Source organism: Mesoplodon bidens, assembly GCF_964165515.1.
Source record: "Mesoplodon bidens genome assembly, chromosome: 11".
Classification (NCBI taxonomy): Eukaryota; Metazoa; Chordata; class Mammalia; order Artiodactyla; family Ziphiidae; genus Mesoplodon; species Mesoplodon bidens.
The window spans coordinates 10,527,966-10,793,477 of record NC_138167.1 but is presented as its reverse complement, the minus strand read 5'-3'; the positions used below and the strand labels follow the sequence as shown (position 1 = coordinate 10,793,477).

Below are 265,512 nucleotides of genomic sequence, written 5' to 3'. Positions count from 1 at the left end.
GTCCTAATATTTGGTCAGACTCATGACTCAAAACTCACATTTGTTACAAAAGACATGAGTTATCGCTTCCAGTTCCATATTTCTTTTGAAATAAATAATCAAATCTTGTGGTTTGTGATAGGGCAGATGCTAAGAGTGGGAATTGCACAAGAACCTTCTGCAAGTTCTAAAGAGATCCTAAATTACTCAGTCACTCATTCAGCTTTGAAACAAACGTTATACAGAGCAGTATTTCTCACTCTGTGATTCTGTGATCAAGGATCCTTTTTCATTTCAAATTGACCAGAGAATGATACTTTTATAAAACACAGAAACACACGCTTAGATGTTATGGCAATGTCCATCTGCCATTGCAAACCAGGGCCGGTCTGCAGAGCCCCTAGTAGAGAGGACCATACATTCAGAAATGTAGATTTCAGTCTCAGCTTTGCCACAAGCTAAACCAAGAGCTTCTGGGGCAGTTGCTTAACCCTCAGGGCTGCTGCGAAGACCAAAGGAGTTTTTATAGATGAAAGCTTTGTAAAGAGAGGAGAACTATATTCATCTTAGCTATTATTCTGAACTTCTCTGGACCTCAGTTTCAATCTGACTCAAAGAGAATTGAAGGAGGTGATCTGTATAGTACTTTGAACTTTAATGATTCTGTGTATTGATGCATTTGTTTACATAAAGCAAGAAGGGTGGACAGTGTGTGGATACAGTGTAGTGCCAAGAGGTTTCTAGGAACTGGGCATAGAGCAGATAGTGCCTGGCCCGTTCTGCCTCCTCCCCCTTGGCTCCCTGGGTTGACTGATAAGAAGACATCCGAACAAAGGCTGCTCTTGGACACTTACAGGCTCCACTTGGAAGAGAACTTTTGTGAATCCTGACCAGCAAGTTGGGCACGGGACTCAGCATTACCATGGGAGCAAGAAGCCCTACCGCCCACCACCCAGTCCCCTCTATGAAGCCTTTTTCTCCAGAGGAACAGTGTCCTGCCTTGATTCTGCCTTGTTGCTTGTAAACTTCTTCCCCAGTGAGAAGGCCCTGTTTCTCAGCTACAGGGAAAAGAGTCTACTCCAGCTAGTTTAAAAAGTAAGGAGTTCATCGGTAGCTCCCCCAGTCTCTGGAAGAGCAGGAGAAGCGGACTTAGAGGTCACAAAACCAGGAGTCTGCAAAAATGAAACCTGGATTGTCACAACAGAGAACTGTTTCAGCGAAACACCACAGGATCCTGCTCCCCAGCACTGTTAAGAACTGTAATCCAGAAACCCACTACATTTGCCCCAAAGGACCAGATGCTTCTGCCATATGCATGCTGAAAATACCACCTCCCCAAACACGGCCACCTCTCTTATTGCTCTAAGTTTTCCAGGATGAGCTGCTCCATTTTCATATGCACATGCCATATGCCACCACCAACCTGTCTCAACCAGTGAGAAGGAAGCCATGTAGTCCTTAAAGAAAAAAAAAAAACACCCAAAACAAAAACAAAGCAAGGGCTTCCCTGGTGGCACAGTGGTTGAGAGTCCGCCTGCCGATGCAGGGGACATGGGTTCCTGCCCCGGTCCGGGAAGATCCCACATGCCGCAGAGCGGCTAGGCCCGTGAGCCATGGCCGCTGAGCCTGTGCGTCTGGAGCCTGTGCTCCGGAACGGGAGAGGCCACAACAGTGAGAGGCCCGTGTACTGCAAAAAAAAAACAAAACAAAACAAAAAAAACAAACTCAAACAAAAACCTATCCTGTAGCATTACATATAGGAGGTAATCAATAACACAGGTTGATGATTTCACTGCTGATATTGATCATGACTTTGCTTATGCTGATTCCACTGCCTAGAAATCTCTCCCACATTCTTCACTTGTGCTTTGAGATTCCTCTCAGGTATCATCTCCTCTTGCAGGACTTCTATGACCCCCATGCATCCCCTCCATGCTCAGTGCCCATCCTCTGTGCCCCCCAGAGCGCCCTGTGCTTACCTCTATCACAGCACTTACCACACTGTGAAGTGAACTGCTGACCTTCTAGGCCCCTTCAGACCGTGAACTCCTCAAAGGCAGGGGCTATGGTTCATACATCTATAGCCACAGAGCCTAGCACAGTGCCTGGAGTACAGTAGGCACTTCACATGTGCTTATTGAAATGCAACTGTGATTTAAATTGATTTGATTTTTAAACTATCCTTTGGCTTAAGGTCAGCTGGGCCTGAGATTTGTCAGGAGCTCGCTAGGCTTGGGAGAAAGATCTGAGCTGCTCCTCGTCTGTGTAGCTGATTAAAGCAGCAAGCCAACCAAGAGAGCCAAGCCTCTAATCATTTACTGAGATGGTATAAGCAAGAGTCTGAGGCCAGAGGAAACACCACCTCCCCCTGTTGCATTTCCCCCATGGAACAGCACACCTGTTAAGGGTCGGGGGACCAGCACGGATGACATCATCTCACTGTTGAGGGAGCCTCCAACAAAAGGCTCTGGCTGTCTTACTGACTCTGGGGTCAAGAGAGGGCAAGGGAGCAGGGCTAGGAGTGGAAAAGTACTGGGTCCTGGGTCAAAATGGGGTAAAGTTTCTTCAAGTTTTCCTCTTCCTCCTCCTGATAAGGAGGCCTCCCCAGAAACACCTGGGGGGATTCTCTAGCCAAGGCTTCAGATAAAGAGACCTAGGAATGAAGGCACCGGGCCAGGAATGCAAATGTGCAAACAGTACGACTGGCCTGAGGGCCTGAGTCCATGACTTCACCTCCCTCCAGAGATAGCAGTGCATGGCCTGTGCACCAGGCCTGTGATTTAAATTGATTTGATTTTTTAACTATCCTTTGGCAGGCAACGTTCCCTGTGAGGCCTGCCAGGAAGAGCCTATGGAACTGCCTACGGTCAGGCCTGAAAACATTCACATGTAAGTTTTTAACTAGGACCCATCCTCCTCAGTATTAAAAAACCAAAACACAGAAGCAATAACCTAGAGTGTCACAGCTGCCTCCCAGGCTTTCCAGGGATGTGCACACAGTAGTATATCCCTCTAGGGACAAATTGCTGAGAGAGGAGTCCAGACCCATAGCTCAGCTAAAGTGAAGAAGGAATGCATGCTCCTGTAGTTAATTAGGAGAGGCCAACAAAACTGACCTAGAGTTTATCTATACATTGGAAAAACTGATGCAGTTCTTCTGTAAAAAAGAGTAATTAAGAAAAAAAACCCAAAAGTTAATATGTGAGTTTTTTCTTCTCAACACCAACAGCCAATTCTCTGACACCAACTGGGTGACCAACAATTCAATTCTTTCCTGACAGTAGCTACCGACTTAGCACCGACTCCACAGGTTAAGGGCTTGGTCTCACAAGACTGTCTCCACAGCAGTTGCCTGCCACAAGTTCCAGAAGGCCACCCATATTCTGACTGAAGCTGTAATCCAGAGGTTCCCATGACCCCCTCCTCAGGGTCCATAATTTGCTAGGACAATTCACAGAACTTGAGAAAACACTTTATGTTTACCAGTTTATTGTTGTAAAAAAGAAACAACAGGCCCCAAATGGAGTCATTTGTGCTAAGCCCATGTCACCAAAGTAAGACTTAATACCTAACCTATTGGAACTATAGTCCCAACCCCTCAGGAAACTTCAACTAGTCGACCTGGAATTACCTAGTCAGCCCTAAGTGAGGTAGTCCTCCCTATAGGCTCTTCCATTCCCTTTAGGAGGTGACCTTGCCTGAAATAATGCATTCTTTGCTAATAATTTCCCCCCTTTCTGCCTTTAAGAATCTTTCCTTTTGTACAGCTTAGCAGAACTCCCTTCTATTTGCTAGATGAGATACTGCCTGATTCATTAATTGTTTAATAAAGCCACTTTGATCCTTAAATTTACTTAGTTGTGTTTTTGTTATTTAATAGTTTGATGGCAGCAGCGGGACTGAGGGAGACTTTCGACAGCTTCAAAGACAAGGAGAAACACAGGAGTGGTACCCTGTGACCTGTTTGAGTTCACTGTCTTTCTCACCGTTTCCAAGGCCCACGGGTAAGTCCTTTCTTGGTTCTCAGCTCTGCCCTCTTTGCACGGAGCTCCTAATCTAATTGGCTTTTTCCATAGTTACTTATTTGGTTGGAAACCCCAGCCCTTGGTTTTGTCCCCAGATCCCCAGTTCCACATCGGGAACTGCAGGGTTATTGGCCAGAGTTGGGCTGGCTCTGACTTAAAAACCAGACTAGATCTGGATTCAGACTAGATCTGATTTAAATGGGACTGGGTTCAGTGTGAGGCCTTGAGTGAATAAAATTTTAAGTAAAGGCTATAGCTAATGGGAATCTCAGAAGTAAAAAAAAAAAAAAAAAAAATCACAAAATTGGTGAGCATGGGAAGAGCATTTAATAGAAGCTGTTAGAATATTCACCACCTAACCCAAAGACTCTGGTGTTAGGACAAGTTGGTCACAGGATGGGTTAGATCAACACTAGGTCACCTGCCAACCTCAAGAAAATTTCTGTGCTGTGAGGTACCCTGCAAAACACCACACAATCCCCAACCCAGCAGCACATCCCTTTTATGTATTATTTTGACTCTGAAAGACCCAAAACTTTCTCTTTAAAGAAGAAAAAAGGGGGAATCCTTAAAACCCAAAGAGTTAAGCATGCCACCTTCCTACATACCTGCTTAAGAACTATGGTCCAAGAAGCTATAAATATCTACCAAAAATGGTCAAAATCTCGCTAAAGACAATCTAGAATTTTGTGTCCTGAGAACTTGCCTTGGTAACCATCAGGTTGGGGGCCCCAAAATATGGCCAGACAAAAATGTGGGTTGCACCCCATGTGTGGCTAGATATGGCTCGGCAGAAATGTGGGTTGAACACCATTTGGTAAGGGTCCTACCAAACTGCTGCCAGCCCTCAGGGAAATCACAGGGGCCACTATGAGGAATGTTTTAGTTGGATAATATCATTTAAGAAGTGCATTTAAACACAAGGGATACATATTTTAATTGGTATGAAGAAGCCTCCAAAATGTTTCAAAATTCCAAAATAGCCCATTAAAAGATTCATTGCAAAAGGCTAAAATGAAAAAAGTAAGGACATAAAAGGCACCTAAAACAAAAGACTGTTAGGACTGATGTAATTCCTACTGCTCCGCTCTATCCTCCTTTATTCGAGAACTTATTCTAGCAATCCTCTGTCTGAATTGCCTTTCTATGCTGAAAAGACTATTTAAACAGTTACCTTTCAAAGAGCTTGGCCTGACTTTCTGCCTCCCTGGGACATGCAGGCTGTTGGTTCTTTCTTTTGGCTCTCTTTGGGAGTGACTCTGGATCTTGAGAAGGCAGTACCATTTTCACCCTCTTTGAGGATGCCTTTGGGTCCATGAAGTTGTTTAATTTTGCTAGAAATATGTAGTTTGTCCTGGCTGAAAACTGACAAGACAGTTAAAAGAATTTTTAAGTAGCTCTGTGGTCAAAAGTTGCTCAGAGATTGGAAGCTGATATTCAGATCCTGATAGGAATTTTTTTAAAGCCTTCTCCCCTAAAGAAATTAAAGATAATGCAGTTGGATGAGTAGATCAATCCATAATATCATTTAAGCCTCAACCCAATTTCTTATAGAATTGAGAGCAACTGTCAAATCTTTACAAAACTAGGAAGACAGCTCTAGAGGCAATTCAAAAGTTCACTGTTCCTTTTTATCAATCCCCAAACCTCCCCTCTTTATCTTAAAAGGCTTGTAACTTACATTGTTTCCCTCTGTCTCTGAGATGTAAATGTTGAAGCACAAACTTCAGGGATGTAATTCTTATCATAAGTAAGATGAAAGGGGGGAAGATCATTTGAAACTTAGGATCAAGAAAAAAAAAAACCCAACAACTTAGATCCAACTTCTTCAATAACTAGTAAAATGAAAACTATTAGGTCTCTTTGTGTTTGGCTGTGCTTATATGTTGTAGATGTGTGGCATTTACTACCTCTGGATGGTATTACTAAAATTAATAGTTTGTAAAAGAGCTCTATTTAATTGGCTTAAGTGCTTATATAAATTTAGTATTCATAAAAATTCTTATAAATATAATAACGACTAATCGAAATGTTTTTCAGGTTCACATTATCTGGGAAAATATTCAGTATTAAGACTAGTTTAAGTTTGCTGGTTTAATTAAAGCAAGCATGGCTTTAGGGTTATCAATGTTAAATGTAAAATTTTTATTCTACCTGGGTTTACTAATCAAATAAGGTCCTATTATCTCTGTTACAAAATTTGCCTGCCAGAAAAATAACTTTGGATGATGGATGACTCTGTCTAATGTCCCATGAAGTTCTTGTGGGTAGCTTAACGTAAATGTTGAGAACAAGTAAATTAAATAGATAAGAGTTTCTAGGTAAACTTTCTAAGCCATTTTTTTCCAAATCTTTCTGATAACCTAAAACCTTAGAACTTTGCTAAGTTAAATTAAATGAGGGAAATTTATTGAATATTTAGATCATTTCTAAATAAAAGACTGAAATATTAATTACTGACATAAGTTTATTCACTTTTTGTTTCCTTTTTTATAGAGGAATTAGACATATTTGGATCTATTAGTAAACACGTTTTGTGCCAAGCTGAGAAATTTACTATAAAAAAGCATGCCTCCAGAAATTACAAAAAGTATAAATTTGCCAGGCCACAGAATGCTAATATAAAGGACAATTTACAATTGCTTACTTCTTAGCTTTCACTAAAAATTAAGGGCTTCTAAGGATTAAAGATAATTCTAATATAGGTGATTGAAGCTACTAAAAATAATAAGGAAAACATTTCCATATACAAGAAAAGATATGTGTTTTCAGTAAACTAGGTATAAGGAATGGAAATGCATTTTGTTAAAGGAAAAGAAAGTAATTTTGTCCTGGCTGGGAATAAGGGAAAAAATAAGACAAAAATGAATCTAAAATGTATGTATGCAAAAAGAAAATTTGGAAGTGTGTGGAAAAGGAATACTCGAAAAAATTTTAGGTGTAGTCAGGACAGTCTATGAATTAAAATAAATTTAGTTAAGTAAATGAGCTTTCATATCAAAATTAAGCTGGTTCAAAATTATAATTTGGTCTTCTCTTTTTTACAAAGTTTTCTTGGACTTTTGGTCTGCTTTTGATAATAACAGATTGTAAAAGATTTTTCTTTATCTTTTAAGTTACGTACCCAGAAAACAAAGATTTTGTCTTTTATCAAAATAATTTCCTGTGCTTCATGTTATCTTTATCATTGGATCTTTGATTACTTAAGTAAACCTATCTTCTCAATATTGAAAAGAGATAAATTTTACTCAGAAGTGTATAATTGTCTTTATTTGCCTCTGAAGTCTTTGTCACTTTGGTTAAGTAGATAACTGAGTATAGTTTCACAGTGACCTATGATCTTATATTTGACCAAGTGTTTTAAAACATTTTTGACAAACTTTCCAAAATTCAAATTCTAAATAATGTCTTTTTGACCTTGAACTAATTTGGGTTTTTCCAACTTAGAAAAACCCAAGTTAGAACATCTGAAAAGATTCATTCTTTCTCCTTATAGAAAGAGAGATGTTACACTAATTAGACTTATCTGGCATATTAAAGTACATGAGAAGCATTGTTAAATAAGTGATGATCAACCTTAGGTTATATTATGTGGGTGAATGTTACTAATATAAGTGTTCTGGACATTGTATAAAATTCCTAAAATTCAAATATGTCCTGCCATAACGTTATCTGCCATAAATCTAGTTATCTTGAAATGTTATGTGTCACAGAAATAACCAAATTTTCTTGTCAATTCCATTATAATGAACTTTCATCAGATCTTTAACAATGGGCATTTTAAGCCTTTTGTCATTTACAGGCAATTATTGTTTACTATAACAATTTTGCAAAAGTGTTCCTACAAAGGTATTTGAGCTTTAGAAAAATTCATAGAAAGTACTCTGACAGGTACTGTAGAATATAGGTTTCTGATCACTTTAAGATCATAAAACTGAACTGGGTAAAAATTTCTAGAATTAATGGAAACACAATTCAAGCAGAATAAGAATTAATAACATGGGGCTAAATGAAATGATGAAGATGATTATAATTTTTATGAATTTTGCTCGTTCTTTTATGTTTTGCTTTTCCAGATTTAAGGAAACCTTTCTCTCTTTTCTCTTAAAGCTATCAAGAATTTAGTAAGATATGCCTTTGGAAACAAAGATGAAACATTTACCTTTTCTTCCTACCTAATCCCTCTAGAATTTGGAAACTTGTTAAGTATTCTTTTCATGGCAAAAGAGTTAGTTATTTGCTAAATTCAGTAAGAATCTGTTCTCCTTGTAACAGAACACAGTTGGAAATATTGACTATATCAACAAGGCTTTGACTGGAGTATCAAATTTGAGAGAGATATGCATAGACTCAGATATGACCAGACAGCTTTAAGGAACTGCTTGAACTTTGGATTGGCTACTTGACCAGGAGAGATTTTTTAAGAGTTCAATCTATTATTCCTTATAAAAAGTCCTAGCAAAGCAGTCTTTAAAAAGCTTATATGGTCAAGCACTAGTCTTGCTGCACTCATGTAAATAATCAGATGAGGTTTAATGCAAATAAATTAGTTTTATTTTGATTATCTTTGATTAAAAATGGGGGCAAGTGTAGAAAAAAAATTATTTTTGCGCCTTTTTAGATATCAGATTTTAGTCTTTAATGGTTTTGTTTTCTCCCTGTAAACTGGACTGCATCCTGAATTCTTCTAGTTTCCTCAAACATCTGGCTACAACTTTCCAAACTAATGTTTTCCAACTTTCTCCCACCCTTCTAATTTAGAATCACTAAGAACAGAGACCACTCTTGAATCTCCTTAGAAGGGACTGTACCAGGTTCTCCTTACTACCCAGATGGCAGCCAGACTCAATCTCCAGTCCCTCTCCTCTCCCCAGAGGTGGAGGGGCAAGTCTGAAAGTTCTAACCCTCTAATCCCCTGGTTGGTTTTTCTGGTGACCAGCCCTCATCCTGAAGCTATCTAGGGGACCCCAGCCTTGGATCATCTCATTAGCATACAAAAGATACTCTTACTGCTCAGGAAATTCTCAGGGTTTTAGGAGCTCTGTGCCAGGAACAGGGGACAAAGACCAAATAGTCTTTTTAAATTATATCACCGTCAGGCTTGCTGAGGGTGGACATCTTGGGAATAGAATTAGGAGCTAACCTGCAGCTCCCAGAAACTGCTATCTTAAATATGATGCTCAACAGATGGAAGATAGTAGTAGCAGTAGTACTTATACTCATTATTTATGATTAATGTTGACTGGATACTGCACTGATTCCTAGGGCTGCTTGTAACAAAACCATAAACTTGGTGGCTTAAAACAACAGAAATTTATTCTCTCACAGTTCTAGATACCGGAGTCTGAAATTAAGGTGTCTGGGGGTCGTGCTTCCTCTGAAGTCTCTGAGGGAGACGGTTCCTCATCTCTTCTAGCTTCTGGTGGAGTAATCTCTGCCTCTGTTTTTACCTGACCTTCTCCTCTTCTCTCCAAGTCTACCCTCGTTGTCTCTTTTCTCTTAAAAGAACACTTGTCATTGAATTTAGGGCCCATCCAGATAGCTCAGAATGACCTCCTCTCAAGATCTTTAATTTAATTACATCTGCAAAGATTCTTTTGCCAAATAAGGTCACATTCCCAGAACATGGACATATCTTGGGGGCCATGATTTGACCTACTATAGATACATCCTGCGCTACTCATATAATTTCAAAAGGGGGGCACAAGCCTTCCCCTTTTACTTTATTCATTCTCAAGGCAGAGAAATTTAGACACAAGTCTGGATGAAAGCCAGTGTGGAACCAGAGCATCCCTGCAGGAGACATGAATGCAGATCCTTGTTCTTTTCTTCCTCCTCTTGACTCTCTTGCTCCAGACTTCTGTGACCAGGGAGGCCCAGGGGACAAGGGTAAAATCCATTGAAAAGTACCACAGTGCTGGCTGCTGGAGATAGGAAATGATTAGGCTTTAGGTGAGAAGGGTAAAAGAAATTAAGATTCCGAAGTCCAGCTCCACTCATAAGAATGGCAGATCAGATAGAAATTTGAACGCCTCTCTGGCACTTTATCAACACTATCTCATGAAGCTTCACGGCAATACTGCATTTTGTAACTGAGAAAACTATGGCTCCGGGGACTTAAAGCAACAACTTGCCACTACTAATTGGTGGAGACAGGGCTTGAAACCAAGCCTGCCTGTCTGCAAAGTCTCTAAATCTGTCAAGCCCAGCAGGGAAATTGAATAGCATTCTGTGAAGAATGGTGATACGCAGCAGAAGTAGCCATCTATGGAGTTGTAAGGGGAAAACCTCCTAATAACCACAAGATATCTAAAACTGTGGGATAACCATTTCCCTTTTTCCAGAGATCTTACAAAATTAGAAAGGCCTTTTCCGGGACTTCCCTGGTGGTGCAGTGGTTAAGAATTTGCCTGCCAATGCAGGGGACACAGGTTCGATCCCTGGTCTGGGCAGATCCCACATGCTGCAGAGCAACTAAGCCCATGCACCATAACTACTGAGCCTGCACTCTAGAGCCTGCAAGCCACAGGTACGGAGACTGCACACCACAACTACTGAGCCTGCGCTCTAGAGCCCCCAAGCCACAGCTACTGAGCCCGTGCGCCTAGAGCCTGTACTCCACAACAAGAGAAGCCACTGCGACGAAGAGTAGCCCCCGCGCACTGCAACTAGAGAAAGGAAAGACCCAATGCAGCCAAAAATAAATAAGTAAATAAAGATCATTCACTTATTTAAAAAAAAAAAAGAAAGGCCTTTTCCCAACTCATCCATTTCTGTCTGCAACCCCAGCTTTCTTCAGTTTTCCTATGTTTGTTAAACATAGGTACTAGGGATATCCTTTAATTTAATCCACTACAACCTCTTAAGTAACCATTATCCTTGCCTTACAGACTCTGTAGCAATAAAGATGAGCCATTTGCCTAACATGACACAAGTACTGAAAGTACAGGCCAGTATTGGGACATAGGTTGCCCAGATACCAAAGCCAATGACGGAATTGAAACTTTGGGGTTATTATTCGCTCTCTCTTCTCAGTACTACTCATTTGGCACTTGTATTTATTCTTTAGTCATATTGGAGATATATATATATATATATACAGTCATCATTGATTGGTCTAAAAGTTTCTTGCAGGCAGGACCTTTGTCTTACACCTCCTCCACTCTTCTGTCACGCAGATACAGAAGTTTAGAGAGATAAGTTTCTTCTGTATTTATCTGGGCTGGATATCTTCTTTCTGTTCTCCAGATCCAATCTGCCTAGTATGGCAGCACTGAGGATGAGAAGTAGTCAGATCCTGGGTGTATTCTGATGGCAGATCCAGCAGGATTGGCTGACAGTTTAGAAGTGGAGATAAAAGAGTGAAGGTCAATTCGAGCAACTGAAGGTATTTGTCCTGAGGAACCGTAGGAAAGGAGTGGCCCTTTCCTAAGCTGAGGAGGACTGAGGGAGGAGCAGTTTGAAGGAATCAGTAAGAGGTGGTAGCAGTGCTTGAGAGTGAAAAGAAGATGGGGTCAAATCACAGAGGGCCTTGAACTTTACATTCATGGCTTTGGCCTGGGTTTTGTAAAGTAATGGGCGATCAGAGAATGACACAAAGGAAGATAAGTCGACATCAAGGAAGATGCAATAAAATGGCAGAGAACAAAAAGCCTCTTTCATTTTTAGCATCTGTGGGCAGACTGTTACCAGAGTCATGTACCTGGTATGAGAGCAATGAGAATTTGAAAATCCAAATAGAGAATCGACAGGATTTAGTGACTGATTAGAACTGGGGGATGAGGAAATGGGAAAAGTCAAATGGAACTCCCCAAGTTTTTGCGCCAATATGAGTGGAAGATATTACATTCCTGGTGGAACACAGAAGTTCTGTTACCTCCGGAGACGTGATGTTGAGTATGGCTTTTGAGCTTTTGCAGGGTGGTGACCTTGTTTTATTCGCCCAAATACATCCCAAGCGCATGATAGGAAGCCAAAACTATTTGTTAGATATTTTTAAATGATTGAATAAACAAATTAGGAGATGATGGAACAGATTGGAACTTAATGCTAGAATGGAAATGATAACAAGACACTTACTGTAAACTTAGAAAGATAGTTGCAAAGTATTAGCTGAGGTCTGTAGTGTAAACCCTGACAGATGTTTCTTTTTTTCTTCTTTGTACTGCAAGTGCCTGACTTACGCTTTGATTGCTGAGGCAACCATTTCAAAGGCAGATATCCCGAATAAACACACGCCAGCCACATGACTGGATAAGAGCCAGACAGCTCCCTGCACTGAGGCTCCTTTGTCTTAGAGGTCTTGACTGATTTCAGTAGCTGACCATTGGAACCACTTGTTTTTTCTCTTCCCACACTTCAAATTCCTGCTCTTATGTTTTAAAGTGACTGATAAATAGTGAGCCTGCAAAGCCCTAGGACCCCTACCCTAGACCCCAGTAAAAACAGGATGCCAGGTTCTCAACTCTCTTTCTCTACCCGTGATCACACTGTGCAGCCTCAGGTGTGCTGTGTAATTTCTAGGTCCTGTAAGCAGTGAGCCTTTATTTTTTTTTCAGAGTTTCCTGATGGTTATTGCTGAAGGGCATCTTGAGATCATAATAAGAACCACAACAATAACATTGGTTATTGATAGGCTGAGACCAGCACACAACAAGGTCACTAAGATAGATGAAACCTCTGTGGAAAATGAAGGACGAGAACAGAAACTTGAGGTCCCCTGCCTATAGAGGCAGGAAGCAGAAGGTCAATGAAAATGAGTGACAGAAAATAAGAGGTGGCCTCATAAACACCAAAAAAGGAGGATGTTTGAAAATAGGGACCTGTCACCTGAGCCAAACACTGCAGAGGGCAAATAGAATCCAGATTTAAATTAAAAAATCAATGGTATGGCAATTAGTAGCACACTTGTGAACTTCAAGAAGTTTCTGGAGAATGGGTGAAGGCCTCACTATCAGATCAGAAAAGACTCCTGCCTGCCCTGAGACCTTGGTGTATCCTTAAAATCATAATTTAAATTTTAGCAAATAATTCCTCCTACAGAATGCATGCTGACAAAGAGAATTACAAAGTCATGCTGCAATGCTGGGTCTTTGGGACCGTCTGCTGACTTCCTCCCATTTGATCTAGACTTTGTGCCTCAGAGAAACCCCTAATGACTACATGTCATGGATATTTGGGACCTGTCTTTGATCATTTAAACTATGGTTACCGAGTCCACAAATGGCAGAGGTCTTCTGTATATCAAAGGAAACCACTCTGGAGCCTCCTGATTAAGATCGAACAAGGATTGTGGGTAAAGGCTTTTGCTACATGCCCAACAAATCTACTTAAGTCAGTGGTTCTTCGCCTTTAATTAGATTCTCAAGCCTCACTGTAGAAACTCTGATGTCATAGAGACCAGGACTCTGTATTTTTGATAAGGATCTCAGGTGATTGTGATGCTGGTGGTTGTTAGAACTGGTATTTGTGATATAATCAGAACTTTCCTAATGTTTATTATTTTTTAAAAGGTGATGCCCTGAGAGTTGTGTCCAAGTTTCTGTTTTCTTGCTACAATTTCAATCTTAGACAGTGATCATTCTTTCCTATGTCCTGTAGAGTTCTCTCTTTTTTTATTTTATTTTTTTATACAAGGAACTGGATTGTTTTAACTTGGCTCCAAAGCCAAGAAGAGGATTTTGAAGGAGGACACAGGGTGGCCCTGAGGACAAGGGAAAAACCTTAGGTATGAGCTCAAAGATGCGTCTCTCAAGCATGCATGCCATGAGCCCAGGGTCTAGCCCTTTCACCTAGCTCCCCTTGACTACCCAGTCACCTGCCTCATAACCAGGATGAGGATCCTCTGGGCTAACCCGAGGTATGAAGGCCCAGAAGGGCCAGAGCAGGATTTACTCCACTGTCACACAGCCCTTTTCGACTTGGGTTCATCGTCTAAATTACAGGATGCAGAAAATTATTTGAGTGACTATTTCCTTAATTCCCCCAAAGATGGTACATAACTAACTCCATTCTAGATGCATGAGACAGGTTAACTCATTACGTACAAAGGACGTCTTTGGCCCTTTAGGGCTAGATTTTCTCAAGGAATCCTGTTGAAAAAGTCTGGAAGATATCTGGGATACAACCATACTCACTCACCCTTGTTAGGCTTCTATACTCCTTAGAACTGAGTTCTAAGAGAACACTCACCCCGACCCTGGCTCCCGGTGGAAAACTTCAACAGTCACTTAATTGTCATATAACTTCTAACTGAAATCAAACTAACATCTGTAAATTGATCCTTATATTAAAATCCTTTTTTCTTTTTTGGCCATGCCCCACGGCATGCAGGATCTTAGTTCCCCTACCAGGGATAGCACCTGTGACCCCTGCAGTGGAAGCGCGGAGTCTTAACCACCTTCTGGGACATCCCTAAAAGTCATTTTTAATTTGGCAAAGCAATATATACTAGGTTCCATTCCATAAATATAAATAATATAGAAAATGAAATCGATGGGCCTACTTTAAATGCCTTAGTACACATTGGAAGCTCCACCCCACAGCTTTGCTGAGAGAAACATGCGTTATAAAAGCCCGCATCCCACAAGTTGTGAGAAGTAGCATTTTCAGTATCACGGAGTTCTAAGTATTGTCAAAGTTCCCTTATGATTTCTTCTGTCATCCATGAATTATTTAAATGGGTATTTTAAAATTTTTTTAATGTTTGAGGGAGGTTTTTGTTACCTTTGTGTTATTGATTCTGATTTAATTTTATTGTGATCTATTAATTCTTTGTAAGTTGTGGATACTTGCTTGATAGCCTAGAACATGATCGATTTCCATAAATGACTCTAGTGTGCTCGAGAAATAATGTGTGCATTCTTTATGCAAGATAAATATTTTTGTTGCTGGCTCTGCCAACAGGAGGGGCATTTAAAACTCCTCCTAAAAATAGTCCCTTCCTGTTTTTCAGTCCAAACCGAAAAGAAATTCCTTTCTGTGCAGCAGCATGGCCCTTTCTACATGCTTTTAAACACACCCCTTTCCACTGCCCTTCTTAGTGTTCCCTATGGTCTTAACCTGTTCACATCCAACACCATCCAAGCTACACTACTATTAGCTATTCCAGTGAATGTGGGAGACATTCAGTCTTTTTTCTCTCATGCTACTTTTTTCTAACTTTCTATTTCTTTATTGCATGAGTAGCACATTTTTATTCTAGAAAATTTTGAAATCACAGATAAAGCAAAAAGAAAATAAAGAACACCCATGTTTTCACATAGGTTTCTTTATATAGGAAAACCGCTCCTAATATTTTATATACACATCCATACTTATGCATCCACACTTAATTATTTTATGTAAATGGATACTACGCATAATACTCTGAATTTATATTAATATGATTTATCTAGCTCTCAAAGGTTCAGAGATATCCCACTTCCACAGCCGATGTGGCGCTAATAATTTGGCAGGTGTATGTTCCCTTGCTAATTTCTTTCCCCTGATGTCTCAACACCACCTCCGCTTATGACGCTGCCTCAGCAGGTGGTATTTGTGTCTATTCCAAAATACATTCTGGTTAGATGCTTATCTGCCTAAGACCTACCCCTGTTTCCCGAGATCTCTCTCATCTTTCAAATAACCGCAATCATGAGAATTTTTAAACCTAAGAAATCACACAGATGGAGGTTTTGAAGAATCAGAACAGGAAATTGAGTCCATGTTCTGAACCCGGCAGCTGCCCGCTCTAGCTAATTCTTTTTGTTCTGACTTCAGGATCTCAAGACAACTGCTTAGCCTGCCTATATGGAGCATACGTACCAGTCACGACAACATGGGTATTTCAGTTTGCACGAATTTCCTATTTCTTATTATAAATGAATGCACTGTAGCTTTTACTTTCATCTCCTCTTTTTATTTTATTTATTTATTTATTATTTTTTAATTTATTTTTGGCTGCGTTGGGTCTTCACTGCTGCACATGGGCTTTCTCTAGTTGCACCAAGCGGGGGCTACTCTTCGTTGCGGTGCGCGGGCTTCGCATTGCGGTGGCTTCTCTTGTTGTGGACCCCGGGCTCTAGAGCACAGGCTCAGTAGTTGTGGCGCACGGGCTTATTTGCTCGTGGCGTGTGGGATCTTCCCAGACGAGGGATCGAACTCGAGTCCCCTGCATTGGCAGGAGGACTCCTAACCACTGCGCCACCAGGGAAGTCCTTCATCTCCTATTTTTAAATTGAAGCAGTCCTCAAGAGATTGGTCATCTGGTATTAGCTGACAATCAACTTCCTGCACCATCAAAGCTGAGGACCATGTGACATCACTTAGGCAATTTCATCATTGGTAGTAGCCTATCTGGGCTCCCAGCCAGGAGGTTCCTTGAGATACATTGTGTCACTCTGTCTACAGCAATTCCTGCTAAATTCCACTCCCAATGAAACAAAAGTTTTGCCTCATCCTTGTATTATCACTTAATACCTTATTCTTTACATATCATTTGAATGATAGGCCAATGAATTTCAAATAACTTTTTAGTAGTACAATTTTTTCAACTAAATAAAGCATGGAGTTCTCGTGCTTTTGAGTTAAACTGTGTGGACAGAGGAACTTCAAAACCTTTCCCCTGTCTGCCTCCTCTTTCTTCTTTTTATTTTTTATTTTTTACTTTGTTTTATATATTTATTTTTTTATTGTGGTATAGTTGTTTTACAATGTTGTGTTAGTTTCTACTGCACAGCGAGGTGGAGTTCCCTGTGCTATACAGTAGGTTCTCATTAGTTATCTATTTTATACATATTAGTGTATATATGTTAGTCCCAATCTCCCAGTTCATCCCACCCACCCCCCTCTCCCCCCTTGGTGTCCATATGTTTGTTCTCTACATCTGTGTCTCTATTTCTGCCTTGCAAACCTGTTCAATTGTACCATTTTTCTAGATTCCACAAATACGCACTAATATACAATATTTGTTTTTCTCTTTCTGACTTACTTCACTTTATATGCCAGTCTCTAGGTCCATCCACATCTCTACAAATGACCCAGTTTTGTTCCTTTTTATGGCTGAGTAATATTCCATTGTATATATGTACCACATCTTTATCCATTCGTCTGTCGATGGACGTTTAGGTTGTTTCCGTGACCTGGCTATTGTAAATAATGCTGCAGTGAACACTGGGGTGCATGTATCTTTTTGAAATATGGTTTTCTCTGGGTACATGCCCAGTAGTGGGATTGCTGGGTCACATGGTAATTTTACTTTTAGCTTTTTTTTAAGGAACTTCCATACCGTTCTCCATAGTGGCTGAATCAATTTACATTCCCACTAACAGTGCAAGAGTGTTCCCTTTTCTCCACACCCTCTCCAGCATTTATTGTTTCTAGATTTTTTTGATGATGGCCATTCTGACCGGTGTGAGATGATATCTCATTGTAGTTTTTGATTTGCATTTCTTTTTTTTTAACACCTTTATTGGAGTATAATTGCTTTACAATGGTGTGTTAGATTCTGCTTTATAACAAAGTGAATCAGTTATACATATACATATGTTCCCATATCTCATGGATATATTTTTAAGTGAAATAAGCAGAGTGTAAAAGAGTATTTAGTATGATATCTTTCAGTAAGAAAAAAGGAAAAAATGGGTATATCAGCTTATTTATAAAAAAAGAAACAGGAAGGATAAACCAAAACCTAATAATACTGGTTATATACAGGGGGTAGATGGGGATGGAGTGTAAAAAAACATGTGGGAATTGGAGCAAGATAAAAGGGAGGGGAGGGGAGACGTGACAGTTCTCTGAGTATAACGTTCTATGTCCTGACCTTTAGAACCACGTTAAGGTTTCATCTACTCAGAAAATATATATAATTTATAAACCAGGATTAGGGAGGGAGGACAGACTAAAGCTGTAATAACAACAGTGATAAAGGAACTCAGATGTATTACAATTTAATGGCATAACCACGATGAAGGAGCTGGCAAGGAAGAAAATGAACAAACAAGGCAGGGGAGCAGGGATGGGGGAGGGGGAAAAGGAGGGAAGGAGGCAGGAAAGAAACACATTCACCAAATTTTGCATAGTGTACAAGAGTTAATTCAGAATAAACCTTATGGATCTAAATGTAAAACCTAAATGTATAAAACTTCTAGATGAAAACATTGGGCTTCACCAAAATTAAGCCTTTCTGCTCTTTCAAAGGCACTGTTAAAAGAATGAAGACAAGCAAGATAACATTTGCAGATCTAGTATCTAGTAAAAGTCCTATATCTAAAATATATAAAGTGGGACTTCCCTGGCAGTCCAGTGGTTAAGACTCCGCACTTCCACTGCATGGGGCACAGGTTCGATCCCTGGTCGGGGAACTAAGATCTTGTATGTCATGTGGCGCAGCCAAAAGAAGAAAAAAAGAATAAGGGAGGTTAGAAGGATAAGAAGGGAAGCAAAAACAAGTCCTTCCCTAGGCCATCAGATCCTGGTGTCAACAAGAGTTGCTTGATGGAAAACAGAATGGCTCAAAAGGCAGAGTGTCGTTCTCTTAAGAGCTTCAGAATGTAAATACATATGTGAAGCTAGTGAAGCAAAATGTGGTTGAGAGGAAGAGCCAGGGACCAATCTTGGAGATCAAAGAGCAAGCTCATTGCTTTTACCTAGCTTATTGCTTATTTGGAGAGACTTAGTGGGGTCTCTTTTTTAAAGCTTGGGACATTTAAAGTCATTACTCCAGTGGAATGATTGCATGACTGTCATCCACACTGTTATGTAATCCACCTAAGCTGGAATTCAATTCCATACAACCCAGGTACCGTACTGTTTTGGGCTACTCTGGGGGCAAACAAAATTCACTTATGACTTTCCCTTGATTTCAAGGTGCTTAAGGAAAGTACAAACACATAAAACACACATGAAATAAAGAATAAGGGCCAAAATTAGTGGTATAAATAATAAGTGCAATGATAGTTCAGGGAAGGTAAAGGTCAACATGGATGAAAGCAGCTTCAGAGTAGAGCTCATTCCTCCCTCTCTGAAACTCATAGAACTCCTACTTGCATGGCACTTAGTATTATTCTGTCTTGCATTGTAGTGATTTGTGTTCTTACCTAAATCCCACTACAAGATAGTGAGTTCTTAATCCAAGACAGTAGCCACAAACTTTCTAACCGGGACTCTTACAGTATCTAGCATAAACTTACTTTTTACCAGGGGTTCTAAAATGCTTATTTGAAGGTGTCTGATTTGGGCCTAGAGCTGACCCTTAAATGATAGATTGTTTGGAAAGGAAGAGAGGAAAGGGATAAGCTAGGAGAACAATCTCATCAAAAATGGAAAGAAAGGGCAACATATTTCAGATCCAGTGGTCAAGCAGGAGGGGGTTCACCCAGGAAAGATAAAATGAGATAGAAAGGCATATAGAGTATTATTGCTAAGGCTAAGTTATGAAATTTCAACTTTCTCATATGGGCTGGTAACTTTCAACAACACAGGCTAGGGGAAGTTCAAGTCTTCTGAGGTTTTTGAAATCCCAGCCCAGAGAAGGTCAGGTTGATAGCAGGACATTAAGCAACCATGATTATTCTGAAAATGCTTCCTAGATGATTCATACACCCAACTTATGCTTCTGGCAATTGAAAGGCTTTGAAAAAAAAGCATAACAACAACTACGAAAATTATATGAATGGAACTGTTAAAGCGTTTATTCAAAGTGAAAAGGCTTGATCTGAAATATACTTTATGTTTCAAAGTGTACAATAGCCAATTGAAAACTCCTGATTCTAGTTAGAATCTAGTAAGAGGATTTGTTCAGTCAAGACACCTTCAAATACTTTTTAATATAAAATGATATTTCCTATGGATATTGCAAAATTAAAATTTTAGATGAGAAAGCTGCCATATTCTTGTCATTGAATTTTGGGAAAATACTGACAGGTGGGGGGAAAAATCACCCCCAAGCCCACCATACAGAGACATCCATTATAATATGCTCACACATGGGCTTCTCTGGTGGCGCAGTGGTTGAGAATCTACCTGCCGATGCAGGGGACATGGGTTCGTGCCCCGGTCTGGGAAGATCCCACATGCCGCGGAGCGGCTAGGCCCGTGAGCCATGGCCGCTGAGCCTGCGCATCCGGAGCCTGTGCTCCGCAACGGGAGAGGCCACAACAGTGAGAGGCCCGCGTTCCGCCAAAAAAAAAAAAATAATAATATATGCTCACATAATTTTTTATACATCTTTATTGGAGTATAGTTACTTCACAATGCTGTGTTAGTTTCTGTTGCACAGCAAAGCCAAACAGCCATATGCATACACAGGTCCCCATACCCCTCCCTCTTCTTTCCTTTGTTTAGCCAGCTTCGCTTCCCCAACCCCATTTAAAAATAATATCCATTTGGGTATATAACAATGTATATATAAATATGCATACAGTAAAACAAACTTGGTTATGATACAATTGGCAATTGATTCCCTTCCTCCCCCCAGTCACCATTATTCATTTCATTAACCTTGCAAACGGGTGTCTGTGATATTAAACTATTTCATTGTGGGACTCTTTTCATAGCATTACCGTAGGGTTTCCATGTATATCCACTTTATCTTAACAGTGTCAGTGCAGTTTGGCTCCCCATGCAGTTTTTACTTAGTGGAAGCCGCGCTTTTTTTCTCCACTCCATGGCCCATGCTGTCATCCGGCATCAGAACAAAGCTCTAATGGCCCCAAGTATCAAAAACTCCTTGAAATCTGTTTCTTCTGCTTCTGCCTGAAACCCCTTTCTCTTTCAAAAGCTGAAACCAAGTTAACAAAGCAGGCAAATTATGGAAGAGACACCATGCTTTTCTCTCCATCCCCTCATCCTTCTCCCCACCTGCTCTGCCTTCCCCCAGGTGCCCACACACAAACCTACTTTTCCAGTTTCCTTCCTCAGTACAACCCGATTCAGGTAGATGGATACATGTGGACTCATGCATTCACCAGACACATCCAAACATGAATCCTAGTTTAGCTCAGCCAAAGGACCCACACTACCTAAGCATAATTAAAAATATTGATCATTCCCTAGAAGAAGAACAGTAAGAGAATGAGCTCCATGACTGCTGATAGATTGCCCCTGAGTCATTGGCTTTTCATAGCCAATTTTTAAAAACATGAGGCACCATTCAAGAGGAGTTGTCAGGATGTAGAAAATCATTGCTCAGTTTATTTGGCGATGAAAATGGCCATTATGGTTTTTATGCAACTTTGCTTCTGTTATGTAATTCTTGTTGAAATACTGTTTCAACAAAATTACTTGGTAGCAAGTGCTGAACAGGAAAGCACCTACAAGTTATCAACCACAGCAAGGACTCAATCTGGGTTGTACTGTGAAGAATGCAGCTTGAGAAATACACCTTGTGTCACTGGGCAAGAAGAGGAAGCAGAAAAAAACACAGTCTTGCTAATAGAATCATTAGCAAGGGCAAGCTGCTGCCTAGGTTGAAGAATCCACCTGAGAATACAGAACCCACTCAATTCCTAAATGTGGGGTGCTGAAGTTATTAAACTGACTGAAAGATTCTTCTCTAAATTTTTACATTATGGCTTCCCTATTTTTCTTAATTTTGACCTGTCATTCAGTCTGTTGGAGTCTGTCAAAGTAATTCTTTCAAAAATGATTCATAGAAGTTCTATTTTCTGAGTCCTTAAACATTTGTTACCATAACACATGAACTAAAATTAACTCAGTATAAAATTTCATGGTCACAACCTTTTCTCTCAACAAAGTCTGCAGATGATTCTTCAACGGCCACGTCAATCTGATTTTTACTATTTTGCAGGTAACATTTTCCATTTTCCCTTCACTGGAACGTTCACAGTTCCTTTTTTTTTTTCCCCCTTATGTACCAATTCAGAGACTACTATTTTTTTAATAGTTGGTATGCAGTTACCCCTAGGGAGAGACTTACCTTTGTTGAGCAAAGGTTTTGATAAGCCTAAAACTAAAGGTTTAACCTCCAGGACCGGGGCCCATAGACTGACGGGTTTAGGCTTGAGAGGTGGGGTATATTTGACTGAACACGTCATGTGCCCATGAAGCTAGCCCCAGCCAAATGTGATCCTCATGATTTGATTTAGGGTGAAACATTTTTGCCAAGACTACTACGTAGGTGATGTTGTGCACCTCCCATCACATCGTATCAGGAAAAAACACTAAGGTTTGTTTATTCACTTCAGGAAAGTTTTCTTGATAGTGTTTTGATCAGTGCTTCTATTCTATTCAATATTTAATTTGATTTAATCTTCATTAAGAATATCATTCTTAGGCTGGACTTTAAATTCTTTTGTGTCTCTCACCTTGACATCCTTTTTCCTTTTTATCTTTTCCTTCTAATTTTTGGAGGGCCTCATCAATTTTTCCTTCAAATTACTGACTCAGTTTTCAACAGTGTCAATTTCTGCTCTTTACTATTAGCCTCCAATGGAAATATCAATTCTACTATGAAATTTTTAGTTTTCCATCAACCTTTTCTTATCCTATCCATCTCCCCTTTCATCTCATGCATCTTCTTTTCAACCTGTTTTTCTTTATAAACATTCTTCTCTTGGTAAAGAGAGGCTATTTTCACATATCCTATAGAATATGCTAAATTTTTCCCTAAAATTCCTTTGGGTTCCTAAAATTGGTAGCTTTTAGAAATCTGAGCTTTCAGGATGATGTTCCTTTCCCCTCGGTCTGCAATATTTTTCAAACTCCATGTTGTGCTGGTTCTTGTTTCTGATTTAAGTTGAAATCTTTAAATTGAAAGAGCTAGCAGACAGTGTGTGTTTCTCAACAGAGACAGTTTTCAAATTTCTCTTGGCAACACTCCTCAGAACTCCCTTCTCAAACTGCAGTTTTCTGAAAGATTGATATGCACAGCTTATAACAAAATTCCCTGTATCCAGGAGATGTTCATCTAATTTACTCAGCTAGACTGAATTAGGATCTTTTCCAAGTAGCATTATCTTGAGTTTTGACCCCGGGTTATATTTACATGTTAATTTGTAGCCACTTTCCAAGAATTAACTGCCTATGATTTGTGTTCTTACTGTCTTCATTTGAAAATTATCAGTAGCAAACTCAACTCACCAAATATTGATCAAGCACTTTTCATTTATCCATTGTTACACCCCATTCAGGCTTAAATCCTTCCTTATAACCTGAAAGAAGATCAGGGACATTTAACACAGGAATATTTTGCATCCGTAGTCAAGGTTAAACACCACTAAGACAGGGTTGTGTTTTGCTAGTTGTTTTTATTTGGCATTTGTACTTCTGTCTGTAGAATGAGGAGAAAATGCTAAGATGTTAAGAATGGGAGAAGAAAAGTAAATTGAGGAACTTGGTGGCAGCTACTCCAGGATATAGCCATTTAATTTAGAAAAGAGGTAGAAAAAGAGAAATTATGAAAAAAAAATAGCTGTCAGGCAAAAAAAGATTACATCCCTTAAACAATGCAGAAAATGTTCTTGGCCCCAAAAGTATTCAGGAGTGCCTTTCTCAGCCTCTTTGGAAGTAAAGATGGAGACCAAGATGCCTATTAGCAGGGTAAAAAGTGTATAGTTGTCATCTGTAGAAAAAATAATAATAATAATAAACCATCTAATTAGTATTCAACTTGTACAGAAACTTCTCTCTTAACCTTTGCTCCTTCTGCTTCAGTCAGCCCCTATACCATTGTCCCAAAGCCAAGACATGCTAGTGGACTTACAGTCACTGACCAATGGCAGCCCCACTTTTCTGTACCCAATTTACAAGACACCTGCAGTCTGGAAATTATAATGGATTGCAGCTTTTATAAAGCATGAGCAAATGAGTCGAAGAGAGGATAGGCAGACAGTACAGAATTGTATTATAAGTCATCAAGGGACTTCCCTGGTGGTGCAGTTGTTAAGAATCCTCCTGCCAATGCAGGGGACATGGATCTGATCCCTGGTCTGGGAAGATCCCACATGCCGTGGAGCAGCTAAGCCCGTGCACCACAACTACTGAACCTGCACTCTAAAGCCCGTGAGCCACAACTACTGAGCCCACGTGCTACAACTACTAAAGCCCATGCGCTTAGAGCCTGTGCTCCGAAACAAAGAGAAGCCACCGCAATGAGAAGCCCACGCACGGCAACAAACAGCAGACCCCGCTCGCCGCAACTAGAGAAAGCCTGTGTGCAGCAAAGAAGACCCAACACAGCCAAAAATAAATTAATTAATTAATAAAAAAAATAAGTCATCAAAACAAGCTCTGCAGGCATCAGGCTTGAGCCCAGGATTTCTGAGGAATGTCCATTTTTTCTTTGGTTCTGCAGCAATTTGAACTCAATATTCTGATCCCCAAGTACCAAATGATCAGTTTAACTACCAAAACAACCTACACACAAAAATAATGGAGGAAAAGAACAAAAAAGAAAGGGAAAATTAACTACAGAAGTAAATATACAGAAGAGAAGTTGAATAGTAGTCTAAAATATTACCCTACACATTTTTCTTCTGAGAAATTCATGTTTAACTTAGTAAATTTTGCACTACTAGGTTAATTCTAAGAGGCTGAGGCTTATTGCTCAAGGAAGAAGAAAACAAAAAGATCAAAGAGTAAAATTTGTGGTCTTGCATAGACACAAACCATAATCTTCAAAGCCATTAAAATGTAAGGTTTGTGCCCCTGAGAAAGAAAAATGTTTAGAAATATTCAAAAGCTTGGCTTGGACACTTAAAAGACACAGTTGAAATAAAAGGCCATAAAGTATATTCAAGAACAATAAATTGGAATAAGGACATATAATAAGGTATTTAGTAGATAATAAATGTTTGTAAGGTAATAATTTATAAGGATGTATAATAACTCTTATCCAAGCAACTAAAAAGTTTGAAGAGTGGTTAAGAGAAAATACACAGTAGTTTGATACAAGGACCAGCACCATCCTTCCTCTAGCGGTTGAGTTGCCTATTTGATGGATGGGGTAGGATGTGGAAACATTTGGTAATAGAAACTCCAGTGAGGTCTAGAGTTACCAGAGCAGAGGAGGTTATGTGTAAACTTTCCAGAACGTAGCTCATGAACTTGCAAGGAGTTATGTCTCCTACGTGACATCTGAGTTGTAGACAAGCAATGACCGAAGGTGGCATCTGGGGAGGCTGACTGACACACACCAAGTTGGAGTATCTTTGACTCCCTACTCCACACACTGCCCCACAGGGCTCAGAGGGGTCTGATAATGAGCCAGAGGACCCAGCAGAATCCAAGTCTGGTTGGAGAGGTTGCCAAGAGTACCAAAAACAGCTGGCTGACTTCCAAAAAAATGTGTGTTTTATTTCCGTACTGAGAGGTGACATCCCAGCTGGAGGCTGCATTTCCCAGCCCCTTTAGCATCTAGGTATGGCAGTATGTCTAGTCACTGCCAGTGGAATGAAGCAGAGAACTTTCCCATATTCTTTCCCGTTCTCTGGCTGGAAGAAAACATTCCAAGACCCCGAGTGATTGTTCCTGCGTACAGTTTGACCACCACAATGAATTCACAAGGGGTACCTAGGATATACTAAATATTCACAGGAAATAATATTATCAGTAGGACATACCACAATGAACTAAAAGGGGCACTTGAGATATTATAAATCTTTGAGGAAAACATAGTACCATCTGGGACACCGAGTAAATTACTTCTTCTAAATTGTTTGGCCCTAACTAATCAATAAAAGAAACTGTTAGATATTTCTTTGGGCCTGCAGCCCCAAGAATGTATTATTGAGACGCTCGGGGCACTATATGAGCAAGGAAAGATTAGAACATCTGCCTTAGAGAATGGTGGAACCGCAGGTGAAAGGACACTGGATTCTTACATTTCTACATGAAAGAAAGCCAGCATCTAAGCAACTCCCACATTGGTCTGGAATATGAGTCAGCAATACATTTTGGTTGCATTACTCCATTGCACTTTGGGAGTTTATTTGTCATTACCTAACTAATACACAGAGCACATAGGAATCCAGACCTGAGGCCAAGAGCCTCAGATGTCAACAGTGGATTCCTGCCACTGCTGTACCACAAGGAGGACGGAAGAGATGAACTTCATCTCACTGGAGGCCACCAAGCCAAGAAGATGACTCACAGAATAGATGCCTCCTATCCAATGCCCAGTCAATACATAAGCCCCTGAAATGACGATCAACCTCAGGAAAGGGGGAAAGAATAAGGAGGAGGTGACGTTTGCTTAGAATGTAGCCCACATGAGACTGAGTAACCTTAAGTTTGGTATTCTCAAATTTCTACCATCGATGGATAAGTGTTTGAACGCTAAGTTAATCATACCTTTTGGACAAAAGCCAAATTTACACGATGTACATTTTATTCTGGAACTGTAAGATTTTGAATCCACCACATATATGTTACAGCAAGGGAAGAAACATAGACACAGGCCACTGTCTGTGTGTCTACAACTGGTCCCCCAGCTCTAGTTATTCCTGACTTCTCTTTTCCCGTTCCCTTTGCTTTGGGCCAGCATCCCAGCTGGTTGGCGTCCTTTGCCCATCGGGGTGAGGGGCCTGAGTCACTGGTGGGGCAGCCTAGGCGAGGTGGCAGCACTTTGGTTAACCTTTTCAGGAGGACATGGTGGACACGGGACTCGCCCGAGCTCCTTCCCCTGCCCCCGCCTGCTGAGTAGCCGTGCTGTATTCATTCAGTTGTCGGGCTCAGTCACTCTGACCAGCACTATAATCCTATTCTTGCCCCGTTTCTTTCACAGGAGCCCAATAAAGGCCAGGCAGAAACGTAAAATGCCGATTCAGTGAAACAGTTATCGTGTCTCTTGGTGGAAACATATCTCTTCCCTTGCTCATTGAAGCTTCAAAACCAATAGGGTCCAGATTCATGAAACATTGGTAATAGGAATTGGGTAATGAGTGGTAAGTAGCCCAAACCACACGTGTCTATCTACTACCAAAGTGATAAAAACATTGCACAGTCAACATCTTCTTTGGTCCCCCTCCCCTCAGCTTTGCTGAGTTTAGCTGCTCATCTCCCTCCTGGATATGTAAACTGACAATTTAAAGAAGGCAAGATTTATCATCCTCGAATTCAGTGATTCTCAACTGAGGGCAATTTTGCTCCCTAGGGGAAGGTGTGGCAATGTCTGAAGACTTTTCTGATAGTCACAACTTAGGGGGAGGTTCCAGTGGGTAAAGACCAGAGGATGCATAGGACCACACCCACAACAAAGAATTGCATGGTCCAAAATGTTATGGCACTGAGGCTGATAAACCCTGATCCACTTAATTTGTTTACATGTATAGCTTGCTTCCTGCACTAGAATGCAAGCTCTGTGAGGGCAGGGACTTTGTCTTGTTTACTGTTCTGTGCCTGGAACGTGGAAGTCAGCAAATATTTGATGACTAAATAATAGGTGAATGAGTGTCTCTGTAGTTCCGCATCAGGCATCTTACACATGATTGCATTCAACCGCTTGCTTCTTGGATTGGAAGGGTTATAAAGTGAAGGAGGGTGGTGGAGGGTAGCATGACTGAAATATTTGGGGTGGCACAACTTCCTTTAAAAAATTTTTTTTATTATCTATTTTATACATATTAGTGTGTATATGTCAATCCCAATCTCCCAGTTCATCCCACCACCACCACCCCACTTTCCCCCCTTGGTGTCCATATGTTTGTTCTCTACAACTGTGTCTCTATTTCTGCCTTGCGTTTTTCTAGATTCCACATGTATGCGTTAATATACGATATTTGTTTTCCTCTTTCTGACGTACTTTCTGACTTCCTTGAATGTCCTAATGTAGCTCTCTTCCCGACATGGCACAATCACAATGTTCATAATTTTCCTTCACTTTTATTTTCTAACTTGAAGAAAAATGATTATTCTGAAAATGCTTCCTAGATGATTCATACACCCAACTTATGCTTCTGGCAATTGAAAGGCTTTGAAAAAAAAGCATAACAACAACTACGAAAATTATATGAATGGAACTGTTAAAGCGTTTATTCAAAGTGAAAAGGCTTGATCTGAAATATACTTTATGTTTCAAAGTGTACAATAGCCAATTGAAAACTCCTGATTCTAGTTAGAATCTAGTAAGAGGATTTGTTCAGTCAAGACACCTTCAAATACTTTTTAATATAAAATGATATTTCCTATGGATATTGCAAAATTAAAATTTTAGATGAGAAAGCTGCCATATTCTTGTCATTGAATTTTGGGAAAATACTGACAGGTGGGGGGAAAAATCACCCCCAAGCCCACCATACAGAGACATCCATTATAATATGCTCACACATGGGCTTCTCTGGTGGCGCAGTGGTTGAGAATCTACCTGCCGATGCAGGGGACATGGGTTCGTGCCCCGGTCTGGGAAGATCCCACATGCCGCGGAGCGGCTAGGCCCGTGAGCCATGGCCGCTGAGCCTGCGCATCCGGAGCCTGTGCTCCGCAACGGGAGAGGCCACAACAGTGAGAGGCCCGCGTTCCGCCAAAAAAAAAAAAATAATAATATATGCTCACATAATTTTTTATACATCTTTATTGGAGTATAGTTACTTCACAATGCTGTGTTAGTTTCTGTTGCACAGCAAAGCCAAACAGCCATATGCATACACAGGTCCCCATACCCCTCCCTCTTCTTTCCTTTGTTTAGCCAGCTTCGCTTCCCCAACCCCATTTAAAAATAATATCCATTTGGGTATATAACAATGTATATATAAATATGCATACAGTAAAACAAACTTGGTTATGATACAATTGGCAATTGATTCCCTTCCTCCCCCCAGTCACCATTATTCATTTCATTAACCTTGCAAACGGGTGTCTGTGATATTAAACTATTTCATTGTGGGACTCTTTTCATAGCATTACCGTAGGGTTTCCATGTATATCCACTTTATCTTAACAGTGTCAGTGCAGTTTGGCTCCCCATGCAGTTTTTACTTAGTGGAAGCCGCGCTTTTTTTCTCCACTCCATGGCCCATGCTGTCATCCGGCATCAGAACAAAGCTCTAATGGCCCCAAGTATCAAAAACTCCTTGAAATCTGTTTCTTCTGCTTCTGCCTGAAACCCCTTTCTCTTTCAAAAGCTGAAACCAAGTTAACAAAGCAGGCAAATTATGGAAGAGACACCATGCTTTTCTCTCCATCCCCTCATCCTTCTCCCCACCTGCTCTGCCTTCCCCCAGGTGCCCACACACAAACCTACTTTTCCAGTTTCCTTCCTCAGTACAACCCGATTCAGGTAGATGGATACATGTGGACTCATGCATTCACCAGACACATCCAAACATGAATCCTAGTTTAGCTCAGCCAAAGGACCCACACTACCTAAGCATAATTAAAAATATTGATCATTCCCTAGAAGAAGAACAGTAAGAGAATGAGCTCCATGACTGCTGATAGATTGCCCCTGAGTCATTGGCTTTTCATAGCCAATTTTTAAAAACATGAGGCACCATTCAAGAGGAGTTGTCAGGATGTAGAAAATCATTGCTCAGTTTATTTGGCGATGAAAATGGCCATTATGGTTTTTATGCAACTTTGCTTCTGTTATGTAATTCTTGTTGAAATACTGTTTCAACAAAATTACTTGGTAGCAAGTGCTGAACAGGAAAGCACCTACAAGTTATCAACCACAGCAAGGACTCAATCTGGGTTGTACTGTGAAGAATGCAGCTTGAGAAATACACCTTGTGTCACTGGGCAAGAAGAGGAAGCAGAAAAAAACACAGTCTTGCTAATAGAATCATTAGCAAGGGCAAGCTGCTGCCTAGGTTGAAGAATCCACCTGAGAATACAGAACCCACTCAATTCCTAAATGTGGGGTGCTGAAGTTATTAAACTGACTGAAAGATTCTTCTCTAAATTTTTACATTATGGCTTCCCTATTTTTCTTAATTTTGACCTGTCATTCAGTCTGTTGGAGTCTGTCAAAGTAATTCTTTCAAAAATGATTCATAGAAGTTCTATTTTCTGAGTCCTTAAACATTTGTTACCATAACACATGAACTAAAATTAACTCAGTATAAAATTTCATGGTCACAACCTTTTCTCTCAACAAAGTCTGCAGATGATTCTTCAACGGCCACGTCAATCTGATTTTTACTATTTTGCAGGTAACATTTTCCATTTTCCCTTCACTGGAACGTTCACAGTTCCTTTTTTTTTTTCCCCCTTATGTACCAATTCAGAGACTACTATTTTTTTAATAGTTGGTATGCAGTTACCCCTAGGGAGAGACTTACCTTTGTTGAGCAAAGGTTTTGATAAGCCTAAAACTAAAGGTTTAACCTCCAGGACCGGGGCCCATAGACTGACGGGTTTAGGCTTGAGAGGTGGGGTATATTTGACTGAACACGTCATGTGCCCATGAAGCTAGCCCCAGCCAAATGTGATCCTCATGATTTGATTTAGGGTGAAACATTTTTGCCAAGACTACTACGTAGGTGATGTTGTGCACCTCCCATCACATCGTATCAGGAAAAAACACTAAGGTTTGTTTATTCACTTCAGGAAAGTTTTCTTGATAGTGTTTTGATCAGTGCTTCTATTCTATTCAATATTTAATTTGATTTAATCTTCATTAAGAATATCATTCTTAGGCTGGACTTTAAATTCTTTTGTGTCTCTCACCTTGACATCCTTTTTCCTTTTTATCTTTTCCTTCTAATTTTTGGAGGGCCTCATCAATTTTTCCTTCAAATTACTGACTCAGTTTTCAACAGTGTCAATTTCTGCTCTTTACTATTAGCCTCCAATGGAAATATCAATTCTACTATGAAATTTTTAGTTTTCCATCAACCTTTTCTTATCCTATCCATCTCCCCTTTCATCTCATGCATCTTCTTTTCAACCTGTTTTTCTTTATAAACATTCTTCTCTTGGTAAAGAGAGGCTATTTTCACATATCCTATAGAATATGCTAAATTTTTCCCTAAAATTCCTTTGGGTTCCTAAAATTGGTAGCTTTTAGAAATCTGAGCTTTCAGGATGATGTTCCTTTCCCCTCGGTCTGCAATATTTTTCAAACTCCATGTTGTGCTGGTTCTTGTTTCTGATTTAAGTTGAAATCTTTAAATTGAAAGAGCTAGCAGACAGTGTGTGTTTCTCAACAGAGACAGTTTTCAAATTTCTCTTGGCAACACTCCTCAGAACTCCCTTCTCAAACTGCAGTTTTCTGAAAGATTGATATGCACAGCTTATAACAAAATTCCCTGTATCCAGGAGATGTTCATCTAATTTACTCAGCTAGACTGAATTAGGATCTTTTCCAAGTAGCATTATCTTGAGTTTTGACCCCGGGTTATATTTACATGTTAATTTGTAGCCACTTTCCAAGAATTAACTGCCTATGATTTGTGTTCTTACTGTCTTCATTTGAAAATTATCAGTAGCAAACTCAACTCACCAAATATTGATCAAGCACTTTTCATTTATCCATTGTTACACCCCATTCAGGCTTAAATCCTTCCTTATAACCTGAAAGAAGATCAGGGACATTTAACACAGGAATATTTTGCATCCGTAGTCAAGGTTAAACACCACTAAGACAGGGTTGTGTTTTGCTAGTTGTTTTTATTTGGCATTTGTACTTCTGTCTGTAGAATGAGGAGAAAATGCTAAGATGTTAAGAATGGGAGAAGAAAAGTAAATTGAGGAACTTGGTGGCAGCTACTCCAGGATATAGCCATTTAATTTAGAAAAGAGGTAGAAAAAGAGAAATTATGAAAAAAAAATAGCTGTCAGGCAAAAAAAGATTACATCCCTTAAACAATGCAGAAAATGTTCTTGGCCCCAAAAGTATTCAGGAGTGCCTTTCTCAGCCTCTTTGGAAGTAAAGATGGAGACCAAGATGCCTATTAGCAGGGTAAAAAGTGTATAGTTGTCATCTGTAGAAAAAATAATAATAATAATAAACCATCTAATTAGTATTCAACTTGTACAGAAACTTCTCTCTTAACCTTTGCTCCTTCTGCTTCAGTCAGCCCCTATACCATTGTCCCAAAGCCAAGACATGCTAGTGGACTTACAGTCACTGACCAATGGCAGCCCCACTTTTCTGTACCCAATTTACAAGACACCTGCAGTCTGGAAATTATAATGGATTGCAGCTTTTATAAAGCATGAGCAAATGAGTCGAAGAGAGGATAGGCAGACAGTACAGAATTGTATTATAAGTCATCAAGGGACTTCCCTGGTGGTGCAGTTGTTAAGAATCCTCCTGCCAATGCAGGGGACATGGATCTGATCCCTGGTCTGGGAAGATCCCACATGCCGTGGAGCAGCTAAGCCCGTGCACCACAACTACTGAACCTGCACTCTAAAGCCCGTGAGCCACAACTACTGAGCCCACGTGCTACAACTACTAAAGCCCATGCGCTTAGAGCCTGTGCTCCGAAACAAAGAGAAGCCACCGCAATGAGAAGCCCACGCACGGCAACAAACAGCAGACCCCGCTCGCCGCAACTAGAGAAAGCCTGTGTGCAGCAAAGAAGACCCAACACAGCCAAAAATAAATTAATTAATTAATAAAAAAAATAAGTCATCAAAACAAGCTCTGCAGGCATCAGGCTTGAGCCCAGGATTTCTGAGGAATGTCCATTTTTTCTTTGGTTCTGCAGCAATTTGAACTCAATATTCTGATCCCCAAGTACCAAATGATCAGTTTAACTACCAAAACAACCTACACACAAAAATAATGGAGGAAAAGAACAAAAAAGAAAGGGAAAATTAACTACAGAAGTAAATATACAGAAGAGAAGTTGAATAGTAGTCTAAAATATTACCCTACACATTTTTCTTCTGAGAAATTCATGTTTAACTTAGTAAATTTTGCACTACTAGGTTAATTCTAAGAGGCTGAGGCTTATTGCTCAAGGAAGAAGAAAACAAAAAGATCAAAGAGTAAAATTTGTGGTCTTGCATAGACACAAACCATAATCTTCAAAGCCATTAAAATGTAAGGTTTGTGCCCCTGAGAAAGAAAAATGTTTAGAAATATTCAAAAGCTTGGCTTGGACACTTAAAAGACACAGTTGAAATAAAAGGCCATAAAGTATATTCAAGAACAATAAATTGGAATAAGGACATATAATAAGGTATTTAGTAGATAATAAATGTTTGTAAGGTAATAATTTATAAGGATGTATAATAACTCTTATCCAAGCAACTAAAAAGTTTGAAGAGTGGTTAAGAGAAAATACACAGTAGTTTGATACAAGGACCAGCACCATCCTTCCTCTAGCGGTTGAGTTGCCTATTTGATGGATGGGGTAGGATGTGGAAACATTTGGTAATAGAAACTCCAGTGAGGTCTAGAGTTACCAGAGCAGAGGAGGTTATGTGTAAACTTTCCAGAACGTAGCTCATGAACTTGCAAGGAGTTATGTCTCCTACGTGACATCTGAGTTGTAGACAAGCAATGACCGAAGGTGGCATCTGGGGAGGCTGACTGACACACACCAAGTTGGAGTATCTTTGACTCCCTACTCCACACACTGCCCCACAGGGCTCAGAGGGGTCTGATAATGAGCCAGAGGACCCAGCAGAATCCAAGTCTGGTTGGAGAGGTTGCCAAGAGTACCAAAAACAGCTGGCTGACTTCCAAAAAAATGTGTGTTTTATTTCCGTACTGAGAGGTGACATCCCAGCTGGAGGCTGCATTTCCCAGCCCCTTTAGCATCTAGGTATGGCAGTATGTCTAGTCACTGCCAGTGGAATGAAGCAGAGAACTTTCCCATATTCTTTCCCGTTCTCTGGCTGGAAGAAAACATTCCAAGACCCCGAGTGATTGTTCCTGCGTACAGTTTGACCACCACAATGAATTCACAAGGGGTACCTAGGATATACTAAATATTCACAGGAAATAATATTATCAGTAGGACATACCACAATGAACTAAAAGGGGCACTTGAGATATTATAAATCTTTGAGGAAAACATAGTACCATCTGGGACACCGAGTAAATTACTTCTTCTAAATTGTTTGGCCCTAACTAATCAATAAAAGAAACTGTTAGATATTTCTTTGGGCCTGCAGCCCCAAGAATGTATTATTGAGACGCTCGGGGCACTATATGAGCAAGGAAAGATTAGAACATCTGCCTTAGAGAATGGTGGAACCGCAGGTGAAAGGACACTGGATTCTTACATTTCTACATGAAAGAAAGCCAGCATCTAAGCAACTCCCACATTGGTCTGGAATATGAGTCAGCAATACATTTTGGTTGCATTACTCCATTGCACTTTGGGAGTTTATTTGTCATTACCTAACTAATACACAGAGCACATAGGAATCCAGACCTGAGGCCAAGAGCCTCAGATGTCAACAGTGGATTCCTGCCACTGCTGTACCACAAGGAGGACGGAAGAGATGAACTTCATCTCACTGGAGGCCACCAAGCCAAGAAGATGACTCACAGAATAGATGCCTCCTATCCAATGCCCAGTCAATACATAAGCCCCTGAAATGACGATCAACCTCAGGAAAGGGGGAAAGAATAAGGAGGAGGTGACGTTTGCTTAGAATGTAGCCCACATGAGACTGAGTAACCTTAAGTTTGGTATTCTCAAATTTCTACCATCGATGGATAAGTGTTTGAACGCTAAGTTAATCATACCTTTTGGACAAAAGCCAAATTTACACGATGTACATTTTATTCTGGAACTGTAAGATTTTGAATCCACCACATATATGTTACAGCAAGGGAAGAAACATAGACACAGGCCACTGTCTGTGTGTCTACAACTGGTCCCCCAGCTCTAGTTATTCCTGACTTCTCTTTTCCCGTTCCCTTTGCTTTGGGCCAGCATCCCAGCTGGTTGGCGTCCTTTGCCCATCGGGGTGAGGGGCCTGAGTCACTGGTGGGGCAGCCTAGGCGAGGTGGCAGCACTTTGGTTAACCTTTTCAGGAGGACATGGTGGACACGGGACTCGCCCGAGCTCCTTCCCCTGCCCCCGCCTGCTGAGTAGCCGTGCTGTATTCATTCAGTTGTCGGGCTCAGTCACTCTGACCAGCACTATAATCCTATTCTTGCCCCGTTTCTTTCACAGGAGCCCAATAAAGGCCAGGCAGAAACGTAAAATGCCGATTCAGTGAAACAGTTATCGTGTCTCTTGGTGGAAACATATCTCTTCCCTTGCTCATTGAAGCTTCAAAACCAATAGGGTCCAGATTCATGAAACATTGGTAATAGGAATTGGGTAATGAGTGGTAAGTAGCCCAAACCACACGTGTCTATCTACTACCAAAGTGATAAAAACATTGCACAGTCAACATCTTCTTTGGTCCCCCTCCCCTCAGCTTTGCTGAGTTTAGCTGCTCATCTCCCTCCTGGATATGTAAACTGACAATTTAAAGAAGGCAAGATTTATCATCCTCGAATTCAGTGATTCTCAACTGAGGGCAATTTTGCTCCCTAGGGGAAGGTGTGGCAATGTCTGAAGACTTTTCTGATAGTCACAACTTAGGGGGAGGTTCCAGTGGGTAAAGACCAGAGGATGCATAGGACCACACCCACAACAAAGAATTGCATGGTCCAAAATGTTATGGCACTGAGGCTGATAAACCCTGATCCACTTAATTTGTTTACATGTATAGCTTGCTTCCTGCACTAGAATGCAAGCTCTGTGAGGGCAGGGACTTTGTCTTGTTTACTGTTCTGTGCCTGGAACGTGGAAGTCAGCAAATATTTGATGACTAAATAATAGGTGAATGAGTGTCTCTGTAGTTCCGCATCAGGCATCTTACACATGATTGCATTCAACCGCTTGCTTCTTGGATTGGAAGGGTTATAAAGTGAAGGAGGGTGGTGGAGGGTAGCATGACTGAAATATTTGGGGTGGCACAACTTCCTTTAAAAAATTTTTTTTATTATCTATTTTATACATATTAGTGTGTATATGTCAATCCCAATCTCCCAGTTCATCCCACCACCACCACCCCACTTTCCCCCCTTGGTGTCCATATGTTTGTTCTCTACAACTGTGTCTCTATTTCTGCCTTGCGTTTTTCTAGATTCCACATGTATGCGTTAATATACGATATTTGTTTTCCTCTTTCTGACGTACTTTCTGACTTCCTTGAATGTCCTAATGTAGCTCTCTTCCCGACATGGCACAATCACAATGTTCATAATTTTCCTTCACTTTTATTTTCTAACTTGAAGAAAAATGGACATTGCAATTTTTACAGTGTCCTCAATTCCTTCATTCATGTCTATTCATTACATGATATTATCATCCAAGTACTGTGATAAGGTGTTGTCACCAAACAAAATTATGACTTAGGACTCGTGTTTAACATTTTGCACAGAGATTTGATGTAATTGTTCTGTATCTTTTCTAGCGATTACAAATGTGTTTCCCCTTCTAGGAAATGTGCCTCTTTTCCTCCCTTCCCATTAACACTTCAGTTAAGCTTGGAAGAAAGATAGAGAAGAAGGGGGTGTCTAGGCCCCCGGCTGGGTTCCCTCACAGACCCTTAAGCAGAGCTCTATTGTGGCAGTAACGCCAGATTCCAGTACCTGTTTATTTATACAGTTTTATCCCTACTTGCCTGTCATAGACATGCTGTTAATGGTCTTTATATCACTGGTACCTGACACAAAAGGTGGGCTCAACAGATGCTTACTGAATAAATAAAATGCCTTTTGCCTACTTCACAATGTCACCTAGGGCACCCTCTGCCAACTTCACAATGCAACCCAAGGCATAGTTTTGCCTACTTCACAATGTCACTTTCAATTGATCCTGCACAGAAATGGGGACTTCACAGGGGGTTGGGGGATATATCTGGTTTCAGACCCGTCTGAATCACTCGCCAGTGGTGGATCCAGCCAATGAAGAGAAAAGCAAACGATCCAAAGTCTTGAGCAACAGCCAATGGATTTAGGTTAAACAGCCTGAGATGGAAGGGCACTAATCCTGGAGTTAGAAGGACCAGTGAAGACCTCTCCAGAATGGCGAAGAATCGGAGCTGCGTGTAGGCAGGGATATGCATTTCTCCACGGCCAGGGGGTCTCCTCCCAACTGATGCAGACGAGTGGCCGGCCCTAGAGGCTAGCCGTGTGGACATGAACTGATTTGTTCCAGCCCTGGGCCGCCAAACCGCCCGACGAGTGAGGAGAAAGCAGTGCGGAGCCTCGGCAGGTCCCAGAAGTTTAGGAGGGGAACTGTCCCAGCCCTGCCCACAGGGCGCTAGAGGGTCAGAAAGGACCCGCCCTTCCCCGACTGGGGCCCAACAGGGAGAAGGTTGTCCTCAAGGCCACGTGAGCCTTCCTCGCCTCTAAAAGCCCCAAACAGGCCGGGCTCATGAGAGAGGAAAGTTAAGGACGCCCCAACCTCTGCATCGCTGCGCCCCGGTACCGGCCGCAGAACCGCTCTGCCAACAGCTGCCTGGTCCAGCCGAGCGGAGATCGCGGCCGCCGAGCGATGTCCCGCCGCAGCCCGGACGGGAGCCTCGGGCTGCTCTCGCCGCCGGCCCTGCTGCTGCTGCTGCTTCTGGCCGCCGTGGTGCCGCCGGGCCTGGCAGGTGAGCAGCGCGCCCCGCGGGCAGCCCGGGCGGGGGGCGCCGGGAGGGGCCCTGGACGCCCGCGCGCTCCCCGCTGCGCCCGCGCCTCTCGGTGAGCTCCAGAGTCCGGTCAAGTTTACTTCCCGCGGGTGTGTCCGTCTGGCTTCTGGGTGGACGCCAAGGAACGCGCTTCTGCCGGGGTTGCTCCAGCCCTGCTGGAGCTCGGGGATGGCCCCAGACGAGGGCATAGGGTGTGTGCTTCTGCGAACTTTAGAAGCGCTGGCCAGAATTCTTGGCAGACAAATAGGTTCGCTCCTGCACGACTCTTGGCTTTGCTAAGCCTTGGCTGGTCCTAAAAGCGTCAGTCAAAGGACATCTGAATATATTTATTCGCACCATAGAGAGGTATGATCCCGGAATGCCACTTTCTTTTTTTTTTTTTTTTTTGCCTTAATTGACAATGACTTTGGTTTAAAATGATGAGAAGTGCAGCCTGGTATTGTCAGTTTGATATGTGCCAGGCAGCGTGCGGAAGGATTTGTGTTCTTTCGTATAATGCTCACTACAATCCTAAATAGGCTTATTATCCCCGTAATACAGATGAGAAAGTTTGAGACTGAGAGGTTTCAGTAATTTGCATAAAGATACACAGCCAATGAAGGCAGAGCTGAAATGTAAAAGGCCATTTACTTGACTACTCCCCTCTTAGTAAAACAGGTTTTAAAACGATTTGATTCCTACAGGTATTGACACTGACCCTTTGCCTAAAAAAAAAAAAAAAAAAAAGTTTGGGCTTTGTCACTTTCACTCCCAATGAGTAAAACCAAGATTACGTAAGAAAAAACCTGAAAGACTTGAAAAGTAATATTAAGAGAGGATTCATTTCATTTTATTTCCTAATCCCTTTTCTGTGCTGACCTTGTGCAAGACTAGGGTGGGGTTCGGGAGAGCAACCCCTTCCTAAAAAGCACCTACTGGTTCTTGTTCCTCCACCTTCCATCAACAAGTGTGTGAAGTCACCAGATTTCAAGGCCGTTGCTTTCACAACTTGCCCACTTACCATTCTTAAATCTTTCCAGTCTTTGAAGCTGCCTGGGCTTCTGAGCTCAGAAGTGACCCATCCCAGGCTCCTGACCCGTGATTTGCCTGCACATTCTGGAAGTGGTGAAGTCCCCGTGCCACCCCTTAGCCCATTGAGACTGCTCATTAGGACACACCTGGGACAGGCTAGGGAGCGCCCTGGAAATGGAAATGGCTTCTGTGTCTGGAGTGCTGGCGGAATCTTCTCTCCCTTTTCTGTTCTTCTTTTGGATTATTGGGATTGTTTTTTTGTTTGTTTATTTTTGTTTTTGTTTGTTTTTGTTTTTGTGCGGTACACGGGCCTGTCACTGTTGTGGCCTCTCCCGTTGCGGAGCACAGGCTCCGGGACGCGCAGGCTCAGCGGCCATGGCTCACGGGCCCAGCTACTCCGCGGCACGTGGGATCCTCCCAGACCGGGGCAGGAACCCGTGTCCCCTGCATCAGCAGGTGGAATCCCAACCACTGCGCCACCAGGGAAGCCCTTGGGATTGTTTTAAATGTTTCTGTAGATGTGAGGGGGCAGCCTGAGGAGTGAGGTGGAGACATTGTTTTTCTGAAGATGGGGCACTGTTTATTCAAGAAAATACCAGCCGACAAGAAACAGCTTCTTAAACTGAGTTCCCCAAATAAGAAGCTGAAGCCATGCCAGGTGGAGGGAGTCAAGGCAAAGAGTGAGGGCACTTCTGCTGCAACTGATCCTGATGGCACTGTGCCCAGCAATCCAGAAAGACGTCTTATCATGGCATTGAGGAATGACTGGTGATGCCCACCCCGACTGTCTCAAAAGATGCGGTCTCTGTTTCCTTTGTTCCACCCATATGAACCTGTTTTCTAGTGCAGCTTTTGGGGTCCCTCAACTGCTGGACTGCCAACAACTTTTGGGCAGAAAATGGGGCCTTTGCTACCCCTTGCTTTCCATGTTCTCTCTGAAATGCCCAGCTCAGTACTCAGCATTTAACGAGTGCCCGATAAACACTAAAGGGATTGTATTTTCAACCCCCTGGGATGAATTTTATATCTGCTAACATACACCTCTTTATCCAAAACCAACTTCTTTAATTTTTGAAAGTTACATTGTAGTTTCATTATTCTAGAAATCGGCAAACAACTACCAATTCATCCTAGCCATATATTTCAAACTATTAGACTTCAGACATATAATCGCATTGCCTTTATATTTCCAGACTTTCAAGCCCCACATTGTGTTTTTAGGATGTCTTGTATAATTTTTCTTTTCTTCTTCTTTTTTTTTTTTTTGGCCGCATAGCTTGCAGCTCCTACCAGGGATTGAACTTGAGCCCTTGGCAGTGAAAGCTTGGAGTTCTAACCACTGGACCACCAGGGAATTACCAGTTTTTCTAAGTCGTATGTATAGCGCAGTCAGGTTGTCACCAGGGAAAGAGATGGGTTGGTTGCCAAGAGACTCGTAAGGTGGCATGTGCCTTGGTAAAACTGGTTCCAGATCTGGCCCTGGGACTTGCAGGGCTAGACTCCAGGAATTCATTCTTTCCAGTTCTCCAGAGCTGATCAGATACAAGGAAGCTGATTTGTCCTGATAAACACACGTCTGTTCATCAGAATACTAATTGTTGTTCATTTTTATCAGACTGGTTATTTGTGTAGCCTGCTCCAGGCACATCCTCACTGCAATCAAACTACACAGGATAAAAGAAGATCAGGGATTCTTAGGCTGGGGACCTGATCCATCTGCATCTCACTAGGACTGGACACTTCAGTTAGCCCATGGGTCCCCCTTACCAGACACTGCTTGCCCAAAAACCTGGTCACCAACTCCTTTTCCACTCTCCCATGACTCACCAGTGCCACATGAGACTAACAGATTGCCTCTCTAAAGAGGCTAATCCCTTTATGTGGCTGTCGAGGAGTTTAGAGTCCTGGGAGTTGTTCAGTCTCCTTAACTGATATAGCAGACCTATGGCTGAGGCCAATCTCGATTGATCCTTTATCTCTGAGAACTTTCTTGTTTCCAGATTCCCTGAGGAAGTTGCTCCATATGTTCACTCTTTCTATGGCAGGTCTTCATTCTTGGAAGTCAAGTATTAGAGAGAGATGATGGAATTCCAAGACAGAAGCTGTAGAGCCAGACTGCCTATGTTTGAATCCTGGCTCCAATACTTACTAACCACATGACCTTCGGTCAATTATCTAACCTCTCCATGCCTCAACTTCCTCATCTGTAAAATGGGTATTATAATAATATCTATATCATAAGTTTGTTGTGAGGAACAGTGCCTGGCACATAGTAGGGGCTATATAATTGACCAGCCATTGGAGTTGCTTTTCTCTGAAAAGGCATCGTGGATCTCTTGATAAGGCAAAAGGATTGCAAAAGGATTGTTATGAAAACAGAATTTTTTCTTAATCATGGCCTAACATTTCAGGGAGTTGGGGTCCATACCAGCACATTAAGCAGCTGTTTCAGAAAACACTTTCCTGGGTTATAACTGTCTGAAATCATCTTGATTATTTTTGCCACAGTGCAATTTTTATTAACCATGGCTGCTTTAGAATTTCCCAACACTTTTCTGTCTTTCTGAGACTCACTAAGTCTTCCTACAGCTCATCCCCATTGTCTTAGTGTTTTAGACCCAAAAGAAGACAGCGCTCTGTGTGAACTCAAACATTTTCTTGTGCTCTTTCTATACTAGTTTTTTTTTTTAATGTGGTATCTTTTTTTTTGAACTTTTTATTTTACATTGGAATATAGCTGATTAACAATGTTGTGATAGTTTCAGATGCACAGCAAAGTGACTCAGCCATACATGTATCCACTCTCCCCCTAACTACCCACCCCCCAATCCGGGCTGCCACATAACATTGAGCAGAGTTCCCTGTGCTATACGGTAGGTCCTGGCTGGTTACTGGTTTTAAATATAGCTGTGTGTATATGTCAATCCCAAACACCCTCACTATCCCTTCCCTCTACCCTTACCCCCTGGTAACCATAACTTCATTCTCTAAGTCTGTGAGTTTGTTTCTGCTCTGTAAATAAATTCAGTTGTATCATTTCTTTTTACATTCCGCATATAAGCGATATCATACAATATTTCTCTTTCTCTGTGTGACTTACTTCACTCAGTAAGACAATCTCTAGGTCCATCCATGTTGCTGCAAATGGCATTATTTCATTCTTTTTAATGGCTGAGTAATATTCCATTGTATGTATGTACCACATCTTCTTTATCCATTCCTCTGTTGATGGACATTTAGGTTGCTTCCATATCTTGGCTATTGTAAACAGTGCTGCAATGAACATTGGAGTGCGTGTATACTTTTGAACCATGTTTTTCTCTGGATATATGCCCAGGAGTGGGATTGCAGGGTCATATGGTAGCTTTATTTTTAGTTTTTTAAGAAACCTCCATAGCGGCTGTACCAATTTACATTCCCACCAACAGTGCAGGAGGGTTCCCTTCTCTCCACACCCTCTCCAGCATTTATTGTTTGTGGACTTTTTGATAATAGGCATTTTGACTGGTGTGAGGTGATTTTGATTTGCATTTCTCTAAAAATTTGCAATGTTGAACATCTTTTCATGTGCCTCTTGGCCATCTGTATGTCTTCTTTGGAGAAATGTCTATTTAGGTCTTCTGCCCATTTTTTGATTGGGTTGTTTGTTTTGATGATATTAAGCCACATGAGCTGTTTGTATATTTTGGAGACTAATCCCTTGTCAGTCACGTCATTTGCAAATATTTTCTCCCATTCTGTAGGTTGTATTTTCACAGTGTTTATGGTTTTCTTTGCTGTGCAAAAGCTTTTGAGTTTAATTAGGTCTCATTTGTTTATTCTTGTTTTTATTCCCATTACTCTGGGACATGGATCGAAAAAGCTATTGCTGCAATTTATGTCACAGAGTGTTCTGCCTATGTTTTCCTCGAGGAGTTTTATAGTGTTTGGTCTCACATTTAGGTCTTTAATCCATTTTTTTTTTTTTTGCGGTACGCGGGCCTCTCACTGTTGTGGCCTCTCCCGTTGCGGAGCACAGGCTCCGGATGCGCAGGCTCAGCGGCCGTGGCTCACGGGCCCAGCCGCTCCGCTGCATGTGAGATCTTCCTGGACCGGGGCACGAACCTGTGTCCCCTGCATCGGCAGGTGGACTCTCAACCACTGCGCCCCCAGGGAAGCCCACCACCTTTTTTTTTTTAATAGAGAAGATTCCAGTTGCTCCTACAACTTATATTTTGCAATCTTTTGATAATTTGGCTTTAAGATGTGGCTAGAAAATGTATTAATAATGTTATTATGTAGGTTTTTTTGTACTACTGTGAAACAGGAATTTACTTAATGTGGTTAAAAAATGAAACTAATAGAGGTAGTGAAATTATGAGGAAACTTGAGTCTAAAATTTGAAACTCTCTGTCTGTATAGACAACAGATATGTTATCATCTTCTTGGGGAAAATTGTGAAAGTCTCTTGATTGAGAGAGACAGTCTTGCTCTGAAATTTGTCCTTCAGTCTTGCACACACAGCTACAATTCCAACATAAGGTAGTGTCGAGTTACTCAGACCAGACCTAAGATATCAAAATTCTAATCTGCAATTAGAAATTAAGAATTAATATACTGTAGATGTAATGTGAATCTGTCTCCAGTGGTGACCCTCCAGCCAGTGTGAAAGTTGGGGATTTAGGTGGCCATATAATAAAGCATTGTGTTAAGCCCAAAGGAGCCAATACAATGAGATTTAAGATGCTACCCCTCATTCTTAAGAAGTTTGTAATGAAATTTATTGGACCAAATACATATAACTAAAGAGTGATCTAGATGAGCGGTGAGCTGAGTGCCGAATCAGAATGGGGCAAAGTTGACTTTCTGTTGATAAGACTTTTGGCAAGAACTCTGAGTTAAGCCAGCAATGAAGAATAGGTACATTTTTAGGAGATGAAGGAAAGAGATCATTCCAGAGCCAAGCAAATCTCCAGCATTTTTATGTATTAGTATTTTGTTTCCTTGAAGCTCTTTTTTTTTTTTTTAAAACTAATCCCTTTCAAGCTGCCTTGTGTATCAGGCACATTATTCATCCCACCTCACATCTTCTCACCTGCCTTTTATTCTAGTTTCTCGTATATAAGCTGAGGCACCTCACCTCAGCCAGACTGCAGGAGCCCCCTGCCTTCTACCTCAGAGCTTCTCCAAAATCATAACTGTTTAGCACTGGAGCATGTGCAAACCTGAGAGTGAAGGATTTAACACCTCATTTAACACTCCCTTTGACCTATGTAGGATGGGAGCAGTTGGATAAATGCTCCCTCTTCCATCCCTGGGATGGGATCTTCAGAGGCTTATTCTGCACACCTCCTTGGACCATCTCAAAATGCACCCTCCTGCTTTCCCTCCCTCCCTGTTTCACTCTCCTGGCCCCCTACTCCTGTTCTCTGGGAGCACTTCCCCAAAGAATTCTCCTTTCATCAACAATCCCAGGCTCTGATTTCTGGAGGGAGTGAGAGCTAAAATACCTACTTACAGTTTTGCTGCCTAGAGGTTGATTATTCATGAATCAGTTATATTCTTAATGACTCTGATGAAGAGACAAAGCAAATCTCAAACCCAGGTATCAATTTACTGAAAGCCCTTTCGAAGAAGGAAAGGTGCAAAGCCAAGGTACACAGAGGGATCCTGAATGACCATGCTCATTGAGCATAAAAGAGAAACGCAATTCAAGAATCACAGTCAGTCAACTACTAGCTAAAACCAATCTGGTTAGATTAAGTTGCAATTTTATTGTTTTTATATTTTTCTCTGACATATTCTGCCTCTGCTTTCTCATGTTTCTTTTCTTCTCTAACTGACTGACTATATCAGGCAAAAATTGTATTGCTCAGGGTTGAAAACGACTTCCTCTTTCATAAATGAGTTGCTAGCAAACTTAGGTTCCAAATATGGGAAAGAGTGATTTAGGCCACTTACGATTATTTTACAAATTCTAAGACAGGGTTAGGGATTATTTTTCAACTGAAAACTCATAGAAAATATTAGAGTAAACAGGTAAATAAAAGAAATTCAATTTGGGTGTTTTGGTTTTTAGAGAGAAATAGGAAAATGATGGGACCTCTTTCATCTTTATTTACAGAAGAAAAATACTCTGTTTTTAGAAAGTAATATTCCCATTCATTCAACAAATATTTATCAAGTGCATTGATTCTAAGGATGTTGATGTTAAAAATGTTTAAATCTGGGACTTCCCTGATGGCACAGTGGTTAAGAATCCTCCTGCCAATGCAGGGGACACAGGTTTGATCCCTGGTCCGGGAAGATCCCACATGCCACGGAGCAGCTAAGCCCGTGCACCACAACTACTGAGCCTGCACTCTGGAGCCCGTGCTCCGCAACAAGAGAAGCCACCACAATAAGAAGCTTTTGCACCGCAGCGAAGAGTAGCTCCCGCTCGCCACAACTAGAGAAAGCGCGCGCACAGCAATGAAGGCCCAACGCAGCCAAAAAAAAAAAAAGTTTAAATCTCATTTTCATGACTCTAGAGAAAATGTCAACACGTGGCCCTTGCCCCTTGGGCATCTGAACGTCCTCTAGGCTCCTTACCCAAGCTGGAAGACACATGACTTGAGTTATTTTAGATTAACTTCTGTGAATGTTCAGATAAATTTCACTTTTGGGTCAAGAACACACACAATTAAACTAGATTCATCAAAGAAACATTACTGTGCCAGCTACAGCACTCCCAGGACAGAGGGTCATAAGCAGAAGTGGCCCCTGCCTTCACAGAGCGTGTATCGAGCTAGATTGAGATTAGAATTATGTGATATTTTTCTACCTTTTTGCTATTACCCTTTCCACACCATTCGCCTCACAACATGGAGATTTTTTTTTTAAATAGAAAAGCATAAGGCTTAAATTATTCGAGGATTTAAGAAAATCAGAAAAAAGCATGGGACGGCAACCAGGAAGAGTTGATACATGGAGAAAGCATTGAGGAATGGAGGACATCAATTAGGGGTAGCAGGAGAAACTCAGATTTTGGCTTAATTCTCAAAGCATTTCCTAAATTGGTCAGTGTGTTAGCAGTAAATTTTTCTCATTGAATTCTCTTGAGGACTGGGTAAAAGTTTTTTTTTTCCATGCATGGGGGCACATGAGTGTCAAAAAAGCACAGATTTACAGAAGTTTATTATTTGTGGTCAGAAAAGTAGGTAGTACCAGTAACAGTGAAACAGCCACCCTTTTTCATTTCCTACAAAGCTCACTGGAGGTGAGGGTGGGAGAGAATGCATGAGAAAATCTGGGGAGGGGCTGAGGCTGTGGCATTTGTGTCCCAAAATCAGTTTGGAAAACATACTTATTATATTTGGGAGGAGAAGAAAGGACATATCTATGAATGATGCCCACAATTGTCCAACTGTGGTCAATTGACTTAGTAACAATTAGACTCATTCATCACCAGAAGCCTGTTGACAAGTATTCTGTGCCTGCCTATGTTTATCAATGCCATTACTTCCATGTTACCGTTTTTAAAGAAAGCCCACCAATATGGTCATGACTCAGTTCAGAATAAATTGACTTTCCCGCTCAAGATCATTCTTTAAGGGTCATAATCAGCATTAGCTGAATAGCATAGCTTGACCAAGTCCCAGTGTATCACCCTCTTAGGCCAAGGTGCCACGATGCTCTAGTATTAAGTTTCTAATTTTAGTGCTCACTTTCATAGACAATCTTTGCATCAAAAAATATAAAATACTGAGTCAGTTTTGAATGTTGAAAATAGATAACCATATATAAATATTTAATCTGAGCTTTATAGTATCTTAACCACTAAAAACTTCGTATGTCCAAAACTAAACTCATATTCCCTCCCAGACCTGTTTCCCATCTGCTCCCTCTCTCAGTGATGATACAACAACCATCCACTGAGTCACAGCCTAGAATCTGAGTCATTCTGGCCTCCTCCCACCTCTTTGATGACCTTAATAAGTTTGTCTTTAACCTGAGCAGCTGTACAGTGGTTTCTTAGGCAGAGAAATAAATGCACTACATACCATTTCTTTTCTTCATTTCTTCTTTTTTCTTTTCTGTCTCTTCGTAAGTCTTCCTTCCTTTCATAGATGTTTATTGAGCACCTGTTGTGGGTCAGACACCATATCAAGTGCCGAGGAAACAATCTCTGGCCTCGAGTTCATAGGCTAGAAGCAGCGGCAGACATATAAATTACATTACAATGTGATAAAACTGGAAGAAGACCTGCTTTCAAGGTACATGGAGCTTGTAGAGCAAGCCAGTCCCTACAAAGGGGGTGTTGCTTCCTGAGTCTTAAATAGCAATTTTGAGATTGCTGGGCATTTAACAAGGGAGAAAATGTCAGACATAGGAAACAGCATATGCAAAGTCAGAGGTGCTGGACCAGCTCATGACAGGTTGGAGAGCTGTGTGTGCAATGCTTTCAAGATCACAAAGTGCATGGAGTGGTGGATGAAACTAGATAGGTAGGCAGAAACCAGGTCATGAATGTCAAAAGGGTAAGTCAAAGAATTTTAATTCTAGGAAGTAGAAGCCATTGAAGATTTGGGGTAATTAAGTAAACAAATCAGTTTTGCATTTTAGAAAGGTCACTCTGGCAAAGTATGAAGAATGGATTAAAGGTCAGAGAGACCTGGAAAAAAAGCCTCTTCATAGTTCAGACTAGTTGTGTTACCAAAACTAGCATAGAAATGTAGAGCTAAAGAGGCACTTACTAGTGGTAGAGATATTTAGGAGGTTTTGATTAAACATGAGTTATGCAGGAGAGAGGAAACCTGGATGGACTTGGGTTTCAGGCTGAAAGATCACAGAGCTAGAAAGCAGAGGATGGAGGATGGATTGGGAGAGAATATGAATTTTGTTTTGGATATTTTTAATTTCTAGTGCTGATGGAATCATCTGGAAGGTGTTATCCGTTGTGCTGTTGGGTGTAAAGATAAAGAGGAACCCATGGGAGAAATAGGAAAAGGCAAGCAAAGGAGGAGGTGATTCAGGAGAGATTGTTCCAGAGGCCATGGGAGGAAAGAGCTTTAAGAATAAGTGGGCACCAAGGTCAAATGCTTTCAGAAATTCACGTGACATTAGGATTAAAGGATTCCATTTGTGATGCAGAGAGGGCTGCTGTGGTTGATTTGCTTTGAGCTGCAAGATAATGGAGCACGTTAATATCCTAAAGGGGAATGAGCCACTGCAGAGAGAGAGTTTTAGGGTACAGGAGCAAGAAGATAGAGGATGGAACAAAGTTCCTAATGAAAGTGAGAGATCCACCTAAGGAAAGTGGTGGGATCCAGAGCACGGGTAGAGGGATTGAGGAGACCAAGAAGGGAGAGATGGACACAGGAGTTGTGAGGATCAGTTCACAAAATTATCAAGAATTTGAGGAATTCACGGATGATAGTTTCTATCTTTTCTGCAAAATAAGAATCTAATGTCATTTGTGAAAAAGTAAGCAAGAGACCCCCCTTAAGCTGGAGGAGGCAGAAAGGCAACAACCATGAAGAAGGAGAAGTCAAGCCATCTGGGAAGAATTACCCAGTCCTGGCTTCCAGCAGCCCATGGAACCAGGGACTTGAACCAGCCCCAGCCAAAGACTTTCTCCCAATTCTATGCTTCCTGGGTTCTGCTAAGTTTTCACCAGGCCTTTTTTTGTTTGTTTTTTTTAATACAAAAAAGAGAAGAGGGCTTCCCTGGTGGTGCAGTGGTTGAGAGTCTGCCTGCCGATGCAGGGACACGGTTTCGTGCCCCGGTCCGGGAAGATCCCACATGCCGCGGAGCGGCTGGGCCCGTGAGCCATGGCCACTGGGTCTGCGCATCTGGAGCCTGTGCTCTGCAACGGGAGAGGCCACAACAGTGAGAGGCCCGTGTACCACAAAAAAAAAAAAAAAAGAGAGAAGAGACTTTCCGATATTAGGGGAGGGGAACTAGAGCATAAAATAAAGTTAATTTATTTTCAAAGCACAGATAACATTTTCTTTTAAGAGTTAGTAGTTGAAGTGCAGTGGAAATATTAAAAAATACTAGTGATTTTTTTAAAGTGGAGGAGACCTAAATATTTAAGACTCCCCCATCCTTAAAAAAGTTTTTTTTGTGGCCAGTTGTCTCAAATTCATCTGATCTCCTATTACCTCAGCTTTGGAAACTGCCCGCCACTGACACTCTGGGGCAACACAGACAGGCTGAACACAACTTTTTGACCAAGAGTTGAACAAGATGTATTGTAAGAGGTTTCTATGTATCCTGAGAATAATTGGAACCACACTTTTTGGAGTTTCTCTCCTCCTTGGAATCACAACTACTTATATTTTTGGCTACCAATTTATCCAAACAGATAATTACTATTTCTCTTTTGGACTATATGGTGCCTTTTTAGCATCACACCTCCTCATCCAAAGCCTGTTTGCCTTTTTGGAGCACCGAAAAATGAAAAAATCTCTAGAAGCCCCCATTAAGTTGAACAAAACTGTTGCTCTTTGCATTGCTGTATATCAAGAAGATCCAGACTACTTATGGAAATGTTTGCAATCTGTGAAAAGGCCAACAACCTACCCTGGAATTAAAGTTGTCATGGTCATAGATGGAAATTCAGAAGATGACCTTTACATGATGGACATCTTCAGTGCAGTCATGGGCAGGGACAAATCAGCCACTTATATCTGGAAGAACAACTTCCACATGAAGGGTCCTGGTGAGACAGATGAGTCACATACAGAAAGCTCACAACATGTCACCCAGTTGGTCTTATCCAACAAGAGTATTTGCATCATGCAAAAATGGGGTGGAAAAAGAGAAGTCATGTACACGGCTTTCAGAGCACTGGGACGAAGTGTGGATTATGTATAGGTTTGTGATTCAGACACCGTGCTTGACCCTGCCTCATCAGTGGAGATAGTAAAAGTTTTAGAAGAAGATCCCATGGTTGGAGGTGTCGGGGGAGATGTCCAGATTTTAAACAGGTATGATTCCTGGATCTCCTTCCTCAGCAGTGTGAGATACTGGATGGCTTTTAACATAGAAAGGGCCTGTCAGTCTTATTTTGGATGTGTCCACTGCATCAGTGGACCTCTGGGAATGCACAGAAACTCCTTACTGCATGAATTTGTGGAAGACTGGTACAATCAAAAATTTATGGGCAGGGGACTTCCCGGTGGTCCAGTGGGTAGGACTCTGTGCTCCCAGTGCACAGGGCCCGGGTTCTGTCGCTGGTTGGGGAACTAGATCCCACATGTATCTGCAACTAAGGATCCCACATGCCGCAACTAAAGACACGGCGTGAGCCAAAAATAAATAATAAACAAATAAATATTTTTTAAAAAAATTTATGGGCAGCCATTGTAGTTTTGGAGATGACAGGCATCTAACAAACCGAGTGCTGAGCCTGGGCTATGCAACAAAATACACAGCTTGATCCAAATGCCTTACTGAAACACCTAAGGGAGATCTCAGATGGTTAAACCAGCAGACCTGTTGGAGCAAGTCCTGCGTCCGAGAGTGGCTGTACAATGCAATGTGGTTTCATAAACATCACTAGCGGATGACCTATGAAGCAGTCATCACTGGGTTCTTCCCTTTCTTTCTCATTGCCACAGTAATCCGGCTCTTCTACAGGAGTAAAATTTGGAACATCCTCCTTTTCTTGTTAACTGGCCAGTTAGTGGGTCTCATAAAATCATCTTCTGCCACCTGCCTTAGAGGAAATATCATCATGGTCTTCATGTCTCTCTACTCAATGTTATACACGTCAAGTTTACTTCCCACCAAGATGTTTGCAGTTGCAAGGATAAGCAAAGCTGGGTGGGGCCCATCTGGAAGGATTGTTAATTTCATAGGACTCATTCCAGTATAAGTTTGGTATACAATCCTCCTGGGTGGTGTGATTTTCACCATTTATAAGGAATCTAAAAAGCCATTCTCAGAATCCAAACAGACAGTTTTAACTGTGGGAACATTGCTCTATGCATGCTATTGGGTCATGTTTTTGACACTGTCTGTGGTTCTCATCAAAAACTGTGGCAGGCGGACGAAGGGACAACAGTATGACATGGTGCTTGATGTATGATCTTACATTTGATGTTTGTAGTTAAGATGCAGACACACACAAAACCTTAGTTCCTCTAGGGACTGTACAGTTGTGGCATCAGATAACGCCACCAAAGGAGACACATCACTGCTGCTGGGACTTGAACAAATACATTTGTATGGGTTTATTTTAATTCTGCCAAAGTAAAATGATACATGAAGAAGAAGAACTCACATTTAATCTGATACTTCTATGAAAATGGGAAGAATTCTTTGTGGTCTTTTTGTTTTTGTTTTTCTTTTTTTGTGGTAGGCGGGCCTCTCACTGTTGTGGCCTCTCCCGTTGCGGAGCCCAGGCTCCGGACGCGCAGGCCCAGTGGCCATGGCTCATGGGCCCAGCCGCTCCACGGCATGTGGGATCTTCCCGGACCGGGGCTCGAACCCGTGTCCCCTGCATCGGCAGGCAGACTCTCAACCACTGTGCCACCAGGGAAGCCCAAGAATTCTTTGTTTATGCACTTTTTCCTTATTGTACATCCACCTAACAGTGTTTTGCCCTATATACCTCACTAGTCATGCTTTATGTGGGTAACCATGAAAGAAGAGGATTTTGGAAACTCAAGGAAAAGTTCTTTCAATATATACAACTTAACTTATGGACTGTGTTGATAGCTAATTTTTTTTTTTTTTTTTTTTGCGGTACACGGGCCTCTCACTGTTGTGGCCTCTCCCGTTGCGGAGCACAGGCTCCGGACGTGCAGGCTCAGCGGCCATGGCTCACGGGCCCAGCCGCTTCGCGGCATGTGGGATCTTCCCGGACCGGGGCACGAACCCATGTCCCCTGTATTGACAAGTGGACTCTCAACCACTGCACCACCAGGGAAGCCCGCTAATTTTTTTTTAAGAAAGGGTTTTCTGTTTAACTCTACCAAATGAAAGGCCGAAGGAAATTTTACAGGCCATTGTCTGTGCTGTATTTTTATATAATTGTACTGTTTTAAATTTTTGTATGCCAATTTTAAAACAAATTTTGTATATTTTATATTTTACTTCTCTGCCAAAATACACCTGTTCTTCCTTTTTTTTAAAATAAAATAGGTTCTGAAAAAATTCATACTTAAAAAATTTCTACCCAAAATGTGAAGCTTGGTTGACTGATGTTGTTCATGATAGAAAGAATAAAATGTTTCTCTCTCTCTCTCCCTTTAAAATTGAATAGTTTGTTTCTGTGAAAAAGTATTTAAACTTTCAACATTTTAACTTTTTTTCATTTCTTTAGAAAAGGCCAATATACCTGTCACACTTTGGGAGGAGAAATTCATACTTAGGTGTACAAAAAAGAAGTCACTGAAAATCAAGGCCAAAGGGGTAGAAAAGTACAATTTTTTCATAAGATTGAAATAAAAGGGAATGCTACTTCTTAAAAGAAAACACTAGGCATCCAGCAGTGGACAAAATCTGGGTATTAAAGATAGTCTTTGGAGATTCTCACAGTGTTTTCCCAGGCTAAGTAAAAAGGAAAGTGGGAAAAATTATCTGTACAATTTGGACAAATACAAAGCAGTTCATCATTTTGTTCTGTGACCTGTATTCACTGGATCCTATCTATATATTGAACATACTTTACCTACCTTTTTTTTTTTCCAGCTTGTCAGTTCACTTTACATGTTAGTATGAGGTTTATACGGGTGAGTGGGATAAATTATAATAAGGCTAAGGCATACAGATTCAAAATTGGCAGAATCAAGCTCCACATGTCCTCTTTAACTTTCTAGGGAAGATTTTTTCTGAATTACACAGATAATTGCTTCATCTCTTCTGTTCCTGGCCTACATAAATGTGTTTATATAGTAGACATGATATCAAGGCTTAATAGTTATATCAAGAATTGGCACATAAAAAATTGATGGACCAGGTACCCTCAACCTTGTTAATTTAGCTACTCTGGGGTCTCAGTTATCCAGTTTGACTTTTGACATGACCCATCTTGCCTTGTAGCTGGTGCTGTGTAGACCTGTGTTTTAAAACACAATTGAACACATGAAGAGTTACATAAAAAGGATTGTGATGAAGCATAAATGTGGAGAAGTATTCAACCATGTGTTTCTTGCCTTTCTGCTTCCTTTTTATGCAGACACCTATATTCCATCCATCCTGCTTAAGAAAAAACTGCACATTCTACCTTCAGAGTACAAAAAGTTACATAACGTTCTACAACTTAGACTCTTACTGACTGGAGAGCTTGTGAGAAACAAACAGACCATGCCATTAACTGAGACTAAAATTTGAGATTGCCTTTTTGACTATTTATGTTCTAAGTTAAGCTTTGATAACATTCAAATGTCAAATTCTCTCATTCTCATAAAACATTGAATTAATTGCCTATATTTATTCTAGCAATTATTCAATGTATTTCCAGTATAGGATGTACAGTATAATTGAATTTTTCTGTAAATAAGATATTTTTGATAAGGAAAAAAAAAGAATTAAGCTGGAGAGATAGGATAGAAAGTGAGAGAATATGGATGTTTTGGCCCAACTATTGAGGGGGATGGAAAGGGTTGCAGATCAGGGATATGAACCCTATTCTTGGTTGAATGACAAGGTGGATGAGAGCTCCAGCTCCTGCCTTGCCCAGAATCCCATCTCTAAGGATGAAGCACTTAGACCCACCTCTTTGATGCTCCAACTACACCCCTACCTTTGACCTGGTTCTTTGTGCTCTAGGCTCATCCCCCTTGGTCAAGGCTCTGGTTTTTTCCCACTTGTAACAAGGACAAACTATAGTGTGGCAGATTTCCCAATTCTGTTGTAATAGAACAGAACTCTTTAAAAGCAAATGTGCTGGAATTGTTGGTTACATAGAAAAAAAAAATGTATCAGCAATTCAGTTCAATGACATCCTATCATTATTCCTTTTTCTTTTTTTCCAGGGGTATACTATGCAACTGCATACTGGATGCCTACTGAGAAGAGAATACAAGTCAAAAATGTCCTAGACAGGAATGGGGATGCCTACGGCTTTTACAATAACTCTGTGAAAACCACAGGCTGGGGCATCCTGGAGATCAGAGCGGGGTACGGTTCTCAATCCCTGAGCAATGAGATCGTCATGTTTGCAGCCGGCTTTTTGGAGGGTTACCTCACTGCCCCGTAAGTACCCAGTCGTGGTGGAGAACTGCCAGGCAACCTCTGTCCCTTTCTTTGCCCAACAGTGGTTTTTTCTTCCTGGCATTGTACACTAGAATTGAAACTTTGCCATGGTCTTTCTCATATGATAGAAAGATTATCAGAATTACATTTGAACCTGTAGTAGTCATACCTGCCTAGAAGGAGCAAAGCCCCCAATTGTGACACATTTTAAAATCTTTCCCTCTCATGAAACTCTTTTAAAAGACTGCTAAGCCATTTCATCTTTCTAGTCATTTATTGTCGGGTTGAAAGCAAATGGAGGTGGAGTAGCTCTTTGAGGACCACAAACAGAGAAGATTAATTCAAAATAAAAATAAAATGTAAGAGCATTTATTTTCAACCATCTTAGAACAATACTTTCAAGTAGGGGAAGATTTTAAACTGAAATTTTAATGTCTAACATGAATGTCCTTTCCAGCTCTATTGTTATTTAATTCTCGTGCTCTTCCCTTGTCTTATGGAAATAACAAAAAATGTACTTATAATAATGCAATCATGACTCATCCTTTTTAGAGAACAGATCTTTGAGGAAAGGAAAGTTGCAACTCATTTCAGCAAGCCTCATTCTTCCTTTGATATAAAATGTCTTGAGGACGTGGCTTTCTTCTTTTATGCTCTGTGACCTAGATTGTTGAGTGCAGTTTAACCAAACCTTATTTTGCACTTACTGTGACCATCTTAGTCATAGTAAATGCAGTGCTGATATTAATCTGTTTCTGAGTACTGGCAATTACATCAAATGTTGAATGACTACTGGACTGTGGCTGCTCTTTTTTAAAATTTAAACTAAAAATTCCTGGTTTTGTTTTTATACCAAATTTTTGTTACCTTACCATACAAGTCCCCTTAATAGGGGACTCTCAATTTGGAGATGTAGAAAACTTTATAAACTAAATACGATTTTAAAAACATGTTTAAAACTGTATTCAACATGTAAAAATCTGAACTTTTTCTTTTCCCCTACAAATCTTTATTTCGGGATCCACTGGTTTCTGATTGCATTCTTTAAATTGAGTTGCAAGTTTGGAGAAATAATTCAGATTGAAGTTGTGTGAACATAAGTATATTCAATGAAGTCATGCATAAGATACATATGAGTTATTAAGGGAAGCTATGTAACTTGAGTGGAGCATCTCTAATCTATGTTAGAGATGCTAACATAGATTGAATTTTGGGAGCCTAAGCTTGTCTTCCTTGGACTTTGGCATCACTACTAGAGAGCTCAGGGAGTTTGACCGAGGAGACTTCTGACAAAAGTGACCCTTCTGGGGCTTCCCTGGTGGCGCAGTGGTTGGCGGTCCGCCTGCCGATTCAGGGGACGCAGGTTCGTGCCCCGGTCCGGGAGGATCCCGCATGCCGCAGAGCGGCTGGGCCCGTGGGCCGTGGCCGCTGGGCCTGCGCGTCCGGAGCCTGTGCTCCGCAGCGGGAGGGGCCCCAGCAGTGAGAGGCCCGCGTACCGCAAAAAAAAAAGTGACCCTTCTGTTATTCTTATGTCTCAGGAAAACCTAAGTTTTAACATCTCACTTTGGGAAGTAGCTTTATCATTTCTGCCTTATTCATAATATAAAGTACTGACCTATCCTTGAGTTCCTTTATCCATGACCACAAGCTGTGCGGCTAAATAAATAAATAAATGCTACTATGTAAAAAAGAAAGAAAGAAATACAGCCAAAACCATCTTGAGAAGGGTATTTCCCAGAAGCTCCTTCTCAGAGGCTGTCATTCTGACTGCATTGCTGAAAAGTCCAATAAGTAGGGGAATTTCTGAATCAGCATGCATTCAAAGGCTCTGTTCTGTGCTTCACTCAAAGCTCAGAATAGTGGGATGTGACCCGGCAAGCTTAAAGCAAACCCCTGGCAATGGGTTTGGGAAGAGGGAAGAGACAGAGGTGGTTACCAGTTTCCTGCCTTCCTCTTCTGATATGGTTTAGGAGGTGAAGGCTTACTACACATTCTGTTGCCCAAGAGTTTAATTTGGAGGAAGGAGAAACGCCAAACGGAGTAAAGAATCAGGGCTCACAGAGACAAGAGCTCTGGCAGGGAGATAGGGCCGAGGGGAGGCTGGAAGAATTCACGTGACTGAGACTCTCAGACCCGAGGCGCCACCCAGGAAGGACTGCAGCAGTAGGCATCCCGTGCACTGTCCCAACTGAGCAGAGAGGCCGTGGGGCTCCCTCTGAGCAAAGGTATCCAGCATTCTCTGAAGCAAAGCAGAAGAGCTTAAAATGTCAACCGTCTGGAAGCTGTGACTGTAGCCACAAACCAATGGCGGAGAAAAAGTACAAGTCATAGGCTAGTTTTTTGTTTTCAGCTACACAGGGACAGTTGTATGAGAAGCAATAGCATCTTCATACACAGGCATCATTTTATCAGTTTAAAACATATACTGCTGGGGACTGTTTTGCAAAGGACAATTCCACCTACCAAGACACAGCCTTGGAGCCAGGGCAGAGAAGGTGAGTGTGTGCCAGAGGCCAAAAGAAAGAACTGCCTTGTTTTCCTCTCATCTTGCAGAGCTGCTCAGGCAGCTGCCAAGAGCAGTGGGAAGGACAGCGCTGCCTCGTTTTTCCACATCACCACATTTAAAATGGAGTGGTGTGCCTTATATTCTCCCGCACCTCGGGGGGAGATGTGTGTAAGGACGAACATCGTGGGATGAACGACTGAGATAGGCAGATAAGGACGGTGGTTTGACGGTCTCAGAAAATATAATTTGCTTTTTCCAACCTATGAAACACTCGAGAGACCAAATCAAAACACAAAGACATACGTTCAAATCCTCCATCACTGCCTTCGAAGTGCGCAGCAATTTGTTGCTTCTTTGAGCTTTTACAACACTTTTACGACACTGCCCCGGGCCCGCCCTCTGTCCTGTATCCGGAAGCTCCTGGCCATGTTCCTGCGCGGCTCCTGCAGGGTAATCTCACCGTGTGCGGCGGCGGCAGATCCACCAGGGCCACAGCCTGAGGTAGGCGTTCACAATTTTCAGGAGCTTCTCTCGCTGTCTTGCTCTTCTTCACACTCTCTTCTCCCTCTTCTTCCACTGCCCCACCCCCGGCCCCTGAGGAGCCCCTCACTGCGTGATGCGCCACGCAGACGTGCATTCCGGAGGGGCCCCTGAGGCTTGGGGTGGTGCCCCTTCAGCCTCTCGCACAGCCCCTTCCTAGCATCTTTTTTTTTTTTTTTTCGGTAAGCGGGCCTCTCACCGTTGTGGCCTCTCCCGCCGCGGAGCACAGGCTCCGGACGCTCAGGCCCAGCGGCCATGGCTCACGGGCCCAGCCGCTCCGCGGCACGTAGGATCCTCCCGGACCGGGGCACGAACCCGCGTCCCCCGCATCGGCAGGCGGACTCCCAACCACTGCGCCACCAGGGAAGCCCCTAGCATCTCTTAGAACTGTGATTCCTGAGAGCCAGATGCTGCCTCTTCCGTCTCCACCTATCAAAATCCTGCTCAACCTCCAAGACCCATCTCAGATGCTCTCTTCTTTTTGTTTTATGCTTTTTTTTGAAATTACAATATTTCGTATGTGTGTCAATATGATGCTACATCATATAGCTGTTAGAAATGACCCTTTTTAAATACATCTTTATTGGAGTATAATTGAATTACGATGTTGTGTTAGTTTCTGCTGTACAACAAACTGAATCAGTTATATGATGCTCTCTTCTTGATGAAGCTCTTTCTGATTCCATTTCCACGGGATCGGAGCCCCATCTCTCCCCTCCACCACCTGTTAGTGCCTTGAGGACAGGGTCCCCATCTTATTCATCTTTATATACCCCAGACGCCTGGCACAGCACTTCTCCCCCCCAGTGGTTACTTAACTACACGCTTATGAAGTTTAATTGAATCCTGTTGTTGTTCCAGTTTTATGAGAGATGAATTGGAAGTGTCAGCTACGTATTTCCATGTAATGCATTGTCTAGCAGCCTTGGCCAAATGGAATTTCTGTCTTCATTTTTTTTTAACTCTACTGGGTGGCTCCCTAACAGTTGCAAATTAAGAGTCTCTGATGGCTCACTAATGATGTAAAAGCTAATAAATAGTCATTGATTTTTAATAAAATAAGTCAGGAAACCTTTCTGGAAAGAATGGTGATGGGGGTGTGAGGACCTGGTTTGCTCTAGTTTTTAAGTGGCTGATCTCTTGTGTTGCTGAGGCACATGCAGGAATGACCTCCTCTGGAATTACCTAGCCAGTTTGGGTGCCACAATTCAATGCGACACACCCTCGTTATACTACCTTGTGCCGGGCTCTGGGGATAGAGAGACAGTGGGGAGTGAGTTCCTGAGTACTCTCTCCACTCGTTTTAAGGTAACGTGTTGACACAACAGTTGCTAAAACTATGATGAAAAGAGGTTCTAGCAAGATTATGGCACAAGTAGAGAGACTAGTCAAAGGCAGAACCTTTTTGGGCATTTGTCTTACCATCGAGAGATACTTCAAGAATCTCCTCCATACCCCCCAACTTGCTCCTTCTGATATTAGAAACTGAATATGGCTCCAGGTCAAGGCTGTAGCCAAAGCAAAGATACGTAAGACACAGTCACACCCTCCAAATGATCAATGACCCATCAACTGGTAATTATTTGGGACTTAACCTGAACCACAAAATATGATGATGATGATGATGATGATGACTAGCACTTGTATTTATATATTTATACACACACACACATATATATATAATTTAAAATATGCCAGGCATTGTTCAAAGCATTTTATATATGTTAAATTATTTAATCCACAGCCACGCTGTGAGGTATATATTATTACTATCCCCATATTACTTATGAGAAAACTTGGGCACAGAGAATTAAAGTAAGTAGCTGAAAGTCACAAAGCTAGTAAGCAGCAGCCAGAATTGGAAACCAGCTGTCCAGCTACGGAGTCGGTGCACATGCACACACATACACACACAAATGGATTAATCACAATGGGAAGTACTAAAGGAGGCTGATATGGTGTCAGACCCAGGAAGTAGGAAGTTGAAACAACTAGGAAAGAGTAGGAGAGGTCACCTGACAAGCACTAAATGATATGGTATTAACAGAATGCAAAAAGACTCAGGGAAAAGTAGGTGTCCATATGTCTTTGTGATTGTCACAAAGTGTGTGACACTTTGAGAGATGGAAAGATGGGCAAAGTCTTGGCCAACCTAGGAGGAAACTTATTGACTTTACACACCACGGGAGCTGAAACAAAATCTAACACATCCTTGACATGGAGACTGGTCTTGGCTCTGTTTGATGAGAATTCGGAAGCATGGTGAAGTTGGGAATCCTGCTTATGGTCGTAGAGCCTACAAGGAGTGGATCAAGCTTTGAGTTCAGAATTCAAAGCCTCTGCTCTTATCTGCTGTCCTGTGTTGCTCCAGCACGCAAAAGTATAGGGCCCCAGGCTCAAAGATCAGAGAAGGGCCTCAACCTTCTCAGGGGACTGTGAGTGGATTATGTTCCTCAGGGCCCCTGGGTGGGGCAGGATCAGGTGAGGCCTCCACTTCTGATCTCAAGGTGCGGGTTTCTCTTCCCCAGCTCTGAATATCACTCCCCCCCCCAAAAAAAAAAAGAAAGAAAAAATTTTTATAATTCTGGCCTAGTTACCCTCCTTTATCTACATGTGTCTTTACCGTTATATGGACCTCCACAGCAACCACCCCCAAGTCAGGATGAATGTTCCTCTGTTTCAGGGTTTCTCAACCTCAGCACTTTTGACATTTGGGATTGAATTATCCTTTGTTGTGCATTGTAGGACGTTTAGCAGCATCCCTGGCCTCTACCCACTAGATGCCAGTTGCACCTTCCATCCCCCTATTGTGACAGCAAAGTATGTCTCCAGACATTGCCAGATGCCCCTTGGAGGGAAAAATCACTCCGGTTGAGAAACACAGCCCTATATTGAAATAGACTGAAAAATTGAGAGGATCTGGAACTCTGGGTGGAGCTGGGCAGGGTGCAGTGATGGAGACTTTAGGTAAAAAGTATGAATTTTTGTATCTTTACCTGAGTGCGCATTGGTAGGTCAATAGCCCACAAATTATTTTTTCCAAAAACAGAGAACTTTATTTCCATTTAAATCATTTTAATTTTAAGAGCCCATTCCTCCTCATGGCAGGAAATGTTACCATAGTCATTTCAACAGGAACAAAATGTCATTGAAACTGAGTCAATCCAGAATGTGCCACTCCTCTTCCAAACACTTTTGTCCAGAATGGATTGGTGTTACTGAGGCATCTTGGAGGGAGGGGAGATGTTTAAGCAGCGGTTGTCCTGTGTCCTTCTCTGGCACATTTACTGAAGTGGAACAGTCTCATTGAGTCTTTAGCTGGGGTGTTTCCCCACCTGACATCTGATGAGGCTTCCATGGTCTCCCTGGTCTCCAGTTGCAAAATCAGTGTCATCGAGGTTGCAGTGGTCACCCCAAGTATGTTCTCTGCCCCCAGGAGGTCCATCAACTCCCAATGTCCTCTTATTCCACCCTAGGCCCGACAGGAAAGCCTTTGGCTGCTCCCTGAAACTCATGGAGGGGTGCAGGGGTGCTGCGTTTGGCTCATGAGCCCAGACAGTCCTGGCAGCCACCGCTACTTCCCCATGCAACCTCAGAGGGAAAACTGAAGAGCTTTTGCTTCCCTAAGCAACTAAATCAAGTCATCCCACTCACCTGGAGTTTGTGCATTCCATTCACCTGAAACATGAGGCCAGGGCAGAGGGTCCCTTCCCTGTCACCCACATACCTGTCTAGCTTTATTGCTGTTCTCTCCCTCAGTTTTAGAGATGATAGAAAAGGGACCAACTTGATAGAAGAATAGGCGTGGCAGCATAAAAGATATATAAACAAAAGTTAAATATAATTCAATTTTTAAAAAATATTTACAGATAATTTGAAGGAAAAACACTCATGAAGTTTGTTGAATTCAAGGACCATAAAATAAAAGATTTCAAAGGATTTTAATGTTCTTTGCCTCACTGGCAATAAAACTCTATTCTCATCTCATCAGTTTCAGTTCTGGAAACTATTAGATAAAGATATCTAAAGTTCCACAGTGCTGGGGGCCAAACTGCCATTTTTGGAGGCTGAGTCACCTCCTGCTCACAGTGCTGACCTCTAGGTCAATAAAAAGCATCAGATAAAAACCAGAACTAAGACTTTAGGTAAACTTCCAGTCTGGAGGGTGCAAGGGGCACACAGTTTGACCGACTTTGCTCCAAACATAGAGCAAATAGTAGATAAAATGTATAGAAAGAGAGCATCATGGTAATATAGCTGCCCCCCCCCAAACAAGATTAAAGATCTCTTGAACCAGAAATGAAGCAGAAAAGTGATGGGGTATGGATCTGCTGGGCCCTTGGCATGAAGCAGGCAGAGACAGCCACCCCGGCTGGTGGGTGAAGGCCTCCGTGACCTGAGGGAGCTGAATCAAGGCTGGGAAGCAGAAGTAACCTTGCTGCTTTGGACTGTTTGGAAAATAGGAGGCCACAGAATAACTTCTGCTGATGTGCACTCTGGTGTAGAGATTTATAAGAAACCGTGAGCTTGACGGGAGGTGGGGCTGGTTCCAGGACACATATTCGTGCAGCATTCCATAGGAGAGAAGTCCCCCAAAGCCGCTATGAGACCTGGTTCTCAGGGAGTCCGATGGAAGTACCCAGAAGAAAATGAGAGGCAAGAAAGAGGGAGGGAGAAAGGAAGGGGGTTGGGGGGGAAAAATTTAAGAATGTAAACAAACACATAACTTAAAATGCCTGAATACCAAGTTCAAAAAAGCACAAAGAAATTGAATGCTAAGAAAAAGCAAAATCAACAATAACGTCATTAATACACTCCAGATTAATTTTGTAGATGGGTTTAACAAAGACTTTAAATATGCTTAAGGTACTCTAAGTTTTAAATGAAGGAAAACTTGGAAATTCCTTGGTGGTCCAGTGGTTAGGATTCTGCGCTTTCACTGCCGAGGGCGCAGGTTCAGTCCCTGGTTGGGGAACTAGGATCACTCAAGCTTCAGGTCACAACAACAACAACAAAATATATGTATACACACACACACACACACACACACATATGAAGGAAAACTTGAAAAATTTATGGAACAAAAAGGAAGAAATAAGACAGGTAGATATTTTAAAAGAACCTGCTTGAAATATCATAAATGAAAATTATGGAAATTAATTTTTTAACATATCAATAAGTGGGCAAACCCTGGACTAGACCACCTCAGAGAAATAATTTCTGAATCAGACATTAGTACTGAGGGATTTATACAGTACACTGCCCAAAAAGAGAAAGGGGTAAAAATAATGAGAAAGCTGTTATTAAACAGAGAAGTTTGATTGAGAAACTCCAACATATGTCTGTTAGGAGTCCCAGAAAAAGAAACTGGAGGGAATTGCAGATGAGCAATAGTTGACAGGGTAATAGTGAGAACTGATCAAAATTGAGAAAGACACGAGTCCTTAGTTGGAAGACACAGCCTATTAAATTGCTACAACACAGAGGATGAAACTACAGAAACTTGAGGATAAAGGGAATAATTTTAAAAGCTATCAGAAAGAAAAACATTGATTACAAAGGAATCTCAGCTTGACTGACAGCATACCTCTCATTAGCAACAATAAACCCAGAAGATATGAGGATGATATTTTTAAAGTACTGAGGAAGAATAACTAACTAGAGTTTTAAAACCGTTTAAATTATCTAAGAGCAAGAGCAAAATAAGGATATTTTTAGATATATAAGTTAAAATATTTTACCATTCACAGACTTCTATTAAACTATCATAGGACATACATTAACAAAAATAACAAGAGGGAACATTTGGGATATAAGGAACAGTAGTTAACACAAAAAACAAAGAAGTTAATAAAATTTGATTGTAAAAGTTAAACAATAAAAATTATTTTAATTTTTTTTAATAGAAAAGGTAAAACTAAATCTTTGAACAATAACATAATGGGTGATGTCAATGAGTAGGTAAAGCTTGCTAAAATATGTATGTTTGGAGGAGGAGAGAAATAGAAAATTCATTTTGATTTTATATAAGAATTCCCTGGCAGTCCGGTGGGTAGGACTCCATGCTTCCATTGCAGGGGACACGGGTTGATCCCTGGTCGGGGAATTAAGATCCTGCGTGCCACGTGGTACTTCCCCCCTCAAAAAAGCCATTTATATTTTATAATAAAATGCATAATAATGAATGTTTTCACAATATTTAATGATGATCACTAATGGAATAGAAGTGCAGCTGACCCTTGAACAATGCTGGGGTTAGAGACGCTGAGTCCTCACCCCCAACCCTGCACAGTCAAAAATCCTCATGTAGACTTACGGTCGGCCCTCCATATCCAAAGACTATGTATTTGCTGAAAAAAATCCATGTATAAGTGGACCCTTGCTGTACAAACTCATGTTGTTCAAGAGTCAATTGTACATTTTATATAAAGCTTCTAAATTAGCAGAAGTAAAAAGAAGGATAATGAAAATGTTATTTAAACAGGGAAACCATAAAAGAGGGACAAAAAAAGGGATGGTAAATGGAAAACAGAAGGGACTGCAGAAATAAATCCAAATATATTAAAATCACAACAGATGTAAATGGATTATTTTCATCAATTCAAAAACGTTTAATTGAGGAGATGTTGTTCAAGGATACAGACTTGCAGCTAGTAGATAAGTCCTGGAGAGCCAACGCAAAGCATAGTGATTATAGTCAACAATACTGTATTATAAACTTCAGAGTTTCTAAGAGATTAGATCTTAATTGTTCTCACCACCAGAAAGAAATTACAATTACGTGACATGGTAGAGGTGTTAGCTGATGCTATGGTGATAATCACATTGCAATATATAAATGTATCAAATCATTATACAATGTTGTATGTCAATTATAGCTCACCAAAAATGTTTACTGTATAGCATATGAGGGACATTTAACTTTTAAAATAAGTTTTAAAGAATCTCAAATAGCCAATAATGCTGAGGGGACTGGAAATTAAAACAAAGAATCATTTCAGATACAACAGACTGTTGAAAATTTGAAAGTCTGACTGTGCCAAGTGTTGGCGAGGCTAAGGAGCAAGGAGAGATCTAACATGTAGTTGGGGAGAACGTAATTTGGTACAATCACTGTGGAGAACAATTTGGCAGTATCTAGTAGCTATAGGTGTATAGAATATTCACCCCAGAAATTCTACTTCTATATGTATATGTATATATACACATACATACTAGAAAAACAAATGTGTAAAAAGAGACATCTACAACAACGTTTGAAGTTGCAGTGTAATAGCGAAAAATTAAAAACCAGTTAAATGTCTATCATAGGACTGCATAAATGAATTTTTATATAGTCATAACATAGAATACCATCAACACATGAAAAGAATAAGTTTAAGCTGCAGATGATAACAGATAGTTCTTTTAAAATATCATGTGGAGGGCCTCCCTGGTGGCGCAGTGGTTGAGAGTCCGCCTGCCGATGCAGGGGACACAGGTTCGTGCCCCGGTCCGGGAGGATCCCACATGCTGCGGAGTGGCTGGGCCCGTGAGCCATGGCTATTGAGCCTGCGCTTCCGGAGCCTGTGCTCTGCAATGGGAGAGGCCACAACAGTGAGAGGCCCACGTACCGCAAAAAAAAAAAAAAAAATCATGTGGAGAAAAATAAACAAGTTAGGGTGGTAGATAGTATGATCTTATTTATATTTGTTCTGAAACATGATTAATAATAATATACATTATTTATGATTAAATATATATATAGAGAGAGATGGTATAAAAATGTGCATGAGAACAATAAATCACTCATTCAAGGCTGCAGTTGCCTCTGGGGAGAAGGGAGGACAATTAGTGTCAGCGGTTGAACTCTATCTTATATTTTATATCTTTTAAAAAAAATATGAAGCAAATATGGCAAAATATAATGATTTTATATAGTTGGGTAGTGGATACTTGGGTGTTTGTTATATTCTATGCTTTTCTATATGTTGGGAATATTTCCCAATTTTATTTTTTTAATTTATTTATTTATTTATTTATTTATTTATTTTTGGCTGCACTGGGACTTCGTTGCTGCACGCGGGCTTTCTCTAGTTGCCGCAAGCGGGGCCTACTCTTTGCTGTGGTGTGCGGGCTTATCATTGCGGTGGCTTCTCTTATTGCAGAGCCCCGGCTCTAGAGCACAGTCTCAGTAGCTGTGGCGCACGGGCTTAGTTGCTCCACGGCCTGTGGGATCTTCTCGGACCAGGGATCAAACCCTTGTTCCCTGCATTGGCAGGGGGATTCTTAACCATTGCGCCACCAGGGAAGTCCCAATATTTCCCAATTTTAAATTGTGCATTTGAGTTATAAAACAAGATAGGGAAGGTTTGCCATAGGGAACATCCCAGTTAGCCAAAATACTGGGTAATTTACTGTGATGGGAAAATCCAAGAAGAAAAATGGAAATGTAACAATTTTCATCTCTCCTTTCAGACATATATATGACCACTTCACAAACCTCTACCCACAGCTGATTAATAAACGTTCCGTGGTGGATAAAGTACAGGAGTTTTTAACGTAAGTATAATAGCTTTCCTCTTCTCATTGCTGTTGAGGCTTCAGGGCTTGAATCTGTCTTTTCAAACAGCAATTTCTCCTTCACCAATTTCTTTTCCACCTCTTAGGCAGGACTCTGGAGTAGTTCTTGTAGTTAAGTATAGCACCTTTTGGTGATGGCATGAAAACTGGTTGTGGACAAATGCCTTCTAATTTGTGCTCTTTCAGAGGTCAGGTTGAATGTCCCATTATCAGTTGCTGACGCAGCTAGAGGAAGACCTCACCAGTGCGAGTCAGGCAAAGTCAAACCCCCGGATCCCTTCCACCTGGGGGCTCCTCTCCTTGCAGAAATCCTTCCTCCTCCCTCTGAAAGGTGCTTCCATTTCATGGACCTGGTGACTCATCCTAGCTGGGGAGTTAGCTCATATCTAAAGTTATAATTCTTAACATCCTCTGAGAATATTCCCATTTTAGTAAAGTTTTCTGAAGACTAATAATTCTCAATATTCAGAAAATTTGTTCTATATTTGTGGGATGACAGACTATGAGACTAATTTGGGGATGAAGGAGCTCTTGGTTTGGCCCTCCAAATTGTATACTAAGGGACCCCTTCGTTGGATGCTAAGGTCCTACAGAGCATCTGGGCTAGATCCCATGAAGCAGTGACACTGTATTTTTTAATTGATCTAGAGATAGCCGGAACACATCAGAAATAGCTTTTAGTATACAAATTTATATCAACTCATCCTGCATAAAGTGCAGACAACAAAAAGAGAGGAGAGAATGAAAGGACTATTAAAAAAAAAAGACTTTTTCCTAGGACAGAGACATTGAGGCTGTTATTAGCGACAACTGGAATAGGGCAAACCATAAACTATGAAAATGATCTGAGAGAAATACAAACAAATACAAACCACCCTGTCCTTAAGAGCTTTTGTTTTTTCCTGTTGTTTATCACTTCTATCTACAAAGTAAAGTTAATCAACTTGTCCTTACCAATTTAGTGAAACATGATTTTATATAAGATATATTTGAACAGTCTATCCTCAACTTTCTTAGGTCTCATATCACAGATAAGTAAATATTACACCTGTGTTTCTAGATAGTTCTAGATAGAGCATGGGGGAAGTTATAATGGAAGAGTCATAGTCCTTGGGAGAAATTAAAAATCATTTAGGGGCTTCGCTGGTGGCGCAGTGGTTGAGAGTCCGCCTGCCAATGCGGGGACACGGGTTTGTGCCCTGGTCCAGGAAGATCACACATGCCGCGGAGCAGCTGGGCCCGTGAGCCATGGCCGCTGAGCCTGCGCGTCTGGAGCCTGTGCTCTGCAACGGGAGAGGCCACAGCAGTGAGAGGCCCGCGTACCGCAAAAAAAAAAAAAAAACAAACAAATCATTTAGGATTTGCTCTGATATCCTTTCAAAGTGATTGAAATGTTATAAGATCCAGAATTTAAATTATACTAGCTAGCATAAGTATCTGAATATATCATCTCTAAATACCTGAGTTTAATTTAGCTTTGGATGAACAACCATGGAGACCTCTAGTACAAATCTAATTTGTCTTCCAGGAAGCAAGATCAGTGGGCCCGGGATAACATCAAAAATTACAAGGATGACCCATTTTGGAGACACACAGGCTATGTTATGGCACAAATGGATGGGCTATATGTAGGAGCAACGAAGAGGGCTATAGTAGAAGGAACAAAGGTAAGATTTTTTAAAAGCTACTCAGGATTTATGGTATGGCAAGAATATTGAAAATTATCTTTAAAATTATTGATACATTCCAATTAAGGAGAAGATCAAATTAGGACTAGAGAATAAATTTCTTGCTCAGAAGAACTGTCTTATGTATCTCATTGCTAGCACCTGACTCAGTGTCAGGTTAATTCACAAATAAACCAGCTTGTTTCTGTGTTCTTTCAGTCTCATTCATGCTATACTCTGGGGTAGGTTAAAGAGCCCCATATGAATGTGCTGGCTATTTAATTAACCTAATAAAGCAAGTGTTTTAGACAATATGTTTGTTAAAGAAAAATGTCTAGGTTTTATAAATTGTACAAGTTCTATGCTTTCATCCTCCACAGTACGCACACACACACACAAACATGCCCATGCATCATAATTTTTTGAAAGGTTTACTGAAGCATTGAGGATTGAAAGGTACCGTGTAATATACTTCCAAAAATTAGGAAGATTTTATTTCCTGGGGGTAATATATATACCACACACACACACACACACACACACACACACACACACACTCTCACACTGGACAAAATATATAAAATGACAGTTTATAGAAAATAGATTCAAAAAATACTCTTAATCATATGAACTTGGCCTTGCTAATAAAATTAGAAATACAAATTAAAATCATACTGAGAAATACTTTCTCATTTATCAATTTGGCAAAAATTCCAAAGTGTGAGAGCATACTGTGTTGGCAAGGCAATGGGGGGAAAAATGGGGGGGAAAAGATACTTTCCTAGAAGACTGGGGGGAATACAAAATGGTGTATCTGCTATGGACAGGAATTTTGGCACCCAGTTCCAAAATCACACACTCATTTACCCTCTGACCCAGTAATCCCATTTCTAGGATTATCACAAAGGTTCACTGGCAACAATGCAAGCCTATTCATCACAGATAATTTATAAAAGACCGAAAACAGCCAAATACATGGAAGACTGGCTGCATAAATGATGTAGCTGTAAACAGGAATAAGGTGGATCTCCATGTACTATTATGGAATGACCTTCAGAATCTGTTATTAAGTGTAAAAATGGAAAGACCAGTCTATATCATGTGCTACCTTTTGCATAAGAAACTGAGATAGATAGATAGATAGATAGATAGATAGATAGATAGATAATAGATAGATAGATTTGCTCATTTTTTCAAGGAGAAACAACAGTGAAAGAATAAGCCAAGGGCTTCCCTGGTGGCGCGGTGGTTGAGAGTCCGCCTGCCGATGCAGGGGACACGGGTTCGTGCCCCGGTCCAGGAGGATCCCACATGCCGCGGAGCGGCTGGGCCCGTGAGCCATGGCCGCTGAGCCTGTGCGTCCGGAGCCTGTGCTCTGCAACGGGAGAGGCCACAACAGTGAGAGGCCCGCATACCGCAAAAAAAAAAAAGAATAAGCCAAAAACTAAAAAATAAATGATTACCTATAGAAGAAGGAAGAAAAGAGAGTGGAGGGAACAGAAATGAAAGCTACATTTCTCCGAATGTAACTTGCTTTTTACATTGACTTTGGAACCATGTAAATGCTGTTCATACTTATAAAAAAATTTTTAAAAGCAAAGCAGTTTCCTAAGATCTGAAAACAAATTGACACAAATATACCTAATTGTGCATCAAGTTTGTGGCATAACCATATGGACAGCAGTTACTTCAAGTGACCTTAAAACACATTTACTGCTGTACATCCTCAGTGGAATAGATGCTACAGACAAGAAGGATCACCAAAACCCAAACCAAAACAAATGACCTTGAATTGTAACCTTACTTTAGTAAAACTATTGATATTGCTATTTTGAAATTTGGTAGAGTTCACTTGATATAGTAAGATAAAAGCAAATAAGTATGTTAGATAACAAGATTTTCAGCATAAGAAAAATCAATGGAGTAAAGATCCTGTGTTTTTGTTTTTGTTTTTAAGTTGAACTATAGGTAGCAAAATCATTACTTTTAAAAAATACACGTTTCCCAGGAATTCCGTGGTGGTCCAGTGGTTGGGACTCAGCACTTTCACTGCTGTGGCCTGGGTTCAATCCCTGGTTGGGGAACTAAGATCCTGCAAACCTAAGATCCTGCAAACCTCATGGCACGGCAAAAAAATAATAATAATAAAAAGTACACGTTTCCTTGCTTTGTCCCTTGAAAAAGCCTGGAAGTAATGACAATAGCCTAGACCCAGTATCATTCAGTCTTCACTAGGAGGATACGACATAGGGTAGGCAACAATGTCTTAAGACACAAAAGCACTAACCATGAAGAAAAAGATTGACAAATTCAGCTAATTAAAATAAGAATTTCTTTTTATCAAAAGACAGTATAGAGAGTGAAAAGATAAGATGTAAACCAGGAGAAGATATTTGCGATACATTTAACTAACAAAGGATTCGTATCTAAAATGCATAAAGAACATCGACAAATTATTAAAAAGAAAATACTCAGTAGAAAAATGGGCAGTGGGCAAAAACATCGAGAGGAATTTCATGGAAGAGGAAATACACATGGCCAATAAACAGGCGAAGAAATGCTCTATTTCAAGAAAATGCATAGTAAAACCACAGTGAGATCCTATTACACACCAGAACTGGGAAATCCCAAGCACTATTGGAGTAAGTAAACTATTACAGCCACTTTGGAAAAGGATTGGACATTACTTGAAACATTTGAAGATAACATATATTCTACAACCTGGCAGATCCACTCAGATGTTACATACTTTCTTGAACATGGGGCCCAAGTACGTAAAAGTTCACAGTACCATTGTTTTGCTGTGAACTGGAAACACCCCAGATATTTCTCATAAGTATATTGTGACACTATATATTCATGTAATGGGATACCATATAGGAATGAAAATGAATGAACTATTTCCACATGATCAACATTGATAAATGTCAAAAAATAATTTTGAGCAAAAGAATGAACACAGTATGATTCTATTTATACATATTCAAAACCAGGAAGAGTTTTAAAAATACTTGTTTAAGGATTTATACATAGATGATAAAATAATAGAAAAGCAAGTAATGAACAACATGAAATTTAGTAGAGTGGTTACTACTGGTAGGCAAGGGAAGGGAAATGAGATTGGTGACTTCTAAGGCACAGCTAATATTCTATTTTTTAAAAACTGAGAGGTGGGTAATAGGAGTTTATTATTTTTCCTTAAACTGTGCATATACATCTTTATTCTTTCATATGTATGGTATCATTCTTAATTTTTAAAATAAAGGCAAAATATTTAAAAGCAAATTACAAACTGAAAGATATATTGCAGTTCATCTCGGAGACAATGAACTAATCTCTCTAATACTTAAAGAACTCTTAAAAGTAGGTAAACAAGAATAACCTAGTAGAAAAACAGATAAAGCACATTCACAGTTCACAAAAAATAAATCCAAAGATTTTTAAAAATATGCTCAGCAGTGCTCATAGTAGAAGAAATGCCAGTATAAACTACAGTGAGATACTGTTTTTCACCTATCAAACTGGAAATAAACTAATTGTTTAATATGTTGTTAGGCTGTAATGGTATAATTGAAATAAGCCCTATGAAGACAAGTTGGCAATATCTATTATAATCAAAATCATTTCTAGAGGTCTATCCTACACACAGACTCACACACGTACAAAATGATGTGTCCAAGTCTGACTATTGTTACATTATTTATATTAGCAAAAGTCTAGAAATCACCTGAAAGTCTACCAATAAAATACTGGTTAAAAATATTATAATGCATCCATTCATTGAAATACTGTTTAAAAGAATGAGGAAGATTTTTATATCAAATATGGAAAGGTCCCCAAGATATGAAAAGATATTAAGAGAAAAATATCAAGGTGAAGAGAAGTACATATAACACACTATCGTTTATGTTAAAAAATGTATTTGTAAGACATTTTTAAAAGTCTAGAGATACGCAAGAAACCAATAAAAGTGGTAAGCTGGAGACAGGGTGGGTCTTGAGTGAACAGAGGATAGGAGTGAAGAGAATTTCCACTGTAGATCTGATAATCTAAAAATATATTGAATAATGAATGGATTACTTATTCAGAAACAAAACAAAGAGAATGTTTATATAAACAAATAATCAGGTTTTTTTTTTCTTGCTTTTGCTTTTGTTAAAATTGTCACGTGTATTTGTCTTCTCACCACCTCTGCCCGAAAACCAATTTGTTTGTAGACGCCTAGCCCTGGGCGACTCTGGTGGTTTGAATGTTGCTGGAGCCGTGCTCTCTAGTTAGCACAGAGTTCATGTTCAAGCCTGAAAATTGCTTCAGGTTTAATGCTGGCAAGTCTCTTAGTCCCGTGTTAAACATACGATCAAAATGAAAAGCACCTTAGTTGAATATTTTTGCTGTAAAGCAGTGCTTCTCAGCTAAGGATGACTTCTCACCAGAGGACATTTTGCAATGCCTAGAGACATTTTGGTTTGTCAAAATTGGGAGGGTGCTACTGATACCTAGTGGGTAGAGGCCAGGGATGCTGCTAAACTTCCTACAATGCCCAGCCCCCCTGCCCAACAAGAAAGACTTATTTGGCCCCAAATATCACTAGTGCCAAGACTGAAAAAACCTGCTGTAGAGGAATGCAAGCAGAGCGCTCTGTTTATTTTACTCTCATAGGACCCACTCCCCAAATCTGTGGCTAACAGGCTAAAATGTCTCACAAACTATAAAGTAATAAAAAATCATTTTATAAACTACAATAAAATCTAGTGTATCTGTTACATTAGGGAACCTTCACAAAGGAATAATGTAATGGATACCTAACAACAGGAGCCCTCACAATAGAAGATGACATCTGATTGTCTGAAATCAATGTTAAGTGCAGTCTCTGTCTTTTCCCAGCCCATAACCCTGTTCCAGATTCAGTTCCTGAATGCTGTTGGAGATCTGCTGGACCTGATTCCTTCACTTTCTCCCACAAAAAACTTCGGCCTGGAGTTTTTTAAGAGATGGGACATGGGACATTGCTCTGCTCTTATTAAGGTGAGGCATGTGACAGCCTTTCTTTTTGTCCTTCTTCTGGTCCATATGGACTTTTTCTATATGTCACGCAACTATGGTAACATCTCATCACTCCCATCTATAGTTATATATGAGCTCATGGGTTCCTCTGTCATACAAGTTAAGAACTGGAAGGAACTGATGGAGGGAATTGGATGTACGTGATGTTACCCATTTCTTCCATCATTTTTCCCATGCTCTGTGTACCTGCCACTCCCACCATCCAGAATCTTCCATTTTGGAAGGTAGGACAGACTCTGTCTGTTTTGTGCACATTAAAGGTTAATTTTCCAGTAACAAAAACAGCAGTAAACGCCTTAATTGACATAATCCCTCTACACTTCCTACATTTGTAGTCAGTTATCTGTATACTTCACTATGATTCTGGCTATAGGTTCTTCCTGGATTTGAGAACATCTTTTTTGCTCACTCAAGCTGGTACACGTATGCTGCCATGCTCAGGATATATAAACACTGGGACTTCAACATCAGTGATAAAGGCACCAGCAGTAGTCGCCTCTCTTTCAGCAGTTACCCAGGTAAATAAATTTAGAGAGACATCTGAGTACTCTGAGTACTATTTCAGGATAAAACCTTAGCGATTTAGAGTAACTGGAATGGAAGAAGAAATGTTTAGTGATTAGCATACATTAATCAAAATTGGTTTTTAGAGTGCTATGAAATATAGCTCTAATACTTGTATTTAATAGAATGTCGTAAACTATGTTAATAGGGTTGACAGAAATTCACTTCAACAAATGCCAATTGAGTATTTATTAAGCACAAGGCACTTGCCTAGGCTCTGCAGTGGAATCAAAGATGAGTGAGGTAGATCCTGATCTCAGCATCTCCTTGAGAGCCTGTCTCCATTTTTCTTTTCTTATGATTTCTTTTTTTTTTAATTGGAGTGTAGTTGATTTATCCATTTCTCTTATTCTTTGCAATATCCACAGCAGTTTACCTAGTATGTGGCACCTAGTACATTATTTTTGCTGAATGGATAGGTGAATGAATGTACAAGCTTATAGATCTTACACAAACAAGATAAGTACTCTACAGATAAGAACAATATTATTACTGGATACTGTATAGGCTGCAAAAGAAGTGTAAGAAATGTTGTGAGTATTCAAAATAGGGACAACTCACATCTGATTGTTGGGAAAAGGGAAAAGGTGGACATTTGAGATGAACCATGAATGATGGAGCAGGTCGAGATGGATGGGAAGGATGGTCTTTGGAGAGTTGGGATTGCAAACTCCTATGCCTAAAGGAGACAGAAGATGATGCAAATGAATAAAGGGGCTGGTATAAGAAAATAGAAATGGAAACAACTGTAGCAAACACATGGTCCATTGACAGGGAGCCAGTCGGTTCCCACTGACCACTGTCACCCAGCAATGTGGAGATCAGTATTTCCATATCCTCCAGCTTCTCAAGAGAGAAATATGGATTTGAAAAACAAAACCCACCGTGTGAACCCCAAAACGTGTGTCTGCTAGCTGGAATTGCCCTCAACTGCAGGTTTGCAACCTCTTCAGGAAACAACATGAGCAAAGGCTTACCAAGCATCTAAGTGTCCGATGCAGATGTGATGTGGACACTTCTGACCTTTAATTACATATATGCAGCTTACAGGGGGGTTATACCAACCACCTGGCATATCTAGCTTTGTAAGAGTATTTGGGTCAGAGTATTATTGTCCCTTCTGGCACTGTTGTTCTTGATAATATTAACGCCACCCTATCGGGAATTCTGACCAGGGGAATAAAGTGATGTCTTTCTGCCCTTGTGACCTGATCCTTCCTTTGAGACCACTTTGATTTCGTCTTTGTCATAGTTTGCTGAATTGTTTTAGTACTGAGGGGGACTGAGAACTCCTTTCTCCAAGTGAGACTGTGCTTTGATTCTTCTGTGTTCCTTTGGACTGAAATTTAAGGACAGCAAGATACTGAGACAGTCAAATATTCGTACTCTTCCTCTTGTTTGTGATAAAATGCAAAGTTCAGCTGTTACCTGAAATTTTTGCTTTGAAATCTCTGCAGAATGGTGTTCTTCCGTAGTCTTAATAGTCTTGAACCCAGAGGTAGTGATGGAGAAGGACATGGAGGGATTTCCTATGAAACTTTTGACCTTGCTCATATTTGCATATATATCTTCCAGAATAGATAGATTTAGAAGTAGATATATAGATAATAGAGATCTTTAGAGCAATTAAACTGAGAGAAAACAAAAGACTTTTTTTTTTTCACTCCAAGATGTTTTTACAGGAGCCAGTGGAGCAATGTCATTCATAATTTCTCTAACTGGACTGCTTTGTTCTCAATAGCAAACATGAAAAAACATGGAGAATTTTATTTATATTACAAAGAATTGTTTAGTTATGGGATCAGCCACACGGAATTCATCGCATAGATATAAAACTAAGCTTTACCATGAACTTTATGCCATGTGTATGTGCTGATCCCAGAAATAAGCTAGGTGACTTGTTGTTTTTCTTTGGTGCAGGAATACCATGATAGATTGAGTGGCTTAGGAGCGTGGTGTCAGTTTTGTATTCAAAGGGGTAGGACCTGGAGGCTCTTCCTGATACGGGCAAGGATATTAAGAGTTACTGAGTCAGAACCGATAGATCAAGTCATGATATAATTTATTCATCTATAATTTTCTATTCAAATGTGCTAAGCAGAGTATTTGTGATGAAAAACAGGACAAATGCAGCCCCTATTCTAACAAACTTTACATTCTGGTGAAAAATAGACACAAATAAAAAAGCAATGACTGGGCTTCCCTGGTGGCGCAGTGGTTGAGAGTCTGCCTGCTGATGCAGGGGACATGGGTTCGTGCCCCGGTCCGGGAGGATCCCACATGCCGCGGAGCGGCTGGGCCCGTGAGCCATGGCCGCTGGGCCTGTGCATCCGGAGCCTGTGCTCCACAACGGGAGAGGCCGCAACAGTGAGAGGCCCGCGTACCGCAAAAATAAGGGAAAAAAAAAAAAAAAAAGCAATGACTAAAGTGTGATTTGTGTCATAATAGAGAAGCCTAGATTGGGGATGATGAGATAGCTTTTAAGAGAAAGTAAAATTTATGTTGAGACACAAAGGCAAGTGTAAATTCCCCAGGCCAATGGGGATAATGGGGTGATAGAATGTTCCATGTGGAACAAGCAGCACATGTAAAGGCCTATAGGCAAGAGAAAGTGTGGAGAAGGCCAGGGAGAGGGAATGAAGGGCAATGCAAGACCATTAAAATGACAAGTGGAAGTGACATTAATAGATTTGCATTTTGGAATTACAAAATGTCTGGCCCACGAGGGGAGGACACAAGAGGCTTCCAACAGAACATGCAGAAGCCTGAGGCAACAATCCAGGGAACTCAAACCACATAAAGTTTTGCAGATGGTCAGTCAATATACGGATGGAAGATTGATATTCCTCTTCAAGAAGAAAACAAGACGTCAAAAATGACTGCTGAATTAATATAGCAGTAATAGTGTTCCTGTTGTCCTTGCCAGAATCCTTGAGGGATAATTGCCGAATAAGAATTGTTGGGGGCTTCCCTGGTGGCGGCAGTGGTTGGGAGTCCACCTGCCAAAGCAGTGGACGCGGGTTCGTGCCCCGGTCCAGGAAGATCCCACTTGCCGCGGAGCGGCTGGGCCCCTGAGCCATGGCCGCTGAGCCTGCGCGTCCGGAGCCTGTGCTCCGCAACAGGAGAGACCACAGCAGTGAGAGGCCTACATACCACAAAATAAATAAATAAATACAATTTAAAAATTAAAAAAAATTTTTTAAAAAAGAAAGAAAAGAGTTCCCAAAGTGTCACATCCATCTGTGTTAAAATCAAATGGCAGGGCTTCCCTGGTGGCGCAGTGGTTAAGAATCTGCCTGCCAATGCAGGAGACATGGGTTCGAGCCCTAGTCCGGGAAGATCTCACATGCCGCGGAGCAACTAAGCCCATGTGCCACAACTACTGAGCCTGTGCTCTAGAGCCTGCAAGCCACAGCTACGGAGCCTGCATGCCACAACTACTGAGCCCGCGCACCTAGAGCCCGTGCTCTACAACAAGAGAAGCCACCGCAGTGAGAAGACCGCGCACCGCAACGAAGAGTAGCTCCCGCTCTCTCCAACTGGAGAAAGCCCGTGGGCAACAGTGAGGACCCAGCGCAGCCAGAAATAAATAAATAAATAAATAAATTTTTTTAAAGAGAGAAAAGAATCAAAATAAAATAAAAATTTTTTAAAAATCAAATGGCAGTAAGACATTTCAAAACAAAATATGTTGTATAATTGGATTACTATTATATTAGCTACTGCTGAACCTCCAAATTTTGTGCTGGAAACATGTGATTATTATTGCTTTTGAGTCCACACGTCAGCTAAATGGTTCTTTCTGGTGTCTCCGCTGGGCACATCGTGCGTCTGAGGTTGGCTGGGGTTGGGTGGGCCGTTCTGCTGACCTTGGATGAACTCTCTAGCACTTTGGGGGACTGGCCAGCTAGAGGCTGGCCCTCCTGCACGTGGTCTCCCATCCCAGAGACTAAATTAGACTGGGCTGGTTTACACTGCTGTAACAGGGTTACAAGAGGTGAGAAGAAGTATGCAAGGTCTCCTGAGGCCTAGACAGAACTGGCGCATTTTGTTAGCCGAAGCGAGTTCCGGATCCAGCTCAGATTTAAGAGATGGGGAAACAGACAATGCCTCTTTCTGGGAGATGTTGCAAAGTCCCATTGCTGAGTATGGATAGAGGGAGGGGTGAGGAAATGCAGCACAGCTATTTTTACAATCATGATCCACACTCCTGACCCTGAGTTGTATGTCATTTATGTCCTTTGTCAACACTGAATCTACTCTTTCGGAAGGAAGGAATGTGTGTGGTCTTCAGAGGTTTGGAGCAGCTAATGCATGTGATAAGCAAATAAGCACATTTTAAACTTTTTATTTTTTAATGGTTTATAACATTATATAAGTTTTTTGTGTACCTACATATTATGTTTCAACTTCTGTATATACTACAGCATGCTCATTCCCAAAGGTTTAGCTTCCATTCATCACCATGCAGTTGACCCCTTTATCCATTTTGCCATCCCCCTGCCACCCTTCCCCTCTGATAACTGCTACTCTGTTCACTGTATCTATGTGTCTGTTTTTGTTTGGTTTGTTCATTTATTTTTGTATTCCACATATGAGTGAAATCATATGATATTTGTCTTTCTCCATCTGACTTACTTCACTTAGCATAATACATTCAAGGTCCATCCATGCTGTCACAAATGGCAAGATTTCATCTTTTTATGGCTTAGTAGTATTCCATCATACACACACACACACACACACACACACACACACACCACGTCTTCTTTATCCATTCATGTGTCTATGGGCACTTAAGTTGTTTCCATATGTTAGCTATTTGTAAAGAATACTGCAATGAGCATAGGGCTGCATATATCTTTTTCCAATTAGTGTTTTCATATTCTTTCAATAAATACCCAGAAGTGGAATAGCTGGGTCATATGTTAGTTCTATTCTTAATTTTTTGAGGAACTTCCATATTGTTTTCCACTGTGGCTGCACCACTTTACCTTCCCACCAACAGTGTATGAGGGTTCCCTTTTCTCCACGTTCTCTCCATCACTTGTTTTTTCTACCTTTTTGATGATAGCCATTCTGACAGGCATGAGGTGGTATCTCATTGTGATTTTGATTTGCATTTCCCTAATAAGAGTGATGTTGAATTTCTTTGTATGTGCCTGTTGGCCATCTGTATGTCTTCTTTGGAAAAATGTCTTTTTAGCTTCTCTGCCCATTTTAAAATTGGGTTGTTTGTTTTTCTGTTGTTAAGTTGTATGAGTTCTTTATATATTTTGGACATTAACCTGTCATTTGATATATGATTTGCAAATATCTTCCCTCATTTGGTAGGTTGTCTTTTCAATTTGTTAATGGTTTCTTCTGCTGTGAAGAATATTTTTAGTTTGATGAGGTCCCATGTGTTCATTTTTGCTTTTGTTCCCCTTTCCTGAGGAGACATATTCAGAAAGATATTGCTAAAACCAATATCAAAGAGCATCTTGCCTATGTTTTCTTCTAGGAGTTTTATGGTTTCAGATCTTACATTCAAGTCTTTAATCCATTGTGAGTTGATTTTTGTGTATAATGTAAGATAGTGGTCTAGTTTCATTATTTTGCATGTGGCTGTCCAGTTTTCCCAACATCATTTGTTAAACAGACTGTACTTTCTCCATTGTATGTTGTTTGTTCCTTTGTCATAAATTGATTGTCCATGTATATGTGAGTTTATTTCTGGGCTCTCAGTTCTCTTCCATTGATCTCTGTGTTTGTTTTTCTGCCAATATTATGCTGTCTTGATTACTATAGCTGTGTAATATCATTTGAAATCAAGGAGTGTGACACCTCCAGTTTTGTTCTTTTTTCTCAGGATTGTTTTGGCTATCTGGGGTCTTTTGTAGTTCCATATAAATTTTAGGATTTTTGTTCCATTTCTGTGAAAAATGTCATTGGAATTTTGATAAGGAGTGTACTTAATCCATAGATTGCTTTAAGTAATATGGACATTTTAATAATGTTAATTCTTTCAGTCAATGCGCACAGAATATCTTTCCATTTGTGTCATCTTCAATTTCTTTCAACAATGTCTTATAGTTTTCAGTGTACAGGTCTTTCATCTCCATGCTTGAATTTATTCTTAGGGATTTTATTCTTTTTGATGCAATTATAAATGGAATTGATTTCTTAATTTCTCTTTCTGCACAACAGATTTTTGTCTACTGATTTAGTACTCTGAAACTTGACTGTATTCATTTATTATTTCTAATAGTTTTTAGGTGATGTCTTTAGGGTTTTCTATACATAGTATCATGTCATCTGCAAACAGTGACAGTTTTACTTCTTCCTTTCCATTTTGGATGCCTTTTATTTCTTTTTCTTGCTTAATTGATCTGGCTAGGACTTCCAATATTATGTTGAATAAGAGTGGCAAGAGTGGATGCAGAAAAAGCTTTTGACAAAATTCAACATCCATTATGATAAAAACCCTCCAGAAAGTGGGCATAGAGGGAACATACCTCAACATAATACGGGCCATATATGACAAACCCACAGCTAACATCATATTCAATGGTGAAAAGCTGAAAGTATGTTCTCTAAGATCAGGAACAAGACAAGGCTGCCCACTCTCACCACTTTTATTCAACATAATATTGGAAGTCCTAGCCACAGCAATCAGACAAGAAAAAGAAATAAAAGGAATCCAAATTGGAAAGAAAGAAGTAAAATTGTCACTGTTTGCAGATGGCATGATATTATACATAGAAAATTCTAAAGATGCTACTAAAAAACTACTAGAGCTCAACAGTGAATTTGATAAAGTTGCAGGATGCAAAATTCATATACAGAAATCTGTTGCATTTCTATACACTAACAACAAACTGTTAGAGAAATTAAGGGAACAATTCCATGTACAAAAGCATCAAAAAGAATAAAATACCTAGGAATAAACCTATCTAAGGAGATAAAAAGACCTGTACTCAGAAAACTATGACACTGATGAAAGAAATTGAAGACCACACAAACACATGGAAAGATATACCATGTTCATGGATTGGAAGAATTAATATTGAAATGACCATACTACCTAAGGCAATCTACAGATTCAGTGTAATCCCTATCAAAATACCAAAGGTATTTTTCACAGAACCAGAACAAATAATTTAAAAATTTGTATGGAAACACAAAAGACCCTGAATAGCCAAAATAATCTTGAGAAAGAAGAACAGGGCTGGAGGAATCATGCACCCTGACTTCAGACTACACTACAAAGCTACAGTTATCAAAACAGTATGGTATTGGCACACACAAAAAATAGATACATGGATCAGTGATACAGAATAGAGAGTCCAGAAATAAACCCACACACTTATGGTCAGTTAATCCACAACAAAGGAGGCAAGAATATACAATGGAGAAAAGACAGTCTCTTTAATAAGTGGTGCTGGAAAAACTTGACAGCTACATGCAAAAGAATGAAATTAGAACATTCTCTAACACCATATAGAAAAATAAACTCAAAATGGATTAAAGACCTAAATGTAAGACTGGAAACCATAAAAGTACTAGAAAAAAATGGGCAGGACACTCTTTGACATAAATTGTAGCAATATTTTGTGGATCTGTCTCCTCAGGGAAGGGAAACAAAAGCAAAAATAAACAAATGGAACCGAATTAAACTTTTGCACAGCAAAGGAAACCACTGACAAAACAAAAAGACAACCTACTGAATGGGAGAAAATATTTGCAAATGATATGACTGATAAGGAGTTAATATCCAAAATATATAAACAGCTCATATAACTCAACATTAAAAAAAACCCCAACTTGATTAAAAATGCACAGAAGACTTGAATAGACGTTTTTCCAACAAGACATACAGATGGCCAACAGGCAGATAAAAAGATGCTCAAAATCATCAGTCATCAGAGAAGTGCAATTAAAACCACAAGGAAATATTACCTCACACCTGTCAGAATGGCATCATCAAAAAGAACACAAATGACAAATGTTGAGGATGTGGAGAAAGGGAACCCTTGTACATTGTTGGTGGGAATGTAATTGGTGCAGCCACTGTGGAAAACAGGCTGGAGGTTTCTTAAAAACTTAGAACTACTATATGACCCAGCAATTCCATTCCTGGGTATATATCAAAGAAAACAAAAACACCAACTTGAAAATATACATGCACTCCAATGTTCATAGCAGCATTATTTACAATTGTCAAGATATGGAAGCAACCTAAGTGTCCATAAACAGATAAGTGGATAAAGAAGAAGATGTGGGACATACACACACACACACACACACACACACACACACACACACACACACATGATGGAATGTTACTCAGCCATAAAAAAGAAATATTGCCATTTACAGTATTACTAGAATCTTCCCTCTTGATACTGCTTTTGCTTCATTCCATAGATTTTGGTAAGCCATATTTTCACTTTCATTTGTCTCTGATTTTTTAAAATTTCTCCTTTGATATCTTTGTTGACCCAATAATTGTTCAGTAGCATGTTGCCTAGTTGCCACATATTTGTGATATTTCTGGCTTTCTTCTTGTAGTTGATCTCTAGTTTCACACTATTTTGATTAGAAAAGATGCTTGATATGATTTTTATCTTCCTAAATTTATTGAGACTTGTTTTCTGTCCCAACATATGGTCTGTCCCTGAGAATGTTCCATGTGCACTTGAGAATAATGTGTATTCGGCTGCATTTGGTTAGAATGTTTTATATATGTCTATCAAATCCATCTGGTCTAAGGTTCATTTAAGGCTGCTGTTTCCTTGTTGACTTTCTGTCTAGATGATCTATTCACTGATGTAAGTGGGGTATTAAAATCACCTACTAGGGCTTCCCTGGTGGCGCAGTGGTTGAGAGTCCGCCTGCCGATGCAGGGGACACGGGTTCGTGCCCCGGTCTGGGAGGATCCCACATGCTGCGGAGCGGCTGGGCCCATGAGCCATGGCCGCTGAGCCTCCGCGTCCAGAGCCTGTGCTCCGCAACGGGAGAGGCCACAACAGTGAGAGGACCACATACCGCAAAAAAAAAAAAAAAAAAAAAAAATCACCTACTATTATTTTGTTGTCTCCCTTTAGGTATGTTAATAATTGCTTTATATATTTTGGTGCTCCTATGTTAGGTCAATATATACTAATAACTGTTATGTCTTCTTGACAAATTGTCCTCTTTACCATTACTTAATGTTCATCTTTGTCTCTTGCTACCATTTTTGCCTTGAAGTCTATTTTTTCCCATGTGAGAATGGCTACACCCACTTTCTTTTGGCTGTCATTTGCTTGGAGTATCAACTTCCATTCCTTCACTTTGAGCCTGTGTTTCTCTTTAAAGCTGAGATATGTCTCCTGGAGGCAGCATATAGTTGGGTCTTATTTTCTAATCCATCCAGTTATTCTGTGTCTTTTGATTGGTAAATTCAATCCATTCACATTTAAGGTGATTGTTGATAGATGAGGACTTAGAACTGCCATTTTCTCTTTTATTTTCTGGTCGCTCTGTATCTCCATTGTTCCTTTTTTTCTTTTAACATCTTTATTGGAGTATAATTGCTTTACAACGGTGTGTTAGTTTCTGCTATATAACAAAGTGAATCAGCTATATGTATACATATATCCCCATATCTCCTCTTGCATCTCCCTCCCACCCTCCCTATCCCACCCCTCTAGGTGGTCACAAAGCCCTGAGCTGATCTCCCTGTGCTATGCGGCCGCTTCCCTCCATTGTTCCTTTTTCCTTGTGTTTCTGTCTGCCATTTTAGTATGGTGGTTTTCTATGATGTTTTTCCCAATTTCCTCTTGTTTTTATGTTTCCTCTGTCTGCTCTAGATTTATGTTTTGTGGTTACCATGAGATTTGTATGAAACCTATCATGGATAAAATTGTTCTTTTTCTGCTGATAGTATCTTATCTTCATTTGCCTACATGGGTTTCCTCCTTTTCCTCTTCCCTTTTTACATTTTTGTTGTCTTAAATTATTCCTTTTTGTGTTGTTTGTTACTAAATTAAAGTAGCTAGATTATTTTTACTGCTTTTTTCCCTTTAATCTTTATGCTGTAATTAAGTTTTTAACAACCTATTCTGATGTAGAATAAGTTGCAATTTTTTTATTCTGTCTGTCCATTTACCATTTTACTCAAAGTTTTGTGTACAGTACTTTTCCCTTTTCATTTCAGGTAGAAGAGCTTCTTTCAACGTTTCTTTTAAGGCGCATCTAATGTTGATGAGCTCAATCAGCTTTTGTTCGTCTGGGAACGTCTTTATTTCTCCTTCATATCTGAAGGATAACTTTGCTAAATAGAGTATTCTCGGGTGATGGTTATCTTTCAGTATTTCGAGTATGTCATGCCACTCTCTCCTGGCCTGCAGAGTTTCTGCTGAGAAGTCTGCTGATAGACTGATGGGGATTCCTTTGTAGGTTACCATCCTTTTTTCCCTGGCTGCCTTTAGAATATTCTTTCTTTGTCATTGACTTTTGAAAGTTTTAATATACTGTGTCTTGAAGAAGGTCTTTTTGTATTGAGGTAATTAGAAGTTCTCTTGGCTTCGTGGACTTGTCCATCCAGTTCCCTCCCCAGGTTTGGGAAGTCCTCAGCTATTATTTCTTTAAATAAACCCTCTGCACTCTTCCTTCTCCCTTTTCCTTCTGGGATACCCATTACCCTAATGATGCCCTTCCTAAAAGAGTCAGATAGTTCTATAGGATTTCTTTACTTTTTAGATCTTAGTTCACTCTCCTCTTCTCCCTGTATCATCTCTAGATTTCAATCTTTCAGCTCACTAATACTCTCTTCCATGTGGTCTGCTCTATTTCCAGTGCTTTCTAATGCATCCTTCATCTCATTTATTGAGTTCTTCAGCTCCAGAATTCCTATTTGGTGCTTTTTTTAAAATTTCAATCTCTTTGGTAAAGTATTCCTTCTGTTCATTAATTTCACTCCTGAGGTCATTGAACTGCCTTTCAAAGTTTTCTTGTAGCTGGTTGAGTATCTTCATGACAGCTATTTTGAATTCTCGATCAGATCACAACATTCCATGACTTTAAATTTGGTTTCTGGAGGACTGTCATTTTCTTTTTGTGGTACTGGGTTACCATGGTTCTTCATGGGGCTTGATGAGTGCTCTTCTGCCAGTGCATTTGAAGTGGTGAACATGTTTCTTTTTTAGGTAAAGCTTTTTTTTTTTCCCCTCACTTGATTGTAGCTATTCAATAGGTTAGTAATTAGGTGCCTTTCTTTTGTTTCCCAGTAGGTGGTGCTATAGCACAAGTTTTTGGTTTCTCTTACCCGCGCTGCCTCTGGTTATTTTTGAGAGCTGGCACTTTCCACCCTCCACTGTCTGTGTCAGAGGCGTTGCCTGGTGCCCTCCTTGTCACTATTTCTGTCTCCAGGGTTGTTGGTTCCTTGCTGCTGCCGGTGTTGCTGACAATGCCACCTGGGGCACAGAGATGGCAGGCACTGCCTTCCCCGTCCCTCTGGTTCCACCTACTTTATGTGTTCCAGTCCACCCACCCTTAGATGACAGATGTGTGGAACTCTCCAGCACGCTGCTGTGTTGGGCCGAGGAACCTTTGTTGAGTTATGGATGTTTTACTGATTTTATTGGTCGTAGATTGAAGGGGAGAGACAAAGGGAGTGTCTCCCACCCCCCATGACGTTGATGTCACTCTTCCAAATGGGCACATTTTAAATACATTTGATAGGATAATAAGGGTAAACTTTTCTTTGTTGTACTAAGCAGTAGATCTAAATGGAATCAGAGGAAAGTGGTCATTGTTAATGTTTACGATTCAAGTGGTTACGTATTTTTTAAGTCCTGAAAGATGCTTTATTAACTGTAAGGGTTCTCTTATTTCTTGATTAAATTTAGCAAGAAGTTTACTATGACATGTTATTTGCTGGCTGACTTTCATACTGAAGTGTTTCACTTTACCCTGATCTAAAATAGTGTGCCTTCCAAAGCTACTCGTGACAGATAAGAGCAAGAAAATACAACTTTACATAGTCAAGGAACATTTGTTTCTCTTATAATGCACGTGTTTCAGGACTTTGTCCCCTCTCTGGGCCTTTTCCTTTTTTTAATCTTAAACTCTAAACTACAGAATTAAACTCCTTGACTAAAGTTTTCTATAAGACAATTTATCTTCTTTGTTCCAGAATTCTGGGTGGCCTACATTTTTTTTGTCTTCAACAAACAGCCTTGCTCTTGAATGAAAGACTACTCCTTTCATGTTAGTATTAGTCACTCACACATATTAAAGAACGCCTGCCCTCTTGTGTCCATAGAGACTGCTACAATAAGGAGTGAATTAGCAAGTTTATCATGCCAGAAGTACAGAGTTCTCTCCTGTGGAGATTTGCTACCAGAGTTTGCTCAAGGCTGCCAAGTATGGCTGTACAGTTCAAACACTGCAGAACAACCTCAGCCCAAGAGCTGAATGAACAGTCATTGAGGGACTTCCCGGTGGCACAGTGGTTAAGAATCCGCCTGCCAATGCAGGGGACATGGGTTTGAGCCCTGGTCCAGGAAGATCCCACATGCCGCGGAGCAACTAAGCCCGTGCACCACAACTACTGAGCCTGCGCTCTAGAGCCCGTGAGCCACAACTACTGAGCCCGTGCGCCTAGAGCCCGTGCTCCGCAGCAAGAGAAGCCACTGCAATGAGAAGCCCACGCACCACAACGAAGAGTAGCCCCCGCTCGCCGCAACTAGAGAAAGCCCGTGCACAGCAACAAAAACCCAACACAGCCAAAAATAAAAACAAACAAATAAATTTATTTAAAAAGAAGACTTGTGGCTCCGCTGATTTTCCAACATTTGTAAAACACATTGACCCAGAGTGTCAAAACCATGTTCACTTTTATAAATGTAGATACTTTTTCTACTTAAAAAAATTATGTAGACTCATTACATAAAATTTGGAAAATACAGAAAAGGAGAAAGAAAGAAGGCATCCGTATTCTTACTATTCAACAATGAATCCTGCTAATATTTCCCCCTAATTAAAAGTTCTCCTGGAAAATCCTAGCAAGTGAGGATCTACTCTGTTCGTCATTTTGGAAACTTGGAATAATCCTGATTTAATGTATTCTTGTCATCCCAAATCATAAAATCTTTCAATGGCAAATCCAGGGATGGAGGTCCCCTGGCACCTTTAGAAACGGCAGTTGAGTAACTGCCACAGAGGGGAACCAAAGCTGGGAGAGGATAATAATAATGGACACTGCAAAATGCATTGTGTACACAAAGCTCTGTGCTAACACTGATGCCTCAATATTTTGCATATGTGTTATGCTGATTTGTATATTCGTGTTTCCTGTAGGGTTTTTGGAGTCTCTGGATGACTTTTACCTTCTCAGCAGTGGTTTGGCATTGCTGCAGACCACAAACAGCGTGTATAATAAAACCCTACTGCAGCACGTGGTACCCCAGTCTCTCCTGGCCTGGCAAAGAGTCCGGGTGGCCAATATGATGGCAAACGGAGGCAAGCAGTGGGCAGAGGTCTTTTCAAAATACAACTCTGGTAAGTGGCCCTGCAGAATAACTTTTAGGCATGTATGTACGTTTAGATCTGGAGTTAATCAGTAGAGCCATACCCATGCCCTGTCTTCATGTCTCCCGATATTTCAGGCACGTATAACAATCAGTACATGGTCCTGGACCTGAAGAAGGTAAATCTGAACTACAGCCTTGATAAAGGCACTCTGTACATTGTGGAGCAAATTCCGACATATGTAGAGTATTCTGAACAAACCGACGTTCTGCGGACAGGTATTTTCTTCATGTTAGAAGTCTGGAAGTCTGATATGTGTGTGTGTGTGTGTGTGTGTGTGTGATGGGTAATATGTGCTGTGTGAATGTATGATGCAGGGAGTATATGGTGGGGAAGGAAGGAGGGGAATACCGTTGCTAGTCACACAGGGAAAGAATGACCAGGGTCAGCACAACATGTAAAACCTGTACCTCAAACCCTTACGTGACAGCATAATCTACCCTTATGCATAGACTGGGACAAAGCCAGGCATTCACAATCTTATGACTACTCATGGTTCCAATATTACCTTCTCTCCTGGGTTCCCAAGTAAAACTTTTAGTTCAGCAACTATTTATGGGAGTGCTACTCCGGCCCAGGGACTGGAAAAGTGTGGATGTAGAATCCCCAACACACAGTCTGATAGGGAAGCAAGGCACCTAAAGAAGCTATTAGAACCCAGAAAGCAAACAGCAGTGATAAGCTCTGGTGTAGCAAACCTGGTGGTGACGCTGTCAGTGGGAGGGATGAGAGAAGGCGGTTCTGGAGGGCAAGGTCACAGCCCAGACGTTGGAAGTACTGGTTTTGGAGTCACATTGCCTTGATTTGACTATCTGTTCCTCAAAATCTTATCCACTCTCTCCAAGCCTCACTTTCTTCATCTGTAAAACCTGACAGTAATGGTACAGGTCCCTAGTCACTTATTTGTAATTACAAAATCTCAAAACTCTAAAACTAAAAGTTCTTTGTTCCTTTGTTTTTTGTCCTAGCTCACTTGTGGTAGCAAAATATGACCTGATCTGAACTCACTCGGTAGCAAAAACTAACTTGAACTATTTATAGTCTCTATTTATTTCCTCTCCTCTGAAGAGAATGTATACATCAGGCTACAGAGTTATCAATGTCTTTGACTATGAGGGGCTCCCCACAGAGACTGCAACATCATCTGTAATTTATACACCATTGCTGTTGTAAAATCTGGAAAACCCTGAATCCTGAAACACATCTGGCCTCCAAGAGTTTTGCGATGTGGGATTGTAGACCTTTGCAATTTTCACAGGGTTGTCATGATAATTCACTGAGATAATTTTTGTCGATTCTTTTTTTTTTTTTTTTTTTTGCGGTACGCGGGCCTCTCACTGCTGTGGCCTCTCCCGCTACAGAGCACAGGCTCCGGACGCTCAGGCTCAGTGGCCATGGCTCACGGGCCCAGCCGCTCCGCGGCATGTGGGATCTTCCCGGACCGGGGCACGAACCCGTGTCCCCTGCATCGGCAGGCAGACTCTCAACCACTGCGCCACCAGGGAAGCCCTAAAGCAGCAATTTTTATTATTCATTTGAGCTATTCACATAGAGAACTATAATTATAAAAGTTAATATTCATCTAGTGCTTACCAAGTACCAGACCCTGTTATAAGCTACTCCATCTGTTTGAACTCATTTAACGCTCACAGTGATCCTTATAAGGTAAGTACTATCCTTGTTCACATTTTATAGATGAAGACACTGAGGCACAGAGAGCTTAAAAAATTCGTATAAGGTCACATACCTAATAATGGCAGGACCAGGCTTAAGATCCAGGCAGTCTAGCTCCCAAGTTGTATAACCTAGGTACACTGCAATAATAAATGTGACTTTTAGCCTGCACTTTCAATGTTGTCTTTATCTCAGTTCTTCCTGATGCTGGCTCTGTGCCCCAGAATCAACAAGGTTGAATGTCTTGTCATTTGTTTTCTCTTAATAACTTCACCCCCGAGTTGGGGAATCCTATAAAACAGTAAGAAGGGAAAAAGGCAGACAAGGGCTAAGAGAATATGGTAGTGGGAATTAATCCCTGAATGGGGAAGGTTGACTGACTGTCCTATAGGCAATACCCTAGGCCACTGTAATCTGAGCTGTTCCCGAAATGTTGATTTTACTAAAGGTGTGTCACATGTTTGACGCCTAGTGACGTTGGCACACTGAAGCTTTGAATGAAACTGAGCCTTTATGAATGTTTAGCGTCAGAGGAGTTAAATGCCTACTGGAACCTTAAAGACCATCTCCCTCACATTAAGAACTCTTCCTTTCCCTCCTCCTGCTAAAAAAAGGGGTTGGGGGAAATGAGGTTAACTGCCTAAGGTCCAGTTATTCAACCCTGAGCCTAGAATTCAGATTATCTTCTGCTTAATAGATTGCTTTAAGAATTTGGGGTGAAAACCCAAAGAATCCTGATGCTCTTCTTCCCCTAATGGAATAATCTAGAGGTATACCGAGTCTGTAAATTTCAAAGGATCTGTTTGATTGCCAGGGTTCACAGTCATTATTTTCTATGTAGTATCATTTTGTAATTACACAGCTGTGCCAATTTTCAAAAGAAAGTACCACGAATGACATTTATTTTGTTTCTTCTCTCTTCCGTCTTCCTCCCTGTCCATCCCACCCTTCCCTCCCTTCCATTCCAAATTAGGATACTGGCCCTCCTACAACATTCCTTTCCATGAAAAAATCTACAACTGGAGTGGCTATCCAATGTTGGTTAAGAAGCTGGGTTTGGACTACTCTTATGATCTGGCTTCACGAGCCAAAATCTTCCGGCGTGACCAAGGGAAAGTGACTGATATGGAATCCATGAAATATATCATGCGATACAACAGTATGTAGCACATTTCTCAAGAATCATTCTTCAAAACTCCTTTGCTTCCCCATGGATAAAGAATCCATGTAATTTTATCATCTCTGTACTAAAAGGAATTATAAGAAGTTATTGAATTATTTAGTATTCAGTTGATACTACGCATATTATACACACAACAAATAGAATTTTGTCCTCTTTTATAAAAATGATAGGGAAGAAGAGTCTACATACTTTTTTAACTGAAAGAGTTATATGTAAAACACAGAAGAAAGAACCCATGTAGGGTACTTTTTTTACCCTACCATCCCAAACACAGATTTCCTTCCAAGGAGAAAAGCAGCTACTAAAACCACAATTATTCATAAACACTTTATTTTTGATGAACAGTATCGAGTCAGATTTGTATTTATTTTGTTTAAAAAAAATGTAGGTACATTTGTCCTCTGTTACCTCTCTTCCATCCGTTCTTCACTGTGCAAGGTTCTTGAGACCAGGCTGAGCCTGGAGCAGGGGACTTGCGGTTGCCTCTTCCCAGTACAAGTTGGAGGTGACTTCTGTATATGGGAGCAGGCTGGGCCGAGGAGGTCTTTGGGGTATATGCTCTGATCATCTGGGCTTTAACAGGTCCAGTTTACTGTGGATAAGTGGATCTCAGAATGGTCAGTGCTCACTCTTTTCCCCATCACTGTTTCCTAGATTACAAGAACGATACTTACAGTAAAGGTGATCCCTGCAATACCATCTGCTGCCGTGAGGACCTGAACTCACTTAATCCAAGTCCTGGAGGTTGCTATGACACCAAGGTAACACGCTATTGGTTGTTTTGTGTTTTTTAAAACTTTTTGTTTTATACTGGAGTATAGCCAATTAACAGTGTTGCTATAGTTTCAGGCGCACAGCAAAGTGACTCAGCCATACATAACATGTATCCATTCTCCCCCAAACTCCCCTGCCATGCAGTCGCTATTGGTTTTTGAATTTAATTTCCACCAGTACCTAGGCCTTTTCAAAGGCAGAGCTGCAGAGGTTTTTGTGGTATAAAATACAATAAGGTCTCTAAACACAAACTCAATTCAGGAATCAGCTTTTTCAGAGATTCTGGTGGTAGGTCCTATTGCCTAACTTCTAGTTCCTGCTCGGCCACTCAGCTGTAAGCCACATAATCCTTTTTCTTTTTTTTTTTTTGGCGGTACGCGGGCCTCTCACTGTTGCAGCCTCTCCCGTTGCGGAGCACAGGCTCCGGACGCGCAGGCTCAGCGGCCACGGCTCATGGGCCCAGCCGCTCCGCAGCATGTGGGATCTTCCCGGACCGGGGCACGAACCCGTGTCCCCTGCATTGGCAGGCAGACTCTCAACCACTGCACCACCAGGGAAGCCCAATTACATAATCTTTTATGCTTCTGTTTCCTCATCTGAAAAATGGAAATAAGAGTACTTGCCTCAAGAGTTGTTGTGAAGAATCAACGTTTAATAGCTATAAAATGTTCACAACGGTACTTAGTGGGTTGTTTGTAAATGTACACAATCATGATGATGATGGTGATATTGTGAGGCTTTAAGGTTTACCAGACCAGCCCAAAGTCCAAAGAACATATTGAGAGCAGTGTGATTTCACGTTACACAGGAATTGAATGTAGCTGAAGGAACAAGTATTGGACCAGATGCTCAAGCAATAAAGAGTTTTCACTATGCTCGAATTGTTAAGTGCTGTAATACGTCTCACAATATAGGTAATAAAAAGTTTGCAGTGGGGCCGAAGCCCACTCATATAGGCTTGTGAGAACCAGTTGTTAAAATAGTTGACACCATGTTGATAGCTTGAAGTGGTGGAATATTTACATCATGGAAATCAGCAAACACTACAAATTGGGGTCTTTTTCCCTCAGAGAGCTCGTTAGTTAAAAATTGACCAGCACACTACTGGATTTGGGATGTACAAGGTTGTGAGTTAGCCATCTGGTTGGTGGAAGGAATCATTCATTCTACCACATCCTTTTGCACTTTTGGCTTGGGCATGTGTCTTTTCATTTGCATCTCCAGTCCTAAATTCTAGAAGAAATCTGTTACAAGCGAGTTAACTGTTCTATCTGAAGCTCTGGTAACTGTAAGAATGCCAAACCCCCCCATACATTATTTTTTCTGTCAGCTTAATGTCTAAACAGAAGATGCTTTAGAATAGTTTGAGCCAAGCTTTAGCCTTAATGACTCTCAAAATGTTGTGTAAGAAAAATTTAGTGGATGTAGCGAGCCTGGCACACATGAAGCCCCAGTGAATGCTTTTGCATTTATTTCTTTTTAATGGCATTTGCAAACATTCAGTAAAGTGTGTGAAAAGTGTTATATCCATTCCAGAACACACAAAGAGAATTACTTGAACTGGGGAGAACCCAAGCCAAGCTTCCATCTGCCAAATTTTACTTTCTTCAGGAGACAAGAGCCTGCCAATTTTTCATCAAGAAAGTCTCTGTTGAAGCATATACTTTAAAAATATCATTTCTCTTGAGCCATTTTGAATATGAGGAAAATCAGAAGTTATGAGACATTTCCTGCTTTCCCCTCTGAGCTTAAGATCTGCAGCTACCCAACGTTCAAGTGTTTTGAAGAACCACGGACCTCACTTTTCATCGAGTTCCTTCTACTTTAATAGTTGTTAGTGTCCTGATTAATAACAACTTTTACTGAGGAATTAATCTATTCCAGGCACTGCTTCAAGTATTTGCTCTGATTAATCCTCATGACAACTCTTCTATGAAGCAGAGTTTTTTACAAATGAGAAAACGGAGTCAAAATACGTTTTGGAGCTAGAATTCCGAAATGAGTAACCCAGTTCCCGATCTCACACTTTTGGCGGTTAATTTAACACACTTCTACTAGGTGCACATCTGAATGCCAGATGGATACAGAAGAGCATTATTGTGGAAGCTTGTAAGATTTTATTTGAAGGGGAGCTAATATTGTGACTTTGGACAAAGAGCAGGAACAACAACTACAACAGGTATGTAGTCTAGCTTTTTCCCAATGGTTTCCTAAAATGCCCCCCTCTTCTCCCTTTGCAGGTGGCAGATATCTACCTGGCATCCAAGTACACAGCCTATGCCATTAGTGGGCCCACAGTACAAGGTGGCCTCCCTGTTTTTCACTGGAGCCGTTTCAACAAAACTCTCCATGAGGGCATGCCAGAGGCCTACAACTTTGATTTTATTACCATGAAACCAATTCTGTAACTTGACATAAAATGGAGGGAGATGAGCTATCAAGGGCACTATTTTAACTACGTTTTCCCATTCAGAATTAGTCTTAATAAAATATATTCAATCCAGTCTATCACTTTCATTTTCTACTGCCAATTTTGTCATTTTTAAAACCAGCATTTACTATAGAGTGGAGCACTGTAGAAGAAAACATTACATATGATGGATGACAATACCGTTTTAGCACACAAGCTTATACACAAGAAAGTATGGCAGAAACTGCTCCCTCGCTCACCAAAATCCATTCTCTGCTTTTAAGCCTGGCCCTGCAGACCACACCTCCCAGGCTGCCTTGGGCAGCTGTGCCACGTGGCAGAGTTCTCGCGAGTGGATTCTTCCCAGGCCTGGCCCCTAACAGCCTGTACTGCTCATGCTCTTTCCCCTTCTCCCAGCTGGATGTGCTTGATGACAAAGCCCTAGGGGGTGGTGGGACCTCCAGTAGGAATACTCCAATAGTGTTCTTTTTCTGGTCATTAAGAAGCAACAGCTGAGTCTTTTTCTGGCACAGGATAGGCACATAATATAGCAAACTTTAATGTTGTCTCCCATTAGTTAAAAGCAGCATATCTAATCTGGGAGCAACTCTGCATAACAAACTTTTCTTTCAAAGCTGGAGAACTGTATGTGGTTTGAGTACTGTGGTACTGTCAAGTTAAACGAACCATACTGAACAGTGTAACAGTGACTCTTAACAAGGTGAAAGACTCCCAAAAGAAAAAAAAAAACACAAGGGCTGAGAATAATCAGAATGAATCAGAGTACACAGGATGTTAAAAACCCAGTAGTTTATTTCAAAGTATAAATTTCAGGCTTGCTGAACAAAATCCCACTACAGTTAACACTTATACAGACAACATTCTACTGTACATTTAAAAAAGAAAAACCCCACAAAACCCTTCAAAACCTAATAAAAATAGGGCAACTTGCTATAGCCCAGTTTCTATTAGACATTAGGAAGGTCTTACATTGTCTTATTATTTACACTTTCAACTGCAATAAAGAAAAATCAGGATGCAAGTTTACTACAAAGGAATTATTTTTATATTTAAGTTTGAAATGGTTGATAAAACACTAAAGCCAGGATTTCCCAAAAGGTGTTTGATTGCCCAGTTACCTTATTTACAAACAAAATTTTTTTAAAAGATGGCAATTAAGTATAAATGATGGGTATTAACTGACCCTACAAATAAAAAAAAATGAAAAACTTATTTAGCATGATAAAATAATTTGACCAGAAGACAAAGCATGTATTTGTATCATCCTGTCCCTCCCCACTGGCTGGCTCAAGGGGAATAAGTTTTAGGAATTGGATAAACCTGCTGCACTAACAAAACTCCTTATAGGAATTGTTCTTTCTTTGTGTGTGTGTCCCAAAATTTTTAAAAAGGGGAGGGAGCATCATTTGCCCAGTAAATAGTAAGGCAGGCAGAATCATACATTGGTTTTAGATAGAGTTATTTTCAATAATCTAATACTGGGACATGGTTTTTCTGGAAATTAAAATAAAACAGGCCGATGATAAAGCTAAAGTAATGAATAAATCATAGGATACTGAAATAGCCCAAGAAGGAAAGTCCCGGAGAACACTTGGAAGTGTTTGCCGTAACCTACTGTGCTAAGATCACAGTGTATAAAAGAGAGGAGGATACCACAGGCATTATTTTGTTAATCTTGTACAGTACTGGAAAATTCGCAGAACAAGACAAAAGTGTATGCAGTATTAACACCTTGCTGCATAAATGATCATTTTGAAAGTGTAAGCAAAAGAGCAAACAAAAAAAAAAAAACTACGTTAACACTTAATCCAATACAGCAAGAGAACTGTATGGTGCGGCCCACCTAAGGAGTTCTGCTGACAGGTGGTCCTAAGATTCCAAGCTCCTTGCTTTAGGTCATTTTTTACAATTAAACCTTTCATTTACTATCTGGCAATGGGGGTCAGGAGAGTGGGGAACACCTCTCTGTGAGGCAAATGGTATCCCAATCAACACTTACCAAGGAAGAAAGCTCTACGCTTCACTTCTCTCATAAACTTCTACTGTGTTAAACAGCACATAGTTTTCTGCATATTTTAAAAAGTGAGTCCAGAGAAAGAGGGATATAGTTACCTCATAAAGTTACCTGTTAACAACAGATGTCTTTGTATGTAATTTATAAATTTACTGGCAAGAACATAATTTTAAAATGTGAGGCTTACACTTAAAACAGGGTGAAGATTACTCTGACAAAGTGCAAAGTAGAGAGTAATAAACATCACAGTTACCTTTAAATGTCATATAAACATCCTGTATTTCAGGTTGAAGTATCAGAAGTTTCCAGGATTTCCAATAAGGCAATACTTACACAAGTATTGTCAGGCTAAAAAGGTAGCAAACTTGCATTCCCAAAATGGGATTATCAAGCTTATTTATAACACTCTGTGAAAAGATATTGTGAAATTAAAAAAAGGTACCATGGAGTGTGAACTGCTATTAAAAAAATCTGTAACCAGTAGCTATTTCTAGTTGAGTCCTCCATTCTCTGTCCCCAAAGAAACAAACCAAACAAAAAGAAAGCACTCTTCAACATTAAAACCTGCCCCAAATAAAAGCCTAGAGTTCTAGCCTAGCACCCATAAGTAACTCCAATATAGCTGTTGCCTATAAATCCCATGGCAGGCTAACTGAAGGAGACCATCTTATAATATCTTTTCCCTCAAATAATCACAAATTCTCTTTGTACCTTCCCTCCACCACCTGTAATAAACAGTTTTATTTTACTGTAGAAAATCTATTTTTAGGGTTACTATTTAAGTATTTTTTTTTCTCTGACAGAAATGACACAATATAGGCTAAAATTATATTTTCATTCTACTGGGCTTTCTTCACCTGATTATATAATGCTATGAAAGCTTTTAAAAAAAAAGGGATTAGTGAATATAAATAAAAAACGTTCACCAAGGGAACCTTTCTAGGCTAGGTAAGCAAATTATTATCAAGTGACCACAAAACCGGTCAATAAAGAACAATTTTGAACGTGGGCTTTCTATTCTGTAGACAGGAATGATCTTGAACACATAATCAACACTGCAACCATTGCAGGTAAAAACATATATACATGCAGATATACGATAGGTGCTCACACACATCTAGAAGATCATCAATTTCTCCCTTTAAAGTTTAATTGGCATGACATTGGCAACTTCTTTACCATCATCATTAGTCCTAGAATGAGTAACGTCTACATAGTTGGTTGGCAAATACGATTAGTGGAAACTTTCTTCTTGTGGTCTCATTTTCTGAAAGCAAAAGGAAGATTTTGGATTTACTTTTGGCAGTCTGTAGGCTTTCTTCAGCATCAATCAAACTTCACACCCAACATGACAGTACACTGACCGGTAAAAGTCTCCAAAGAGTTTCTTTACAACTAGAATGCTTCCTTATTACAAGCCACCGAAGTTGCAAACAAAGCAGCAATAATATTGAAGCCATAGCTCCCGCTTTATAATTCCAGGAAAAATGAATGACTAACTTATTTAAGAAGGTAGGAGTATGAATTCAAATATGATATGGGAAGATGACTTGAAAATTTGTTTCACAAACGCCACAAATTCCTTTCCAAGTATGGCCAACCACACTCTCACCCGCCAAATTACACCAGCTCTCCTGTCTTAAGCTATCTACGCTCAAACACGTACCTGATACCACGTATAGCTGGCACTCATAATGAAAATCCATGACCTCAGCTGAACTTGATTAAAACTTTGAAGAACAGAGATGCACAGAAGTTATATCTAATTGTTACATAAAATGACTCCAAAGGATATACTTTAAAATCCTATCCAAAGCTGACATACAGTAAATCAGACAAAACTTAGCACCATCAAAACAAAGTTAAAAGATTAAGACAGGAAGAATGATAGGAGAATAAAGAAGAAATGGAGCTTTCCCTTTGATAGTTTACTCACTGTATTTTGTGAATTTTACTATTTACTTCCTTTGAAAGAATACTATGCTTTGGGTGATAAGGTACAACTAGAATTGCTTTCATCATCTCTAAAACCTTGTGCAACACAGATACCAAAATATATTTGAAGGAAAGTTTTCTTACACAACGTGGTCCAAAAATAAAAAGCATTTATATTCTTGGAAGAAAAGAGCAAGTCAAATTTTTGGAGTTAAATGTAGTGATGTCACTGATGAGACTATTTATAAAAGGCTTGGTCTAAAATTTACTTGAGGGAGATGAGCTACGTTTGGTGGAGATAAAGGAGAAATGAGGGTGAAAGGCTGTCAGGGAAGAGTAAATAATAACGGACAAATGGCCCTGTTTACTTTTGTCGTTAATCTCTAAGGCACAAAATAAATGGAAAAACCAGATTAGAAAAGGGAGGGCCCATTGCAGATCTTTTTCATCTAACTGACAACCCAGGAGAGACAAAAGAAAAGATGAACAGATCCTTTCCTGTGTTCAAATTAACCTATTTTAAACTATTTAACCATTTTGCTTTTTATTTTTTCTTTGGGTTCCATTTAGATTCAGTTTAAATCACTTATCTATGAACCTACAGATCTCTGAGAAGCAGAATCATGCCAGATACATACCTCAAATCCTTTGATCTACTTACTTCACACTGGAAGAGAGGTAAATTTGAGAATGAAAATGGGAGATTCCACTGCAATAAACATATAAATACAGAAAAGCACAAACACCCACACATATACCCCAGCCTCAAAACGAAACAAAGCAAGGTGCACATTTACATTTCAAAACCTTGAAGCTTGAATTGTTCAGGAAAAGATTCTGCTTTATGGGCTGAGTTTACTCTGATTATAAACAAATGTAATGTATATACACATCTGTCCAAGAAATCTTGCACAGTGTGGATCTTACAATGGGTTTCATGCACAAGATTAAAGCGAGACCCAAAAGTGGAACTTTTGAAGAAAGAGGAAGAGATAAAGGCTCCAAGGTTTAACTGCTCTGGGAAGAAGAGATCACATCCGTTGACTGAGGGTCACAGAAAGGTCCAAAACGTCCATAAATATCCTTGGCTCGTACTGCAAAGTAGTATTTGCTTCCAGATACAAACTGGGTGAGAGTGCATGCCATGGGCAAGGGAAGCGCCTTTACTTCTCCAATCTTCTTCCACTGGGAGGGCACAGTGGCACTGGGCTCCTCATGGTAGGCATACAGGTGGTAGCTGTCGACGGCGGCACAGCTTCTGTCCACCTCGAGGACACTCCAGGACAGCACGATGCCGTTTTGACTCTGCACCCGGGCTAACTTCAAGTGCGGCTTCTGAGGCGGAGACGTGCTGGTGGCCTCTGGGGGCAGGCGCTGCGGCTGCGGGGCTTCTGGTAAGGGCGCCGGGTGCACAGGGCGTGAGGGGGGCTCCTAGAGGAGGAAGAGGCATGCCAGTTTATAATGGCCACCAAGAGGGCCGCTGCTGAAGGCAGAGCACAGCATCCTAGAGAACATTTAGAGGGGCTTCACCTTGCACCAAGGACCCTGGGAGACACCAGACCCCATGCCATTTCTGGCAAGTTCTAGTTGATGATCTGTAACCAGTAACGCCCCGCACAATGAGAGCTAAGGTTCCTCCCACTCTACGTTCGAGGTCTAAAATCCTGAGTTTTCCTTGGGAAACAAAAGCCCTTGCTGATGGAACATCATCTTGATAAAAACTGAAATAAGCATCTACTTCTAACAAAATAATTTATGATTTGATGATCTGTACTACAGATACTTATTTTAATATAACATAACGTTTTTAAGTAACGTGTGGAAGTCTATCATGTAAAATTTGAGTATCAACTCTACTTTCATTTTCAAACTGCTTTTCCATATAAAGACAGCAGCGTGTTCTTATAAGTAAGCACATTTAACGCTGAATGTATATTTTGTTCTCGGTCAGCACGAAAAAGGTGACATTTATATTGGACTGTGAAAGATAGAATTTAGAAATGTAGAAATAGTCACGGACCTTTCTGCTAGTAGGTAAAAGCATGAGCAAGGGCATGGGGATAGGCAAGAGAGGGGATTTATGGGCAAAAACAAGTATTAACTTTTATTTAGATATCGGGTATGTGAAGAAGAACATACACATTTGGAAAGGTAAGTTAAGGCCAGATGACGAAAATGTATGAGGTATGACCTTGGGCTGGTTACTCAACCCCTCTGTACATGAGCTGCCATACCTATAATAAAGGTATTAAATGAAAACTAAAGTTAGAACATGAAAAGATACTTTTTAAAATATCCTTTTTAATACTCAGAAATGCTCTTTTTAATGTAACCATGAGTTTAAAATGGTCTGTTCCACTTTGCATGCCCCAGATGTGGGCCCTTCTTATACACTGTTCACCACCACAAGCAAACTCAATCATCCTCAACCATCATTCCCTACCAACATGTGCTCACAATGCTAAGGTCTACTTTCTTCAATAAACTTCTGGAGACACAGAAGACCTGTCATTTCCTTTTGATATAACCAGTTTAAAGAAAAAAGTGCCAACTGCAATGATATTTGACGGCTTTACAGGTGAGAATTTTGTGAAACCAAGCATCCACACTTACAGTATGCACTTGTGGTGGTCGGTGATGCACTGTGAGCTGAGGTCCTGTTGATCCCAGGGTTAATCCATTGTTTACAACGTATGTAGTTGCTTGAGGCACTCGAACTGTAACACCTATAAAAGAAAATTCAGTGACAAAATCAGAATTCTATTCCAAATTTGGTAGAACACTGAATTAAACATTTAAAATCAGTAAAGTGATGTTTTTAAAATTCAAAAGGAAAAATATTTCTATTTTTCCTCTAAGTCTATACTCAGCTAAAGTATTATCTGAGCACGAGGATAAAGAAATCCTCACATACGCGAGCTACCAAAATAAAATCTACCTCCGTGAACTCCTCAAGTAGCCACTGGAGGATATATACTCCCCAAATGAGAGAGAAAATCAAGAAAGAGGAAAACAGGAGACACAGTGAACAGGAGATCCAGCACAGGAGAGAAATAAATGCAGTCCCTACCAAAAGGACTATAACCAAAAATCCTAGAACGCTGAAACACTGGAGGTAGACATGTACAAGGCAAACAGGTCAGAATGGAGCAGTGTGACTCTAAAGAGAGAAGCCTTGAAGCTATCTTCACAAAGATCTCGGCCGCCTCCAGGACAAGCCAGTTATCCTTGCCTTGTGTTACTGAGGTTCCTCTTTCTTTCCATGCCCTGCTGAGCAGCTGAGGATACTCATTTCATCCAACAGAAAACTCTTCTGACATACATCAGGGCAACACAAGCAGAAAATTTAGAAGCCACCTACGCCTCAACTATATTCCTGCCATATATTCAGTACCGCCATGTACCCTGACTGGGGTGAGCCCAGTTTCCCAGAATTCATTCATGACACTGTTGACTGATTTCCCCAGAGAAAGGTCTTGTAAACTTGAGAAAGCTGAAGCCAGAATATGACAAAGACTCTGCTTAGTTTATTTTCTCCTAGAAGCCATCACCTAATAATGGTATTACTGAAGTTTCTTTAAACAGCTGGATTTGCCCTTGCTATTAAATTTTGCAAAACTAAATATTTTTAGTGATACATATATAGATTGCAAAACCATACAGAAAGACAGAAGGTAAGTCAGGATGATGGTTACCTCTGATAGAAAGGGAGAGGGATGCAGTTAAGGGGGGGCATATAGTAGACTTTGGGATACTGATAAAGCTCTATTTCTTAGGCTGGTGGGGAGTTTATTTTATATTTATTTTAAATATATATATATATTTTTCCATTTATATACACATACATATACATATGGAAATTACAAGTTACCTTTAACATTTTCCCATCTTTTATTTCTCAGCCACTTCCCATACCTTTAAGACTATCTCATTGGAGGCTATCTTTTACCATTATCTCCATCTGGGCTAAGTCACAATTGATCATTCCCACTTTAACTAGGCAAGGTGTCTCTTAATCGAGTACAGACCAACATCAAATAGGGTACTGTGATAGTACAGGCCATAAATAATTAAACTGAAGACAACACCCAGAACACATATCATATAATATACAAGTCCAATTTTTCTGGTTAACTCCCCTAAGGGAAGAAAAATGAATTAATAATAGTTTTAATATGATATTTAGCACTTTTTGCTAAATCTAATGTCAATATAAGCTACTCCAGCTAAGTGCTAAAGAACTACAAGTAACTTGGAGTCATATACAGGAAAAGAGTCTCTTACTATTTGGGGGATTGACCTGCCGAACAGCAGGAGCCTGCATAACAGTTCCTCGCAGGGGAGCCTGAGCTGGTGGTGCGGGGAGAGCTGTATAAACCACTTGATGGTTTGCAGGAGCTCTTGGTACAGGGAGCCTCGTGGTCACCTGAGTTACTGGACGATGCGTTACATTCACGGTGGTTGGAGCTAATGAAAAGCAGAAAAATATATTAAAAATGCAGCAAATTCTATGCTAAGTAAACAGTATTAAATGATAATTAACTTTATACAAAATCTGATTTACTATAATAAAGAGAAATAGAGACAAGCGTCTCCTTTTGTAATCGTGAAAGCTAAGAATGATAGGGCCAATCAAAATTAATATTACTACAATCCAAGCTTCAGAAGAAGAGTACCTCAACCAGGTCCAATGCCCTTCCTACTCTAGTTTAACTAGATAAATAAGCAAGTGAGATGAAGAAAGGGTTTAGACCTTGAGAGTATGATCTTATAGGAGTGATTTAAAAGAGTACATTTTCCCTTCCTCAGTGTTAAATTATTCTTAGCAGAGTGGAACTTTCGGCCCTCCAGGCCTTCTACCGATGGGTATAAATCCAAGAGAGTAACTCTGTGTTCCCACAGTTCAAAAAAACTGGCTATTATAATTGACATTTTCTTCAGATGAGCCAAACCATCTCTTACTCAAAACAATAAAACACCCACTAAAATACAGGCTTCTTCCTTCTCTACTATGGCATTCCCCCTAATGTATATTCCAGAGAGCATTAATGCCTTGAGTGATATTAACACATATTTATCAAAATATGAGTCCTAAATGTTCACTGACAGCATGGAAGTACAGTAATGATTTCAGGAGTTAACAGTTTCTTGTTAATAACTCTCTGAATTAGAATTACATTTTACAAATGACCACATATTAACTATATAATAAAAATCAATAATAAATATACTTTCATATGGAAAAGTGGGCTGTATAATAAAATAAATTTGGAGGTAAACACTGGATATAATAAAGAGATTGCTTAGTCTTTACATATCCTAACTTTCAACGTGAGTCTTTCGAAAGAGGAAAAAAGTAAAGTATACGAGGAGGAATACTTATCTCTTCATCTCCTTATTCCCCATTTTACTATCTATATTGTTCATGGGTTTGCATAATGACATTTCCTTCTAAATTATCTAAATTAGGTGACTGACATTTTAATTTATTTCACTGGATCAAATTCCATGTGAGCTCAATGTATATACCTTAATGAGAAGAGTGCTTATATAAGCATTTTGCAGATAAATCCCTTAAGCAATAGGCTATTTTTTGAAGAAGACAACCTGTCTTGATTGGCTTCCAAACAGATTAGGAGATACAGGCTACATCTTGAAAATGTCTGATTTATAGTTTCTTGAGAGGTAGCAGGTAAAATATTAGTGGTTCTAACAGTAGTGTTAGGCCAGTTAAAACTATTTCTAGTTAAGAATCATTTAAAAATTCTTGTTTGATCAGTCAATTATAACTTCTTGGTTATAATCAGAATGAATCATTACACTCATCCCTTCCAGAGAAACTATATTCATTTCTGCTGTTTCCAGTGGCAGATGACAAAGACAAATATAACTGAACTCTTCTTTATAACTATTCTGTATCAGTGCTGCTACTTAAGACTGTCCACGAAATTAAGTCATACTGCATTCAAAAACATACATTGCCTTCAAAATAACAATGACTATTCTTAATTTTCTGTCTGATCTTTTTTAAAAATAGTTTATAGTTTTTATAACTTATTACTAACATAATTAGGGTTAAAATCCAAGGGAATGAGAAGACAAGCCACAGACTGGGACAAAATATCTGCAAAAGACATATTTGATAAAGGACTATTATCCAAAACATACAAAGAACTCCTAAAAATCAACAATAAGAAAATGAACAACACGATTAAAAAGTGGACAAAGAATCTGAACAGACACCTCACGAAAGAAGATAACAGATGACAAACAAGCACACGAAAAGATACTCAACATAACATGTCATTAGGGAGATGCAAATGAAATACCAATGAGATTCCAATACACCTATTAGAATGGTGAAAATATAAAACACTGACAATACCAAATGCTGGATGTGGAGCAACAGTTCCTCACACTCATTGCTGGCAGAAATGCAAAATGGTACAGCCACTCTGGAAGACGCTTTGGCAGTGTCTCACAAAACCAAACATATTCTTCCCGTATGATCCAGCAATCACGCTCACTGGTATTTACCTAAATGAGCTAATTTTCTGTCTAATCTTTCCACTCAATTTCATAGTCATATTTCACTGCAGGCTTTAAAACTAAAGTTTCAGCTTACTGATTCAGCACATTTACCTGTAGGTAGTAAGTGTATGGTTGTCTGAGATGGTCCACTTGTTGGCACCCCAGATGGCTGAAGAGGCGGTGCTGGCTGGATGGGTTGCAGTGGTCGAGATATAGGCTGAGAAGAGCTCATGGCTGACACAGGAGTGTGATTTATCTTTTTAGGGTCTGTTAATTAAAAGCGAGACAATATGATTATTGATAGAAAAAAATTAGGAATACAAGTTTATCCTTGCCATTCAGTCACATTTACCCCTAAGAGAACAATTTCTTTGTATTTTAATTAAGTGTACTTTTGCCAATTTGAAAACCAAGTCAGGACCTTAAACAACTCACTGTTGGCTCTATCACAGATTCTAATTCACATTTAAAGAAAACACAGTTTTACTTTTTTTTTTTAATGAAAGAATCCTACTTCTAACTCAATACAACAAATTTAAGGCTTTAGCAACTGCTACTTTAATACTTGAGTGTTGATGAAGAACAATGCACTTTAGATGGGAGAATTTAAGTAACACTCAGTGGTGGGGCAATGGAAAGAGACTCCAAGAGGCAGGGGAGACAGAAAGGCAACTGGCAAGAGCACTGATAACAAACTTTGCTCACTTTACTTTTTTATCTAGAACCAGCCTTACCTGTGTCTTCTCAAAAATAACCTGTATTTATTTTTGTGCTCTAGAAAATTCCTTCCATTAAGATTTCTCTATTAAAAAAAATAGTAAAAGCAATACAGAAAATCTGAAACTTTTAAACAATAATCAGACGGGCATGAATTCAACCCTGACAAATGATGGCACAAACCTTCCAATTTTACATCAGTTTTATACAAAAAAAAAAAAAAATTGACTTTAATGTCACATAATGAATTGTATAGCTACTTAATTTTGTTTTCCTAAAACCAACTTAACTATCTTATTCCCTAAAATGTAATTTTTAAAAATCTTTAGTTTTTAAAAAAATTTAATGTCTTTAAGGTAAAATAATTAGCACCTGATCCTATTAGATTTTCCACATGTATTATATAATTACCACCACAAAGTTTTACAAATATGTCTGTGAACAGTTATTCTCAAATAAGTTTGAGAAATACTTTATAGCTTGAATCATTCTTGGAGATTTACACTGTAAATTAGCATAGCAAAGGCTCAGAGAAATCTGTATTAAGGAAAAAATCCATATAATTTTAACTCAGCATTTTCCAAACATATTTAACCATGAACTTTTATTCACAGAACACCTATTAACACTGTGGAAGAACAACTGGGAATATTGATTAATATCTAACCAATATAATTTCTAAATATTATAACTCAGAATAATATTGAGAATTCTGGGTGTGCATGGTTTTTAACATTACTTTCATTTAACATCGACATTAAAATACACACACACACGGAAAAAGCATTTAATTTAAAGTCAAAAGACTTGGGTTTAATTTGCACTCTGAATCTATCCTCAACTCTAAAATGAGCAATATAGGGTTATTGTAAGGATCAAGTGAAGTAACAGATAAGAAAGGACAGGTGTTCCACAGTCAAATATGCTCCTAGTTGCTCTGTTTTCCTTTATTCCTTGTTCATATACATTCAAGATTTGATTTCTATTTTTTAATTCTAATCTTAAAAACCCTCTTTCTAAAAAGGACACAAATAATGGGGTAGAGATCTGTATTCACTGAATATAATGGATTAAGAGAGAAAAATGGTATCAAAGCATTCCTTAGTATGATTACTTATAGTTAAGTACCTTGTGAAGCTCCACTCTCTTCATCATCCATTGTCAGATCAATGACCCCACCTGAATCGTTGCCTGTGGCTTTTCCACTCTGAAAAAACAAAACATCTGCATTTTGCAAAGGAAACTCTGGCAGACATAAGGAAAATAAAATAATAGTGAGGGGAAACAAGGATAATGCATAGCCTGGTTCAATCTGGACACCTAAATGGCTTTACCTGAAGAAAGAGTGTGTGTCAGATAAATGACCCAAGGATACTCATGAGCTAAATATCTGCCACATAAAAAATAACTTTGAAATCTTTTCACAATAAATTCTTTTTTTTAAAAAATTACACTGTCAATTGCATAGAGCTATTAAGGTGACGATCAAGTGCGTTAAGTGATTAAATGTAAACAATTCATTTTCTTTTTTTTTAACTTTTTCTCTTTTTTTTTTTTTTGATGTGGATCATTTTTAAAGCCTTTGCTGAGTCTGTTACAATATTGCCTCTGTTTTACGCCTTGGTTTTTGGCCCCGAGGCATGTGGGATCCCATCTCCCCGACGAGGGATTGAACCCACACCCCGCGCACTGGAAGGCGAAGTCTCAACCACTGGACTGTCAGTAAAGTCCCATACAATCCATTTTCTAACATTTAAATGTTGACCAATCCTATACTAAATTATCAACGTTAATTCACAAAAACACCGAAGGCAACTTTAAAGCCAGAATTAGGTTACATAAAATATTTTTTTCCCTGAAGAATGCTGTCGTATGATAGGATATGATATGCTATAATCAACTGCCATCTAATTTGACTGAAGTCCACCCACTGTCCAAAATCATTAGAAGTGTAATTTAAAAATTTTTTAACTATATAATAGCAACAAAAAAGGAAAGCAGTACAAAACAGACCTAACAAGCCAAGATCTTCAAGTCAAAAAGACTGAGTGCATCTTTTAGTTCCAACACATACAAGCTATGTGAATTTATGTTAAAAGGACATTTCCTCAACTTCCAAAATTTGGATATGAAGTCTATTATAAGGATTAATCCAAATATGCATACAAAGAGCTTAACACCAGGCATGATACATGGTAACTGCTTAATAAATGCTAATCATAATTACTTTATGATATATCAACTCCAAATGATTAAGGCTTTCATCTATAAAACTCCAATTTTGCAAAATTAAAGAAAATAATTCTTTGATGTTAGATATTCAGGCCAAATCCAAACACAGTGATGTAATTCTAAACCTTACACTTATAAACATTTCTTTGATAATGACTTCATAGAAAATGACTTGTTTACAAACATCACAAATCTGAAAAATCCAAAATGAAAAGTTGAAGAATATAACAGAATCCACTTGCTACAACAGATCTATAAGGTCCACTTTTCAAAATAAGGTCCACTTTTAAAATTAAGTTTTAAATTCATCAAAAATTACTATACAAACATGCAAACATATGAAAAACAGGAAGACAACAGAAAAATTAAGAGTATTAAAAAATCAACACAAAATAAATGTAGGAAAAAAGTACTCAGAAACAAAAAAATAGATGACATATTTTTAAAGTTACAGAACAGCGGACCTAAATTCAACCATATCAACGACTATACTAACTAAATGGAATGAAATTTTTCCTATCAAAATTAGGGATTGTCAGATTAAATAATATATCAAGAAATCAAGAAATAACTAGTTTTCTTCTCCTAGATACTCACTTTAAATACAAATACACAAACACACTAAAAAAAGCAAGCATAAAAAAACTGTTGTAATCACACTAATGTTAGACAACATATAAAGAGGTAAACCTTATAACGATAAGTCAATTTGTCTATTTCTTTTATTGTTTTCACTCACGTTTTGATGCTCTATTATTATAATATGCTCTATTATAAGGTGCATATTTTTCTATAATGTATAATCTAATAGGAAGAGAAGATCTATAATCAATGATCTAATCTACATTATATTTATTTATAACCTGACTGATAAAATTCATCTATTATCACATACTACAGGTAGTTTCCTGGTTATATTTTCTTCTTGAGAAATAAAATTGAATTATTTCAGTAACTATTAACAGCAATTATAAGACAGTCATGATAGCTGGCACTTTTCCCATCAGGCTCTGTGCTAAGTGTTTTATCAATACATTCATTAACAAATTTAATCTTTACAATAATCCTGAGGTTGAGACCAGCATTAGCCGTATTTTATAAGTAAGAAATCAAGGTGTTAGATAACTTATTCAAGGCTTACACATTATTAAGTGACAGGAGCCACTGTCTGACTCTAGAGCTTATTATTTCTATGCCACTATGTGCAAATTTATATATCTTCACATTTTTTCTGCCATCAATTCTGAGAAAACGTATGTAATCAGAGACATTACATGCCTGTATCTGCATTTACACACATTACAGAATTACTCAATCTGAAACGATTAAAAAACACTTTAGGGCTTTCCTGGTGGCGCAGTGGTTGAGAGTCCACCTGCCGATGCAGGGAACAGGATTCGTGCCCCGGTCCGGGAGGATCCCACATGCCACGGTGCGGCTGGGCCCGTGAGCCATGGCCACTGAGCCTGCACGTCCAGAGCCTGTGCTCCGCAACGGGAGAGGCCACAACAGTGAGAGGCCCGCGTACCACAAAAAAAAAAAAAAAAGAAAAGAAAGGAAAAAAAAAGGGCTTCCCTGGTGGCGCAGTGGTTGAGAGTCCGCCTGCCGATGCCGGGGACGCAGGTTTGTGCCCCGGTCCGGGAAGATCCCACATGCCGTGGAGCGGCTGGGCCCGTGAGCCATGGCCGCTGAGCCTGCACGTCCGGAGCCTGTGCTCCGCAACGAGAAGGGCCACAACGGTGAGAGGCCCGCGTACCGCAAAAACAACAACAACAACAAAAAAGTTACTTAATCATGTGTCCTTCCCCCAAATGAGACCACTCTCATTAAGTGAACACTAAGAAAATTTCAAGAAAGCAAAGATACTGGCTTTGTAGGGTTTGGGGGTTTGTTTTGTTTTGTTTTGTTTACTGAAACAAATAACATGACATATTTGAAAGGCAATAACTAGAACATATTTGAAAGGCTAGAGTAGGGCACTTCAACAATTGCAAGGGAAGTTATTAATACAGAAGACCTGGTTGTTCACTCCACACACCTCTCCAAGGGGACCTGGGAACTACAGTCAGGCTTGGTTGGCTACCAGGAATGTGACGCTTAGAAAGTTTACATTAATAAATGATAATTTTCTTATGTACACCTTAAACAGCGTCATACTGGCTTATCAGGATTGACTTGCACAAACATCAAGTTTGACGATGCACACCTGGTTTCATTGTTGGGGTCCTGAGTTTTGACTGCCATGGCTGGTTACAAAGAAAGACGCAGCTGTATAGTCAGCTCAGACCCTGATACTCAGTCAGGCTTCTCTGGGCAAAGACTATTGGCACATGTCCCTGCAGTTAATAACCAGAGAGACAGCACATCCTGTGCAGTGCCGGATAGGAGAGAACATGGAAGCCTCAGCCTGACCGCACTTAATCCCACTTGATGCATATTTTTTTCCTGCTGTTTTTGCTCTCTACCTTTTGCTGTGATAAACCATGACCATGAGTATAACCTGTCACAGGTCTTATAAGTACTCATAGCAAATCAACAAAATTGAGGCTGATCTTGAGTCCCTCAAAAAAGTAATATAAAACTACAGATGCGGCAGAAAAATATTTGTATACTGTTTTACAACATATGATGATACTTCGAATAAATAATTTTTTTCACCATATGAAATATATTAGTAATGTACTGTATGAAATGAGATCTATGAATAAAATATGTAGTAATAACTCATTATATGGAATATGTTAATAAATACTTATTTGGAGGACATTAGAGAAATCTTCATTCAAGGACTACAGAGAATATTTTACACATTTAATTATTTTCAAATTAGCTATGTCTGAACAACGATCATTTCCATACAAGCCATCCAGATTCCTTCTAATTTATAATAGCCTTAAAGTGTTCAGAAGTACAACTAAGTAAGATTTGGCAGAGAAAAAAGAAGTTGGTAGAGTATACTTAGAAAGTTAACAGTCTAAAGAATCACAAGCTACCTGTTTCATACCAGATTCTACTTGCTACTAAGCAACATACAGGGGAAAAACCTAACGATAATTTCTTAATATATCTTCAAAAAACAATAGTGTTGGGGCTTCCTTGGTGGCGCAGTGGTTGGTAGTCCGCCTGCCAATGCAGGGGACGCAGGTTCGAGCTCTGGTCCCTGAGGATCCCACGTGCCGCGGAGCGGCTGAGCCCGTGCACCACAACTACTGAGCCCGCGTGCCACAACTACTGAGGCCTGCACGCCTAGGGCCCGTGCTCCGCAACGGGAGAGGCCACAGCAATGAGAAGTCCATGCAAGGGAGAGTAGCCCCCACTCGCCGCAACTAGAGAAGGCCTGCGCGCAGCAACAAAAACCCAACGCAGCCAAGAATAAATAAATAAAATGAATAAATTTATTAAAAAACCCCAAAAAACAAGTATTACCTTAATCAAGGTATTCAGCACAACAACAAAAATTTTATGTGTAACCCAAAAGAGCCAGTGAAGCATCAATTTATAACTGGCAGCACCTATATATTTCCAAAATGGTTTCTTATTATATAATAAAACTTGCATATCATATTTATTATTTAAATCCATAACTGAAATCATTCAAAGCTGAAAATCTTGCTTTTTTTTAACAGGCATGACTTTGGCAGGTTAGCTCCCTAGTCATGCTACTTGTATGTGTTTTTCATACAATGGTATTGAATTACTCTTCCTGTAAGCCAAATAAAATAACCACTGAGAACTTAATATTTGGTTGCACTGTCTCTTTGCTACCTGATGCAGTCACTTACTATTTCAGGCGTCTTTTGGATCGACTGGTACAAGCTGGTTCATCAAAATGTAAGTTATACAATACAATGTAAAGTAAAACATTTTAGATTCTAAAACCTGTCAAGTGGGGAGTAACACATGATGTTTTAGAATTTCTAGAACATAATAAGCAGCTGGGTGTGACTGGATTTTATATTATTTTGTTTTGTTGTTTTTCTTTAATTTAAAAAGAATATTTTTAAGTAAAGAATTTTAAAAGTATAGCAAACTTTTATATCAATTTTAATTTCACCTAGATGTTTACAATATTACATATACTTTATTTCAGCCATCTAGTATAACTTTTTGCAATGATGAAAATGTTCTATATCTTTGTTTTCCAATATGGTAGTTACTAGCTATATTTGGCTATTGAGCCTTGAAATGGGGGACTGTGATATAGGAAGTAAATTTTTTATTTAAGGCTAAATTAAATTAAATTTTAATTTAAATGGCCAACATGTGATTAGTGGCTACCACATTAGACAGTACAACTTTAGAAGAATCATCATTTTTAACAAGATAAAAACACAGCCATTACAATATCCATTTTCATGTCTTGAAACATTACCTAGTGTGTCCAGACAAACAAGAAAAAAAATTACTGAGGGAAATAAAGTTGTTTGTAATTTCTTTGTTTAGTTTTAGGTTTACTTTATAAAGTAAGGCTAGACTTCCTATAAATGTTACATAAAAGTCACTGAATATATCAACATTTCCTATACCATGTGTCTTCCAGAAAGTACTCCATATACTTTTAATTAAAAACATAGCTACTACAAGACATCCTCAGAAGCAATCAAAACTCTGATCTTTAATATCATAAAAGACTGCTAAAATTTGTAAGAAATAAAATATTTCTAATAGCTTTCTATAAAGCATGGTGTACACCTACCTTTGGTTAAAAATCCATCATTTTAAAGGGAAGCAGTCAAAATTAAAGATCATTATGCCCTTGTTTTAAAATTCATGTAATTTATTCATGCCTGACTTATTCAAGATTTTTTATTTTTCTAGGAAAAATATATGCATTTCTTGATATGATTAAGAGGAAGGGAAGAAAATAAAATTAGACTATCAACAACCTAATGACTTCCCTATAAATCTATTACACCTAAAGCAATATAGTGAAAGAAGTATGTTGAACATTGTTAATTTAATACAGGAAAAAAGTAGTTACTCCATTCCTGAGTGATTTAAATTTAACATGAAAAAGTACCAGGACGGGCAAAGTGCTAATAAGCTATCAGAAAGACCAAGAATTTCTTTCCCTAAAAGCTATCTCTGATCAGCTTTGAAGAAACTAAAATGATGTCTCTGTGTGTGCTGGCAATGGCAGGACAGAGGATTGCGGGGGGACCCCCACGGGGGAGGTAAACCAGTGATACCTTCTTAAAAAGATGGGCCAGGAAGAAATTACACATGGAGACTTAAAACTTCACAATATATGAAGAAAAACAACTAGACTGCCGATTATATATAATCCAAGCAGTTATAAACATATTATTTCTAAGAGAATTACTAAGCAAAAAAACCCAATTCTTGTCAAACAACACAGAGACGCTGTTTGAAAATTTTTGGACAGTTGTAAAAAACAGACTTAGAATAATTTTCATTTTACCAAAGAATATTGATAGAAATTCATTCTCTTATGGACTGTAATTAGAATTTTACTTTGAAACAGTAGGAAAAATCTTACCTGTGATGTGCTATCAGCTGCTTTCTTATTAACAGAAGCATCTATTGTTTTGTTTGTCTGGTTTTCTGAGGAGTCAAAAAACAAAACAAAGCAAAACTCAGAGCTATTCTTAAAGGCACCTACAAAATGTGAAAGGATGGGTTGCTTTACATACAACAATTCATGTTAATTTTCTCCAATTTTTTTTGTCTGTCAACATGTTACATATGTAAATAGATCCTCTCATAGACCACCACTACAAAACCTTTCAGAAGGACAAATTCATAATAGAGATCAAAACACTTCACATACTCATTAACCAGAAATTTTAACTCTAACCTAAGGAATATTGCAGGGAAACAATTTAAGACGTGTGTAACTTAAATGCTGTAACATGAATGGTTAAATAAAATATAATCCTTCCATACTATATACCTTTGGAGAAAAAAAATTTAATAACATGGCAAAAATGTAATAAATTCACTAGAAAAATAGTTACACACAGTGATTCTGATGAAATATACATGGATAATCTCAGTAGGTCGATCACAGATGATTTTTCTTTATTCAGTTTTCAATTAACTTGTGTTGAGTTTGTGGCATATGTATGTGTGTGCATGCATGTACACACACATGCACACACATACATATGAAAGTTGGATGTATAGAACTATAACTATATAGTTGTAAAAAAGATAGCTGAATGAAAAAACAGCACAGAAAAGAAACCAAGTAGGTTTTTCTGCCTCAATTTCTAAAGAGAAGGTATTAAATTATATCAAATGTCTTGAGCATCTACTGAGGTGATTAATCAGTTTTTTCTCTTTGGTAATGTGGTTAATTATATTAATAGGAATTTTCTAATGTTGAAACATCCCATCCTTGCTTTTTGTCAAAAAAAGTTGGTCAAAATATGGCACTCCTTTCATCTGTAAATCTTCATAACACACATATAAAGTAAACCATTTATATTAAAAAAAATAAAACAGAAACAGGAGACAGAACCATGTATTTCTACATATAAATCTGTATGTTAAAAAAATCAGGATAAATATCTACCTATTAAAAAAGAGGGTTTTCTAGGCTAGGCAAGTAAAAGGAGGCCCTTACAATTTCTCCCTACCCTATCTGAATTATCTTAGTTCCTTTCGTAGGAAGAACATATATATATATATATATATATATATATATATATATATATATATATATATATATATATATATATATATATATATAAAACTCTAACCTAAGGAATATCGCAGGGAAATAATTTAAGATGTGTATAACTTAAAAAAGATAAATACATATCTTTAATACCTTAAAATTACTTCATTTACAATGAATCAGCTTCTGTTCTGGACTGTGAAGTTCTTGAAATACTACTTAATAAAAAACAAATTCCAGGGTAGTGATCCTACGTGGTTGAGTATTAAATTACACTTATGACATTACCAAAACATCAGCAATTTACTACCAATTTTTTAATACATATATACAATGTCAGAATACATTCATTTGGATTTAAAAGACATTTTCATTTTCAAATGAAAATAAAAGGTAAATTCAGAAGCAAAGTAGGTGAGGGAGCTTCATTTTTATTTTCTGTTGAAATATCCTCATACAATTATCCTCAAGATTCAGAGAAGATTTAGACTGCTTAATAAAATGTTTTACTTCTTTACACACACACACACACACACACACAAATACTAATAACTATGAGAGTTTTGTTATCCAGAGTGATTCTTTGACGTAACTGTCTCAGGACAAAGAGTTAATTATTCACAGAGCTGTAATAGTATTCCTTATTCTAGATTTTCACTTAACTTCCCCTACCCCTTTATTACAGATTGTTTGTTTTCTTGATTCTTAATCATTTTATAGTCTCACTGCATCTTTTGTTTTCTTTTACTATAATATCTACTTTAGATAAATTCTGAAAGTAAGAAGTTACAAATCAATCTATCAAGCAATAAAATTGGCAGGGTGGGGCATCCCTGGTGGCGCAGTGGTTGACGTTCCGCTTGCCGATGCAGGGGACACGGGTTCGTGCCCCGGTCCGGGAAGATCCCACATGCCACAGAGCAGCTGGGCCCGTGAGCCATGGCCGCTGAGCCTGCACGTCCGGAGCCTGTGCTCCACAATGGGAGGCCACAACAGTGAGAGGCCCACGTACCGCAAAAAAAAAGAAAAAAAAAAAATTGGCAGGGTGTAAAGTCAAAAATTGTACCTCAAATTCTTTCTGTCATAGGGGAAACATCTCTATCTCTTTATTTTGAAAAGATATTGTCACTTTTTACCAACACTGCATTTTTACCAGAATAATAAAAAGGTTTTACAGGAGTGCCAATTAGTATACCCCGGTAAGTGCTGAATAATGGTATGAAAATGAATGCAATGCAAGACCTTTAAATCATTTTTACAGCACCATCTCTCATCCAGATCACTCCAAGAGCCTCCTAACTGGTCTCCCTAACTCTGTTTTTCCCCCTCTAATCCATTGCCCTCACTGCAGCCAGTGTTCATGGATGTCACACTCCTTCCTCTCTGTAAAAATCCTTTAAAACCTTATTTCCCACCATCTTTCCATTCACTCCATTCTCATACCATCCCAGATCTCCCATATCCTCTCACAGAAACCTTCATATCTTTACACTCATCACACTGATAATTAATTATTTAGTTAATATCCAAGTTCCATATTTGATTATGAGCTTGGTTAGAATAGGGACTATTTTGTACATTTCTGTGTATCTGCAGGATCTTAGAACAATACAGACATTTGATATTTTATGAATAAATGATATAAGCTATAATTTGGTCTCTAAATATCCAAGTAGTCCTTAGGACAATTTTTACTTTACATTTTACAAAAAATATTGACTTACTCTATGGGGATATATGTATATAAAATACATACAAATGCATGCTGTCTAGTTATACAGTATATGTTCTCATTAATTAAATAAAACCTACATAAGCATAGGATTTAAAACTAATTAATTACTTTATCACATTAGGGATGTATTAAAGTTTGGCTTCAACCTTCATATTTAGCCAAAATTTGCTATTTGGCTTCAGCTTAGGCTTTGGCAAGCCTCAATAGCTAAATGCCTACTTTAATGCCATTTATGGCACCCCAAAATTATGCATGATCAAAGAACATATCATCTCATAGGATCTCATTCTAATTAACATTATGAACAGCATAAAAACAAAGCTTATCATTAACATTTTTGGTTAATATGTAATAATTTACTTTCAAAAGTAGGTAAGCATTCTAAATAGAACTCAAGGGCCTCCCTGGTGGCGCAGTGGTTGAGAGTCTGCCTGCCGATGCAGGGGACACGGGTTCGTGCCCCGGTCTGGGAGGATCCCACGTGCCGCGGAGCGGCTGGGCCCGTGAGCCATGGCTGCTGAGCCTGCGCGTCCGGAGCTTGTGCTCCACAACGGGAGAGGCCACGACAGTGAGAGGCCCGCGTACCGCAAAAATAAATAAATAAATAAATAGAACTCAAAATGAAGATCTCCTTAACATAATTTATGTATTAAAGTACATATAAATGTGTTAAATATATGTTAAAATATAAAATTTAAGTATAAGTATAAATGTATATTATCACAAAAGTAGAGTGATGTTCTAATTAATAATAATGGGGAAAACTATTAATTTTATATACAAAAATAATCAAGGACAGTCAAGTCATTAAATAAATACAAAACAGACTAACACTCATTACAACTAATAAAGCGCACTAAGCTAGATAACTTTGGGAAAAACATAACTTTTGTGTCAATAGATGTTCATGCAATGTTAACATGATAATGAAACTGAATTACAATTCTGATATTGTAGAAGTATTTAGGGTACTTGCATTCACAACATTAAACAAAATAATCTTTCAAGTTATTTATTTCTTTTCAGGCCATGGTCTTTCAGGGAAAGTTCTATATTTAAGAATATATCTTATCTTGTGACCATGAATTAAAAACAATGTCAACTAGGCTCAAAATTTCATAAAGAAGAAAAACTCCAGAATCTCATAAAAGAATGTCCATGATAATCATCTTCCACCTGACATATTAAAAACCAGTAATGACTGGAAGAAAAATAAATTAGAGAAATATGAAGTAACCCCCCAAAATCTTGCTCATCACTGCCTCAATTAACAGTGAGCATCTTTAGCATATAAGGATGTGAAAGTAGATAATGCTAAAAAATATGGTTCCTGTACCATGCAAATACTTAATTTCAAATACTACTAATAACTCTATTTGAAATTTCAGATTTACTCTTATATCCCAGATGTTAATTGTATGAGGATGATGTTCAGCTTCAGTCCAATATTAATGTTTAGCTGCCATTCATTTATTCTCTCAATAACTCTATGAAACACCATCACTATTTTATGAGAAAATATACTCAGAGGGCAAGTACACTACTGAAGACTACATGAGAAATTAAAAAAAACAAGGCTTGTATATCTCACTTGTAAGAGTAATTTTGTAATTTATAATCTGTTTCTTATATTCCATGGTCACTTCCTACATCAGTAAGACAGATACTATTAGCAATGTCATTATATACATGATGCCTAGGCTCTCTTTCCTGTCTTTCCAAAAGCAGTGGGGATAAATGTGAAATCAGAAATGAAGAATAAGCAAGTTCAAGAGTGCATAAAAAATGTATGCTTTTGAAGAACAAGGAAGACATAGAGTTTTACAGATTTTAAAAACAGGAGCAATCAAGTTCTCCTTTTTGCAATACTTCAAAGTATATATACATATGCAAACATAATCATGTAATATGTCATACGGGAAAATATATAAAAGAGAAAACAAAAAGCAAGCAAACATCCTGTAGTAAATTAAAGAGGGAAGACCTACTTTTAAACCACTCAAATTTGCAAGATATGAGTGATGAATGCACAGAGGGTTTTTCCAAATGTGTAGGGAAGATACGTGGTTTTTATTTTCTTCTTATTAGCATACATTATGTCAATTAGATACTTTAAAATATACTTGCTCTATTCAGATATATCTGAAAAATGTATTAGAAAAGTAATTCATAATGCTTGCTACAAAGCCTAAATTAAAAATTCACACAGATTAGGAAAACTAGTAAAAGATAAATTACAAATGCTAACTTCTCACTCAAAATAAACTCTCTCTCAAATCCCACTGTAACAACATCATTTCTCTTAGGTAACAAAAAACTTAACTAAAAATAATCTCTGTGAAAATTCTACTTACTCGGTTCTTCCAATTATGCTAGTCACTTACACACACACACACACACACACACGCGTGTGTTCAATTACCTATAGACTATTAACATGTTTGCATTTCTATTATTAAACCTCCATACTGACTTACCAATTCTTGTGGTGGCCGTGCTGCTCTGTTCTGCAGGAGATGAAGTACTAAAAGCAGAAATTGGAATTTTCATCTGTATAGGGCCTCGATTATTTGATGGACTGTACAGTCCTGATGGGCCTACTGTGGGTAAAGAAGTCCTGGTGGCTTGTACAATAGAGTGCGCTGTTGGAACAGCCTGTACAGCAAGTGTTGTTCCTAATGGTGCAGCACTGGCAGGAGAATTCCTTTGAATACTAGGACTGGGCACAGAAGGAACGTTGTTTGGTTTAGTGGGGTTTGGCAAGGATGGCAAAGATACTGGATTTTTGGTAAGACCACTCATTGTAGGTGGGCTTTGTACAGAAATGAATTCAACGTTGCCAGATGGTTGATTGGTCACTAAAGTCCCTGGATGGCTCTGTAGGAGCTGAGGTTGGGAGGATACGGCAACAGGTACATGCAAAATCACTGGTAAAGACTGTAAAGAGATTGTAGGTTGGGGATTTCCACTAGGCACCTGAGTAGAAGCAACTACTGTAGCTGTGTTGGGTGCAGGAAGAACTGACGTTGCTGTCAGAGAACCCGAAGTCACTGGAGGCTGCAATTTAGGTTGACTACTGACAACTGTTGGAGGAGTGACAAGATTGGTTGAAGATACTATAAAAAGAAAAAAGAAGTCTCAGTTTAAATAGCTATCTTTACCAGCTAAGATAATATAATATAAATTTGATGTATTGCAGTATATACAGTAAAGTCTCTCATAATTAAACTTTTAGTTCAAGAGTTAAATCCTTGAATTCTTAGATTTTATCTGTAGAAGCATTTTTGCATCTGTATTTGGTACATTATGAAAACAGCACATGTTTTATGATTAAGGCAGAGGACTGCTATCTCTGTATAAAAACAGTCTCTGAAAATTATTATACTTACTTCAGAGTAACTAGCTGGAAAAACAACTAAAAAACATTGAAAACTAGGTAAAATTGTATAGACAATTTTGAAAGTACATTAAAAATATTATAAATGCCTTAGAACACTGGCAATACATAAACTCAAATAGAAAATCTAGAAAGAGTACCATTAATGAATAACACGTAAACCTGGTGATGGTATTTTGTCATTTGGACAATGTGAAACCTCTATCTGTGGATCAAAAATTTTACTGGATTCCCTGGGGAGGAACTGGTGAGGAGAGGCTGTCTCTATTAACACTCTATTGACATTACATGATATGGAAAATAGCGCGGTGAAGATGGGAGATGAATTAAGGAGCAGATAACAAAGAGCAGAGAAAGTCAAAATGCTTGTCACTGTAGTTTTATAGTCATTTTAGTTCAACCATTTGTGTTTATTCTCATTTGAACAGGTTTAAACTCAATGACCAAGTTTCTTCTCAATGATTTGTAGTCTTTCCAAAATCATCGGCAAGCTAGAGCAGCAATTTTCAAGGTACAGTCCAGGGAGACACCTGGGGATTACTGAGACCCTTTCAGGAACTTTGAAATGTCCAAACTATTTCCATAACAATAATAGAACATTATTTGACTTTTTCACTGTGTAGATATTTACAATGATGGAGCAAAAGCAATGATGAGTAAAACTTTTGATGTCTCAGTATAAAAATCAAGGTAGTCGTACCAAACCATCACTGCATTAACACCACATGGGCACAGTAAAAACCAAACAAAATCAGTTTCATTTAAGAATGTTCATTATGAAGTAGTAAAAACTACTAATTCTATTAAATCTTAATTCTTGAGTATAGTCCATCTTAATATTTTATGTGAAGAAATGGGAAGTACACATAAAGCATTACTGCTGCATGCCAAATAAGGATGGCTGGCTCAAGGAAAAGTGCTTGTAAGACTGCCTGAGTTGTAAGCTGAGCTAACAGGCTTTTTTAATGGAAAACCACTTTTACTTGAAAGAATTACAAGCATATCGTGGTTATTCACATTTGGGTACCTGGCAAATGTTTTCTTGAAAATAAACCAAATACGGCAGTCACTTCAAAGAAAATGACCAACAGTATTTATTGGCAATAATAAAATTTGAGTTTTAAAAGACAAAAATTAGAACTTTGGAAAATACGTCTACCTGCCACTGAGGGCATGACAGCTTCCCAAATCTTTAAAGACTTGTCTGAGAAGAAATGATAGTGAAATAAATAAATATGATTTTTAAAAAAATTTATTAATGAAATGTATCAACATTTGGAAGACTCAGAAAACTGAATATTTCCCAAATGATCAATGATATTAGTAAAAGATCCATCCAAGTACAAGACAGACAAATGAATTTTAATGAAAAATTTAGAAAAGTTTATTGGTGTGGTTTCTGATTTCACTTTGCAACTAACCTTTAAGAAACTACTACTTGCTGTATCAAGAAGAATATCCACAATTCACTAAAAGGGCTCTAGGCCTTTTCCAACTACATATTTGTATGAGGCTGAATTTTCTTCACATATTTCAACTATAACAACAAATTGCAACAGATTGAATGCAGATGCAGATATGAGAATCCAGGTATCTTCAGCCATCTTAATGTTTTAAGTGAGGTATAAAAGAGATTTATAAAAATTTAACACAATAACACTCTTTTTGCTAATTTTTTTAAAGCTTGGAAAAGAGCTACTTCTCATCAAAACATGTTACTTATGGTTCATAATATAGGTTTGTAATCATTTTAAAGTGAATAAATAAACATTTAAAAATTTTTTTTTAATTTTTACCATAGTAAATATCAATTAATACACCCACATAAACAAAGCTCTTTGGATTCTTAATAATTTTTAAGATTGTAAGGGGATGTGAAGACCCAAAGGTTTGAGAACCACTACAGTAGAGATCTGAATTTCTGTATTTTCATGCATATCTGCGATCCTGATTTTAAAATAAACTTTGTGCTTAGCATTCAGTTTTACATAACTGTGCTCAGTTTCTTAGTCCATTTCAAACCTCAAAAGAACGTAAGAAAACAGAACCAAAACCTTCAATTCCTAAGAAAGTGTATTTCAGTGTTAAGAATATTACCTGTATTCACAGGGGTTTGAAAGGATGGCGGTGTGCTCTCACTTATATTTCTTTTGGACTCCAACATCTGTCTCACTGTGTTTGCATTTCTATGAAATATATATACACACAAATGGTCACTTGATACGCCATTCTAGGGAATATCTATTTATGTATAGAGAAAGCAGTGGCCCCTTGGAAAAAAGGGTGGCTAGACTTGGATATTAAAGCATTAAACTGAGAGTCAATGCAGTGAAGCAAAGCTGGCACAAAAACTTTGGAATGCTGGGGTCTACGGCATTAGGGGAGAGTCTTCCTTCTATATTCTATGTCCTCAATACTTTAACCTGAGAACCAAATGTAGGTCCGAATATCTGCACACATTAGGTTTTATCACCCCTGACGAAAGCATTTCTCAGTTACTTAAGATAATACTATTTAACACAAGTGGTTAAAGAAAGCCTTATAATAAATAAGCAAAATCAATATCCATAGGTGAACAATTACAAAAAGCAAAAAGGAAGCAAATATACTTAATCCAGTATACCAAACACTTATCTCTACATAAATACACAGAATCACATTCCAAGATTTTTCTGCAAAGAAAATCAGAACCTTGTTCTCTTAATTAAAAACTTGATAAATAGACTGTTTACAATTCTCACCTGTAGGGCACACTGTTATTGCTGCCACCATCAACTACGGACTTTCCTGGTGATACAGGTGGGTTTGGTGGATTCTGGGGGAGAAAAATACCAAGGTAATATAAAACCGAATTCACATAAGACCTTTAAATGCCTTGTTAATATGTTATCTGTTATTTCTCTAATATAGTGGAAAATCTTACTGAGAAAAAAATTTAAATCTTGGCATTGCCACTTGTTAAGCCCCTTACACAAATTACTTAGTCTATTGACACAACTGCTTATCATATGAAAAGTGAATAGAATAATTCTTAAACCTCAGGGGTTTTTTTTGTTTGTTTTTTGTTTTTTGTTTTTGCGGTACACAGGCCTCTCACTGTTGTGGCCTCTCCTGTTGCGGAGCACAGGCTCTGGATGCGCAGGCTCAGCGGCCATGGCTCACGGGCCTAGCCGCTCCACGGCATGTGGGATCTTCCCAGACCGGGCCACGAACCTGTGTCCCCTGCATCGGCAGGCGGACTCTCAACCACTGCACCACCAGGGAAGCCCTTAAACCTCAGTTTTTGATATGAGTAAATAAAATAGAGAATATGAAAATAGCTTATATGTTCTAACAGTTCAGTAAACATTAATATGAATCTAAATAAAGAATAATTAGACACTCATTCAATAAATATCTAGTGAATGCCTACTATATATCAGGCAGATCAGGCACGATTACAAGCAGAAACTCAACAAACAAGGATAAGTATTTATTTTTCCCCAGAAGTAATCAATTGCCAATTAAGTGGTATCCTAGGTCACAAATCAAAATTATTTTTACAATTTTTGTTTAAAAAATAAATACTTGCCACTATGTGACTTAAAATTTCATAAAAAGATATCCCAATTCTAACCTTCAGAACAAACTATTTAACCCTTTTCTGCTCCCCAAAACAGGGAATATAGAAAGAGAATTCTAGGGCTATCCTGGTGGCGCAGTGGTTGAGAGTCTACCTGCCGATGCAGGGGACACAGGTTTGTGCCCCGGTCCGGGAGGATCCCACATGCCACGGAGCGGCTGGGCCCGTGAGCCATGGCCACTGAGCCTGCGCGTCTGGAGCCTGTGCTCCACAACGGGAGAGGCCACGGCAGTGAGAGGCCCGCATACCACACACACACACACAAAAAAAGAATTCTAATATTTATATGCTAATTACCATTATTTGGGCCTCCATCATTAATGACACTATCATCATTTATTTCTTAAATTGAGAAAAATAAATAACTCCACTCAAGAGTTAATTAAGTATAATAATACACATAATACTAAACAAAAGGTGGTAAGTGCTTAGGATCACATCAAGCAGATGCCACTAATCACTCTTCTCAACAACAAATATATCTTGCTGTTTTTTATAGGATAAAAGGATGATTTTAACCAAACAGTATAGTGTTGTACTAGTTGTCTGTGTAGAGGAGACAAAAGATAAAGAATTAAGATAAACTGTTCTAACCTGGCTGTGGATGCAAAAACATTTGAAATAAATAGAAAAGCAAATGAAAGTAACACTGCAGTATCACTCGAAAAAGTTTAAAAATTTTAGGGGAAAGAAATGCATCTTCTAACAAGTCTCTGAGTAATTAGTACACTCAAAATAGTTAAAATGAAGATAAACAACATTTCAGGGAAAACATAAAAGGAGCAGTATAAGCATAATAAATAAGTATAACAGGGCTTAGAGTCCTAAGATGGAGGACCTTAAACACTACAGTGTGGTGACATCAGCAAGATGGCAGAATTGGAAATCCTATACCCTCCTTATCTCATGAAGACAATGATTTAGCAATATAAGAACCAAATTTCACCTGTAAGAAGTCCAGAAACCTGTTGAGAGATTATAGATCCCCAAGTGAAAGCAAGCCCCAAAAGAGATATATGGTAGTGGGTAGGAAAGTCTGCTGCTCTTACTCACTATACCCCATCCCCTTCCTCGCACAGTATGGTGCAATCAAGAAAAAATTCCCAACAACTGTCCTCTCCTTTGGGAAGGAAAGAGAAGAGTGGAATTTGCATGCAATATTCTGGCTTTTTGGGGTACTGATAAGGCACTGGCTTCAGTCTCACCTGACTTGGATAAAGCAGCACAAGTTGGATGTCTGGGGACTAGATGAGAACAAAGGTGAACCCCTTGGCTTGGTACCAAACCAGAAAAATTACAGTAACACAGACAGACAACAGGGGTAACTCCAATATCATGGCTTGCTAAAGCAGCCCAAGAGTGCAATATGGAAAGTAGATACCAGGTGAGGGATGGGAAGTTCCCAAGTAGAAACAGATAAACCTCTTCAGATGGGAGATACATGCACAAGCTCCAAGAAAATGCATCTTTAAAAATAGGTTTGAGAGGACATCAGAGTATCTACCCAGACTGACTAGTAAAGGTCTTCATCTGTATACAGATATTCCAAAAAGATGGGGAGGTTATTTTTTCAAATGCCCTAATTTCAAGGAAAGAGAACCAGACATACAAAAAAAAAGGGAAATATGGATCAATCAAAGAAATAAAATTCCAGAAACTGAAGAAACAGATCTATGAACTACCCAACAAAGAATTCAAAATGACTAACATTAAGATGCTCAATGAGATAAAAAAGGACAGAAAATGAAATGAAATCAGGAAAACAATGCAAGAAGAAAAAGAAACTTTATAATAGAACCAATAGAAATTCTGAAGCTGAAGAATACAATAACTGACTTGAAACCTTTACTAGAGGGGATCAAAACCAGACTGTAGGGCTTCCCTGGTGGCACAGTGGTTGAGAGTCTGCCTGCCGATGCAGGGGACACGGGTTCGTGCCCTGGTCTGGGAAGATCCCACATGCTGCGGAGCAGCTGGGCCCATGAGCCATGGTCTCTGAGCCTGCGCATCCGGAGCCTGTGCTCCACAACGGGAGAGGCCACAACAGTGAGAGGCCCGCATACCGCAAAACAAAACAAAACAAAACAAAACACCAGACTGTATCAAGTAGAATAAAGAATCAGCAAACCTGAAGACAAGTCACTTGAAATTATTGAGTTAGAGCACCAAATAGAAAAAAGAACAAAAAAAGTAAAGACAGACTAAGGGATTTATTAGACACCATCAAATGGACCAATATACACATTTGGAAGACCAAGAAGGAGAAGAAAGAAAGTGGGCAGAAAGCCTACTTAAATAATGGCCAGAAACTTCCCAAATTTGAGGAAAAAAACTGACAAATTCAAGAAGGTGAAAAAATTCCAACTGGAATTAACTCAGAGACCTACACTAAGAAACATTATAGTCAAGCTGTCAAAAGTCACAAAGATTTTAAAAGCAGCAAGAGAAAAACGACCCATCACATTTAAGGCAGCTCCCATAAGATTATCAATGGTTTTCTCAGCAGAAACCTAGCAGGCCAAAAGGGAGTGGAATGACATATTCAAAGTGCTGAAAGAAAAAAACTGCCAAGCAAGAATACCATAACCAGCAAAACTATCATTCAAAAATGAAGGCAAAATTAAGATTTTCCCAGTAAATAAAAAGCTGATGGCATTCATCACCACTAAATCCACCATACAAGAAACTCTAAAAGGAGTCCTTCAAGTAGAAATGAAAGGACACTACACAGCAACATGAAAATATGAAATTCTCTGTTAAGAGTAAATACACAAACAAATGCAGAATCCTGCATTACTGTAAAGCTGGTGCAAAAATCACATAATTCTGGTACAGAATTTAAGTATAAAATATAATTGTAAATTTATGTTAAAGTATACACAATACAAAAAGATATCATGTATGGTATCAATAACATAAAGTAGTGGAAGGAAGGATGTGACTGAAGTTGTTACTAGCTTAAAATAGGCGTAAACTTAAGATATTTTATGTAATCCCCATGGTAATGACAGAGAAAATACCTATAGAAGATACACAAAAAAATGAGAAATGAATTAAAGCACCGACACTACTAATTTAAAAAATAAACAAAACCCACAGGAAGTAAGCAAAAACTGAAGACAGACAAAACAGCTCCAAGACAAACAGAAAATATTCAACAAAATGGCAATAATAAGTTTGTCCCTACAATAATTACTTTAAATCCAAATGGATTAAATTCTCCATAGAAAGATATACCCTGGCTTAATGGATTCAATAAAAAAACAACAACAAAACGAAAACAAAAAATAACAAGGTCCTGCTATATGCTGTCAACAAGAGGCACACTTTAGGTCTAAAGACACAAACAGGCTGAAAGTAAAAGTAAGGAAAAAGATATTCCATTCAAATGATAAGCAAAACAAAGTAGAGGTGACCATAAGTATTTAAGACAAAATGCATTTGAAATCAAAAACTATTACAAGAGACAAAGAAGAACACTAGGACACTATATAATGAAAAGTCAACTGACCAGATACAACATTTGTAAATATATATGGACATATCATCTATGCCCCCAAATATAGGATGTAAAAATTGTTTTTTTTTTTTTACAGAAAACCAGAAACACCATAATAGTAGGAATCTTCAGTACATCATTTTATATAATGGATAGATGTTCCAGACAGAAAATCAGTACGGAATCCCTAGAAATGAATAAGACTAAAGATCAAACAGACAAATGTAGAAATTTTCACCCAACACACATTCTTCTCAAGCACACACAGAACTTTCTCCAGTATAGATCATATATTAGGTCACAAAACAAGCCTGAACACATTTAAAACGATGAAAACCATACCAAATATCTTTGTGAATCATAATGGAATAAAACTTGAAATCAACATCATAAGGATAATGGAAAAAAGTCACAAATACGTGGAAAACTTAAAAATCCAGTGAGTAAAATAAGAAATCACAACGGATACTAGAGGATATCTGAGATATATATAAACAAAAACACAACATACTAAATTTACGGGAAAATTGATGCAGCAAAAGTAGTACTAAGAGAAAAGTTTGTGGTGGTAAATGCTTACAAAAAAAAAAAAAAAAAAACCAACCCTCAAATCAACGGCCTCACTTTAAACCTCAAGGAACTAGAAAAGAAAAAAAACAAACTAAACTCCAAGTTATAAGAAGGAAGGAAACAATAAAGATTACAGCAGAAATAAATGACATAGAGAATACAAAATCAATAGAAAAAAATTTAAAATTGGTAAAACCTTATCTAGATCACCTAAGAAAAAAGAAAGAAGGCATAAATAAACAAAATCATATATGAAACAGGAGGCATTATAACTGATGTCACGGAAAGAGAAGGATCATAAGACACTACTGTGGCAACAAATTGGATAATCTAGAAAAAATGGATAAATTCCTAGAAATATGCAACCTACTAAGACCGAATCAAGAAGAAATTAACTTGAACAGACCTAAACAAGTAAAGAGATCGAATCAGTAATCAAAAACATCCTAACAACCAAAAAAGTCAAGTACCAGATGGCTTCACTGGAGAATTTACCAGACATTTAAAGAAAATCAACAACAGCCCTTCTCAACTCTTCCAAAAAATTGAAGTGGAGGGAACACTCCCAAACTCAATTTATGAGGCCCACATTATCCAGATACCAAAGCCAAAGACACCAAAATGAAAGAAAATTACAGGCTAATATCCCTGATAAACATATATATAAAAATTCTCAACAAAATGCTAGCAAATAAAATTCATCAGCACATTAAAAAGAATTACACAACATGGCCAAGTAGGATTTATCCCTGGAATACAAGGATAGCTCAACATATGAAAAACAATCAACGTAATACTCCACATTAAAAGAATAAAGGGAAAAAAAACCCCACATGATCTTCTCAATTGTTGCAGAAAAAGCATTTGACAAAATTCAACACCTCTCATGATAAAAACACTCGACAAGTTAGGAAACTACCTCAATATTAAAAAGACCATATGTCAAAAGCCCATAGCTAATATCATACTCAATGGTGAATAACTGAAAGCTTTCCCCCTAAGATAAGGAACAAGGTAAGTTTGCCCGCTCTCACCAATTTCTTCAACATGGCACTGGAAGGGCCTCACAAGAGCAATTAAGCAAGAAAAGTAAATAAAAGGCAGCCAAATCGAAAGGAGTAAAACTATCACTGTTCACAGACGACATCTTATATTTAGATAACCCTAAAGAGGCCACACACATACGAAAAAGTCTGAACTAATAATAAATGAATTCAGCAATGCTACAGGATAGAAAATCAACATGAAAAATCACTTACATGTGGAATCTAAAAACTAAGACAAACTAGTGAATGTAACAAAAAAGAAACAGACTCATAGATATAGAGAACAAACTAGTGGATACCAGTGAGGAGAGGAAAGGGGAGAGGGGCAAGATAGGGATAGGAGATTAAAAGGCACAAACTATTATGTATAAAACAAATAAGCTACAAGGATATATTGTACAGCTCAGGGAATATAGCCAATATTTCATAACAACTATAAAGGGAGTATAACTTTTAAAAATTGTGAATCACTATGTTGTACACCTGAGATTTATATAATATTGTAAATCAACCATACCTCAACAACAAAAAAGAAATCCAATGTATGTCTATATACAAACAATGAGCAATCTGAGAAAGAAATTAAGACAATAAACCCATTACAATATCACTAGAAAGAATAAAATATTTAGGAGCAAACTTAACCAAGACAGTAAAAGACCTTTACACTGAAAACTACAAAACCCTGTTGAAAGAAATAAAAGACACAAATAAATGGAAAGACATATTCATGGGGACTGAAAGACTTAATACTGTTAAAATGTCCATCCTATCCAAAGCGGTCAAAGGTTTCAATGCAATCCCAACCAAAATCCCTGTCATTTTTTGCAGAAGTAGGAAAAAGCATCCTAAAATTCATATGGAATCAAGAAACCCTGAATTGCCAAAACAATCTGAAAAAAGAACAATGCTGAAGGCTTCATACCTCCTGATTTTAAAAGCTACAGTAATCAAAACAGTTTGGTGCTGGAACACAGACAGACACATAGACCTGTGAAACAGAATAGAGATCCCAGAAATAATCTCTTATGTATACACTCAAATGATGTTCTACAAGGGTGCCAAGGTTACACAATGGGGAAATGACAGTCTTTTAACAAATGGTGTGAAAACTGGATATCCAAATGCAAAAGAATGAAGTCAGACCATTAAACCATACACAAGAATTTATTCCAAATGGATTAAAGACCTAAATGTAAAACCTAAGACTATGAAATTCCTAAGAGAAAGCATAGGGGGAAGCTTCATGACAGTGGATTTGGCAATGATTTCTTGGATCAAAGCAAAGGCAACAAAAGCATAAAAAGACAAAGGAGATTACATCAAACAAAATTTTCTGCACATGAAAGGAAACAATCAACAGAGTGAAAAGGAAACCTATGGAATGGGACAAAATAACTGCGAATCATGTATCTGGTAAGGCGTTAATATCCAGAACATATAAAGAACTGCTACAACTTAACAACTAAGATACAAGTAACCAGATTTTAAAATGGCCGAAGGCCCTGAATAAACATTTCTCCAAAGAAAATATGCAAAATGACCAACAAGCATATGAAAAGATGCTCAGCATCACTAATGAGAGAAATGCAAATCAAAACCACATTGAGATACAGCCTCACATCCATTAGGGTGGTCACTAACACAAAATAGAAAAAAACAAGTGTTGGCAAGAATATACAGAAATTGGAACCCTTGTGTCCTGCTGATGGGAATGTAAAATGGTGTGGCTGCTAAAGAAAAGTCTGGAGGCTCCTCAAAAAAATAATCACAGAATTACCATATGACCCAGCAATTGCACTTCTGGGTATATATATCCAAGACTTTGATCTCAAAGAGGTCACACCAATGTTCATTGCAGCATTATTCATAAGAGCCAGGAGTTGAAAGCAGCCCAAATATCCATCAATAAATAAATGGATAAAGAAAATGTGGTATATACATACAATGGAGTATTATTCAGCCTTAAAAAAGGAAATCCTATCACATGCTGTAACACAGATGAAACTTGAGGACATAATGTTTTGTGAAATAAGGTAGTCACAAAACAACAAACACTGTATGACTGCACTTATGAGATATCTAGAGTAGTCCAAATCATGGAAACAAAGTACAACAATAGTTTCCAGGGGTTAAAGGGGAGGGGAAATGGGAGTTGTTCTATGGGTACAGTTTCAGTTTTGCAAGATGAAAAATTTCTAGAGATCTGTTACACAACAATGTTAACACAGGTAACACTACTGAGTTGTAGAGTTAAAAATGGTAAATTTTATGTTAACTATTTCTATCATAATTAAAGTAAAAAGAATTTAAAATATTTTTTAATAAAAAAATTGAAATGTAGGATTTAGATTCAATCTAAAATTTGTTTGGGAATCAATTATGAGTCATTGATTTTCATAGATAAAGGATGAGAAATATCTTGATATTTATTTTACAGTAAAAAACTAGAAAGGATGAAAGTTAAAGATATCACTAATAGAGCAGTAAAATGGATTAGATTATGCGTGTGGTCTTAATAGCAAACTGTCTATGAGGATTTTCTACTCTTTCAGAAATTAACAGAAAATGTTTTAAGACAAACCTGAACAGTGGGATTCACTATTAACTGGTTAATATCAAAGGACCAAGGAACAAATCTAAATAGGAGAAAAGCATCTGAAGTGTCATTGTTTGTTTAGTTATTTTCATAAGGGGGACAAAGTTCTAAACATTCTTTCTATATGTCTTATTTTTAAAACAGCAAGACACAGATGTAAAAGTACAGTGGATACCATAATTAAAGGGAATTAAACATGAAAGCACAAAATCTTTGAAATTTCTACAAATCTCTCTCACAAGAAGAAAACATTAACAAGAATGAGTTAGAAAGATGTCCAAGTTTTGAAATTTTAAATTGGCCTTATTCACAAACTAAAGAAGGAAGAAACAAAATTTGAAAAACGGAATACTACACCTTAAAATTTCCTTCAAGTGCCACACATACTAACTGCCCAAATTAATCTTTTCCAATCTTTAGGAATTACACAGTATTTGTCCTTGTTTCCATACCAGTTGTAGCCCTTCAAGACAAACTTTTCAGGGATTGTAATATTTTCATTTTTATTCCTTAAGGTCTCTGCCTATCTTCTTTAACTAAACAAACAAGACTTGGAAAGTAGTTTTGAGAACAAATTTGATATGCACAAACACTGGAAAAGTACACGGTGGGCAGCACTGCTTAGTTCAGACACAGGATGAAAGGAAAAAATGGAAATTCATATTGCACAAAACAATGGAAAAATTTCAAACCCCTATATTTGGCTGAAGCATAGCAAATAAAGGTTAAACAAAGATTTATACCAATTTTCTAATATAAGAAATAAAACAGCTTAGTTTTTATACTGTGACAAAAAAACAAAGCTGAGAAAGTGGAGTTTAAAATCAGAGAATTAATTACATCATTGAAGAGGACCATAATTAAAAAATCTTTGGCTGTGGCCAAATGAGGGTTTGATGAGACTAGCCTGTGTAAACAAAGATAAAAACTATCAGTTGTTCAAGAAAAGAGAGAAATCAGAGCTTAAAAGGTTTAGTTAAAAGAATACAGAGATGCAGAACAGATTAGTAGTTGCCAGGGTACAGGGAGTGAGGGTAGGGTTAAAGCAAGGTTGAAACTATAAAAGAACAGCATGAGGGAGTCCCTTTATGGTGAGGGAACAGTTCTGTATCTTGACAGTGGTGGCAGGTTACATAAATCTATACATGAGATCAAACTGCGTAGAAACACACACACACACACAATTAATTCGTGTAAAAACTGGTGGAAACTGGTATGGTCTACAAAACTATTTAGTAGAATTGTACCAATTTCTTGGTTTTGATATTGTACTACAATTATAGAAGATTTCACCATTGGGGGAAGCTGAGTGAAGGGTTCATAGGAGTCTACATATTATTGTTGCAACTTCCTGTGTATCTATCATTATTTCAAAATAAATTTTGTTTTAAAAAGTGAAGTAAAGAAGATATGAAAATGATTCAAGACAGAAAAATCCTACGGTAATAATGACTACTACTGACATAATTATTATTGGCAATTACTATGTCCCAGGCAATGGAGATATCAAGACACAAAGAAATGTAACTTGCTCAAATGATTTAAAAAAAAAAAAAAAAAAGAAGAGGAGGAAAAGAAATTCAACTAAAAACAATACTGCAATGTACAAGTGCTATACTAAAAATACATATTACTGAATAACTAAGGAAACAACAAAAGCAAAAGTGTGACTACAGACTACAGTTTGTGTGCTATGCTATGACACTTGGACTAAACCACATGGGGGGAAAAAAGGAAGAGGAGAACCAGGCTACTTGAGGCAGTGTATACTAAAACATTTTGGAGGAAATAATAGTCTAGACTAGGACACTGGCAAATACAGGCATACCTTGTTTTATTGCACTTCGCAGATACTGCATTTTTTACAAATTGAAGGTTTATGGCAACGTGAGTCAAGCAAGTCTATAGGTACCATTTTTCCAACAGTATTTCCTCACTTTGCGTCTCTGTGTCACACTTTTTGGTAATTCTTGCAATACTTCAATATTTTATATTATTATTATATTGCTATGGTGATCTGTGATCAGTGATCTTTGACGTTACTGTCATTGTTTTTTGTTTTGTATTTCTTAATTAGGTATGTACATTGTTTTTTTAGACACAATGCCATTGCTCACTTAATAGACTATAGTGTAGTGTAAACATAACTTTTATTTTAACGAAAAAATGTTCTACAAATTTGTGACTCGCTTTATTGCAATAATCGTTTTACTGCAGTGATCTGGAACTGAACCTGCAATATCTCCAAGGCATGCCTGTATGTAAAAAGAGAAACATGGTAAGGCAAATCCCCAAAACATAATTTTAAAGATGGATAGAAAATACAATTTCAAGAATGCCTTATATAAATAGATTAATATGTACTGATGTATGAAAACAGTGAGGATTAGAAACCGTTAATAATTAGTTCTAGAGTAGCAGCTCCGGAAACAACATGCAGGAAGTGCACAGTATGAAAGCAAATTTCAGACCTGTAATAAAGAGGTTCCTCCTAAATCAGCACTTCCTAATATTACCACTTAAGGCTAAATATTAATTATGCAAGAATAGAAATTCTTACTTCTTGTCTTTTCTTAAGATCTTCTTTGGCTGCTCCAAAGCGTTTGGTTAACCTGGCTATCTTGGCCTAAAAAGAGCAAAAACGAGACGGAAATCAAATGGCATTATAGTATTAAAAAGGAACCCATACATACATAACAAGAAACCCACAGGTAATAGGATCCTCAGAAGATAGCTAACAGCAAAGAAAATAAGGCAAGCTGACTGTAAAACATATATGTGAAAAGTACAGAAAATCATAACAAAAACGTAAACACTCTTAATTTTGTAAGATTGGCTTTTTTCCTCCTTGAACTGTGGATGTTTGCTCACAAACCAGTATATTTCTGAAAATGTGTGCTTGCATTTGTTATTTTTTAACACAGTTGTAACCACACTTAATTTTCTTACTGAGAAGTGTATAGTAAGCATAACTATAAATCCCTTACTGATAGTACATATGAGTATATGTATAATATATTGAATCATTAGTTATACAGTCTCTTTCCTACTGGATGTGTTCAATTGTTTCTTAACTAACTGCTGTAGTCAAATAACATGCAATTAATAATTTTGTCCTTTCAGATTACTTACTTAAGCTACATTCACAGAGGTGGAATTCCTGAGACAGAGTATATTTTTAAGCCTCCTATCTAAATGCTTTTCAGACAGGCTTTGTTAATTTACACTTTCAATAGCAATGTATATAAATGTTCACATGATATTACTCTTTGAAGTATTTAATTTCATATTGTGTTAACCTTTAAAAAACTGACAAAAATGTTACCTTCTTAGTGTTAACATTTGTCAGTGAGATTATTTTATTAATCATTTGTACTGCTTATTAAACACTGCCTGATCACATATTTTGCCCACATACATATTCATAAAAATTTAATACCAGAGGCAGAAAGGAAAAAAAATAGAAAAATTACCCCATCACCACATGAATATTTTCTTTGTATTTATTTCCTTTAAGTCTTTTACTAAGGCACGGCTATGATACTCAATTGGTTTTCCTTGTGGCTGCTGCTGTCATTTCATGATAAATATATTTTTAAGAATTTGAAACTTCTGAGTGCGTTCATGAGGCCTGCCTAAGGAAGTGTTCTTCCAGATAATTTCAATTAGCCAATACAATCATATCATAAAAAGAAAATATTATTTACTTTTAAAACCTTTTTTCCCAAAATAGTCACTTCTAAAGGAGACCCCAAAACTTAAAAAAAAAGTATTCAAGTCCACCGATATGGGCTAGGCAATCAATTACCTATGACTCCCAAGGTGAAGATTTTCCTCAGGACTTAATTATTTATGCATATGATTAATACCCAAGGACATGTACAGCACAATTTTTAAAATTCTTAATATGGATTTACCTCCCTGTAACTAAAATATTTAAAGTAATTTTTTCAAGAAAGGTATATGAGAAAGTGTTTTCTGTACTCCAACTTATACAAGAGTGTCTTTCATTTTTTCTTTTGGCAGGCTATCTGGTAGGTATTCTATAAATTGCATAATATGTATAGTATTATTATTTGCCCTTAAAAATGAAAACAAATTTAAAACATTATTTTGTCTATGTTATATATGGGGAAAGGTCTAGAAGAATAAACACCAAAGCTAATGGTGGTTACCTCTAGAGGCTATGATTGGCAGGCAGTGTAAAGAGAGCTTCAATTTCATGTCATATACATCTATAGTATTCAAATATTTCTTTAAAAAAATTTTTTATCACTTCAAAATTTAAACTACTGGCAGAGGAAAAACATAACAAAATTTAGACACAGACATGCTTTCTTCTGCCATTTAATATTATAAAAAAGAAATCAAAGAGCAGAGTTTTTGTGTTGCTTTAATCTAGAGAAACTACAATTTTTTAATTATAATTCAAAATATCTGTCATAATATGTCTAAGATTGGGTCTCTTTTTCTGGCAAGTATTCTGTGAGATCTTTTAAAAAGTCTATAAACAAGTCTTTTTTTAGTGAAGGAAGGTAATATTCTATTACTATATCTTTGATTACTACTACTATTTCATTTGCTCTTGATTTCTTAGGCATATCTATCATTTCTTGTATAATGGCACAATGGTATCTGTTTAAGTAAAAGTTGCATAAATTGTTGGGATTCAGACACACTGGGGCCTTGTTTAGCAAGCTATGCAAACCAAGAATTTCTTTGTTATGTACCAAGGAATATCTCAGGAAATAATTCTGTGTGGGAAAAAAAAAGGAATCCTATATCGTTTGCCTAATAACAAATATTAGCACTCAAAAAAGCTAGTGAATAAACAGACACATGGTATTCATTATTCAAAACTCTCTTGGATTAGGCAGCCACAGATTTACTCATTGAGGGAGGCGAGTGGGAGGAGAGACTGAAAGAAAAAACTGAAAAAGCTATTTTCAGTTAAAACTACTTAAAATGGCATTTTATAAATCATAACCAGTGGAACAGTGGATTCCAGAGTGTGTTGACAGCTTTTCCATAAAAAATCCAGTTGAGGGCTTCCCTGGTGGCGCAGTGGTTGAGAGTCCGCCTGCCGATGCAGGGGACACGGGTTCGTGCCCCTATCCCGGAGGATCCCACATGCCGCGGAGCGGCTGGGCCCGCGAGCCGTGGCCGCGGAGCCTGTGTGTCCGGGGCCTGTGCTCCGCAACGGGAGAGGCCACAGCAGTGAGAGGCCCGCGTACAGCAAAAAAAAAAAAAAAAATCCAGTTGAAATTTTGAGTATCCTGAATTTGCATAGTGATTTGAGAGGAATCAAGTCTTCCTATCCAGGAACATGGTATATCATTGTTGACTCATGTTTTCTTTTTCTGTCCGTTTTCTTCATAATGGTCTTGAAATTTTGTTTTTCGGTTTATTCTTAAGTATTTTCTTATTTTTAAATGTCTACCGTATGTGAAACCGTTTTCTCATTACAATTTCCCACTGGTTGTTGCTGATGTACAACAAGGCTACTAGAATGTTTTCCTTTTATCGGTTAGTTGCTAAGCATTACAGTTTATCATTTACCATTATTACTCCTCATTCCTTTTTCCTGTTTTATTTTATTGCCCTGTCACCAAAGTTCTAAATAGCAGCACAGATAAGGCATCCTTGTCCTATTCTCAACTCTAATGGAAATATTTCCAAAGATCCACTATTAAATATGATATTTATAACAGGTTTCTGATAATCTTTATGAGATTTAAGGTACTTCCCTCCTATTTTTTCCAACAGCTGGTCAGTTTTAGCAAATCCTCCTTGTTTGGTATCTACTGAGATGATCACACAATTTACATCCTTCTTCTGTTAGTACAGTGAAATATAATGGTTAATATTGAACCAGCCTTACATTCATGAGAAACCAATGCTGGAAAATAAAACTGGCCTATATTTGTTCTTTTCTTATGCCACAGAATTCCACAGTTGGGTGTGTTTCATAAAATGAGGCCTCATCTTTTCCTATACTCTGGAAGTGTTTATATGAGGAGTGAATTACCTGTTCCTCAAATGTTTGTCAGAATTTTCTAGCAAGGCTTTTGGGGCCTAATGATTTATTCTGAAACAGATTTTCACTACAAGTGACTACAATTTTAACAGAGTTCCTCATAATTTTCAGCTTTCTACTTTCTTCTTAGATAAAATGAACTTCATAGGTATAAGGTTGTATATAATAATGTTCTCTTACTTAAAGAATCTCCTCTAGATCTTTATTTCTTGCCTTTTTGAATCCTTATACAGTTTATTTGTACTTCTATTTGTAGATCAAAAATGTATCTACTTTTAAGGCTTTTCAATAAGCTTTTGTCTTTATTGCTCAATCTTCAAAACGGGTCGGCTTTTTTGCTATTTCTATTAACTCTTTCCTCCTTCTCTGGGTTTTAGTTTGTTATTGCTATTTTTCCCTAGCAAAGGAGATGCACATATAATGCTTTATTTTTCTGTTTGTTAGTAATAAATTAAAGTTATAAATTTCCCTTTGAATACTGCATCAGCTTTAACTTACAAGTTTTAATATGTAATGTATTACTATAGTTCTGACCTAAAGAGTTGAGAATGTCCATTTTTAAATTCCTCTTTGTAATTATCTGGAGGTATGTTTTGGGGGAAGGTACCATCTGGGAGAGGAGAAAAGCTAAATATCTGTTGATAATTTCTAATTTTATTACATAGTTACTACTGAATCCACAACAAATGATGGTGGTTAGCAGTTTAAGATGTTCTTAGAAATCACTACATTTCTAATGTGACAATGCATTAAAGATATATAAACCTAAAAATTATATATTTTCCTACTTAAAAAATAACAAAATTTGTGGACATAAGTGTTTGGGTTTACCTTACAATTTGACATCTCTGAAAAAGTGAAAATACATAAAACATTTTCAAGATTCAGAAAGCAACAATCCCTAAACTAACACAGAAAATAATTATATAATGAATTCTCCATATATTCCAATGTTGACAATTTTTTCAGCTCTTATAAAATATGTTTAGTACACAGAAAATAAGCTAATAATTACAAACAGGCTTTATGGACAAAAGTCATAACACACAGTGAACTATTATTTAAAACTTAAAAATACCTTTAATCAAGAACTAGTCCACTGAAAAAATACATAAGAATGGCAACTAATTTGAAAATCCATAAAAATCTAACTTCCTTTATCTATAGAGAAATTTATATATTAAAAATTATAGCAGAATAGAGACCTTCCTGAGTTCCTTCTAGAGATAAAGTCCACAGTACTCAATTCTATCCTCTTACCACAGTTTTTAATGTATGGTAAATTTTTATACTTATGGCAAAGGATCACAAGTCCTTTAAAAGTCTACTTTTTTGTAACTGCAGAGTTAAAAAAAAGCCACTAATACTAAAGCCACTGGTGATTATTTGCTTTCAATTGTGTTTTGACTTTGAATGCTATAAAACTCATACTGGATTCTGCCAAAGGAAGTCAGGTATAATAAATGAATATATATGCATATCAGGAAGACGTACTCATCTACTGCTATGATATGAGATACAGAAGTACTATATACACACTGCAATATTTTCAAATAGTTTACTGTCAGCTCTACCTAAAAAATAGTATTTAACAAAATATATAATTATTTGCTGACGCATATGATAAAGTAGGCTTTAAGTTGAAGAACTTGAAAACAATAATTATTAAAATATTGAAAGAGTAAGTGACATCACCAAAAATGCCTGAGTGAGGAACTTCAGGGTTGTCTCTTCCCCAAAGCAACTAATTAGCTTGCAAGCATTGTTAGAATCAACTTTTGGAATCTACTCAAAAACTTACAATAGCTAAGAGAAGACTTAGGGAATAATACAGCTGCACTTTGCAGTATGACAGCACTGTAGGGTCTTTTAAAATTGTCCTTTATGATTCCGCACACCCAGATCAGCAGCAGCTATAAGGATGACAGCTGGGATACCTGGAGCAAGTTATGAGTGTCACAGGAAGCAACATGCACCTTATTTTCTCTAGTAACTCCCTCAAGAACCAGCACAAAGCCTGGCCTTTGATTCACCCAAGTCTGAGTAATTTCCAAGGCTGGGGCAGCATTCCAGACAGATTTTCCCAAAAAGATTTAAAGGTGCTGGTATTGGCACAGCAGCCTGAGGCATAGAACAATTTGGACAAAGAATATAAAGAAAAGCCTGGGATGGAAAAGGGCAGAAAAAAGACAGACAGCAAAAGAGGCTTTAAAAGCTCTCACCCATGTCAGGAAATTGAGAAGAATATCTGAATGCCCAGGGCAGAATTCATGCTCAAAAATGGGCTGAAAAGACCCTAAGCTTTCACCTCTGACTGGCTTTCAGAGTCTGTGCAAGCAGGAAGGAAAGGATAAGGCAAGTCTGATAAAGCAGGCTGTAAATGGCCTAGATTAAGTGTGGAAGGAGTGCTCCAACACAGCCAATCTGCAAAGACTTGGGAGAGTAATATTTTCCCTTCTTTAGGCTCCAGGCATTTAAGGTAACTGTCAAAACACAAGCTGGCCACTAAGCTAATAAAACACAGACTTTAGTGGTCACACACAATAATGAATACATACTTTCTAAAAATAGTTGAGAAAACTCACTAAGCCAGCAAACAACAAACCACAACAAGCAGCAACAACAAACCCTGGACAGGAGGGGAAAACCTGATTTTCTGAACTGCCACATTACAATATTCAAAATATCCAGTTTTCAACAGTAACAACAAAAAAAAATAGGAGGTATACAAAGAAGTAAGTATGGTTTATTCACAGAAAAAAAAAGAATTAACAGAAATATAGGTCAGGCATAGGACTTACTAGACAAAGACTTTAAACAGATGGTTTTAAATCTATTCAAAGAACTAAAGGACACAACAGAAAAAGAACTTAAAAAAAAAAAAAGGAAAATAATGTCTCACCAAATAGAGAATATCAATAAAGAGACAGACATTATATAAAGAAAACAAATATAAATTCTGGAGCTGAAAGTACAATAACTGAAATTAAGAAATTCACCAGAGAGTTTCAACAGATCTGAGCAGGACAGGGCTGTAAAGGAACAGTTTTGTATACTATTGAAGATAAGTAGGTATTAATTCAAGATGTTAAGTGTAATCCCCAGAGTAAATCACTAAGGAAAAAGCTAAGAAATTTACAGAAAGAGAAAGACAAAGAGAATCAAAATGGTTCACTAGAAAAAAATCAATCACAGAAGAAGGCAGTAATGTAGGAATTAAGGGGGAAAAAGGTGGAAGACAAATAAAATGGCAGGAGTAAGTCTTTCCTTATCTGTAACTAAGTTAAGTGTAAACAGATAAAAACTCTCCAATTAAAAGGCAGAGACTGGCAAACTGGGTAATAAATCATGACCCAACTCTATGCTTTCTACAAGATTTCATCAAAATTTGAAACTTTTGTGAATTAAAGGATATTATCAAAAAAGGAAAGTGCAAAGAAAACTTACACAGTGGGTGAGAATATCAATCGTTATAAATCGTGTATTTCTAAGTGTTCAGTATCCAAAATATGTAAAGAACTCTTACAGCTCAACAACAGAAAGGCAAAACAAACAAAACAAAAAGAACTTGAATAAATATTTCTCTAAAGAAGATATGCACATGTTCAACAAACACAGGAAAAGATGTTCAACATCATTAGCCATTAGGAAAATGCAAACCAAAACCACAATAAAATACCACTTCACACCATCAGGATGTTATAATAATAATTTTAAAAATACACAGACAGTAACAAGTGTTGGCACGGATGTGGAGAAATGGAACCCTCACATTGCTGGTGGGGAGTAAAGTATAAAATGGAGTAGCTGATCTGGGAAAAAGTTGAATGTTCTTCAATAAATTACACAAAGAATTACCATATGACCCACGATTCCATTCCTAGGTATATGCCCAAAAGATTTGAAAACAGGTATTCAAACAAATACTTGTATATGAATGTTCATAGCAGCATTATTTACAATATCCAAAAGGTGGAAACAACCCAAATGCCCATCAAATGTTCATCAGCCAAAGAATACATAAACAAAATGTGTGTGTGTGTGTGTATACACACAAGTTAACATCTTGAATTAATTCCTACTTATTTTCAATAGTACAGAAATAAAATATTACTTAGCTATGAAAAGGAATGTAGTATTGATACATGCTACAACATATATGAACCTTAAAACCATTATGCTAAGAAAAACAGGCCAGACACCAAAAGTCACATATTGTATAATTCTGTTCACATGAAATATGCAGCACAGGTAACTCAGTGGAGACAGAGAGCAGATTCATGCTTCCAGAGGGACAGGGGGAGGGGGAAATGAGAAGTGACTGTTCAATGGGTAGAAGGTTTTCTCCTGGATTGATGAAAATGTTTTGGAACCAGATAGAGATGATGATCATACAACAGTGTGTATGTACTAAATGCCACTGAAGTGTAAACTTTAAAATGATTGTTATCTGAATTTTACTTCCATAAACAAAGAAAGAGATGGGAACTAAATTGGGCCGAGTAAAATTTAAATAAATGGCATGGTAAGGGCAGATCATAAATGAATGGGAGAAGCAATATGAAGTCAGAGGCCTGAAATAAAAATACTATGGACATTAATACTCTGTAGGACAGTGAAGCAACTGGTGGGTATTAGGAAAAGTGGATCAAAATCTAGGAGATCCAAATTACAAATCGAAGAATGAATACAGATTTAAACTGGTACACAGTTGAGCAAACTGGACTATGCAGAAGAGAGTGAACAAGAAGTATTTTAGAAAGATGTGTACAATGCTTGAGAAGGAACAGCAAAGACTTAAAAAGCAGTACCAAAGTTATCATGTAAAAGGTTGTTACTATAATCAAGAAATTGGGTAATGATGGCCTTGCAGATAGAAGAAGCAAAAGATAGAGTTTTATAAGAAACAAAAAAAGTTGTAATTTGGCAACCCACTGTGCATATGTGAAGTGATAAAGAGGAATTAGTTTCCAAGAACTAAAAAAACTGTGAATAACAGGAACAACGGGAAGATATTCCGTGAAGATTTTTCTAAGAATTCAAGAATTGTGAGTAAGAGGAACAATGTGAAGGGGGACTTATTTGTGGAGAAGATGACTGGTTTGATGTTGGACAGATTCAGATTCTGAGGCTACAAAGAAATATCCAAGTGCAAAGGTTTATTAAATGTTAGCTGCAGACTTGCATCTTAAGTAAGACTATAAGAGTCAAAATCTCAGGTTCCAGAAACACAAAACCATAGATGCAGCCATGGGAGTGATAACAAACAACGAATGAAATTACTTTCTTAAATCTTCAGACGTTTTCAAGTTTTCATTCAAAATTCTTAACAGTACTAGTAAAATAAAGTTTAATGATGAGACAATGCTATCACTATATAAGGACCTGCTAAAGGTAAGAAACAGGACTAGTGGTGTCCTCAATGATACATTATGAAATTATTAATAATAAAGTCTTTGTAGTAAAGTCTCACTATAAATAAAACTAACAATATGAAACCAAAAAAGTAACTTGTAGGCTGCCAAATATAATACCTAAATTCTAGTCATATTTGGTTGCAATTTGCTTTTAACTGTGAAGAAGCGACTTTATTTTCACGGACCACTTCTCCCTCATTTGTAAAAAAGGCTCTATAAGTGGTTTGCAAGTCAGCATCTGAGACTATGCTTATATGGAATGAATGTACTGATAAAATTTTCCAGTTTCTTAGTCTTGGAGTAAAATGAATTACTGCAGCATGCTACTGTGTGCTCATTTCAACTGATTAGAAGCTCTAGCACTACATGTTAACATACAGATGTATTTAATAAAAAATTAAAAGTAGTAATTATTAATATAGATTAACAAGCTAATATCTTTATAAATACGATTCATGGGAGAAGGGGATTAAAATAAAAAGAATCACAGCAAATATTATTTAGTACCCATGACATTTTAGATGATGCCAGCCTTTCTTCACTGAATGAAGAAATATTTAAATGCACTAAGTTAGATTATTTCTGAAGCTCTGCTCTGCTGGGTTGAACTATGTATCTCAAAAGTATATGAAAGTCTGAACCCCAAGTATCTCACAACATGACCTTATTTGGAAAGAGGGTCATCACAGAGGTAATTACAGCTGACTCTTGAACAACACAGATTTGAACTGGGTGGGTCCAATTATACATGGATTTTTTTTTCAATCAATATAGTACCTACATTTTTACTGTACAGATCTTTAAGTTAAGTGTGAGGAAAAGTTTGTGTTCAATTAGAGATCACCAGATGTGAAATCAAAAGAACTAGGGCTTGAGTTCCGATTCTATCTGAAGTGTTTCAGCTACTGCCTTGGGTGAGTCATTGATCAATTCCTTCATTTTTTGAAGCAGATACCAGTGTACAGATTTTCAACTGAAGGGGGTGGGGACAGCACCTCTAACCTTCACATTGTTCAAGAGTCAACTGTAGTTAAGATAAGGTCATACTGGAATAGGGTGGGTCCTAATCCAATATGACTAGTATCCTTGTAAAAAGGGAAAATTTGGAAACAAACATACAGATACAGCACTTTGTGAAGATGAAGCCAGAAATCAGGGTGATACTTCTACAAGACAAGGAATGCCAAAGACTGTCAGTAAACCATCTATAGCTAGAGTAGACGTAAGGAGCAGATTCTTCCTCACAGCCCTCAGAACCAATCCTGACGACAGCTTAATCTTGGACTTTCAGCCTCCAAAACTATGAGACAATATGTTTCTGTTGTTTAAGCCATCCAGTTTATGGTAGTTTTTGTTAATGGTAGCCCTAGCAAACTAATAGAGGCTCCTTTTATTTCTAATACTTAAAAGTTAAATATACTTTATTGCCAACTTCAAAAACATATCCCAGAAAGTAAGTTATAAAAATGATGACACACGGATATGCAATTCAAGTCACTGTACAAACCTGTAGTTCAGTTAAAACTGTTTTATGCCTCTTGTTACACTCAATCTTTTCCACTCGTGTTTTCAATTCTGCCAGCGTCTTATCAAATACACCACACTGTAGCGCACACAATTTTTCTTCCAGCAACCACTGTACAACCTAAAAAAATACATATTCCTTTGTTATAGCAAAAAAAGAATTTCAAGCAAGCAGCAAACAGTAAATATTCTGAAGTACTAATAAGATAGTATTAATATATTAATTTAAAAAAACATACTGGCATCCATAACACAATGCTATCTGCTGAAATCCTCCACTTCTACATATATAATAGCTACTATAACACAATAAAGTGTACTAAAAATAGAAAATTTCCAGAGGGTGAAATTTTTAAAACATTTTGAAATTGAAGTTTTAATATTTTCTTCCCACACCCTCTACTGTGATTTAAAAGAAACCAGTTGAAGGTAAGGAGCAGGTTTTAAATTTTCTAATCTGTTACAGATGATATTTTTGTGAGACACTAAGAATGTCATTGCACTATGAAATGCCTATAAAACATTTCTAAATGCCTACTCACAATTTCCATATTTATCTCATTATGGACCCATAACAAACAGGACACAAGGTGCAACCCACAGACCATCCCCGAATTACACTGCTCTAGAGGAGTAAACCCTCAGTATATACAGAAGTATATTTCAAAATGCTTTCTCATAGCTATCTTCATATTTCTAATAGCTCTATAAGAAAGACTAAACAAGCATTATTATCACCATATGGTTAAAAGAAAAAAGACACTGGGAGAAAAAAAGCCCACTTTTGTACTGCCTCTCTGTTCCTTTCTCTAATGGGGATATTTATACTTTATCTGAGTAGAGGAACACTGGCCTAGATTTATAATTTTACCATTAAATCTATAAGACCTTGAAAAATTTTCACCTGAGTGTTCTATTCTTCTCTTAAAAAGGCATTTGTCATCAATATTTGTGAACACATCTTGAAAAATATATTAAATACTTTATATTTTCATTATTTCTATCTCTAGTCTAACACATATAGGGGGAAGTTTCCAAAGTCTGTACTTTAAATATTCCCTTTCCCTAGTCATTCGAAAGCCTTGTGCATACCATTTTTAATACTAAGCCTAAGGTACATAACAAAGATTTTAGAACGTAGGGACTTACAGCCATGAAACCAGCTTATGATAAAAAGTATAAAAACTAAAATGTTAACATATAAGACTCTAATGTTTCCACTAGAATAAAGTTCAATATAGAACAAAAATAAAAGCTGAAAACTGGTATTCAGTTTTGTTACTAAAGCAAATAAGAAAAGAAACCATAATTTCTCTCCCATTTTGAAAATTACTACCATATCTAAAAAAACAAAACAAAACAAAATATTTAGCTTCAAAAGAGTCATAAGGAATTTTAGAATTAAATTATTAAGGGTAATAAGCTTAACCAATTTCTTCAAGTTCTTTCTTTCTATGAAAAAGCTGCATATGTCAGTAAAATACAGAGTCACGTCAAAAATCTAGAAGAATGAAGATGGTGGTGTTTTTTGTTTAATATGGCTTTAACTTATAATCTCTAACACCTTTTGTAGCTTCTGGTTTATATCTCCTTTGGCTGTAATCTTTACTTGAAACTCTGCCTCATATTCGTCTTCCATATATCGACGGCGTTTGGACTGTACATTGTCCATGTCCTCTGACTTAGAACGTTTTCTTCTAAAAAATTCACCTGAGAAGAAAAAGCATAATGACCAGTCAGCTGTTTTTATTACAGATAGACCTTAATGCCTCTTCTCCATCCTCAGGAAAACATTATTTCTAGCTATCAAAATAGCACTCTCAATAAATTATTTTATGAATTGTTTTTGTGATCAGAAAAGTAAATAGATAGCTTTTACCTTAAACTTCAAATGATTTTCAATATGCTAAATAAGAACCTCTGAACACTAAATAAGTAAACGTACAAACAACATGAACAAAGAACATTTTTTCCTTGAAATCTTCGTATTAAGATGGAAGCTCAACTAACAATATGGGGTGAGAAGAAATCATCTCAAATTCATTCCTTTCACTAAATTCTCTAGTGTATATGAATTCTCTGACAAAATACAGTATTCATTCATAAGTCACAGATTTCTCAGTATTTATTCTCACATCACATGCTTCTACTAACTGTGCATAGCTTTAATTATTTAATTCTTCATCCTCAGTAAATTTTCTTCCTCAGTAAGTTTAGGAAAAATTCTTCCTTAATCACCAGCCTTAGGAAAATAGTATTAGTTATTCTTAACATATCCTAATAAATTTCAATTATATAAAAATAATAAAATTAATGTCATTATAAAGGTAAATTTGGTAAAGAATAGATGTTCAAAGACCTTCACTTAGAAAATTTCTGTTTCAAATACTGGTAACACTTATGAGATCATAACATATTTTATATGGTGTCTTTTTCAATATAGAAACAGGGAAATATTAAAATATTAAAATCTCCACACTATCTATGAGCCTATTATTAAAATCCAATTCTATTCTACGATTTCCCTTGTATCATAACTTATGTAGTCACAGAGAGATAAGGTCAAGATGGCAGAGTAGAAGGAGGTATGCTCATCCCTTCTTACAAGAACACCAGAATCACAACTAACTGCAGAGCAACCATTGACAAAGAAACACTTGAACCTACCAAAAAAAGATACCTACATCCAAAGACAAAGGGGAAGCTGTGGCAAGACAATAGGAGGGGCACAATCATGATAGAATCAAGTCCCATACCCACCAGGTGGACGACCCACACACTGGAGAACAACCGTACCACAGTTCTCCCACTGGAGTGAAAGTTCTGAGCCCCATGTCAAGCTTCCCAACCTGGGGGTCTAGCAACGGGAAGAGGAGGCCCCAAAGGGTCTGGCTTTGAGGGCCAGCGGGATTTAATTGCAGGATCTCCACAGGACTGGGGGAACCAGAAACTCCACTCTTGGAGGGCACACAGAGGGTCTTGTGCACATCAGGACCCAAGAGAAAAGATCAGTGATCCCACAGGAGACTGGGCCAGACCTGCCTGCTAGCACTGGAGGGTCTCCTGCAGAGGTGGGGAGTGGCAGTGGCTCACTGCAGGGACAAACACACTGGCAACAGCAGTTTTGGGAAGCACTCATTGGCATGAGCCCTCTCAGAGGCACCATTAGCCCCACCAAACTGCCTGTAGGCTCCAGTGCTGGGTCACCTCAGGCCAAACAACCAACAGGAAAGGAATACAGCCCCACCCATCAGCAGAGAAGCAGATTAAAGTTTTACTGAACTCTGCCCACCAGAGAGACACAACCCAGCCCTACCCACCACCAGCCCCTCCCATCAGGAAGTCTGCACAAGCCTCTAAGATAGCCTCATCTACCAGAGGGCAGACAGCAGAAGCAAGAAGAACCACAGTCCTGCAGCCTGTCGAATGAAAACCACAATCACAGAAATGTAGATGAAATGAAACGGCAGAGGATTATGTCCTAGATGAAGGAACAAGATAAAACCCCAGAAAAACAACTAACTGAAGTGGAGATAGGCAACCTTCTGGAAAAAGAATTCAGAATAATGATAGTGAAGATGATCAAGGACTTAAGGAAGAGAATGGAGGCAAGGATCGAGAAGATGCAAAAAATGTTTAACAAAGACCTATAAGAACTAAAGAAGAAACAAACAGAGGTGAACAATACAATAACTGAAATGAAAAATACACTAGAAGGAATCAACAGTAGAATAACTGAGGCAGAAGAACAGATAAGTAACCTGGAAGACAGAATGGTGGAAATCACTGCCGTGGAACAGAATAAAGAAAAAATAATAAAGAGAAATGAAGACAATCTAAGAGACCTCTAGGACAACATTAAATGCACCAACATTCTCATTATAGGGATTCCAGGAGGAGAAGAGAGACAGAAAGGACCTGAGAAAATATTTGAAGAGATTATAATTGAAAACTTCCCCTAACATGGTAAAGAGTCACCCAAGTCCAAGAAGCACAGAGAGTCCAAGGCAGGATAAACCCAAAGAGGAACACACCAAGACACATGGTAATCGAATTGGAAAAAATTAAAGACAAAGGAAAAATATTAAAAGTAACAAGGGAAAAACAACAAATAACATACAAAGGAACTCCCATAAGGTTATCAGCTGATTTCGCAGCAGAAACCCTGCAGGCCAGAAGTGAGTGACATGATATATTTAAAGTGATGAAAGGAAAGAATCTACAATCAAGAATACTCTACCCAGCAAGGCTCTCATTCAGATTTGACAGAGAAATCAAAAGCTTTACAGAAAAGCAAAAGCTAAGAGAACTCCTCTAGGTGGGTAAGAGACCAGCAACATAAAACAACCTTCTACATATATAGACTGCTATATCAAAACCTCATGGGAACGGCAAACCTAAAAACTACAATAGGTACGCACTCAAAAAAGAAAAAGTGGGCTTCCCTGGTGGCTCAGTGGTTGAGAGTCCGCCTGCCAATGCAGGGGACACGGGTTCGTGCCCCGGTCCGGGAAGATCCCACATGCCGCAGAGCGGCTGGGCCTGTGAGCCATGGCCACTGAGCCTGCGCGTCCGGAGCCTGTGCTCCGCAATGGGAGAGGCCACAACAGTGAGAGGCCCGCGTACCGCAAAAAAAAAAAAAAAAGAAAGAAAAAGAAAAAGCAACCCAGACACAACACAAAGGATGGTCATCAAACCACAAGAGAAAAGAACAAAAGAGGAAGAGAAGAAAAAATACCTACAAAAACAAACCCAAAACAATTAAGAAAATGGTAATAGGAACACATATATTGAGAATTACCTTAAATGTAAATGGATTAAATGCTCCAACCAAAAGACACAGACTGGCTGAATGGATACAAAAACAAGACCTGTATATATGCTGTCTACAAGAGACCCACTTCAGACCTAGTGACACATACAGACTGAAAGTAAGAGGATGGAAGAAGGCATTCCATGCAAATGGAAATCGAAAGAAAGCTGGAGTAGCAATACTCATTTCAGACAAAACAAACTTTAAAACAAAGACTGTTATAAGAGACAAAGAAGGACACTATATAATGGTCAAGGGATCAATCTAAGAAGACATACCAATTGTACATATATATGCACCCAACATAGGAGCACCTCAATATATAAGGCAAATACTAACAGCCATAAAGGGAGAAATCAACAGTAGCACAATAATACTAAAACTTTAACTCTTCATCAATGGACAGATCATTGGGGCAGAAAAGCAATAAGGAAACACAGGCCTTAAATGACACATTAGACCAGATGGACTCAACTGATATTTATAGAACTTTCCATCCCAAAGCAGCAGAATACACATTCTCAAGTGCACATGGAACATTCTCCAGGATTGACCACATGCTGGGCCACAAAGGGAGCCTCGGTAAATTTAAGAAAATTGAAACCATATCAAGCATCTTTTCTGATGACAATGCTATGAGATTAGAAATAAACTACAAGAAAAAAACTGTAAAAAACACCAACGTGTGGAGGCTAAACAATATGCTACTAAACAACCACTGGATCACTGAAGAAATCAGAGAGGAAATCAAGAAGTACCTAGAGACAAATGAAAATGAAAGCACAGCCACCCAAAACCTGTGGAATATGGCTAAGGCATTTCTAAGAGAGAAGTTTACAGAAATATAATCTTACCTCAGGAAACAAGAAAAATCTCAAATAAGCAACCTAACCCTACATCTAAAGCAACCAGACAAAGAACAAACAAAACCTAAAGTTAGTAGAAGAAAAGAAATCATAATGATCAGAGCAGAAATATAGAGACAAGCAAAGATAAATGAAACTAAAAGCTGGTTCTTTGAAAAGATAAACAAAATTGATAAACCTTTAGCCAGACTCATTAAGAAAAAAAGAGAGATCACTCAAATTAATCAAATTAGAAATGAAAAAGGAGAAGTTACAACTGACACCACAGGAATACAAAGGATCATAAGAGACTACTACAAGCAACTGTATGCCAATAAAATGGACAACCTGGAAGAAATGCACAAATTCTTAGAAAAATACAGTCTCCCAAGACTGAACCAGGAAGAAACAGAAAATATGAACAGGCCAATCACAAGCACTGAAACTGAAACTGTGATTTTAAAACTCCCAACAAACAAAAGTCAGGAACTGATGGCTTCACAGGCGAATTCTATCAAACATTTAGAGAAGAGCTAACTGCTATCCTTCTGAAAATGTTCCAAAAAATTGCAGAGGAAAGAGAACTCCCAAACTCATTCTATGAGGCCACCATCACCCTGATACCAAAACCAGACAAAGATACCACAAGAAAAGAAAATTACAGGTCAATATCACTGATGAATATAGATGCAAAAATCCTAAACCAAATACTAGCAATCAGAATCCAACAATACATTAAAAGGACCATACACCACGATCAAGTAGGGTTTATCCAAGGATGCAAGGATTTTTCAATATCCGCAAGTCAATCAGTGTGATACACCACATCAACAAACTGAAGAATAAAAACCATATTATCATCTCAATAGATGCAGAAAAAGCTTTTGACAAAATTCAACACCAATTTATGATAAAAACTCTCCAGAATGTGGGCATAGGGGGAATATACCTCAACATAATAAAGGCCATATACGACAAACCTACAGCTAACATCTCACCCAACAGTGAAAAGCTAAAAGTATTTCCTCTAAGATCAGGAACAAGACAAGGATGTCCACTCTCACCACTTTTATTCAACATAGTTTTGGAAGTCCTAGCCACAGCAATCAGAGAAGAAAAAGAAATAAAAGGAATCCAAATTGGAAAAGAAGTTAAACTGCCACTGTTTGCAGATAACACTGTACATAGAAAATCCCAAAGATGCTACCAGAAAACTATTAGAACTCATCAATTAATTTGGTAAAGTTGCAGGTTACAAAATTAATACACAGAAATCTGTTGCATTTCTATACACTAACAACAAAAGATCAGAAAGAGAAATTCAAGAAACTATCCCATTTACCATCACATCAAAAAGAATAAAATATCTAGGAATAAACCTATCTAAGGAGACAAAAGACCTGTACTCCAAAAACTGTAAGACACTGATGAAAGATATCGAAGATGACACAAACAGATGGGAAGATACACCGTGTTCTTGGATTGGAAAAGTCAATATTGTCAAAACGACTATAGTACCTACCCAAGGCAATCTAGAGATTGAGTGCAATCCCTATCAAATTACCAATGGCATTTTTCACAGAACTAGAACAAAAAAATCTTAAAATTTGTATGGAGACCCAAAAGAACCCAATAGCCAAAGCAATCTTGAGAAAGAAAAACAGAGCTGGAGGAATCAGGCTCCCTGACTTCAGACTCCACTACAAAGATATAGTAATCAAAACAGTATGGTACTGGCACAAAAACAGAAACATAGATCAATGGAACAGGATAGAAAGCCCAGAAATATACCCACACACCTATGGTCAATTAATCTATGACAAAGGAGGTAAGACTATACAACAGAGGAAAGACAGTCTCTTCAAGTGCTGGGAAAACTGGACAGCTGCATGTAAAAATATGAAATTAGAACATTCTTTAACACCATACACAAAACTAAGCTCAAAATGGATTAAAGACCTAAATGGGAGACCGGACACTATAAAACTCCTAGAGGAGAACATAGGCAGAACACTCTGATGAAAATCATAGCAATATCTTTTTCAATCTGTCTCCCAGAGTAATGGAAATAAAACCAAAAATAAACAAATGGGACCTAATTAAACTCAAAAGCTTTTGCACAGCAAAGGAAACCATAAACACAATGATAAGACAACCCACAGAAAGGGAGAAATATTTGCAAATGATGTAACTGACAAGGGATTAGTCTCCAAAATATACAAACAGCTCATGTGGCTTAATATCATCAAAACAAACAACCCAATCAAAAAATGGGCAGGAGACCTAAATAGACATTTCTCCAAAGAAGACATACAGATGGCCAAGAAGCACATGAAAAGATGTTCAACATTGCTAATTATTAGAGAAATGTAAATCAAAACTACAATGAGATATCACCTCACACCAGTCAAAATGGCTATCACCAAAAAAATCCACAAACAACAAATGCTGGAGAGGGTGTGGAGAGAAGGGAACCCTGCTACACTGTTTGTGGGAATGTAAATTGGTACAGCCACTATGGAGAACAGTATGGAGGTTCCTTAGAAAACTAAACATAGCGCTACCATAGGATCCTGCAATCCCACTCCTGGGCATATATCTGGAGAAAAACATAGTCCAAAGGATACATGCACCCCAATGTTCATTGCAGCACTGTTTACGATAGCCAAGACATGGAAGCAACCTAAATTTCCATTGACAGAGGAATGGATAATTAAGCTGTGGTACATATATACAATGGACTATTACTCAGCCATTAAAAAGAATGAAATAATGCCATTTGCAGCAACATGGGTGGACCTAGAGATGGTCATACTGAGTGAAGTAAGTCACAACAGAGAAAGAGAAATATCGTACGATATCACTTATATACATAATCTAAAAAGAAATGACACAAATGAACTTATTTACAAAACAGAAACAGACTCACATTCTTAGAGAATGAACTTATTGTTACTGGGGGGTGGGGGAAGAGTGGAGGGAAGGGATAGTTAGGGAGTGTGGGACTGACATGTACACACTGCTATAATTAAAATGGATAGCCAACAAGGACCTACTGTATAACACAGGGAACTCTGCTCAATATTATGTAACTATCTAAATGGGGAAAAAATTTGAAAAAGAATTGATACATGTACATGTATAACTGAATCACTTTGCTGTACACCTGAAACTACCACAACATTGGTAATAAATACTCCAATATAAAATAAAAAGTTAAAAAAAAGAAGATGTAAAAAATTTAGAACTGTGTCTGGTACATAGGTAAGTGTTATCAACACAGTTGCTTTTATTATTATTAAGTAGTAGTATTACTGAAAGTTTAAAAAAATAATAACTTACATAGTCACAGATGGAGAGCAGTATGACAGGGAGAGGTACAGAACCCAACCTAATGACTTTCAGTAACGTCGTTTCCCCTTCTCATACAGCTTAAGAACTTTAAGTAGATTGAGACACATACTTCCATTTGCCTATATCATCCCAGACAAAATTCCTATGGTCCAATGCTCTAAAAGCAAATCTAAAACAATTTCTCTCAAGACATTCAGATAGCACCTTACTACACAGTAAGCTTAAATCTTTCTATGGAGCAATGGAAAGAATAAATAAATAAAACAATAAAATACATGAAATAATTAATACTTTCAAAGATCCTTGGGTTAGCCATCAACAAAACAATTTAACTGTGGCTTACTTAAACTGAAAAATTTTACAAGCATCTCATGGACAGAAAAGTATTTTCCACAGCCTTAAAAGCAGAAACAATTTTTAAAACTATTTCAGGTTTGTTTGTACATGCTTACTTTTCTCAGAAGGTCTTTCATCTTCATGTATTACTTGCTCCTCTTCCTCAGGTTTGCTGTCCTTTTCATTACTTTCTACTTCTTCTGTAACAAAAATAGAAAAGGAAATTTTCTTCCATCAGAATTTGTAACAGTTCATTATAATTTATACTTTTGCTGTAATTATCCAGTCAATAATATTTTAGGAAATCAGGTTCTCAAAATGTAAAATATTGGGAATAAAAAGGGGGCATGAACTGGTGGAAATAAGTGGACAAGTCTAGTTTTAAATGTTTCTGCAAGTTCATAATAAACTCTTTTTTTTTTTTTTTTTTTCTTTTTTTGCGGTATGCGGGCCTCTCACTGTTGTGGCCTCTCCCGTTGCGGAGCACAGGCTCCGGATGCGCAGGCCCAGCGGCCATGGCTCACGGGCCCAGCCGCTCCGCGGCATATGGGATCCTCCCAGACCGGGGCACGAACCCGTATCCCCTGCATCGGCAGGCGGACTCTCAACCACTGCGCCACCAGGGAGGCCCCATAATAAACTCTTAACATGGAAAAAAATTAAATAATATAGATTTTAAAACAAAGAATCTTAGTAATTTACTGTCATCAATAGATTAATAAAATGTGAAAACAACTACTATAAAGCATTCAGACTCCTTTACATTCAATTATCAAAACTATAACAGTGGTTGTGGCAATTACAAAAAAAATTATAAATTACTGGCAAACTCAGAAAACCTAATATTTTGACCAGACAGGTTGAATCATTAGGTTATTTTAACGGTTACGGATAGGGAAAAGCTATCCTAAAGATAATAAAAGTTTTACTTAAAAGTAATAGCTACTTTGATACCAGTGCCAACAACTAACTTAGCTCGGTGCTTGACATATATTAGTTCATATCCCCCCCAAAAATCCTACACTATAAACAGTATTTTTGCCATCATATATATAGATGAGGAAAGTAACGCTCAGAAAGGTTAAGTAACTTTCACAACAGGCACATAAAATCTAACAACTAAAGAGTGTTACCAAAAAGTATTGCTAAAAATAGCCATACAATTGCTTTGTTACAACAAATAAAATTCCAGAGGCTCCAGAAATGGCCTTTGGTCAATCAGTCTATAGCTCCTCAACTAACTTAATCATTCAGGGGAGAAGAACAAGTCACTAACATGTTTAGGTTTCTATTTTTCCCACTTACATCCCTGCAAGTGGCTCCCCTGCAGCTTCAATAAAGCATGCCGCATTTCATCATATTCTACAACCACAATTAAATAAACAATCATGGGTATATAGAACTATATAAAGATTTTGATATGGCATCTCTGCTCCAAACACCAGGGTTTTAATTTCAACAGCCCTGATGGTAGAAGTCAAGGTTAAAAAAACTTAAAAGAATTTTTAGGTGAAAATAGGCAGAGACTAGGATCATTGATGAACCTATTGCAATGTTTTTCACACTAAGATAAACAATAAAGCTGTAAAACGTGAACACTGTAATGCAAAAGAAGGACGTTTACACAGTACATATAAAGATTACTGAGACTATTTTTAAACTTTAACATAAATGAATATTAAAAAATTAGCTTTCCATTTACCACCCTATGCTCATTAAGAAATTTTTTTTAAGATCTCATCCCTCAACACCAGTTCAATGAAATGAAAGTTTGTTTTGCTCCCTTGTAGACTGCACACTCATTACATAGCATTTTTTCCTATATATACTTTTCCAAGTTTTCCTGCCTTTAATACTGAGGATGGGGACTACTATAGTTTCCTAGTTTCCAGAAACACAGAGTAATTGGGTTGCTTAAGATGAAGGTTTACTTAGTCTTTATTTAGCAAACCATCCTTCCACCCAAAGAACAAAATTAGCCCTGGCTCCAATTAGGGTTACTTCAAGCCAGATCAGAAAACAACAAAGCAAACTGGCCTGGTTTGGTCTGCCTCTTTTATGCATATGTTAGCTCCCTCTCCCCCCACAGACATGTCAAGGTTAGCTCCCAATTCCTTCATTTTATTCAAACAACTCCTCTTATCATCAAATTCCCATTTTCCAGGTATGTTTAGAAGATATGACTGGATTCTCAATACTTAAAACACTCATTAGGAGTTTGAAATAGACAAACAGAATTAAAATTTAGGCTCGAGTTTTATATAATAAAGAAGTTGGGATTTAAAAAAATGGTACTAACAGAGTCTACAGAAGGGAGTAAGGCCCTATATATTTCTTTAATTTTTTTTGTTGTTGTTGTTCACAAAGCCTGTAGAGAATCTCAGTGAACGTCCATCAACTCAGAATAATAATCAGACGCTCAGGTACACAGTGTTATATATAATTTCAAGTAGTTTCTGGGACTCCTAAAACTCATCCAAATACTTGAGTTAAGAATGTCTTTTTTAGAAGCTGTCTTCATTCACAGTTTCTGCTATAATTCCTCCCATCTTGAGTATAGCCTCATATATTGGCATACATTCACAAACAGTTCTATCTGTGGTATTCTTTCCTTTCAACCAGACTAGACAGTAAGCTCCTTAAGAGCAGGTACCAAACCTTGTTAATTTTGGTAACCCTAAAAACTTTGGGGAAGAGCTGAGACAAAGTAGATATTTAATATCTTTCTAATGACTGTTATCTTTAATAAAATTCATTAAATGAAGGTGGAAAAACTGTATTGTAGAGGATTAGAAGACAGAATTTACATGAGGGGTTGGTTTCCCATTTTCAGAATTACATAGAACTTTATTCCAAGAAAATACGGACAAAACCGTTGCCCTGGATCAGGGGTTGGCAAACATTTTCAGTAAATGGCCAAAACGAAGTATTTTCGACCTTGTGGGCTCTACGGTCTCTTGACACAACTACACAATTCTGTCCTTATGGTGGGAATTGATGATAAACAATATGCAATATGTAAACAAATAGATGTGGCTATGTTCCAACAAACCTTTATTGACCAAAAACAGTTAAGGCCTATAGGTCACAGTTTGCCAATCCCCTGTCTTAGATTAATGGCTCTACGAGAATACTTAAAACAAAAAATTCCTACAGACTAACTGAAGACAATATATCCATCAGAAAAAATGGGCAAAGAAGAGGAACAAGCAATTTATAGATAAGGAATACAAATGTAAGATTCTCAGCCTCACAAGAGGAATCAGAAAAATGTGGCATTACTGGCAATGTGACTTTTCCAGAAAATTTTTAAAAGCTTTATTTAACTAATACAAATCTCTAAATAGTAGCTTCCACAGTAAGTTTTTGTGCTCCCTTTTAAAGCAAAATTTGGGGGGTAAGTTACATTTTATTATCTCCAATTCTTCTCCTCCCCTTCTCTCTGAAACTCAATTATCAACTAGGCTTTCAACTGCACTGCCCCCTGTCAAGGTCATAAATGATATCCGGGTCATTAAATATTTCTCTTCCATCTTAACTGAACAAACAGCTGCATTTAATACACAAATAGAGTTAATCCTTCCTCCTCAAAACATTCTTTACTTGACTTCTAAGACAACAAAATCTCCTAATTTTCTTTCCAGCTGAAGTTTTTTCTCGGTCTCCTTTGCTGGTTCTTCCTCATATCTTCAACCTCTAAATACGGGACTGCCAAAGACCTCAGTTCTTGGATCTCCTCTCACTGAGTTATACTCACTCTGAGGTGATTTCACCTCGTCACTCAACTTCGACTAATGTCTATATGGTATCTACGCCTAATTTCTTCTAGACAGTCCAAGCCTCTGCTCTAAAATCCAGACACATATCTAACTCAGGCAACAATCGTCATTTGAAACTGATCTTCCTCCCACACTCCCCTTTCCAAAACTTGCTTCATCTTTGATCTCCCTCAACTCTGAAAAGAAAAATCGGCAACTTCTACAAAAATGTACAGGAATACAAGATTCCATAAAGAAAATCCAAGTACGTAAGACACAGCTGAATATAAATGGGCTGAGATAATAAAGAATTTTAGCTGAACACATTAAATAGTGAAAACAAAATATCAATAAATTTTAATTATCTAAACCATGGCAATTCTACCACTATTAACCTAAAGCAAAATTAGACAGAAACCTTAAATTCTATTCCCATGCAATTATCCTCATTAGCATTTATGTTCATCTAATTTATCTTAAGGATCCAATGAAAGGGAAAAATAACAAGATATTTTTTAAATCTGAAATAATATTTGGAAGAAAATTATGTCAGAGCTTAGGGTAAAATCTTATTTACTTTGAAACAGATTTTTCTCCTCAAAAATATTAAGAAAAAACAATGTTTAAAAAATTTAAAAAGCCGAGTAGAAAGGAGCTCTCCCTCTCATTTTTACATAAGAAACAAAATGAGAAGGGCCAAAAGGGAAGAAAATAGAGAATGCAGTAGCCTGAAAGCTAAGGAGAATCTCAAGAGGGAGGAATTGTTATTAAGAGGTCATCTAAATATGAGAGAATAAAGACAAATAAAGGATGCCCCTGGATTTAACAACATGAGCATCAATGTCACTCCACTGAGAACAATTAGGAAAGAGGCTGGGAACGTGGAAATCACAATTCAATTAAGTTAAAGAGTAAACAAGAGGAGATGAAACTGTGCTAGCTTTGTTAACATAACTTGAAGAATGGCACTGAAAGAGAGGAAAGATGGAACAGTAGTAGAGGAGAGTATATGGTATGGAGAATACATGGAAGGTAGCTAATATGTGTACCTCCTCTGGTGTTGTTTGAATGTTCCCAAAGAGAAACCTTTATTTTCCTAGACTTCTTAAACAGACTATGATTGTAAACATTTAATGAGTATCAGGTATTATACAGTATTAAGCAACAATATGACAGTGTCCTCAGGCCTACTAAGGAATATCTGCAATAGTTTTTTAGGTCTTTCATCTATCTTTGTAAACCTGAAATAGCTTTTCCATTTGTTTTCAGATATCTTTCATTATTTTTTGCTGCTGCTCATATCCATAACTGCTATATTTAAAACAAATTTGCTAAAGTGTCTGAAATAATAGAGGTTTATGTTTTCCTACTAGTACAGCACATAAATGTTAGTACTTAGAGGGAAAAGCCAGACTTATAATCCTGTGTTCTGAAAACATTAAAAATTAGTCAAGAATAAAGAAGCTGAAGAAAGTAATACCTCAACAGATGAACAACAGCAAATATGACATGTAACAGATTCTACTACCATATAAACAGAACAGAGAACAGTTTAAGAACCAATGAAGAAACCATACTTCAACTTACAATACACAAAATCTCCTCTGGGTCAGGGGACAGAAAATAAAAGTTCAGTTACCAGCTAAGAAATTAAATCTATCACTAAACCTACTCTAACAGCATACAATCAAATAAAAGTCTAAAAGTAACCAAAAATAAACCAAACTCTGAATTTTCAGAGTATACAATAGGGATGGCTTAATATTCATCTTTCTGCATTTAACCACTGGGTGGGAGGGATGGTCTCCAATCTCCAAGATTCTGACATAAAGGTAAAATGTATAAACTCATTAAATAATTAAGCTTCAATTTGCTATGACTTTCTTATACACACTACCAAAAGACTTTTTTAAGGACTTACCCCAATATTACTCTCTATATTCTTACTGAAAAATGAGTGAAGTTCTCCTTAAACATTGTTATTTATTATCTTTCCAAAATGTAAATTGCATCGTGTCATTCTTCTCTGCTTGAAATCATTCAATGGCTCCCCGGTGTTAGTATGTTTTAGCATTGTAAGCAAGGTCCTCCATAACACTCTTCTATTACCAATTAATTAATTCTACAAACATTTACTGAGCACTAACTGTGACCCAAGCATTATTTTGGCCTGATTATGATAGCTCAAAGCAGGGGTGATAGCAGTGAAGATGGTATGAAGAGACTGCATTCTAGATCTATTCTGAAAGTAGCACCAACAGGATTTCCTGAGAGATTGGATATGGACTATGAATGAAAAAAATAAGAATGGCTCCAAGATTTTTGGCCTGAGCAAGTAGTATGGAGCTGCAATTAAGAGGGATTATCTTCATTAAAACCCTATGTTACACAGAGAGTGAAAGGAAAGTGCTTTCCTGAATACATCTATATTCTCATAAAGTTACTCTCCTCTAAACTCCCAGCATACCAATTTAACATTACTACTGTATTCACAACCATGTATTTAATGGCTTGCAATTTAATTCTTGTCAGAATCCTCAGGGCAAGTAATAAACTTTATCTTTAAATCCCCAAGCCAAGAAGAGCTTGGCCTTTCTACATATACAGGTTTAATAAATGAATGAATGCTCTTTGGAAATGAAGTCATTTTTTAATAAGAAAAAGTTTCTATCTCCAAAAGTGGGTATGATATATTGGGGGTGGGGGGGTGGGAGGTAATCCTCTGTGTCTTCTAGGCTTTTTTTTCTTTGAACAAACTAAAAACCAGATGTTGTTTTTCTTATTACAAGGTCACTCCACTCACAGGGCTCTAAGGCTAAGAGAATGTGACACGATGGGAACATAAAGGTATTCACACCAGTCTGAAAGTAACTGAGAAAGTTTCACAAAAGAATGATATTTGAGTTTGACCATGAAAGCAAAGTAGGATTTTTCTCAATCGCTCTTTTTTCTCTAGTAATTAATAAAAGAGATGGAAAAGACAGGCATTGACCAAATCATGAAGTTTATATAGCTTTTATATAAGGAGTTTGAAATTACCCTAAAAGTATTGGGTTGGCCAAAAAGTTTGTTCAATTCTAACTAAAAATAAAGGACAAATTTTTCATTTTCACCAAGAATTTTATTGAACAGTGTATTCACTAACCAAACTAACTTTTTGGCCAACCCAATAATAGTGATCTAATGAAAGAGAGGAACACAATCAAATAAAAGAGATTTAAGTTATTGAGAGATCATTCAGAAAATGAAGGGAGTACGTTAGGTAGAATCAAGAAGGCTTAGGCAGCAAATGGATAAAGTCTTTATCAAACATATAATTAGACCTCTAGGTTTTTGGCTTCCAGCAATGGTGGTGCCATTCCCTGGACAAAGAATATTAAAAGAATCAGATTTCAACTAGAAAATTAATTGTAAAATGGAATTTGTTATACTTGAAGCAAATAAATTAAACGAGTAGGCTTTTAGATTCAAAGTTATTTGGCTGCTAAGTGATAGCATGAACAATTGCTAGGATTCTGATCAATTACGTACTGGATATTGTTATATCATGGTGTTATACTGGTCCATCTTATCTCTATTCCCAGTCCATAAGTCCCTTACGGGCAAGTGCAAAATTTTCTACTTATTTTATCTCCCTTCTCAGCACTTCACACAATGCTGCTCTCAGAGTGGTTCTCTGTAATTCTAAATTCTGTGAAGTTAAGAACCTATGAAGTTAAGAGATCATTCTAGTCACCATCATTCTCAACTTTCTCTGTAACTAAAAGAAATTTAAACTTTAAGAGAATGTTTTACTAAGCAGTTTATCAAAGCTAATCAAAATCTTTAGAATTTAAATAATATGCTAACCTGGAGAGCATGTCTCATTTTGTGATACAACTTCAGACTCATCCTTTTCACCCGAAATATCCTCTTCATCAGAGAGGACCAAAAAGGCTTCTTTTGGCAAACTCTCACTACTTTCTTGTTTAGATGGTGAACCAAAAGAACCTTCCATCTTTTCTTCCAAATCTGGATTTGTCTCATCAATTGGAAGGAGAGAAGCTTTAGAAAAGCAAGTAAGTTCATCTTCAGCAGGTGCAAGCTTTTCCAAAATAGGAATGATTTCATCTGTCTCCATAGAATCTGTATTTTCTAAGACATTCTCATTTTTGTCATCTTTTATAACATTCTCACTAATGGTTTCTGCAAGGTCTGCAGAATTTTCTTCTTCAGTCTTTTCACTTTGGTCAATCTCAATACTGCTAGATATAGCTTCCTCTCCAAGAGCAGATTCTGTGGTAGCATCTTCTTCTACCTTCTTTTCAGGAGACACATCTGAACAAATAATTGTATCATCTATTTCTAGAGCTTCTGCATCAACATCAACATTACTATCAGCTTTATTTTTCTCATCAAATGGGAAAATTTGATCTAACTTTTCATCATCTCCATTTTTTTCAAGAAAATCATCACCTTTATTGCTACTAGGCTCTGTAATATCAGTTTCAGGAACTGGTTCACAAACTGGTACAGAACTTGGTTCAAAGGTGGGATCAAAGACTGACTCAGAAGTTGGTTCACCAGAAATTGGTTCATCAGAGGCTGGATCACCAGAGGCTGAATCACCAGAAGCTGGATCACCAGAAGCCAGATCACCAGAGCCTGGATCATCAGAGGCCAGTGATTCAAAAGCATGATCACCAGAGGCTGGATCATCAGATGCTGAATCACTGGAGACCAGTTCAGTGGAGACCGATTCACCAGGGACTGGTTTATTGGAGACCAGTTCATCAGAGACTGGCTCACTGGAGACCGGTTCACTGGAGACCAGTTCACGGGAGGCAAGATCACGAGAGACAGGATCACCAGAAGCAGGATCAACAGAGGTGGGACCACCAGAGGTGGGATCACCAGAGGTTACTGCTTCAGAGGCCAAGTCTCCAGAGGCAGAATCTCCAGATACCAGACCTCTAGCAGCTAGCGCACCAGAGGCTGTATCAGCAGAAGATGGTTCAGCAGTCAGTTTAGAGGCTAGTTCAGGAGTTATATTATTAGGAGACACAGGTTCACACTTTAAATCATCATCCTGCTTGTTTTTTACATTAACATTTAAGGTAGAGGGTGTTTCTTTCCATTCTGATTTACTTTTTTCAGGGTCAAAACAAAGCTCTTCAATGCCATTCACCTCTTCCTTGTCATTAATATAATCCATATTTTCCAAAGGTGAGGTTGGGTCCAAGTCTCCATTTTCATGGTTGCCATTTAACAGCTTGACATCAGTTTTCAACAGTTCTTCTTTGACCTTGTACACTGCTTCAAGTTGTTGACGATCACTCACTCGCATTGTTTTTCGAGCCTTAAAGACTTTTCTCTGAGGTTCTTCTATACTATCCATTTTGAATCTTTAAAAAGAGAAAGAGAAAGACAGAGTTTAACAATTGAAACCGAAGCCACCTAATTACAGACTTACTGCAAACTGATCTTATAAGCAAGCAGCCCTTTATGTAATTTTGAAATAATTACATATAGAAAGCATAATGATCCTTGCTGTGTGTTAATTTTCATATTTATTGAATTTATATAATATAAAATTGATAATAGATACAGTTCACAGGAGATCAATTACTAAGCAGTATTAGGAAAAAAGTGATTAATTTCTAGTTTTCATTCTCAGTAAGCTAATGGATTCTCAGAGTCCGGAGGAGATAGCATTAAAAAAAATACATGAAATAAAAAAGTAGCTGTCAAAGGAAAAATAAAAGTATAAGAGAATGAAAGCAGTAGGGGAATGGGAGAAAGGTATAGAGATAAGGGGGAAAAAAGAAGGGAGAATTAAGGAACATAAGGAAAGATTACATTTGCAACCAGGAATATCTAAATTAACAGCTGTAAACACATTAGTAAGAGGTTACTATCAAGAAAGTGAAAAGACACAACAGAAGGAAATACAGTCGACCCTTGAACAACAGAGGTTTGAACTTCAAGGGTCCTCTTAAACTTGGAATTTTTTCAATAAATACTACAGTACTACCTGAACCACAGTTGGTTTAATCTGTGGATGCGAAGGGACAACTATAAAGTTATACGAGGATTTTCAACTGTGCGGAGGGCCGGCCCCCCTTAACCCCCACATTTTTCAAGGGTCAACTGTATTTACAAATCATACATTTGCAAATAATGTATCTGATAGGAGACTTGCATCTGGAAAATATAGAATATAAAATATTGTTGCAGTTGAAAAATAACAACAGAAAAACCAATTTAAAAATGGGCAAACGATTTGAACAGACATTTCTCTAAAAGATACACAAATAGCCAATAAGCAAGAAACATGAAAAGATGCTCAACATCATTTAGTCACCAGAGAAATAGAAATCAAAACCAAAATGATAACAGCTCACACACACCAGGATGGCTGTATCAAAGAAAATAATGAATGTTGGCAAGAATGTGGGCAAACTGAAACTCTCCTGCAATGGCAATGGGATTGTAAAATGGTGCAACTGCTTTGGGAAAACAGTCTGGCAGTTCCTCAACATGCTAAACATTAATCATTAATTTTTAATCTTTCCCTCTTTTTGTAAGTGTATGCACGTAAAGCTATAAATTTCCCTCTAAGCGCTGTTTTAGCTGCATCTTACATTTGAATGTATCATATTTTTCATTGTTGTTCTATTAAAATATTTTCTAATTTCCATTGTGATTTCTTCTTTCATCTGTGAGTTACTTAAAAGTATGTTTCTTTAAAAGGTAGGACCATGTGAAGCTCATTAAAAAAATACAAGGTCAATTTCATATTAAAAAATCATGCAATGTAGATTTACGAGTGAGTCACGAAGCATTACAGCTTTATTTTAGGCCCAACCAAGATGTCCACTTGATAAAAATACATTAGAGCCCTAAGCCCTAATTCCTCAAATTGTGACCTCATTTGAATAGGGTCTTTACAGAGGTAATCAAGTTAAAATAAGGTCTTTAGGGTGGGCCCTAATTCTGTATGATCAGTGGCCTTATAAAAAGGGGAAAATCTGGACACACACACACACACACACACACACACACACACACACACACACGAGAATGCTGTGTGAAAAATGGAGTTAGTCAGCCACAAGCCACAGCTGGGAGAGAGGTGTGGAACAGACCCTTCCTTAGCTTCCTCAGTCGGGGCATGGCCCTGTCAACACCTTGATTTCAGACTTCTAACTTCCAGAAATGTAAGAGAATACATTTCTGTTATTTAAGAAAAAAGATTTTTTTCAAGCAGTGTGATTTACCACAAAAACAGAATAGAGGATGAAAATAAACAACAGATCATCTCAACAGACACAGAATATTCATTCATTTGACAAAATTCAACACTGACTCATAGTTAAACTCTCAGAAATCTAACAGAAGGAAACAACTCAAATCTAATAAAGATTATCTACAAAGAAAACTGCAGATATCATACTTAATGGTAAAATAAGATCAGAACTGATAAGGATCTTCTCTATCATTGTTTCTGTGTTAACATCTGGTCAGTGCAGTAAGGCAAACAAAAGATTTGGTCCTAGAGAAAGACAATGTTGCCAGTCTATAGTGGAATAAAACAAACGTCCTTTAAGGACTAAGATATACAGAATCAAGAATATTAATTTTACATTGGATATTCACTTAACATCACCATTACCAGTAGGAATGATGTTAGGATATACTTGCTTTGGTTGGAGAAGGGAAAAAAGCAGCCTCGGAAGTCTGGGAACTTATCTAAGGCTCAAAGCTCAGTGTTGTTATAAACTGACTTGATGCTTATAGCTAAATCATGTTGGACATAAAACGACCTCACCATTCATATTAGACAAGGTCCCTGTGCAACCCAGCATCCCGTAAAATACTAAATATCTCCCTCTCTGACTAAGTGACAGCTACACTTTTTTATCAATTGCAGCTTTATACTCGCTGTAGTTTGTCCTCCCTATAGATGACAGTTGCTGAGATACACAAGCATAGCACTGCCCCTGCTTTCTGATAGCACCTAATACAGAGTAAGGCTCTACTACCAACCCCCCCCCAAAAAAACCCAACTATACTATAACTGAATCCTTTACCAGGTGTTTTTCTAACATCCTCCTACTGATATGCCTCGCTGTTTCCCCATGGTGAACAATCTCTCTCACTGCAACAAATAATAAACCCAATTGTTCAATTACAGGTGTGTTCTTGGTGTTCCACTGTTCCTCTAGCTGAAAGGCATAAAACTATGGCCCAGCCTATTTGCTGGAGGCCAATAAAGCCTGAGAACCAACCATGTTGTCACAGTACTTCTAGACTGTGGTATAAAATCTGCATTCATTCTCTTACTTTAAGCCAATTACTTATATTTCTTGGTCTTTCTACGTTTTTAATTTAAATTATGGAGCTGAGTGAAACTATTTACAGAAATTACCTTAAAATTGAGAAGAAACGTCAATGCAAAATTATCATAGGCACTATTTTAAGGGTTATTAACTGCAGCTAAATTTTAAACTTCAAATTTTTTTCCACCTACCATCCATTTGAAATTCACACTAACTGAAAAATTTTCTGCAAAGATACAATGCAAACTTTGTAGTCACTTTTCCTTGCTGACTCCAAACATACAAAAGGATTAAATTTACAGTACAAGGAGTATGGTTACCCTTTAAATATTTTCAAATACTGAACTGCAATTCTTTTGGACTTTGACCTCATAACAGCCACATTTCTCAACTATTATGCGTAAGTGGCAGTTATTGCCAGTTGCATTAAAAGCAAACTTCCTCTTTCTTTAAAAAAAAAGTATATTTTCATAATTTTTAGTAATCCCGTTAAGAACATGAACTCTGCAAACAGAAACATGGATTTGAATTCTAGCTCTCCGATATACTATGTGACAGACGGCAAGTTATGTAGCATTTCAACGTTTAGTTTCAGCCACCTTATAAAGGGAATATCAGTACCTGACACAGAGTTTGTAATAATGATTAAATGAGATTCTATACATTAAGCACCTAGAAGGTAGTAAGCACTCAATAAATGTTATTATCATAATTGTCTATGTATATTCAGAATGGTTTTAGGCATAAACTAGAGAATCTGAAACAAATTTCTCTTAAATACTTCTGGGATTTTGTATATGAAGTAGAAAATCCAACACGCAAACATCACGTTCAATGTTAATAGCCACCACCAAGTAACATTTAATAAAAATAAATGTTATCGAAGCAAGCTGGTTTTATCAACAAAACTGCCATTCAATTCAGTACACTAAAGGACTACCTATACAAAGAATTACAGAATAACTACCATCTATACCCACAAGGGTGCACACTACAGCCATTTACAAGATTTTTTATGGGTTCTAAGTATAATGAATAACAGACAAAGCAATAAGGAAGTAGCATGAACAACCGTAGCATGAACAACCAGTTCAAACTAGTTCAGCCATATCTATGCAAACCAATCAGCAGTTAAGTTTTTAAAAATCTATTTTGCATGAGCAATGTATATTTAAGAAAGACACACATTAGAGAAGGGTGTGTTTACCTGAAAACAAGTCTTCATGACTGTATTACCGGAACAAAACATTTCTAAAGATCATTTTAAGTACTATCATCTGGAACTGAGACGCCATTCACAAAACTATTTGACAAAAGAAATACTACTTTTTTAGGTGGCAACACTAGAATCACGAAGCTCTCACAAGACTGTAATTTATTTTCACAGGAAAAAGCATTTATATTTTACAGCAGAAAATGTCTGCCATATCTAGAAGTAAATGTGTAAAACGTGATGAACTACTTTCTACTGAAAACATTTTTTCATGAGAAAGACAGTAAGAAAAAAGTGTTTTTAGGTCCTTACTCTATATATTCAGATTCAAGAACTCTAGGGAAATACTATCACTATAAAAAAAAAATCTTTTTCTATAGCATTAACAAGGATTTCACCTTTACTTAAGGAATTTATATTTAAATAACCAAGAAGGGTGTGTTACCTGCAAATAAGTCTCTATGGCTTGGAATTTTTTTTTGAAATTTGTGTAAATTATTTTTAAGTAAAGCCCAATGAGCCTCTTCTTCTTTAAGTGAAACCATTATTTTCTTCTCTGCTTCATCCCCCTCCACCCACTCCCTTCACACTCTTCTTTCTAGCAAAGAGATTATAGCTAAGAAACAACAAAGGGAAGTATTACCAAAAGCTGCAATGTCTTAGCCTACAATCTGCCTGCTCAAAAAGCTCAAGAATTTAAGTGGCTATTCAAGAGCTGGTCACAAACTCAGCCAATCAGTAGCCAGCATTCTGATTCCTGCCCAGCAACAGGAGACAGACAATAAGGTCAGAAAAACATAGTTAAAACCTGGATTCACAACACTTCAGTGAGGCTCTTTGTCTGATAAAAGTAATCTAGAACATAATTGCAAAGAATTCTAAGTCCATAATACACATTAAATATACCATATAAATAAATCAAAATAAGATAAAAGGTATAAATCTTATTTATTTTCATTTAAAGAACGTTTTCAGAAATATAAATCCATTCCCTACCTGGGGAATGAGTCAAACATGGACAATGCATAACAAGAACATACTTTTCTACACAATGGGTTAGAATCTGCAAAATTCAAATGTAAATTTCTTTTTAAAATTCCATAGTCCTTAATGTTTATAAAACATTTATACTAAAAATCCAGCAAAACCTTAAATCCAAACAACAAGATTATTTTCATACTCACCTACCTCTATTGTTACAGATTTCCAATTCCAAAAATTAATTGTGTTCTGGACCCTAAAAAGGTTTACTATGGATGATAGCATTATAAAGTGTTTTGTTGTCTACTGCACTGAACTGATTTAGTTTGATTCACCTAATGAAATTAAAATGTAATTCTTGATAACCTGTATTAAGTGTTGTAAGTACAATTACTCCATTCTTTTCTCCTAAATTGCCCTTGGCAGCAGGTTACAAAAAGGTTATGAGCTCTCCCCTTTTGAAGAAATAAAGCAAATGTGTATATTACATAGTAAATACTCATGTAAACTAAAGGGAAATTTTTCCTATATCATTCTACAGTCCTTTAAATGTAAAATTATAAAATAAAAATAGGAAATCTGTCATCAGAATTTTTTCTCAAATTTACTACCTATAAAATTTTCTTAATAAACAAGTTTTTTAAATAAACCTCATGTTTTTCTCCTTCAGTTACAGATAAACCCTATAATTTTTCAAACACACCCAAGAGGTAGCTTGCTGCAGCCATACTCTTAGTTTATATAATCTCCTCCCTACAGGAAAAATAAATCAGCAGCTGCTTGAATGCTTCAGTCCTGTGAGAGAACTGAAATTCACTGTCTGATTGGCTCAAAGCCGTAGTTGCCTAAACCAATCAGACATCAGCATCACGTACCTTGCCCGGCAACAAGGGAAGCAGATGAGGGCAAGTGCTCTACCAAGAATCCAAACGGTGTGAAATTAAAGGTGAATGATGAAATTGACACATATTTGTAATATACCCCCAGATTCTTTGCTTCAATAACAGGTCTATGGTCGGGTTTTTCTGAGTAAATAAACATGGATCTATACTACTGCTTTCCAAGAACTGCCTTAACAAAACAACAGTAAGTACCAGGACTGTTGGGTCAAAACGTGCGCACACACATAAACACTATGTTAATTCAAAGTTAATTCAAAGTATGGATACTATTTTATTTAAAAATAAAACTTTAGCAAAAATTTGCAAAACGTTAAGCAAAGCTACTTAAGTGGACTTGACACTTCTATCTTTGACACAGTTACTCCAATTAAATTCATGCTGTTAACTGACATTAGTATAACATTATTCTGAATAATGGGATGCTGAAAATAATTTTTATTCAGGTCTGAGTTTGTCAAATGGCTTAAATAAATATTAGTCAATAGGCTTGACTAATAATGGCTTACTCCTAAAGAATCACTTTGTGCTGAGGATTCCTAGCCTCTGTAGAGGCTCTGCTACTGAGTTCTTTAAGAATCCCATTGTCAGTTGAGAACTGTGTGATTTTTTACTTTGCACTCCTAAATTTCACTTGAGAATTCTGCAATAGTCCTGGCAATAAAACCACAAAGAATAATCAGTGTGTTGCACAGTAAATGTTAATAATCTGCGTACTGTTTACTGCCCATTAATGAAGACTGGTGAAACTGCTAGTGCAGTGATTCATCCTCTTGATACTTATCTGCTCAAATTTAGTATACAGACTTGCTAAATTTTTCTCTTAAATACTGGATATCTTGTCATCTCTGTCAATAATTATTTTTCTAAAACTGTAGTAAAACAAAATCACTACTTCTGTTAAAAATCCCACAAAGATTTTCATCTTGTTTCCAAACTTCTCTCTCCCAGCCACTCACAAAGCACTGGCAATATTTACTTGAGGATCCAGAGTCCCTTATAGTTCACAATTCGTTTCTACTATGCTACGGTTCTTCTCTCACATGCATAAAAACACTGTCAATAGCTGTCCTACCACACTTTAAAAAACATTAATTGGTGAAATCTGTTCCTTACCTAATACTCACAAATTCAGTAAAGTATTGAATGTTCATAATATTTGACACAACAAATAACACCTTCTGCCTGTCATCAAGCTAATGATATAAAAATATGTAATGGAATATCCCCTAGGAAACAGGGAGTTTGCTTTACCAACAATTCCTTGGACAAAGCAGGAGCAAATCAATATTGGTTATGCACATCAAACCAGAATGGTCACTACAGTCTAACTTGTTGCATTCATTGATACTGATCTTTTGAGAAATTCTAAGGTAGTCTACATGAAAAAGTGCAAGATACTTTAAAATCACTTCTCCAAGTGCATTCTGGGGATCATTCTGTTATATAGGCAAAGTCAAATTAATTGACCTGACCCAACAAATGCAATTTTAGAACACACTTACCAAATTACACCCCCTTAGAAAATTAGCCAGTTATCCATCAGAGCCCTACCCACTAGTTTATCCCACTCACCAAATTCCACCAGCAATGAGTAAAGTTACAGAAGGCCATGTATTTTATTTCCTCAGGAATTTAAGAACCACTTGTCCAAAATTTTTCACACTTTACCTGGGTGAATTACAACACCCAGAATGATTTAGGACAAGTTGAAAGATGTAAATCCTTCACATGCCAGGAGATAGCTTTCACTTTTCTTATTGACCCAACCTAAGGAGAAAGAAGGGAGAGCTTACTTTCCGTGTCAGTCAGCTTTCACTAGGTGATAATGCAATATGAAAAAAAAATTTTATTGGCTAATAACTAAGATTCTTCTTCATTCTAAGTCATAGGCTGAAGGAGCAGCAACTGTTCCCCCACCCCCTGCAATTCCAGGTCTTGTGGCAGAGAGAAAATCCACAATGACAGAACCATACAGTATACAATGGTTTTAAAGCTTTTTCTTAGACATAGTACGCACTACTTTCACTCACATTCCATTGGCTAAAGCCAAGTTAGACATTAAGAGGGTAGAGAAGAAAAAAGTTCTCATGGAGAAAGACTTCATGTCACATGGCAAAAGGCAGGGATATATAATCTTACCAGAAAAAGAATAACAGTGAACTATATAATCTACCACACCTCAAAAATACATAATTATAAAAGCTTAGCAGAACAAAGATTTCTAAACTAACAAAACTGAATCTACTCCATGTTCCAGCATTACCATAACAGTTGTCATAGGATAAATCACCCAAACTCTCTAGATTTCATGTCACTCAATTGTAAAACTGAGGTTAGACCAGATGGTTGCTAAGTTTGATTCTAGCTCAAATTTTGTATTATTTTACTAATGTCTAGCTATACTGATGCTCTTTTATAATTAATTTTTCATTATGAAATACAGTGAACATGCAAGATATAAAATCTGATATAATGAACATATGTGTACCCATTATCCAGATAAATTAAAAACAAAGCCCTCTGTATAACACTACCAGATAGCATGCTCCTCCTTCCCCATCCCCAACTCCTTAACACAAAGATAAGCATAATCTTGAATTTGATGTTTATTATTCCCAGGCATACCTTATACTTTTTCTATATTATAAATTCCCCTTTTCATTAATGAAACAACACACCTTAAAGGGATAAAAGGAACTGACATTTATCAAGGGGTAATTATATGTCAGGCCCTAAACCAAGGCATATTCTTTTCCCATTTATTTAAGTGACAAGTTATACAAATTCAACTTTACTTCTGAATTAATACATCAATAACCATGCTGCTATCATTCATTCCATTACACAGATAATAATTAACTTAGTAAGGTCAACAGACTCCCAATTTCAGCATGGAGTTGTCTTCATTGCATATGAACCTTTCTTATGCATTTCATCCTTTAAATTTTGCAACCAGGGAGTGTTCTAGCGTTCAAAATGCTAAGCGATAAACTATACTGTATTTGCCACAATTTTCTTCTCTTATCTCTTTGAAAATGGAAGAGTCATTTAATATAATTGCTAAGGCCCATCCACAAAGTAAATGAGTTCTGACAGTACACACTCAATTTCACCACCCTGCAGACTGGTTCATATATTAGCTCCAACAGTATTACCATGAGGTTCTTAAACAGTCAAGCATCTTTTTAAAAGTAACTTTTCATTAAGTCATCCAAGCAAACAACAACAGAACTCACTCAACAAACCAGAGAGAGTTTCCTCAATCTGATACAGCATCTAAGAAAAACCCACAGCTAACATCATACTTGATAGTGAAAGACAGAAAGCTTTCACCCCAAGATCAAAAACAAGACAAGGTGTCTGCTCTTACCGCTTCTATTTGGCACTGACTAGAGGTTCTAGCCAGGACAATTAGGCAAGAAAACAAAATAAAGGTCATGCACCTTGAAAACAAAAAAGTGAAACTACCTCAACTTGCAGATGATAAAATCCTGTACATAGAAAATCCTAAGGAATCCACTAAAAATTGTATTAGAACCAGTAAATGAGTCTAGAAGGTTGCAAGATATAAGATCAAGATATTAAAAAAAATCTGTTGTTTTTGTATATACTTGCAATGAACAATTTAAGAATGAAATTAAGAAAACAATTCCATTTACAATAGCATCAACAATAATAAATTTAATAAAAAGTACAAAACTTAATACTCTAAAAAACTACAAAACATTGAAGAAATTAAAGAACACCTAAATAAACAGAAAGATAACTTAACATCTTGAGTCAAAAGTCTTAATATTAACATGTCACTACTCTCGAAACTGATCTACTGATTCAAGGCAAAGCCTTGGCTAGGGTTGAGGGTTGGGGAAAAAATGAGGAATGGCTGCTAAAGCATACAGGATTTCTTTATAATGTAACAAAAAATGTTCTAAAATTAATCGTGGTGATGGTTGCACAACTGTGTGAATATTTCAAAAACCACTGAGTTATATACTTTAAACGGGTGAATTGTATGGTATGTGAATTACATCTCAATAAACCTGTTATTTTTTTTAAAATAGCAAAACTAGAGTTGAGTATTTTTTCATTTATTTTTAACCTATGACTTTTACTGAGTCACACTTTCATGATGGACAAAACAACTATACCAAAAGAACTGAGTACCGGTTCCTACTTTAGGGAATTTACATTTCTAGGCCAACAAGTATACGTGTAATTATACTAGTGATAAAAGGCAATATACAGAAAATAACAGCAATCTTGTTCTCCATGTGTTCATCTTAGATAAGCCAATTACCTTTTTTCCCTTTCCTAAATGGGACATAAGTCTATGATACGTTTATCTCACAGGATGGTAATAATGGGCATGAGATACTTATATAAGATAAAAGAACAAAACAAATTTTATCAACAAAAACAGTACTGAGCATGGTGCAAATGAACACTCCAGGTACATATACGAATAAAGTCTTCTACACATGGAAAATACAATTAACCATCTTTACCAAAAGGACTAGGAAGTCTTAAGTGAAGCAGGAACATTCCCTTTTATTATAAACTGGCACTATAACCAAAAGGACTTACACATAATTAATGATAATATTTATAAATGAGGTATACTTACTGAACTTTCTGGAGTTACATAAAGCTTTGTCACATTTTATCAATACTGTATTTATTCAATATGAAGTGTCTTGCCACTGTATTTACCAGTACTTTACATGCATCTTTCTAGAAATAATTATTAGGGGAGGTAATGCGGGAATGGGTGAAACAGGTGAAAGGGATCAAGAGGTACAAACTACAAGTTATAAAATAAATAAGTCACAGGGAAGTAATGTCACAGCACAGAGAATATAGTCAATAATACTGTAATAACTTTGGTGTGCAACATATAATAATACTGAATCATATGTTTTACACCTGAAATACATAAAATTGTAAGTCAACTATACTTCAATTTTTTAAAAAAAGAAATAATTAGTATAAATTGATAAATTGACTGAAATACCTACGTTTAATGAAACACCTTGGCACATTTCATCATGTATTTAGTATAAGATTAATACATTTTAAGTGCCCAAGCTTCGTTGTCAGAAAACATCTTAAAATATGCTGGTATCATTATGACGCACTTCAGAGGTCATTTAACAAAAGAACAAAAAATAAAGTAAGTAACCTGGAATAATATTTATGAGCTACACAGTGTCTGGCATATAGTATACACTTAGTAAATACTGACTTAAAGAATAATAGGCTATATACATACAACTAAAATCAAAAATAATTCTTAAGCGAAAAAACTAAATTATTCTTTATAAAGCAAAGGTAGTAATCTAGAATATTTCTGACAGAATTGCAAACTAACATGCTGGCATGTTCAAATACAGCAGGTTTATATACAGAGGTCAACCTTCCTTTGAGGAGTCAGAATGCTTATTTACTAACAAAAAGTAACATATGCCTACTTACACAAAATGCTGCCTCTGACAGGGTGCAATACATAGCACCATTAAAATTAATCTAATCTGACATGAGAGACATTTTTCAAGGCTCATAAATCTTGCTTAGATAGTTGATTTTACATTTCAAAAACTAAAATACCATTTTGAAAGAAATCTACTTTTGCTTATTACTACATAATGATGAAAATCCTCTAAAATAATAAACATACCCCAAAGGAAAACCCCTGCAGCCATCTTATCAGTTCTCTCACTGCAACAGAAACTGAAATACAATTTGCATAGTCACTGTGGTTGGCTAAAGAAAGCAGGTTCATGTAACCAATCAGAAAGCTAGAAATTGGGCAATCATAAGGGGAGAAATTTTTAATCTGCCTGGCGACAGCCTAAAAATAGAAACAATATGCTAGTATGAATCCCAGAATAGATGTGACTATAAGAGCAAAACCACCAGCAAAAACACTTTACTTTCTTGGGGAAAAAAGATGCACCTTGCATTTCATCATCTAAAATGTTAAACTTGCAACTTTTTCTTACTAAGTCACAAGTAAAGAAAAATGAATGTGAAGCTAAATTAATGGGCCACTTTCAAGTTACATGCCATTATCCATATTATTTTACTTATATACATATGTGTGTGCATGTACATATATATTTAAGTGTTCTTTTTTCAGGAGAAAAATTAAGCACTTTAATCATAGTTCTTACATCTTTAAACCTCTAAAAATCTCTCAAATCTGAACACCACTGCATTTTTTTCTAACATTTTCCCCCTGCAATCATTTGAGAATCTTACTTAAGGGTAAAAGACTATTTGCTGTGTATTAAAAATACAAAGATTAAATAATTTATCAAAGCAGATCTCTAGATACGGTGGGGATTATGCCTTATTTTTGACACAAACTTGTTCCAACATACAGTAGTGTCTTCCACATGGTAGACATTCAATAATTGTTTCCTCAATCAAACTAAAACAATTCCTGTCAGTGAGGAAAACAAACCATCTTATTGTATATGTCAAGTAAAAGTTAAACATGTAAATATATAATCTGTAAAATACTGCTATCTTTGGCTTTTCAATTTTGTCTAATGTGGGATTGACTTTTCTTATTCTGTCACCCAAATAAAAGAATGTTTTTCATCATTCTAACTTTCCAACCTAATTATGCTTAGTATGCATGTTTCCTTGTACATAACAGATTTACTCTGGAGAAATTTTAATTCCTAAAGATGGCAAACAATGTGCAGTCTAATGTAATAACTATGAAGATTATGGGCTACTGAGGAATGACCAAATTTAAAAATAAATAAATAAAAGAAAGGAAAGAGAAAAAGAAAGGAAAAAAAGCTTTTTAATTTCAAAAATTTAAATTATAGCTGCTGAAATGCAAGGCTGGTTAGACAATCAAACCATATTAAAACAAATGCTATTTATCAAATTTCATGTTCTATACATTTCTTACATCAAACCCTCCATCAGTATGTTTTAGTGATGTGGTAAATTAACTTTAAAAAGTTTTCTTTGGTCAAAAAATGAATTCATATATTTGATACTAGGAAAGTCTTAAGAAGTTCATTATGAAAATTACATGTAAAACACTTATTTTAATAAACCTTAGAAACAATGTCTCTAAAACATATAAGAATGCGGAACAGTTTTAAGTAACAAAAAGAGCTCCTGTGAAGGATGAAGAAACATCAAATGAGCAATCTATTGAGTAGTATATCCTTTTAATCTAGACATTTAAGGATAGCTAGATTTTAAAATTAAGTTTAACCACGCCTTTAAAAACATAAATACTATTATTTTAAACATTGGTCTGAATGAAAAGTAACAGCTTATTGTCTTCACTTTTCTTAACGTTGTATTCACGTGACTTGGATATACAGATCTAACTACAACTGTATTCGCATCTTTAAGATAACTTAAGTATTATATGTACATAGATCTTGTTTACTTATCTGAACAAATAAACTATGATCCTCATCACAAAGGAAAGCAGTATGAATTAACCTATGAGTTACAATTAGTGGGGGAGAATATAACAAATGGGTCAAAATTTGATAACAAGGCACAAAAAGTGGGAAAAAGTATTTTATAATTCCAGATATGTAAGTCAAATATCCCTTTAGATATACATCTCAGCACTTCATATTTTCTTAGGTATTATTTAAAGCAGTTATAATACTTTTTAGTTTTACTTATACTAGCCAGTTTCATTTCAAGAGAACAGAAAAAGCATGAGGTTTGCAGAATATTATTCAAAGTAAACATTTTATCACACACCAACAGGAATTTTGGGGGGATTGAATAATCAATGGCACCTTAGTGTTAAAAATTAGTACAGCAACTAAAATGCCCTGGACAAGTTTAGATACGTTCCAGAAACATCACCCTCCATCTCTCCATTCTCTTCCCCATCTGTAGACCCTCCCCTCCAACAGCCCACAGGAATTTAAAATGTCAGCTGAGAACCAGATGTTCTTGTGGCCCTAGCCTATGGGTACAGAAGTCTAACTTTAATAACAAATATAACTAAACTAAAAGAAGAAACCTAATCTTTCATATCCCAGAGGAAATTCAAATTTTTCTTTGTACCTATAATTTTTCTCTTCTGTAGCAAAGCAATATTGCTAGTATGTTATCCCTTTGCAGTTCTAACTAAAATTCTATTTACCACAACTTTTTGAGCTGACCTTATCTGCAAATCTGTATCTTTCTTCAGTTAGAATTTAAGAAAAAAAAAGTTATGCTTTTGATAACAAGATCTCTCCTGGGCATACAACTCAGAATGGACCAGCACCCCTCCAGGGAGCAAAAAAAGAAAAATTACGTTCCCAGTCTGAAATCTTTCTGGCAAACAATGCATGAGAATATAATCTACTTGCTTCAGGCAAATGTTCCTAAAAAGCTGAGTTAATACAGGTTGGGCTATCAGAAGCTACTATCAAAAGTTTGTGATGTATTTTAAGAAAATACAGAGTTCCTTTACCCAAAACCAAGGACTATCACTGTTTCCTCTTTCAGAACCTAAAAAAATCTGCAGATCTGACCAAAAAACACTATACTTTGGAAACTCTCTTAGCCTCTCTCCTCTTAACCATCAGACCAAATGAGCTGATGTTTTCCACACATTCTATGAACATACAATTGATAACCACAAGCATACTGAGATCTCATGTTCTTCTACTCTCATCTAAATCTGTTCATATTAGTTGTGCTTGTTACTGAATTCAGTTGTATGTTTCTAATTTAAATTACAGAATACAATTACACTTCATATAAACTGATGAAACATAAATGCAAAAACAAACAAAAAAAGCTGTTAGATCTGTTATCAGTAAGAGAATAATGCAGAAAAAACACAGATTGGAGATATTTGGGTTAGGCAAATCATTTAAAATCTTTAGGTCTAAAGTTTTCCACCTGGAATAAATGGAAAACAAATTAGAAGACCTGAGAGAATACTTATATTTTGATTCTTAAATAAAATTTAATAAATTCAACTCTAAAATCCACTGCTCTACTGAGAAATGGCTAAGATAGCTTGGTGTATTCATGCATTTATCAAATGTCTACATGGTCACTATTATAGGACAATTTTTAAGACACTAAAGAAACAATGTGATTAAACGTATAAAAAATATAGCCAAAATTTAAGTGTTACAACATGTAGATTTTAACATAAATGTGGGAAAAAAATATAGGCAGTAATACTATGTGTGGTAATCTTTCCACATGAATGACCATGAAACTTAGAAGTACTCTATTTTCCATTAACTGCCATCTCTCCAATATAGACTATTTAATCCTAATAATCAAAAAAAGGCTTTCAGATGTGTGATTACAAATAAGACCTCTACAGAGCCCTTACTGTCTTCCTGATAGGGTTAGTACACCCAAGTTTTATGAGCCAGGTTTCTAAAAACTGACTCTGCATAAAGAATAACTCAAATTTAAATGGGAGGGAAAAAAAGAGTATGCCTTTCTTACCAATCTCAATTTCAATTGCACTTCTGCTCATAACCCTATTTATAATTCAGTTAGTTACATCCACAAGACTTCACAAGTAGTTGCTAAGAAACAGTAACATGCTGAGTTCAGGGCTACTGGAAATCTGGCTGTCTGCCACATTAAAATATTTAGCTGAGCCTAGAGCCTCCAGAATTTAAAAAAGAAGAAAGGAAAGAAAGGGAAAGAAAAGGGGATGGGGGATAAAAAAAAAAAAAGCCCAAAGAAATACAATGATAAATGCAATATGCCACCAAGCTCTTTTCAAGGGTTCACAAATTCAGAATCAAAGACCTTATTTTGGTATTTTCAAATATTTGTTATATTTCTCTAGGAAATTTTTTATCATCTTTTAAATGTTAGAATAAAGAGTCTGAAGCTATTCTACTGGAGAACAGAAGACATGTGATTAGCCACGTCACTGTTAATGGCATAACAACTGACTCAATAATATACTGTGCAAAGAATAGCCCCAGTCTGTAGGAAAATGACTGGGACTTCCTACGCTAGATCTTGAAGGCCCAGAGACAAAAAACTATACATTCTCATCAAAGTACTCTATCCCTGTAGGCCTGGTAAAATACTAAATTAGAAATTTTCTACCCCAAACTGCACTGTTTATCCATTTTAAACACCTCTAATAATTAAAAAATTAAGCATATTCAGAAATGTATTAACAACCTAAAAATTAACTGTCATTTTTCAACAGAACCTGAAAAGGCATTGAATATGTTTCAAGACTCATTTACTGATAAAAATGAAAATTAAGAACATAAAGATTGCTCCTTTAGCTGATAGTGGCTACTTCAAACCAACAGGAAACTTCACATTTAGTAGTAAAACACCATAGGCATTTCCACTAAAGGCAAAAACAAAAGTGTAATACTATATTCACACATTTATTGTTCTAGAAATCCTGACCAAAGCAGTAAGAGCTCAAACAAAAAACATAAAGAAGAAAACATTTAATTCAGGACAGCAAGAAAAAAAAGGTATCTAGAAACATTAGCATATAAGAAAAAGACTCACGAAGCTATGAAAATACGTGAAATATTAGAACTATGTTGGGTATATGACTCAATGTAGAAAAATATCAAAGGCACAGAAAAGTACTACAAGTAACCACACGTTTTGAGAAATACGTGAAAGATAAAAAACATAGTGGGGTTGCACTCCAGCCCTTCCCAGCTGGACCTTCCTTCCCTCCTCCGCTCGCCTTGTCTTCTGTGAGTGCTGATCTGCTGATCTTCAGATCTTCCATGCACACCGGGCGCTGCACTCAGTCAGGGTGCCTCACACGTGCTGGCGGGCAGCAGGCAGCCAGCTCCGGGCTGCACCACCGAACAGGTGGGGCTCGCGGCCCAGGGTTGGGAGGCGGGCCTACTGCGCAGCCGCAGTGGCAGAGGAGCTGCTCCCAGTTTAAAAAAAAAAAAAAGCATAGTGATATAGAATTAGTTCCCAGAATAAAAAAGAACATCTATTAGTGAATAAAAAGGACAAAAAATTCAGAAGGAAAGTAAAAAAAGAATCAAACAAGTAACTCATTAAGAAAAAGTTAGAAAAAATGTTCAACTTCAAAATAATCAGGGAAAGACAAAACAAAGAGAAAATACATTTTTTTTTTACATCAGATTGGCAACTACTTATTGTTAGCAATAATGTACAGCAATGAGTAGCATCATACACTGCTGGTAGAAGACTTCACTGTCATAACTATTTTCAGGGGCAAATAAGCAGGAACTGTGCATCACTTTGACACACCAAAGACACTTTGAGATGTATCTTAAATACATGAATGTTTTAAAAAGGTAATGTATCAGGATACCTACTTCTGCACTGTACTAGCAAACAATCAAATTTAACAGCCATCACTAATAGTTAAAAAAAAAAAAACTTCAGCATCCACAGTAAAGAATAAAGAACATTAAGAAAAGTAAAGAATGTGGTAGATCTCTTTTAAAGGCATGAATATTAAGTGTACAAGCAGCTACAGAATTCACAGTACTTAACAGTACAAACACTGAAGCCAGACATACCTCTGAATACTGGTATGATCACTTCCTTGTTAAGTTACCTGTCCAAGATACTTATTCTCTCCTTGCCTCAGTACCCTCATCTACGAAATTGAGACTATTATAATGCCTGTCCTCATAAAAATGTTATGGGGGGCCTCCCTGGTGGCGCAGTGGTTGAGAGTCCGCCTGCCGATGCAGGGGATACGGGTTCGTGCCCCGGTCTGGGAGGATCCCATATGCCGCGGAGCGGCTGGGCCCGTGAGCCATGGCCGCTGGGCCTGCGCATCCGGAGCCTGTGCTCCGCAACGGGAGAGGCCACAACAGTGAGAGGCCCGCATACCGCAAAAAGAAAAAAAAAAAAAAAAAAAAAAAAAATGTTATGGGGATTAAATGAGAACGTAAGTAGAAAGTTCTCAGACATATAAGTAGTCAATAAGTGTTTCCAGTTTTTATGCAATTATGTTTTAAAATGCAAAATAATATATTTCTAAACATTTATATATCTCAATATATAATCTCTGAAATATCTCAAGTGATATTTCAAAGTCTGGAAGGATAAATGCCAAACTAGTTACAGCAGTTGACTTAGGGAGAAGACAGTAAAATATATAGACTTTCACTTAGAATTGCTATATCAGTTTCAATTTTAAAATGAAAACACATTCATGTGATTTTTATCTTAACAGTTAAGGTCATTCCACTTCCCCCAATCTCTTTCATGCTAATGCTAAACCAGGGCAGCAGTGACATTTATGAATGTGGAAAGGGTAGTGACCCACACAAACACTAAGCTCCAGAAGAGACAGGGAAGGAAGGCTACCATTCAAAACACAAATTCCCAGCATATGCCATGAGCAGCAAGTACCACCTCCTTCACAATCACTCGAGTCAGCATCTACCCAACATAAAATAGGAAAACTCAAACACAAAAATGAGTAAAATCAATTGAAAATTTGGGGTGGGGGGTGGGTAGGGATTATACAAAGGAAAACAGAAAGAAAGGAGGCATAGCGGATACACCCAGAAGCAACAACTTTCACCAAAGAGGAGTTATAGAAAAAAAGAACTGAGAAAAAAAGGAGAGAAGAAAAAAATTCACAGACCCCGCCCCCAAAAAAGTTTTCCATAGAAAAGGCCTACTAATTACCAAAACAGACTAAATTAAAATGAGAAAAAAAAAAGTTTTTAACACTTAGACATACTGTGTTAAGATTTCAGAAAACCAATATGAGTAAATACTAATATCTTAGAGAGAGTTTTTTAAAAACTCATTTTTAACTACAAAGGAATAAGAATTAAACTGACATCAGACTTGTCATCAGCAATACTGAATGCTAAAATAAACCACAATATCCTCAAAGTTCAGGGGAAAAGTTATTTTTAGCCTAGAATCCTATTGCCAGAAAATCAACAAGGATAGAAAAACTAAAGGTATTACTTCTGAGCAAAGACTAAGGAAACAGATTATTGCTAACATAATTATATAAAGATATACTACAGACACAAGACAGCAAAAGGCCCTAGGAAGAAACTCAGATAAGGGAAACAGCAATGCTCCATAAAACAAGTAAAACTCATGGGCAGACTGAAATAACTGAGGACCCACCATCTTTAAAACATATATTCTGGAATCAAAATCCAAGATTACAAAATGGGAGTTAATGGACTTAGAGATTGTGGAATATGGCACAAAAATAAAAAAAAACTATCATCTAAAAATAACTTAGGTTTCAAGCTGGGTAAAATATAAATATCATCAAATATGTGCTATAAAAAAGAGACATACCTTAAAATAGCATAAAAGGTTGAGAACTAAGAGGTGAAAAATGATACATGAGGCAAATGCTAACCAAAAAATACAAAAAAAAAAAGTTAAGTATACATATAAAGCCTATATGTAACATATTAAAAAAAAATTCAAATTGAAAATCAAGTAATGGGACAAAAAAGATATTTCTAATTAATAAACGGTACAATCCACTAGAAACATTATCTTTGATGTATCTAAATAATATCGCTTCAAATCACATAAAGAAAAAACACGTTTTTAAAAATTCAGGAAAAGACTAATAAATCCACAAAGACACATCTTTTTCTAAAATCTACAGATAAAAACAAAAGTAATATAAAAAATGCATTTCTCAATTAACATGCTAGAAAAACAGAAAAATAAATAGAATTGTATATCCAAAAAACCCAGAATACGAATTTTTTATGAACAAAACCAACATACATTAATATTGACTGTGCATGTGGTGACAAGGAAATCATAAATTCCAAGACCACCCTCCCCAAAAAATTCCCACAAGGCCACATTCTCTGGCCATAACATAATACATTTAGATAAACAATAATGAAATGAGAGGGAAAGTTATCTCCTTATAAATTAAAAAAAAAAAACGAAGAAAAACAAAACAACTTTGGATTAAGGAGGAAATCAGTGGTAAAAATAATAAAAATGACAAAGTATTAACAAAATACAACCCGGGGAATTCAACTAAAATGATACTCTGGAGAAAACCTTAAATGCATGTATTAATAAAAAAGCACAAATTCAAAAATGCTTGTAAAAGTTATAAACCCAAAGCAAGTAATTACAATAAAAATGGAAAATTATCATGGGAAACTCAATAAAACAGCAAGCAATCAATGAAACCAAAATCCAGTTCTTTGAAAAGACTACTAAAAGGGGAAAAATATAGCGAGGAGAATCTAAAGAAAGCTTAATAAACAATACTAGAAATCATGAAGAAAATATAACTACAAATATAAGGTAATACTCTTGGTTCAAATATTTAAGTATATTAAATGTTATCAATGGAATACATGAAAAAGACTGAGGGATTTTAACTTACCGCAAACTCAGTAAAATTCAACAGTGGGAGGTGGCTGCCAAAAATGTCAATGCAAAGTTAAACTGCAGAACAGAAGTACACAGTCAGAGGAAAGGGACATTTTTTAGTAATACATTTACTTATGAGCATCACAGAAAAAGAGAGACTTTTAAGAACAGCAGGATAAACAAGAGGATGACCAGGCTAAAGAAGGACCTAGAACAATGTAGTGTATGAGGAAACGTTGGAAAACAGAGAATATTTAGCCTAGAAAACACAAGGGAATTTTAATGGCTTTCTTTAAATAGTGCAGATCTGTCATGTAAAAAAGATAGATACACAGAGAAAAAGATAAACACAAGGTAGAGGGCAGGAACAAAACAATGAAAGGCCAATTTTGTCTCAAAATCTGCAAATGTTAATTTTTTTCAGATGTCCAACCAAAGAAGGAACTGCCTTAAGAAATTAGAGCCTCTCTCTTCTGTCATTAGAAAGATTGATGCAGAAACTAGATAATTACCTGTCAGAAATACCAAACAGTAGACACCCATGCAAAGTGTGATGTTAGAACTACTAGATCACTTAGGTCCATTTCACTTTGAAGATTTCATAAGTCTACACTGCTTGCTAAATAAATTTCGTTGCCTAAGAGGAACACAAAAACTAAAAATTCAAATTTTATCCCCCAGATTTTTGGATCACGCACACTCAACCTCAGCAGTCTCAAAGATTACACATCTTTATGCTCATGGCCTTTATTTTTTTGTCTTACCTGCTTCCTTTTAGGTTTATTTCACTATAGATGGAATACTCCTCTGTCTTACTTTCCATCATCTTTCTCTTCCATGACCCCCAACTCTAATACCAATCGATAAATTCCTCTGTTTTTTGGTCTAACAACTCCTTGCCTCTTTACCTATATATACAAACCAGTCAGTCTATTTCCACCGTCTTCCCAGCCCAATATTCTCCCAAACAATGGCTCAAGAAAAGTCTGAAAATATTTCCCAACCATGCTCTCCACACCAGGAGAACACATCCAACCTCATTCTTCCATCCAACCTCAAGCACATTAATCAAAATTGATATATTTCTACTATCAGCATTTCTCCAATCCTAGTGAATTTGTTTACTTAGAGGAAATACACCCACAAACATACATTTTTATACTTCAACAGAACATACATTAAAACAATCATTTTAAAAATCCCAAGCAATATTGTCAAAAGGCAACAGGAAATAGTTCAAGTCCCTGAAACATGAGTGTGCCTTCTATCGCAGCTGGCCTCTAGTTTTTTTTAAGTACTCAACTACACAGTAGTAACAAATGACGAGCTACCTTTCAGAATCTAGAGAACTGAAGTCCCACCTAAAACTAACACTTTCAGTTCGCAGAAAGAACCTGCTATTTAACTCCCAGAGAAGAAGGCAAAGGCAGAGAACTGCCTAATCTAATTCATTTCCTCCACTTCTCTAAACTAGCCTCTCTAAACTACCACTAGAGTGGTAGCCTCTAAACTACCATCCTTCATTTCATCCAACTTCCTCACCTCCCCACTCTCATCCCCCTAAAATTATTATTAGATCAATCAGTAATATTTTATCATTGGCCATACTGATATCAGTATGCATTTCTTTATAAACATAAATCTTCATATCTTTACAGTATTGATTATATATTCTTTATTTTATATAGTTCTTTATATAGCGAGGAGAATCTAAAGAAAGCTTAATAAACAATACTAGAAATCATGAAGAAAATATAACTACAAATCAATGAGATTTTTTTGTATGCAATTTTTCAGACATACAAAAAAAGAATAATATAACAAATGCCTGTGTATCTTTCAACTTCCTTAAGAAATAAAATATTAGATTCAATGGAATTTCTAATTAATACACTCATGTTAGTTTTAAATTCTTAAATTCACTTTGTAAAATGGTGATACATTTAAATATGTGGAAATGGAAATGATGAGGGTGGTAGGGAAAACTTGACCATGTTTTATATATATATATATATATATATGTATAAATATACATTATCTAATGTATGCCAATGAGCCCCTTGTAAAAACATAAGCATTCTGATTTTGATGAAGTCAAAGGGGTACATTTAAACTAAAACTTTACAGTTTAGTAAGGTTACAAAATGTCATCGCTCCGTATGTACCAGTTGGTGTCACTACAACGGAGAACACAGTAACACGAGTATAATGAAGAGAGACCTAAAACTGATTTCTATGTAATGTGAATATATTGTATGCATGAGTAATGTTCACATGACACCCACTGTTAATTTCAATTCGAACCTGAGGAAAATTAGAGAAGGTGAAAAGAATATTTTTTAAACAATCAAATCAAAATATGACATTCAGAATCACCTGAAAATTAACATTAAACAATCTAGCAATCCTGGTATTACTAAAACTAAAACAAACAAAGAAAAACTTCCCAAAGGTGAGAGACAGATGTAAGGCCTGAGGAGGGAGGGGAGGCAGAAGGGTTATCATAGAAAAAGGACCTGAATCTCTTACCTGTGGGCAGCTTGATACTGTGAAAAAGACTTCCTCTTCTGTTAATCACTGCTACTCAGTTCATCTGTATAAGCATTAAAAGCTAATGCAGATTTCTAGATCAGCCTTTTTGAGCCTGAATTCCTCGTTTGGTACATATTCATTTAAAAAAATAATAATAATAGGAATACAGTAGATTGGCTACATATTAAAATTCCTTTCAAACAGTGGTTCACATCTGTTGTGTAGTTTGTGCAGCAAACATCCCATCAGCCACAAAAGCCAGAAGACATCAGACAGCATGTCAATGAAGCTCACAGAACACTCAACATACATCTTCCAAAGGACTGTTGCAAGTGAAGATGATGCCTAGAATCAGAATTCTTTTGTATGGCTTTCTATGCTGCCAACTATTAGGTCTGCAGCAACTGTGTGCAGTTAGGTACCTCCCACATATTACCCAATAGTATCAATAGGCATGAATCTATAAAAGCAGAATAGAAACTTAAAAGGCTTATAGCTTCTTACTATTCCACATATTCACTGGCAATTGTTCAGGTCTCAGTATTCCTATTCTAATGCATCAACTCTGTTCTTTCAGTCCAAAAGGCTGCATTCTTATACATTCCAAACAGAAAATCCATGACACATATTATTTGCTGCCCTGGTACAGCCAGACTGCAGTTACAGCTAGCTGGCGCCAGAAAGAACAATTTACATAAAGCAGTCCTCATTTCATGACCAAACTAAAGAAGAATACTGCTGAGTAAACCCTCCCCCCATTCGTTCCCCTGACTGGTTCTAGAATATATCTAGTTATCTATTTACTAATATGATTAAAATCCAGGTAATAAGAAAAAATCAACTTGTAGTTCTTATATAACTGAAATCCCACCTCCACCCCACCAAAAATATTTTTAACCCCCAGAGATATTCAAAAGCCTTAGTTTATTTGTGGCATGGGCCAATATAATTACATAAATCCAATGACCATTATTTTTAACAATCATTAAAAATATAAACTATCATTCATATTAGCTAAAAGCTGTCCTCATTCTACTCTACAGCTGCCTTTCAAATTTAACTAATCACTTAAATAGTAAATGATCATTAAATAGATGTGTTCTTAGAACCAAATTGCTTTATGTTTCACCAAACATAACAAGACAATACATCTTCAGGTATCACTTTGTGATGTTTAAATAATTCAACATATTTACCACTAGTTAATACTACTAAAGCATGCACTGAATATCAGAACTCAGGCATGTTATATTACAAACATCTACACAAGAACATATTTTGTGTGGCATATTCTTTTTTGAACCTAAATCATTTGTGTATTGTTTTAACTGGCCAGATCTGACTGGGCAAGAGTTGAATCATTATCTATGAAAGTCCTCTGTTTAAAATTTTTTTTATAGTTACTTTATGACCTACTAATAAATAGTTCTATACCTCCACTTTTATATTTCCACTACTTTATTGAGTTTAAATATATTAAATTTCATTTTCAAATAATAAATGCGAAACTAGTTTAGTGCCACATCTAAAGTGGTAATAAAATGAAAAGTATTTAATACACTAACTAGGGGTTATCCAAAATATGTTCCTTATTTTTTAATCTTATTTTCAGCTGTCTTAAAACATAGGTCTTAAATTATCCCTATTACACAATAAGGATAATAAGGCCCTAAATAGGGGAATGATAAAGTTACATATCAACAGGAATTGGCAGACTTCTAATATGTGGATAATCCTAAATGTTACCCACATTATCTTTGATAAGCAGTAGTAGATTTCCTCAAACAACTATACTCTCTTCTTAGGATCTGTGCCCCACCAACAGCAGATGACGGGACAGAGACGAATGCATGATAAGATGATGTAACTTCATATAGTAGACCCTGTATAAGCAACACTTTGTGGGAGGAAAGGTCTTATACCAAAACAACAATTGATCATAAAATCTCAGAGTTGGAAATCATCTAAGTATTGCATTCCTTCCATTTTTAATTTTGCTTCCTTCTTCTCTCTTTCTACTTCATACACTATTTGAATAAAAGTACTTTAAAAGCAAAGGACCTAAAATCCTTTAGTCCATCAGAAAATATGTTAATAACAAGTATTTAGATACTGTTTTTGAAAGTCAAATAAGTTACACAATCCCCTCACAATGAATTAATCATAAGAAGCTCAAATTCTCTACAGCCTTCTTAAGTGCCAACAGTGGAAGTTACCAACTAGCTGAGTGTTTCTCAAACTAACAATGGTAAAGACCCAATGTTTTATTTCCAATCCATTACATACCAATATTCTTGTAAAATACATGAAAATGAATTATTTGGAATAAAAGGCATATAAATTAGGCCTTTTTCTTATTTGATCTAACTGATATAAAGTTATTTTATTAGACTGATGTAAAATTTCTAGACACTTTTTTTTTTCTAGACACTCTTAATTTCAGTTATTTAATGGAGAACCAGGAACAGATGAACTGATGAGAACTGACCTTGAACTGATCCACAGAACACATTCAGATTAGGGCTCACCTAGGCACTACTTATCCCATCCTACCCCCGGCATTCTCAATCTCTCAGCATTTTAAGCATCTCGTATTTACTTCTCTCTTCCTTTTTTCCCTGCCCCAATGTAAATTCCTTGAGGGCAAGGGATATTGTGTGCCTGCCATCAAAACAGTGCCTGGCAAATAACAGGGGCATAATAAATATTTGTTAAATTTGTTGAATCAATTGATCAATTCACAGTCCATTTTTGTTCTCACTCTATCATGCTGCCCTAGCACAAATAAGAATTCTTGTTTTGTCCCCTTTAGGTTCTTTAAAGTCTTCAATTTGAGATTTAAACACCTTGCTCTCGGGCATTTTTACTGTATTATCAGCCAGGTCCCTAACAATCCCCTCTCCCCTAAAGATCCTTTTCTAAAGTACCCAGTACCCCAGATTTCCCCCCAATTTCATAATGATTGAAAAAAGAAAAAAAAATCTGTGCTGGAGGAAGCCTTGTAAGGAAAAAATAACCAATCTTACTCACACTTAATTTGTATCACACATACACTAGGTACTTTGTTATGCCCATTTAAATCCCAGTATCAACTCTGTATGGTACTTTATCCCCATTTTAAAGATAAGAAAACTAAAGTTCTGAAAATAAGCAACTAGCCTCATCCCATAAAAAATAATGCATAAGACCTATTGAGTACTTACTATAAATAGCCATTATACTTTGAGCACTATTATACACTTTTCATATAAACTTCTAACTAGTGAGTGGAAGAACATGGATTCACCTTGACTCCAAAGTTCATGTTCTTCCCTGTAGTCTAACCACCTCCCTTGTCTAATGGTCACAGAATGGCATTAAGAGCTTAAATAATTTATCCAAACTACACAACTACTCACTAGCAGCACCAGAACTATCATTTCCTGACTTCTATACTAATACTTTCCACTTTGCATGCCATGATACTTGTATGTCAGCAAAAGAAACACCAGTCAGATGACTCCACTGGGCAGCAGTGCCTGGTTTACTTCAGCAGGGAAGGTAGAAGCCCTCAGGAAGATGCAGAAGCAACTCTTTCCTCTGGTGTTAAACTCCCTCCTTCATTAAACTCAAAGAAAACTCCCTCCTTCATTAAACTCAAAGATTCATTGAGTCAATGAGCACTATTTTCATCATTTCCATATTCACACATTAATGTCCAATAACAGACTGTTACAAATTACTAATGAGAACACTTAGTCAAAGTTCTAACCTGAGCAATTTATTAAAAATCCCTTCTTTGAATAAACTTTAAGCTTTCTCCCAAATCACTTTCTCTTTCGGGAGTGTAAGAAGTGGAAAACAGGGAAGCCCATCAGTGTTTCCTGTGCAAGTTAACTGGTTTTTCAATCTTCGCTAAAGCTTTCTCTCTAATTTGAAAGCCATTTTCCAAAAATGAGTAAATTTCTTTTAGCACTTCCCTAGAGCTACCTATGTCATGGTATTACATGAATGCTAAGAAGCTGGCTTTTACTCTGGAAAATGTGGAATTCAAATTTAAATCAGATCATTATTATACACCGCCAACATTTCACGGATCATCAAGGTAGTCTTCACATAGTTGAGATGGTCAATGTTTTGTAAACAGAAGTGAAATTTTAACAAAACTAACAGTCTCTGAAATTATCTAGTCTAGTGCAGTTAAGAACACTTTCTTTTAGGAACTTACTCATTTTAAGTGCTAAAATTTCTTAGCTCAATCAATTTAGGCAAAAATCTTTTATAAAGTTCATTTCATTTACCTGTTCAGGAAACTGCACATCTTGAATATAATTTAACATTTTTTTATTCAATATCATCATTAAGAACATCAAGTCAATAAATAGTGATGTCTTTAATAGTTATAACGTGTAAAGAAAAGAGAATTTATTATCACATTAAAAGACCTCAAGGAACTTGTATGTTTCTAGTTTGTATTTTTTTAATCGCCTCACTTTCAACCAATTGTCAGTTTTTCCTGATGTCACTGGATCTCCTTCAGTCAGCCACCAATGGTACTCTAATATAAAAATCAGGACAAGAAAAACGTTAGCAATATGCCATATCTTCTAAAGAGTAAGCTGACTTTACATATGCTATCTCTCCTACCAAGTGAAGTAGGTTAGATTCTACTTATGTTTACTTTCTTCTGGATGAGAAGCTGTATTTTAGACATTAAAGGTTGCCAACAATCTGTCAAGTAAGTAGGGTAGGGATTTAAAAGGAACAGCTCTCAGGGGCCCAGAAGGTAATGTGAATCAATGAAGAGGACCAGCTGTGTGGAGTAGGCCCTATCTGAAGGAGACAGTAGCTACTCAACTGTAGGTTATTTTTCTCAAGCAAAAATACATTTCTAGCACTGCCCAATATTCTATTTTCTGAAAGATGAGACACGCAGATTTTTGTGTAAAATCTGACAACTTTAAATGTTAACTAGAGAAATGCGTCAGTGGTTAAAGGACCAAAGAAGTCTGCTGGCTGCCAGTTTGTGGCCACTGAAAGAGAACTATACTGTAAAGATTCTCATTTGTACTGAAACATATAAAACTCTAGGCCCTGAATTCACATCATCTCTTTAGAGAAGTTATTTTCTCACTGCATATTTGGACTACTCAGCCAGACTAGAACTGAAACATTTCTCCTACTCTGATTCTGTAATGACAACATTCTATATTGGCTTTACTTAATATACACATCTGCCACTACCCACATACAGCAAAGGATGGCTAATTTATTTAACAGAGTAGAACCCAGGAGTGCAAACATGAATATATCAATTACCAAGTGGATGCTTAGTAATTACTTCTTGCTTCTAAGCAGCTCTGCTTCTTGCTACTTCTTGCTTCTGAGCATGAGTTCTATGAGAAATTTCCCATTCTTTCTGAACATACCATATTCCCTGATCCAATCACATTTGATAAAGTGTATGACATCTGAGAAGCAAAGAAACTGAAGAGCATTCAAATACTACTGGAAAATTAGCAGACCAGATATTTGTAGAGTATTTCCTGGTACTATTCAGAAACATTAAATAAACTAATCTTCAACATATCCTTGCCAAATAGGATTTTTTTCCTCCATTTTGTACATAAGGAAATGAGAGTCAGAAAATGGAATGAGTTGGCCAATTTAAGAAAAGGGTAGCAAAACTGGAATTCAAATTTTGATTTGAACTCTTGGTCAGTGTTCTTTCCACTACCTCAACATTTCTCTTAAAGGTTTATGCTAGTGAAATGGCTTGTGAAAAAGGGTAAACAAATGGGGAGGACAAGAAGTGACAAAATAATAACATAACACCTCAATTACCCAGCACCCAGATTTATTATGCCCTCAATTATTCAGCGTAATAGCTAATCTGGAATTCAGCATAGAAAATTTGAAAACTGTCACCAACCCCAAAAGTAATAATCCCAGTGAGGTCTAGTTTATGTTTATAGTTGCAAAAATGCAACATGGCACTGAAAGAATTAGCAATAACATCCTGAGTAACCACAGAGTGTTGGTGTTTCCCCATGTATAAGTAATAATCAGTGGATTCATCTTGTGGAGGGGGGGGGGTGGATGTAAATATTACAGTCCACAATAGAAGGCAAGAAGAATGGATCATTAAAATTTCCCTGAGGTCCTACTCTGAAGGTTAACATAAACTGATCAATAATTTCAACCTGGCCAGTTTCTCTCCAGCAATGAAGAATATCAAACCAAGTATCTGGTTTACATGGTATGCAATTTTTGAAATCCAGTGAGCTGTTCATACTATGAGAGGCAAAAAAAATAAGAGTGATTAGAGTCACAGCACATTCACTTTCCTATGTCATACTCACTCTAGGGCACAACCTTACTGAAGTGAAATGCATGATGGATAGAACCTCTCACATATATTGGATTTGTCACACATATTGGATTTGTTATTCTTTTTCCCTTTCAGGAGCAAGCTCCTATATACATTTACATAAAGAAATGTTCAGATTATGAGGATCCATTATATCACACAAAATAGTCCTAACAATGTTACAAAGTAATAAGTTAATGGAAGTAAAAGAAGCATACTACAGCTGTTGATAAAACTGAGCTAATTATTCCAAAAACATTTTAGGCCACCGAACAAATAAATACTGATTAACTTAGGAAAAACAATAATGTTGCTAAAAATAATTTTAAATAAGAACAAGTAAAAACACAATTTCGGGGCAAGGCAGCAATTTTAAACTGTTAAATCATGTAAATACAGAACTTATATACTACCTTCATGAAAATTTGTAAGTCAAAAAAGAACATGAGGAATATATGTTCTAGAATACTTCTCAAACTGAATTCCATAGTCCCTTAGCGCCTGGATGTCTACAATTAAGTGACCTAGATCCTGACACTAATAATAAGATCATAATTGTCATACATGATCTGCTTTCAAACCTTTATTTTCATCATAACAGCCTAATTGTTCATATTTTATTAAGAAAATTAATAGTAAATGTTACAAATTTACATTATAAAATAATTACACAATAATAAAATACCATACATATATCCCTTTAATATACTGGGGTCCTTCATAAGAATTTAAGGTGCAAAAAGTTGCTGTCTTTTAAGTTTCTGTATTTAGAAAGATCAAAACTTACTGTTCTATGTCATATTAGTCAGGGATATATTCATAATACTCTATTGACAAAGCTAGAGGAATGCACAATACCATTTAGAAAAAATTTTATTAAGTACTGCGATTCAAACATCAGTGCTTTAATTATAACTAACTGTTCTGCTATCTGAAATAATACGTGAATAAAAATTTCATTCTCCTACTTTCTGGGTCACTATGGACTTACAATATCTCAATAAACTTTTCTATTGATACTTCAGAACAATGTTAAGAAAGCTTTTTGAAAATTTTGAAACTAAATTTACAAAATTATTGAGTCATTACTTTTAAATATATCACAGATTTTAACTAAGATAAGGTGGACATCAACAGTTAATATCACTTAACTAAAAAACCGAGATTTACTTCAGCCCTGTTGTATAAGCATACGTTAGATACAAAGAAAAAGGGTATCCAGACCTAGAAGATGTGAACTATTTCTAAATTCAGAATCTAAATCTGACTGCCAATTTAACCAAAAAATAATTAGGATGAAAAGTTAGCCCCATCAAAAATGTGAAAGAATTGGATGGCTAGGAAGAGGCAGCATAATGAGAAAGAACTGAAACCCATAGTGAAAAAAATAAAACAATCTAACAGTGTTAAAAATCTGTTTATTTTTGTAACTGTGATTTACATCCAGAGAATTAACATTCTTCCCAAAAAGCTACCAAACAATACCTCCAAAACACACACACACACACACACACAAACCCAGAAAAATCACAATCTTCATGCAAAACACGGCTTACTTATGGCTTCTTTTAAAAAAATCTATGAGATAATATATTGTTTTTAATTTCTACAAATAAATATCAAGCAAACTAAAATATCCAACATAAAAGGAACATTAAGTTAATCAGGGCCAGAAAAGCACTACTGTGGTGATCAATTGTTCTGGCAATGTCAGCACATAAGACGGTGAGAAATTACAGGAATTTAACCTTTGACCTCACCATCCTATGTACTGTTTCCATAACAGAGGCTTCAATGTTCTATCAGCAAACATTTCAACTTCTTAGCCAGCAAGCTGTAAGCTCGCCTTCCTATATAAACTTAGTAAAATTCAAATGTTTTTAATTAAAATGTTCAGATAAAGAGTAATGTGGTTCTTACCTCTGGTCCTGATGCATGTGACAAGTCTCCTCAGTGGCATAGTGGCTGCCTAAGCAGCTACAAAGACTAGGTTAGCAGCCATTTTGAAACAGCTGCACTGTCTCAGTTGCACTAAAGTGTAATTAAGATGGCTCCAGTGTGCACTCAAGAACTCACACAGTGGAAACTCAGCTATGTATCAAACAAAGCCCCTCCCACTTTGTCAGCCTGCAGGAAACTGAACACTGACAACAGCTAATGCATATACTGCAACAAACAATGCAGCTACTCACAACACAGCAAACAGAGAAGGCAGCAAGCCAGTTTTGTAACATAATGCCTGTGAATCCCGACTTGCAATACAGAGTTTGGGCACATCCTGATCCCAGACAGCTTGAAGTCCATGCCACATATTAGCAGTTACAGAGATAGAGCCAAATCACACACAGCAAACATCAGGGAATTTGCTTGAAAGAAAGCCTCCATTTCAGTCCAGAAAAAAAAAAAAAAGTCAAACTATGCTCAAGGTCCTTTTTTTTTTTTTTACTCTTTTATAGTACTTTTTACATGAAAAGAGTGCCAATTTTTATAATTTCTAGAAAGTTAAGTTGTTTAAATCCTGATAATCATTTTCCATTTATAGAAGGCTAATTAAAGGTTTTTCCCACAGAATCTCAGCCCCAAAGTGCTCAAATCTAGCCGAATGGTTAAAGCTTGCAATCAAATTATTGAATCTTGACAATTATTTTAAATAACTGCTGGGGAGGACTAGAGACATTAGCGCTACAGTGGCAACAAAGCTTATTTTGAGTCATCTGCCATAAAGATAAAAACAATTTCTTCTCTTCTGTAGTCCAGATGGTCACAAAGACATCTCCAGGTGAGTGGTTGGTCCCAGGGCAAATTAAATTTCATGCCGTGGCTCAGACCTCCCAATATTCTGACATGGGTGAAAAGCAAATAAAATAAAGAATGTAGACACCCCCGGGGGAAAAAACAAATAGGAAGAACAGAAGGGTAAAATTCAGTCTGAAAGTGGGTGTATTAAGAAGACAAATTTGTTTTAACAGTAACCAACCATCAAGAGAAGGACAAAAGCACAGAAAGAACCTGTTTGCTTGATAGCTCACATCAGCTAGGAAATCCATCTTTTCCTTTTGTCTTACTTGGTTTACCATCCTAAAATTTAGCTGCCTTGTGCTATTTTGTCTCTATCCACCACTAGATGTAGGTATTAATTAAAACACGTTAAGGGTGTAAGGGGGTGGTAGGGGTATAGCAAAAAGGAGATTGGCCACATAAATTGATGATCGTTCAAGCTGAGTGATGGGCACATGGAGCTCATTATTTCATTCTATTTCTTTATATATTTGAAATTTTTCCATAATAAAAGTTAAAACATACTCAGCTTTTAAAAAGTCCTTATTTATTCTCCCTGAGGTAAACCAGATAACGTGAACTGCTTTAAGTACTGTATGAGGGGGAAAAAAGTTTATAGTTGATCTAAGCCACATTAATTCTTCAAAAATATAATGGATTCTCTGAGGGTGGCTCAAATCTATTTGTTAAAAGCAAGAGGTAACTGGGAAAGATTCAAACAGGATAGACATCACTGGAGCACTAGAATGTGGCTAAGGTTAACGGAGAGACAACCAACCAAAACATTTAGAGCTGCCTGATGAAGAGCAGCTGATATTCAAGAAGCAGATTCTTTCGGAAGCCTGTTCCACAAAGGTTTAAATTATGTAATATACCTTCAAATGTGCGGTGCTCCCCACACCCCCCTCAGCCTCCCCCGTCTCGCCAGGCACCTTCCAATGTAAATACTAAATACTTTTTTCTCAGTCTAAGCTTTCCCGAGCAAGCTAAGATGCTGGCTATTGGCTATAAGATCTACCTTTTCACCCAATTTAGATTTCAAAATAAGAGACATAATCGAAGTCCCCTCCTTATACCAATCCTCCCTCAGCGACTACAATCATTTTACTACTAATTGACTATATCCTCTCTATTATCCCAAGGCACGTAAGTCAAATCAATATAATGATTGCCTATTTCATGCAAGGGGCTTTAGAAGACAAAGGAGTAGGGAAGTCCATTAATATCAATCAAGCCTTCATATGAGTTTTATATACATTGTATAAACCAATTCTCACATTAACCCTACAAGATAGGTTTTATCTCCAATTCGTGACTGAGGAAACATGCTCAGAAATTAAATAACTTCACGAAAGTGCGAACAGCTAAGACTCATCCTAGACTACACTCAGCCCAAGCCTACTGGAGCTGTGTCTGTCCCTTCCCACACTGGTTCTGTTTCTGTGCATCACGGAAACAACTGAGGAAAGAATAATGGTTAGGCTGTTCTTCAGGTAAGTGGTGTCACTGCCCATGTTTCATTCACTCTTTATCCCAAAGAGACTATCCCGGTTCACCCAATAAACCCTATGCATGATTCCACCTAAATTATCTTACCACTGACGATCCTTTCCTTGCTCTCCTTTCCCCTGACTATGCCCAACCCCCAAACCAGGTGTAATTGCTCTCTCAAGGTCTTTTATATATACCATCATTATACTTAGCATATTTCATTATTTATATCTTTATATATGAGTTCTTAAAGGACAGAAACAATTTAATTCACTTTCCACTCACTTCCATAGTGTGAGATAGTATTTATGTGCTCAATAGATGGTGAGTTGAAAGTAATTCCCTGTGTTTTCATTTCTACCACAAAAATCTCCGAAAATTCTACATCCCTAGGAAACTTCATTTTTAGGATCTCAACTCTTACTTTCTAGGAAGAAGAAGTCAGCTAGGTTTTTAGTCTTGACCTAAACAGCTCTGTACTTCAAAACCCAAGGTGGAAAAAAATACCTTTTGCAGGGCATTTTTCAGTTTTAAAAGTGTTTTTAGAGGCACTACATAGGAGCTAATATGTGTTAGAATAAAGTCTGAAAAAAGTCTATAAAAATTATAGAAATAAATATACTATTTACTTTAAAAAGTTTTTAACATTACTAAGAAAGAGTACAGCTTGATTATATAATGTCATAGATTACAAGAAATTTGTTTTTGGAAGGGTTAGTCAATAAACCCAATCATTGCTTATTTGTGAAAGCAAACACATATGGAAGGCATTTGTAATGTAAGGTAAACATCTCCATGATTACTAAGTGTTTTACCTCTTCCTAAATAAAACTAGCCCTTTTCATATAATTTTTTCATTTCACTCTTACAATGACCATGTAAAATAATAGTGCTATAATCTCAAATTTTTCATGACCAGAGAATGTAATCATTTGCCAGGGGTCACACAAGTAGTAATGAAAAAGAACTATAGGAGAATTAAGTTTAGTCAACTACTACACTTTCTATATATCATATATCACACTATTAGAAAACTCTGGGGCTTCCCTGGTGGCGCAGTGGTTAAAAATCTGCCTGCCAATGAAGGGGACATAGGTTCGAGCCCTGGTCCGGGAAGATCCCACATGCCACAGAGCAACTAAGGCCTTGCACCACAACTACTGAGCCTGTGCTCTAGAGCCTGCAAGCCACAATTACTGAAGTCCACGTGCCCTAGAGCTCGCGCTCTGCAAGGAGAGAAACCACCACAGTAAGAAGTCCGCGCACAACAAAGAGTAGACCCCACTTGGCGCAACTTGAGAAAGCCTGCACTCAGCAACGAAGACCCAATGCAGCCAAAAATAAATAAATAAATAAAAATTTTTTAAAAAGAGAAAAAAAAAACTTTGCACATGCAGAATATTGAAAATTCCATGGAACCTAAATAAATGGTTTCAGTGTATTAAGTAGAAAGTAAATACACTTTTCATTAATTTAGTTAATACACTTTAATTACACAAGTTACTATCAACATTATATATATATATTAAAAGAGAAAAGGAACATTAGAAGGTTACTAAGATGATAAACTGAAAACACCTAACTTCACTCCCTCAAGTCCCACTAAAACTACAGTGGAGGTATTTTTTGAAGGCATAAATCCTCAGGAACAAAGAGAAAAGTAAAAGGGACAATAGCTACATGATTTTGGGAGCTGGAAAATAAGCAGAACCACTGGTAACGAAGTCAGCAGTTCCCAAAACACTGTATTCTAAGCTGCATTGGGGATAAATTAAGAACCAATTTGATTTACATGGCAGAAACTTCAAAAGACATAGAAACTAGAAGAACTAAGCACTTTGGAAATTGGGGTGAAGGGAGCAAATAGTAGGATGGTATGACTAAAAAAGAGAAAACTAGTGAAAGCTGTTTGTGAAGCAGTAAGATACCCTAGATGTCCCTCATCCCATTCCACTGAATGCCTGCTCTCCCCAATCCTAGCAGAGGTCTGAAAACAATACCCACAGTTAAAAATGAGAGTAGCACACCAAAAAGAGGGACTGAGTGCTCACTGAAGAGAACCCAATCCTCTGCCTCCATTAATCTCCCAGAATGCTGGCAATCCGATCCTTACTCTCTATGTGTGAAAATGTAAGACTACTCTCTGAGGGTAGTCAACAAGCACAAGACACAAGGCCTTAAGGTCTTGGGAGCTCTCCAAAAACAGCCCACCCAGATCAGCCTCTATAATGAAGTCCCAAACTGACAAATTTAGATATGCTAATCAACTTTTTACTCTTCCACAACATATTATATACAGTCAGGCAACGAAGAGAAAGGCAACTAAGAAAAGTCTAAGAGTCTAAGATGGAAGACAGAGATTAAAAAAAAAAACAATAAAACACAAAGCAACAGACTACACAGGGAGAAAACTTCAAAAATAAATTAATATCTATATATATCAAAAGATGCTGCATTCATTTGTCAAGAATAGAATACTACAGGCAAGGATTACAAAACAGAAATTAAGAAATGATAGAAAAAAAATGAAAAACTCAATAAAAGGACCTGATGATAAGAAATCTACCTGAGCAAAATGACAAAACTGTAAACAAGAGAGAGAAGAAAATTTGAGTATCCATTCAAAAATTCACATTGGAATGACAGAATGGCAGAAAATATCACCAATGAAATCATTTAAGAAAAATTCCAGGACTGAAAGGCAACAGCTGCTAAATTGAAAGGGCCTGATGAATTCCAGCAAACAATAATAAATAGATCCATATCAAGGAATTAAAGTGAAATTTCAGAACACCTGGAAACTAATAACAGATTCTACATGCTTCCATTGAGGGAAAAAATCAAAAATAAGAACCACTTCAGATTTCTCAGTAGTAACAGAAGCAAAAAGATAATGGAGCAGTGCCTTTAAAATTCTAAAGAAAAATGATTTCCAACCTAGCCTTGTATACCTAGCCAAACTATCAATCAAGCATTAAAAATATAAAATGACAATTTTCAGACACACATAAGTCTCAAAGAACATATCACCTATATATTCTTTCTCAAAAAGCTACTGGAGAATGTGGTCCACTCCCTCTAATGACAGAATAAGTCAATAAAAAGACATGGCACATGGAAAACAAAGGTCCTACACAGAAGAAGAGGGGTGAGAGAAATCCCCACAATGGTGAATAAAATTCTAAGGATGAAAGCGGTATACCAGATATAGAAAGCAAGTAGGCTAGCCTGGAAAAATGAAAATCAAGAAACAAAAATGAGTCACGATCCTTGCTGCCACTGTACCTGAGGGGGAAAAGAAGTGTCTTCTAAATAAACATTAAAAAATCCTTAGTAAAGGATTGTACCAAATCATCTCAGCTATTACTATTACATGGATGTGATTCATGGATACAGGCATCCTGGTATAAAATTACCTTCATGGATGGACCTCTGTCATAACTGTATCAAGAGAATGAGTCATGATTTCCATAATTCTGTTAGTCCAGGGCAGACAACTTTGTGTAAATAGATTACTTAACTCTAGATCAGGAGAATAAGAATTATTTAGGACTAAATGAAATGATTTAATTGTGGTTAACATTTTATTTTTAATGGTCATATAAGAAAAATACTTTCTTCTTAATCTACCTTTAACCCTCAATTTAAGATATATTTTGTATAAATAGTCATTTAAATAGTATCTTGATCCAATACCCTCAGAATTCCAGGGGGCAGAATATCCTATGAAAGACCTTAATACAGGTTTTAAGTTAATAAACTATGAGAATATTTTAAGAACAATTCTATAGAAAAATACTGAATATATTGATTGGCCTTGCTTAAAAACTACTTAGAAGAATGATTAAATCTTGTATAAAGTATCATAACTGAGTCTCTCTACTTTTTATGAACCCACTTACATAGTTTCAATGAGAATCTGTTTTCCTTCCTTTCAGAATAAAATGGATAAATCAAATTTGTAACCATGACCACAGAAAAATGCAACGTTTAAAAACAAATCTCTTTTAATTAGCTATGACAGGGAACAAGGACTGCATCTCAAATGTAGAAATGATGCCTTCTAGGTCTTCACAGGATATCAATATAGTATCTCTTTCATAACTTATGGATTCCCAGCTTTAAGAGGAATAAAGAATATCACTTCCTGACAGACAAGGAACACTGACAAATGTGGGACTCTTAGAGAACCATGATACCATACAGTTTTAAGTAATGCAGGCAAAATCTCATTGAGATAAATTAAATGGCTCTTGGTTCCTAATCTTGTAATCAAGCAAATAAATAAGTAAATTATTATGCTTTATAAAACTAGACAGAACTTAACTCTTAACTCATATCAAATGGACACAGTTTTGTTAAGCAGACAAAGAGAAGTCTTTCTATACTTATCAATACGTCATTAGTTCAATAAACTAGTCAAACAAAACATCGAAATAAAGAATCAGAAAATTATTAAACAAACTTATACGATCAAATCTGTACCTTAAGGGGCAGAAACTTGGCCACAGGAAGGGTTATGGAAGAAAACTGACACTTTGTTTTGCCTCAACTTTAAGTGAGCATGCCCAGCAAGTTCCATAGCTGAAGGGTAAATAAGGGGTGAGGGATCACCCTGCACCCTAAAATTAAAAAAAGAAAACAGGATAATTCTATGTGGATCTAGCTCCCAAAATAAATGACTTCATCTCTAACTTTGGCAATAATGACAGTCTGAAGAATTATGACAAACCTTGAAGGTAAATAATTAATGTGAGAAAATGGCTGCTTTTTCACCACGATGAGGCTCAGAGATTTAATAATCTTTGAGGGGTTTTTATTCTTTAAATACTCTGGTGGTGTGTTTTGGTTTTGGTTTTGTTTTAATTTAATGAATAAGTCCCAAAGCTGGACTCTCTCACAAACCTTTGCAAATAAACTACGTTTCTAAATGCATATTTTTCCTACTAGTAAGGGGCAAGATCAAACCTACTTTTCTAAGTTGCTTTTTAAATGTATATAAGTTCTAGCTCCAGTAAGGAAGAGTACTGTCATTTTCCATATATCTCCTTGTACTGCAGGGCTCCCTAAAGCTTCACGTAGCTGCCTCTTAGTAAATATTCATGTCTTACTAATAGATTCATCAATTGGTTGAAGCCAGAGATGAAAAGTGTGTCAGGAACAAATGCTAACATTTTATATAATTAATCTCAATTAATCTCTCAAAATAAGCCTACCAGGTAGGTGGTATCACCATTTTATATGTAAGAAATACTGCTGGGAAACACAAATTGGCCAGGTTCCAATACAAAATTACTATACTTTCCACTTCACGATATTACTAACTGGTTTTAGGAAAATTCTTTGTCTTTTCTGTTGTTCTTTCTTTTTCTTCTGTCAATTTGCTTGCATATTTTTAATCTTCCAACTATTATATCACTTAAAATATGTTTGATGGAGAAGAGAATTACACAACACAAAATAATTATGTCATTCCATCTTTTCATCAAACCCTTATTAATTTCATACATATGTCCTTCAGAATTGTATTTTAGAAACTTCTTATTAATAGGTAAGCAATGGTGTTTTTTAATTTTTTTCTATTTCTTAATGAATGGGATTGAAGAATTTTTTCCAAAAGTTATTTTACTATTTATAATTTTCCAGATGCAAAGTGCCTGTCAAATCTTTTGACAATCTACCCAGTGGATGCTTGGCTAAGTAAACTTCATGGTTAATTATTTAAAAACAACAACTAAAAGTTCTGACATGTAGATTATCATACATTAAATGAAAGGAGCTAGAACATCTTACTCTTTTCTTTTTTTTTGGCACCTAAAACAAAGGGGTTCTATTCTTTCAATAAGAAAATATTTATTGAATATTAAGGTACGTATTGTGGAATGCAATTTTATACTTTTATTAGCAGTCTTATTATACCTAATTAGAAAGGGTTTGTCTTTAAAATGCGACATTTGCCAGATACATCAGTAAGATAAAATTCCTAACCGCAGGAAGCTTATAAAGTACTACATAAATAACTATAAACATAAAAGTTGAAAGGAATAAATGCCTTTAAAAGAGATACAAAGTAAAAAGAGAAATTAGAGAACTTCCAGCTGAGGATAACAATATCCTTTATTAGGTACATTATGTAAGCACCATGGCATCAATGATTTTTTATTTATAAAAATCAAGGATTTATATCAGAATATGTTCTCCTAAAAGTAATACTTTCTTTCCCACCTCTGAGATTTTGAATACCCTCTTTATTCTCTTTACTAAGAATATCCTTCTAATTCTTCTTTTAAAATACAACTCTTCTAGGACTTCCCTGGTGGTCCAGTGGTAAGACTCTATGCTCCCAATGCCGGGGGTCCATGTTCGATCCCTGGTCAGGGAACTAGATCCCGCATGCCGCAACTAAAGATCCCACGTGCTGCAACTGAGACCCGGTGCAGCCAAATAAATATTTTTTTTAAAAAATTTTTTAAATACAACTCTTCTAAGGTTTCCTTGATATGCCCCCAACAGAGTCCCACTTTCTGTGCCTTACACAGATATCTATTGTGTTACACTTATCACCTACAGAGAGCTTTTTTTAAATTACTTACTTATTACTTACTTATCAGATAAATTTTACTTGTAAGCAAAGAATTTATGACCACAGTTATTTTTTACCTGTGTATATTGCAAGGCCCTCAAAAATCACATTTTCCATCTTGAGAAATCACAAACTCAACTTTGAAACTAAAAGAAGCAGTTCAAACAATTGTCAGAGTTTACCTACAGTCCTTCATCCTTTTAAAGTAAGTTAACTGGCAAGATTCAAAGATAGTACACTGAATTCTTGCAAAACTAATCATGATTTAATGTTTTCAAAAGCAAGCAGAAAGAGGAAAAACTCTGCCTAATAAGGTAAATATTTATAGTAACTACAATCTGTCAGGAATCATGACTACAAAGCTCTCAAAATTCCATTTCAAAGGAAGATATATAGTTACAACTGGATCTAATTCTTAAAACAGAAAACCAGTTTTCAATATCAAATTATGAATTAATTAGAGACCACTTCTCCAGCTGCCTTTAGTAGCAGAAAAGGCTAACTGTTCTCTAATACCCATTTCTCTCCTTGTTTTATAAAATTTTCTAATTTTAGCTGGTTGTCCAGCCAGATACTACATTTCCCAGTCTACCTTTCCCAGCTAAGTATGTTCCAGTGATTAAATTCTCACCCATAACACATGAATCTAAATGACAGTACTACTTCCAGATGAGGCTCTCAAAACAATGAGTGTGCACTCCCATTGTTCTTTCTCCCTTGCCCCTGGCTGGTGAAAGCAGCCATGTTCAAGCCAGAAACCATGTTCAACATATGGAAACCATACATTAAGCCAAAGCCACTTACAAACCTGAAGACTTTTCCTCTGTATTATTACACAAGAGAAATAAACATCATCCTTAATAGTAACAGAGTGTCTCAGAGCAGTTTAGCCTTTACTGTAATCCAATTAGCTTCTAACATTGACTACCTAAAAGGAAATAAAAGAAGTTCAAAAACAGTCTCTTTTCCATACTCTTCCCCATTTCTTCCTTTTCTTGAGACATTTAATCTAATAATGGTAACAGGGCAGGTACACTCCTAAGCTGGAAAGTCTTAGTTGAAAATGAGCTGAAGCAGTCAAGTCATTCATTATTGTTTCACCAATCTCTTTTTCTTTTGCTCCTGGTCCTCAAAACAGCAGAAACTCTTCCTACCTTCTAAGTTTACCTTTCCACAAAATGGAAGACATCACCTTGGACAATTACTGGCCCAAGGAGAGATCCTTTTACAGCCCTGTCAGTTCTGAGAACCACTATTCCAACATACAATTCAAGTTCCTTATTAGAATGTAAAAGTGCCATACACATAATTCCTGGGTACCTACCAAGACAATAGTTCCCAAAGTAGCACAGGGCTACACAAACAACAAAGAAAGGGAGAAAGGATTATACAGTTTGACATAATAACACTACTACCTCACATCATCATCGTCAAAAGGGGTCTCTCGGGGCTTCCCTGGTGGCGTGGTGGTTGAGAGTCCGCCTGCCGATGCAGGGGACGCGGGTGTGTGCCCCGGTCTGGGAGGATCCCACATGCCACGGAGCGGCTGGGCCCGTGAGCCATGGCCGCTGTGCCTGCGTGTCTGGAGCCTGTGCTCCGCAACAGAGGAGAGGCCACAACAATGAGAGGCCCGCGTACCGCAAAAAAAAAAAAAAGGGGGGGGTCTCTCTCCCAAACTAAAGGGAATATATCTAGTTGTTCCTAGTTATCAGAACTGTAACTGATAATTCTGTTATTCTGTATAACAAAAAATAACACAAAATTCTTAACAATATTCTAAACAATGAAAAACTGCAGACATGAATAAGTGAATATTTCTGATGGTAAAGTTAATATTTCTGATGGTAAAGGTCATCTTCATTTCCCAGACATTCATGTTTACATAGGTCCAATTATAACGACTCTCAGGAAGATAATATCAACTGTACCCTTAGGCCTGCCACATTTTTTGAAAGGTGACCAAGGAGATGCCCGTGTCATTCTCTTAAAAACTCAAAAACCCAAAGATCAAAATTCAAAACTGAAAACGTTCACATTGTATAAATAAACAATAGCACCCTGGTTTTCTCACTTTGCAGCACTTAAAAAACTGGAAATGCTGCCCAGCAATCATAGTGTCTCCAATACAAGATGGATTCCACCATACAACTTGAAGCATATATAAACAGTTTAATTTTGTGGAATTCACTTCTCTGTTTTGAAAAAAGTAAAATAACAGAAAAAAAACACTGATTTCCTCTGCAGATTGCATGACAATCTAAGAACACTGAGAAGTAATTTTTAGTCTTGGACTCTCTAAAGAACATAACAAGATCAAATGGGCAAGGATTTTAAAAAAAGAAGCTCCACTAATGGATAGGTAGTTTCTAGATACTCTAGGAAACTAACAAGGACAATGCTCCCCAGAGCTACTTGATATTTTTGTAATCTACTGTTAAAATATCACCTTATTTTTATTTATAATGCCCTACAGCTGTCAGGAACTCAAAAGCAAGAACTTTACTCTCAAACTTCTTTCTACATGTGACTCCTTTGAAAAACTTGGTATGACAATGTATGAATTTTCCATATACCTCAAAACTTAAAAACAAAAAGTATAATAGAAATCTTTCTAAACCAAATCACACACCTCTTTGTCTTCTTGAACAAATTCAGCATAATTAAATATTCCTATAATTCAGAATCATAATAAGATCATCTATTACCATAATGAACGTGCTATAAATACTAATTTGTCTTTAAGAATAACAATTCCCAAATTAAATAACCTCAAAACTAAGTTTTTAAATTCTTGTTCTAACACTTGAAATCTGACCGCTCTTCACTATCAAGATGCCAGCCATCTCTTCTTGCCCCTATCCATATGCATTTTTCTAGTAGCATTTCTCCTGTCCCTAATTATCTATTATAGTCTGAAAACACAAATACCACAATACATCAGAACTATGAAAAGTTTTCAGGTAAGGGCAAAGGTCATACACAAAAAAATAAAAATATGCAAACTTCTATAAGTGGATTTGCTTGAAAAATATCCAAAGACAAAATTTTTTCATTAGAAAGAAAATGCTGAAGAAAAGCCAATAATATCTTAACACAATTTCTACCTATTTCTTAGATTTATTTTTATAAAGCCAATAATATTTTACCATTTGATTTTTATCTTTAACTTCCTTGATTTCTTCTTTACATGCAACCACCAATTTTTCAAGTTTAACTATATTCAACAAAAATATTTTTACAATAATCTGACATTCTTTCCTGTATCTAATATAAAAATAATTTTTTAAAAGTAGGTTTACAACTGAAATACACTATCAATCAAGATTATACTTTTCACTGCAATCAGCACAAAGAATAGATTTAATAGAGAATGAATGTATACTAATACTTAGGGAAACATCCTTATGAGAGGAATATTTAATGTTACCAAAGAGACTAAAAAGAAAATTTTTTACCTTAATTATATATTATTTATTAGGTTCCACACTGGCCAAAAATGAATCAGATAACTTTTCAAAATTTCTCTGTTTTAAAAAAAAAAAAGGTTGGGCTTCCCTAGTGGCACAGTGGTTAAGAATCCACCTGCCAGAAGACCTAAATAGACATTTCTCCAAAGAAGATATACAGATTGCCAACAAACACATGAAAGAATGCTCAACATCACTAATCATTAGAGAAATGCAAATCAAAACTACAATGAGGTATCACCTCACACCGGTCAGAATGGCCATCATCAAAAAATCTACAAACAATAAACGCTGGAGAGGGTGTGGAGAAAAGGGGACCCTCTTGCACACTGTTGGTGGGAATGTAAATTGATACAGCCACTATGGAGAACAGTACGGAGGTTCCTTAAAAAACTAAAAATAGAACTACCATATGACCCAGCAATCCCACTGCTGGGCATATACCCTGAGAAAACCATAATTCAAAAAGAGTCATGTACCAAAATGTTCAGCAGCTCTATTTACAATTGTCAGGACATGGAATCAACCTAAGTGTCCATTGACAGATGCATGGATAAAGAAAATGTGGCACATATATACAGTGGAATATTACTCAGCCATCAAAATAAATGCAATTGAGTTATTTGTAGTGGGGTGGATGGACCTAGAGACTGTCATACAGAGTGAAGTAAGTCAGAATGAGAAAAACAAATACCGTATGCTAACACACATATATTGAGTCTAAAAAAAAAATGGTTCTGAAGAACCTAGGGGCAGGACAGGAATAAAGATGCAGACATAGAGAATGGACTTGAGGACGTGGGGAGGGGGAAGGGTAAGCTGGGACGAAGTGAGAGAGTGGCATGGACTTATGTATACTACCAAATGTAAAATAGATAGCTAGTGGGAAGCAGCCACATAGCACACGGAGATCAACTCAGTGCTTTGTGACCACCTAGAGGGGTGGGATAGGGAGGGTGGGAGGGAGACACAAGAGGGAGGAGATATGGGGATATATGTATATGTGTAGCTGATTCACTTTGTTATAAAGCAGAAACCAACACACCATTGTAAAGCAATTATACTCCAATAAAGATGTTAAAAAAAAAGAATCCACCTGCCAATGCAAGGGACACGGGTTCGAGCCCTGCTCCTGGAAGATCCCACATTGCACGGAGCAACTAAGCCCATGCGCCACAACTACTGAGCCTGCACTCTAAAGCCAGCAAGCCACAACTACCGAGTCTGCACGCTACAGCTACTGAAGCCCGTGCGCCTAGAGCCCATGCTCCGCAACAAGAGAAGCCACCACAATGAGAAGTCTGCGCACCACAAAGCCTGCACCCCCACTCGCCACAACTAGAGAAAGGCCACACACAGCAAAGAAGACCCAACACGGCCAAAAATAAATTAAATAAATAAATTTGAAAAAAAAAAAAGGTCTACATTAAACACAGAAGAAAAATTCTGTTTTCAAATACTGTAGAACACTATCTTGGTAGCCTATTTTTCTCATTTCTAACTTCATACTTGAACTATTTTCATGATGCTATATTCTAAAGCAGATTAAAACTGGAAATGTTGTCCTATACCCTCTACCATGTCATCCCTATTAACATTATACCATTATAGGAAACCAGTAAGATAACACCTTAATAAAAATTTTTCTGAGTTCCTAAAAACAATACATTTTTGTGGGATCTACAGGAAATGCATCATATTAATGAATTTTAAAAAAACCTAACAGTATAAAGATGTAAACTTACCCTAATTTAGGTTTTATGCAATTCTAAACAAAACTTCAAATAGTTGGTTTTTAAACTTTGCCAAATGTATGTACAAGAGGGAAAATTAGCTTAGAAAATTGTGAAAAGGAATGATATCTACTGCCCCTTCATATATTTATATAGTTTATAGCACTACAGAAAATAAGACAATGCAGTACTGCTATATAAACAAGACCCAGTTCCAGGGTTGTTAACCTGCTTTTAGATTTTACATTACATATTCTTGTGAGAAGCTGATAAAACTGTAACTCTTTCCCCAGAAAGAAAAAAGCACATATGTACACTCACACAAAATTGCGTATATCATGGAATCCACGGAAGTTTTTTAAGTATCTCTAGAACCCCCAAAGGCCAATGGACCTGAAGTTAAATATCCCTAGTAAATGAAGCAGAATTGATAGCTCAAACTTAGTAAGTTATGATCAAAAGAAATGTATCATAAACATAAAATTCTAAGAAAATTAGGAAAAGATGGAAACTAGCAACCCATCTTTACGCAATGTCAAAATAAACTGCATATAGGCTAAAAGGTATTTTTTAAGGTAATTAAAACATCCAGAAAAAATAAACAGAACAGACGAACATTTAGTTCATCTTACAGTATTTTTTATGCAGAGAAGTCCTTGAAGAAATAACACATGAAAAAGCAGTGCATGTGACTTCATAAAAATGTAACAATTCTAAATATGTAAAACCATAGCAATTAAAAAAAAAATCTTAACTAAAAAAAAACTTCAGGGCTTCCCTGGTGGCGCAGTGGTTGAGAGTCCGCCTGCCGATGCAGGGTACACGGGTTCGTGCCCCGGTCCGGGAAGGTCCCACATGCTGCAGAGCGGCTAGGCCCATGAGCCATGGCCGCTGAGCCTGCGCCTCCAGAGCCTGTGCTCCACAACGGGAGAGGCCACAACAGTGAGAGGCCCATGTACCGCAAAAAAAAAAAAAAAAAACTTCAAAAAATATGAAAAGCAAAGGGATAATATCCATAAATAACTTATACATAAGGAACATATTAACATTTACCACAGAAAAAGATACATAAAATAACCTCAAACAGTAAAGTCACAAAAAATGAGAAAGTTGCATATATATTAAATATTTAAAAGTTCAATTTCACTAGTTATCAGAAAAAATGCTAACCACCAAACTGATGGTGGTATAGGAAATGCTTTTCAATAAAACTAAGTTTTTATCAGTTTTGTAAATTACTTTAAAAGCCCTTTGTAACAGTAATTTCAAAAAAATATTATGTGATGTAGATCATGACTCATGTACAAGGATGTTCACTGCAGCTTTATTTATAATAGAGAAATGGGCAACAAAATGTTCAATAAGGAAAGAAACATTTAGTAAGTCACAGTACATTCTTATTAAAGACACCAATATTACGTAGCCATTTAAAAATATATTTCAAGAACATTTGATAATTTAGGATATTTTCACAAAATAACTATTATGTAATCATTAAAAAAAAATTTTCAAAAGAATAATGAAATGGATAAATATCCACAATAAAATACTAAGTTAAAAGGGCAGGAATGAAATTATGATCCAAATGATAAACTAATTGATCAATCAATAAATGGAAACGTCACAAAAATCACAAAAAAATAGTGTTTATTTCTAATTAATTTTCAATACTTTCCAAATGTGCTATAGTGAAAAAGATTTTAAATGACTCCCAGTAACTTGGTATTCATTCAGTAACCTAGTCTTAATAGTAACTGAAATTCCACAGCATGCTTATTATTGATAGAGTACCAATGAACAAACAGTAGATGTTCAGACAATTCATTAATCTTAGTTTTAAATTTATAGAACTATATTTGCCTTTCTAATAAATGTAACAGCAAAACTGTCCTACCAATACATATTTACATAGTACATTATGTTCTTCAGTGTTTCAAGTGCCTCTTATGATCTTCCACATTAACCTAAGAGGCAATCATTTGTATATGCAAATGAAAACATAAGCTTAAATATATAAACCAAAATATTTCACTTTTTTGGAAGTGCAGAATGAACCATGCCCTATGATCAAAGTTGTTTTCTTAACCTAACACATACACACAGACATAGACATAGATACAGAAAATACAATGTATTTCCAACTCTAAAACACCTGAAATAATGTCTGGAGGGTGGAGGCGGTGTGCTGGGTAATCACCCTGGAAGCATAAAAGGGAAAAGATTACACAACTGCCCTCTAAATATATTTCTCTGTAGAAGACTTCAGGGGTTCACAAATTATATCAACAAATTTTCTGTTGAGAAAAAAAGAATTATTCCCATCACTGCATTCTATCTCCTTTGTGATGTCATTTTTTAAAACTCCACCATCCAAAAGTATTCCCTTCAATTACATCTATTTAATACTTAACCGTTCTTGTAGGCAATAAAGTCCCTAAACCAACCAAGATTATAAAGCAACAGCCACTTCTTCATCTGACAAGTGACTGACTTAAACTCAGAGTTACATAACCAACCAAGAAAACAACTGTTGTATATACAAACCACAGATGAAATTTATGACAACCATTTACAAGTTTTCAGCCCAGTAAGAAATAATTTACACAATGGTAGAATTATATCAAATCGTATAAAACTTCTCCCAGAGGTTTATATAAGATTTAAAATCAGTAACATACTTATAACTACTTTAAGAAACTAAAACCAGGAACATACAATTTTTAAAAATCTAACACAATTGTATCTTACACACATGTATATATGGTAGTTTGGTTTTTTTAATCAACTGATTTATCAGTGATTCACAATTTCCTCATAAAGGCCTCAGTGTAGTTGGAAGTTCTTTGTAGAATTCTTTATCAGAAAAATTTACCAAGTTTAAGTACTATATTTTATATATCATTACAAACAAAATGCTAAGGAAATGATTAATTTTAAAAGTCAAGGTACCAAAAATAATCTAACTGAAACAGTAATGGACAAGTGATCAGAGACAGAAAAAATGTAAAACTCAAATGCAAGCAAGATCAGAGGCACACACTGATTAAATTAAAACTTCACCGACTGAGTATCAAATATTTTTTAAAAAAATAAATACCCAAGGAGATTGAGATTTCTTTTTAAACATTATACAGATTCTTCCAATGCCCCCTCCCCCTCATTTTTCCAAAACTCAAATTGTTTCTATTTTGAAAACATTCCATAAAAGAACTGGTAAAGATAGGGTTAAAAATGTATTTGCAAATATGCAGTTCAAATAATTGCACTTCCCGTGAGAACACCACTAGGTGCTGATCTTCCGCTCCCTAAATATAAACTTGAATCCAGCAATACCCTTAAAGTGAAATAAAAATCGAGAACCACAAGGGGACAATCATTTTTACACAAAATTAAGTCCACAGCTTCTCAGAGAATCGGAGAAATACAAGAAAGGAGTTTGGGGTCGGTACAGGAATACAACATAACAGAAATGTTTTCCTTTTAAAATATAGGAATTCGAGCGTAACAAAACGAAACCCCTCAAGAATGAGTAAAATTAAATCTAGAACCCGAATGGCGTCCAACAAGAACATTAGATCTTGAAAATGAATATTGCGCTTGCGCAGCCACCGCCCCGCCAGCTGCACAACTGCAGCTAGAGCCCGACCCCGCAAGATCACGTGCTCCCATGCAGCGCCCGCCCGCAGCTCCGCAACCGCGCAGGCGCAAACACAGCTCCTGCAGCCGCCATAATGCGGTCTTCACTCTAAAGAAATACAATAATAATTTAACAAAATGTGGTTATAATAGCCTCTGGGACTCACATATACCTTTCGAGGTGGGAGATGAGGGAGGCGGAACCAAGTTCCTTCCTACAGAGCCGTCCCGCGCAGCCGTCCCCACCGCTGCAGCCTCAGTCTCGCGCGCTTCAGTCTCCGCGCCACCGCCGCCGCTGCCGCCGCCGCCGCCGCCTCCGCAGATTCAAAAACAAACCCGCTTCTCCCTTGCACGCGCCGGGGCCGTTATGCAAATTATCGTAGGCGGGGCTCGGCGGTCGTAATATTGGTCACGCCCACCATGCTTTTAGCCAATGGGCTCACGGACTGGCCGTTCCCCATGCAAATCTTCTGGTTTTTTATTTGAATGAGAAAAATTGGCCCCGCCTCCTGCCGTGGAAAAGAGAAGGAAGTCTGAGGTGGTGGCGCTGCGCCCTTCAGTTGCAGTGAGGTGTGTTTTTTGAGTGGAGCCTTGGCCAACCAGTGAGTAGCGCTTTGTGAGCGCCCTCTATGAGCCTCAGGAAGGAAGGAAGGGAGGAAGGGAGGAAGGAAGGAAGGAAGGAAATAGGTAGGTGAAAGTTAAAGAGCTGAGGGAAAGATTTTCGAAAAAGGCTGAAGTATGTTAGGTTGTTTATCGTTTATATTAAAAAGTCAGAAAATATACTTCACACTGTGTAAATCACGAGGGAGTGGCGCAAACACATCTTTTCTTTCAGTCCTGTGCCAGAGCAAGCGCTTCCAGTCATACCCTTCCACCTGTTGTATCCCTGTTATTCAGTTTTATTTTGGAAGCCAACCCTTCATGAAGGCCACAGAGTGTAATGAAAAAGGTGCCTCTGTATTTGTTGGGATATCTGGGCTCACGTCCAAGTACTCCTGCTTACGTGCCTGTTCCTTGAAATAAGTGCGTTACTCAGTTTTCTCTTCTCTAAAATGGTGATAATGGCTCTAATTCAAATCAGTTGAGAGGGCTAAATAATAGGATAAATATAAGTGTGTTTTGCAAAGCAAGAGCAGCCTAGCAAATATATGGTGAGGTTTGGTGTCGTTTTTTAACATCATCTCTCCCTTAAATTAATCTATTCGTTCAATATTTATTTAGCAATGCCGGTGTTCCAGACCTATATTAGGTGCCTGTCCTCAAGAAATCTCTACTACAGTGAAGGAGACAGAAAAGTAAACAGGAAATTTTGTAAGTAATAAGAAATTAGTGCAGGGTGGTTAATACTTATTTCTATAATTTGGGGCTTTCAACTTAGTTGAAATACTGCATGGCTTTTGGGAGGATCACCTAATCTAGACTTGGAGAATCAGTAATGCCTTCCTAGAAGAAGTAATCTCTAACATGAGAACTGATTTAATAGATTTCTTGCCTAAAAGCTGAACTTTATTGTGAAAGCAATGAGGAATCACTTAAAAGGTTTTAAGTTAGGAAATAACACAATTAGATTTGCATTGCTTAATTGCTAAGCTTTGTAAAGTCCTTAGCACAGAACATAGTACATGGGTGCTCAATAAATTACAAATAGAGGCTCAGTTATAACAAATTATGTATTGTAATTTATTTAGTACATAGTGCTCAATTATAAAATAGATGCTCAGCAAATTATAAATAATATCAATATTTAAAGTTCCATTCTATAAAAAGAGAAATGGGATAGGAATAACAGAGTTCATTAGGTTTCTCTTTGTCTTCTATAAGCAAATAGAAAGGAATCATTTTTATAATAGCTCACTCTCAATTGTCTTGGCTAATGGCAAAGGGAAAGTAATTGAACATGGACTCACCAATTGATCAATTTTCTTTCTTGCTCATATTCTAGACTTGCCTCCCTAAAACTCCAGTTAGACAGTTTTATTGTGTTTGAATCTCCTCAAATATCCTCAACCACATGTTTACAGTCTCTTTAGCTGTCTACCTGCTGGTTAATGCAACCAATCATTCATTGTCTCATTCAAGTACAGCCTTTATTATTTATTCACACACTGTTCTAAACATTGGGGATGCCCAGAGGAAATGACACTGCCTCTGGTAGGGAAAGAGTCATATATACAGATACACATTATGAGATCATTACTATCATGGAGGTATATACTAAGTATAAAAGAAATGTAAAACAAAAGAACCTAAAACTTCCTCATGGAATATAGGAAAATTTCACAGAACAGGTGATGCTTGATCTGACTTACAATGTAGAACTTAAAGTGGCTGTCAGAATAGGTACAAAAGAAGGAGAATTCAAATTAGGTAAAAGAGAAATGCAAAGACACTGAAAAAGAAGGTGTGGCTTCAATTTATAGGTGGGATGATATTCAGAATGTTTATCAATCCTTGTGGTACCAGGCGCTGGTCCATTAGAATACAAGAAGGTTTGAAGACCCCCTACTTTGTCAAATGTTAATCCTCTAGTTGTCGGATTGTGGAGAGGTCCAGGGGTTCTTCAGCTGGGCACCAAGACAGACTGGCTGGTAGGAGGGGTATTCAGGGTAGGGTGGCTACTTACCAATCAGTACTGAAGGATATCCATATTTTACCCACCATTGTGGGCTTATGTATATATACAGGCTGAAAAGACTTCTAGAAAAAAAGTGCTGAAGTAAAGCAATATCACAGAAAAAAAATCCAAAAACAAAAAGCAAAAAACCCTAAAATAATAAACATTTTTAAATGAATTTCAGTTGTAGCAATTGAGCAGCAATTGAGCAAGGAAAACTGAACTTTTGAAAAACAGTATAAACTTGAAAAAGGAACAACTGAAGAGGAAAACTGAAGTTTCTAAGTACTATAATATGAGACAGTCTAATTTAGTGATTTAAAAAATGGGCTCTGAAGATTTACTACCTGAATTAAAATTTTTTCTCTACTTCTTAATTACTGCCTGTTCTAAACTTCTCTAACCAAATGGTTCCAGAAATGTCAAATGGACATGAAAAAAATAGCCCTTATCTGGTAAGGTTTTTACAAAGATTAAATTCTGGTAAAACACTTCAAGGAATACTGGGTATATAGTAATACTTTGATAAGTGTTAGCTAATAGTAATCATAGTAGTAATAGTAGTAGTAGTACTAGTAGTACTTGTCAGAGTAGTAATGGTACAGGCATAGATCAGCTTGAGCAGTTTCTATCTGTACATCCTATACTACCATTAAGAAAGAATATGAATTAACCATAACCTGTTAATTCTTATTATTATCCTCCATTTCTCAGAGAAGTTTACTGAGGTGTTAAGTAGGCAAACCTGGGAAAACTTACGAAATAACTTCCTGGAATAGGAAGTGTGATAAAAAGAATTCTAAGATGATCTCCACCCCTTTGCGTTCACACCCTGTATAATCCTCTCCCCTTGACTGTGGACAGAACCCATGACTTACTTCTAACCAATAGAATATGGCAAAGGTGAATGAATTTTTCAGATGTAATTAAGGTCTCATAAAAATTGATTATGAATAACTAAAAGAGAGATTATCTTGGATAGGCCTGACTTAATCTGGAAAAAGCCCTTTAAAAAGGAACTGGTGGGCTTCCCTGGTGGCGCAGTGGTTGAGAGTCTGCCTGCCGATGCAGGGACACGGGTTCATGCCCCGGTCCGGGAAGATCCCATGTGCCGCGGAGCGGCTGGGCCCGTGAGCCATGGCCGCTGAGCCTGCGCATCCAGAGCCTGTGCTCCACATCGGGAGAGGCCACAACAGTGAGAGGCCCATGTGCTGCAAAAAAAATAAATAAATAAAATCAAATAAAAATAAAAAGGAACTGGGCCTTCCCTGAGGAGAGAGGTTCTCTTTAATGGTTTGATGAAGTAAGCAACCATGTTGAAGAAGCCCACATAGAAAGTTACTACAAGTGGCCTATAGAATCTTTGGGTAGTCTCTAGAACCTCAGGGTGGGCATTAGCCAACAGTGAGCAAAAAAGCCAAGACTCTCAATCATATAGCCATAAGGAAATGAATTCTACCAACAAACCAAATGAATTTGGAAGTAGATTCTTTTTTTTTTTGCAGTACACAGGCCTCTCACTGTTGTGGCCTCTCCCGTTGCGGAGCACAGGCTCCGGACGCGCAGGCTCAATGGCCATGGCTCACAGGCCCAGCCGCTCCGCGGCATGTGGGATCTTCCCAGACCGGGGCACAAACCCGTGTTCCCTGCATCGGCAGGCGGACTCTCAACCACTGCGCCACCAAGGAAGCCCTGGAAGTAGATTCTTTACCAGTCAAGCTCTCAGATGAAAATTCAGCCCAAATAACACCTTGATTATAGCCTTGTGAGACTCTGAGCAGAGGATCCATCTAAGTCAGACTCAAACTCCTGACCCACACAAACTGAGATAATAAATGCCATTATTTTAAGTTACTGAATTTGTGGTAATTTGTTACTTGGCAATAGAAAACTAATACAGGAAGTCATCAAAGAAGGGAAGGGATACCTTAAAATCTTTGAAGGTAGATAGGTGACCTAAATGGATAAAATGGGTCCTAAGTAAAAGATATTTCCTGGCATTCGTAAAAAGGCTAGAACTAGTACTGTAATTATAGCTGGGCAAGAGGGACCTGTGTTTGGGTCCTCATATTTTAGAAGGCCCCTACATATAATAAACATACACACACACATTTAAAAGAACACATGAATGCCTTTGTCACTCAGAATATGACAGTCAGCAGTACCACATGGGGAACTGTGATCTTAAATATCTGCTCTCCTAATACTTTTCAAGGCCTCAGGGGAATGATTCCCCACATTTCTTGCTCTATGTCCTCAAAAACAAAAGGAAACTATCAGAATGTTGTGAAGGTTAGGGAGTAGAGACACACACAGCTTTAGAGTATGCAAATATTTGAGCAGCAAGATAGGTAAGAAAAAAACTTTAACTTCTCAGATGCTTCTCTGCTATTAGTTCAGACTTAATAGATTTTTGCACAGTGAATTCACTTGCCAGTAGTGTCAAACCTTCATTTTCTTGCTTTTTTGAATGTTCCAGTTTGTGGTTCTATAGATACTCAGAATTTATTGCAGTATTCCTAACATTTGGGGGAAAAAATTAATATTAAATAATCCATGTTATTATTATATTTGTATACCATACACATAGATGTTGATGGAACATAAATGAAACATGATATTCAGTTTTTAAATTAGCAGCTAAATTACTCTGAGTTCTAGAATTATAAGTAATTCTATTTTCATAAAAATACTTAATTTCTGAGCAATGGGTCAAAAAAGAATTCAAAGAGAAATCAAAAAATACATTGAGACAAATGAAAAAGGAACACAACATACCAAAACTTATGGAATGCAACAAAAGGATTTTCTAAGAGGTAAATTCATAGTTATAAATGCCTACATCAAGAAACAAGAAACTAACACAACATTGTAAAGCAATTATACTCCAATAAATATGTTAAAAATAAATAAATAAAAAGAAACAAGAAAAATTTCATACAACCTAACTTTATACCACAAGGAACTAGAAAAAGAAGAATAAATGAAGCCCAAAGTTTGTAGAAGGGAGGGAATAACAGAGATCAGAGCAAAAATAATTAAAATAGAGGCTAAAAAAGAAAAAATTTTAAAGATCACTGAAACTAAGAGGTGGTTTTGGGCTTCCCTGGTGGCACAGTGGTTGAGAGTCCGCCTGCCGATGCAGGGGACACGGGTTTGTGCCCCAGTCCGGGAAGATCCCACATGCCGCGGAGCGGCTGGGCCCGTGAGCCATGGCCGTTGAACCTGCGCGTCCGGAGCCTGTGCTCCACAATGGGAGAGGCCACAACAGTGAGAGGCCCACATACCACAAAAAAAATAAAAAATAAAAAAAAAGAGGTGGTTTTTTGAAAAGATAAAAAAATTGACAAAGCTTTAGCTAGACTCACCAAGAGAAAAGACTCAAACAAGTAAAATCAGAAATGAAAGAGGAGAAATTATAACTGATACCCTAGAAATACAAAGGCTCACAAGACACTACTGTGAACAATTATACACCGATAAGTTGGACAACCTAGGAGAAATGGATAAATTCCTAGAAACATACAACCTACCAAGACTGAAGCATGAAGAAATAGAAAATCTGAGCACACCAATTAACTAGTAAGGAGGTTGAATTAGTAATCAAAAATTTTCCAACAACAAAAGTCCAGGACCAGATAGTTTCACTGGTGAATTCTACCAAACATTTAAAGGCAAACTAATTCCAGTTCTCTTCAAAATCTTCCAAAAAAATAGAAGAGGAAGGAACACTTTCAAATTCATTTTAGGAGGACAGCATTACCCTGGTACCAAAACCAGAAAAGGATGCCACCAGCAAAGAAAATAACAGACTAATATCCCTGATGAACATAGATGCAAAATCTTTAACAAAATATTAACAAACTGAATTCAATTAGCAAACAATACATTAAAAGAATCATAGACCATGATAAAGTGGAACTTATTTCAGGTATGCAAAGATGGTTCAACATCTGCAAATCAATCAATGTGATACACCACATTTAAAAAATTAAGGATAAAAATCATATGATCAGCTCAACAGATGCAGAAAAAATGTTTGACAAAATTCAACATCTATTTATGATAAAAACTCTCAACAAAGTGGGTGTAGAGGGAACATACCTCAACATAATAAAGGCCATATACGACAAGCCCACAATTACTATCACCCTCAAGGGTAAAAAGCTAAAAGCTTTTCCTCTAAGATCAAGAACAATACAAGAATGCCCACTCTGGACACTTTTATTAACACTGTATTGGAAGCCCTAACCAGAGCAATTAGACAACAAAAAGAAATAAAAGTCATACAGATCAGAAGGAAAACAGTAAAACTGTCATTATGACAGTTTTATGTAGATGACATGATATGATATACAGAAAACCCTAAAGAGTCACAAAGAATCACACACACACACTCACACACCTGAATAGCCAAAGCAACCTTGAGAAAGAACAAATCTGGAAGCATCATCGTCCCCAATTTCAAACTATATTACAAAGCTATAGTAATCAAAATAGTATGGAACTGGCATATAAACAGACATATAGGTCAGTGGAACAGAATAGAGATGCCAGAAATAAATCCATAAATATAGAGTAAATTAATTTACAACAAAGGAGCCAGGAATATACAATGGGGAAAGGAAAGTCTCTTCAATACATGGTGTTGGGAAATCTGGATAGCCACATGCAAAGGAATGAAGCTGGACCACTGTCTTATACCATATATAAAAATTAACTCAGATTAAAAACTTAAGTGTAAGAACTGAAATCATAAAACTCCTAGAAAAAAACATAGGTTTTTAACTCATTGACATTAGTCTTAATGATGATTATTTTGGACTTGGCACCAAAAGCAAAGGCAACAAAAGCAAAAATAAATAAGTGGGAGTATATCAAACTAAAAAGCTTCTGCACAGCAAAGGAAACCATCAACCAAATGAAAAGGCAGCCAACAGAATGGGAGAAAATATATGCAATTTCATAATTGATAATGAGCTAATATTCAAAATATGTAAAGAATTCATACACTCTATAGCAAAAAAAAAATCCAATTGAAAAATGGGCACAATATCTAAATAGACATTTTTCCACGAAGACATACAAATGGCCAACAGTACATGAAAAGGTGATCAAATCACTAATCATCAGGGAAATGCAAAGCAAGACCACAATGAGATATCACCTCACTTTTATTAGAATGACTATCACCAAAACAACAATAGATAATAATTGTTGACGAGGTTGTGGAGAAAAAGGGAACCCTTGTGCACTGTTGCTGGGAATGTAAATTGGTGCAGCCACCATGAAAAACAGTATGGAGATTTCTCAAAAAATTAAAAATAGAACTACCATATGATCCAGCAATTACACTTTTAGGTATTCATTCAAAGGAAATTCAAATACTAACTCAAGAAGATATATGCACCCCCATGTTCCTTATAGCATTATTTACAATAGCCAAGACATGGAAGCAACCCTAAGTGCCCATCAACGGCTGAATGAATAAAGATGTGGTATATATAGAGAGAACAAAATATTATTCAGCCATAAAAAAAAAAGAATGATATCCTGCCATTTGCAACAACATGGATGGATCCTGAGAGCATTTGGCTAAGTGAAATAAGTCAGAGAAAGACAAATACCATATGATCTCGCTTACATGTGGAATCTAAAAAACAACAAAAAAGCAAAGTAGGGCTTCCCTGGTGGTGCAGTGGTTGAGAGTCCACCTGCCGATGCAGGGGACACAGGTTTGTGCCCCGGTCCAGGAAGATCCCACATGCCGTGGAGTGGCTGGGCCCATGAGCCATGGCCGCTGAGCCTGCGCGTCTGGAGCCTGTGCTCTGCAATGGGAGAGGCCACAACAGTGAGAGGCCCGCGTACCACAAAAAAAAAAAAAAAAAAAAAAAAGCAAAGTAGAAACTAAACTCATAGATACAGAAAACAGGTAATTGCCAAAGGTATGGGGTAAGGAGGTGAGTGAAAGGGGTCAAAAGGTACAAACTTCCAGTTATAAATAAGTCATGTGTATGTAGTGTACGGCTTTGTGACTATGGTTTAAAACACTGTATTATGTATTTGAAAGTTGATAATAGTGAAATCTTAAAAGTTCTCACCATAAGATGATATTTGTAACTATGTGTGGTGATGGATGTTTACTAGACTTATTGTGGTGTTCATTTTGCAAGATATACAAATATTGAATTATGTTGTATATCTGAAACTAATAAAATATTATATGTCAATTATTTCTCAATGTTTTTAAATTAAAACTTTTTTGCATCAAAGAACAATATCAAGAGAATAGGAAGACAACCCACCTGATGGGACAAAATCTTTGAAAATCTGAATGAAAATCTAGAATTTATAAAGAATTCCTATAACTCACAACAATGACAACAACCATACCCAATTCAAAAATAGGCAACGGACTTGAATAGACACATCTCCAAAAAAGATATACAAATAGCCAATAAGCACGTGAAAAGATGCTCAACACCATTAGTCATTAGGAAAATGCAAATTAAAATCACAGTGACATACCACATTATAGCAATTAGGAGGGCTATCACCAAAAGCAAACAAATAATAATAACAAGGGTTGACAAGAATGTGAAGAAATTGGAACTCTCATGCATTGCTGGTGGGAATGTAAAATGGTATATCCTCTGTGGAAAACCGGTTGACATTTCCTCAAAAAGTTAAATGTAGAATTACCATAGGATCCAGCAATTTCATTCCTGGGATATAAACCCAAAAGAATGGATAGAGGGAATCAAACAGATGTTTGTACACCCATGTTCATAGTAGCATTTGTCACAATAGATGAATGGTGGGGAAAAAAAGTGTCCATCAACAGGTTAACAGGTAAACAAGACATGGTATATACATACAGTGAAATAGTATTCACCCATAAAAAGGAAGGAAACTCTGATACATGCTACAATATAGGTAAGCCTTGAAAACTTTATGCTAAGTCAAATAAGCCAGACACCAAAGGACAAATACTGTATAATTCCACCTATATGAAGTACCTAAACTTGGCAAATTCATGGAGATAGAAAGTAGAATAAAGGGTTACCAGGGACTTGGGGAAGTGGGGAATGGAGAGTTACTATTTAATGAGGTCAGAGTTTCTCTTTGGGGATGATGATAAATGTTCTGGAAATTGATAGTGGTGATGGTTGCACAAAATTGTGGATTTATTTAGTGCCACTGAATTGTATACTTAAAAATGGTTAAAATTGTAAATTTTACGTTATGTATATTTTCCCATGATAGAAAAAAGAAAGAACAGAGGACAAAACATGATCTTGGATATTATAAATATCATCACCAAATTTTTAAAAATTAAAGTGTTTTTGGAATAAGTTGTCAAGTTCAAGAAAGAAAAATAGGAGAAAAAGAATTCTTTAAAAAAGATTGCTCCAGAAGGTCCAGCATCTAACTAATAGTTCAAAAAAGAGAGAAAAGATCCAAGAGAGGAGAGGAAATTTTCAAGATATATGAAGAAAGAATTTCCCAGAACTAAAGGATACAAGAGTCCTAATTCATAGTGTTCATTGCAATTCAGTACAAAACATAAAACATGTACCTAGGCCCTTCACTTTGAAATGTCAAGATCTTGGGAAGAGAGGAAAGATCGTAAAAGCTTATGTCAGGGTGGGTGTAGGGGGATAATAGGCCACATATTAAAATAAATAAAAGTGACATTAGTCTTCTTCTGTATTGGAAGCCAGCGAAAATTTTGAAGTATTATCTTAAAATTTCTGAGTGAAACTGCTTCTCAACATTTAATTTTATAACTAAGCTATCAATCAAATATGAAGCTAGGATAGAGACATTTTCAGACATGCAAAATGTCAAAACTTTACCTCTCATATGCAATTACACAGGAATCTTAATCAAGGATGCCATCTACCAAAAAGAGGACATTAACCAAAAAGAAGTGAGTAGGTTCCAGGAAAGAGATCCCAATATAGTAGAGAGACAAAGAAAATTCAGAGGATGAATTAAAAAGGAAAAGAAGTCATGATTGGAGCAGGACAGGAGACTGCTTGAGAGAGGTCTCGAGAAATACTGGAAATATTAGATAATCTGATACATTGAACCATGTGAAAAATTATCTTTAGAGGATGTTTAAAGGTGGGGTAAGATAATCCTCGATAAAAAACTGCTCACCAAACAAATGAAAAGCAGGGCAATTACTATTCATAAGAAAAATTAACTTAGACAAGGATATATAATCATAGGGTACTATTTGGTTCAACAACAAATAATATTTACCTGGTCTTAATTATGTAAATACTGGATGTTCAATTCATAATGCTTTAGCTATATTGAGAGAATAAAGGGAAGGGTAGTTTGGAGGAATGGGGTATAAGTGAGGTTACTCCTAATCTACCATACCAGTAGGTTATAAGTCAATGGGTGAACAAAGAGATAGTGATATATGAATGTCACTTAGAAACATGTGGCCAAAAAAACAGAAGAATAGAGCATCAAAATTGTAAGTGGTGGTTTTTGGAGAAAGGGTTAGAGTAGGGAAAGGAGGAATAGTAGAGTGCTTTTTTTTACTATAAGACTTTTAACAGTATTTGATTTTTTAAACTATAGACCTGTATTTGGTAAAAATAAAAATGAATATGTTAATAAATAACTTCATCGAATAAAAGGATAAATCTGGTAATAGGATAAAAAGAATAAAACTATTAAATGTTCAGCTGTCAACAAATATAGAGCTTCTACAATCACTAGTAAAATGACAGCACTGCAGTAAATTATATATGCAGCAGTTACCCTTTGCTGGGAAGAATTTCTTAAAGCAGAATCTTTCTAGTTCTTTCCTTTTATACATGCTAAGCAGTATTCTTGCTTAATTATATTAAGCTGAAGAATATAGAATAATTATCAAAGCATCTTGTCCCTAATTTTCATATCCCAGGTCTCATTCAATCTGTACTGATAAAATCACTTTTAGAAAATTAATTGCGGAAATCAATCTCCGTAATCCCCCTTTGTAGAATTATAGTGTTTTCAGTCACAGTATAAATTTTAAAATGACAGTACTGCTTTTGTATGGAAGGAACACTGTGATAAATGAAAGAAGCTGCTTATGATCTGTGAAGAACAAAGATAACTGGGGTTCCAGCTGCCCCAGACCCAAGCTGACTGTACTGATAGCTGAGAGGATCAGTGCATCTATACCTCTGTAACCCACACATGGCACATCAATGAACCTTAGCACATCATTGTACCTTGGTACATCAGTTAGGAAGCTCTAGTCTACAAGACCCAAATTAATATTTTTTTCTAAGAAGAGGAAGACCTGTATTTAAAGTTTGTTGGAGAAGAAAGGAAACTAGAGGGGGGAAAAGAAGGTTTTTTGGGATGTTAAAGAGGGTAATACATATATTCAGCAAGGAAGTATTTTTAATTTTTTTCTTTTTTAATTTTTATTTTATTTTTGTCTGCGTTGGGTCTTTCTTGCTATGCACAGGCTTTCTCTAGCTGTGGGGAGCAGGGGCTACTCTTTGTTGCGGTGTGTGGGCTTCTCATTGCCATGGCTTCTCTTGTCGCGGAGCATGGGCTCTAGGCACGCGGGCTTCAGTAGTTGTGACACACAGTCTCAGTAGTTGTGGCGCACGGACTTAGTTGCTCCAAGGCACGTGGGATCTTCCTGGACCAGGGCTCGAACCCGTGTACCCTGCATTGGCAGGCAGATTCTTAACCACTGTGCCACCAGGGAAGCCCAAGGAAGTATTTTTAGAAAGGGGAAGCAATGAAGAAAATAATATACTATATGCTGGGCCCTATATTGGGTGCTTTTAAAATTATAACAACTTATACATAATAGATATTATCCTAATTTAAAATAAAAAACATTTAGTTTCCAAGGTAAAATAACCTAAGCATTAATGTGGTAATTTGAATCTGTATGACTGTAAGGTTGAATTAGAGATATTAAGCACAAAGCCAGCCAGTCCATATCCCTTCTAATGAAAGTTCCTAAAGTTCACAGTAGTTGTTTTTGTCTGTCCACAGACATCTCTCCTCCTTCTGGTAAGAGAAATACATCATTCTGGGTTCAGTGAAGGGAGAAGAATCACTAATAAGTGTTAGAATAGGATAACAATTGGTCACATGCTTGCAAGTGATAACAGCTGATCACATGGTTGTAAGTGGTATTTATAACTGAATTCTTCTACTACTCATTACATGTTGCTATTCCCCTCAAATGGTTCTGTTTCCCTACCTGTGATGATCCAAACTTTTGTTTCTGAAGGGTTTGTTCCATTAATGGTCCTGATTTTACTGGTTTGTTGTAGTGTTCCCATTAATTTTATCACAGGATATGGGTGTACTAAGAGACACCCTCAGAGTATCTCCTGTGTTCCAGACATACTTCTCTTTATGTCCATTATGTAGCAACAACCTAATTTCTCCTTAATAGTATTAATTACCCCAAACCAGTACAGTATCATTCACTGGCATGAGTTGCCCCCAAACCAGGTAATTTCTAGTTTAATAAAATCAATGTATTTGCTAGTGGAACAGTCTTCACTTGGGAACCAATACCTCCAGATCAGCAGAGCCTAAAGTTGTGGGATAGGAAGCAAAGAATTCACTAGTGGAACATTAAGTGTAATTGCAAAAGGAGGCACTCGCATATCCAGCCCTTGATTTTGAGACTCATGAATCCTACTTTTGTCACTGAATCAGAGTATATGTCACAAACTGTTGAACATTATCTCAGCCCCACAAAGTGTTGCCACCGAGTTGACATCATAACTAAGCCTTCAAAAGGCCATTCTTGGCTTCCAGATTTAGCTCAGAAAGCTGAAAAGAGTGTCACCCTTACAGCAAAATAAATTAGCTGTGCAAATTAATGACTTTTCTTGAACCCGTTTGAGAACTGCAGTTATAGGGCAAACAACTAACCTGAAATCTGGAGAGAGACAGAGAAAAACAAGGTCTGAGCACTTCTTTACCTTGGCAGATGCTTCCAGATACCATTTAAGCCAGTAAGAAGATGCAGCTAGCAATTTTTTACCAAATTGCTAAAGACCAGGTATGGGCTAAAATGAGTGTGAGGATCCTGAGGAACATAGAAATGCAGGGAATTGCACACTCTTTAAGGCTTTTCCTCCAGGAATCCAACCAGGCTCCCATGAGGAAGAGTGGGGGAATCCTGAGAAAGATTGCTTCACAGTGCCAGCTGGGAGAGGGGACCACAGCCACTGCTGAAATCTGTCTCTCCTATCTCCTCTGTGGAACAAAAACCTTAATTGGCAGTGAAAAAAGCAACAAAAACTAACTGTAGGAAAAAAAGAATGCTCTACCCCTATAGGAGGAGCAGGAAGACATGCTAGGCCTAGTATATATCTGCAAGAGACACAGAACACTTATGAAATCCATACCCCAAGACCCAAGTTTACAGTGCCTGCTTAAAGCTATGACTTAATCTCCACATTATATCCCCCACCCTTCCCCACCACCTCATGCTAAAATGATTTGACTTTTAAAATAACAGTACAGTATGGCTGGGAGAGCTAAAAAAAACCACAGTAATGGAGGTGAAGAATGCCGTAAATGAGCTTATCAGTAGACTCAACATAGGTAGCAAAGAACCAATAAACTTGAAGATAAGTCAACAGAAATTACCAAAAGTAAAATGCAAAAAGAAAAACAAGAATGAATGAACAAACAGAACAGAATATCCAAGAGATGTGAGATAGTATCAAATGGTGTGATATATACATAATTATAATCCCAGAAGGAGAAGAAAGAACAAGGCAGAATATTTGACTAAATAATGGGCACATTTTTTCCAAAATTAATGACAGACAATAAGTCATATATCTAAAAACCTCAGAGAACCAAGTAGGATAAATACCAAAACCCCACAACTTAGACATATCATATTGAAAGAGCTGCAAACCAGACAAACAAAAATCTTGAAGGCATCCAGAGAAAAAGATACATTACTTACAGAGGGGCAAGGCTTAGAATTATAACATATGTCTCATCAAAAACTATGCAAGCAAGAAGACAATAAATTGACATCTTTCAAGTGCTGAAAGAAAAAAAAATCAACCCATAATTCTATACCTGGCAAAAGTATTCTTAAAAATGAAGAGGAAATAAAAATGTTCTCAGACAAATCAGAACTGAGGGAATTCACTGTCAATAGAACTACTCTAAAAGAAATGTTAAAGAAGTTCTCAGGGAGAAAGAATATTAGATAGGTGAGAAACATGGATCAACATAAAGCAATAAAGAGTATCAGAGGGGCTTCCCTGGTGGCGCAGTGGTTGAGAGTCCACCTGCCGATGCAGGGGACACGGGTTCGTGCCCCAGTCCGGGAAGATCCCACATGCCGCGGAGCGGCTGGGCCCGTGAGCCATGGCCGCTGAGCCTGCGCGTCCGGAGCCTGTGCTCCGCAACGGGAGAGGCCACAACAGTGAGAGACCCGCATACTGCAAAAAAAAAAAAAAAAAAAAAAAAGAGTATCAGAAATCAATAAATGAAGGTAAAAGAAAATATTTTCAATTATTCTAAAAGACAACTTAGTCTTTAAAGCAAAAGGCCATTCTACCATTCTATTAGGACAATTGTTTTAGGTGATGGGGACGTGGTAAGACTAGTGAATTCTATGAGATGAGCATATCACCATACTTCATTTGCTGTAAAATGAGTTCCTTGGTTGGAAATGCTATTCTTTGGAATACTATGATGAAGGCATTCTGTAAATCCCCAGGTTGTAGTGATTTCGCAGAAGTACTGTAGGCAGGGAAGGTAAATATCCTTCCAAATTATATTAGTCTGAAATAGTCTGTTTCAATGAGAACAGTGTGTACCCTTTGAATGATGGAATTAATCTAATGTAATCATCCTCCTACCAAGGTTGGCTTATCCTCCAGGAATGGTTCTAAAGCAGGAGGGTCATTGTTGATCTCTACTGTTGTAGCTCGGGCTCACTGCAATTGTTTTGGTCAGTGGAAATTCATGTTGCTAAGTCTATGCATAACCTCCATCCCTGACCACATGACCACTTTGTGCAAAAGCCCATTTAACAAGGACAGGGATGTCTGAGGAAAAATGATGCCTGACATCTGCAGAATGGGTCATCTTTTCTACCTTATTATAAATATCCTCTTTTTTGAGGTTGCCCTTTGGTGATATTCACATGGGACGCAAATATCTCCATACCCTGTGCTCATTTGGAGAGGTCCATTTGCACACCTCTACCCCAGACGCTGTGTCATCAGTCTTCCAATTCTGTATTGTCCCTGACCATCCAGCCAGATGTCGGCAAATGCCCATGAATGTAGATCCATACTTCTGACAAACTCTTTGGTCCAGATGCAGTAGACAGCTAAATGTACCACTTGAAATCCTGCCCAATGAGGTTTTTCCTTCACCAGTATTCTTCAGGTCCACCCCAGGGTGTGGCTGTGGGACTGCAGCCATCCAATTTCAGGTGGTGCCAGCATATAATTCAGAACCATCTTTAAACCTGGCCCAAATTTTTCTTAGTTATAGGAATTTTCAATGCATTCACAGGTGCAAGAGAGAAAAGAGGCAATATAGCAGGAGATGGAACCAGACTCATAAAACTTACTACTTTCTGTAGGAGTTTCTCAAGACCAATCTAGATTGATGATAGAGTGCTGCTGTGCATACTTAATTTTATGGTTTTATGTGTCATACAATACTCAGTTCATGATGGGCAGCTGAGGTCACATGGTAACTTAGTGGCTTGTGGTCAAGCTATCAGTCTGTATTAGGGCCAATAGCAGGACAGAGCTATTTCTCAAAGGACAGTAGTCATCTGCAGAAGATGGCATAGCTCTGTCTCAAAATCTTATAGGAGCCTCCCAAAGGCTTCATACGGTATCCCTATCAATACCAAAGAAAGCACAAGCACAATCATATCTGCTGAGTTATATGGCCCAAATGACAGAGCAGATTGCGCAGAAGCCTCAATCTGATGCTGAGATTCTTCCAGGATCCACACCAAACCAGCAGCCTTTTGGGTTATCCAGTAAGTGGATCAGAGTATGTTGTCTCTAAAATCCAGAGAGGCCCAATAGGCATCCTTACTGGTAGGAAGAACCAGATGAAACAACTTGTACTTTATCTTGGAAGGGGTACCTTCCAAGTCCATACCCTGCATCACTGGACCCTATAAAGCAACCAATTCAGGAAAGGTCATTACTGTTTCTTCAGACAAAGGAGACTAATTTACAGAGACAGAATACAAAAGGCTATTTCTGATGCAAAAGATGCTTGACAAAATTTGGGTTCTTAGCCTAAATGGAGTCTCCTCTATGTTCCCACCCCAGTTCACTCACTCCTTCCAATCAACGGTCTAACATTAATATAAGAGACCATTTGATGTTATAATTTTAATTTGCATTGTAACCTAGCCATCCACATGACTAGACTTTGGGATTGGTCAGAAACCTTGACACTCTGCAGCTAAAAGAAATAAAGGTTTATTTTAGGGCAGTCATAGAAGCCATCTTGTTCCTTACCTGGATCTAAAACTGGGAACTTAAAGTTCTGAACTCATCATTTTCTTTCTTCAAGTTCTATAGTGCATCTGGAAGCAATCAACCAATGCTATTGTTTTTCCCCTAAGATAATCTATGGTATCAGCTATTTCTATAGGTAGTTGATTTCTCATGACCATGTGTTATAATTTAAGTAACTATTTTGCCACTTCATGCAATAGGCTACCATTTTATTACTGGCAACAGGGTCATTAATCCCAAATTTAGGTAGATCAGAGAATCAATTCTAAAGTCCCATCATCATGTTTCTGTTCCCCTGGAACAATTTTCAGTACCAATAACAATATCAGCTGGGTTTAGTAAGAGAAGCAGAGATCTTAATAAGTCTTATGGAATAAGAGATTTACTATAGGATTTAAACCTTCTACACCTGTAGTAGGAGCTTGGGAAGTAACAGCCAGAGAAGGCTAGTTGAAGGAACAGAGAAGGAGTCACCAACTAGCTAATCAGGAAAGTAAAGCATATATAGCTGCCTAAGTGGGACTGCAAAGGGAAAGCTATTGCCTCTGCGTAGTTAGTTATTGCCTCTGTGTTTAAACCAAGTGTCTGTTGCTCATCAACAAGTTTGGCAGATAGGAAGACAAGTTGGAGGTGAAGTGAAGGAGAGTGACGACCATCTGGAACTTGTCAAGGTCAATATATGACCTCTTTGTTCATCACCACATTTGACTAAGATGACCTTCAGAGAGCAATGGCCAGTGATTCACTTCAGCTTGGTATGGGCTTAAGAGGGTGTATATGCCGTGGTGGGTATTTGGTGGGTGGGTGAAAAATGGAGACACAATATGCTATATTTCAAAGAACAAAAATCAAATTGACATCAGACTTCTCCTCTGTTATATTAAATACCAAATACTTAATTGAGCAATATCGTAAGAGTTTTAGGAGGGAAAGGATGGGCCATTAGAAATTATGTTTAAATTGTCTTTCATGTAGAAAAGTAACAAATTTTATTCTTTGATACACGAAGGTTCAGAAAATATATGACCTATCTACCCTTTTAGAAAAGCTACTGACAGTTATAGACCTATTTATCTAAGAGAGTCACCAAAATTAATACCTCCAGAATTAGAAGGTTTAGGTATTAGTTTAAAAGATTTGTTTAAAAGAACTATTTATAGGCACAGCACACAACTCCCAACAAAAATTCTGAGAATAATAATTTAAGAAGCCACAATGGCTCCCCACGGATACACCAGAAATACAGCTACACGTGGAACAACTCCTACAGAACACCTACTGAACGCTGGCAGAAGACCCCAGACCTCCCAAAAGGCAAGAAACCCCCCACATACCTGGGTAGGGCAAAGCGGAGAGATCCCCACACAGAGGATCGGTGCCGAGCAGCACTCACCAGCCCGAGAGGCTTGTCTGCTCGACCACCGGGGCGCGCAGCGCTGGAAGCTGAGGCTCGGGCTTCGGCCAGAGCGCAGGGAGAGGACTGGGGCTGGCAGCGAGAACTCAGCCTGAAGGGGGCTAATGTGCCACAGCTAGCCGGGAGGGAGTCCGGGAAAACTCTGGAGCTGCCGAAGAGGCAAGAGACTTTTTCTTCCCTCTTGGTTTCCTGGTGCGCGAGGAGAGGGGATTAAGAGCGCTGCTTAAAGGGGCTCCACAGATGGGCGCGAGTCACGACTGAAAGTGCGGAGCCCAGTGACGGGCGTGGGACGCTGGGGCTGCTGCTGCCGCCGCCAAGAAGCCTGTGTGCGAGCGCAGGTCACTGCCCACACCGCCCTTCTGGGAGCCTGTGCAGCCTGCCACTGCCGGGGTCCCAGGATCCAGGGGCGGCTTCCCTGGGAGAACGCACGGTGCGCCTCGGGCTGGTGCAACGTCACACCGAACTCTGCCGCTGCAGGCTCGCCCCGCACTCCGTGCCCCTTCCTCCCGCCCGGACTGAGTGAGCCAGAGTCCCCGAAGAGGCTGCTCCTTTAACCCTGTCCTGTCTGAGCGAAGAACAGACGCCCTCCGGCGACCTACACGCAGAGGCGGGGCCAAATCCAAAGCTGAGACCCAGGAGCTGTGAGAACAAAGAAGAGAAAGGGAAACCTCTCCCAGCAGCCTCAGAAGCAGCGGATTAAAGCTCCACAATCAACTTGATGTACCCTGCATCTGTGGAATACATGAATAGACAACAAATCATCCCAAATTGAGGAGCCCGGAGTCAGTGCTGTGCCTCTGAGGTGGGAGAGCCAAATTCAGGACACTGGTCCACAAGAGACCTTCCAGCTCCACATAATATCAAACGGCAAAAACCTTCCAGAGATCTCCATCTCAACACCAGCACCCAGCTTCACTCAACGACCAGCAAGCTACAGTGCTGGACACCCTAAGCCAAACAACTAGCAAGACAGGAACACAACGCCACCCATTAGCAGAGAGGTGGCCTAAAATCATAAAAAGTCTGCAGACACCCCAAAACACAGCACCAGACGTGGACCTGCCCACCAGAAAGACAAGATCCAGCCTCATCCAAGAGAACACAGGCACTAGTCCTCTCCACCAGGAAGCTTACACAACCCACTAAACCAACCTTAGCCACTGGGGACAGACACCAAAAACAACGGGAACTACGAACCTGCAGCCTGCAAAAAGGAGACCCCCAAACACAGTAACATAAGCAAAATGAGAAGACAGAAAAACACACAGCAGGAGAAGGACCAAGATAAAAACCCACCAGATCTAACAAATGAAGAGGTAATAGGCAGTCTACCTGAAAAAGAATTCAGAATAATGATGGTAAAGATGATCCAAGATTCTATTTCCCAGATCCAAAATCTTGGAAATAGAATAGACAAAATGCAAGAAACAGTTAACAAGGACCTAGAAGAACTAAAGGTGAATCAAGCATCGATTAAAAACACAATACATGAAATAAAAAAATACTCTAGATGGGATCAATAGCAGAATAACTGAGGCAGAAGAACGGATAAGTGAGGTGGAAGATAAAATAGTGGAAATAACTGCTGCAGAGCAAAATAAAGAAAAAAGAATGAAAAGAACAGAGGACAGTCTCAGAGACCTCTGGGACAACATTAAACGCACCAACATTCGAATTATAGGGGTTCCAGAAGAAGAAGAGAAAAAGAAAGGGACTGAGAAAATATTTGAAGAGATTATAGTTGAAAACTTCCCTAATATGGGAAAGGAAATAGTTAATCAAGTGCAGGAGGCACAGAGAGTCGCACACAGAATAAATCCAAGGAGAAATACGCCAAGACACATATTAATCAAACTGTCAAAAATTAAACACAAAGAAATCATATTAAAAGCAGCAAGGCAAAAACAACAAATAACACACAAGGGAATCCCCATCAGGATAACAGCTGATCTCTCAGCAGAAACTCTACAAGCCAGAAGGGAGTGGCAGGACATAATTAAAGTGATGAAGGAGAAAAACCTGCAACCAAGATTACTCTACCCAGCAAGGATCTCATTCAGATTTGATGGAGAAATTAAAACGTTTACAGACAAACAACAGCTGAGAGAGTTCAGCACCACCAAACCAGCTTTACAACAAATGCTAAAGGAACTTCTCTAGGCAAGAAACACAACAGAAGTAAAAGACCTACAATAACGAACCCAAAACAATTAAGAAAATGGGAACAGGGACATACATATCGATAATTACCTTAAATGTAAATGGACTAAATGCTCCCACCAAAAGGTACAGATTGGCTGAATGGATACAAAAACAAGACCCATATATATGCTGTCTACAAGAGACCCACTTCAGACCTAGAGACACATACAGACTGAAAGTAAGGGGATGGAAAAAGATATTCCATGCAAATGGAAACCAAAAGAAAGCTGGAGTAGCAATTCTCATATCAGACAAAATAGACTTTAAAATAAAGACTACTAGAAGAGACAAAGAAGGACACTACATAATGATCAAGGGATCGATCCAAGAAGAAGATATAACAATTATAAATATTTATGCACCAAATATAGGAGCACCTCAATACATAAGGCAAATACTAACAGCCATAAAAGGAGAAATCGACAGTAACACAATCATAGTAGGGGACTTTAACACCCCACTTTCACCAATGGACAGATCATCCAAAATGAAAATAAATAAGGAAACACAAGCTTTAAATGATACATTAAACAAGATGGACTTAATTGATATTTATAGGACATTCCATCCAAAAACAACAGAATACACATTTTTCTCAAGTGTTCATGGAACATTCTCCAGGATAGATCATATCTTGGGTCACAAATCAAGCCTTGGTAAATTTAAGAAAATTGAAGTTGTATCAAGTATCTTTTCTGACCACAATGCTATGAGACTAGATATCAGTTACAGGAAAAGAGCTGTAAAAAATACAAACACATGTAGGCTAAACAATACACTACTTAATAACGAAGTGATCACTGAAGAAATCAAAGAGGAAATTAAAAACTACCTAGAAACAAATGACAATGGAGACACGACGACCCAAAACCTATGGGATGCAGCAAAAGCAGTTCTAAGAGGGAAGTTTATAGCAATACAATCCCACCTTAAGAAACAGGAAACATCTCGAATAAACAACCTAACCTTGCACCTAAAGCAATTAGAGAAAGAAGAACAAAAACATCCCAAAGTTAGCAGAAGGAAAGAAATCATAAAAATCAGATCAGAAATAAATGAAAAAGAAATGAAGGAAACGATAGCAAAGATCAATAAAACTAAAAGCTGGTTCTTTGAGAAGATAAACAAAATTGATAAACCATTAGCCAGACTCATCAAGAAAAACAGGGAGAAGACTCAAATCAATAGAATTAGAAATGAAAAAGGAGAAGTAACAACTGACACTGCAGAAATACAAAAGATCATGAGAGATTACTACAAGCAACTCTATGCCCATAAAATGGACAACCTGGAAGAGATGGACAAATTCTTAGAAATGCACAACCTGCCAAGACGGAATCAGGAAGAAATAGAAAGTATGAACAGACCAATCACAAGCACTGAAATTGAAACTGTGATAAAAAACCTTCCAACAAACAAAAGCCCAGGACCAGATGGCTTCACAGGCAAATTCTATCAAGCATTTAGAGAAGAGCTAACACCTATCCTTCTCAAACTCTTCCAAAATATAGCAGAGGGAGGAACACTCCCAAACTCATTCTACGAGGCCACCATCACCTTGATACCAAAACCAGACAAGGATGTCACGAAGAAAGAAAACTACAGGCCAATATCACTGATGAACATAGATGCAGAAATCCTCAACAAAATACTGGCAAACAGAATCCAACAGCACATTAAAAGGATCATACACCATGATCAAGTGGGGTTTATTCCAGGAATGCAAGGATTCTTCAATATACGCAAATCAATCCACGTGTTACACCATATTAACAAGTTGAAGGAGAAAAACCATATGATCATCTCAATAGATGCAGAGAAAGCTTTCGACAAAATTCAACACCCATTTATGATAAAAACCCTGCAGAAAGTAGGCATAGAGGGAACTTTCCTCAACATAATAAAGGCCATATATGACAAACCCACAGCCAGCATCGTCCTCAATGGTGAAAAACTGAAACCATTTCCACTAAGATCAGGAACAAGACAAGGTTGCCCACTCTCACCACTCTTATTCAACCTAGTTTTGGACGTTTTAGCCACAGCAATCAGAGAAGGAAAGGAAATAAAAGGAATCCAAATCGGAAAAGAAGTAAAGCTGTCACTCTTTGCAGATGACATGATACTATACATAGAGAATCCTAAAGATGCTACCAGAAAACTACTAGAGCTAATCAATGAATTTGGTCAAGTTGCAGGATACAAAATTAATGCACAGAAATCTCTGGCATTCCTATATACTAATGATGAAAAATCTGAAAGTGAAATCAAGGAAACACTCCCATTTACCATTGCAACAAAAAGAATAAAATATCTAGGAATAAACCTACCTAAGGAGACAAAAGACCTGTATGCAGAAAATTATAAGACCCTGATGAAAGAAATTAAAGATGATACAAACAGATGGAGAGATGTACCATGTTCTTGGATTGGAAGAATCAACATTGTGAAAATGACTCTACTACCCAAAGCAATCTACAGATTCAATGCAATCCCTATCAAACTACCACTGGCATTTTTCACAGAACTAGAGCAAAAAATTTCACAATTTGTATGGAAACACAAAAGACCCCAAATAGCCAAAGCAATCTTGAGAACGAAAAATGGAGCTGGAGGAATCAGGCTCCCTGACTTCAGACTATACTACAAAGCTACAGTAATCAAGACAGTATGGTACTGGCACAAAAACAGAAAGATAGATCAATGGAACAGGATAGAAAGCCCAGAGATAAACCCACGGACATATGGTCACCTTATCTTTGATAAAGGAGGCAGGAATGTACAGTGGAGAAAGGACAGTCTCTTCAATAAGTGGTGCTGGGAAAACTGGATAGGGACATGTAAAAGTATGAGATTAGATCACTCCCTAACACCATACACAAAAATAAGCTCAAAATGGATTAAAGACCTAAATGTAAGGCCAGACACTATCAAACTCTTAGAGGAAAACATAGGCAGAACACTCTATGACATCAATCACAGCAAGATCCTTTTTGACCCACCTCCTAGAGAAATGGAAATAAAGACAAAAATACACACATGGGACCTAATGAAACTTCAAAGCTTTGGCACAGCAAAGGAAACCATAAACAAGACCAAAAGACAACCCTCAGAATGGGAGAAAATATTTGCAAATGAAGCAACGGACAAAGGATTAGTCTCCAAAATTTATAAGCAGCTCATGCAGCTCAATAACAAAAAAACAAACAACCCAATCCAAAAATGGGCAGAAGACCTAAATAGACATTTCTCCACAGAAGATATACAGACTGCCAACAAACACATGAAAGGATGCTCAACATCTTTACTCATTAGAGAAATGCAAATCAAAACTACAATGAGATATCATCTCACACCGGTCAGAATGGCCATCATCAAAAAATCTAGAAACAATAAATGCTGGAGAGGGTGTGGAAAAAAGGGAACACTCTTGCACTGCTGGTGGGAATGTGAATTGGTACAGCTACTATGGAGAACGGTATGGAGGTTCCTTAAAAAACTACAAATAGAACTACCATATGACCCAGCAATCCCTCTGCTGGGCATATACCCTGAGAAAACCATAATTCAAAAAGAGACATGTACCAAAATGTTCATAGCCGCCCTATTTACAATAGCCCGGAGATGGAAACAACCTAAGTGTCCATCATCGGATGAATGGGTAAAGAAGATGTGGCACATATATACAATGGAATATTACTCAGCCATAAAAAGAAATGAAATTGAGCTATTTGTAATGAGGTGGATAGACCTAGAGTCTGTCATACAGAGTGAAGTAAGTCAGAAAGAGAAAGACAAATACTGTATGCTAACACATATATATGGAATTTAAGAAAAAAAAATGTCATGAAGAACATAGGGGTAAGACAGGAATAAAGACACAGACCTACTAGAGAATGGACTTGAGGATATGGGGAGGGGGAAGGTTAAGCTTTGACAAAGTGAAAGAGCGACATGGACATATATACACTACCAAACGTAAGGTAGATAGCTAGTGGGAAGCAGCCGCATAGCACAGGGAGATCAGCTCGGTGCTTTGTGACCGCCTGGAGGGGTGGGATAGGGAGGGTGGGAGGGAGACGCAAAAGGGAGGGGATATGGAAACATATGTATATGTATAGCTGATTAAATTTGTTATAAAGCAAAAAATTAAAAAAAAAAATCAAAAAAAAAAAAAAAGAAAGAATGAAGAGAAGACCAGGCTACACTTGATGTCATCAAAGATGATTCTCTTGAATTGTCATTATTTTATCTTCACTTTACTTTCTGTTATTTTTGATTGCTTCTCCCCCATCCAATAATTTTAATCAATTTTATTGAAGAATAATTTGCATATAAGTGCACACATTTTAAATTTCAATTTTGATGGCATTTTTTCCTGATTTAGGTTTTTTAATATGTTGAAATATATTTGGCATATAATATTGTGTAAATTTAAGGTGTACAACAAGTGAATTTTATACATTTATGTATTGCAATATGATTGCCTAGTAGACTTAGCTAAAACCTCTATCTTGTTACATGATAATCATTTCTTTTTCTGTGGTGGGAATAATCAAGATGTAGTCTTTTAACATGTTTGATGTTTGTAATACAGTATTATTTTCTATAAAAAAAAAAAAGAAGCCACAATGAATTGACTTTACCATCCTAATGATCTTGCAAGAATGCAAAAGTGTGGATGCCTCCTTCTCAAAGAAAATTGGACAAAATTTAAAAGCAAGCAGTCTCATTATAAATATTATTTTCCTTTAGGATTTGGCAAAAAATATATTTTTTTAGGTAACCTCACCTCAATTAAAGTATATACTTACTTTTAGAATTTCAATTAAATAATGAAACAATTATAAACTATCTAGCCTGAGGATAATTTCTGTAAGAAAATACATCAAAATAATGATGTAGCTTTACTGAAGTGATGGCATTTTGACTGAGTTTTGTCTTTCTATTTGGAATTATTTTCCAAATTGTCTTTCATAAGCAATAATAAATTTGTTAATTGCGGGAGTTATGCTTCCAGGTAAGATGTAGCCAGTCTCACAATGCCTAGTCTAAAAGTCCTGCCAGAGGAATGCATATGTTATACACACAGAGAACTACAAATTTCACCCTCAAGATGTTTGAAACCTGAGGTAAACTCAAACAAAATAAACTTGTAATCTAAATCCAACAGAGCATAATCCTGATTGGATCAAAGTAATGTTTCTCGGTTTAGCTTCCTGACAGTGGAAAAGACATGCAGTCTCTGGGACAAAATAATATTTCAGTTCCCATAAATTTTTAGATATATAATGTTCAGCATACAATAAAAAAAAGAAATGAGACATGCAGATATGAAGGAAAATGTGACTTGTCAACAGGGAAAACATAGCCATTAAAAGCAGAACCATAGATTACCCAGATGTTGGAATTGGCAAACAAGAACTTTTAAATTACTATTAGGAATGTGTTAAGGAAAACAGGGGAAAAGACATATAAAACAGTTAAAATAGGGCCTCCCTGGTGGCACAGTGGTTGAGAGTCTGTCTGCCGATGCAGGGGACATAGGTTCGTGCCCCAGTCTGGGAAGATCCCACATGCCGTGGAGTGGCTGGGCCTGTGATCCATGGCCGCTGAGCCTGTGCATCCGTGGGAGAGGCCACAACAGTGAGAGACCCACGTACCGCAAAAAACAAAACAAAACAAAAAAACAGTTAAAATATAGAGAACTTAATAAAAATAAATCTCTAAAAAACAAGCATGTATATATTCTAGAACTGAAAGATACAATAATTGAAATTAAGAATTCATTGTAGGCTTAACAGCATACTGGATGTAGGATAAAGGATCAGTGAACTTGAAGAAAATCAATACATACTATCCAAACTAAAACACAGGGAAAAGAAGAAGAAAAAAGAGACAAGAGTGTGGGAAGAAGTAAAGTAGAAGAGAACAACTGGAAGAATTTTGGAAAATTCTCTGCTGTTATCTCTTCAAATATTTCTTCAGACACTTCTCCTCTCCTTCTGAAACACCATTTAGATTCATATTAGACTTTTTCATTGTGCTAGCATTTCTCTTATGCTCTTTTCTGTATTTTTCATTCTTTTTTTCTTTCTGTGCTTCAGAAAATTTTTCTGTTTTCATTTCACTAATGATCTCTTTTGTGCTAATCTACTGTGGGACCCTTCCATTAAGTTGTTAAGTTCAGTTACCACTGGGGTGAGATTTTACAGTTTAGAATTAGAAATTCCATTTGATTCCCTTATATCAATTCCAGTTTTCTGATTAAATTCTCCATTCTTTCATCAGTTTTGTCCATCTCTACTGTGATTTTCTGGAACACATTAAAGTTCTTGTCTGCTGTTTTCAATACCTGGATCAGCTATGGATCTATTTCTGTCCTCTATTTTGTCTTCACTTATCTATTTTATGTTCTTGTCTCTTGGCATACCTAGTAATTTTTGACTGGATGCTAGATATCATGTATAGAAGTTGTAAAGTCTCCAGATGATACTGTTTCCTTCAGAGAAGATTTACCCTCCCTTTTTCTTTGAAGACAGTAGGTGCTCCTTTAATCACGGGGCCATCATTTGGGTAAGGATTTTTGTCTGCCTTTGTTTTTTCCCCTATGCTTATGGTATACTTGTCCAGGGCTTTCAACAAAATGCCCGATATGTTAACCTGAGCCCTTCCCCAGAAAGTTCTAAATTCTAATCTTTACCTCCTTAGTACCTTGAGATTGCAAAACTCTCCACTCTAATTTTTGGAAGCACTCTACTTTGTTTCTTAGCTTAAGAATTGTACAAATTAAGAATTTAGCGAGATGGGCGCGAGTCGCGGCTGAAAGCGCGGAGCCCAGTGACGGGCGTGGGACGCTGGGGCTGCTGCTGCCACCGCGAAGAAGCCTGTGTGAGAGGGCAGGTCACTGTCCACACCGCCCTTCCAGGAGCCTGTGCAGCCCGCCACTGCCGGGGTCCCGGGATCCACGGGCGGCTTCCCTGGGAGAACGCACGGAGTGCCTTGGGCTGGTGCAACATCATGCCGGCCTCTGCCGCTGCAGGCTCGCCCCGCACTCCGTACCCCACCTCCCGCCCGGCCTGAGTGAGCCAGAGTCCCCGAAGAGGGTGCTCCTTTAACCCTGTCCTGTCTGAGCGAAGAACAGACGCCCTCCAGTGACCTACATGCAGAGGCGGGGCCAAATCCAAAGCTGAGACCCAGGAGCTGTGAGAACAAAGAAGAGAAAGGGAAACCTCTCCCAGCAGCCTCAGAAGCAGCGGATTAAAGCTCCACAATCAACTTATGTACCCTGCATCTGTGGAATACATGAATAGACAACAAATCATCCCAAATTGAGGAGCCAGGAGTCAGTGCTGTGCCTCTGAGGTGGGAGAGCCAACTTCAGGACACTGGTCCACAAGAGACCTTCCAGCTCCACATAATATCAAACGGCAAAAATCTTCCAGAGATCTCCATCTCAACACCAGCACCCAGCTTCACTCAACGACCAGCAAGCTACAGTGCTGGACACCCTATGCCAAACAACTAGCAAGACAGGAACACAACGCCACCCATTAGCAGAGAGGTGGCCTAAAATCATAAAAAGTCTGCAGACACCCCAAAACACAGCACCAGACGTGGACCTGCCCACAAGAAAGACAAGATCCAGCCTCATCCACCAGAACACAGGCACTAGTCCCCTCCACCAGGAAGCCTACACAACCCACTAAACCAACCTTAGCCACTGGGGACAGACACCAAAAACAACGGGAACTACGAACCTGCAGCCTGCAAAAAGGAGACCCCAAACACAGTAACATAAGCAAAATGAGAAGACAGAAAAACACACAGCAGGAGAAGGAGCAAGATAAAAACCCACCAGACCTAACAAATGAAGAGGTAATAGGCAGTCTACCTGAAAAAGAATTCAGAATAATGATGGTAAAGATGATCCAAGATTCTATTTCCAAGATCCAAAATCTTGGAAATAGAATAGACAAAATGCAAGAAACAGTTAACAAGGACCTAGAAGAACTAAAGATGAATCAAGCATCGATTAAAAACACAATACATGAAATAAAAAATACTCTAGATGGGATCAATAGCAGAATAACTTGAGGCAGAAGAACGGATAAGTGAGGTGGAAGATAAAATAGTGGAAATAACTGCTGCAGAGCAAAATAAAGAAAAAAGAATGAAAAGAACAGAGGACAGTCTCAGAGACCTCTGGGACAACATTAAACGCACCAACATTCGAATTATAGGGGTTCCAGAAGAAGAAGAGAAAAAGAAAGGGACTGAGAAAATATTTGAAGAGATTATAGTTGAAAACTTCCCTAATATGGGAAAGGAAATAGTTAATCAAGTGCAGGAGGCACAGAGAGTCGCACACAGAATAAATCCAAGGAGAAATACGCCAAGACACATATTAATCAAACTGTCAAAAATTAAACACAAAGAAATCATATTAAAAGCAGCAAGGCAAAAACAACAAATAACACACAAGGGAATCCCCATCAGGATAACAGCTGATCTCTCAGCAGAAACACTACAAGCCAGAAGGGAGTGGCAGGACATAATTAAAGTGATGAAGGAGAAAAACCTGCAACCAAGATTACTCTACCCAGCAAGGATCTCATTCAGATTTGATGGGGAAATTAAAACGTTTACAGACAAGCAAAAGCTGAGAGAGTTCAGCACCACCAAACCAGCTTTACAACAAATGCTAAAGGAACTTCTCTAGGCAAGAAACACAACAGAAGGAAAAGACCTACAATAACGAACCCAAAGCAATTAAGGAAATGGGAATAGGAACATACATATCGATAATTACCTTAAATGTAAATGGACTAAATGCTCCCACCAAAAGACAGAGATTGGCTGAATGGATACAAAAACAAGACCCATATATATGTTGTCTACAAGAGACCCACTTCAGACCTAGAGACACATACAGACTGAAAGTAAGGGGATGGAAAAATATATTCCATGCAAATGGAAACCAAAAGAAAGCTGGAGTAGCAATTCTCATATCAGACAAAATAGACTTTAAAATAAAGACTATTAGAAGAGACAAAGAAGGACACTACATAAAGATCAAGGGATCGATCCAACAAGAAGATATAACAATTGTAAATATTTATGCACCAAACATAGGAGCATCTCAATACATAAGGCAAATACTAACAGCCATAAAAGGAGAAATCGACAGTAACACAATCATAGTAGGGGACTTTAACACCCCACTTTCACCAATGGACAGATCATCCAAAATGAAAATAAATAAGGAAACACAAGCTTTAAATGATACATTAAACAAGGTGGACTTAATTGTTATTTATAAGACATTCCATCCAAAAACAACAGAATACACATTTTTCTCAAGTGCTCATGGAACATTCTCCAGGATAGATCATATCTTGGGTCACAAATCAAGCCTTGGTAAATTTAAGAAAATTGAAATTGTATCAAGTATCTTTTGTGACCACAATGCTATGAGACTAGATATCAATTACAGGAAAAGAGCTGTAAAAAATACAAACACATGGAGGCTAAACAATACACTACTTAATAACGAAGTGATCACTGAAGAAATCAAAGAGGAAATTAAAAACTACCTAGAAACAAATGACAATGGAGACACGATGACCCAAAACCTATGGGATGCAGCAAAAGCAGTTCTAAGAGGGAAGTTTATAGCAATACAATCCCACCTTAAGAAACAGGAAACATCTCGAATAAACAACCTAACCTTGCACCTAAAGCAATTAGAGAAAGAAGAACAAAAACATCCCAAAGTTAGCAGAAGGAAAGAAATCATAAAAATCAGATCAGAAATAAATGAAAAAGAAATGAAGGAAACGATAGCAAAGATCAATAAAACTAAAAGCTGGTTCTTTGAGAAGATAAACAAAATTGATAAACCATTAGCCAGACTCATCAAGAAAAAAAGGGAGAAGACTCAAATCAATAGAATTAGAAATGAAAAAGGAGAAGTAACAACTGACACTGCAGAAATACAAAAGATCATGAGAGATTACTACAAGCAACTCTATGCCCATAAAATGGACAACCTGGAAGAGATGGACAAATTCTTAGAAATGCACAACCTGCCAAGACGGAATCAGGAAGAAATAGAAAGTATGAACAGACCAATCACAAGCACTGAAATTGAAACTGTGATAAAAAACCTTCCAACAAACAAAAGCCCAGGACCAGATGGCTTCACAGGCGAATTCTATCAAGCATTTAGAGAAGAGCTAACGCCTATCCTTCTCAAACTCTTCCAAAATATAGCAGAGGGAGGAACACTCCCAAACTCATTCTACGAGGCCACCATCACCTTGATACCAAAACCAGACAAGGATGTCACAAAGAAAGAAAACTACAGGCCAATATCACTGATGAACATAGATGCAGAAATCCTCAACAAAACACTAGCAAACAGAATCCAACAGCATTACACCATGATCAAGTGGGGTTTATTCCAGGAATGCAAGGATTCTTCAATATACGCAAATCAATCCACGTGATACACCATATTAACAAATTGAAGGAGAAAAACCATATGATCATCTCAATAGATGCAGAGAAAGCTTTCGACAAAATTCAACACCCATTTATGATAAAAACCCTGCAGAAAGTAGGCATAGAGGGAACTTTCCTCAACATAATAAAGGCCATATAGGACAAACCCACAGCCAGCATTGTCCTTAATGGTGAAAAACTGAAACCATTTCCACTAAGATCAGGAACAAGACAAGGTTGCCCACTCTCACCACTCTTATTCAACCTAGTTTTGGACGTTTTAGCCACAGCAATCAGAGAAGAAAAGGAAATAAAAGGAATCCAAATCGGAAAAGAAGAAGTAAAGCTGTCACTCTTTGCAGATGACATGATACTATACATAGAGAATCCTAAAGATGCTACCAGAAAACTACTAGAGCTAATCAATGAATTTGGTCAAGTTGCAGGATACAAAATTAATGCACAGAAATCCCTGGCATTCCTATATACTAATGATGAAAAATCTGAAAGTGAAATCAAGGAAACACTCCCATTTACCATTGCAACAAAAAGAATAGAATATCTAGGAATAAACCTACCTAAGGAGACAAAAGACCTGTATGCAGAAAATTATAAGACACTGATGAAAGAAATTAAAGATGATACAAATAGATGGAGAGACGTACCATATTCTTGGATTGGAAGAATCAACATTGTGAAAATGACTCTACTACCCAAAGCAATCTACAGATTCAATGCAATCCCTATCAAACTACCGCTGGCATTTTTCACAGAACTAGAGCAAAAAATTTCACAATTTGTATGGAAACACAAAAGACCCCGAATAGCCAAAGCAATCTTGAGAACGAAAAATGGAGCTGGAGGAATCAGGCTCCCTGACTTCAGACTATACTACAAAGCTACAGTAATCAAGACAGTATGGTACTGGCACAAAAACAGAAAGATAGATCAATGGAACAGGATAGAAAGCCCAGAGATAAACCCACGGACATATGGTCACCTTATCTTTGATAAAGGAGGCAGGAATGTACAGTGGAGAAAGGACAGTCTCTTCAATAAGTGGTGCTGGGAAAACTGGATAGGGACATGTAAAAGTATGAGATTAGATCACTCCCTAACACCATACACAAAAATAAGCTCAAAATCGATTAAAGACCTAAATGTAAGGCCAGACACTATCAAACTCTTAGAGGAAAACATAGGCAGAACACTCTATGACATCAATCACAGCAAGATCCTTTTTGACCCACCTCCTAGAGAAATGGAAATAAAGACAAAAATACACACATGGGACCTAATGAAACTTCAAAGCTTTGGCACAGCAAAGGAAACCATAAACAAGACCAAAAGACAACCCTCAGAATGGGAGAAAATATTTGCAAATGAAGCAACGGACAAAGGATTAATCTCCAAAATTTATAAGCAGCTCATGCAGCTCAATAACAAAAAAACAAACAACCCAACCCAAAAATGGGCAGAAGACCTAAATAGACATTTCTCCACAGAAGATATACAGACTGCCAACAAACACATGAAAGGATGCTCAACATCTTTACTCATTAGAGAAATGCAAATCAAAACTACAATGAGATATCATCTCACTCTGGTCAGAATGGCCATCATCAAAAAATCTAGAAACAATAAATGCTGGAGAGGGTGTGGAAAAAAGGGAACACTCTTGCACTGCTGGTGGGAATGTGAATTGGTACAGCCACTATGGAGAACGGTATGGAGGTTCCTTAAAAAACTACAAATAGAACTACCATATGACCCAGCAATCCCACTACTGGGCATATAACCTGAGAAAACCATAATTCAAAAAGAGACATGTACCAAAATGTTCATAGCAGCCCTATTTACAATAGCCCGGAGATGGAAACAACCTAAGTGTCCATCATCGGATGAATGGGTAAAGAAGATGTGGCACATATATACAATGGAATATTACTCAGCCATAAAAAGAAATGAAATTGAGCTATTTGTAATGAGGTGGATAGACCTAGAGTCTGTCATACAGAGTGAAGTAAGTCAGAAAGAGAAAGACAAATACTGTATGCTAACACATATATATGGAATTTAAGAAAAAAAAATGTCATGAAGAACATAGGGGTAAGACAGGAATAAAGACACAGACCTACTAGAGAATGGACTTGAGGATATGGGGAGGGGGAAGGTTAAGCTGTGACAAAGTGAAAGAGCGGCATGGACATATATACACTACCAAACGTAAGGTAGATAGCTAGTGGGAAGCAGCCGCATAGCACAGGGAGATCAGCTCGGTGCTTTGTAACCGCCTGGAGGGGTGGGATAGGGAGGGTGGGAGGGAGACGTAAAAGGGAGGGGATATGGGAACATATGTATATGTATAACTGATTAAATTTGTTATAAAGCAAAAAAAAAAAAAAAAAGAAAATGAATCATCCCCCCCCAAAAAAAAATAACAGAGAAACATACATACAGCATAATTTGAACCAATATCCTTCTGAAGACATAAAAATTGTGATAAAAATTTAAAAAAAAAGAATTTAGCAAACGACAAGGGGAAACTCTCTGCATGTCAACCTCAATTCTCCATTCCTCTCTTCTTACTGGCATCTTAGCTCCTCATGCCTTCAATTGTGTTTCTCTAGCAAAAACTGTGACAAAGCTCTGTTAATTTCTCTGTTCTCCAGTATTGGCTCTCTGGGTAAATCCTGGAATATCAATCTCTTGCTTTGTGTCCAGAAATAGAAACTTCCTCAGTACAAAAGCACCAATAGACATCATCAATCTATAATAGGATACTCTATCATGTCTCTCAGATGTTTCACTTTAACTGAAGAACAATAGAAAGCCATTTAAGCAGAAGAGGGAGAAGATCAGATTTACATTTTAATATTAATATTTTACAACCTCTAATGAAATAATAAATTCAGGGAATAATCATCAATGGCTACAAAATTCATAGGCTCAGTTGTTCTCCAACTTTTTCTCAGGGATGCCTCACACTTTAAAAAATTTTTGGACACCACAAGGAGGTTTTCTTTTTGAAAGTTATATATCTCAATATTAATTACACTAGAAATTAAAACTGAGAAAAATTTAAAACACAAGAATGTCATGTAGTGTCTGAAAAACTCTGCTGTACACTTGTGAGAATATAAAGAGGAAAAGCAAATAATATCTATTATTATTTTGAAATATTTTTGACCTTTCAGACTCCCTGGAAGAATTTCAGAGATCCCCAGAGGTTATTGACTACAATTTGAAAACTATGGTATTAGCTGAAATATTGTTAGGAAACTTGATGATGAATGAATTAGGCTAACAATACCTGAACTCAAAGCCAATCTTGTCCACACAAAAAAGGACATTATTTGACTCATGATGCAATACAATATGAAGTATACAGCATCATCTCTGACACATGCTTGCCAAAGAATATTGAATGCTAATCTAATAAAATTTCTAGATTTAACAAGTTTACAGGAAATACAAGGAATAGAAGAACATGTTTGCAATTAGCAAAATCTATAAAATGGGAAATTCTACATGACAAATAAACCAGCTTTTTAAGCAAACAAATGGCAAAAGGAGGAAAAGGGAGGCAGGGATTATCGATTTTTTTTTTTTTAACTGGAAGTTTGTACTTTTTGACTCCCTTCACCCATTTAGCCCACCCTCTCCACCCCCCTGTCTCTGGCACCCAGCAATCTGTTCCCTGTATCTATAAGTTTCATTTTCTTGTTGTTTTTTAGCTTCCACATATAGGAGAGATCATATGGTATTTGTCTTTCTCTGTCTGACTTATTTCACTTAGCACAACGCCCTTGAGGTCCATTCATGTTGTCACAAATAGCTAGATTTCATTCTTTGTTATGGCCGAATAATTTTCTGTTGTTTGTACATACCAAATTTTCTATATCGTTCATCTGTGGATGGACACTTAGGTTGTTTGCATATCTTGGCTATTGTAAATAATTCTACAGTGAACATGGGGGCGCATATATCTTTTCAAGTGTTTTGGTTTTCTTCAGATAAATACCCAGAAGTGGAATTGCTGGATCATATGGTAGTTCTATTTTTAATTTTTTGAGGAATTTCCATACTGTTTTCCATATTGGCTGTACCAACTCACATTTCCAGCAACAGTGCATAAAGATTCCCTTTTCTCCACATCCTCACCAACACTTATTATTTCTTGTCTTTTTGATAATAGCTATTCTAGCAGGTATGAGGCTATAACTCATTGTAGTTTTGATTTGCATTTCTCTGATAATTAGTGATGTTGAACTCTGCCTGTCTTTGAAGACTTCCATTTTGCCAGATTCATGTGAATATACCTTCCCACTATATGAAAATAGTCTTGTTAATGTCAATTAGTGTTGAAATATAACATCATTACCATATATAAACAAGAAATGCCCCAGTAGGACCAGGATAGAGTCTCATGGGGCCTGCAATCTACAGATGGTCAGAAATGCAAATTTCTAACCAGAGATAAAGAGATTTCTGAACAAAAGTTAATTATCCCTTATTATCATAATATAATCACATATGGTAAGAAGAGAAATTTTAACAAAATTACATATGTTAAGCTAGACTGAATCTGGTGTACAGGTATCCAGTGGGCTCCTGATAACATTTCATATAGAGATGTGCAAAAGACCATGAGAACTTTGTCAAATTCCTTAAAATTTGTGACTTGAACATGTTTGTAGTTTTAGTCACCTTATCTGTTTCTTTACTGCCATAAAACCCTTAGTATATTCCATTTACTGAGGGTTTCCAGTGTGCCTAGTACTGTGCCAGATATTTTAAATATTTTGTGTCATGCAGTCTTTACAACCATGATAGGTAGACATAACCTTCATAGTGGAGGAAATTAGGGATCAGAGAGATTAAGTGACAACCACAGAGCTAGTAAGTGGTAGGGACAAAATTTAAATACTTCACTCAATATACCATAATCTTTTCCTACAACTGAGATCTCCAATTATGAAGTACATAGGAACTAGTAGAAAGCTGATTTAAAAAAGAGAGAGAAAACAATCTCAGGCCCCCCACTAGACTATTAAATCCAAATCTCTCTGCTAACTGGTAATCTTCGCCACATTTCAAACTCCTTAGTCAAAATTACAGAGGAAGCTAGGGTATTTGTCTTAGATGTTTACAATCACATGTTTAACAGGTATCTCATAGGTTATAAACTAGCTTCCCTCCAATCATGTACCTACCCTGATCTAATCATTAATCCTGGAATGCAATTCAAGGTGGCTTCCCTGAGTAGGGCTTGAGTTAAAAGAGGACAGTGGATGTGGTAGCTAGTATGACTTTATGTCCAGTATATTTCACTTTTTGGGTGTAATACATGAAATGTCTCCATGATCTATCATGTGAAAAACTATAAATGTATTCAAATTTTTGTTAATACAAGGTTTAACTACTCTATCAAAAAGTGATATTGGACTTCCCTGGTGGCACAGTGGTTAAGAATCCACCTGCCAATGCAGGGGACACAGGTTAGAGCCCTGGTCCGGGAAGATCCCAGATGCTGTGGAGCAACTAAGCCCGTGTACCACAACTACTGAGCCTGCGCTCTAGAGCCTGTGAGCCACAACTACTGAGCCAGCATGCCACAACTACTGAAGCCCGCACACCTAGAGCCAGCACTCCACAACAAGAGAAGCCACCGCAAAGAGAAGCCCGTGCACCACAATGAAGAGTAGCCCCCACTGGCCACTAGAGAAACTAGAGAAAACCCACACGCAGCAGCAAAGACCCAACACAGCCAAAAATAAATAAATAAATAATTTTTTAAAGTGATATTAAGACGTATAGTAGGAGAAAAAATGTCCCCTCCCCTAAAAGGTGTATTTACTTCCTAACCCCCAGAACCTGTTAATACTACCTTATATGACCAAAGAATGAATATTACCATGTATGGCAAAAGATGTGATTAAGTTAAGGGTCTTCAAAGGAAGAGTTTATCCTGTATTATCTGGGTGGGCCTGAAATACAATCAAATGTATCCTTATAAGAGAGAGGTAGAGGGATATTAGAAAGACACACAGAGGAGAAGGCAATGTGAAAACAGAGGCAGAGTTCAGAGTGATGTGGCCAAGGGCCAAGGAATGCCAAGGAATGGCAGGCAACCACGAGTAGCAAAATGAGGCAAGGAATCAAGTCTCCCCCAGAGCCTCTGGAGGGAGTGTGACCCTGCTAACACTTTGATTTTGCACTTCTGAACCCCAGAACTATGAGAGAATAAAGGTGTGTTTGTTTTAAGCCACCAAATTTTTGGTGATTTTTTTATGGCAGCCACACTAAACTAATACAAGGGGTAATTTTCAAAGTTGGTTTTTCCCCTTCAGTTCAAAATCTCCAGGCATTTTATATTAGCCCTCTGATTCCTTTGCGGACCTCTCCAAGTTTTACTCCTTGCTATTCTTTAGTCTTCGGACTAAATTCTAAATGTAAATACCACAAACATTCCCTGTTGATCAGTGGTTTACAAATACTGGTGACATAGGAATACCCAATCTGCACTCATCACTTATGCAGATTCTTGGACTCTGCCGTAGTCTTTAGAATCTAAGAACCTAAGCATCTAAGAAACAAAATTTTTTGACAAGTAGCACAGATCATTTTGATAGGCCTTGGACCACATTTTATTTTTATTTTTATTTTTTGCCACACCTCGTGGCATGCGGAACTTCCCTGACCAGGGATCAGACTCATGCCCCCTGCAATGGAAGTGTAGAGTCTTAACCACTGGACCACCAGGGAAGCCCAGACCACATTTAAAAAACCAATTATTTGAAATAGTGGAGGAAACATGAAATATTACTACATAAAGTAAAGTCAGGCTCAGCTGTGAGTGAGGGAAAATCAATAATACTGACTTTTAAAAAATAGAAGTTTATTTCTCTCACACATAAAAAATAGTCAGAGGTAGGCAATTCAGGGCTGTCACAGCCCTCCATTATATAAGAAGTTCAGTCTTCTTCTAAATTGTTTCTCCTTGTATCTGACAGCAATACCATCCTCAGCATGGACCTTTTGCCTCATGGGACCAAAATGGCTGCTTGAGTGCCAGCCATTATGTCCACATTAGTCCTGTGGGAAATTACCTTGATGCAACAGTAGACTCTAAGTACACTACCATGAAAGCTATCACAGAAGTCATGAAACAAAAAGGTCTGCAGACCAAGTAAAGATGCTCAAATTATATGGTTTATTAAATCAATTTAAAACAGAATGAGAAACAAGGAAAAAGAAGTGGGATAACAGTTTTGCACACTTAAGATAGGATGCAAGTGGGATGGAAGGACCACATTATCTGAACCCTGGGTTACATAATGTTCATATATTCTCTTTTTCTCTCTACCACATCAGTCTTCCCCTTTGATGGTGTGATTTTGACGAGCTGAGCTAGGATTTGAGCAAGGGAGCTTGGCAGACAGGAGGTGTCTGGAACCAACACACTCATGTGTTCTATCAGCAAGAAACGGGTGAGCATGCTTGGCTGCCAGTGTAGCTCCCTAATTAGCCTGCTGAACAATTATGCGTGCTATCTATGTTTGTAGGGTAGAGCACATGTGAGGCCAGAATGATACCATCATGAATATCACTAATGAGTAGCTGTATTCCTTTCCTATTGCTATGTCTCAAATCACCACCAATTTGGCAGCTTAAAACAATACCCATTTAGTAGTCACAGCTCTGTAGTTTAGAGGTCTGGCACTGCATGACTAGGTTCTCTGCTCAAAGCATCACAAGGCTGAAGTCAAGGTTCAGCTGGGCTGAGTTCTTGTCTGAGGCTCTGTGGACAAAACCACTTCCAAGCTCATTCTTCCTGTTGACAGAATTCAGTTCCTGAAGTTGCAGAACTGGGGTCCCCTTTCCTCAGTGGCTGTGAGCTGGGGGCTGCTCTTGGCTCCTGCAGGCTGCTGACATTCTTTGCGACATGTCCCCCTTCCATCTTCAAGGCAGGAATGGTGCATCAGGTCCTCTTGCTTTGAATCTCTGGCTTTCCGTCTCTGATCTCTAGGCCTGTGTTTAAAGGGCTCTAGTAGTTAGGTCAGGCCCACCTGGATAGTCCCCCTATCTCAAGGTCAACTGATTGAGGATCTCAAATACGTCAGCAAAATCCCTTCACAACAACACCTAAATCAATGTTTAATGAATAACTAAGTGAAGATGTGTAGATAACCAGGGGCCAGAAATTTGGGGGGCCATTTTACAATTCTGCCTAGCACAGCAGCCACCTGAAGGATGGCCTAGCTGTTAGCCTAGAGATGTATCTATACCTTGTTACTTGACCTTTTTACCCCTTTGTACCTGTGACTAGCCTTCTTGTTTGTCCTGTCATACACTCCATTTTTTTTTTTTTTTGGCCACACCATGCGGCATGTGGGATCTTAGTTCCCCTACCAGGGATGGAACCCACTCCCCCTGCAGTGGAAGCGTGGAGTCTTAAGCACTGGACCGCCAGGGAAGTCCCTATACTCCATTTATTATATGTAACTTCAACATGTTTTACAAGTTACTAACTTACTTAAAATCTGTATTTAACACATTTTATAAATTCTACCTATGTCTCACAAGCTACGTGCTTACACATTATCTGTAGTTAACACCCTCCACAAGTTTCACCTGTATTTCATAGGCTACTAACTTACCTGGTGTTTAGGCTTAGTACTTCTTAGGAGTTTCAAATATCTCATTTATTTGTCTTATCCTGAATGTAAGAATTGAATATTCTCAAATAAGACGGCACACATACATCCTTTCAGTCAGCAGGAAAAAGAAGGAAGTGAAAATGGTATGTCCCTACTACCCCGACTTAAGGACTTTCACAAACAGCATTTCTCCTTATATTCCACGGGTGAGAACTGGGTCATGTGCACATACCTAGCTTAAAGAGGGATGAGGAAAAGCAGTTTTTATTTTGAGTAGTCATGTACCTAAATAAAAACTGAATGTTCTGTTACAAAGAAAGGAATAGTGAAGGAAAATTTGTGATTTCCATTACAATTAGTAAAAAGACAAAGTAGCAATAATAATAAATATGATGTAGAGACTATGGCTAAAGCTGTCATGTCTGCAACTGGTCATGAGGCACTAGCTAGTACTGACCCTTAGTAACTGACCTCTCCCTTTACCTAGACTGTGTGTGCTTTGCCTTCTGGCAGCACTTCAGCTTGTAGGATTCTACTCCTCCTTTCCCTCTCCTCCCTCGCCTACTCACTCAACCCACAGTTGAGTGATTCAAAGCTTTAATTCTGAGAGCGATGAATCATTTGTGATCCTGCCTGTGCATGTCTCTGGTACTCTGGTACCACTAGATAACAGTAAGAGGAGATGTCCCCAGGAGTTCCCTAGGATTCTTGCTGTACTCTTCATTTCTCCTTTATAATCATGATCCATCATCCAGCTAAAGTCATTACCTCCTTTTCTGCCTCTTGCTTTGGTGTCATAAGGAGCCTGAATTAGCCAGATGGTAGCTTCTTCTTCAAACTTGTTTCCACTATTACTACATCCCATCTTCTTGGTTACTGAGGCTTGAGAGCTGAGAAGTCCATTGTTTCAAGTTCAGGAAACAAAAATTCTGAAACAATTATTAGGTGCCATCATGAGCAGTGCCACTCTCAAGTACACTGCTTGTTTCCTAGATTCATTCTTCATTATAGGAGAGAAAGTATCTTTGTTGGTCACTGGTTCAGAACATTTATCACATTCTACAAGACAGGACTCTAACTTTGCAAAATGAGGTTCCCAATTTGATACCCTGGTTGGATTTTCAATAAAATATTCTACTTTCCTCTAAAGCCAACTTGTGGGCACAACAAAGTATGATAACAATAAATACTCTGGGCTTCAGCCTCATTTCTTTTGCTGTGAAGAACTGTCTGAGGCAATGTGGATGGAGTGTCCTAATGATGCATAATGCATCCAATAACTTTATATATGATGTCACTATAACTATGGAACTGAATACACAACCAGAGTAAGTCTAGGTGAGAACAAGACATTGTCCTCTACTTGTCAGGAGAGCTTGATGAAGTTGACTTATAATCAGGTAGACTGCTTCGCCTTAAAGCATGGATGGGCTCTCCTTCTGTTTTCCTCTTAATTGTTCACTGATCACTGTGGCTTGCCAATTAAAGCCTGAGCAATGCTAGCAGATGAATTAGCCTTGGTGAAGTGAAGTCCAGGTGATAAACGCATGATGGCCTCCTTCACTGCCACCATTGCTGCTTTGCTCATGGGCCCATGGAGCAAGAACAAGGCCAAGGATGATTGACAATCACAACATGGGTCATATCATCCAACTAAATAATTAGCCATCATGTTTTAAGCAAGAATGAGTTCAGAATCTGACTGAGCCAATTGGGCAACAAATTCATTGCCAACTCTCATATCTCTAAGCCCATATTCTGACAAGTGGAATTAGTGATGTCCTGGGTCCTAAGAACTTGGTATGTTAGGTCACAGCCAATATCAAAAAGTTTTGCTATTTGCCCTCTCCCGCTGTGTGATGTTATATCATTTTTTCTGTGGGGTTTCTCATCTCACATATATTCAGATATTTCACTTTTAAACTTGTCAGAGAACTGCCTGTAATTCTATTATTGTGGTTTAAACCATTCTTTGTTATGTCTAGTGTTTTTCTGAAGTACACATTAAGCAACCTCTTAGTAAGCTGGTTGTCAGATTTTTCTTGCAAATCCCACAGCTCTAAAGTTAAAACCACTGATATCTGGAGTGAGACATCTTTCGGCAGGACTCATATTACACTGTCTAATTACCCACTGCTTTTCTTTTAGCTTCTGCGATTGCTGTGCCTGGACCACTACACCCGTTTTATTTTCTTAATAGTTGCCACTTGGTCTAGGTCAACCCCAATTTCTCCTAACACTGTAGTTACCAATTGTATTTTGGGTTTTGCCTCCATATCAGTTGGTATGGAAAATTAGCTTTCAAAGCCTATTTTCAAAATGTGTTCTAAGGACCTTGTGCTTAATAATTCCCTGGGAGGTCTTGAGTAAAAATTCAGACTCCTGAGCTGATCTCAGTTCTACAGAATCAGAATATCTGAGTACAAGGTCAGGAATCTTCATTTTAACAAGCTTCTTAGGTAAGTCTTATGTACAATAAGAACCATTGCCTGGTTGGCCTTGTCTTATCAATTGAATCCTAATGGATAGAGAGATGGGTGGATAAATGAATCTTGATTGATGAATTGGTTGGGGCAGTGAAGAACCAGTAAAATATTCCTTCTTGGGAAAGAATTTATATTTCCTTTCTACATAAAACCAGATAAAGAAAGTGAGGCAAAAAGAGTTAATGTATTTATCTAAGATCACAAGATAGAAGGAGTTATGCTGCTTTCTTAAACCCCTGTTCTATGCAACAGACATAAGGTCTTGGAGTAGACCACAGAATAAATACCTCAAAACATATAACTAAGCTGTAATTGAGTGGAAGAGCCAAAAGTAAGTTCTGCATGTTATACAGGCATAAATAAATGTAAAAAAATTATTCATAATTATTTGTGGGGCGGCCTGGAATGTGGAAGTTATATTAGAACTTGATCTGCTTCAAACTCCATTTCTCCATTTTTAGAAATTCAGCTAAAAGTGTTCCTATTAAAGAAATGTTAGTATTTATTTGCTTAAAAGGAAAGTAAAGGTATTAGAATTCTTGCTTTTGCTAATAAATTAGGGGAAAATTCTCAGTGAAAGCAGTTTTAGGTGACCTGCAGGGCCCCCTGGCTTGGGATCACAGCAAAGTGAAAAAATGTGGCAGAAGTAACTAAGAAATAAATGAAAGTCTAGAGAAGAAGTAAATTTGAACTAATTTTTTTCACACTTTACTCTCATTCTTGTTAAGAAAATTTATCCAACACTTGGAACTAAAGCAAAAGGTTAATGTATGTCCTTTCAATGTTATACTTCATCCTGTTAACAGGTTGTCTCTAGTTCTAAGATTAAGTACTATGGTTTAGGACTGTAGAGGTACATATCACCTTGCAGATTTTTTTTTGTGGCAGATATATAAGTAATAAATGTTGTATAAAAAGATATCATCATAGGTTATAGTATTATGGACCAGTCGGGTTTTAATCACTTTTGTCCCAAACGTAACAAATTTTTTTCAGTATGTCTTTCTTGAAGGTTTTAATAGTCCTTAATTTCTCTACTTCTCCTTTAAATCAGCTTTACAATCCTGCTAGTCCCTTCATTAATTAAATAAATAAATTGTTGATGGTGTCATTCTATGTGTGGTTGAGTCATTTTAAACGTTTTAGAAATAAAATTATACTTTCACAGTTATGGAAGTTATTCCACCTAGATGCCAACCTGGACTCACCCAACTAGAGCCAGTGAAACTGAGGAAGTATACCACATGGAATACTTAAGGCATTTCTCTTTTTGGCCTTTGGAGTAAATTCTAGGCAGCAATATAATTTTACTTTCATTGACTCTCCTGTATCTCCTTTTTTGTGTGACTCTGTTTTGTTTTTAGTTTTGGTTCTTGGCCAGGTTTGGTTCCAGTTTTGGTGTGCACATAGCTGATAAATTGTTTCCCATTGGTAGCAGCAAGGGTTGGAAATCTGGTTTTATGATCTGAGTCTTTGGTGATCTCTATTGATTTGGCGGGAATCTGTTCTTTGTTTAATGGGATATGGCAGAGAATTTTGGCTTATTCGTCATTTTGCTCACTTATTTGATGATTTCTGAATCCAAATGAATTAAGCAAATGTTTTGTGTCCACTGGAAAGAAGAATTGCCTTTGGCTATCTGGACTGGTGAGTTTTTGTGTTCTGGGTTTACTTTTTGCCCATGGGTAAGGTTGTAGAAGAGAATCTTCGGGCTCTCAGTGTGTCTTTGTGACTGTTATTAAAAATAGCATATACATCCCATTGCATGAGTACAAGGTAATATATTACTTTTGGAATATGTTCACAAATTAGATTATAAAGCCTCTAGAGTTAAAGGAGCTCCAATTTTGTTGGTTTATAGAGACTAAAAAAATCTTACAACCTATGAAGAGCATAAGAATTCCAGGGGAAAACCCCTGAATTTCTAAGACTCTAAATATGTTGGCCTTTCAAGAAGAAACAGATCTTCTCACTGAAAACTTCTAACTCAGATGCATTTATATATAAAAATCCATGTTCACAGAACTATGGTGAATCCTTGGACAAATGGGACTAGTTTGATAGTTTTGGTTTAAAAAAAACCTGTCTTCTTGATTTAATCAATAGAGAGTATAATATAAGAATTTAAGATTATGAAATATGTAAAATTGTATATTCAATTAAATTGAATTATAGCTCTAATAAAGTTCTTCATATCAATAATAATTATGTTCCATAGCATGTCAACTTAAACAAAATCTCCAAGATCCCTAGTTAATTCTAAGATGCTAATATGGGCTAGTTAAAGGTTCATCTTTGACTACCTGGAAAATTTCTAAATATGATAGAATACTAAAAATTGGTCATTATATAAAATATATATATTATATTAAGTATGTGTGTATCTATAAAGTATACATGTATTTTCATATATACTTTTCCTTCTTATGTTTATACATTATTAAACAGCTGTAAATGTTCATTTTTGCAACCTTAAGAAAGTGTTTAAGTGATGTGTGTATGTGGTTATGAGGGTCATCATAGATACGCTCCAATGACGTGCTAAAATGCTTACATATGACAAGTATCAATATCCTATCTCCTGGATCTCTTTGTGAAATAGCAGTTAGTTAATTTGTTTAAAATGTATATGCAATATGGATAGTTAAGACTACAGGTAGTCCCCACTTTGCACAGTTCTGACATGCATGAATTTTAGTTACCACATTTTATTTTACCATGTGTATCATTTTATAATTTTAGTTACTGTAAGAGAGTAGAAAATATGTATTGGTCTCTGCCCCCCAGTTCCTGGCACAGGGCTCCTGAAACCCTTGTAATTTCCTGGGTAATAAGTGTCTTTTTTTCTAATGTGATGACTCCCAGGTGAGGGCTGGTCACTGGAAAGACCAAGCCATGATTAGTCCCACCCCACCTCATTCTCTTGAGAACACAGAAAGGCTGAAAACGGAGTCAATGATCAATCATGCCTATGTGATGAACCTATGGGATGTGATACTATCTCCAGGGACATAGTGTCAGAATTAAGCTAAAATGCAGGACAACACCCAGCTGGTGTTGCAGAATTGCTTGGTGTGGGGAAAAAAGAAAAACAAAAAACAAAAACCAAAACATTTGGTGACCAGAAGTGTCAGAAATGACATGTTCTGTGTGAAAGTAAAGGAGAAAGACCCAGGAGGAGAAATGTAGGTTTTCCAATATAGTTACAATGTGTATTAGTTTCCTAGGGCTGCTGTAACAAAGTACTATAAACTGGGTGGCTTAAAACAACAGAAATTTATTCTGGAAGCCACAAGTCTGATGTTGGCAGAGCCGTCATTCCTTGCCTCTTCCACTTCTGGTAGCCCCAGGTGTTCCTTGGTTTACAGCTGCATAACTCCAACCTCTGCCTCCATCTTCACATGATTTTCTTCCTTCCTATCTTCACGTCATCTTCTTATAAGAACACCAGTCATACTGGACTAATTGCAGTATGACCTCATCTTAATCAATTACATCTGCAAAACCTCTTATTTCCGAATAAGGTCACATTTTAAAATACAAGGGGTTATGACTTCAAATTATTTTTAGGATCATCATTCAACTTATAACACCACCATTTAGTTAAATAACACCAATCCCCCAATAACATGTTTCAAATTTCAATTATCATGGTATATTAATTGTAAGTAATGGCATAAAGTAAAAACTTTGCTATAGGTCTTATTAAAAAACAAGACAGTAGGCCCCAAATGGAGTTGCTTATGCTAAAAAACCCCAGAAATGGAATCTTAAACTAGTCAATTAGGAATTACCTCGTCAGCACTCGTTAGTAATCTGCCTGATAGACCCCTGTGATCCTCTAAAGGACAGCAACTTTGCCATAACCAACTTGCTTTTTTGCCAAGTATAACTTCCTTGCTTCTGCTCCCTTCTGCTTATAAAGTCTTTCATCAAGTACAGGTCCTCGGAGCTCCTTTTTACCTGCTAAATTGCACGCTGCCCGATTCAAATCAGTTTTTGATCAAAAAACTCTTAAAATTTTTAATATGATTCAGTTCATGTTTTAACACAAAAATCACTATGTAAATATGGTCAGCGAATGATGTCACTTTTTTCAAGGTCTGTCGGTGACTGACGACTGTGCATATCATGGAAGTAGCAATTTGCAATAAGCAGCTAACACCCTTCCTTAGTACCAAAGCAACAAAGGGAAGCAGTTGGAATGATTATAACTTAGAAATATAGAGGAAAGTTCCCGTGATGCTAAAATCTAGACTTCTGAGGAATAGAATAGGTCCTGAGGGGGCATCAGTCACTGCTGGTGTCTCTAAGGGTATTGGAGGCACACTAAAGTTCATTTGGCCACTGGTGGAAAAACTGCAAACTATATTCAACTGCTGCTACAAGAAGGAACTGCTGCTGCCACAGGGAAGAAGCACTGTCAGGGCGATGCTTATAGGAACCACAAGGAGACAGGACGCAGACAGGACGCAGTCCTCTAGCCTTGCAGTCTCCCTCTAACATCGTCTACGGAGAGAGCATAAAATGGAGCCATCTGGCAAAGAGATACGTTGTTTGAAGAATCTTAGCTTTACTATCACAGTGCAAAATATGGAACGGTGGGTTTGGAGCTAGAAGACAGTAACTTAATAACTGGTGCACAATTCTAGAGGCAATAGTGGCAGAGAAATATAACCAGGTATGCAAGGTAATGGGTTGTATTTTATTTATCAAGGGAAATTGCAAATAGTTTTGGGCTAATGTCCCTGGTTGACTGAGACTGTAAAAAGAGAGCTAATGATGAAACTTAAATGATTATAGAAAATTGTAAATGATATGCAGAATGTGGACTTTATTTGCTGTGGCTTCTAATGCCTGCAATATCTGAAAAGAAGGAATGACTCTGAAAAACAGTAATGAATGTGTTTTTTAAAATACAGGGAAAAAACATTAAAAAAACCACATGGAGGCTAAACAATACATTACTAAATAACCAAGAGATCACTGAAGAAATCAAAGAGGAAATCAAAAAATACCTAGAGACAAATGACAATGAAAACACGATGATCCAAAACCTATGGGATGCAGCAAAATCAGTTCTAAGAGGGAAGTTTATAGCTATACAAGCCTACCTCAAGAAACAAGAAAAATCGCAAATAAACAATCTAACCTTACACCTAAAGGAACTAAAGAAAGAAGAACAAACAAAACCCAAAGTTAGCAGAAGGAAAGAAATCATAAAGATCAGAGCAGAAATAAATGAAATAGAAACAAAGAAAACAATAGCAAAGATCAATAAAACTAAAAGCTGCTTCTTTGAGAAGGTAAACAAAATTGATAAAACATTAGCCAGACTCATCAAAAAAAAGAGGGAGAGGACTCAAATCAATAAAATTAGAAATGAAAAAGGAGAAGTTACAACAGAGACTGCAGAAATACAAAACATCATAAAAGAATACTACAACTCTATGCCAATAAAATGGACAACCTGGAAGAAATGGACAAATTCTTAGAAAGGTATAACCTTCCAAGACTGAACCAGGAAGAAATAGAAAATATGAACAGATCAATCACAAGTAATGAAATTGAAACTATGATTAAAAATCTTCCAACATGGGCTTCCCTGGTGGCGCAGTTGTTGGGAGACTGCCTGCTGATGCAGGGGACACGGGTTCATGCCCTGGTCTGGGAAGATCCCATGTGCCGCAGAGCAGCTGGGCCCGTGAGCCATGGCCGCTGAGCCTGTGCATCTGGAGCCTGTGCTCCGCAGTGGGAGAGGCCACAAGAGTGAGAGGCCCGTGTACTGAAAAAAACAAAAACAAACAAACAAACAAAAAAATCTTCCAACAAACAAAAGTCCAGGACCAGATGGCTTCAAAGGTGAATTCTATCAAACATTTAGAGAAGAGCTAACACCCATCCTTCTGAAACTCTTCCAAAAAATTGCAGAGGAAGGAACACTCCCAAGCTCATTCTGTGAGGCCACCATCACCCTGATACCAAAACCAGAAAAAGATACTACAAAAAAAGAAAATTACAGACCGATATCACTGATGAACATAGATGCAAAAATCCTCAACAAAATACTAGCAAACAGAATCCAACAACACATTAACAGGATCATACACCATGATCAAGGGGGATTTATCCCAGGGTTGCAAGGATTCTTCAATATATGCAAATCAATCAATGTGATACACCATATTAACAAACTGAAGAATAAAAACCATATGATCATCTCAATAGATACAGAAAAAGCTTTTGACAAAGTTCAACACCCATTTATGATAAAAACTCTCCAGAAAGTGGGCACAGAGGGAACCTACCTCAACATAATAAAGGCCATATACAACAAACTCACAGCAAACATCATTCTCCATAGTGAAAAACTGAAAGCATTTCCTCTAAGATCAGGAACAAGACAAGGTTGCCCACTCTGGCCACTGTTATTCAACATAGTTTTGGAAGTCCAAGCCATGGCAATCAGAGAAGAAAAAGAAATAAAAGGAATACAAATTGGAAAAGAAAAAGTAAAACTGTCACTGTTTGCAGATGACATGATACTATACATAGAGAATCCTAAAGATGCCACCAGAAAACTACTAGAGCTAATCAATGAATTTGGTAAAGTTGCAGGATACACAATTAATGCACAGAAATCTCTTTCATTCCTATACAATAATGATGAAAAATCTGAAACATAAATTAAGGAAACACTCCCATTTACCACTGCAACAAAAAGTAATAAAATACCTAGGAATAAACCTACCTAGGGAGACAAAAGACCTGTATGCAGAAAACTATAAGACACTGATGAAAGAAATTAAAGATGATACCAACAGATGGAGAGATATACTATGTTCTTGGATTGGAAGAATCAATATTGTGAAAATAACTATACTACCCAAAGCAATCTACAGATTCAATGCAATCCCTATCAAATTACCAATGGCACTTTTTACGGAACTAGAACAAAAAATCTTAAAATTTGTATGGAGACACAAGAGACCCCGAATAGCCAAAGGAGTCTTGAGGGAGAAAAACGGAGCTGGAGGAATCAGACTCCCTGACTTCAGACTATACTATAAAGCTACAGTAATCAAGACAATATGGTACTGGCACAAAAACAGAAACATAGATCAATGGAACAGGATAGAAAGCCCTGAGATAAAACCATGCACCTATGGTCAACTAATGTATAACAAAGGAGGCAAGGATATACAATGGAGAAAAGACAGTCTCTTCAATAAGTGGTGCTGGGAAAACTGGACAGCTACATGTAAAAGAATGAAATTAGAACACTCCCTAACACCATACACAAAAATAAATTCAAAATGGATTAGAGACCTAAATGTAAGACCGGACATTATAAAACTCTTAGAGGAAAACATAGGAAGAACACTCTTTGACATTAAATCACAGCAAGATCTTTTTTGATCCACCTCCTAGAGTAATGGAAACAAAAACAAAAATAAACAAATGGGACCTAATGAAACTTCAAAGCTTTTGCACAGCAAAGGAAACCATAAACAAGACGAAAAGACAACCCTCAGAATGGGAGAAAATATTTCCAAACGAATCAACGGACAAAGGATTAATCTCCAAAATATATAAACAGATCATGCAGCTCAATATTAAAAAAGCAAACAACCCAATCCAAAAATGGGCAGAAGACCTAAGTAGACATTTCTCCAAAGACATACAGATGGCCAAGAAGCACATGAAAAGCTGCTCAACATCACTGATTATTAGAGAAATGCAAATCAAAACTACAATGAGGTATCACCTCACATCAGTAAGAATGGGCATCATCAGAAAATCTACAAACAACAAATACTGGAGAGGGTGTGGAGAAAAGGGAACACTCTTGCACTGTTGGTGGTAATGTAAATTGATACAGCCACGATGGAGAACAGTATGGAGGTTCCTTAAAAAACTAAAAATAGAATTACCATATGATCCAGCAATCCCACTACTGGGCATGTACCCAAATTCAAAAAGACACATGCGGGCTTCCCTGGTGGCGCAGTGGTTGAGAGTCCGCCTGCCGATGCAGGGGACACGGGTTCGTGCCCCGGTCTGGGAAGATCCCACATGCCGCGGAGCAGCTGGGCCCGTGAGCCATGGCTGTTGAGCCTGTGCGTCCGGAGCCTGTGCTCCGCAACGGGAGAGGCCACAACAGTGAGAGGCCCACGTAACGCAAAAAAAAAAAAAAAAAAAAAAAAAGACACATGCACCCCAATGTTCATTGCAGCACTATTTACAATAGCCAGGTCATGGAAGCAACCTAAATGCCCATCGACAGACGAATGGATAAAGAAGATGTGGTACATATATAAAGTGGAATATTACTCAGCCATAAAAAGGAATGAAATTGGGTTGTTTTTTGAGACGTGGATGGAACTAGAGACTGTCTTACAGAGTGAATAAGTCAGAAAGAGAAAAACAAATATCGTATATTAACGCATATATGTGGAACCTAGAAAAATGGTACAGATGAACCAGTTTGCAGGGCAGAAATTGAGACACAGATGTAGAGAACAAACGTATGGACACCAAGAGGGGGAAGTGGCAGGGGGTGGGGGTGGGGGTGGGATGAATTGGGCGATTGGGATTGACATGTATACACTGATGTGTGTAAAATTGATGACTAATAAGAACCTTCTGTATAAATAAATAAATAAAATAAAAATTTTTTTAAAGTTCTGCAAAGTTTGCTCAGTTTTGATGTACTTATCCATAAACAAAATTTTTAAAAGAGCTTATTACTCATTTCCTGCCAAATATTAATGAAAGTAGAATTTGGTTTTCTTTCTATTAAAATGACGAAGTTTAGTCTTGGCAGATAGAGAGGTAGTAAAATGTTATTTAATGTTTTAAAATTTTAATTGTGATTAATACACATAACATAAAATTTACCATCAACCATTTTTTAAAATAAATTTATTTATTTGTGTTTCTTTGGCGCCTTTGGTCTTCATTACTGCGTGCAAGTTTTCTCTGGTTGTGATGAGCGAGGGCTACTCTTCGTTGTGGTGGCTTGTCTTTGTTGTGGAGCACGAGCTCTAGGCACACAGGCTTCAGTAGTTGTGGCAGACGGGCTCAGTAGTTGTGGCTCATGGGCTCTAGAGCTCAGGCTCAGTAGTTGTGGTGCACGGGCTTAGTTGCTCCACGGCACATAGGATCTTCCCCAACCAGGGCTCAAACCCGTGTCCCCTGCTTTGGCAAGTAGATTCTTAACCACTGCACCACCAGGGAAGTCCCTCATCAACCATTTTTAAGTGTGTAGTTTAGTAGTGTTAAATATATCTTTTTTTTTTTTTTTTTTTGCAGTACGTGGGCCTCTCTCTGTTGTGTCCTCTCCCATTGCGGAGCACAGGCTCCGGACGCACAGGCTCAGAGGCCATAGCTCACGGGCCCAGCCGTTCCGCGGCATGTGGGATCTTCCCAGACCGGGGCACGAACCCGCGTCCCCTGCATTGGCAGGTGGACTCTCAACCACTGCACCACCAGGGAAGCCCTAAATATATCATATTTTTGTGTAACCAATCTTCAGAACTTTTTCATTATGCAAAACTGAAACCCATTAAAAGTCCCTCTTTCTGCCTTTTCCCCAGCTCCTGGCAATCACCATTCTAATTATTGTTTCTATGAATTTGACTACTCTAGATACCTCATATAAGTGAAATCATACAGTATTTGTTTTTTTGTCACTGGCTTATTTCACTTAGCATAATTCATGTTGTTTCATATGTCAGAATTCCCTTCCTTTTCCAGGCTAAATAATATTTCATTGTATGTATATACCACATTTGTTTATCAATTCCTCCCTCAGTAAATATTTAGGTTGTTTCCACATTTTGGCTATTGTGAATAATGCTGCTGTGAACATGAGTGGACAAATTTCTCTTCAAGATCCTGCTTTCAATTCTTTGGGATATATACCCAGAAGTGGTATTGCTGGATTATATGATAACTCTTTTTGAGGAACCACCATACTGTTTTCCATAGCAGCTGTACCTTTTTACATTCCAACCAACGCAAAGATTCCAATTTCTCCACATCCTTGCTAAGATTGGTTATTTTCAGTTTTTGTTTATTTCTGATAGTAACCATCCTAATAGGTGTAAGGTGATATCTCAGTGGCTTTTATTTTTTCATTTACATTTCTCTAATGATTAGTGATGTTGAGTGTCTTTTCATATGCTTGTTGGCCATTTGTGTATCTTATCTGGAGAAATGTCTATTCAAGTCCTTTGCCTATTTTTTGAGTTATTTGCTTTGTTATTGCTGGTTTTGTGTTGTAGGAGTTCTTTATATATCCAGGGTATTTACTAATCAGATATATGATTTGCAAATATTTTCTCTTATTACATTGGTTGCCTTTTCATTCTGTTGTTTCCTTTGGTGCACAGATGTTTAAAATTCTGATGTAGTCCAATTTATTTTTTCTTTTGTTGTCTGTGCTTTGGTATATATCCATGAAATTATTGCCAAATCCAATGTCATGAGCTTTTTCCCCATATATTCTTCTAAGAGTTTTACAGTTTTAGCTCTCAGATCTTTGATTCTTTTTGAGTCAATTTTTGTGTATGGTGTAAGGTAAGGGTCCAACTTCATTCTTTTACATATCCAGTTTCCTCAACACTATTTAATGAAAAGACTGTCCTCTCTCTATTGAATGGCTTAGCATCCTTGTCAAAAATCATTTGAGCAAATATGTGAGGGTTTATTTCTGGGTTGTCTATCCTACTGTTTCATATATCTGTCTTTATGCCAAGACCACACTGTTTTGATTACTGTAGCTTTGTAATAAGTTTTGAAATCTGGAAGTGTGTGAGACGTCCAACTATGTTCTTTTTCAGATTGTTTTGGCTATTCGAAGTCCCTTGAGATTCCATATAAATTTTAGGATGGAATTTTTTTCTATTTCTGAAAAAATAGAACATTATATTTTACTTTCTGCTCATATAGAAAAGATTTGTTATCTCACTAAAATAATGTTCTGTGCCTTGTACTGTACTTTATTTTTCAGGGTTTCACTTCTGAAAAAGCTAAGGTTCCTTATAATTGTGTTACTGTCTGGTATGTTTTTTAAATTACCTTATTGACATTTTGATTAATAGACAGCTAAGCTATAACCATTTATTGTTCTAAGGCATATATGATCCTATCTTAATCATGACCATATCTCCTCTTATAGTTTTGTTATTTTTTTCCTTCCAAAATGAGAACTTAAATTCAGGGATAAAACTTAAGATATCTTTTACACTTAGGGGTTTTCCAGAGATCCCCTTGGTGATCACAATGATTTGTTCTGTTACCTTATTAAAAAAAAATAAAAAGCTGAAAATGAAGTTTGTTTGGTATGCTCTATATTTTGTAATTATTTCAACACTATTTTAAGAGGTGCATAGAAAGAACTTCCCAGTCAATATAGAAACATAACTTTCCTTGTTTAATTGTAGTTAAACATTTTTTAAGTAAAAATTGTCTATATTTAAGGTGTACAACATGATGTTTTTTGTTTTTTGTTTTTGTGGTACGCGGGCCTCTCACCATTGTGGCCTCTCCCGCTGCGGAGCACAGGCTCCGGACGCGCAGGCTCAGCGGCCATGGCTCACGGGCCCAGCTGCTCCACGGCATGTGGGATCCTCATGGACCGGGGCATGAACCCACATTCCCTGCATCGGCAGGCGGACTTTCAACCATTGTGCCACCAGGGAAGCCCCAACATGATGTTTTGATATACAATACATAATAAAATTATTACAACAGCAAGCTAATTAACATATCCACCTCCTCACACAGTTACTTTTATGTGTGTGTGTGTGTGTGTGTGTGTATTATAAATACCTGATATCTACTTTCTTAGAAAATTTCAAGTATGCAATGCAGTATTATTAACTATAGTCACCACGTAATACATTATATCTCTAGAACTAATTCATCCTGTACAACTAAAACTTGTTATCCATTGACTACATCTCCCCCCTGCCCTCTACCTCCCTGCCCCTGGTAACAACCATTCTACTCTCTGCTTCTGAAATTTTGACTTTTTTAGATTCCACTTATCAGTGCAATCATGCAGTATTTTTCTTTCTGTGTCTAGCTTCTTTCTTTGTCTTAGCATAATGTCCTCCAGGTTCATCCATGTTGTATAGTACTGTTGAAATAGCAAGATTTCTTAAATTTTTAAGGTTGAATTATAGTCTATTTTGTGTGTGTATGTGTGTGTGCGTATGCCAGTTTCTTTATTCAGTTATCTGTTGATAGACACAAATTGTTTCCGTATCTTGCTTATTGTGAATAATGCTGTAATGAGCATGAGATCACAGATATCTCTTTGAGATACTGATTTCACTCCATATATATATATATATATATATATATATATATATATGAAGAAAAATGATTTCTGAATCATATGGTAGGTCTATTTTTAATTTTCTGAGGAACTTCCATACTGTTTTCCATAGTGGCTGCACCAATTTACATTCCTACCAACAGTGTACAGAGGTTTCTTCTCTCCACATCCTTGCCAAAGCTTATTATCTTTTGTCTCTGATAATAGCCATCCTAACACGTGTGAGGTGATATCTCATTGTGGTTTTGATTTACATTTTCCTGAGTAGTGATGTTGAGTGCCTTTCACTTGATTAATTTTGAACAAGTAAAATATTATTAATATAAATATGTTTCAGATACTGTGTATACTTTATCTGGAGGAAGATTTGTCAGTGTTCTTACTGCCCCTAGTATGTTATCTTCAGGAAAACACTGATCAATATTTAATAAAATTGTTATGTATTTTATCCTATAAAGAATTTTTTTCTCCATTTTATTGGCTAGTGTTATTAATCAGAGCCATTCAGCATTATCATCAACATGTGGTTTCTGCTTTCCTCCCATGCTTGTCTAAGAGCCTTGCCATAAACTCCTAGTACAAATTGGATCTTCAGCAAAGGACAGCCTTAGAGCCTCATGAACAGGACTGTACCAGGTACTCTGTCAACAATGAATAGACTCATCAGTATTGGCTTCTGAGCCAGTGTTATTTATACCTTGTCATACTGTGCTGAGGACTGAACTGTGATTTTCAGATCAAAAATCATGACTTTGTGAAAACCTAGTAACCCAAGATCTACATAGAACTGAGTGAACTGATGAGAAAAAACTAATAATAATAATGGACATTTATTTGGGGTGGAGGGTACATTGTTGTATTACTCATAGTGTTCTATTTTCTGATAGATATAACAGGAAGCCCTTTTTCTCTTTCTTCAAATTCTATCTCCAACCCTAAATATAGTAGGCTATGCTTTTTATTTTGTTATCTGTTTTATACATATTAGTGTATACATGTCAATCCCAATCTCCCAAATCATCCCACCCCCCAACCCCCACCCCCTGCAGACTATGCATTTGCAAACTGAAATTAAACATTCTTTAAATGGTGTTTTGTTCTCCCTGATGCCTTGGCATTCAAGAATAAATACTTCTGCTGAGTCACTTCATTTTTCTTGCCAACATAATAATTTGCATACATTCAATAAGAATCTGTCCTACTTTCTATAAAGATACAATTAAATCAATTGTCCTATCAGGTCTATACTGGAGTATATTTTACAGATGAATCTCATTTCATTAGGTATGAAAAGCCTACCATGAAGAAACTGGTAGGGTTCTTAATCTGTGGAAACCATACACATAAATGAATCAGGTTGCAATACGAGTCCAGCTTTTAAAAATATGTGTTATCAAGTCTAATTTTCAGAAATTTTTTATGATCATAAGGAGGACTATTGAGAAAAATTATCCAAAACTCAGAAACAAGATTAAAAAATGGCTGCATGTCCCTTTAATGTCTAACAAACTTCCCCAGTTCCCCCATCCAGGATTATTTAATTTTCTAGGGAATATGCTTT

The 265,512-nt window shown here is 37.6% G+C and overlaps 2 protein-coding genes and 1 pseudogene across 4 annotated transcripts; 2 read left to right on the top strand and 1 right to left on the bottom strand.

Annotated features, from left to right (window-relative positions):
* The first annotated feature begins 36,992 nt into the window (after positions 1-36,992).
* Positions 36,993-92,318, top strand: PLBD1 (phospholipase B domain containing 1). The gene is made up of 11 exons (XM_081248527.1): positions 36,993-37,508; positions 53,507-53,726; positions 65,230-65,313; positions 66,863-67,001; positions 71,886-72,026; positions 72,439-72,583; positions 85,959-86,159; positions 86,267-86,407; positions 88,837-89,022; positions 89,701-89,807; positions 92,061-92,318. The coding sequence occupies exons 1-11, from the start codon at positions 37,409-37,411 to the stop codon at positions 92,226-92,228; spliced, it is 1,632 nt and encodes a 543-aa protein (XP_081104653.1). The 5' UTR covers positions 36,993-37,408; the 3' UTR covers positions 92,229-92,318.
* LOC308624967 (hyaluronan synthase 2-like) lies at positions 48,768-50,613 on the top strand (annotated as a pseudogene). The gene is made up of 2 exons: positions 48,768-49,723; positions 49,884-50,613. The product of its transcript is annotated as a hyaluronan synthase 2-like (transcript).
* A 705-nt stretch (positions 92,319-93,023) lies between the features above and the next one.
* Positions 93,024-209,675, bottom strand: ATF7IP (activating transcription factor 7 interacting protein). Of its 2 annotated transcripts, none has more exons than XM_081248526.1 (15): positions 209,366-209,675; positions 158,725-160,259; positions 151,234-151,317; positions 143,334-143,479; positions 141,753-141,890; positions 131,352-131,417; positions 120,197-120,270; positions 119,553-119,641; positions 116,536-117,174; positions 111,181-111,245; positions 104,577-104,655; positions 102,843-102,998; positions 100,485-100,667; positions 98,814-98,926; positions 93,024-97,631 (listed from the first exon to the last, which is right to left on the bottom strand). In XM_081248526.1, exons 2-15 carry the CDS (start codon positions 160,250-160,252, stop codon positions 97,209-97,211), a joined length of 3,783 nt encoding a protein of 1,260 aa, XP_081104652.1. In that variant the 5' UTR covers positions 160,253-160,259; positions 209,366-209,675; the 3' UTR covers positions 93,024-97,208. The 2 variants fall into 2 exon arrangements, with proteins under 2 accessions (XP_081104652.1, XP_081104651.1); XM_081248525.1 differs by lacking the exon at positions 209,366-209,675 and adding an exon at positions 191,425-191,683.
* Positions 209,676-265,512: the final 55,837 nt, after the last annotated feature.

Bases quoted from the DNA above. Each gene is read 5' to 3' on its own strand.
- PLBD1 (XM_081248527.1), top strand. From the start codon at position 37,409: ATGTCCCGCCGCAGCCCGGACGGGAGCCTCGGGCTGCTCTCGCCGCCG. The intron at 37,509-53,506 runs GTGAGCAGCGCG...CTTTTTTTCCAG, and splicing joins GGTGCCGCCGGGCCTGGCAG to GGGTATACTATGCAACTGCA. The intron at 67,002-71,885 runs GTAAGATTTTTT...GTCTTTTCCCAG, and splicing joins CTATAGTAGAAGGAACAAAG to CCCATAACCCTGTTCCAGAT.
- ATF7IP (XM_081248525.1), bottom strand. The intron at 143,480-151,233 runs GTAAGCATGTAC...TTTTCTTCTCAG, and splicing joins TGAAAGACCTTCTGAGAAAA to GTGAATTTTTTAGAAGAAAA. The intron at 141,891-143,333 runs GTGTTAGAGATT...GTATTTTTTTAG, and splicing joins TAAACCAGAAGCTACAAAAG to GTTGTACAGTGGTTGCTGGA.